This window comes from Wolffia australiana, chromosome 14 (assembly GCF_029677425.1).
Source record: "Wolffia australiana isolate 7733 chromosome 14, ASM2967742v1".
NCBI lineage: Eukaryota > Viridiplantae > Streptophyta > Magnoliopsida > Alismatales > Araceae > Wolffia > Wolffia australiana.
In genome coordinates this window covers 2,236,392-2,523,211 of record NC_135848.1, presented here as the reverse complement: position 1 = coordinate 2,523,211, position 286,820 = coordinate 2,236,392, and the positions used below count along the sequence as shown (strand labels likewise).

The 286,820-nt window shown below is 39.5% G+C and overlaps 23 protein-coding genes, 1 long non-coding RNA gene, 3 other non-coding genes and 1 pseudogene across 43 annotated transcripts; 14 read left to right on the top strand and 14 right to left on the bottom strand.

Moving 5' to 3' along the window:
* Positions 1–1,274: 1,274 nt before the first annotated feature.
* LOC144712072 (zinc finger CCCH domain-containing protein 18-like) lies at positions 1,275–3,293 on the bottom strand (the record flags this gene model as incomplete). Its single annotated transcript, XM_078586252.1, has 3 exons — positions 1,275–1,487; positions 1,571–1,738; positions 2,908–3,293. Coding segments are annotated over 3 exons (723 nt in total), but the record flags the coding sequence as incomplete, so codon positions are not given.
* Positions 3,294–16,136: 12,843 nt separating this feature from the next.
* On the top strand, positions 16,137–16,658 carry LOC144712342 (cysteine proteinase inhibitor 8-like). The gene has a single exon (XM_078586591.1). It carries the CDS (start codon positions 16,152–16,154, stop codon positions 16,497–16,499), a length of 348 nt encoding a protein of 115 aa, XP_078442717.1. The 5' UTR covers positions 16,137–16,151; the 3' UTR covers positions 16,500–16,658.
* A 19,934-nt stretch (positions 16,659–36,592) lies between these two features.
* LOC144711931 (uncharacterized) lies at positions 36,593–42,004 on the top strand. 2 transcript variants are annotated; one of them, XM_078586088.1, is made up of 15 exons: positions 36,593–36,781; positions 36,973–37,400; positions 37,498–37,591; positions 38,154–38,340; positions 38,419–38,668; positions 39,196–39,405; positions 39,494–39,580; positions 39,665–39,799; positions 39,889–40,002; positions 40,193–40,440; positions 40,509–40,583; positions 40,668–40,899; positions 41,263–41,361; positions 41,489–41,674; positions 41,783–42,004. In XM_078586088.1, the coding sequence occupies exons 2-15, from the start codon at positions 37,038–37,040 to the stop codon at positions 41,882–41,884; spliced, it is 2,382 nt and encodes a 793-aa protein (XP_078442214.1). In that variant the 5' UTR covers positions 36,593–36,781; positions 36,973–37,037; the 3' UTR covers positions 41,885–42,004. The 2 variants fall into 2 exon arrangements, with proteins under 2 accessions (XP_078442214.1, XP_078442215.1); XM_078586089.1 differs by lacking the exon at positions 39,889–40,002.
* Positions 42,005–46,792: 4,788 nt separating this feature from the next.
* LOC144712038 (uncharacterized) lies at positions 46,793–47,425 on the bottom strand. Its single transcript, XM_078586213.1, has one exon. The coding sequence runs from the start codon at positions 47,423–47,425 to the stop codon at positions 46,793–46,795; it is 633 nt and encodes a 210-aa protein (XP_078442339.1).
* A 13,450-nt stretch (positions 47,426–60,875) lies between these two features.
* LOC144712010 (cysteine proteinase inhibitor A pseudogene) lies at positions 60,876–61,394 on the top strand (annotated as a pseudogene).
* A 1,454-nt stretch (positions 61,395–62,848) lies between these two features.
* On the bottom strand, positions 62,849–62,935 carry LOC144712566 (small nucleolar RNA SNORD96 family). Its single transcript, XR_013583831.1, has one exon. It is a non-coding gene; the product is annotated as a small nucleolar RNA SNORD96 family (small nucleolar RNA).
* Positions 62,936–63,018: 83 nt separating this feature from the next.
* LOC144712565 (small nucleolar RNA SNORD96 family) lies at positions 63,019–63,099 on the bottom strand. Its single transcript, XR_013583830.1, has one exon. It is a non-coding gene; the product is annotated as a small nucleolar RNA SNORD96 family (small nucleolar RNA).
* A 1,111-nt stretch (positions 63,100–64,210) lies between these two features.
* LOC144712009 (heterogeneous nuclear ribonucleoprotein 1-like) lies at positions 64,211–67,635 on the top strand. 2 transcript variants are annotated; one of them, XM_078586187.1, is made up of 4 exons: positions 64,211–64,470; positions 64,838–65,092; positions 66,025–67,045; positions 67,119–67,635. In XM_078586187.1, exons 2-3 carry the CDS (start codon positions 64,871–64,873, stop codon positions 67,036–67,038), a joined length of 1,236 nt encoding a protein of 411 aa, XP_078442313.1. In that variant the 5' UTR covers positions 64,211–64,470; positions 64,838–64,870; the 3' UTR covers positions 67,039–67,045; positions 67,119–67,635. The 2 variants fall into 2 exon arrangements, with proteins under 2 accessions (XP_078442313.1, XP_078442312.1); XM_078586186.1 differs by having other exon boundaries at positions 64,214–64,470; positions 64,783–65,092.
* A 29,316-nt stretch (positions 67,636–96,951) lies between these two features.
* LOC144712352 (Putative lysine decarboxylase family protein) lies at positions 96,952–99,559 on the bottom strand. Of its 2 annotated transcripts, XM_078586602.1 has the most exons (4): positions 99,245–99,553; positions 98,308–98,436; positions 98,051–98,235; positions 96,952–97,350 (listed from the first exon to the last, which is right to left on the bottom strand). In XM_078586602.1, exons 1-4 carry the CDS (start codon positions 99,476–99,478, stop codon positions 96,987–96,989), a joined length of 912 nt encoding a protein of 303 aa, XP_078442728.1. In that variant the 5' UTR covers positions 99,479–99,553; the 3' UTR covers positions 96,952–96,986. The 2 variants fall into 2 exon arrangements, with proteins under 2 accessions (XP_078442728.1, XP_078442729.1); XM_078586603.1 differs by lacking the exon at positions 98,308–98,436 and having other exon boundaries at positions 99,245–99,559.
* A 3,324-nt stretch (positions 99,560–102,883) lies between these two features.
* On the top strand, positions 102,884–103,765 carry LOC144711801 (cytochrome b561 and DOMON domain-containing protein At5g35735-like). Its single transcript, XM_078585872.1, has one exon. It carries the CDS (start codon positions 102,993–102,995, stop codon positions 103,701–103,703), a length of 711 nt encoding a protein of 236 aa, XP_078441998.1. The 5' UTR covers positions 102,884–102,992; the 3' UTR covers positions 103,704–103,765.
* Positions 103,766–112,932: 9,167 nt separating this feature from the next.
* On the top strand, positions 112,933–118,706 carry LOC144712353 (Cobalamin biosynthesis CobW-like protein). Its single transcript, XM_078586604.1, has 9 exons — positions 112,933–113,105; positions 113,681–113,898; positions 114,161–114,275; positions 116,605–116,694; positions 116,805–116,990; positions 117,087–117,203; positions 117,923–118,033; positions 118,179–118,257; positions 118,375–118,706. The coding sequence occupies exons 1-9, from the start codon at positions 112,947–112,949 to the stop codon at positions 118,434–118,436; spliced, it is 1,137 nt and encodes a 378-aa protein (XP_078442730.1). The 5' UTR covers positions 112,933–112,946; the 3' UTR covers positions 118,437–118,706.
* A 2,767-nt stretch (positions 118,707–121,473) lies between these two features.
* RUS3 (root UVB sensitive protein (Protein of unknown function, DUF647)) lies at positions 121,474–150,404 on the bottom strand. Of its 2 annotated transcripts, XM_078585719.1 has the most exons (14): positions 150,353–150,404; positions 148,727–148,786; positions 148,622–148,660; positions 148,460–148,522; positions 141,610–141,666; positions 131,791–131,854; positions 124,404–124,487; positions 123,965–124,047; positions 123,490–123,619; positions 123,281–123,373; positions 122,935–123,067; positions 122,762–122,802; positions 122,359–122,546; positions 121,474–121,761 (listed from the first exon to the last, which is right to left on the bottom strand). In XM_078585719.1, the coding sequence occupies exons 3-14, from the start codon at positions 148,634–148,636 to the stop codon at positions 121,663–121,665; spliced, it is 1,050 nt and encodes a 349-aa protein (XP_078441845.1). In that variant the 5' UTR covers positions 148,637–148,660; positions 148,727–148,786; positions 150,353–150,404; the 3' UTR covers positions 121,474–121,662. The 2 variants fall into 2 exon arrangements, with proteins under 2 accessions (XP_078441845.1, XP_078441846.1); XM_078585720.1 differs by lacking the exons at positions 148,727–148,786; positions 150,353–150,404 and having other exon boundaries at positions 141,610–141,676; positions 148,622–148,637.
* A 1,349-nt stretch (positions 150,405–151,753) lies between these two features.
* CRR7 (chlororespiratory reduction 7) lies at positions 151,754–153,345 on the bottom strand. The gene is made up of 3 exons (XM_078585995.1): positions 153,196–153,345; positions 152,606–152,721; positions 151,754–152,117 (listed from the first exon to the last, which is right to left on the bottom strand). Exons 1-3 carry the CDS (start codon positions 153,272–153,274, stop codon positions 151,845–151,847), a joined length of 468 nt encoding a protein of 155 aa, XP_078442121.1. The 5' UTR covers positions 153,275–153,345; the 3' UTR covers positions 151,754–151,844.
* A 9,045-nt stretch (positions 153,346–162,390) lies between these two features.
* On the bottom strand, positions 162,391–163,729 carry TOM5 (mitochondrial import receptor subunit TOM5-like protein). Its single transcript, XM_078586328.1, has 3 exons — positions 163,661–163,729; positions 163,497–163,593; positions 162,391–162,546 (listed from the first exon to the last, which is right to left on the bottom strand). Exons 2-3 carry the CDS (start codon positions 163,581–163,583, stop codon positions 162,469–162,471), a joined length of 165 nt encoding a protein of 54 aa, XP_078442454.1. The 5' UTR covers positions 163,584–163,593; positions 163,661–163,729; the 3' UTR covers positions 162,391–162,468.
* Positions 163,730–164,815: 1,086 nt separating this feature from the next.
* LOC144711943 (protein SPIRAL1-like 3) lies at positions 164,816–166,703 on the top strand. Its single transcript, XM_078586105.1, has 3 exons — positions 164,816–164,951; positions 165,968–166,234; positions 166,473–166,703. Exons 2-3 carry the CDS (start codon positions 165,977–165,979, stop codon positions 166,551–166,553), a joined length of 339 nt encoding a protein of 112 aa, XP_078442231.1. The 5' UTR covers positions 164,816–164,951; positions 165,968–165,976; the 3' UTR covers positions 166,554–166,703.
* A 15,408-nt stretch (positions 166,704–182,111) lies between these two features.
* On the top strand, positions 182,112–184,142 carry LOC144711585 (uncharacterized). The gene is made up of 3 exons (XM_078585554.1): positions 182,112–182,266; positions 182,871–182,959; positions 183,736–184,142. Exons 1-3 carry the CDS (start codon positions 182,243–182,245, stop codon positions 183,881–183,883), a joined length of 261 nt encoding a protein of 86 aa, XP_078441680.1. The 5' UTR covers positions 182,112–182,242; the 3' UTR covers positions 183,884–184,142.
* A 4,852-nt stretch (positions 184,143–188,994) lies between these two features.
* LOC144711582 (homeobox prospero protein) lies at positions 188,995–192,042 on the bottom strand. Of its 3 annotated transcripts, none has more exons than XR_013583616.1 (6): positions 191,896–192,042; positions 191,751–191,812; positions 190,062–190,133; positions 189,840–189,984; positions 189,419–189,746; positions 188,995–189,337 (listed from the first exon to the last, which is right to left on the bottom strand). XR_013583616.1 is itself a non-coding variant. In XM_078585549.1 (6 exons), the coding sequence occupies exons 3-5, from the start codon at positions 190,094–190,096 to the stop codon at positions 189,480–189,482; spliced, it is 447 nt and encodes a 148-aa protein (XP_078441675.1). In that variant the 5' UTR covers positions 190,097–190,133; positions 191,751–191,812; positions 191,896–192,041; the 3' UTR covers positions 188,995–189,337; positions 189,472–189,479. The 3 variants fall into 3 exon arrangements, 2 of the variants coding, with proteins under 2 accessions (XP_078441675.1, XP_078441676.1); XM_078585549.1 differs by having other exon boundaries at positions 189,472–189,746; positions 191,896–192,041; XM_078585550.1 differs by having other exon boundaries at positions 189,472–189,746; positions 191,919–191,937.
* Positions 192,043–193,456: 1,414 nt separating this feature from the next.
* On the bottom strand, positions 193,457–197,972 carry LOC144711584 (cytochrome b5-like). Of its 4 annotated transcripts, none has more exons than XR_013583617.1 (4): positions 197,784–197,972; positions 196,893–196,959; positions 196,462–196,804; positions 193,457–195,361 (listed from the first exon to the last, which is right to left on the bottom strand). XR_013583617.1 is itself a non-coding variant. In XM_078585551.1 (3 exons), the coding sequence occupies exons 1-3, from the start codon at positions 197,868–197,870 to the stop codon at positions 196,548–196,550; spliced, it is 411 nt and encodes a 136-aa protein (XP_078441677.1). In that variant the 5' UTR covers positions 197,871–197,972; the 3' UTR covers positions 196,387–196,547. The 4 variants fall into 4 exon arrangements, 2 of the variants coding, with proteins under 2 accessions (XP_078441677.1, XP_078441678.1); XR_013583618.1 differs by having other exon boundaries at positions 193,457–195,343; XM_078585551.1 differs by lacking the exon at positions 193,457–195,361 and having other exon boundaries at positions 196,387–196,804.
* A 9,182-nt stretch (positions 197,973–207,154) lies between these two features.
* On the top strand, positions 207,155–210,192 carry LOC144712073 (hexosyltransferase GAUT11-like). Of its 2 annotated transcripts, none has more exons than XM_078586253.1 (3): positions 207,155–207,647; positions 208,334–209,728; positions 210,118–210,192. In XM_078586253.1, exons 1-2 carry the CDS (start codon positions 207,498–207,500, stop codon positions 209,714–209,716), a joined length of 1,533 nt encoding a protein of 510 aa, XP_078442379.1. In that variant the 5' UTR covers positions 207,155–207,497; the 3' UTR covers positions 209,717–209,728; positions 210,118–210,192. The 2 variants fall into 2 exon arrangements, with proteins under 2 accessions (XP_078442379.1, XP_078442380.1); XM_078586254.1 differs by lacking the exon at positions 210,118–210,192 and adding an exon at positions 209,851–209,931.
* Positions 210,193–221,338: 11,146 nt separating this feature from the next.
* Positions 221,339–224,551, top strand: LOC144711846 (Ribosomal protein S10p/S20e family protein). The gene is made up of 3 exons (XM_078585943.1): positions 221,339–221,598; positions 221,696–221,755; positions 224,031–224,551. The coding sequence occupies exons 1-3, from the start codon at positions 221,410–221,412 to the stop codon at positions 224,340–224,342; spliced, it is 561 nt and encodes a 186-aa protein (XP_078442069.1). The 5' UTR covers positions 221,339–221,409; the 3' UTR covers positions 224,343–224,551.
* A 3,028-nt stretch (positions 224,552–227,579) lies between these two features.
* LOC144712032 (uncharacterized) lies at positions 227,580–231,535 on the bottom strand. Its single transcript, XM_078586207.1, has 5 exons — positions 231,512–231,535; positions 230,843–230,926; positions 229,048–229,545; positions 228,551–228,946; positions 227,580–227,645 (listed from the first exon to the last, which is right to left on the bottom strand). The coding sequence occupies exons 1-5, from the start codon at positions 231,533–231,535 to the stop codon at positions 227,580–227,582; spliced, it is 1,068 nt and encodes a 355-aa protein (XP_078442333.1).
* Positions 231,536–245,757: 14,222 nt separating this feature from the next.
* LOC144712254 (uncharacterized) lies at positions 245,758–248,425 on the bottom strand. Of its 3 annotated transcripts, none has more exons than XR_013583756.1 (2): positions 247,485–248,425; positions 245,758–245,955 (listed from the first exon to the last, which is right to left on the bottom strand). It is a non-coding gene; the product is annotated as an uncharacterized LOC144712254 (long non-coding RNA). The 3 variants fall into 3 exon arrangements; XR_013583755.1 differs by lacking the exon at positions 245,758–245,955 and adding an exon at positions 247,035–247,285; XR_013583754.1 differs by lacking the exon at positions 245,758–245,955 and adding an exon at positions 247,035–247,200.
* A 2,801-nt stretch (positions 248,426–251,226) lies between these two features.
* Positions 251,227–252,266, top strand: LOC144712225 (putative serine acetyltransferase 1). Its single transcript, XM_078586438.1, has one exon. The coding sequence runs from the start codon at positions 251,242–251,244 to the stop codon at positions 252,115–252,117; it is 876 nt and encodes a 291-aa protein (XP_078442564.1). The 5' UTR covers positions 251,227–251,241; the 3' UTR covers positions 252,118–252,266.
* Positions 252,219–254,787, bottom strand: LOC144712226 (uncharacterized). Its single transcript, XM_078586439.1, has 3 exons — positions 254,636–254,787; positions 253,170–253,326; positions 252,219–252,339 (listed from the first exon to the last, which is right to left on the bottom strand). Exons 1-3 carry the CDS (start codon positions 254,636–254,638, stop codon positions 252,293–252,295), a joined length of 207 nt encoding a protein of 68 aa, XP_078442565.1. The 5' UTR covers positions 254,639–254,787; the 3' UTR covers positions 252,219–252,292.
* A 2,820-nt stretch (positions 254,788–257,607) lies between these two features.
* LOC144711939 (Nucleoporin, Nup133/Nup155-like protein) lies at positions 257,608–265,556 on the bottom strand. Of its 2 annotated transcripts, none has more exons than XM_078586098.1 (8): positions 265,286–265,556; positions 263,308–263,426; positions 261,663–263,243; positions 260,212–260,933; positions 259,365–259,520; positions 258,957–259,296; positions 258,611–258,678; positions 257,608–258,495 (listed from the first exon to the last, which is right to left on the bottom strand). In XM_078586098.1, exons 1-8 carry the CDS (start codon positions 265,453–265,455, stop codon positions 257,953–257,955), a joined length of 3,699 nt encoding a protein of 1,232 aa, XP_078442224.1. In that variant the 5' UTR covers positions 265,456–265,556; the 3' UTR covers positions 257,608–257,952. The 2 variants fall into 2 exon arrangements, with proteins under 2 accessions (XP_078442224.1, XP_078442225.1); XM_078586099.1 differs by having other exon boundaries at positions 263,308–263,358.
* Positions 265,557–275,820: 10,264 nt separating this feature from the next.
* Positions 275,821–278,301, top strand: LOC144711897 (small ribosomal subunit protein eS19-like). Its single transcript, XM_078586036.1, has 4 exons — positions 275,821–275,978; positions 277,080–277,170; positions 277,275–277,458; positions 278,088–278,301. Exons 1-4 carry the CDS (start codon positions 275,895–275,897, stop codon positions 278,158–278,160), a joined length of 432 nt encoding a protein of 143 aa, XP_078442162.1. The 5' UTR covers positions 275,821–275,894; the 3' UTR covers positions 278,161–278,301.
* Positions 278,302–278,516: 215 nt separating this feature from the next.
* On the top strand, positions 278,517–282,323 carry LOC144711896 (UDP-glucose 6-dehydrogenase 3). 4 transcript variants are annotated; one of them, XM_078586033.1, is made up of 3 exons: positions 278,517–278,631; positions 280,054–280,833; positions 281,513–282,323. In XM_078586033.1, the coding sequence occupies exons 2-3, from the start codon at positions 280,076–280,078 to the stop codon at positions 282,198–282,200; spliced, it is 1,446 nt and encodes a 481-aa protein (XP_078442159.1). In that variant the 5' UTR covers positions 278,517–278,631; positions 280,054–280,075; the 3' UTR covers positions 282,201–282,323. The 4 variants fall into 4 exon arrangements, with proteins under 4 accessions (XP_078442159.1, XP_078442157.1, XP_078442160.1 ...); XM_078586031.1 differs by having other exon boundaries at positions 278,550–278,708; XM_078586034.1 differs by having other exon boundaries at positions 278,558–278,631; positions 280,061–280,833.
* A 1,719-nt stretch (positions 282,324–284,042) lies between these two features.
* Positions 284,043–284,144, top strand: LOC144712560 (U6 spliceosomal RNA). The gene has a single exon (XR_013583827.1). It is a non-coding gene; the product is annotated as a U6 spliceosomal RNA (small nuclear RNA).
* The last annotated feature ends 2,676 nt before the right edge of the window (positions 284,145–286,820 follow it).

Sequence of the window (286,820 nt, the reverse complement as noted above, 5' to 3'; positions counted from 1 at the left end):
ATAGAAAGAGAGATTAAGAGGGAGAGAAGAGATTGTAGAAAGGTAGCGATGGATAGAGAGAGAGAGAGATTGAGTGGGAGAGAAGAGATTGAATAGATGTAGCGATGGATAGAGAGAGATATTGAGAGGGAGAGAAGAGATTTAGAGAGAGAGGTTAAAAGAGAGGGATAGATATATAGTTAGACAGCGAGATGATATTGAGAGAGAGAGAAGTTGGAAGAGAGGGATAGATATATAGACAAACAGCGAGATGATATAGAAAGAGAGAGAGAGAAATAGAGAGAGAGATGATATTGAGAGAGAGAGAGAGAGAGAGAGAGAGAGAGAGAGAGAGAGAGAGAGAGAGAGAGAGAGAGAGAGAGAGAGAGAGAGAGAGATTGAAAGAGAGGGAAGGTTTGAGCTCCCGCTGCGCCATTTCCTTCATAAAAAAATGAGCACAGACCTAGCCACAAGTATGAGAAACTGAACGAAGAGATCCGCTTCATCTGGAACCGAAACTTATCAAGTTCTTGCAAAGCTTGTTTCTCGGTTAATTCTGGAGATTTCCCAAGAGTTAACGAAGAGATATACAACAGTGAAAGAGTTAACGAATCTGGATATTTCCTCAGAAATTTGTGCTAGAATTTGTCCAACTGCATTCGCGAGGCATCGATGGTTCACATCTCTTGTAGCTCGTGTTCATTCTAAGAAAACTAAATTAGTTGGAACTAGAATGGAAATCATAAGGTTAATCTTGTTGAAAAAACACCATAATTTTTTTTATCAGGATTACTAGAAAAAAATAAATGAAAGAGTAAGAAAATAATGGTTACCCAAAACTTATAATATCATGCAGCCACAAACCCCAGAAACATTGGTCCAGGGGTATAAATAATAAGTGCAAGAGTAAGAACCAAAATTAATTAAATAAACCAAAACAGTATGAAGATATTGGTTTTGTCAACAATAAAATGTTTCAGTCATAAGAAGACCCAGAAAATGGCCCAAGAGTAATAAAATATAAAGCATACATAAAGAACCGACATTAAATAAATACAAATGAAAGCAAGAAAGAATGAAATAGTGAAATAGAAATGGTGCATTGGTAAGTAAAGCCTTGAATTCGATAAAATGAAATAATGAGAAGCATACTTACATTAATATTAGGGAACTATGATAAAATATTTGTCCAATAAGTGAGTTTCTCTAGATCAGTTTAAGAAGTTTGATGAAGCATAAAGAGTTATCAGTAGCAGAAACTTAGAAATCTTGCAATCCAGAATCATTTTGGCCAAATATTTTTTCATCTATGAATAAAAACAACACACCCATCCCCAAGTCAATGCTTATTGACATAGGGTTTAACAATAACACGAGACCCAGAAATTAAATGAGATTTTCTCTTGGAAAGAACCCATTTCGCGGTCTCCTGGCTCTTGAACGTGACAAAACCAAACATCCGCGTCTGCTGGTTTGGAATTCTCACATCCTTAACTGGCCCATATTGACTAAGAATGGAAAAAATAAAACATATGTTAGTACATATCTTGAATGTTTTTTCACTTGTATGAGAAATTAGTATCATAAATACCTGAAATAATTGAACACATCATCCTTGGTGAAGGAGCTTTCGTAATGAAATGTAATATATATTTTGTTTGAATTTGATTTTTTATAACCCATGTCATTGCCTTCATTCATGGTGTCCTCATACTTCCATGCATCTTCAGTCAGCATGACCAAATGTTGTCCATGTGGCCTGTAAAATATCGGATTTTGCATTATTGTATTGGAAGACAAATCATGTGGGACATAAATAAACAATGTTTTCCGCACTATTAAGGAAAACATATGGCACATTTGTTAAGTTAACATGGAATAAATAACTAAGAAGACAAATACATTTGTAATGCAAAAAGTGAACATAAAGAACTGGACATTGTTTTGGAAGGAAAAATCATGTGGGACCCCAAGAAAAAACCATTATCGACATTAAAGAAAATCAGAAAACCAAAACATGGCATAAAGAAATCAGAAATACATTTTTGATAAGAGATAAGGAATAAAAATAAATATGCAAATACAAAAAACAGAAATAAAAATACAAAAAATAAATTCAATTAAAAATTACAAAATAAATAGAAACAAAATAAAAATATAAATAACATTGAATAAAATAAAAATAAAAATAAAATAATAAAATAATTTAATAATAGATAAATATAAATAAAGCATAATGGAAGTAATAATAATAAATAAATTCAAATAAAATACAAATACAAGGAATGACAATAACAATAAAACAAATAAAAAAAAATACAAACACAAATACAAAGAAGAAGAATGATAAAATAAAATTTAAAATAAATACCAATATAAAGAAGAATAATAAAATAGAGTATAAATAAATAAATATAAATGGATGAATAAATAAAATTTTAGGAAAAAAATAAAAATAAAAATATATTTAATTAAAATAAAAATACAAACAAAAATATAGATAAAATACTAACGTAAACAAAGAGTAATAATAATTTAAAAAACGAATAGAAATAAAACACATTATAAAGAAAAAATAATGATATTTTTTTTAAAAATGAATAGAAGTAAAATACAAATGCGACAAAAAAGAAAAGTAACAAATACGGATACAAATAAAATTATAATAATTAAATATAAATATAAATTAAAAATAAAGTTAATAACAAATAAATCAAAACTAAAGCAAAATACAATAATAAATAAAAATAGAATTAAAAAGTGCAATGATTGAAAATAAGAAGAAACTACAACATGAGTGTAAAATATAAAACTAAAATAAAAAACTCAAAAGTGAAAAAAAATTCGGACTCAACAAAACAGGTTAACTCAGAGTAAAAAAGAGAAAGAAACTACAAGAAAAATGCTAACAATATAAAAAAAACATACCTATCAATGATCCAGATGTTCTTGAGACGACCGAGGAGCTTAGTCAAGTTCAATCCCACCTTCCCATGGCGCTGGCTCTCGGTGAGATACCCAGCTGCCTGAATCGGCTTCCTATACTTATCAAAGAAGAGCATCGGAAGCACAGCGATCGACACAGGCCCACCTTTGGACTTCAACAGAGCAACGATCTCAGACTCCAGTTCTTCAAGCGACCCAGAACAAATCACCCTCTTCTCTTCCTTCGTCTCCTTCAAATCGAGAAACAAGCGGTGATTCGGCTGCCCATGAACATACCGGCATTTCTCGCCGTACTTGCAACATCCCCTGCAATGGAAATGGCAGATCTTGGGAGATATATCCGGCAAGCTCGCAGTTCTCTTTCTCGGCTCAGGATGAACACGGCGTTGATTATCAAAATTGTCCTCTAATTGGGTACTTTCCAAAGTCGGCCAGTTTTGGATATGATTTGGAGGGATTATGGGATCCAATAGTGGAGTTTCGGAGGGGAGGATTGACGCGTAGGAGAAAATGGACGAGAGGAATGAGAGACGGCAAACATTCAGCTTTGCCTCTTCTATCAAAGAAATCATCGTTTTATCGGAGGCAAATGTCAGTTCAATCATCTCTCGTTCTCCGACGCCTTTCATCAAAAGATATCCGATAATCTTTAGCGCCAGGTTAGGCTCCATTAAATGTACTCTTCTCAGGACTGCCTTTGTCGCCTCGGAGAAGTCCATCCTATTGTATGTAATCCGGTGCCTGCTTTCGTCTGAAACATAAATTATTAGAGAAAGATCAGCATGGGGACAAAGAAAGACGAGGAAAGACGACTGAGGAAGAGATTGTGATGGGATTTATCCCCGCGGTGATGATTCTTGGGACGGTAATGAAGAGATAGTTCATCATGTCGGGATGAAGTCAAACGAAGAAGAAAATACACAGAGATAGATAGATAGATAGATACATATATAGATAGATAAATAGAGAGAGAGAGAGAGAGCAGAGAGAGAGCAGAGCAGAAAGATAAGATAGGGTCGGAGAGAGACAAGAGAGAAAGACAGAGAGAGACAACAGGTCGATAAGAGAGGGAGAGGAGAAAAGAGAGTGAGAGAGAGGAAGAGAAAAGAGAAAGGGAAGAGAGAAGAGATACAGGGTGCATGAGAGAGAAAAGAGAGAAGAGATACAGGGCGTATGACAGAGAGAGAAGAGATACAAGGTCTATGAGAGAGAGAGAGAAAAAAGAGAAGAGATACAGGGTGTATCAGAGAGAAGAGAGAAGAGATACAGGGTGTATCAGAGAGAGAAGAGAAAAGAGATACAGGGTGTATAAATCAGAGAAAATAGAGAAGAGATTCAGGGTGTATCAGAGAGAGAGGAGAAAAGAGATACAGGGTGTATCAGAGAGAGAAGAGAAAAGAGATACAGGGTTTATCAGAGAGCGAAGAGAAAAGAGATACAGGGTGTATAAAACAGAGCGAATAGAGAAGAGATTCAGGGTGTATGAGAGAGAGAGAGAAAAGAGAAAGAGATACAAGGTGTACGAGAGAGAGAGAAAAGAAAGAAGAGATACAGGGTGTATGAGAGCGAAGAGAGAAAATAAATAGCGAGAGAAGATAGAAGAGAGAAGAGAAACAGGAAATACCAGAAAGAGGATGGTGTTCCCCTGAACACAGTACATCAACGAGAGATGGATAGAACGCCGGCGAGTTGAGAAATTTTCTTTCAACTCCGTCTCTGCAATCGCCTCCAAGAACACCCCCCATTGAGAAATCTCCAAACTCGAACGCTTCAAAGGCGGTCTGGGAAACAGCTAAAACCCATCTCTCAAATCCCGATAATTACCGACGTAATCGTGGATTTAACAGTAACACTACAAAAAAATATGTTAATCGCCTTCAATCAGAGAAATAATCGGAGAGGAAGCTTACAATAATAAATTTTGAACTGCAAAAGACCGGATTACCAGGGTTCCCGCCTTACCCTGATGACTTAATCTCCGGAGTCTACGACAATTACGGAAACAAAACCGAAATATCTTCAACGGATTATTCGAAATGTGCTTAATTAGGCTAAACTCCCTGTTCTATGTCCCGTGTCATGGATCCCCATGAAATATCTGTATTATTATATTTACCATAATCGATAAAAACATTTCTGTATGCCTAAGTTATCCAACTTGTTTCAGTCTAATAGTTTTTACAGTTGCTTTATTTCCTTCTAGTTATCATTTTACCGGCGATTACGCAAACAAGTTTAATGTCGGCCATATTGTCTCATAAATACTACATGAATATAATTAAAAAACTATAGTAATTAGAGAAAAGCCCTCTTTATAGCATGTATCGTGTATTGGAAGTAACTGTCCATCGATTCACTTGTTCCTCTAACTTTGATTTGTGATATGTTCTCATCTTTGAAGGCTGTTCTGGTTTGTGTATAATTCAATCAGATCAGGTCTATAATTTTGGTCCTAGTAAAAAACACTCTAAAGTCAAAAAAATTCTGAGGCTAAATTGTTGAAGTGAAGAAACCTATCAATTTCAAAGATAGGCCTATACTTTTGGTCCTAGTTATAAACACTCTAAAGTCAAAAAAATGCAGAGGCTAGATTGTTGAAGTGAAGAAACCTATCAATTTCAAAGATAAAATTACGATCTATAATGATAATAATCATCAATATAAGTCAATTTACGAGCCATGAACATATATTAATGTCAGAGAGGAATGAGAAAGGCGGATCAGTGAACACATGGAAACCATCAAAAGAATTGTGATGGGAAATATATTAAATTGGTCGCCGTTGGGATTCAAGGTATTGAATTGGGCAGAAATGCATAGAGAAGAGAGGGAGAGATTGGCCCACAATCTGAATATATAAGATTTTACTCATGGCAGAGCAGATTAATTCAAACAAGTTACACTAAAGCCCTTGTAATATTTAATTTAATCAATATATATTAATTATAATATATTTTATTTAAAATTCAATGGCATAAAATTCCTTAAAAATACTAAAAATTGGGAAACATCAGAATGTAATACTAAAAATAAAATAAACAAATGAATTTATAATTTAATATCATAAATTAATTTGAAGAATCCAAATATCAGAAAAAATCAAAATTTCATCATAAACACTAAATTATTTTAACCGTGAATAAGATTCATTTATTGATCATTTGAATGAAAATAAACATGTAAACATGTAACTGTTAATAGGGCTATTTATAGGACCAAAAATCGAACAAAACAACAAGTTGTGACTTGAGCGGTAGAGAGAGAGAACTAGAGAGATAGCAAGCAAGAGAGGGAGGGAGAGAGAAAGAAATAGAGATAAAAAGATATATAGAGAGATATAGATAGAGAGATAAACAGATAGATATATATAGAGAGATAAAGAGATAGATATATATAGAGAGATATAGATAGAGAGATAGAGACATATAGACAGAGAGACAGCGATAGAGTTATAGATAGATAGAGAGAGATAAATAGATTGATATATAAATAGAGAGATATATACATATATAGATAGAGAGATAGAGACATATAGACAGAAAGACAGCGATAAAGTTATAGATAGATAGAGAGAGCTAAATAGATTGATATATAGATAGAGAGATAGAGACAGACATACACACAGATAGAGATAGATAGAGAGAGCTAAATAGATTGATATATAGATAGAGAGATATATACATATATAGATAGAGAGATAGAGATAGAGATAGATAGAGAGAGCTAAATAGATTTATATATAGATAGAGAGATAGAGACAGATAGATAGAGAGATACCGATAGAGTTAGATAGAGAGAGAGCTAAACAGACTGATATATAGATAGAGAGATAGATATGGAGATAGATGGAGAGAGATAAATAGACTGATATATAGGTAGAGAGATAGAGAAAGATAGACAGAGAGAGATTGAGATAGAGATAGATAGAGAGAGCTAAATAGTCTGATATATAGATAGAGAGATATAGAAAGATAGAGAGATAGAGATAGATATTGATAGAGACCTAAATAGACTGATATATAGATAGAGAGATAGAGAAAGATAGAGATAGATAGAGAGAGATAAAGAGATGGAGAGAAAGTGTGTGAGAGAGAGAATGAGAGAAAGATAGAGAGATGGGTAGAATGTGATTGAAAGACTGTGTGTGTTATGAGAGAGAGATAGAGAGATGGAGTGAGAGAGTGTGTGTGTGTGAGAGAGATAGAGAGAGATGGAGAGATGGAGTGAGAGAGTGAGTGTGTGTGTGAGAGAGAGATAGAGAGATGGAGAGAGAGATCGATAGATAGATAGAGAGAGATAAAGAGAGATAGAGAGATGGAGAGAAAGAGTGTGTGTGAGATAGAGCGAGAGATAAAGAGATGGAGAGAGAGTGACAACACCCTAAATTTGTTATTTAATTCAAGCAATTAGCACAATTTTATGTCTTTAAAGTGTTTTAAATAGTGTTGTTTTCATATATTTACTTGTTAATTAATTTTTCCAGGTGAATTCTGATTTTCCCTAATTTTCTGTTAATTTTATGGAATTTATGTAAGCTTGGAATAATTGTGTTTAAATGAAAATGGCATGTTCAAAAATTACTTTTAATATTAATTAATGTGGAGATGACTTACTGAATTTTAAAGAATTTATTATTTTTTGGGAATTTGTTCAAGGACAAAATTTAATTTTTAAATAGAAAAAGTATAATTATAAGGAAAATAAGAGTTTAAAGGAATTTCTAAAGTCAGAGGGGGTTTTCTTGAAATTTTGTTGCAATTATGCCCCTAAAACAGCTCTCGATCACTGATGCCGGACGTCGTCAAGACGCCGTCCGGTCGACACCGAGGGTAGCGGCTCGGTATCGAATCAGGATCTCAATCGTACGACGACGGGCAGTGTCGTCCAAGAATGCCGACGGGCAGGCCTGAATGATGACGATGATGCGTGTAAATCCTACTGTCGTACGTGCGTGCGCCGAAGAGCGGTGTTTGCCGTTCCAGAGATTGACGGGGTCGCGTCTAGTGAGGTCAAACGGACCTCCAGAACCTCGCCCGAGAGGGTCGAGTGCGAGTACGTCGCCGAACGGGGAAATCCCGCTGAAATGCTCACACGCGTCGAGAGGACCCGACTCGTACCGGGCAGGTAAGACTCTCGTGAAAATATCGTCGTTTTCTCAACCTGTCTCGCTCTCACCTATCTAACCCGAGCGCGGAGGAGGCAATACGAAAGTATACTGAAGAAAGTAAACTACGTAAAGGGCAGGGTAAGGGAGTACCTATGTCGCACTGGCGACGGATACTTCGTAATAGCAAGATCCGGAGAGATCCAATAAAACCGGTGGCGCCGACGTCGGGCTGATGCGGGAGCGAAGGGAGACGGGGTGCGAGCGTAGCAAGGGCGTAGACCCCACCTGCGGGCGTGCTGGTTAACCGGGCACGGGGCGGTGGTATTGGCGGTGCCGGGGACGTGGGGCCGGTGGTGTGAGCACTGGTCCCGCTGCACACTCCACACACGACGCACAAGCGGGCGCAGGTGCGCTGGTGCTGGCGCGGACAGGGGAGGGCCGGTAGAGCGCGCTGGCGCGAGCGTCGAGTCGCGGGCAGCGCGCTGCCGGGCGCGCTAACGGGCGTTCGCGCGCGGCGCACGACCGCAGACCTCGCGGCAGCGACGATCGGCGAGGTGCGGTGAGGCGCGGCGCGCTGCGGATGACCGCGCGGGCGCAGGGCTCGGCAGCGGCGGCGACCGCGGGAATGCCGCCGGCTCCCGCGGGAAGACAGCGGGCAGGCGCGTCAGATCACGGTCAACCCGCTGGGACGACCCAAGGCCGCCTTGGCGACAGAGAAGCCCGTCGGAGGCGACTGGACCGGACGGCAGCGACCACGGCAGCATGCCAGTGACCGGCAGCCGCTAGTACGACCGAGAGGCCGTCGGGCGACGGGGAGATCGACCGGCGGGGACGAACTCGGGTGAAACGTCGGCGGGCGGAGTAGCGGCGACGGCGTAGCCGGCGGTTTTGGCGAGACCGGCAGACGGGGACGCGGCCGGCCGGTGGCGGCGGCGAAACAAGCGGCGATGGGAGGTCGGCAGGAGGGGACGCGGACGGTCGGTGGGGCGGACGTCGATGGCAGCGGCGGTGAAGCAGACGGCGGCGAGGAGCGCGAACGGCGGCGCAGGCGGAGGGCGGCGGCCAAGGACGAGCCAGCGGCGGCGGCGTCCTCCTCTCTCCTCTCCTTCTTCTTCTCCTCTTCCTTCCTCTCCTCCTCCTTTTTCTTCCTTCTTCTTTCTTCTTCCTTCTCCTCTCACGATCTGACTCTTCAACTTCCAAACGATAATTCAATGAAAATTCCAAGAGTGTTTGGAGGTGGCGCACTCCCCTCCGTTATATAGGAGAGAGGAACATGGGCCCCCATAACAACAAAAGAAAATAGAAAAAGGAAGGAAAATAAGAAGGGGTTGTAAGGCCCACTAAGGACAAGGGGGGGGGGGGGAATGAATCCTCATATGGGTTCTTCCCCTCCATACAAAGACAAAATAAAAGGAAAATAGAGATAAAGAGAACGATGACGAGATGGTAGGCGCTCCGAAGGTGGCGTATCATCACGCCGTATACCTGAATCCAGGGTTGCGCGTCGATGCTGCGGCTCGTCGTGTCAGCTGGACACGTGTCGGTGGTGGGCCCGCTGACGATGCCGGCTCCTCGAGTGTCAGTGCTGCAGTGTCGGACGGTGCCGCGCCATCAATCACCCATTGCAGGCGTAAAGATATAATTAAAATATATGTAGGGTTTTTATGAAATTAATCAATATTTTTAATGGTTTTTTAGGAAATACAAAGGGGAGAGGAAGCGGAGGGAAATATACATAATTATTATTTTTGGGCATTTTCAATTTGTGTGTGCAAATACTTTCAGGGACTGAAGCACAAAAATGTCAAGAAACAGATCACGAGTGACCACATGGCCGAACGTCGGCCGTCGAATGAGAATCCGATAGTGTAAATGGCACACATTGAGGAATATTCCTTTGGGCTGTAAGTTCACCACCCGCACGACACATACAAAACGCACACACATGCAATGACATGGCCAGTTCAGATTGGGAAACACTAGGAACAACGCTCATGTAAATGCACTTTAAATGTATTGTGAGTGTTTTTAAATCTTTTTTTCTTTATTTTGATTTCAGGACAAGGGGTATTGTTGGGTTCTAAAGACCTAGATCTGGATGACCAAATCAAAACATTCCGCATCGGAAGATTTGAACGAAATAGAACAACATCATAAAAACATTGAATCAAATTACCTGCGCACGGATCTCATCTGTGATTTCTTGGAACCCAGATTGAGACAAATCAAACTACTCAAGTGTGAAGTTTCTAGATGTATCTATGTGGTCCTCAACATATCAGATCTCCTCCTTCTCGTTGATAAGCCCCATTCAATCTCCGTTACGTTGAAAATGGAGAGGGGGGTGTGGGGAGAAGGGAGAAGAAGGAGAAGGCCCCTAAATAATTTTGGCATGGGTGAATTTCGTTTGGGGCCTTTCCCTTTTTTTACTAAGCGAGTATTTTTCACAAAGACCCCCAAAACTTAAGTATATCTTACGACATCTAAAATATTATTTGCATGTGAGTCTCTAGGCCCATGTAGTTAACAACTCGAGTGGCCCAATAACCTTTATTAGCCTTCAAAATTAATTAACTATATCATCATATAGATTAATTAATGTCAGATCGATTTTACCCAAATGATAGGTTGAGTCTTCAACACGTGGGGTGCCAAGCTATACCTCGTGCTCAAGAAGGTACAAAGGAGTGTGTTTTGACTCACTCTTGGAACCTGTTCATCATCGATTACCGTGTATGTATAATCACTCATCCAGTTGGTGCTCCTTGGATGACTTAGGGTATGGTCAACTGTCAAACCCTAATCGGTCATCTGAGTTAGTACTAATGCATTTGTAAAGCGTCAGAGAAATCTTCTCCAATATTTCATTGTCTTGGCCAAGGACTTCATCGCATCATCTTCCTTGAGCCGTCACTTCTTAGACCGAGGGTGGACAATCCCATCTTGACCACTCAATTATCTTCGTGAACTTCTTGATGAAGCCGAACTAAGGCCGTTTAGAATCCCATGATTAGAGACTCATTGACAATAGTCAAAGTACAACCGTATGTCCACAAAATATCTTTGGTGTCTCAAGTCTAAGGGCCACTTACACAACCGTGATGTAAATTGACCTGATTGGCAGTTCGGTATAATACCATTCAAGGATTCCTACGGATCAATTCAGTGAACTCTTTCCACTAAAGAGCACCCACTATCTATCCTTAGTGTCTCCACACTAATGGTTACGGGACTGGCGATACTCATCATTTGAGTGAGGATAGATAGTGCAATTCTATAGGGATATTTTGATGTCCGTCTCACATATTATTCTAATACGAATGTTTAGAACACATGCTTAAAGACCAGTGATCTCCGTATTAGGATCTCATCATAATTCACTAAGTCAGATCATGTATTAATGGACTTCATTATAAGCATCACACGTGCACCATAGTGAACATGTTCTATAAATGAACATGGAACAAGATGTGGAATGTGTGATTAGCTTGTCGGCCACATATATTGTCATCAGGTACGTGGCGCGTTGAGAATGAACGCGCCAAAATATCTTTAAAAAATCTCAACCAAGGATAGTTCAACACGTGATTGCGTGTTTCAAAATCCAAAACTAAATAAATAAAAATTGATCTAATGGCTCAGATTGGTCAATTTATATTTATTAATAACTTTTTATCCGAAGTCCGATTGAAGTGAGTTTTTGTGGATTTTCTCGTCTCAACCTCCTCTTTCTATTTGTATGGTTGGATCATTCAGATCAAGCCTACATTGATAGCTAAAAGTTAATTACTTACTAGTGGTAAAATGATAATTTTTACCATTAAACCTAAGTACAAAAACATAATTTCGAGTTGAGGAGTTCATTCTTGAAGGGGATCTTTAGAGCTGCAAGAAAAAAAGGAGAACCATCATGGATCAAGCCTATTTGTTACTTTTTATGTAATTGGATGATTTGTTAGTGAATTTCTTTATTGTTCTTCTCGATCTTGGTCTGAATTTCTAAATCGCTAAGCTTGAGCAAAATGTACAAGCCCTTAATGGAATTGAGAGGAGCTATTGTGAAATTTATCTAGCTATTCCATTTGCACATTAAATTTTTTTATAAAAGTTTAATTTTTAGGAGATATTAGATTGCCTTTATGATCTAATAATTAGAAAATTTTGATACCAAATTCCCTAAAATCAAACTAAAGCCAAATCAGTTTTTCTTATTATCTCCTCTGATTGACCCCTTTGATCCTTTTTATTGGATCAAAGAGCTCCGTACTTCTTCTATTCTTCCCATCTCTTCAGCCCCCCTTTCTAAACTCTTCATCTAATTATGGTGATTTGATATTCATTGAATATTAAATTAACTCTAATTAGGGTCAAATTATTCAGGCAGATCACTAATTTACTTCCTTATAGCTTCCCTTGGACGAACTTCCATAATAATTATCACTATACATCTTAAGCTAGGGTTTTATAAATTTTATCCTATAAGCTAACATCAACGACAGCAAGGCATTATAAAATTTAAAAAGGTCACCCCTATTCTTGGCTTATCAGAGAGTGTGTGCGAGAGAGAGAGATGGTGAGAGAGATCAAGATATATATGTATATATATATATAAAGAGATTGTGTGTGAGATAGAGCGAGAGATAAAGAGATGGAGAGAGAGAGATAGAGAGATGGAGCGAGATAGATAAAGAGAGAGAGAGAGCGTGTGAGATAGAGCGAGAGATAGAGAGATGGAGAGAGAGTGAGAGAGAGTGTGTGTGTGAGATAGAGCGAGAGGTAGAGAGATGGAGAGAGAGTGTGTGAGAGAGAGATGGAGAGAGAGATAGAGAGAAGGAGAGAGGGATAAAGAGAGATAGAGAGAGAGGGTGTATGTGTGAGATAGATCGGGAGATAGAGATGGATAGAGGGAGAGTGTGTGTGTGAGATAGAGCAAGAGAGAGAGAGAGAGAGTCTGTGTGATAGATCAAGAGATAGAGATGGAGAGTGTGTGTGTGTGTGAGATAGAGCGAGAGGTAGAGAGATGGAGAGAGAGAGAGTGTCTGAGAGATATAGAGAGATAGAGAGAATGAGTGGGAGAGAGAGAGTGTGTGAGAGAGATAGAGCAAGAGATGAGAGATGGAGAGAGTGTGTGTGTGTGAGAGAGATAGGGCAAGAGATGAGAGATGGTGAGAGAGAGAGAGAGAGTGTGTTTGTATGTGAAAGAGATAGAGAGACGGAGAGAGAGTGTGTGTGTGTTTGTATGTGAAAGAGATAGAGAGACGGAGAGAGAGAAAGAGATAAAGACTGATAGAGAGAGCGTAAGTGTGTATGAGATGGAGCGAGAGATAGAGAGATAGAGAGAGCGTGTGTGTGTGAGATAGATCGAGAGATAGGGAGAGTGAAAGAGAGTGTGCGTGAGAGAGATGGAGAGAGCGAGAGATAGAGAGATAGAGAGAGAGAGAGATAAAGAGAGATAGAGAGAGTGTGTGCGAGATAGAGTGAGAGATAGAGAGATGGAGAGAGAGAGTGTGTGAGATAGAGAGAGTGTGTGTGATAGAGCAAGCGATAAAGAGATGGAGAGACAGAGAGTGTTTGTGAGAGATAAAGCGAGAGATAGAGAGATGGAGAGAGAGTGTGTGTGTGAGATAGAGCGAGAGATAGAGAGATAGAGAGATGGAGAGCGAGAGAGAGTGTGGGTGTGAGGTAGAGCGAGAGATAGAGAGATAGAGAGATGGAGAGAGAGAGTGTGTGTGAGATAGAGCAAGAGATAGAGAGATGGAGAGTGTGAGTGTGATAGAGCGAGAGATAGAGAGACGGAGAGACAGTGTGTATGTGAGATAGAGCGAGAGATAGAGAGATAGAGAGATAGAGAGATGGAGAGAGAGAGTGTGTGTGAGATAGAGCGAGAGATAGAGAGATGGAGAGAGAGAGTGTGTGAGATAGAGAGAGAGAGTGTGTGTGTGAGATCGAGCGAGAGATAGAGAGATGGAGAGAGAGTGTGTGTGTGTAAGATAGAGAGAGAGTTTGAGTGTGATAGAGCGAGAGATAGAGAGATGGAGAGAGTGTGTGTGTGTGAAATAGAGAGTGTGTGTGTGTGAGATAGAGTGAGAGATAGAGAGATGGAGAGAGTGTGTGTGTGAGAGAGAGATAGAGCGAGAGATAGAGAGATGGAGAGAGAGAGTGTGTTTTAGAGAGATAGAGTGAGAGATAGAGAGATAGAGAGATGGAGAGTGAGAGTGTGTGTGAGATAGAGCAAGAGATAGAGGGATAAAGAGAGAGAGTGAGAGAGTGTATGTCCGTGAGATGGAGCGAGAGATAGAGAGATGGAGAGAGAGTGTGTGTGAAATAGAGAGATGGGGAGAGAGAGTGAGAGTGAGAGTGAGAGTGTGTGTGTAATAGAGCGAGAGATAGAGAGAGAGTAAGAGTGTGTGTGTGAAATAGAATGAGAGATAGAGAGATGGAGAGAGAGAGAGTGTGTGCGTGTGAGATAGAGCGAGCGATAGAGAGATGGAGAGAGAGTGAGAGAGAGTGTGTGAGTGTGAGATAGAGCGAGCGATAGAGAGATGGAGAGAGTGAGAGAGAGTGCGTGAGTGTGAGATAGAGTGAGAGATAGAGAGATGGAGAGAGAGAAGGAGAGAAAGAGAGAGGGAGAGGGAGAAAAAGAGAGAAAGAGAGGGAGAAAGAGATAGAGAGAGGGAGAGAAAGAGAGGGAGAGAAAGAGAGAGAGAGAGAGAGTGAGAGAGAGTGTGCATGTGAGATAGAGCGAGAGATAGGGAGATCGAGAGAGAGAGAAGGTGAGAAAGAGAGAGAGAGGGACATAAAGAGAGAGAGAGGGAGAGAAAGAGACAAAGAGAGAGAGAGAGGGAGTGATGGAGGACGATCCTAGCAAACCAGCAATCGGTCGCAAGCAACCACACAGCGCAACCCGAGCCGACGCGAAGGACCCGCAATTCAAGTACATGGCGTGAGGTTTGTTTTCCTTGTTCTCCATAAACTCATGTTTGTTTTCATTTTGTTTGTTTTTTGGGGACTACCCATGTGTATTCGGGGGCTCCACTTCGTTTTTGCCTTGCTACTTTCAGGACTAATGACCGGCCCTAGGGCAGCGCCATTACCTTAACGCCACCCTAACAGGATGGATTAGGGCATCTCCTCCCCACCCTATAAGAGGGAAGGGATGCCCCACTTCTCGTTTTAGGGAATTTTGTAGAAAGACTTTTGTTCTTGACGAAGTTCTCCACCCTTCCCTCTCGATCGTTTGTTCCCTCCACATCTCTCTCTTTCCAGGATCATTGGAGCTCCGGATTTAGCAGCCGTCGACCTCCCCGCACTCTCAAGGCCGAAGGGATTCGTGTGATCCGTTTCCCTCGTGCTGACTGCGTGTGATCCATTCCCCCGTTCTCCCTTGTCGCTTCCCATCTCTCTCATTGGCTAGCCGGGTTGGGTAGTTGCTAGTGGCCATTTGGGACGGGGTTACTCACCGCGAGGGATTAGATTTTTTTTATCCAACATTTGAGTGAAGGCTTCAACCCCACCTTGGGAAACCCACTCCATAGGTCTCGAGGCGAATCACCGGACCATTAGGAAACTTGGCCCCCTCTAGTCCCATCCCGACGAGTTAGCGGTGTCTCTCCCCAGTTTAGTGGCGGACCTGTATTTCTTGTTGTTTATTTGCGAGGTGCATTTCCATTAATGTCATTGTTTTCATAGTAATTTTGACGCCCCCTTTGTGCAACATGCGCGGATCGATCCCGGCCGTCGGCGTGTTGCATCAGAGAGAGAGAGAGAGAGAGAGAGAGAGAGAGAGAGAGAGAGAGAGAGAGAGAGAGAGAGAGAGAGAGAGAGAGAGAGAGAGAGAGAGAGAGAGAGAGAGAGAGAGAGAGACCCCTTATTCCATACTCATGTATCTCCACATGACATCGCTCTATAATGTGATTAACATTTAATTCAATAATCCTCCGTAAGGGGCAGTATCGTCTTTCGCGTTTAACCAAACCGCCGGTTTTCTCAATCAGACCCAACAACAATTACTTCTAGAAAACAATTCCGGATTACAGGCTAACCATGGCTTAACCATGGTTAGTCTGCCACTATAAATATAACCCGACCCCTTCCAATTTGGGGATCGTTTCAAATTACGATGCGTTCTTCCTGCTCCGCGCTCGGGCTCTGTCTCGTCTTCTTCGCGGCGGCAGCGGCCATCGGCGGATCGGCGCTGGTCGGAGGATTCTCGAAGATCAACGATGTGAAAGATCCGCATGTCGTGGAGATCGGCAAATTTGCGGTAACGGCGAACAACAAGGCGACGGGAGGAAAACTGGTGTTCATCCGAGTTGTCAGCGGGAGACAGCAGGTAGTGGCCGGCATGAATTACGATCTTGTCATCGAGGCGAAGTCCGGCGGCGTTACGCGGAGGTATGCGGCTTTGGTCTACGAACGCGCGTGGGATAACTACCGGAAACTCTCCTCGTTTAAGCCGGTGAGTTGATTGAGGTTGGAGATTGCATGATCGCGATAATGTATGTGGTAAATACGTGAAATTACTGGGATTTTGAGTTTCGCGGCTGCTTGTATGCGAAATATTTCGATGTATAATGTTGATTTTCATCCTTTTTCTTGTGATAATGAAGATGTAATGATTGCCGCAGTCTAGGATTTCAAGAGCTGGCAATTTCTGAGATTTATGGTGTCGAAGTTTCCGGCTCTGGCGTCGGATTTGATGAGAAATGTTTGATACCTAGGGTTGAATTTCGCTCTTCCTTTTGCAAATGAATGCGTTGGCTTTGGCTTTGGCTTTGGCTTTAGGCTTTATGTACCCCTAAATTTTTTTTTCGGCTTCCTGAATGTGTTCGGTAATATTACGTACCTTTGTGATCATTTAACACTCTTTCTGATTTTGATCATCCAATCCTACACGAATTAGATTGCTTTTCATTTTATTTGTTACTTGTTCATCAGTGATCTAATATTTTTGTCCTGCTGCTGTACTAAGATTTTGATCTCTGAATCTTAGGTCCGCTTCCGATGACTAAGAGGGTTGAACTTGTCATTTCGAAATTACCTTTAATGGTAATGACGCACAAATCTACAGTAGGCATTAACGCGTCCAATTGACGTTGATGTTGGACTTTGACATCATCAACTGTTTTTGTCGCTAACGTCGTTGTTAACATCATTTGTCGATGCCAACGAAGTGACACTGATCGCCATCATCGACCGTCAATTAGGAATATATATAAAATGTACAATTGTTAGGTATTTTTACCATCATTTACAATTTGTTACAGGCTTGTATTTCGTCATTTTATAATATAGTGCTTTAATACAAACACAACACATTTAGTTACACATTTTTAATTATATATTGGTATTTTTAATTACACCCCTTACTGTTGGTTACACCTACGCCACGTTAAAACAATTTTTGTATCATTAAATGCATTAATTACAATATTTAAGTCAATTTCTATAGTTAATATAATGTCAATATAAAATTTGTTATATTCCTTTCATTCGTATTGTACTATCTATTATATAGGTCATTGCAAAATCAAATCAATACTTTCCGTTGTTTTCTAAATTCCATTCACTCATCTAACCGCATATTACACATTTTTAGTTGTATTACTTATTACGACGAGTATTTCAAGGTATATTTGCTCGCGCTCGTGCTCTAGTTTGAGAGGAGATGTAGAGTTCTTCAGTTTCCTCTCTTGTTCTCTTCTTCTATTTATGATCTTCATTCTTTCGCATGGTATTATTGGATTCTACCTAACAAATCCAATGTGTTGTCAATATGTCGAAAAACCATATTCACAAGCTGAAAAATGAAAATTATGTTTGAATTTGCACTGCCCAAGGCGCTTCCATGTAGGCATGATTTTTTTTGAAAGAAACGGAGGCGTCATTTTAATGAAGTAGGATTGACCCATAACATTCTGAAGTTGTCCATTGTGGAGATTATCTGTTTTGACCGTTCATACCATAATTATGAACATTTCTTTACACATTTTGTTTTGGCAGTTCATCAGCTATATGAATCATATGGAAGTTGATGGGTTTCAATTTTGAAGATTGAGGTTTTTTTTAGGAGATTATCTGTCCCCTTAGGGTATCTGATGCATGATGCCATATTTCCAAAATTATGTTTTGGAGAGGACATAAACTGTTGTAATTATCAAATGTCCACACCATAATTATGAACCTCAACCTAGAAGATAGTAACTTGAGTCCGTGGATGGTATTATACCTAACTGTTAGTGCTGTCAATTTTTGTCACCCTAAAACCGGAGATGCCAAGGTTTTTTGTGATGGTCATGTTTTGACTGTGATTTATAAATCCCTAATCATGAGATTCTAAATGTCATTCGCTTAAATGCATCAATAATGAGAATGACTGAGCAGTCAAGATGGGATCTAAGTCTTCTAGATTAGAGGTAAACTTTACTAAGTTGATTCAATGAAACTATTGACCAAATTAAAGGAAGTATGAGATAAAGAATTCTAAGAGTTTTTCATAATACATCAAGTCCTAACTGCTTGCTTGATTAGGGTTTTATAGTTTATCGTACCCTAGTTCTTAGTAAGAGTGTCTCCTGGATGATTGATTATGTGTAGCTTCAGTCCTCTCTTGTTGACAACCTGACCTTTCAACTGTGTTAAGCTGATCCATGGATCCCAAAGTAGTACATTAAATTTATACTACTTCTACCAATAAATAGTCTTTGGGATTTAACTCAACAGGTGATGGGCCTAGAGGATCACATGAATAAGTTTATTGGATATTAGCGGATATATTTAAATTGCGATGTTCTTATGAAGAATTCCAGTTAAAGTATAAAATGACTTACCAAAGGGTGCTCTTCCTTCACCCTGGAATGCCCTCCCCATCCCTGAGAGAATGGAGTGCTGAGAAGGCCCTTTCGTATCTCTAACAGTGATGTTCACATATATGTACCAATGATCATATGCATGTCTAGATGCCCAGAAACCAAGGTGCTTGAAGAAACTCAATAAAGGAATCAATTGGAAGTAGGTTTGATCATGCGAAAAGTGGTTAGGTCATCATGTTAATTTTATTTAAGGATAATCTTAATTCATTCTCACCTCTGCTGTCCTAATATATTTATAATGTTAATCATGGGAGAAAGTACATTTACGTATCTGAGCCAAGGTACAATGTAATTGATGCCTTAATGGCTGTTTTTTTGCCAAAACAACAGCACACAATGTTATTTTGCCATTATTAATGACTAGACCATCACTAGAAACAGTATCTTTGCCAGCCATAATTAGTAGCTAATGCAATGCTTCCTGATTTGATGCCAGCATCAGTTATCATCGACAATTACTGAGACCTCATACATCATGAATGGTGCTTTGCTTTTGATTGGAAGCTAGTCCATAGTGCGTACATCCATAACCTGTCTGCTCATGTGGCAGGACAAAAGTAAATCAAATTTATTTTTCACCCTCCATGTTTAGAACTCAAGACCCCTTAGTCAGGAACTAAGCCCCCCAAGGGAATATTTTAGCTTTTGATAAATATGTGTATAAATAAAATTATTTAAATGATATCAAATGGACATATATTTTAAATATTTAGATAATTCAAAATACTTTATCCATTGCCTCATACATTACAACAATTTTGAAAACTATGTATTCAATTTCGTTGACTAAATATTTGATGTTATAGATATTGGATATGCTTCTCACTTTGTGGGGATAGAGTAAAGCTAAGAAAGGGTGAGGTGAGGCTAAGGCAAGGAAATGGTACAGAAATTGCATCTATCATTGTGGTGATAGTGAACTAAAAACTTCCATCAAGAGTATCATTGTAATAACTTTATTATATTCCAAGAAAAAATCAGAACATAGTTTCTCTCTTTTTTAGAAAAACTTAATTATTCATTGATTATTTTGAAAAGTAGATGTTCCATTTATTTTCAAAATAAACTTATTTTGAATCCTTTGTAATTTTTTTAATATCTACTGGATAATGGCAAAAATATCCACTTAGAAGTTGGTTTTAAGAGGAAAAATGATTTTGTGAATAAAGCCTACCTTTGGTATTATAGAGTTGGGAATGTTGGAAATGGAAATATTACAGAAGTTGCATAATGATGTATACTTAGGTACATTTTATATCAAATCTTATGCAATGTATGAATATTTAGTCATGGATACATTCGTAAACACTCCATTTTAAATAAATTTATCTCATACCAAGGACATAGTGAAGCCGATCCCTTATGATTTATGTCGACTAATGTCCACCCAGGGAAAATAACTATACTCATACCTAATTACTTTTAATGATATTTGTCTAGGTTTGGATGGGTGTTTTTAATTGATGAAGAAAAATCATATTCCCTTGAGAAGTTGAAAGAATTTAAGAATGAGGTACAGAAAAAAAGGTGGAAAGAGTATCAAAGCCCTTGATCATATTAAGGAGAAAAATTAATTTATTAAGGAATTGATAAAATTTATGAAGAATAATGGTATCCTAACTCAGTAGGCACCTTCCTATATATGAATCAAGAACAACGTATCAGAAAGGATGAATCATAATTTGATGGACACCATGGATCTATAAGTAGCATCTCCAAATTACTAGTGTTCCTTTTGTGATATGTGATATGTGATATGTCCGAATTTAAGGAGTTTTAGACTCTGGTTTTTATTTAGACTTGGGTCGATTATATTTCTATGACATTTTCACCTAATTAATCTTTTGCACTATGCGATAGGTCAAGGCCTTGACCCATTGGGAAGAAGAAATTCGATAATTGAGTTTTTGTAGTCCTAGTAATGGAAAAAATATATTTATAAATGAGAATATTTGGAATTATAGGATTTTCTACATATTATTAATATTTATATATTTTACTTTTATGAATAAAGGTATACAACAAATATACAAAATATCTAAATTTATTTAATTTAAATGAATTTAATATGAAAATTGTCCACCTAGCACATGTGGCAACACATGTGATTGGGTTTGGCTAGTGGTTGATGGTACATATGATTGGGTGCCAGTCTTTTAGGGTTGGAAGGTGTTGCAAAACATATATTGGGTTTCAGACTAGGCCAGGACTAGAAGTTCCATGCTATAGAGTGATATACTCGAATTTTACCTGTTTTAATTATCTCATTTTTGTGATTCAAGTGTCATGCAATACATTTATATTCCTCCCTTAGTACACTGTGTAAGCAAGGATTGAGGAAAATCCTCAGCGAACATAGGTAATGAGACTATGTGACTTCTAAATGAGGGGAGATAAATATTTATGATTAAGGAAGGTGATTTTAGGCGAGAGATGAGATATTGTGTAAAGATGAGATGATGGTAGAGAATATGGAAATAAAAATTTTATATAACTAGGTATAAAGGTGGTGTTGTAAGGGTTTTTGACGTGATTTTGGTGATAGAAATGAGAAATCAAAGAGAAACAATGGGAGAAGAGATATGAGATTGATTTTTGGAAGTGTTTGTAATGAGTTGATTAAATGATACAAATATAAGACGAAAAAAACAAGATATTACTATCCTGGAAAAGGTCTGAATCCTCACCCATACCCCGCTGTCACATGCCTGTCCTAGGTCAGGTGATGCTAGACTCGTTACGACAGCATTCCTTGATTGATTCTTGCTTCCACGACAGTCCAAAGCATAAAAGATGGTAGGAATGGTCCTTTCACCTCTCCTTTTCATATTGGTAGCCTCTTGCTAAGAGGGGAGCAAAAAGCCTCAAGGAGAGAGAAAGTTTAAGTTCTTATAGGGGCTACTTAGGGCTAGAGGGGCATCTTTGGTCTTTTTGAAAACCCCTAAACCATTTTTTGCTCAAAATGAAAGATAATACTGTAGGGAAGCTGAAACTAAAATTTTAGCCCAATTATATCTGGGGATCAATAGTCATTAACATATCAAGTAAGAGCATTTTGGGCCATTTGATCAAATATTCCACCAGATGTGACACATGTCACTCTCTAATTGGGTGCAACAGTGTCCTATTTTTTTGAATTAGGGGGCACTCTCTATTATCCATTGGACTATTTCGCGTAGCTTTGATACTTTGTAGAACACTATATTATCCATTGGATAATGCCATGTACCTTCCATACTTTGTCTCACACTCTATTATCCATTGGATTATGCGATGTACCATCAGTTCATTTAGTTTCTAGTAGAAAAAATATGGAAAATTGCACAACCCCCCTGAAAATTCAAATCCTCATAAATCTCTCATTTCAAGACCTTTTGACTCCAAATTTTCCCCATTAGACCAAGAATTCAATTCCTTATATTCCTAAACCCTCAAATATCTAAAATCATGAATAAAAATAGCAGTTTAATCATATTGAACCCAACCTATGCACTGAGTATACTTGGACTCGGCTTTATTCCCTACCAATAGGGAATTGACTGGTTTGGCTTCCTAGATGCACGAATCATCCTAAAAAGAGACTGATGATCCTTTAAAAACTTGCAAACCTGATTTGGCTATGTACCGAAGTCGTTTGTGTGTTTGACTGTCTTGATCATTATCACTGCATCTGCACCGCGATATTTTTCTTATTGCCTTGCATCCAAATAATCATCCAAAGTGTGAGAAATAATTTACATGAATTAAAAACTGTATTTCATGTAAATTTGATATTTCTTCATAAAATAAGCATAATCTCATGATTTCATGATGAATTATAATCTAAAATATCATTTTGATGCACGTATGAAACATCAAATTTAGGCTTATCATAGAGCAGCAGGTATGCCCCTGACTTGTGAGTGGACCAAATGCTAAAGGGTTGAGTCTATTCCCCTGCTAACATAGGTGGGATGGGCTGATAGAGAAACCCAACTTTTGGAGGGATAAACAACATAAATTTTGGGGGCCTTTTGGGAGAGATAAAATTGATAAAATATGTACTTTAGAGAGAGAAAATGATGAAACAGAGAGACATATTTATATTTGGTGGATAGAGAGAGAAGCTGAATTAAACATGTACAAAAGAATGAAGGAAAACTTTCATGAAATTTAGAGATGAAAGAAGCACGTATAATGTAAATGAAAGAATGAGAGAGAGAAATAGAAGGCTCTGGGAATGACATTTATAACTAATAGATTGAGAAGGAAATCTCGAGCATAAAAGATGAGGGATAACTATAGTAAGGGTGTTGGATTAACCTCGCCATGTCCCATCACATGACATGCATGACCATCCACAATGAAAACAAAGGAAGCGGGGGATAGTTTGGATAAAGAGGGAAATAGAGATTGTGTACCTTACATAGGGGCAGAAGTCATGAGTAAATGATCCACGAGTTGGACTGAAATACAAGCAATGCATTGCCTGAGCTGAAAGTGGATTTATGGTTTGGTGAGTGACTTGTAGGACCTGTAGGAGCTACATGCGTCAACAGAAGCTTCATGAACCAATCATACTTCTCCCCAGATATGGTCATCGTGCTGAATGATGAAGAGGAACAAGTATTAGTGGAGGCAGAATAAGCAACCCAAATAGATTAGCCAACATTGGTCAGAGTGGTGATTAGTTAGCTTGCAGAGTGCTTTCTTGGAGTGAATGGCTGGTTGTCACGCCCTCGACCACGCTCCTGACCATCACGACATCTTCCACAAGCACCATCTATACTCTATCCCCTTAAGAACCAAATGATAACAATATTGTAGATTCAGATGATGTAGGAGGGGGAGTTACAACTGATGGCAAAGGAGGGAGTTACAACTGATGGCAAAGGAGGAGTCCAGTCGATATTCAGAGGGTGGTAGAAAAGGTCATCTTGAGAGTTGAAGGTGGGACTCACTTAATATAGATCCCCAAATTTGAGAGGAGATTGAGGCGTTATGCTTGTAATAAAAATAGCAATGATAGGCTCCTCTTGACAACGGTGTTGTGTGGTAAGATCAGTGGTATACGGTTGATACAAACTCCAGGTGGGTAAGAAATCCACAAACACTGACATAATAGTTTTGAAGACAACACCCTAACTGCATCACCTCGAACAACTGTTCACAAAACCTTAACCGCATGAGAGATATTACTCATACATGTGCATAGAAACCCATTCGTCCCAAATTGATATGGCTGGAGTAATGAGCTGAATGGCTTCATTGATAGAAGGAATCACCATGTTTAGTAACCATGCTCTAATGGCCTTATCCTCAATGAACCATGCTGCACGAGTCAGATCCTTGAGCGGAGGAGGGTCATTTGTGAGAAATGATAGATGTCCATGGATTTGTAGAAAATGTTGAAAGTTGGGAGAACAGGTGACATGATTTGTCCCATTGAATGTAGCACATGAACTATGAAGATTATGGATGAACACATTCGTCGTAAAGGATGAGGGAGAAAAGATTGGCCCCTGGTGGTGCACACGACCACGCACCATCACCAGACGTGACACCACTACTGCAGGAGACGTCTCGTGTCATGACACGTTGCCAGTACCAACTACAGACCCAGGATCTGAGCATCATTTAAATTAGATTTAAATTTTACAGTTATTTTCAATTTTCTGTTTCCTTCAAGCCCTATAGATAGGCCAATGTTGTACTAAATTACTTGGTGAATTTTCTTTTGGAATTTAAGTTTTCTTCTTCTAAGAGAAGTTTGCCCTACTCTCCTCTCCGCCACCGGTGTCTCTGCCATTTTCTGCCACTGTCATCGTCGAGAGGAGGCCGCCTTACCTTCATCATCGCCCCACCACATACGATCACTGCACATGGCCGCTGCCCGCGTACCCTCTTGCCCGCCCACCACCTGTGCGGCTAAGGCGCGCAGCTGCCTGTCTACATGGCCGCCTGCCCACGCTGACCCATTCTGCGTGCAATCGCTAGCTGTGCCCCATTCCGCATCAACGTGCCTTAGACCCTTTGTCCTATACATAGGCCAATGCAGGATCCATGACAACCTATCAAATCGCATGTCATTCGCTCCTGCCAACGACGTGTCAACAATTTTTTGAATCGTCTCCTCGCACTTCTCTCGTGTCAAAGGTCCATTCTTCCCTCTTGGTGTTGGTATTACTTATCCAGTGTTTCTCGTGTGTTTTTCCAGTGTCGTCATACTTAGTTGAATAGGTTTGAATCTTATCGTGATCGACCGTTCGAGATATTAGATTTGGAGCTTTGTTTTCTCCACGGTGGTTATCAGACAGTCCTCCTTTCCTCGACTGAGGAAAGGGGATGCACCATCTGTTTTATCCATCCCTACTTGAATTAGCCTATTCTACTCGCGTCAGTCCTAGTCATCCTGCATCAGCCCCCATGCCAATGCAGGAGCATAAGTCAACTGAATTTCACAATGGCACTTGGATGATCCAACATCAACAAGAGAATAGTAGGGTACCCATAATCTATATCATTCTGTTTTTATCCATACCTATAATCTATAAATAGAGGCCTAGATCACTGTGAAAATCATCCTTGATCTTGCTTCCTACTCATATGGGCTAATTGAAAGATAATGAATTTTTAAAATCCATCAAGTGTGCTCTTGGTGCCTTGGGCGTGTGGGAAGAAGCAATAGAGAAGAGGGTTATCTGCCTTGGTTCAGCCATGTAAAATATAATTTCCATAATGCAGAAGCGTGAATCGATTCTCAATCGATCTATAAATCAATACATCATATGTACCTTATGGGAAATTTGTTCCACCCTTGACTTTTCCACTCTGAGATCATTTTGAAGCCGTTCATGTGCCCCACCTCTAGAAGTATCCAAGCGATCACATGGCGCTTGGATCTCCACCTATTGTTCTTCAACTCTCCTTGAAAATCTTGAAGATTTTCTCACCATGAAGACACTCTCCTTGGTTGAGTGGAGAAGAGATCAAAGTGGAGAAAGGGGGGCTCTCAATTCTGGCTGTCCTGGGTACTTGACATGAGTACCTCTTCCCTATTTTTATTTCAGTTAAGTTTTTCTCAAAAACCCATTATATTAAATATATTCACCAATGCCATTATGATCTTATGTGTGTGGCCCTCTAAGCCCATGTATCATTCTAGTCAGTAACTTTAGCATCTCAATAATAATTATTGGCCAAACTTATTAATTAAATGTATAAAGATATAGATTAATTAACTATAGATCAATTTAACCCGATCAACAAGTTAAGTTTCCTGCCCATCGGGTGCCAAGCTACATCTCGTGCTCTAGAAGCTATCAAGTATTCTTTGAACTCTCTCATGGAACCTTTAATGTCATCGGTTACTGTTTATGTATAATCCATCTTCCGTGTAAGACTCTAGAATGACTTAGGGTATGGTTGATCATCAAACCCTAATCCTTCATTCATATAGTACTGATGTGTAGCATGATCATTGGAGAATGTCTTCTCCAATATCCTCGCTACCCTATCTAGGGATTTGCTGCTTCGTCTTCCTTGAGTCAATCACCTCTTATACCGAGGGTAGATGCTCTCGTCTTAACCACTCAATCATGTCCATGAGCTCCTTACTACATTGAGTTATGACTTGTTTCAATCCCACAATTCGAGGATCATAAGTCGTAGTCAAAATGTAGTCGTCCATTCATGATATGTCCTTGGTGTCTAAATCCGTGGATCACTCACACAACCATGAAATGAATCAACGTGATTGATGTTTAGGCGTAATACCATTCAGTGATTCATACAGATCAATTCATTGAACTCTTTCTCCAAAGAGCACACACTATATGTCCTTAGTGTTGCCACGCTAATAGCCACATGATCAACTATACTTATCGTATAAGTAGGATCAATTCATGTTATTCTATCTGGATAATATCATGTCCATCTTGACTATCCCTCGAATATGAATATTTAGAATACATGCTTAAAGACTAGTGATCTCTATATTATGATCTCATCATAATTCACTATGTCATTTCAAGTATTCATCGACTCCATTATAAACATCACACTAGAATAAAAATGAACATAATATTTTATTCGATGAACTTAAATAAACATGGTGGTGTGATTTGGCTTGACATCCACATAATATCCATCAGTAAATTACAGGGATTGTGACGAAACATAAAGATCTACATCATGTGTCTTCTCCTTACGCTGCTCTTTCCAGACATTGTTGATATCATAAGTCAATTTGACTATCATCTTTCATTATCACACTACCTCCATACGTCCCCATAAACTCGTCTCTCTATCATCACATTGTTCATTCAATCGATTTTTATCATATTTGATATGTTCTCTACCTGACTCACATAATGATTCACCATCATTCTACTTTCATTTCATCTTTTCTTTGCTAAATAAAAGTTTGAATTATAACTATCTACAAACTTTGACTCGATACCACCATCTCACATATTAACCTGTTTTTACTATCTCTTCTCATATCAATTATCACAATAGTAAGAATATTGAATCCTTAATCATTGTTCCATGTGGACATGATTCGTACTCATCACTAGCTATTTATTGAATAGTCTCAATTACTAACGATGAGTAAAATCCTAAAATTGAGATTATCAGGTTCATAAACTCATGTTACACAAGTTTTTCCAACATAGGGGAATGATCAAAAGTGTTAAACATTTACCTCTCCCACCTTCTCTCCCCTTTTCTTTCTTTCTCTCTTTCCCTTGAGTTTTCTTTTCTCCTCTCTCTCTCCTCACTCAGCCCCTTGCTTTGGCTTTTCTCCTCTCTCTACACATTCTTTTTCTCTCTCTCCTCGCTCATCTGCTTTCTTTAACTTTTCTTCTCCACCTATTCTCTTTCTTTTTATCTGCTCTTTCATCCTCTTAACCTCCCACTATTATTTATTATTCTACTACTCTCTTCTCTTACTAATTTTCTTTCTTTCTCCCTTCTGTATATTTTACAAATTTGACTTTTCTCATAACCTCTTTCCCTTACCTTTTCCCACGACTTTCTTCCATGTAAACCACCACTCCCACCTCTTTCCCTTACCTCTCTACCACTTTCTCTTAAACCTTTCACGATTTATTTGCTTTGTAACCACATATTTTATTTTCCTTTAAAAGGGATATGAGCCTGTCTGTATGGACACTTTTTCTTGAGAATTATTGTGAAGTTTTTTCATTACAAAAGAGCGATTTTGTGGTGATAACGTCGACATGAAGGGCTATTGCGGCATCTCATCTTCAACATCGATCAACTCCTCTTGGGTTCCTCCCTCCTTTTTTCCATACCTTATTTTCCTCCATCATCTTCCTAAAATCTAACCCTTGACCTCATTGACCACACACCTTTGTCTCACCCCCATAATCTCCATCTCACTTCTCATTTTCTCCCTTCGTTATAGATTCATCCATTCTCACACCTTATTCCATCTACCTTGTGAGTTAAATTTCTACACTTCACCTCCATCCTTCTCACGCTACACAAATACATCTTCTCTCACCAACAAAATCTTTCATTCCTCTTATATCCATCTTCCCACACCTTTTCCTACTCTTAGTCACTCCAGTCCGTAGAGCTGTAGATCAACATCAATCAAGATCAATCAACATCAGAACAACCAAGCTATCGGCTCCCTTCTTTGAGTTACATTGTGGCACCTCAACTTTGAGACGACTGTTGGTTCATGATAGTTGTTGATTTGCTTTGAGTGATTGTTGAACTTATGAATCCATGTGCTAAAAATTGATTCAGTATTTCGAATCGTCTACTTCCACAAAGGTATGGAAATCACAGTTATTCCCTAATTGTCCTTGTTAAATCCCTGCTTCACCGACTTAGTCCCCTTCTACAGGATAAACCTATCCAGATCATCATCAAGGAATACTTTGTTAATATCAATTTGGTATTAATTTAATAATTTCACCAATTATGCTATCTTGGCCCACGTCAAGTGGTATCGGAGCCGAAAGGTATTGCTTTCTTGTTTGATTGCTTTAAAAAAAAATGGATTTACATTGTTGCTTATTTGTATGTTTTATCTATTATGATGACTTGATTCGGTCTAGATTACTGTCAAAAGAACAAAGATTCTAATACTCTCGTAGAAGAGTCTATCCCTCCTTGGGCAAAAAGTGATTATGAATGGTCTCAAAGATGTAACTTAACATTTATCCTCTTTAGAAAATAAAAGCACTAAGACTCCTCCTACACCCATAGCACATCCAAGGAATCCCAACCATAATTTTCCAAGAAACCTTTACGGTTAGAATCTGAACCTAGACAACCATAGATATGCTTCTGGGAGGATTCAAACCCACCACTCCGATAATGATTATAAGCATGTGAAAATAGATATTCCTATCTTTCAAGGTCATACAATGCCAAAATAATATGTCAACTGATAATCTAAATGAATAGTTATTTCTCATGGGTAGATACATCAGAGGATCGTAAAGTTAAGCTTGTGGAATTGAAGTTAGTAGGTCACGCTAAATATTTTGAAGCAATCTGGAGAACCTCTTAGATACTAGATTTCAGGATCCCATCAAAACTTGGGAGGAAGTGAAAACTAACTTAAGAAAAAGCTATGTCACTTCTAATTACCAAGATTGTCTTGTTGATCAATGACAACTAATTAAACAAGGAAATTGTAGTCCCTTAGAGTAGGTGTTGAATTTGATGAACTGATGATGACTTGTGGTTTGAGAGAAGATCCTAACCTCATCTTGTCAAGATTTAGAACCATACTACGAGATGACCTACGACGAGAAATTATCTGATAGAATGTTAGAACATTTAAAGAAGAATACCTTACAACCATTGATTTAGATACTCCCTTCTCTTCATCATCGTCTATGTCTCCTAAGAGAATACCTACCCGAAAGGTTCCTCATATATCTATACACCTAGAAACAATGTCCCCTCTATCACTTATCCACACTCAAGTAGTGATCCCCAAACTTCGCGTCCTCTACCTTTGAGAGCACTTTCATGTGTACCTCCAAAATGGAAAGGGAGTACAGAAAATCGTCCGGTGAACAGTAGAACAACACGCTATAAGTGCATCAAACCAGTTTATATTTCACCCAATTATCCTACACGAGCATTACTTGTTGTGGAAAATGATTTGTCAATGAGAAATGAACCTCTAGATGAATGTGGAAGATGAATATTATGAGGTTGACCCAGATGTTATAGAGTTTGAAGATCATTAACAACCCCTCAATTTAATGTAATGGGTGTTAACCCCAAGCATCACATGAAGATCCTCTTACAACCTCAATATTTGTTACCTTTGTCAAAGTAGGTCCCTCATATTGCAAGGTTATAGTTGATGACGAAAGTAGCGTGATTGCGATATCTCAAGATGTTCTAGAAAAACTAGAGCTCAAATTATAGCAACACCCTCATCCATATGATGTGTCATGGGAAAATTCCAGTTGCATTCATATTACTCATAGGTGCCTATTACAATTAAAAATTCTATCATATGAAGATGAGATATGGCCAAATGTTCTTCCTATGAATGTAGGGTGTATCTAACTTGGTCGACCATGGTTATATGATAGTGATGTCACAATTCAAGAAAAATATAACTCATGTTCCTTCATTTTTAATTTTAAAAAATAAATATCAAACTTTATGTCCATAAACAAATTTCTAAGCAAGTTAGTCCTAACCATTCCCTCCATTTATCTAGCATAAAATCATGCCATTAGAAAATAAATAAGAGAAATTTCTCTCCTTGCTTTTTTTAATTATTCCCATCATAATCTACCATCAAGAAATCATTAATGAAAATAAATATTCCAAGATTGCCATCATCCAAGAATTTATGGAAATTTTCTCAAATGAACTACCCAATGCCCTTCCCCGCTTCGAGTTATCCAACATGCCATCGATCTTATCCCAAGCCCGTCCCTCCCAAATGGACTCCATTATCAAATGAGTCCCACCAAACATAAATAATTACAATGACAAGTTCAAGAACTTACCGATAAAGGTTTTATACGTGAAAGTTTGAGTCCTTTGCCTGTTCTAACATTACTCGTCCCCAAAAGAGATGGATCTTGGAGAATGTGTATCTATAGCAGAGCGATAAATAAGATCACTATCAAATATAGATTTCTCATTCCTCGACTAGATGATATGACTGATATGCTATCTGGTGCTAGATTATTTTCTAAAATTTATTTGAGAAGTGGTTATCATCAAGTAAGGACTCATGAGGGAGATGAATCGAAAATTTCTTTTAAAACTAAGGATGGTCTTTATGAGTGGTTAGTTATGCCATTTGGCTTGTCAAATACACCTAGTATGTTCATGAGGATCATGAACTATACTCTTAAAGAGTATCTAAGAAACTTTGTGGTCCTCTACTTTGATGATATTTTTATTTATACTAGGGATATAGAGGAACATGATTCTCACTTGAGGATGGTAAATGTCACACATTAAAATCACACATGTTCCATGAGAATCTTAAAAAGTGTTCATTACATCAGCATCATGTCACCTTATTAGGATTCATTGTTCCTTCTCAAGGATTCTCTGTTGGTCCTAAAAGATCGAATACATTTTATAATGGTGAACCCCTCTCAACATTCATGATATTAGAAGCATTCATGGGCTATCCACCTTTTATTGACGTTTCATCAGGGACTTATAGTTCAATTATGAATCCAATTATAAGAGATGAATTAGGGACCCCCCACAACAATTACGGAAGTGAAATTATGCATCATTTACAAATATTTAAAAAAATATATGAATTAGGGTAGGTGTGACCCCTTTAATTTTTAAAATTTCACAGTTATTATTTTTTCGTTCCTTTGAAAATTATTATAATATATAATCAATAACCAAAAATTCGTCTTGAATTTGACTTAAAAAAATTCCCCAAAACATAAAATAAGCATATGAAATCATATGATCCATAAATAAATTTATTTTATGAATAATCTATCTAAAATGAAAAGATAATTAGATATCCAAGGTAAATAAGTATGCATATCTAATCACAACTTTTCGGTCAAATGATATCTGATCAAAATAAATAATTTACTAATGATATAGGACATGTTTCTGTATGGATTCCCTCAAAAAAGTGTCACCACTCAAAGACTTGAATACTGATAACCTAGAAAAAGAGTATAAGTCATCGTTAATTCTTGGATTAAACAACACATTTATAATGTTTCCTTACTAAGTATAGATTTGAGTAAGGGTCAAACCACAGAGAGCCAGACATCAATTAGAATATTTCTCCATGTGATTACATATTTATGGTTTTTTAGATAAAAATAAAAACTAGCTCTAATGGAAGCAATAGCTTTCTTTTTTTTAAGCAAATGCAATGAAGCAGAACTTAAATAATGTTGAGAATAACTTCAATGATAAACATTATTTCAATCTTATAATATTATTAAATCAAATAATAAATATTAAAAATAGCTTATAGTATTTGTTTTGGCAGAAAGCGCCAGGGTTTCCCACAAGAGCACCCCGGGCTTGTGCCTATGCCAAAAAACGTGTGGCAGATCTCCCGTTTTTTGGTTCAGTAAAAATGCAATAACTTGAGCTGTAGGATGAATTTTTTAGCACCGTTTGTGCCGTTGGAAAGCCCTTAGTCTTGGAAATTACGTACTATAATATTGAGTGTGGAAGGCAGGAAACTACGAGAATGCATGAATCTCTGGTGTCATTCCCTTTCGGGCCAAGGATGCATTCTTCTTCAGTTTCCTCCAAACCTGATGATCTGATTCTATTCTTCACTCAACCTGACACTCAAACAGAGAGGATCTAAGAAACACTGATGCACTCAAGGCTGCAAAAATATTTTTGGTACAGAAATTCAGGGATAGTTACAATGTGGGAGAAAAGATGTATAAATAATGATCCTACATTCTCAATGTGAGAGACCTAGAATGTGTGGCCAGGATTTGGCAATTTGGCCATTCAATTCATGCCCCTCTTTATAGGAAAGAAACATCAAACACCCACTTGAATTGTCCTTAAAAATAGGCCTCACCTTTGACTAGGATTAAGCTCCTTTTGGGATCCGGATTGGGCCTGCTCCATAGTGAGCTTCATTCCAATTACCTAAGTTCTGTTATAAATGAAGCTCCAAGGAAATCATGAGATAAATCATTAAAGCCCATTAGTTAGGACCAATTACAAAACTGTGTGTTAATTTCATTTTCAACATGAATAATTGATAATTTTTTGTGCATCTTATTGATATAAATATTAAAATAAATATTAAAATAAATCATAAAATACATATTTATCAGTACATATTTGAAGTCATCAAATACCATTGTTTTTGGTACCATTGTAGATGCATTACTAGCCCGATAGTAATAACAAAATTTGAAGGAAGTTTATATTGAATTTTTTTATTTTATACAAGGTTCAATATATTAACTATTATATAATTATTTTTATTATATGTGACGTAGTACACAAAGATTGTTAAATTATCAGTGTCAAATATTCAGTCTTCAGAAGGTACGATGCCAAAAATTTCTTTGGTATGCTAAAAAATGATTAGAAGCATACATTATCACATCAAATTTATGGAAACACCTTCAAAGGCATCAAAGAATATTTATCGGCATGTTAAACATAGTGTTGGTCAAAATTCATTCACCAATAAATTTTAAAATTATTTATATGTATATATCAATAAATCAATAGAATATGATTGCTTTAATAAGCTAAATAATAAATGAAGTTTCCTTATCAGTTATCAAGAATCCATATTTCTTATGTTTTTAAAATTCACACCATATTTTAATGAGCATGTTTCGAGTCCCATGATGATGTGACTCTAATAAATGAAAATATTTGAGGTCAAAAGTAAGTAGCAATGAACATTTACATAATCAAAACAATAATTATAAAAAAATTGGAAATTTTTTGGAAAATTATCACTAGGGTTTGAAGGACAACTATGCATCATGCATGGTCATGCGGTCAACCTAGTAATAAATTTTTTTGACGGAGGGAATTCCTTAAATTTATAGATGCTATATGCTTCCCTATTAAAGTATGGATAGAAGATAATTGATAATATTAAGTACAGAAAAAATATCATGGATAAATAAACAGAAATACTAGATTTCAGATAATGAGGATTCATTGAAATTGGATGTGAATTATGAGAACATGCAATGTTCTAAAAGTATGTCTCTTAAACCCCTTTTAGAAAGCCTCTTCTCAACATGGGGAGACATAATTCCATACTAGAGAGAAATATCATTTCACGAACATAATATATCATGAAGACTTTGAAATGTGGGGCTCATTAGGAGGACATATATTTTGAAGTGGATTAACTCAAAGGAAAATAAATTGAAGAATAAAACATTTGGGGGTTCATTCATGACTATATAATACTTGAAATTTTCATTTGAGACTACTGTTTTCTCTATTTTTTCATCGCAAATTGTAGCTTTAATGTTTTTTCATCAAGATGGATGGTTGATAGAAAATTGTTTTTTGGAAAAAAGTCATCCTGATGCTGGACTTTTCTTATTTAGCCCAATGAATTGATAAGGCGCCAATAGGTACCTGCTACTTTTAAAATGGGTGAATTTTATATCATGAAAATTCCTATTGGGTGACCTTAATAATTACTTCCATATTAAATTAAGAGGAAGACCATAAAGTAGAAGTCTTAACTTCTTTGTATCTTGGGATAGCTATTGGGCATCAAACTTAACCAACTTATTACACCTTGGAAGTGTCTAATTAATGTTTCTAATTAGTAATTAATTGGTACAAGTTGTTGAAAAAGTAAAGATACTTAGTGGACTAAATTTAATAATTTCTCAAAACATGTAATCCATAATATTAATATGTTTTTGTTGACTCAAGTGCCACATACTAGGAATGCTCTTTAATTTAAGGTTTTGTTACTCTGTCTTTAAGTTGATATCATTAGAGAACTATAACATGCACATTAACATGCATTTGCATCATGATTTTGTATGTTTGAGCATTAAACTTAATTATAAATACATGTTATAGTCTAAATATATTTACATGATTATTGAATAAATATATTTATATGATTCTGAAATAAATATATTTATTTGATTCTTCCATACCAATTGAGATGACTAACTAAACAATGTACGCATGTATACATACAATGAAAAATATTTTTTGGAAATGCTCATGATCTTCTTTATGTTTGTGTACTGTATAATGTTTTATACATATTTTTTATGCAGTAATTGGAGAAGAAAATAAAATTAATTAAAAATGTAGAATAATGCATTGTGGTTGAGCACACCTTATTTGGCTGCTGGGCTCTAAGATGAGGATGGAGAATTGAATTTATCTGAGGAATTCCACCCAAATCTAGACAAATCCCATTATCTTGAACTAGAGTGTTTTCCAAATTTTTATCCAAAGGGGTATAGCTTATGATATTCATTACAAAGACGTCTCAGTGTACATAGTTGAAATTCATTTTTAATTACTTTTCCCCTCTGTTCCATCTTTTATCCGTTTCGAACCTAACTCCTAATTTCAAGTTTTCATATGTTTTCAAACTGTAATTAACAGAGACTTATCTTGCTGATGCATACTATTTAATATCGACCTTATTGTGCACACTTTATTGTGGCAACTGAATGCCATCTAATATACACTCCAGGTGCAAAACCTGCCGTGATGGACAGACACAACTAACACAGACGAAAGTAAAAATCACATTTTGTACCTACCAAGCATATTAATGCTATAATTTAATGCCTTTTTCTCCTTACTGAAAATTTTTTGGCGCTCTTTCATATTTATGTTGAAAGCTTGGATCCCATTAAAACTGAGGATGTAATTAGACACTTTTTTCACAGAATATAATATATCTCACCTATTTAAGGTGAAGATACCTTGGAGTTATGGCACTTCAGGTGATTTTTTCATTGAATTGTTAAGAAAAAAACAAGTAGTGTTATTTTTTAAAAGCACCTTTAAGATATTTTATGAAAATGAAAATGAAAATGAACTCTCCTCTTAAAAGTGTTCAAAACTAGAGAAATAAACCTGCAGCTAAGGATATGATGATAAACTTTCATCAACTAAATGCCTCAACCATGTACATAGGTAATTCAACCAAAACGTGCATGGTAAATGAGACTTAACTTCATGTCAGATGATGATGAGATCATTGAAAAGGATAGACACATTATAAAACACAGCAGTTAAGAATCTTTACTTTGATTACTAAATACAATCGACTATTCCACAATTATAAAATAAATAATATATTTTCAATGCCCAATGGGTCCCATTTTTAGCTTTCATTAAACAGAAATCAATTTTCAACCCACCTCTTCATTTAAAGCTTGCATAACTTTGGAAAGAACACTACTTAAAGAAGGAAGCTCAATTCCTACCCAGATTTTCAATATATTACATAAAAGCCCTAACCAGAGAGATTTATGGACGGAAAGATGGCCATTCGTTCCGTATACCCTTCTAAAAGACCGGGATTTGAGGGTCGAATCCCGTCCCGTTCCGTTCCGTTTGTAACCGTCCATGAGCCTTAAGTGTAATTTTGTTTAGATATGGGTATGCAAACAAGTAGAATAAAATTTGGGGGATTCGAGCAAGATGGTCTTGTTTATGAAATTGAACTATACGAACTTCAAACTTGGTTGATGCCGATGGCAGGAGAGAGGTCAATGTTAGGAGCAGATCAGAGGGGCCTGCAAGAACAGGCGATGTCAATCGCATTGTTTGATCTCTTATTAATCCCCGTTGACCCTTTTCAGTGCCATTTCCAAGGCGAATTCATCAATTATCTGAATTTCGGGCTGGCGGAAGAACGCTCCATTTCGGTCTCCTTTATCCGGTGATTTTGCAATTTTTTTTCTTTCATTGTTCGTCCGCTTCTGTTTTCTGCAATTTCCGAACGTTTAAAAGATGTTTTTTTTGGAGAAATGAGGAGATATGTCAATCTCGGGAGATTGTGGGCTTGAAATTTGAACTGTTTAGAGTAAAGGGTCCTGGTGATGAAGTCTTATTTTGTTTATGGAATGACAGGGGTTTCTGGGTACTGGGAAGACTGAATCTTCTCTGCGATTTGGAATTCCTTCTGCGTTTATGCAATGAATTTGTTTATGGGGAAACGGCTCTGCACCCCAATTGCCGCTCTCGTCTCGTTTGCTGTTCTTATTGTTGCGGCCCATCTGTACTTATCTCCGCATTACCCCTCTTCATTTCTCTTCTTCAACGCTTCCAATGCGCGAAATTCGAGTCATGGGCTTGAAATTTCACCCTTAACTCGTTCTTCTGGAGAGAATTCCTCGCAACATACTGTCAGTGGTCCTCAGTGGGAGATTGGCCTTGATGCGCAATTCCCTGCTGACAGTCTCAAATCTGTCTTCTATCGAGATGCTCCATGGAAGGCTGAGATTGGGCAATGGCTTTCAGGCTGTGATTCAATAAACCAGTCTGTTGATATTCTGGAGGTTCAATTTCGTTTCTCTTCTCAGATGAAATGGACCCTCATCTCTAATGCTTTACAGATTCTGTAAGCTAATGCCTATTTTCTCCTCTTGATTTTAGGTTGTACGATCCAAGGCATGTAAGGACGATTGTGGTGGACGGGGCATCTGTAATCAGGATCTGGGAGAATGTCGTTGCTTTCATGGGTTTGCAGGTGACATGCTTCTGTTTGTCGAAGAGTTTAGAAGAATTTATTGACTCAGATCATCAGAGAATTTTATGAAATTTATGCATTTTAAAATATAAGGCTTCCATGACTTGACGATAGTTGATTCCAGGGTGCCAAACACAGCTGAAATTGTGAACTTTATTTACTAATGGGGATGGTTCGAGAATAATCTCTTTAATCTAAAATCATGAAATGATAGTTCTGCTCTACATTTTATGAAGGCGCGTCTAGGCAGTCGGTTATGATCTTGGAAGAGATCTCCATGTGAGGGATAAAAAGGTGTTATATAAATCTTTAATCATTATTTTTTCATAAAATGTTTTCCAAAATCAATTCACTAGCGTCTTTTCTTGATAGCCAGCACCTGTGTCGTTTTCAATGATTTGGTAAATCAATTTGATGGTCGTGGTGTGGCTTTCCATACTCTTCTGCGGAGTACATTTGCAATGTTTGATAAGTGAATTTTATCCTCTTTCAATATTTAAAATGTAGATACCCTCAAGGAACTTTTGTTCGAAAAATTTTATTGTAAGAATCTTACAAACAGGGGATGGATGCTCCCAAAAGGTGGAGTTTGAGTGCAATCTCCCAACATCAAAAGAATGGCCATATGGAGGTTGGACCGTTTCAATGTGTCCTGGCTTTTGTGACAAAACTCGAGCGATGTGCTTCTGCGGAGAAGGAACAGCATATCCTAATCGTCCTTTGAATGAGGCATGTGGATTTGCAATTGAGTAAGTTGCAAAGAGATTCGAGGCTTTACTCTGTTCCTTCCTCTTTTTCAAAAATTTAATAGAATATTAGTGTTTTAGATCTGGGCCTCGTGGAGAACAGATTGCAAATTTGAAGAGAAGGGATCTGAATGTCTTTGGCACAAATAATAGCGAACCTGGATGGTGTAACATTGTCCCCGAGCAAGCCTTTGCATCTAAGGCTAAACGTAAGATGCTATGTAACTGTAAATATGACTGCCTTTGGGGTGAGTACTGTGAAATTCCAACCGTATGCAGCTGCATAAACCAATGCTCAGGACATGGTCACTGTCGGGGAGGCTTCTGTCAGGTGTGGTTGCTATCTTCAATATCCTTTTCTCATTTGCTATTTTTTTTCTTTCTCTAGGTAATGATCTGTATCGTCCACATTTGATAATATGTCAGTCAGATCGGCCAACTTTTTTGTGCGGTCTCTCTTCTTTGGATCAACCCAGAAAGAAGATTCTTGGGCCACATCTCCACTGAATCTGAAAAAACGCACAAAATATTTCCTCGAGCCTGCCTGTTAGGATGAGCAATCGCCCTCCAGGTTTAGTTCATTTTTTTATTTCACGAGGTGTGAATGAGGGTCTCAGCCTTAGAGTAAGACAACTGGTGAACTAGCTGTGTGATGACTGAGAATTCCCCCTCCCTAGGGTAGCTTTTATACTTTTCCTTCCAAATAATTTACAAAGTCTCCCTTCTTTCTCATGTCAGAGGAGTTCCCTTACAAAGGCAGAAAGCTCCTAAGGCACTTTAAAAATTACACGCACTTTTTGAAAAAGCGCTTCTAAAACTTCTTTAATTGCATTACTTCATCTGGGTAATTTCTTTCAGTGCGAACGGGGTTGGTATGGCATAGATTGCAGCATCCCATCCACGCAAACTGCAATAAGTGAATGGCCTAGATGGCTTAAGCCTGCAGCCGTTCCTGGGAGCACTCCTGAAAACCACAAACATGAGAGTATTGAAGTGATCGTCAGCAAGAGAAGACCCCTCATTTATGTGTATGATTTACCGCCTGAGTTCAATAGCCATCTTATTGAGGTCGGACTCGGAAATACGTTGCATTTGTGTGTTCCAGACCATTAATCTTTTTAGTTTTAATGTATTTCTGACCTGAGAAAACTTTCAGGGGCGGCTTTATAAATTCCAATGCGTAAACAGATTCTACTCTGATAAGAACAGAACAATGTGGACCGACCTACTGTATGCTGCAGAAGTGAGAATAAGCCCAGCACTTCCCTTGCTGATTAGGAAGGCCAAAACATAAATTTTCATTTTTTATTATTATTCTTTGTTGAAGATTTCTCTACACGAAAGCATCTTGGCCAGCCCTCACAGGACAATGAATGCCGAAGAGGCTGATTATTTCTATGTTCCAGTTATGGATGCCTGCCTGATTACTCGTGCTAATCATGCGCCTCATTTGGCGGTGGACGTATGAACCTTCCTCATTATCTTTTATTGAATTTATATTTTGGCATAAATTGATTGGTATAATTTTTCTATGCTCTGAGTGTAAGGCAGGACAAGCTGCACTACAGGACCTACTTAGCCTTGCAATGGTATAAGAGAGTGTACGATCATATTATTGAACATTACCCCTACTGGAACCGTTCCTCTGGAAGAGACCACATTTGGGTGAGACATTGACATGTCAGGAAATATATGTCCATAAAACCATCAAACTTGCAAGTCTATCGTAGAAATGAGAACCTCAGATATGAATGTTGTTCAGGGATTAGATTGTTATTAAAATAGCCAGTTAGTGTTAGTTGAATGACCAAATTTATTCCCAAATTTCAAATGTTTTTTCCTTAAATAAATGCAGACGTTCTTTTTTGATGAGGGTGCTTGCTGTGCGCCCAAAGAAATCTGGAATAGCATGATGTTAGTTCACTGGGGAAACACAAACACAAAACACAAGCATTCAACTACTGCTTCGTTGCAAGATGTTTGGGATTCTATCCCTGTTGAAGAGAGGGGAGACCATCCATGTTTTGATCCGACCAAGGATCTCGTCATTCCAGCATGGAAACTACCCGATGCAAGGGTTTTGCGGAAGAAGCTTTGGGCCAGGTGCATTGAAATCATTTCGTTTTTCCATTTTCTCTAAATATATTCTATCCTTGTTTACCCTTTATCAGGCCTCTCAAGGAGCGGAAGACCCTTTTCTATTTCAATGGGAAGCTAGGACCCGCATATGACCGACCCGAGCCTAAGTATGGAAAAATCCTAATAAATATTTCCTTTTTTAAAACCAAAGCCTGGAACACAGTAAAATATTCAAATTTTTTCTCATACAGATACAGCATGGGAATTAGGGAAAAGGTGGCAGAAGAGTTTGGCTCGACTCCCAACAGGGATGGGAAACTGGGAAGGCAGCATGCCCCTGATGTTATTGTGTCCCCAAGACAAAGCCCTGACTACTTTGAGGATTTGTCCAGATCAGTATTCTGTGGGGTTTTACCCGGCGACGGTTGGAGTGGGCGCATGGAAGATAGTATTCTCAATGGTTGTATCCCTGTGGTGATCCAGGTATTTCTTTTCCCAGAATTTCATTGATTAGTTTGTCCAAGTTATGTTAATGGCTTGTTATGGGTGAGGTTTTCCATGGGTTTCACGTGGGCAGAAATGGGTGGTTCTAATTCTCTTAGATTAAAAAATGTATGCTCGAATTAGCAAAGTTCCTGAGGCGGTTACATAGCCAATTCTCACTGCGTATAGAAACATGTCCATTTGAGATATTGGGTCCTGTTGGAGATTGATAATTCGTTTTTGTGGAAATCTGTTCACTTCTTCTATAGCTGCCCAGGTTAAAATAGTATCCAAGAACAATTTCTAAATTTGGGTAAGAATATTTCCCTCCGTATCTCCCTCATTGTTCATCCCCATACATAGGACGGCATCTTTCTTCCATATGAAAACTTCCTCAACTACGAGAGCTTCGTCGTGCGGATCAAAGAAGACGATATCCCCAACTTGATCTCCATACTCCGGGTAAATCCCCCTTCCTGGACGTTGTTTCAATTGTTTTCTAGTTGTAGATTCTTCGCGTTATCATGTAGTCACAAACATAAAGCTTAATATAATTCAATCACTAGTATTTATGAAAAAATTTGCTCAGGGATTCAATGAGAGCACAATTGAGACGATGATGACGAACGTGAGAGCTGTTTGGGGGAGGTTTTTCCACCGAGATTCAATGATGCTTGAGGCAGAGCGCCAGAAGATGCTGTTCGGCAATGTGGAGGATTGGGGGGCCGAGGTCTCAGAGCTCAGAGGAGATGATGTTCTGGCCACCCTATTTCAGGTAAAAAGGGAAAATATTGAGAAGACCACCAAGAAAAATTTAAAGAATAGAAATCTGGTCATCTTTTCCAAAAATCCCTGAAAATTGATCTGATCTGTTGTTCTTCAGGTGCTCCATTATAAGCTGCACAATGATCCATGGCGTCTAACCGCGCAAACGGCCAAACACACATTTGGATTGCCAAAAAAATGCATCCACCAGGCTCCTTGATGCCCAAATTGAGCTCTGTTCATTTGTTTTATTCGCTCATTGTTGGCAATAGATTTTTCGTTGGTTCTGCCATGAAATCTCTACTTGTTTCTAGAGAGAGAAAGAAAAAATTATTGTCCAGATTCTTTGAAGCAGTGTACACAGACAAAGCCAGGATCAACTCATTGCTTTGGCCAGTCTAAAATCATAGTCTTTTAAAGAAGGAATGAGCCAAGTTAAATAGTCAATTGAACAAAAATTAAAACATATAACATCCTCCTAGGGAACTGAATTAGATATTTGTGTTGGAATAATAAAGGTATCAAAAAAATCTACGAGATGGCAATTGAGGACAGGAGCTCAATCACAGCCGAAACCAACGCCCACTAAGAGGAAATGATTGCCACAAGGTAATCTGTCAGTCTGATGTCTTTTTCCATCTTATTGGATTCCTCAAGCTCCAGCACAAAGGACTTCAAAATTTTATACCAAGAGAGAGAAAGGGTGAGATAGTACATCAGAAAAAAGTCCCACAATGGAAAAAAGTAAAAGATAAAATAGTTGTATTCTAATAAGTTAGACTAGAATTAAAATGATAATTACAATTATACACCTGATAAAATTATAAAAAGAACCTCAGAGTCATTTGTTACCATAAAATTAGTAACTCTGTTTATAGAACCGTAGAGTAGTTATTTAACAGAAAGTGAAAGAAAAATCGAACAATCATCTCTTGTGAATATGAAACATCAATAAAAAAAAAAATAACATTATTGTATTGTAACCTAGAATTAAAACGGAAAATTACAATTTTATGCCAGATAAAATTAAAAAAGAATCTCCGAGTAATTTGTTAACATAAAATTGATGACTGTGTTTTATAGAGCTGTAGATTAGTTACATAGCAGAAAATGAAAGAAAAAATCAAACAATCATCTCATTATGGAAAACCGTGAGTACCATTTGATCTATCCACTGTCTCTTGCTTCTTCCCTCCTGCCTACTCGTTTTGAAAAATTATCCCTTCCTACTAAATCTTCTTGCCTACTCGTTTTGATGCTACATGTATTTTAAAAGTAATTATTTCTAAAATATATGATGGACTATATTATTGAATGATTTATAAATTGAACTTAGTTTTAAAATTTTTATAAAATAGAAAAGGCATTTATATACTTATACGGAAATTATCCCTTTAGCATAAAGGGAATGTTAAAAAGCCTCCAGCATGAACGTGGTAACTATAGGACAAGATATCCCAAATGCAAATAATAGAAACTCTTTATGACTCTTAAAATCCGGCTTGTTTGATTCTTTCTCTAATGCACATTCTGTTGCATGATTAAGAAAATCAAAATTCCATAAAACAGTCCGGCAGATTACTGAATTTGTTTCTTGGTGAAGATATTCATCTGTGATGGGTTTTCCCACAATCAAGAAACTTCTCACACTATAGAGGGCACATTTCATACATACATAAACTTTCATCTCTGTAGCTTTTCTGTTTGATTTACAATATATGTATTTCATTTGTTTTGGATGGGAGAAAATCTACTCGTTTATAATTTATTTTTTGTGATTTTAGAACTTTACGTATTTGAATCTTGTTCTGAATTTGATTCTTACTTGTTTTTTGTTTCTGGCTCAAATATTGAGGTAACATGAATATTCTTATCATCTTTTATTAAGTGAATGATCAATAAATTTTAAGGTTTTATCCTCTTTTTATCTGAAAATTTTACAAATGATATTCATTAGCTACTAAATTTGAAGCTAAAAGCTGTTAATGTCTACAAAACTAATAAATCTGAAATTACCACATCGTGGTTCTGTTAACTTTGAAATCGAGTGGTTCAATATTAAACTAATAGTATGAACTAAATTTCATATAAGGTATAAAGTCTAATTTACCCTCCGCCTTAGTGTTGTACAAGATGTTTGACGAGGTTCAAGGACGTATCAGCCCTAGCCTTCCACATAAGTCTCCAAAGACAGCTTAGGACCAACCAGGCCTTCGGATCTAATTAAGAATTTTACAAATGTAGAAGCCCATTTCAAATAGACATCTGACACATTATTTTTTCCACCTAAGAGTTGACTAAAAAAAAGTGATTGGCTTTTTTATCAATTTGTAATAATTTCCATAAACTAATTCTCAATTTGGTATATTTATCCTAATTATTTTTTTGATAAGGCTAATAAGGATTTGACTAGAAAAATAATTTTACAAAAAATACGATAAACCTCATCTGAAAGATTGATTATAAACTGTCATTTTTCTTACACATAATGTCACATCATTCAGTATTTAATCATGGGTATAAGTTGTATGTATATTAATTATTATATGTTTAGGGATACAAATGATTACCGTGTGATATATCTCAAGTATGTGAGAATCATTCCAGTGGTGAGGCTGATAATGGTTATCCAGAAGGCTGATAATGCTCACCAAGGTGATCAGGCAATCATCTAAAGGGATGCAATGACAAAAAAGATTGTGATAGATTCATTAGATATTGCTGTATGCTCACATTTTCTTCATATAATTACCAGTCATCAAATCCACTAAACTAATGACGTAAAATGGTATCATTTATAACATACATTTTTAGTAGCTTAATCTAACCATATTTACATGTTTATTTTCATTAAATTAATTATATATGCATGATATAAAGCTTGAACTGATTAAATTTATTTTAGAATGATACTCTGAATTTTCTTCATTTTTACGTATTTTGGGGGATTTTTCTGAAATCAAGTTCGCAGATATCTTATTTTCTGAAATCAAGTTCGCAGATATCTTATTTTCTGAAATCAAGTTCGCAAACATATTGATTTTTATTTTTTGGGTCTTTATTTAATTTGATATGAATTTTATATTATTTTTAACCTTTGATTTTTTGAGATGCCATGAATCTCCATTCAATTCGTCGAAAAGTGACCAACTACGATTGAGGATAACTAGTGGGGCCTGCTCACAATGCTCGCTTGGGGTGGAGAGAGAAGAGATAGAAATCAGGGCCGCACTCATTCTTGGAGATAAAAAAATCCCATCTTTAGCCTCTCAGACGAACCACACAGATCTGAAGCTCGTAGACAAATGACAGAGAAGAAAAATAAACGAAGGCTCTTTTGTTTGGATTACATGCCGGGGCAGCATAGACGACAAGTGGCTGAGCAGACCTCACCTGGTCCCTATGCGACAATTTGACCATTCCTTCTTTGCATCGAAGCTTCTCGCCTCCGCCGCCGCCAACGAAATTCTGTAATTCAGATCTTTCAACATAATTATCCGGTTGCTATGGTAAGAAAAGTAATTCGAAATAAAGTACAGTATAATATTACGTTCCACATCTTCATTTAGCAAATGTTTCTCAATCGTGGTCGAGGGGTTTCCTTAGCTGCAGGGGAGGAAGGTAGGCCAAGAGAAGATCTTGGTACTTAAATATCAAGATGCATGTCTGTTTTGTTAGTGACACGGTTGCACCGTCGCTCATCTCCGGTGGCTTCGCTGGACGACAAATAGTAGTGGATGAAGCAGAAGCTCTTTTTATGAAGGAAGAATGTAATGGAGATGGTGCCCTGATAGGGAAAGACCGAGATATATATATAGAGAGAGAGAGAGGATGAGGGGGAAAAGGAAATTGGTGGAGAAGCTTAAATAGCAGAGATAATTCTGTAGGCTTCCTCTCAGCCACACAACCAGGAGGATTCCACCATTAGTTGGCTCACCACGATGAACAACTCATTTTCCTGGCCCTCTTTCACAGGATGGATCTTCTGCCATGACGACGATGATGATGACGATGATGATGATGATTAGTTCAGTGCAGCGCAGATGTTAGAATGGCTTCCTAGAAGCTGAAATAAAAGGGATGTTAGTTTTTGGGAATTTTTGCAATGAGAAGAGAGATAGAGAGATTGAGGGTGTATCAGAGATTGGCAGGCGTAAATATCGAGATGCAGACAATGTCTTGACGGCAACGCAGTTTCACTACCTATCGTCTCCTCTGGCCCCGCAGGACGACAGATGGCAGCGAACGAAGTAGAGGCTCTTAGTTTGAAGAAATAAGATAGCTGAGATGCGCTCTGGTAGGGAAATATGAGATTTTATATATAGAGAGAGAGGAGGAGGGGGGAAATGTAAGGGAGAAGTTGCTTGACTTGTTGCCCAAGAAGCCCATGGTGCTGCATTGTGACAACGTTAAAGCTCAGATGGTGAAGATTCATTCTGATGTTGTCTCTCAACCACATGATCAAAAGGATTCCATCCATGTGCCAGCTTGTCACGGTGAAGAACTCCTCGGCCTGGCCCTCTTTCACAAATAGGATCTTCTTCCATGAAGAAGAAGATGATGATGATCAATTTAGTGAAGCGCTGATGAGGGAACACCTTCCTAGAAGCTGAAATTAAGAAGGATCTTAGTTTTGGAAGATTATGGTGATGAGAAGGTGGAGAGTGAGTTTGAGGTTGTACCTGAGAACGTGGAAGCTCGTCTTCTACAGCCTTCTACTCAACATCTCCAAATGGAAAACATGTGTAAACAATGTTAGTCACAGGCAAGGGGTTCACGCCGCTATCGCAGAACACGATTCCTGATGGACCGATCTGCGTCCTTGAGAGAGCGATGTAGAGTTGGCCGTGAGTGAAGAGTGGGTTTGGTAGATATAACCCCACCGTGTCAAGAGTCTGACCTTGGGATTTGTTAATCGTCATCGCGAAGGCCAGTCGAATTGGGAACTTAAGGCGCTTGAATCAAAACGAAAGCCTTGATTGAGACGGGTAGAGCGCAATCCGTGGTAGGAGATGGACTTCACCGTAGAAATTGCCTTGGTCGACGATTGTGGCTTGTAGAATTTTCGAGAAAAAGCCATCCACTTGAAGCCTAGTCCTATTGCATAGACCTTGCAATGTGTTCAAGTTTAGAGAAGGATCACGATGCAGTCGATCTTGAGTCGGAGCTTGTGGAGCGGCATTGTCGCATCATCAATTGTGTTCAGGAACTCGGTTGGGTAGAGGGATTCGTTATTGACTTTGCCAGAAGGGATTGCATCGAAGCTGAAGTACTCCATCAATTCACTTGGAAAGACATCGAGCACCATGATGTTGACCTTTACCACATCATCGTTCAGAGGCGTCAAAATCGTCTTTGCTAACAATTCAGTTGCACCATCTTTAAAGGTACCATAAACATGGGCAATCAGATTAGACAAAGAGGAGACATGCTGAATCTCAGTTGCAAGATGGACATCAAGGCCAACGCATCCTTCTCTGACGGCGAGTAAGAACTCACCCCACGCTTGTTGGACGGGTGAAATGCGCACATTGGTTCTTAGGCAAAAAATAGAGCAATGGCACCATACATCGCTTCGGTTAAGGGATGAACTGATGATCATTGAGCGCAAGCCTTTCTGTATGATTGGAAGCATTTGTCTGAAGTCACCTCCCATCATGACAACCTTACAGCCGAAAGGAACATTTTCCAAAGTTGCATCAATAGTCTTCATCACATCTCGAATAGATCGATCGAACGTCTCGTAAATGTGGTGATGCATCATTGGAGCTTCGTCCACAATTATAATACTTGCTCAATGAATTTGGCGGGCGATCATCGAGTCAGGTGAGAATCCACACGTTGAGATGTGAGTAACGGGAATAGGAATCTTGAATGTGGAGTGTAACGGTCACCCTCCTTCCAAAAGAAACGTCGTGATACCACTTGTCGCAGCCGATATGGCGGTGAGGCGAGAGGCCTTGATCTTTGCGAGAATAGCTGAGTAGAGAAACGTCTTACCAGATCCACCAGGCCCATGAACAAAGAAGACCTTGGCCTCCTTAGCATGTTCCATTGATTCTATGGCTTTGAATACTGCGTCGTTAAGGTGTCTTTGTTCTACGTTTAACATGACTTGTAGGTGTTCAGCTCTGAGGATTGCATTCATGATGTTGTTTCCATGGCTTGGCCTGCATTCTGTATCTGTTAGTTGAAGTTCGACGCCTTGGGGCAACCCTGGGAATGCTGCGAGCAAAGATCCATTGTGGTAGAGGATTGACTCGAGCGCGCTCAACACTTTTGCCATATCTAGTTAGTCACTTAGGAGGCACAGTTCTCGAAATGGATGTCCTCTGACATTGCATAAAGGTATTTTTCGAGAAGCACGTCTGGTTGCGAGATTTCACAATAGAGTAGCATCATTGCAAAGAGCTTGCGAACTTGATGGGGAGAAGCAACACACGATGCCAATGCAAGATCGTTGTTGAACTCTGCGTCACAGTGGAGTAGGCCATGCGCTTCAGGAGCTCTTTGATACATGTCGTAGAAAACATCATCAATGGTGTGCAAATCTTCGTAACACATTGCTCTTTGAACATGATGAAGCATCAATTGAAGGTAGTATCATGTACTGTCGCGAGGGCACACAGAGTGCACCCTTCTAATACACTGCAGTTGCTGTCATCGTGACCCATGCCGAGTGGATTTTTTCCACGTGTAATAAAACGGGAAGTCACAATACAGTGTCTGTTTGGCTAATTCATCTTCCAAATGCTCCCTGTTGTACCGCATCCACTCTGTGAGGGGCGTGCACGTCGACCTGTCCATGACATCACTGACCAGTTCACCTTCTGCATACACCACAAATTGCATATTCTCGTCGTTGGAGGGCATACACAATTGGGTACATTTTCTACATGCTGAATTTGCAGATCCACCAAAAAGACTCTAATGTAGATACGTATCGGGCATCAAGATATTGTTGGGCTTAATCGCGTGATGAAGGGTTTTGAGATGCACCAACGATGACACAGTCTATAGGAGCATCCTCTGGCTTGAATGCGATCGTGGCCCTTGTAGACGTACTTGTACAGTTACATCACCGATCGGATGGAAGAGCAGATTTCCACTTTGATGTGGCAGTTGAACACTTTGCACAAATACTTGGTGTACGGAACAACCCAGCAATTGTCAATGAGATGTGAACCCTTTTCGACGATGCAACCATTATTGCGACGCAGGTAAAGAGGGTACCCATCATTGTTTTCTTGTGTCGAACAGATGAACTCCTTGGGAAACTACTTGGAGCACTTTCCATCCTTCATACACGTGCATCTTGGGTTTGCAGAACCGCAAGGTCATGAATCATATGTGTTGCCACACAGGCAAACAATTCCTTGTCGATGAGATCTGGTAGTTCAGCACACATGATGTTATCGGTATCTTCTAGGGTCTTTGGCTTGTACAGATCATCCAGTACCCAGAGCATATGTGTGTGTGGGAGACCACGCTTCTGAAACTTGACAATGTTCACACGACCTTTTACTTTGTCAAATATTTCCTTTTCGATTATCAAATGAGGAGCTCCTTCAGTTTCAACTAGAAAATGTGATTGCAGAGGTCGAATCAATCTTGTGACTTCTGGCCAGGTAGTAGAGCTTCCATGATGTCGAGCCGTTTTGGGTTGCAAGTCATCGTGATGAATAAATCTGGCTTTCCCATCTTTCGTACGATGGCCATGGCATCCTGGTACAATCCTTGCATGTAGCGTGAGCTGCCGGTGAAGGAAGGCGGAAGAATGTTCATCCTCCCCATAGGCACGACAACATCGTTGGCGGCAACTTGATCAATCAACCCTCAGTAGAGGCTTGCACGCAACGTTACCTGGTTGCAGAAAATCTAGTACAGGCAAGATTCTTCAACCTTGGCGTTAGCATCCAAAACATATTCTTGAAAAAGCTGACCAGAAATATGAAGCACTCTTGATGAGTCTCAAATCATGAAGTGGTAGGCATAAAATTGGTTCCTCGTTACTTTGCTTCTTTCCTTTAGTTGCAGGCTCCACCCTGGACTACCATACGGAAAGAGCAAATGAAGTGGAGCAGATCATAATTTCCGTCGAGCTGATTCACGAACTGCATGCCCCCACCACGCTTCTGAAGAACAATGGTGCGCCTTCCATCTCCTTCGTTGCCAGCGCTAGGCATAAGAACAACAATTTCAGAGCTTGTGGGTTGATCATAACGGCGGTCAGAGATAGAAGGCCCGCCAACTTGTAGCTTGAATTCTTGGGTGGATGCGGTGAGAAAAAAACAGATTGGCCACAGTGAGACAGTAGTGGATCTTTTCAAGGATGTTGCGATGTAGATCAGGGAAGATTGAGCTTTGTCGTTCGATCAGGTAGTCCGTGTCATAGATGTAGATTTGAGCAAAGCAGAGAGCTTGACCAACAGGGGGCAACAGAGCATTTGAGATCTGATGATAGACGACGCCTTGGATTTGATACGTGTACACACCGGCATGGTTGTCGGTAAGGGAACAGTCAAAATTTGCACCGCTGGACGTGAAACCGAAAGCTGAATTATAGGCTCGAATAAAATTGCGGTAGTGCTTTGCCTCCTCTGTCGTACTGTCGGGGGGTTGGAAAATGCTGACAATGCGACTTCGCCATCCTAGTAGCATAAGTGGAACACTGGATTTCGCTGACTGGAGCTAGGTTTGCGTTCTTGTATCCACATCTTTGAGTGGCACGAAGCACATGATGCATTCATGCCTCTGAGAGAATGTGGTTGAACATTTACCACATTGCGGGTAGCTGTGTGGAGTGTCCTCACATTCGCTGATCCTGTCGATCGACGCTACGCAATTCTTTCAGCCCGAAGGTTGCCCTCAATAGCAGGCGCAATCATATTCCAGATGGGTATACCAACCTATTAATAGTAGTAGAGATTATCTGTAGAGATAATGTATTAAATGAAATACCGAAATAATACATGGGACATGATATTTCATTACTCATACAGTAGAGGTGAAGAAGGGCATATAAAAATATTTCATAATTTTTACGCCCATTGACTATATTTATTCAGGAAAATTTAACTATACCTTCCCTTAGTAGTTTCTCTTCTTTAAGACCTCAGGAGAGATATAATAATACGTGCCAACCATTGACTTTGGGTGTGAAGGAACAACGAAGTCTAAATTAGAAAGAGAGAAATGAAAAGAATATTAGAAAACTAAATATACAATGTGAATGACGTCAAACCTTGGAATTTCAGAAATTGCGTAGCTTCAATCTCTGAGCCAAAAATGTCAGAATGTATGGGTGTTAATTGCTCAATCTGAAATTAGGGCTTTAAGGATCACAATCAGAATTAGGAAGCACAATCACAAAGTAGGGATCCCTAAATCAGAATATCTCAATCACAATCAGAATTTCCAAGTAAAATTTAGGGATAGCAATAAGAATTTCTGAAAGGCAATCAAAATTTATAGGCACAATCAGAATTTCTAAAAACAATCAGAATTTCTGGGCAATATCAAGATTTCTCAATCACTATCAGAATTTCTAAGGACAATTTGGGGATCAAAATCTTGTATATAACCTTCTCAATCAAAATTTTCAAGCAAAATAAGATGATGAAAACATGGCATGGGAATCTCAATCCCTGGAATCGATCCGCTCACAATGCGAGCTTCGGGTGGAGAGAGAAGAGAGAGAGAGAAAGCAGGGCCGTACTCATTTTGGGAGATAAGAAAAAAATCCCATCTTCAGCCACTCAGATGAACCACAGAGAAGACCGTTTGGATTAAGGCTCGTAGACGGACAACGAAGAAGGAAAAAAATGAAGGCTCTTTCATTTGGATTACATGTTGGGGGTAGCATAGAGGATGGGTGACAGAGAAGACCTCACCTGGTCCCTATGGGCATGTTGCCCATTAATAATTGATCATCAACCATAGAATTTACACCAATCTACATAACCATCTTGGACCAATCTGCGAGGGAGCCCAAAAGATTGATCTTTTTTATCAATCAAGGGTGTAATGTTAGATCAACATAGACGATCAACGAATAGGCTTTAACGCGTCCCTTTTATGTTCGCGTGTAGGATTTCCCCATGAAAGTCCATGAATAGACGCACACAATGTTTAATTCCGCTTATTGCGACCCTAGATCGATTTGATCAGCTAAATGCCATTTTGATCAAATCGGCCTCTTGGCTGCCATCAGGATCCAGCCAACCGCATTAAATCAAATGAATCGTTGGATCAATAGTAGATTTCATTCACGTATAAATTAGCTCTTTGAATCAACCATGTACAATCACAGATCTTTGTCTCCCAATCGAAAGCCAAAATACAATTTAACAATTAAATTGTACAATATCTTGGAAAATTAGAACTAATTGGAGACTAGTTTCGATTTGATTGAGATTTTGACAAAGCTGGACAGCTCGACGATGTTCCATATTGTGAATGCTCTTTGCACATTCTCAACAGCACGACGGTCATCACCCTCCTCCAGCCTGCGCCAGAGACGTACGCCCTCCTAGATGACATCACTGTCATCTCCGATGGCCAAATCATTTACTAGGGCACTCGTGAGGCCGTTGCCAACTTCTTCACCTCCGTGGGCTTCAAATGCCGCTTACTGCGACCCTAGATTGATTGATCAACTAATGCCATATTGATCAGACTAGCCTGGTGGCCACCATCAGGATCCACCAACCCCATTAAATCAAATGAATCTTCGATGAAGAATTTATTTCATTGACGAATCAATCAACTCTTTGGATCAACCATGATCATCACAATCAAACAAAGAAAATTAGAATCATTTTCTCATAATGAGATGCAAACTTAGTTTAATGATCGTAATTAGCAATTTTTATTTTTACTTTTATTTTGTGAACCGGAAATATCCCATGGGATGAACTTGCAAAGTCGACCCACTTTCAGAAACCTGATCTCTATCATTCCCAAGAAAAGGATGATAGAGAAACCTAGGTTTTCCTGTGTTTTCCTTTTTTATTTTTTGTTTGTGCTAATGGAATAGATCCAATGGGTCGACCCACTTCCATAAACCTAATCTTTATCATCTACGACAAAGAAACTAAGTAAAAATGACAAGTAAAGGTCGACCCGATTCCAAAAACTTGATCTGTAAACCAAGGGAAGACGGGTTTTGCTTTGGCTAAACGGGTAGGCCTATTCCAAAAACATTCATTTTAGAACAATATTTTAGAATTATTGTTAATTTTCATGAATTTAAAAAATAATTTAAATAATTACCTCAATCCTTCAAATCCGAAGGTACTACAGGCGCCATTAGATTATCCAAATCCAATTATGATCAACCTACAAACACTGATCCTTGATAAAACTATCTGCAAAGATAATAATCTCAATTCCCTTATGAGGAAACACAGGAAAACTAACATTATTGCACGTATTATAGAGATTATCACCCGGACGTATTCATAATTATTGGACAGATAGTGTCACTAATCGACCCATGAAATCGATCGAAAGATTTTTTAATCTATTTGAAAATCTAAATAAATTAACGATAATTGGAGAGATAGTGTGACCAATAGACCCACAAATTAGATCGGAGAATGTGAGAGATATCATTTTACTCTTTTCTTGCTGATCGGAGATGACAGTGTGTGATAGTCCGATCTGAGAATCTATCCCGCCGATCGGAGAATCTATCCTGCCGATCTGTCAATGTGTGGTAGTCCGCACAGATTGGAGACAAAATCGCATTCTATAGTAGTATCTGCGTTCGATCAGGATCCCAATCAATTGGATGCACAGACGCACAGCCAAATCCCGAAGGCACAGACGTCATTGAATGATCGTACAATTGATTCCGATCAATTATGGCTACATCACAATTACACAGAATCTGATCGATTGATAATTGCGAGCATCTACATCCGGCTCGAAAAAAATGGGTGTTATTATTTCCGATCGTCAAGTGTTCTGTGTAATTATGGATACCTCATTTGAAAATCTAAATAAATTAATGATTATTGGACAGATAGTGTGTCCAATCGACCCACGAATTAGATCAGACCGATCGGAGAGAGATGTGAGAGAGATAGTTTTACTCTATTCCCACCGATCTGAGATGACAGTGTGTGATAGTCCGATCTGAGAATCTATCCCGCCGATCTGTCAAAAATTACCAGCTTAAAATTTTTTGATAAAAATTACCAGCTTACAATTTTTTGATGACATATGGATAAATTTACATGATTTAAGAGTAATTTTCAATATTATTCTCCAACTTAAAAGAGTACCGATGAACGTGATAAAAAATTAACTTTGTACTTAATTGAGTGAAACCATGAGATTTATAGAGAGAAACCAGGAAAAATCAAAGATTCCAATGGAATGGAATCGTAGATTTTTCCAATGATATGATAAAACAAATGAAGCGATCAATTTAAGCGCAAGATTGATAGGCAGCAACCGCAAGATCGTATCATAGGAAAACAAAATCCCAGTCTATGTTTTCCTTCTCATGACTGCAACTGAATCAGTCATAGAAAGAGAAAAAAATTACAGAGAAATACTGTTTGTTGTCCATCAGCCTTGCGCATCAGATTATTCAGTAGAAAAAAAAAACAGGAAAAATCAAAGACTCTGACGGAATGGAATCGTAAATTTTTCCTATGATACGATAAAAATGATTGAAGCACTCAAATTATGCGCAAGACTGGTCAACAATAAACTGTAACAACAAAATACTAGACCGTTTAATTCCGTCGCATGACTGTGATTGAATCAGTCAGGAAGAATGATTGGCGCACCAGAATCATTCATAGAATAGAACGTGCCGCTGCATAGAATAGAATGGAGGACTCAATAATGAGCCAAATTCATCGGCTAATCTGCACCTAGACATCAGGATTTCCATTTCCAAAAATCAAATCATACAATTAAAACCAAAACCGAATGCTTGCAGTTTATAGAAGAAAGATGATCTCCACCTCAAAGACAAAGAAGAACAGTCATTCTCGATGTAGGAAAGATTTACCTCGTTCTCTACAAATGCTCGAGGAGATTGGCGACAGCATTCACCCTTCCCCATTTTTTTTAATTGCGAGTGTCTGCATCCCGCTCGAAAAAAATGGGTGTTGTATATCCTTACTATTCTATAAAGCGACGATAAAACTGAACAAAATCACAGATTAGAAGCAAGGAGAGTGAAATATATCCTTAATTTTCTGTGCTTATCAATCAATTGGTCATTGGAATTGGATAGCGAATATCATTTCTGTTGATCCACCGCATTCTAAATTTTCATCGGCTGCATCGCCATCCCATCCAAATTCTAAATTTTCTCCTCTGTTGTAACTGTTTTTTTTAACCGCTTGTCCGCTTCTCTCTCTCTCTTCTCTCTCTCACTCTCTTTTCAATCAATCAGAGGCCAGAAGGGTACACCACTTTGTTTTATAGTAGTATAGATGATTGGCGACAACCAATCATTTGACTCACACACATTCTCTCTCTCACACTCTCTTTCTCTCCTTCTCTTTCACACTCACACTCTCTCACACTCTCTTTTTCTCTCTCTCTCTCTCCCTTGGTGCGAAGAATGCTCAGTAGCTTGTGCCGTTGACCAGTTTCGGCAAGCGAGACAAATCGTTATTGCATCGCGATTAACGATGCCATAATTGCATTTAATGATAACTGATATCCTTTCTACATTTTTCTAGCGTAGGATGATGTGGCCCAATAAAAAAGGAGATATTTTTTGTATGAATGCACACGGAGATCAAGGCTAAACTTTTAAAGTTTTTAATTCTTTATTCAGGCTAATCGATCAACATTTGCAGTGTCGCCAACATGTCACACGACACAAGGCATGCATGTGTCAACTTGTTACATGATTTAAAAGGGGATGCGCTGACAAGGTACACACTGATGCTCCACCATGTCAGCTGAGACTACCTATTTAATAGTGTATTTAAATAATATAAAGCATTATTACTATTTTGTCTTTTTCCCCAGGATGCCACGTGGCAGGACGAGAGTCGTCCATGACGAGGAAGAATCTCAACAAATCCTCGCACTAAATTCTAGGTCAAGATAAAAACCCTAACCGAACGACATGACAGCGCTGATGAGGATGAGTAGAGAGAAATCTCTGGATTAAATCAACGGCTAGGAATCGTCCAACTTCAGGGCTTGATATCCAATGATCCGGAACTCAGATTGAGATAAGATTTTACAGGTATCTTCATCTTTATGTCCGCTTTCCACCCATATTGTTCAATCTTGAGCTCCTTATCGTTTTAAAAAAATATTTAAGCTCACTTCCTCCTACAAAGGCAAATTGAAAGAAAGTGAAGTTTTGAAGGTTCCTCAAGGGTCTCTTGGTGTCTCCAGTGCTTGAAGGGGTTCAATAGAGAAGTGGGGAGGTTGATTTGCATCAGGAAGATGCCTTGATTCCGGTGGTATATGGGGATCTGAGGTTAACCTCTTTCCTTACATTGAGTCTTCTCCGACACACTTAGGTAGTGCATTTATCATCATCATCCATCACCTTTATCTATCACCATCCACCATCTACCTCTATCATCATCCATTATCTTCCCCATATAACATCATCTACATTCATTAAATGTGTCCCTTATACTGTTATGATTTCATCACCTACCTCTCTCCTTCCGTTTAAGCAAACACAAATAACTACCTCTCCCGTTTTAATTACCATTCTACCTTATTTTCACTGCCTCCATCACTGCATTCACTACTGTCCATGTCACAACCATCGCCACCGTCACTATCCCATCTCATCTTCCCATACTCCTACATGATAAACCTTAATTCACAAACCCTACATTGAATACCCCTTTTCTTTGCTCCCATCTCGTCTCACATCATCGTTTCGCGCTATTACTCATGTCTATCTTCTTGTCGTACTCAACGATGCAATACTAATACTAGTGGTATCACTTGTCAATCTTCTATAATTCTTCCTACCTCTATCGTAATCACTATCTTTACCCATTCGCTAGTGCGTACGCTATATGTAACCCTTCTCATCTTCTCGATTTCACCCGAGCGAGAGAGGATTTCCCTAATATCCATTTCTTGTGGAGATGACCCTTACTCATCACTAGCTAACTAAATTATTTTACGAGTATAGTGATTGTGGAAGGACCACAAAAAGCTTACAAAGGCCAAACAAGGTTACTCATCTTTGTCGTCAACAAGCTACCAAACCATTATCGTTATTAGCATCCTCCATAAGTGTTGTTGTGGTGTCTTTCAATTCATTTTTGGAATAAAATTTTAGTTTTCAGTCTTGTGATCACATGCATTTGTATGATGATTTACATGTTATGTATCTGCTTTTAGTCAGTTGAATAAATGTCTAAATGTGGATGTTAGCACAAAGTTTAAAATGTTTCATGCATCATAGTTTTTCGTCAGTTGTAATTATCATGAAATTATTAAATTTGTTGACTTCTATAAAAAATATTGAAGCCAAGTAGTCAATACCTACTTATGTTTTAAGTTTTAATGCAGAACTTTGGTATGTCATTAATGATCCATGGGTAATGAAGGAGGCACATATTTGGAACCAAATATGAATTTTTTTTCCGTGGTACATCCTGACACTTTATCATAGATAAAAAGGTAATTCAATAGTCAAATAACCAAATATAGATGACATTCCGGAAAAACCAAAAAGAAAATGCCAGAATAAAAAAAGGGATCTGGATTTGAATTAAGCAACACAAAAAAGGGCTATAAGATACTTAAAATAAGTAATGGGGCCATGGCCCAACGGATTCAATTTAAGCATCTGAATTCCTAGATATAACATAACCTCTCTGTCTGTCTCTCCTTACTTTTAGCTGAAAGAAATTTACTACCACTGTCATATAGTGTTCAAGACCTTGCAGTGAAGGTATTATTGGAATTTGTTCTTACATTTGTGGTGCAAAGCTCATGTCTTGTACGAAATATTCAGACTCTAAATTGAATCACTTGATGTTTAAAATATATTGTCTTATCGTATTTCCCTTTTTCAATTATTTGTCTTCATAAATCCTACACTTTGAATTCTCTAACTCTCCATGCTAGTTAGACAATGGATTCCCTGGTCTTGGTTTTGCACCAAAGAAAACGAGGGTGATAACTTGACTTAATCCTTATCGTCCTCTATTTTAATGTTGATAATTCCTACCCTTTTCGTCTACATGCTAATCTTAATGAAGATCAAATGATCGTGTTGTCCATTGAAGAATACTACTTAATAAATGAAGAAAATGTTTTTTGGACCCAACCAGGCTTCATGATTCAGGGTTATCTGGTTTGACTATTCAAACTGCCCTTTGTTCAGCCCTCTCTAAATTAACCCCCCCATAGTGGGCGCCTAGTAGGATTTGTTGGGTTCTACGGGCTTGATTGACTATTTAAAATGATTATTATTTTGTGAAATGGACGGATAAAATAAGATTTGAATTATAAATTAGAGGATGATCAAAGCACTTTTGTGGAATAGATTTCACTCTCCCCATGTTCCGTTAAAGATCACTTGAACATTGGATCTCCTCTTCAATCACATCCAATCACATCATAAGAAAATACATTTTTCAGAGGGAGAGAAGAATCAAGGAGACACTCAAGCCTGAATTTCATGGGCACTAAAAAGGGTGATCCACATTAGATTTCTTTTGGACAGTTTCATAAAATTCCTAATAACTTCAGATATATCCTCCAACGTCTCTAGATCTAACATACGTAACCCTCTTGGCCCATGTATCAGTATAGTTAATAAAATTAAAAAAAGCCAATCAGATTTATTGATCAACCTTATTAACCGACTATATATAAATGTTAACTAATTAATTAAAAGTTAATTTGATCGAATCAATAAGTTTAGTGCTTGCTTGTGTGGTGCTAAGCTATACCTACTCTGGAGGATTGTATCAATATATCATGAAATATTTACCATCATCAGTTGCCTTACATATATTATCATCTATTTGTGTGACTCCCAGATGAGTTAGAGTATCGTTAATGATCAAACTATAATCTGTAATTCTAGTCGATACTAATGTAAACCAAACATCATTGGAGAACTTATTATCTAACATCCCTACTACCTTGGCTAGGGAATTCAGTTGGTCTTCTTCATTGTTTCAATCTCTTCTCATATTGAGGGTAGGCAATTCCATCTCAAGAATCCAATCACTTATCAGACTTGCTGCTATATTTTAGCTAAGAAGTTTTAATATCTAATATCGATATGTCCTGATATCATTGTATGCCCTTGTGGGAGCTTTTGGGTCCAGATAGTGCATATCATCCACATATATCAAATCTTTTATATCAAACATATTATTTTAAATAGTTTTAATACATTTTCATATCTGCGTAATAAATAAATGTAATTAGAAGTATAATTACGCCATTTCCCATTTGTCTTAGTGGTGAGTAATTAGCCTTGCGACAGCTTGAGCAAGCAATTGACGACTGGGGGAGAAGACAGCAAGCAAAGGGTAATGCATGAAACAAACATATGATTTCAATATGACTCTAACATTGACTGATCTGATTCGAACTGTTCATCACACCACAGAATTGAAACAACTTGCTCTCATTGTTCAAATTAATGATCTAGGCACTGAGACCAACCCTAAACATGGGTGATTAATTACGCACTTTAAAATTTTGAACCACACTTCGTGCAACCCACATAGCAGTTGTTTCACAAAACACATAAACCCTGGGCCAAAGCGCTTGTACAACCCCTAGCTACATCTCTTTCTTATCTCTCTCATCTTTCTTACTCACTTGCTTTTATCTCTCTCATCTCTCTCTCTCACTAGTTTTTATCTCTCTCATTCCTCTCTCACTAGCTTTTATCTCTCTCATCTCTCTCACTAGCTTTTATCTCTCTCATCCCTCTCTCACTAGCTTTTATCTCTCTCATCTCTCTCTCTCACTAGCTTTTATCTCTCTCGTCTCTCTCTCACTAATTTAATCTCTCTCATCACTCTCTCTCTCTCACAAGCTTTTATCTCTCTCATCTCTCTCATCTCTTTCTCACTAGCTTTATCTCTCGCATCTCTCTCTCTCACTAGCTTTTATCTCTCTCATCACTCTCTCTCTCTCACATAAGCTTTTATCTCTCTCATCTTTCCCTCTTATCTCTCTCTCACTAGCTTTTATCTCTCTCATCACTCTCTCTCTCTCACTAGCTTTTATCTCTCTCATCACTCTCTCTCTCACATAAGCTTTTATCTCTCTCATCTTTCCCTCTTATCTCTCTCTCTCACTAGCTTTTATCTCTCTCATCACTCTCTCCTTCACACAAGCTTTTATCTCTCTCATCTCTTTCTCACTAGCTTTATCTCTCTTATCTCTCTCTCTCACTAGCTTTTATCTCTCTCATCACTCTCTCTCTCTCACAAGCTTTTATCTCTCTCATCACTCTCTCTCATCTCTTTCTCTCTAGCTTTATCTCTCTCATCTCTCTCTCTCTCACTAGCTTTTATCTCTCGCATCTCTCTCTCTCACCAGCTTTTATCTCTCGCATCTCTCTCAGTCACTAGCTTTTATCTCTCTCATCTCTCTCTCACTGGCTTTTATCTCTTGCATCTCTCTCACTCACTAGCTTTTATCTCTCTCATCTCTCTCCCTCACTCGCTTTTATCTCTTTCATCTTTCTCTCTCACTAGCTTTTATCTCTCTCATCTCTCTCTCTTACTCACTGGCTTTTATCTCTCTCATCTCTCTCACTCACTAGCCTTTATCTCTCTCATCTCTCTCTCACTTGCTTTTATCTCTCTCACTCACTAGCCTTTATCTCTCTCATCTCTCTCTCACTTGCTTTTATCTCTCTCATCTCTCTCATCTCTCTCCCTCGCTTTATCTCTCGCATCTCTCTTTCTCACTAGCTTTTATCTCTCTCATCTCTCTCTCTAGCTTTTATCTCTCTCACCTCTCTGTCACCCACTAGCTTTCATCTCTCTCATATCTCCCTCTCACTAGCTTTTATATATCTTATCTCTCTCATGCTGGCTTTTATCTCTATCATCTCTCTCTCACTAGCTTTCATCTCTCTCATCTCTCTCTCTCTCTAGCTTTCATCTCTCTCATCTCTCTCTCTAGCGGTTCTGCGCGGTTCAAATTTCCGCCCCAGAACCGCCCCACGCACCATCCACGTTAACGCCTATAAATACGTGCGCGTCAAGCTTTCCACGCCTTCTCCATTCTCCTCCTCCAACGATGGGAAATCCTTCCCTTTCCTTCTTCTTCTCCTTCTTCCTGTTCTTCTTCTTCTTCTCCATGCCGAGCTTCCCGTTCCTCGTCGCCGGCCAAGATCGGAAGACCGGCGGATACACGAAGATCGCCAACGTGAGCGATCAACACATCGTGGAGATCGCCGAGTTCGCTGTGGCGGAGTATAACAAGGCGACGACCGGCGATCTGATCTTCCTTCGAGTCGTCAGCGGGAGACAGCAGGTTGTGGCCGGGATGAACTACGATCTTGTCATCGAGGCCGCGGATTCTGGCCGCGCGCAACTGTACGAGGCCGTCGTCTGCGAGCGCGCCTGGGAAAATTACAGGCGCCTCGCCTCGTTCGAACCTGTAAGTTGATCGCGGATTGTGATGAATTTGATGTAAGATAAGGAGTGAATTCGCCTGTTTCTCTGTCTAGGAATAAGCGATGAGATGTCGTAATTGAAGTTTGTGTGAGGATTGATGGATCATCAATGGTATCTGAGATGAGTTAAGAATTCATGCAAGTATCGAGCGCGCCTTGGAAAATTACAGGCGCCTCGCCTCGTTCGAACCTGTGAGTTGATCGGAAATTGTGATGAATCTGATTTGAGATGAGCATAAAATTCACTTATTTCTGTGTCTAGGAATAAGTGATGAGATGTCTTAACTGAAGTTTGTGTGAGGATTGATGGATGATCAGCGGTATCTGAGATGAGCTTAGATTTCATATAAGTATCGGGCGCGCCTTGGAAAATTACAGGCGCCTCGCCTCCTTCAAACCTGTAAGTTGATCGCAGATTGTGATGAATTGTTGTAAGATGAGGTATAAATTCATTTATTTGTCTAGAAATTAGTGAGATCTCGCGATTGAAGATTGTGGAGTAGATTGCGGGTATAAGAACTCATATAAGAATCGCACAGCAGGTTGTGTTCAGAGAATTGGATTGATGGCCAATAATGTCTACTGCAAGAATTGAAGATAATACTTTTCATGCACTATTCAATGACATGATTAATTATGCGCATCAATCGTAGGAAAACTGGTGTTCTTTATTTGCAAGGGCCAGTGTCAGTTGTTAATTTTCAAAAACATTGACCAAACTTTTGATTCAATCTCCTTTCAATTAGGAGGAATAATTGACCGAAAATTTTGGCAACATAGCTGTGGGAGGTGGCATTTTTATTTCTCGACGTTATGATAAATACTAGATACCTGACAATTTTCCACGAGAATCAAATTTTCCATGCAATAAATTTAACATTTCACATCCTATTTATTGCATGGAATATCCCGTTTACAATATTGAAGAAAAGAAGTGGCTATTACATTTAATTGCTCGGTCTTGTAAGTTGGTCATCTTCTTTTATTTTATGAAATCTTTCCAACTTTCCCATTTAAGAGCTGTTCCTACCAAATTTCCTTCAAAAAATGGAAGCAATCAGGGTATCAATTATTGGACATACTTGTCGAGATGTCGATTAATCTCACATTCTAGTTTTTAATTCACGATTAAAGTGTGAAAGGAAATACTAAATTCTCCTCAAACTGCATCTTTAAAGACTATCTTAGGTGACTTATCATTTTCAATAATTGTTGCTGAGATATACTCACGCTCTAAACCGATAGCTTTGATTTGGAATCTTTCCATACAAAGAAGATGTTTTATTGAAGAAAAATGACCACCAAGAATTAAAACTATACGATCAAGCTTTATCAATTAAAACCAAATATCAAATCTTAAACCGTAAGTGGAAGATGGGATCGGACTTAATGCGAGATATCGATAACTGCAGAAAAGCTAATTGGGGATAAAAAAGACACGGCTCAAAAAACGTTAATATTGTCCTTCTAAAAGTCTACTGGAAATCGTTGCGAATATAAAACCAAACAGAGAGAGCAAATACTATATACGGTGTGGAAAAATAATAAGAATTATCGATAGGGCGTCTGTGATACACGTTAACAGCATGGCCGTGGCCAATCAGTCCCGAAAGATGGTTAACTTAATGGTAGATTTCTTCATTGCCCGAGAATCTCTGAAAGAATGAATCTAATCAAAAATAGAAATAATGATGAAATCAATGAGATCTAGAGTCTAATGCAAATAAGCTAAGCCTCAGAATTGCAGAATGACATCATGACCATAGGTCTCTGTCCCGAAAGATGGTTTAAAACAGTTTCGTCATTGGCTTTATCAAATAAAATTGATTAGGATGAAGTCTGACCATTCAATTTCCTCCACTCTAACTCCTGGATACTTCAAAAATAACGGCAATGACAGTAAAAAATCACGGTACAGAGAACAAGATTCAAGTGAAACATGTTTTAAGCAAGAATCGCATAGAATCGACCGAAACCAGCGTTATCAAGACATCATTAGATTGTATGATCGTCGGAAGAGGCATCAGGCCAAAAACTCAAGGATCGGAATGGAGATTGCGCTCCATGATTTGATGTTCCGGAGTGATAAGATCGAACGAAGAACACAATACAAACGAGCATTGAAACTAGGATCTGAACTCGTAGTCAAACTAGAACTGAAAATAAGCAGATGAACAAGAAGTCAATAACGATCTCAATACAACTCGGCGCAGTGGAGAGGAACTTCCCGCTGTCAAGACGATCTCAAACGGCGAAATTGATCATAACCTAACAATAAGGGAACCGTGGAGGTATTTATAGCCTTTTGAATAGTAACGTTGTCGTCTCCTTGACCGCTCGATCTTGAACACTGCTTAAATATCCACCACGTGGTTCTCCAACTAATAACAACCGTCGGATGGCGCACCGACGATTCAAAGTTCTATCTAGACCCAGCTGGCGGATGACGTGGATAAGATTAATAAACTAATAAACTTCTGTTCGTCGTTGATTGGATCCGTGATAAAGTAAATCTGTTGTCGAAAGGTCGATGCCGATCGGACGGCCCAGATCATCTCTACGCCAGGCTGGCCCCGCCTCAAACGGTTACGACTAAGAGATAGGCCAGAAACGCCCCGCCCCTTGTCGAGATAAGCCAACGGACGGCCGAGATCGAGCCGATCCCTCTGTATTTAAACGGTCACCGGGCATTTAAAAAAAAAAAGGAAAAATCGGAGAATTATCCTTTTCTGTTAAAATACCGAATTATTGAGAAATTAAAAAAGGATAATGCGGTCATTTTATTGGGTAAAAAAGGGGGGGGGAAAGGCCCACGCCTCGTCACCTTCCCTTTCCCGACGTATTTTCCTGCGGATCGACCTCTCCATCTCTCTCTCTCTAGAAATCTCTCCCTGTCTATCTCTCTCTTGGAGTCCGTTTTCTATTAATACCACGGCATCTCTCTCTCTAAATTTTCCTTTTTGTGCAAGTTATTTGGGAATCATATCTGGTCCGCCATGTTCCTCCCTCTTCCTCCTCACGTTGCTCTCTCGGCTGGCATGGCGAATTGAATGTGGGATTGACATCAACACGGAGGACGGGAAATCTGGAGGATGATGAAAAGTTCCTCCTCCGTCGTCCGTCCCTCGCCGATGCCGCAGCTCAGATCTTAGCAAGACAGGATTCTCCGCCTCTCCAGATCGGTGAGCACGTCTTTTGAATCCGCAGATCTTGAGATTGTCGTGGAATTTCAAATTTTCCGATTCTTTTCTCTCCAATTTTGATCCGCGGATCAGATCCTCGATCTAATTTCGATGCATTTTGGATCGCCTGCCGTCCGATCTGATGTCTGTTGAAAATTTCCTCGTCGTCGTGGCGTTTTTGGAGCTTTGTTGTTGCTCTCTGCCGATCTAGAGTCCGCGCAATTTCTGTGAAATTGTAATTCGGATCTGCGGCGTCGTCGTGGTGCCGAATCGCGTCTGGAAATGTTATTCTGATTTCGATTCCTAATGCAGATTTCTCGTTAGCCTGGCGCTTCGCTCTAGCGATTGGATTGCATGTTGGATGCAGGATCGTTGCGCCGGAGTATATTTAGAACGCCAAATGGAGTCCGATCTGGGGAAGCTGTTCATCGGAGGAATTTCTTGGGACACGAACGAGGATCGCCTCAAGGAGTACTTCAGCAATTATGGCGAGGTGGTGGAGGCCGTGATCATGAAGGATCGAACCACCGGCCGCGCCCGGGGCTTTGGATTCGTTGTTTTCTCGGACCCCGCCGTGGCAGAGCGCGTCGTCATGGAGAAGCACATCATCGACGGAAGAATGGTACTCAGAAGTCGTCTCTGATCGCCGATTACCAATTCAAACGCATAATTCAAAAGAATTTATCGTCAAACTTCTTTCAATCGTATCATCTTCTCCAATCAATTATCGAAATCATGATAATTCTCAATTCAAACGCCGAATTCTGACAAACAACTCATTGAACTTTGTTCAATCGTGTCATCTTCTTCAATCCGTCATGAAAATCTTGAGGATTCCAAATTCAGATGCAGAATTCTGACGAATTTATTGTTGAATTTCGTTCAATCGTATCATCTTCTTGAATCGATTTATCAAAATCGTGATGATTCCAGATTCAAATTCGGAATTCTGCCACATTGCTTGTTGAATTTCGGTCGATCGTATCATCTCCTTCACTTACCAAATCGTGATGAGTGATTTTCGTTCCGTCGCATCTTATGTTCCTACTTTCTGCTTCTGATTCTCGAGCTGATTTCCGTTCAATAACATCATATTTCCCTACTTTCCGCTTCGTTCTCTTCGACCAAACACCAAAATCCAGCTGATCTGCGTTCAACCACATCATCTTTTACAACACCCCGCGTCTCGTTCTTCAACCAAATCGTGATGATTTTTCGTTCAAGCGCATCATCATTCCTTACTTCCCACGCCTTGTTCTTCAACCAATTACCTGAATTCGCTCAGAATTGGTTGAATAGCATCATCTTTTTCCACATCATCTTCATCAATCAACCACCAAAAACCACGCCAACCTCGTCATATTCTCCTAATTTTCATTTCTTCTCCAACCCATTACCCAAATCACGCCGATTCTCCCACTTCCTACTAAAATCGCATCATATTTTCCCAGTTTCTGCCTCCAATTCTCGTATAAATCGTCACAACTCCCCAAAATCTCCAATCAAAAACCAAAAAAAAAAACCGTTCTAACTCTTCCCCCAATGGATCATCAGGTGGAAGCGAAGAAGGCGGTCCCGAGGCAAGACCAGCAGACCCCAACAAGAACCAACAGCCCGGCCATCCACGGGTCCCCAAACCCGGGACGAACCCGAAAGATCTTCGTCGGCGGGCTCGCGTCAACCGTCACCGAATCCGACTTCCGAGCCTACTTCGAGCAGTTTGGGACGATCACAGACGTCGTCGTGATGTACGACCACAACACCCAACGGCCGAGAGGCTTCGGCTTCATCACCTACGACTCCGAAGACGCCGTCGACAACGTTCTAGTCAAAACCTTCCACGAGCTGAACGGGAAGATGGTCGAAGTCAAGCGAGCCGTCCCCAAAGAGCAGTCCCCCGGCTCGCCTCTCCGTTCCGTTACCGGCTACAACTACAACATGAACAGGCTCAGCACCTTCCTCAACGGCTACAACTACGGCCCAGGCCCAATAACGGGGTACGGCCTCAGATTGGGCCAGCCCAATAACCCCCGCGCCAGGTTCAACCCCGGCTACGGCATCGGGTTAAACTTCGACCAGGGGCTGACCCACGGCAGAGGAATCAACCAGATATACACCGGGAATTCTGAAAAGTTCGGCGGCGGGGAACTATACGGCGGGGTGAATAATTCCGCCGGATCCGTTTTAAGCTCGGTGGCCCGCGGGTCCTGGGGAAACGGCGGGCTTCAGCAGGCTTCGGTTAACAGCGAGAACAGCTTCATGGGGGCCGCGGGGAGTTTGATGCTGGGCGAGCTCGGCAATGGCGGGGTCAACTGGGGAGACTCTTCTTCTCTTGGAGGAAGCCTGGGGCTTGGCTTTGGAAGGCGCAACAGAGGCGGGGATGTCGGGTATAATAACGGGTCCGGATCCTACTCGGATCTCTACGGCGGGAGTTCCATTTATGGGGATCCGACATGGCGGTCCTCTTCCTTGGAGCTGGAAGGATCCAACAACCCATTTGACTACGGCTTTGGCAGCGGCAACCCCTCTTCCGACGGATACGTGGGGTCTTTCAATATTAGGCAATAAATTAGAGGTCAGTCTGAAGGTATAAGTTTTTTTTGATTGTTTTACGGGAGTTTTCTGATTGGTTGTTGTCTCTGTCGCAGGAATTGATTCCTAGGAAACAGAGCTTTTACGTTAGATGATTAAAAAGAAAAAAGAAAAAGGATTCGGTCTCCTCTCCAGCCCGCACGGTTAGTTCTTTCCTTAAATCTAACCGGAGAGTTCCTTCTTAAATTCGATTTCGGTGAGTTAAAATATGAGATGAGTCTTGGTCTTTAAGGCGTCAGGTTTGAGATATTCTTTTTCTTCCTCTATTTTTTCTCCTTTTTTTTTTAAAGACGCGCCTGGCTTTTGTTCCTCCGTGATTTGTTGAGATGTGGAATCCAATTGCGGGACGAGAATTCGGGGGAGGGTTTGTGATTTGTGTAGGCTTCATTTTTTTTTGTCCTTTTTTTTTCTCCTGTCTGATAAAAAATCCGTTAATGTAATGCCCGGCGGAATCCCGGGTTCTTGTTCACTCCACATTTTCTCATCTTGTGTTTTATCACTCTTTTTTTCCTCAAAAATGTTCAAGAAACTTTATTGTTCGTTGTAATGAATTGATGATTTTTCGGGCGTGGATATCATCAGCACTTGTGATGATCAACCTTAATCTTGACTCCTCATTCATTTTTTTATTTAATTATATTCATGGAGATGTTTTAGAAAGGACGATATGACACTGCTTTTCCGAAGGTGGAAATAGATTGAGAAAACAGAAGAAAGAAACATAGTGCTAGAGAGAGAGAAAGAAGGATATTGGTAGAAAGAAAGAAGGATAGAGAGAGAGAGAGAGATGACATCTCATTTCTCTCTCTCTCCATCTTTCTTCCTCTGTGGGTTTATCTTCCAAGATTCTATCTCTTCCTTTCCATGAGAAACAGAGAGAAAGAGTTGACATGGTATATCTGTCTCCCTCTATCTCTCCTCCTCTCTCAGTAAATATATATGTCCCTCTCTATTTCTTTCTCTCTCCCTCCCTTTCCCTCTCAGTCAGTGGTTTCTATAGATGTCAACCCCTAAACCCTAAACATCTGTAATTATGTATAAATTCCTAAACCCTAAACTCCATTCTTGTGATTCCCCACATTTGACATCATGTCTTTGACTTTTGACCTATTTCATGAGGTAAAGATCAAGGTCAAAGTCAACAGAATGGGAGGTTAAAATTTGAAGCCATCAATGGGTCGACATCGAACCCTCAGCGTAGATTATATAAAGATTAGGGAGACAAGATAGGAGCTGATTCTAAGATTGGGGGGCAGAGGCAGGAATGAATCTGAGAATTTGCACTTGAGTAATGTGATGGAGAGTCTATTAGGTTTCATCTTATGGAAGATTTTAGGATTTGGCGTTGAATCTTGAGGACTTTCTCAAAGCTTTATTGCTTTTGTTGCCATTAACAAAACTAGCGGATGTTGTCATATTTGGATTGACAGAACCCTTGATAGAGTAAGGCTGAGAAATTTCTAGAAGGGAGAAGGATTAGATCCATAGGAAGCTTGTGTTAATTGTCAAGGATGAGTGTATTACACATGAATGTGAAATATACCTTGGTCAATTGCATCTTCAAGAAATAAAACTAAATGCTCTTGGGATGAGGCCTTTTGGAATGACATGAGATGACAATCTGAAGTCCCTAGGTAACAATGTGGTCACGAGAAGCATCAACAACCGTTGACCCAAGAATCTACCCAAAGGGATAAGTGAAGAGACGAATGTGTATCTGAATAATTATGGCCTGTGTGAATTTGTTCAGGGATTTCTGATACTTATTCTTTATGATATTTTTTTATAAAAGCCCTAAACTTTAAGTATGTCTTCTGACATTCAAAAGGCCATTTGTGTGTGGTCCATGAATCAGTCTGGTAAATAACTCTAATGTCTTGATAACTTTTATTGGCCAGCTTTATGAATTATATATATAAAGATATAGATTAATGGATTGAGGATTGATTGAACCCAAGAGATAGGTAGAGGTCAAAGTCAACAGAAAATGAGGTTAAAATTTGAAGCCAATTGTAGATGGACATCAAACCTTGCAAACATCATGTAAAAAAAAGGGGGACAAAATAGGAGCTGATTTACATGGGAGTGAGGTTGGAGAAGGCAAGAATGCATCTGAGGATTTGTGCTAGAGTGATGTGATTCATCTCATGGAGAGTCTAGATGTCTCATTTGGTATAAGAGAATAGGATTTTTGACCTTAAATCCGAGTATTTTCTTGAAGCTTTGTTGCTTTGTTGTCATTCACAAAAATGGGAGATATGGTGATCTTTCGATTGACGAAACATTGATAGAGTTAGATTACAAAATTTCTAGAAGGAAGAAAATTATATCCAAAGGAAGTTTGTGTCAGTTCTCAAGGATGAGTGTATTACATGAGAAAGTAAAATATACATTGGTTAATTGCACCTTTGCGAGAGAAAACCAAACTTTCTTGAGAGGTCTTTTAGAACAACATAGGATGACAATCTTAAGTCTCTCTGTGTAACAGGATGCCCACAAGAAACATCAACAACCGCTGACCCAACGACTTTGCTTATATGTATAGGAAGAGGTGAAACTTATTGTTGTTTAATCTATATTTATCAATCCCATCAGTATAAATAAGATAGATTTATATGAACACAACTAATTTCAATCACCATACATATTTATCACCATGTCTACCACCTTTAGTTTAAGAGAATCATATAAATTGGTTTATGTACATTATAGCTTAAAATATGCAGTTATATACAAATTCTTGGGTTATGAGCCCATGATCGACACAATCCTTTAACAATTCATGCCAAGAAAGAATAAATAAAATTTTAAGGGCATTTTAAAATAATTAAAACATTGATGATTAAATAACCTTCGCGCATACTTGAGATATATATTTTTAGTTATTCCATCAAGATGTGTTGAGTTTTTTGTATCCAGTTTCTACATGTAATTAATCCACAGCATGTTGAATCTCCTCTTTCATCCCAATGAGTTGTGTTATTGGTCCATTGTTTTCTTTTATATCATTTTGATTGCCTCGGGAAATGGGGGCCCAAGGAGATAAGTGAGAAGAATATTGTGTGCCTAAATTAGGGCCTAGGTGAATTATGTTCATGGATTTCTGATATTTATTATTAATGATATTTTTTATTAAAACCCTAAACTTTAATTATATGTTTTAACATTCAAAAAACTATTTTTCCGTGCCCCATGGATTAGTCTACTAAATAACTTCAATATCATAATAACAATTATCTGCTAAACTTACAAATTATGTATACAAACATATAGATTAATTAATCAATGATTGTTTTAACCTAATTCATTGGTTGAGTTTCCAGGCCATGGAGTGCCAATTATACCACATGGCCCAAAACATATAAAGGAGCACACCAAATCTCTCATGGAGCCTTATTGTCATCAGCTATCATGTACATATAGTCAGTCATCCTCTTGATATTCTTATGGTTAATTTTCAAGCCCTAATTGGTCATTACAATTAAAATTGATGCATCGAGAAATCATCAAAGAACTCTTCTCATATATCCCACTACCTACACAATGATTTCACCATATAGTCTTCTTTGAGCTGTCTCCTCCTACACTAAGGGCAGAAAATCTCATATTAGTCACTTAGTTTCATTCATAAACTTGTTTACTTCATCCAATCTCTAAAATTTTAGAATTCCATGAAAGAACTCGTAGACCATAGCCAAACTACAATTGTCTGTCTATGGCACATGTTTGGCATCTTAAGTCTAAGGACCACTTACACAATTGTGTCGTGAAACAACATGATTGATAGTTTAGTATAAATCATTGACTTATTCTAAAAGAACACCTCCATGGACCTTATCACAAGCATCAAACATGCATTATAATAAATATATTATATCAATTAACATTGAATAATATGCTGAATGTGTGGATAGCTGATGTAGCCTAGAAACCCATTTTCTGAACCCCATTTGCAACTTGTGTCCCAAGAAGAAGATTCTTCTAGAGCTGACAAGATCTACAGAAAATTACCTAGAGCTCCTCAAAATCCTCTAACAGATTTTCTCTGACAAGATGCTCTAACAGATTTCCTCTAGCTAGATCCTTTGACATATTTTTATGACAAGATCCTCTGACAGATTCTCTGACAAGATCCTCTAACTAGATCCTTTGACAGATTTTTATGACAAGATCCTTTGATAGATTTTCTCTAACATGATTCACATATATATTCATATATGATAGAATCCTATAACATATTCTTCGTCTAACATGATCTCTGTTCTAACTTTTCAGAGCTGCATATCTTCTGCTTTGTCCCATCGTGGTCTTCTTGAGCCAGACAATATCTCCTGACAGCTTCTACATGCCCTAGAATCTGCATGATATTTCTGCTCAGGCGTGTCAAGCTGCTTATCCTCTGTTTTAGCTTATTCAAATTATGTTTCTCAATATTTTGAGTGGTCCTTTCACGAGTACAGACATTATGGACGTCCCTGAACTTGTTGTGACCTATATAAGGCCCCCATGTACCTTTGAAGGATTATTATTGAAGTTTATTATTTTTTTTAAACTGTTGTTTCGTCAAGTAGACTATAGAGTGCTGTAGTGTTTGTGTACTCAAGCACAGCCCCTTGTGGACTCAAGGGTTGGAGAAGCTAGTTCTGTGAATCTAGGACTTGGCTCCTTCAAGTAGACCAAGGCTTGTGGATTCAAATCCTGTTCCTGCACTGTTCTTGTACTAAGGCTGTGTTAATGGCTTGCCAGCCACTAATATTTTTATCATATATAATTGTCCATATTTAATAAGTGTTTTTAAAAATATTGATGATCACAAATTTGAGGGTTTAATTTTTCATGAACAATCAAGTTATTCCATAAAACTTTCAGATATTCTAAAAATATGACAAGATTGTTATGATCAATTTTCATATCCACAATAACATGCATTAACAAATTAATAGAATTTTAAAGTCAAATTAAAGTATAATAAGTTATAATATCATAAGTATGGTGGATGAGAAGGTGATAAATAAGAATAGATTGATAAGAAACTTATAATTATAAATTTTCATAGAAATTTAACAAGGGGGCATGATAGATGAACATGATGGGTGATATCAACTAGATATGGTTAAGTGGATTTAGATGGATGGATGTGAATGATGATTTTTGACGTATGGATACAAGATTCTTGAAAATAAGATGATAACGCAAGTTCATAGAAATTAGTATAAATCCTTATAATCTACCAGAATCATGATCATTTGTAGTAGAGGGAGAGCACTCCATTTCTCTTTTGCTTTCCTACATTGATTAATGATTTTCACCAAGAAAACCTGATGGATTTCAAAATCACATTCTGGCCATGTACCTATAAAAATATATGGCTGAAAATTCAATCACATATTTCATATATCCCACAATATTCATTAACATAATGCATTGATTATAGTGAATGTGTAATGCTTATGATGAAGTCCAATAATACATGATCCGACACGATGAATTTGTGATGCGATCATAATATAGAGATCATTTATTCTTTAAACATGTGCTATAAATACTTTTATTCAAAGGATACTTGAGAAGGATATCAAAAAATCTAAATAGAATAACATTATATATTGTCACTCGTATGATGAGTACAACTGATCTTGTAGCTAGATAGTGGCTGATTTTTAGCACGAGTATATTGAATTAATAAGTATGAACCCTTGAATTGTATTAGCCAGAATATTAATCATGTAGATCCACATCATGAATGTGTAAGTGGTCCCTCAACCTAAGACACCAAAAACAACTTATGGACTAACGGTTATACTTTGACTATGACATACAAGTTCCTCGCAATTGGATTTCAAACAGTCTAATCTCAGGAGCAAAAACTAGTTCATGATGATGATTGAGAGGTTAAGATGGGATTTCCCTCCCTTAGTATAAGAGGATACATGAAGAAAGACAATGCAATGAAGTCCTTGGTCAAAGTAGCAGAATATCAAAGAAGAGTCATGTGATGATTTCTTAATGCAACTATATTAACACAGATCACAAGATGGGATTTCATAGTTGACCATATCCAAAGCCAATCTAGAAGAATTGAATCTAATAAGGGAACATTATGAATCAAAAAATAAGGCATGAAATTGTACATATTTAAGGCCATTTTGGGGATCATTTATTTACATTATCTTCATTTTTATATGGATTCACATTTCATGCATAAAAATGATAGTTTGGTTAAAACAACAGTTTCATGAAAAATGAGCTTTCATGTTCTAATGTTAATGGTTAAATTCTATCTCTAGTATCTATTCCACCTTTTGCAAGACCAAAGAGAAATAAATGAATAAAAAATATAATAATAAGAAGAAGCATATATACATAAGAGAAAAAATGGTTCAACAATGCACAAGCCAGCTACAAGAAGATGAGTGCAAAGCACTCAAGCCTACCCTCAATCTGGCGACCACCAACGCCACAACAATAGTGTTTGGAAACCCCACACACACATACACAAAGGCATGCCCTTGAAAGCCCATTAAAGGGAGCCCATAGAGGCCCAACGCAGAGGTAGCCCGTACACACGCGTTGGGGATGTGGCATTTTATTTCATAAATATTGTCATAATCAGATTCATTTAGCTATCAATTTTCAAAAATGTTTCAAAATGGGATTGTATCTTAATGTTTCTTTCAGCTCTGCACTTGGCCAGGCCACCAAGAAACAAAGCCGATCGTGGCCCAATGGCCTGCAATATTAAGACAAATACATTATATCTAAAGCTTGATCAGGCTTCGAGCCAACTTAGCATGAAGCCCACATCATACATGTTAAAGCATAAGTTGCATTTTGATTGCAGCAGTCCGATCTTCAAATGGAGGATCAGAAAGTCTATGCTACATCTGACTCCTATTTTGACTTATTTATTTTTCTAGGTCTTTGATTGGCCAAGACTATTGAGGAGGATGGTGGGGCCCTTCGATAAACAAATTACAAAGGAGAAAAAGGCTAATGGGCCTGATGACGGGCACTCATGTGACTTTTAGGTTGATAATATCAAACTAAGGGGTTTAATTTGTCATGGAAAATGAGATTGTTCGATAAAAAGTATATTTAACCGTACTTGAGAATATTTAGTTAGTAATGAGTACAGATCATCTCCACAGGGAACAATGATTAAGGAATTAATTACTTATTATAGTGATGATCAATGTGAAAAGAGATGAAAACGAGAGTAGAGTGTGTGAGATAGTGATCTCAAGTAAAAGGATGTAAGTTATATGTTAATTTACTTAGTAAAGAATGGAGTAGTGAATGTGAATTATGAGAAGAAATATGGGGTTTAGTTAGATAACATGAAGGACATGATGGTGGTCAAGTGTGTGAATGATGGTAGTGGTTGAATGAATAACAGTGGGAGGGAGAGGATAGAGAGACGAGATAAGATGATATGAAGTAAAGTGCGAGTGAAAAGATAAGGATAAACCCTAATTAAGCTAACTATGATGCCAAGAAAGAAACAACTTAAGGCGAAGACACTTACCTTATATCCTTACGCTCTACCAAGATCACCGTGATTTATGAGTGCAGGTAAGCTCCCCTCTTCTCAATGCTTCTCCCCACACACCCAAGACACCAAGAACACACTTGATGGATCTCAAAACTCACTATCTTTCAATCAGCCTACACAAGTTGGAAGCAAGTTCAAGATGAATTTCATAGTGATCTAGGGCTCTATTTATATATCAGAGGGTGCGGATGGAAAGAGGGGAAGATGAAGCAGTGCTGAAAATTTCAACTCAATCAGAGTTGTAGGTCAAAAGATATGGCCGTTTGAAGTTGGAGAAATCCTAGCCCTTGATTTTTTCTCTTTCCTCATCATCCATTTCCTCATTTTCCGTTTTCGATTAAACAGTCACGTCAGTCCAAGTTTTCGCGTCTCCTGATCTTTTGTGCTTGGATTTCTTGCCTTTTTATGCTCAGACTTCTCGTCTTCCTCACCACATGTACCTGTCTTTGAAAAAGACAAGAGAATCTCTTCTCGCAATTGACGTTGTGGCGTGTAAGTGCGCGCCACATCTGCTCTCTCTTTTTTTTTATTTTCATCCACTCAGCTGCAAACACGTGTGGCCCACGTAACTCGCGTGGCCCACGAGCACACGTGACGCCGTGTCCTGCAGCCATGTCACCGCCACTATTTCAAAGAAGAAAAAAATAAACATTTACAGTTTGTCATTTTCTGCCTCTATCCATGCACATTGATTGCAAAAAAATAATTTATTTTTTATTCGTCCACGTCGCCTGCATAAGAAATAAGCAATAAAAATATTCGTTCGCCTTAAATGCCATTATGGCATCGCTTTTTACGATGCCATAATGCTAGCCAAATGATTGCTGTGGCCAATCATTATAATCATTTCTAAGTCGTCGTCGTTTGGCGAATCAAAATGCGACACGTGTCAGCGCAAGGGATAAAAATATTTTATAAATTCATATTAATTAAAATAAATGCCCAAAAATACATACAAATATATATTTTGACTTAGAAAAATCATATCTTTCCAAATTTAATCTAAAAATTTCCAGAATAATCATATTTGGTCTAAAAAATTGTATTCTTTTAGAATCTATTGATAACAAAATTTCCAAAAAATGCATAAAATGCAGAAAATTCATAAAATCATTCTAAAAATAGATTTCATCATTTTAAGCTTGATAGCATGCAAATACGAGTGATTTAATGCAAATAAACATGTAAATATGATAAGATTAAATTATTAAAAATCCATGTTATTAGACCCCCCCAACTTAAATCATTGCTAGTCCCTTAGCAATGGCTTTGAAGATACCTTGGGTTGTTACTCACATTCTGCTCCTAGAAACGTGGGTATAAATTGTTTATGATATCAAGAACACTTCTAAGAAAGGATATTCCATGCATTTCTGGACCATAATTGATGAATTCCCTCATCGCTTTAGAAAGGGCTGGTGTTCATGAGGGAAGCTTGATAACATGAAAATATGAGTGGTTTAATGCAAATAAACATGTAAATATGATCAGATTAAAGTATTAAAAATACATGTTATTATGGGTGCACGATAACACCTTAATTTCTGTCTTTATTTCATGTTATTAGCACAATTTTATGCATTTAAAGAGCTTAAAATGGGGTTGTTATCATATATTTACATGAAAATAGTGTTTTCAAGTGATTTCTGATTTTTCACTAATTTTCTGTTAATTCTATGAATTTTAAAGGATTTATTGAAGCTCGAAATAATTATTTTTGAATGAAAATGGCATATTTAATATTTTATTTTGACATTTATCAGCATGGGAATGAATCAATGAATTTTTCTAGAATTTTTTAAAATTTTTTACAAATTTTTAGGATTTTTCTGAGATTTATTTGAAGAAGAAATGTATTTATTTCAAGGAAAAAAAGTATATTTATAATAGAAAAAAAAGTATTTTTATTATTTTTGAACTTTCAAGGGCTTTTTTGCGAACTTTCGTTGCAATTGACCCTGAAAACAGCTCTCGGTCGCCACTACAGGCATAAAGATCCAATTTAAAATTTTACAGGGTTTTATTGCAATTTTTAATATATATTTTTACTGTTTTTAGGAGAAATCGGAGGAGAGAGAGTGCGTCAGGGGCATATACGCAATTACTTTTGGGCGGCGTCCAAAAGCAATTCCAGGCTTTTAAAGGACTTTTCTGCAAAAAGAAGGATTCAAAATGCGCCAGCCAATGAGAGAGCGATACGTCATTGCGTGTTTAAAAACAAAATTAATAAATAAATCAATTCTAAATCCAATGGATTAAATTGGTTTAAAATTGATTTATTAATAACTTTTGATCCCGAAGTCCGATTGAGATGATTTTTTTATGGATTTTTTTGTCTTGATCCCCTCTTTCTATATGTATGTGGTTGGATCATTCATATCCAGCCTACATTGATAGATAAATATTAAGTACTAAACGGGGGTAAAATGGTGATTTTTACCATATAACCTAAGTATAAAAGCTAAATTTCGAGAGGGGGAGCTTATTCTTGATGGTTCTCTATCACAGCTGCAAGACAGAGAGGAGTCCCACCCTGGATCAAGTTATCTGGTACTTTTTCCTTGATTGTATTTGGATTTGTGCATTTTGAATGAGATTAGTTCAATTTCTTGTTTCTTCTTCTTGGTTTTGATCTGAAATTCTAAATTGCTTGGCTTGAGCGGCATGTACAAGCCCTGATTAGGATTGAGAGGAGAATTTGAGGGATTCAACTAAGCATTCAACTGCATTCCAAAGAAAAACTCTAAAAAAATTAGTTTTAATTCTTAGGAGATTAAATTACCCCCATTTCAGTTCTGAATTATCAAAGTTGCAAAAACAAACCAAACTCAAATTAAAAATTCCCTTTTAACCTCTCTAATTGACCTCTTGGATCCTTTTATTAGGATCAAAGAAGCCAATTTAGAGCTCCATATTTCTTCTATTCATCTCAACTCTTCTACCCACCTTTCTAAATTCTCATCTAATTAAGGTGACTTGATCCTCATTGAAGATCACATTCAGTTTAATCAGAGTGAAATGACCAATACAATCACCAAATCGAATTCCTTACTAGCTTCCCTTGGACGATACTCGTACTTATCACTATACGTCTTAAGTGGAGTTCTTATAAATTTTATTGCATAAGCCAAAATCCACAACGACAAGGGCTAAAAATTGCATAGTTTTTACCCCTATTTTCGGCTTATCAGTGCACCATAATTAAATCGGTTCCATGGCCGTGATTTAATCACAACCGTTGGATTCCATATGAGGGACCAGGGCATATTTGATAATCTCTGCCCCTATTCATCGCCTTTGACAACCGCGTGGTAGTTTCCAACCATGGGAGACCACTTCAGGTGACCCTCTTGTCTCTAGTGGTCCCTCGTGGCCAAAAACATTTATCTACGGCCATTAGTGGCCCTCCAAAGGGTTTAAAATAGCCTTGATGCCCCCCGGTTCTCAAATCGTTCGATTCATATCTGGAACAACGTCAGGAGACACTTCTATTGGTGGTGTAAGCAAGAGGAGGGGCGTGACACCCTTCCAACTATTTCTGGCTCTCAAGTTGGTGCCAGAGGAGGCTGAATAAGATAAAAAACTATGTCAGCATGTAAGAGAAGAAAGGAGGAAATCAAAGCTTGCACTCCTTGATCTTCAATGCAGGGCATATTTGGTGCTCTTCTTGACTTCATTTGGATGAAATTGAGTGCATGGGCATAAAAGATGTAGTAAAGTTTAGTTTGATTCTTAGAGAAACTTGAATCCATTGTGTTTTTGTGTCACACCCTCTTTGAGGCATTCATTGAACATATGAAGGGCACTAAAAAATCTATCAGATTTTACCTTGATTTTCTCTTATAAAAATATATAGAAATAATGATCAAATATATAACAATATAGACCACATTTTAACGTCCTAAATTAACTATCATACCTATCTTAGTCCATCCTATTATATTCTGTTTCTCTCTCTATTTATCTAGTTGTAGTTAATTAAACTATCTTTAATAGTAATATATCCTCTCTACCTTCTTAATTAATTATAAAATTAAACAAAATATATTCTCTGCATCTCTCTGAATATGAAATTCTTAGTATATATATATATATCTTTCATTGATCCAGATATAATCAATAATCATTTCTTAATGTTGTCACAGTCCTTATACATTCCTCTTTATCCTTCTCTCATGTTCCATTGAACTAAATAACTATATTCACTACTTACCAAAACCAAATATCCCCTTACATACTATATGTATCTCTTCTAAATTACATATAACCTGGTCTTAATTAAAATAAATAATTCCGCTAAGTGTACCTCTTATTTCTCATAGTATCCTTACTAATATATGTTTACCTCATCTCTCTTAAGTATTAATTAAAACTCTAAAAATATATCACCCACCACCTATATTGCTATATTGCTTCACTATTGTTCTAATTTCACCACTTCCTTACCTACCTATTTTTAATTACATATCTTCACCTTTCACTATTATTATTACTATTATTATTACTTCTCTTACTCAACTTATAACTAACCTCTTTAATTACCCTTATTCTCACCTTAGATTCTCTATAAACCTAACATAAGTATTAAATTCACCTCTAAAGGCTAGTCCCTACGGAGGCAATCTCACTCCCGTAGTACAAACTTGAGACATTTTTTCATACTTGTAAATTTTATTTGATTTGGTCAAATTAAATCATAATGACACCAAGATTAACGTTGTAATTTGTTTTCATCTTAATCCAATGGCATTAACACAGAGAACCAGATGGGGTTTCATAGTTGGCCATATTCAAAGCCAACCTATGAGAATCAAGTCAATAAGGGACTACAAGTACACAATAATTGGTAATGGAAATGTTCCATGAGTATCTTCTAGAGCATGAGGTATAGCTTCGGAACCACACAGGCTAGAGACTCAACATATGAATTGAATTAAACCAATCCGTGATTAATTAATATTATTATCATTGTAGATTATTAATTTTTAAGCCTTATAAATTTTATTAGGCTACTATGGTTGTCAACTATACTGATGCATGGGCTTTGAGAGTCATACAAAAATTTTGGACATTAAAAACTATACTTAATGATTAGGGGGTTTTAAAAATAATTAGTTGTATAAATAAGGAAATTCTCTAAGAAAAAGTCACCCATGACAGAATTTTGGGTCCCCCACCCTTCTTCTCCCTTCTCCCCTTAGCTTCTCTACACTCCCAAAGTGATATGAATTTCATAACGATGGAGGAATGACAATGGGACTCCTCAATATGAACCGATATATTTTATGTGTTGGGAATCAGTATATTTTTGCCTATGGCATCCTCAAAAATGGCTTGCATCATGCCATGTGTCCCAAGAGGAAAAATAAAAAAGGTATATAACTTATATTATTATTTATAACAATATTGATTCAATACAGAGAGTACATCCCATCATGCTCCATGTCAACGTGTTTTAAAAAGAAACCTATTAGAAATGACACATCAATGACATGCCATGTGTACACATGGTGTCACATGTCATCACACACAGCCCTCTTTGACCAGTCAAAGGAGAGAATAATAATAAAATAATGAATATTTTAACTTCAACCTCCTCAATTTTCGCAACACATTGATTCCAAAAAAAGCTCATTTATTATTAGGCCATGCCATTGTTGTAGTTAAAATAATAAGAATAAGCTTGTCAATCATTAATGGTATCATGATGTCGCTGATCATGATGTCATAACAGTATCATTTTCATGATTGGCTTAATAATTGACATTAATTAGGATAATCTACCAGTCACTAATGACACATGTTATGACAGAAATAAGACCCAAAACTACATTAATACTTCATATAAAATTAAACATAAATCCAAAAAATAAATATTATATATCTCCTGACTTATAAAATTCATATCTTCATGAATATAATGTCAATAATTCAGAAAGCACATATTGTAACTCAAAATTTTCTTTCAGAATATAAAATCAGAAAATCCCTAAATTTTTTGAAATTAACAAAATTAAAGACGTTTCCTAAAATGGATTAAATTATTTTAGGCTTGATACACACATATATAACCAATTTAATCACAAAAATTGTGATATAACAATTTTCTAGGTTAATCTTTGATCGTGCCACTTGGTGCGATCTGAAAAATCGAGAAGCAATGAATCAGATTTTTCTGCAATGATAAGATCACTAATCATTCTCAAAAGTGCCATTTTGAAATCACAAATCATGATTTCATAGAGATCAGGGATTGCTTATTGTGTAATTTTTTTAATTACACATGAATATTCTTGTATTTTATATTTTCCTTGCACTAAAAAGACAACAAAGAGATGAATAAAAGTACAATAATAATAGAAAACTTATATGATATGGTGGCATGAGCTGAAGACAAAACTCTTAAATGTGATGTGGCGACGGTGACAAGGATGAGGAAAGAGAAAACTTTAAATCAGCAACTAGGAATTATCAAACTTCAGATCTTGATATCTCACGATCCATAAGACGGATTGAGCTGAAATTTCGAGGGTAGTCGGGGTTTTCTCTCCATATGTATTGCAAAAATCTTTAAATTGATAGTAAGGTATTTTGAAAAGACATCTTTGAAACCAATTCATTCTAGACGCAAGTTGAAAGAGCGTGAAGTTTTATAAAGGTCCATCATGGGTCTCTTGGTGCCTTGAATGGTTGGATAAGGTCAATGGAGAATAGTACTAGGACATGGATAAGAGGATAGGCTTCTATGTACCAGGAAATAACCTTGATCCTGGAACAAAGTAGTGATATAAGGTTAGTATATTGTCTTAGATTGTCATTCTTTATCACATAGATTAGTTAGATCCATATCCCCTATCTCATCACCTCTGATCCAATTCATCATCATTATCACTCGTCCTCCACATCATCACGATCACACCCAATGCACGACCTCCACTTACATCATAAACCCTAAAACATTGCCTTACTCTCCTTCCCATCTTACTCATATCCTACATCTAGCATCTTCTCCTTACATCTATACCTATTTTTCTCCCTGACTTTCCATGAATCTTATTCATTTCATCCTGCCCACTTTTCTTCCTGTGCACCATAACACCCGTGTTAAATAATTCTTATCTCTGCAGTCATCTCAGTGTTCCCATAGCGTCATTAAAGCTTACCCTATTTGTATGCCTTCTTAACCTAATCACTTTTCTTCTAAAGGCGAATGATCCAAATAAGTTTGGAACATTCTCCTTTAGAAGAATGTCCTTTTGGAACTTGCCCATTTGGAACTTTTGCCTTTAGAAGAATGCCATTTGAACTATGTGATGCACTGCCTACATTTCAAATATGTGTGATTGCCTTGTCTTCACATCCAGTCAAATATTGTGTAGATATTTTCATGCATGATTTTTTCTCTTTTTTCCTAATTTTGACACATATTTGGCCAATTTAGAAAAGGTTTTGCTGATACGCGTGAAGAGAAGGCTAGTGCTCAGGTCGAAAAAATTCCACTTCATGGTTCAAGAAAGAATAGTACTAGGACATGGTCCGCAGCCCTGTGTTAGAAGTGGATAAGGCCAAAGTGCAGGTGATCCAGAACCTCCCATTCCCCACCAACACCAAGTAACTTAGAGGGTTCCTCAGCCACGTAAGATTATACAAACGGTTTATCAAAGATTTTGCTAAATTATCAAAACCGTTAACTAAATTATTGGCCAAATAAGTGGATTTCACAATTAGTGATTCACAAACGCACACCTTTATGCAGATAAAGGAGGCTATGATGAAAGCACAATTTCTACAAACTCCAGACTAGATCACCTGATTATGTGATGCTTCCAATTTTGTAGTAGGGGCGGTGCTTGGTCAGCATATTGAAAAGAATCCAGTGGCAATCCGCTATGCTAGCAAGACCTTAGAGGATGCTCAAGTACATTACACTACAACTGAGAAGGAATTTCTAGCTATTGTCTTTGGATTAGTTAAATTAAGATCATATTTGTTATGCAGTAAGACAGTTATATTTTCTGATAATGTAGTTAGTAGGTATTTAATGGATAAAAAAGTCAAAACCTAGGCTAATCAGATGGATACTATAAAGGCAAGAGTTTGAACTAGAAATTAATACTAGACGTGGGTCTGAGTTTTTTGTAGCTGATCATTTATTTCGATTAAATGTTAGTAACCCAATTTTAATTGTTATAACCATTCCCGATGAGTCTACCCTTAAGATTACCACTAGAAAAACCCCATGTGTCACACACACAATGAAGGGAAAAAAATTTTCAAACTAGCCGTAGGCCCTAAGGCAGCCATAACCGTGACAACCAAGGCAAGTGCCAACACATAGTTGCGAACCAAGGCAACTGCAACCAAGAGGCAGCCACAATTCAGCAGTGTGTGCCCTATGTAGAGCAGAGATAGATGACATGGTGATGCATGGATCTTGCATCCACGCATTGGAAATGTTTCTTAAAATTCAAAATAATTTCTATTATGGGCTTTCCAGTGTGTACGGCCATGGCCCTAGGAATACAGCCCGCGGCCCCCTCATAAACAAAAAAACACAAGTATATAATAAGCTCGCGGTCAACCTGGCCCAAAGCTCGTCGCAAATCAGGCTTTCTTTTAAGATGTGTTTTAATCAGCACAGTTCGTCTTCTTAAAGAAAATTGAACGCTTGAGATCAATTCCCCCTTTGCTATCTTTTGTCTTATTTCAGCTCTGAATTGCTACGAGGCACTAAAATACATGAACACAAAGGTGACATGTAGCCATGGATGTTAACAGGGAATCATGAAAAGGATGAAGGACCACCAAATATAAAGGTGTCCTTGACTGTGATTTAATAATATCCATTCAAACCTCAATGGTGAAAATTGAAAATTTAGTGGAAAAATTGTCAATTTCTACCCCTGACCATTGTTCTCATTACTAGAAGAGCGATTTTTGGCAACACGAAATTGTAAATAGATTCATGCACCACCAGAGAAGCTCCAAGAAAGTCTCATATTGGTTAAAAGGGAACCTAAACTCTCTTGTGACCACATATGCTTTTTTGTCATTTGAAGAATCATCTTTTTCATCAAATTTGAAATTGATTCTTGAAACTTAAACGGAGTAATATTCTTCTCTTTCATTTCATTTCTCCTTGGTAATCAAGAATAGGGTGCGCCATTCAGATAATGGATATGAAACTAGGTGTTGGTATCTTCATTATCCATTAAGGAACATAAAAAACTTCTGTTCGTTTTCTGCATTATCATAATGGATATCGGATATCCATTATCAGATATCAATGTTGGATTACGAAAAAAGTTCCAAACGTTATCCGATATGGGTCCGATATCCATCTTCTTTCAGTGAAATTATTGTTTTTATTATTTTGTTATCTGATATCATGTACAGATGTCGGATAACAGTAAAAATATTCGTAATAGGCCAATAATATTTTTTATGTTTTGTTGGCCCAATACGTGCACCTAAGCCTCTAAGGTGGAGGAGCTGGAGCTGGAGGCCATATTAGGGCTATGATTTGGGGCTATAGGAGCTGCAATTTAGGTCTGCATTTTAGGGTTGGAGAAGCTGTGATTTAGAGCTGCGATTTTGGTCTTGAAGAGTTGCAGCTGAAGATCTCCTGTTCAAGACAACTGTTGGCACTATTGAAGATGTCAGAGCCGACCCATACCACGAGCAGGGTTCTCCATTTCAGCTATGTTCTCCACTCGACAAGGGTTTAGCATGCATTGATCTGTATTGGTTTATATATCTCTTTGATTATTCATAATGCTGCATTTAGATGCTTCCACGTGAGCTGGTAAAGACTCTCGCGATCTATCGATCTTGAGCTATCATATTCTTGGTGTGAGTTATATGTAGAGCATGTGATTTATGGTGCACCATCAAAAGTTATTTAACTAATTTATTAATGAATGTATATATTACAAAACTGTTAAAGTTATATTCATCAGGTACATTGTATCTATTGAACAATCTGGTTTAGCAAACACTTTTAGCACTGACTCGTCATAACAAGGTGTTTAGACCTTTTAACCTTCTCGGTCTCTCAATTTCTCCCTTACCCATTCTCTCTTTCCTTCTCAGTTCTCGCTCTTACCCTCTCTATATTTCACTCTCTCATTCCTTCTCACCTTTTTCCTCTCTCATTCTCACTCTCTCTCATTGCCTCTCACTCTATCCTCTATTCATCTTAGATTTTCTCATTCTTTCCATTTCATTCATTCACACACTCTCCCTCTTCCCTATGTACCTATATACCACATCATCTATTTTTCCATCAATTGACACATGTTTCTATACAATCCATACATGTTTATGTATAGTTGACGCATCATCTATTTTTTGGTGTGATTTCTATGTCATCAAATTCCAAATTCCAGGTCATATTAAAAACAACCCTGAAGTTATCATCAGGAATAGTATACCATCTATGTTATTTTTTAAATCTTATTTATGGAGATATTTGTTTTTCAAATACTATTTAGGGTCCTCTTTTAAACATCCGTACATTACACATACACATTACACTTCACCCAAGCAGCTTCCATGTCAACAACGGAGAGGGCTTTACTCCAAATAGATGAGGAATTGATGTTTGAGGAATTACCAATTGAGAATATTGTTGATGCGTCGGAGCCTCGTGGATGAGCAAAATGGTCACCCATACTAAAGTACTTCACAATTTTTGGGGATTCAACGTATGAGTGTGAAATTTGTCGCACAAAGAATGCGACAAAGGCGATCCATCTGAAGCACCCAATAGATAGTAGCACAAGAGCACAAGCGTCTTTTGGAGCCATGCAAATTCGTTCATTCGAAAGAACATGATGGGCTGAAGGCAAGCACTTGTACGCAATGATGTATAGATGACTTAACAAACAACGAAACATTAGGTCTCTTCGACGAAAGGCGACCATTGAAGGGTCGAACACCAGAAGAAACCAAAGACGTCATTAGTCAGCTCGTCTGTAGCAAAGACTTGCCATGGTTTTGGGTTGATACAGATGTTTGTAAGGAGACATGGCAATTTGAGACACAGAGTGAGGTACCCTCGTCGAGTGCCAGAGTAGTCAAGGCATGGACGATGAAGTTGTTTGAGAGGATGAAGGCCGATATCATTCGCACATTAGCAGATGTCGAACGTGTGGCGGTAACAACCATTGGATCGACATTCGTTGGATGTATCATGAGCTTGTCCTCACATTTGTGAGCTCTGTGGGAAGACGGGGAGCCTATGGCAAAAATCCTTGCCAAGGTGCTTCAAGAGTATGGATTTGACGCAAAGGTGAGTAATGTTAAGACTATTGTATTTAATACTTTTCAATGTACACTTCACTAGAGGCTTCTAGGAATCATGGTCCCTAATATGCCAAAAAATGTCCTATATGTTGACAGCGTAAAAAGTATGTGGGATGAGATCACAAAAAATTGTGCAAATAAACAAAATGATTGGAGATGCTATGATTTGATCGTGCAAGCTGCACAAGCCAAACAAGGGTATTCATCTATAATGGTCTTCTCTTGCAGTTTGAAAGCAATTTGGAGGGAGATTGACTATTATTGGCCTGTAGATAATCCAAATTCAAGTGAATGTAGATATACTCTCAAGCAGAGACTGTTCAAATCCCTTATGGGCCTTAACCCTAAGTATGAAAATGTGCGGACCCAGATTCTTCACAGAGGGACAATGCCTGACCTGGGTCAAGCTATTGGGAGGGTAATGGATGAGGAGGAAAGGTAGAAGATTAATCCAAAAGCATCCAAAAAAACTCAGCAACCTTCTCTACCAAGTAGGACCCAAATTCTCAAAGCTACCACATTGGAGGGCACACTGGTGCTGGACAGCAATGCATTAACACATATCAAACCTAGGAAGCAAGAGCTGACCCAAGGGATGGCATGTACAATTCTTCCAAACGATAAATAACTCATTTGGGGCCCAAATAAAGCACCTTAGATATGCCAATGCCAAGGAATATTTCGATGCCATTTCTAGCCTTTATTTCACTCAAAGAGGCATCATACATGAATCCTCACTCATGCATCAATACACCACAGCAGAATGGTCTAGCTGAAAGAAGAATCGTATACTCCTTGGAAACTGCTAGGGTATTTCTATTTCAGGCAAACATGCCCAAATACTTTTTTGGGGGAAGCAATCATGACAATAGCACATCTTATCAATAGAATACCTTCAAAGTCAACTTGACATCTGAGCCTAGCTGATCAGATGATGTTGGCATATTTGGGGGTAAAATTGAGAACTAAGCTGACAACTAGAGTTTTCAGATGTGTAACCTATGTGCATGTACAGTCATGGAAGCTGGAGGCACATGCACTTTGGAGCGTCTTTATTGGTTACTCTAGTACCCAAAGAGGATACATGCGTTATCACCATGAATCCAGAAAATTCTTCGCCTTTGTAGATGTCACTTTTTGTGAGAAGGAGATGTACTTCTAGTTACGATTGGAGGGAGTTGCAACTCAATTACACTTGCATCCACCAAGTCCTATTTTTTGGTCCAGCCACATGAAGATCAAATCGAAGAGAATCATGAGTCTCAAGAGGTAAGTCTATCACCAGAAGGGCCAATGAATGCTGAGCTAGAAATCAATGAATTCACTCAGAAAATGCCATTAGAGATTGTCCAGCCAATATTAAGCCCAACCAAAGACACGCCTAAGATGGGAGTCAAAGTTGCAGGTGAGGAGCTGGTGAAATAAGGATTATTAGGTATGGAAGTAGTGGAGGAAGCTAGCGGCAGCCAAGCAAAAGATGAACTGAGATGGCCAATAGCTCTACGGAAGAGTTTGAGAAGCTGTAGGCGGAATCCGAGACATCCACTAAGCAATTATGTGTCATATAACCAACTGAGTCTCTAGTATAAAAGTTTTGTGAATGTTTTGAGTAATACATAGATTCCAAAAACTTTGACTAATGCACTCAGAAGTAGGGTGTGGAAGAAGGCTATGGATGAGATGGAAGCACTTGAAAGAAACAATACATGGGAATTGGTCCCTCTCCCTACAGGGAATAGAGTGGTTGGATGCAAGTAGGTATACACTCGCAAGTTCAAGGCTGATGGGATATTGGAAAGGTAAAGGCCAGATTAGTAGCAAAGGATTAAGCTCAGTCATATGGTATTGATTATTTTGAGACTTTTGCCCCAATAGCAAAGTTCAACATAGTGAGAATTGTAATCGCTTTGGCATCAAAGCAGTTACATCTCACGGCTTGTAGAACCAAACTTGGTTGGATCATTCTCCAATTTGATGTGAAAAATACATTCTTATAAGGTGACTTGGAAGAGGACGTGTATACGTCTCTATTCGGTTCTATGAGCCTTGAGATAGATGAAGAAACTAAATTGTTCTGCAACAGAAGACTTTTGCGAAATCACGCGGCATCGATAAAACCATAAAACGAAGTGTGCAGCCTCGAGCGAGATGAGTCTCCATGATTTCTTGGAACCTAGAGTGAGAGGAATCGAGCTGCTCAAGTGTGCAACCTCTAGATCTATCCACACGGTCCTCGGCTTGTCGGATCTCCTCCTTCTCATTGACGAGCCCCCTTCAATTTCTGCCATCATCGTTATGTTGTCCTAATCGCCTCAAAAGTGGAGAGGGGTTGTGGGGAGAAAAGAGAATGAAGGGAAGGCCCCTAAAAAATTCTGGGCTGGATGAATTTCATTTAGGGTCTTCCCTTGTTTATACTGAGCGGATTGTCATAAAACCCCTAAAACTTACGTATATCTTCCTATGTGGAAAAGTCCATTTGTGTGTGACCCTAGATTTCCATATATCAGTCTAGTTAATAACTTCAGCGGCCCAAAAACCTTTGTTCGTCTTCCAAATTAATTAACTATATCATAATATAGGTTAATTAATTTTGGATCAATTTAACCCAATCAAAAGGTCGAGTCTCCAACAGGTGGGGTGCCAAGCCACACCTCGTGCTCTAGAAGATACAAAGAAGTGTGTATCGACTCACTCTTGGAACAATGTTCATCATTGGCTTCGTGTACACATAGTCCTTCATCCACTTGAAGCTCCTTGGATGACTTAGGGTATAGTCAACTATCAAACCCTAATTGGTCATCTGAAATAGTACTAATGCATTCGAAAATCATAAGAGAACTCTTCTCCGATATTTTACTACCTTGCCCAAGGACTTCATCGCATCGTCTTCCTTGAGCTGTCATCTCTTATATCTAGGGTGGGTGATCCCATCTTGACTACTCAATCATTTTCGTGAACTTCTTGATGTACCCGAATTAAGACTATTTAGAATCCCATGATTAGGCACACGTAGATCATAGTCAAAGTACAACTGTTAGTCCACAAGATGCGATTGGTGTCTCTAGTCTAAGGACCACTTACACAATTGTGACATGACTCAATCTCATGGACAGTTTGGTATAATACCATACAGGAATTTGTACATATCAATTTAATGAAATCTTTTTGCTAAAGAGCACCCTCTATCTATCCTTAGTGTCTCCACAATAATGCCTACGGGAACGACCATACTTATCATACGAGTGAGGCTAGATAGTGGCATTCTATCTGGATACTTTGATGTCCTTCATGTGTATCCTTAGAATAAGAATATTTAGAACATGTGCTTAAATATTAGTGATCTCCATATTACAATCTCATCATAATTCACTTCGTCCGATCATGTATTCATGGGCTTCATTATAAGCATCACATGTGCACTCTAATGAATATATTGTATTAATGAATATGGAACAAGACATGTAATGTGTAATCACACATTCTTTCCATCAGTCTCTACCTCCTTGATATAAGGTGTCAAATCATCCAGTTGTTGTTAGCAAACTAAGGAAGGTATTGTATGTCCTCAACAACCCGGGGGGCTTGGTTTGGGCTATCTACTCTAGCTATGATGAGTTTTGGTTATTGGTAGAGTAATAGAGACCATTTGCTATTTATCAAGCACAACTCTTCAAGAAAGTTGACGATACTTATAGTTTATGTTGATGATATTATAATTACAGGGGATAATCAGGATGGTTTTCAAGAGTTGAGCAAAAAGCTCTCAGAGCATTTTGACATCAAATCACTTGGCACACTCAAGTATTTCCTTGGGATTGAAGTGGCATACTCCAGAAAGGGTGTGTTTATCTCACAACACAAGTATATTATAGATTTACTCCAAGAGATGGGAATGCGTGATTGCAAGCCAGAAAGTTCTCCTGTTGATGAAAATGTGAAATTGGGAAAAGGGGAAAATGGCTCTCTATTAGACAAAGGCTCCTTCCAGAAATTTGTAGGGAGATTGATTTCCTAAAATCATACTCGCACTGATTTATTGTATGATGTAAGTACCCTAAGAAAGTTCATGAGTGACCCTTATGATAGACATCTTTAGGCAGCATATTGTATCTTGGCGTACTTGAAGAAAATTGTCGCACAAGTCATCTTATTCATCCGTGGAGGTGACTTGTCAATTGAAATTTACTCGGACGTTGATCATGTCAGTTTAGTAGTGGATAGACAATCCACGTCGGGATATTGTACGTTCACCGTTGGGAGTCTGGTCACATGGAGAAGTAAGAAACAAAAGGTGGTGGCCCATGGGATCTGTGAAGGTTTATTGATAAAAGGGTTACTAGAGGATCTCAAATTGTTCCATGCCCAATAAAGCATGAAGCTCTATTGTGACAATTAGTCTGCTATTGCAATCGCTCACAATCCAGTTCAACATGATCGCACCAAGCATATAGAAATTGATCGACACTTCATCAAAGAAAAATTAATGCAGGCCTCATTCCTTTCACATTCGTTTTGGGTCTTTACAACTTACGGTTGATGTGTTTACAAAAGGACTACCAGGATCTCAAGTCCAATGGCTGGTATCCAAGCTAGGAATGATCGACATTCATACCTAGGTTGAGATAGGGTGTTAGCTAGTGTTGCTTTTCCATCTCTTATTTTTAATATTTCTGTTTTAATGTGTAAATGGGCCACATTTCTATAAGTGGACCCATGTGACTTAATATGAATGGACCCATTCCATTTAAGAGTAAGTGACTTAATATGGTGGGCCCATCCCATTTACTCTTATTGGCTGGTATTTAAACCAATTGTAATAGGTGAATGAATAAGAAATATTCTCATTTTTGAAAACTCTAGCCACCACAAAGGGGTCTAGGAGAGGGTGACGAGGACCATCCAGCTTTGAAGACCCCGTCGAATCACATCGCCAAGAGAGGGCTACGTTGTGAGACCCAGCCATCGGAGTACCCATCCTCGTCAGCGAGCCACAAAGTTTTTTAGTAGGCCATGAATGTCGGCCGTGTATGTGTTTATTTTTGTTTATTTTTGTTTGTTTGCACGTGTTTGGACCTCTGTATGGACCTACATGTTTGCGCGTGTGTGAGCCCATGTGTGAGTGTGGCAGTGGGTTTCCCTCTCCTATTAGGGGGCCCTAATTACTCTTAATGTGGCCTTCTCCCCTTTATTTCCAAGGGGGAGGCCCATATTTGCCCCTATAAAAGGTGGGGCCAGCCCATTGGAAGAGAAGAGAAAAAAAGATAAAATAAAATGTGATTTTTAAGGACTTTTCCTGATTTTTTACTGTTTTCTTAGTTTTTGCCATATTTATGAAAATTCCACTCCAAAGTTAGGAGAGAGGAAAAAACCCTAGAGTTTGCCAAAAACTGCCGTTTGTCTTCGCTAGATACTGTTGCCGATGCCATCGCCGGAACTCCGACCGCCGCCTCTCGAGACTGCCCAGCTGCGCCCGCGGCCACCCAGCGTCGCCCGCGGCCACCGCAGCATCTCGCAATCACTGCAGCCCGCTACCACCACTGCCGGAGTTTTGCCGCCGCCGTTGCCAGTCCTTCTGTCCGTGACTGCAACTTCCTTGTGCCGCCCGTGACACTGCCGCGGTCACATTCACAGCCACGTCTGCCAGCCGCCGCCATGGACGCACACGAGGTTGCAACCATCATCGTCAGTTGTAGCTATGTTCTTTGCCGCCTTGTTGCCTTTGTGTCTTATCACTGCTGCACCGCCGTACCTTGCTGCCACTGCACTCGTAGCTTCACCTTCGCCACTGTGCCCGTCGCTACAGCCACGCCGCGCCTCGGCGTTGTGCCCATCGCCATAGTGCCTTGCCATCATGCCTGTCGTCATGCCTAGCCGCCTACTTGCGCTGCCGCGCCTACTTGCACTATGGCATTTACCTGTGTCGTCATAGCGCCTACATGTTGCTCGCCTTCTACTACTGTCAAATCAGACACTGCCCAAGCCTACCGCTCCTGGTACACTCATCAATTCCCTCTCGGCATTATATTATTTATTTCATTGCCTCTGAACGTTTTCTCCATCGTCGGGGTAAGATTAGTGATAGATAGGATTCATGTTCTGAGGATCAGGATTTCAATCGGTACACCCTTGGTTGAGACCGTCGAGGCGTGCTCAAAAGCAGCGGTAGCCGAGCTCGCACCGTCAGCCTTCAACCCGACGTCCAGATCATTGGGCGACTAATGTTATTTCCAAGTCATGTTTACCATGGCTGAATGGTCGTTGGTGTAAGTCGATGCCAAATTTATACTTCTCAGTGATTTCATCGTTGCATCATCACTTGCATGACATCAACATTAGTCAGCTTCCCTACATGACATGAATGCCCTCGCCCTCCTTGTGGTGTAACACAAGCCGTTCGATCCTGGCGCCCCTCATGTTACATCAGAGGGTATTGGAGGAAGAACCAGAGCTGCACAAAGGGGACTAAGTTTAACAGTTATTAACTAAAACTATACGTGGGCTTAGATGGCCACATGCATAATATCATTAGGGTATTAGTGAATATATTTACTTAAATGGATTTTTGATAAAAACTTAAGTGAAATAAAAATAGGGAAGGAGCTCTCATTTCAATCACCCAGGACAGCAAGAATTCAGAGCCCCCTTTCTCCTCTCTACGTTCTTATCTACTCAACCAAGGAGAGTGTCTTCATGGTGAGAAGATCTTCAAGATTTTCATGGAGAGTTTAAGAAGAAGAGGTGGAGATCCAAGAGCAAGGTAATCGTGTAGATGCTTTTAGAGGTTGGATAGTGAAAGGCTTCAGAAAAATATCAGAGTGGGAAAGTCAAGGGTAGAACAAGTTCCCCATAAGGTACATATGATGTATGATTTTAAAGATCGATTCAGAATTGATTAATGCTTTTGTGTCCATGGAGAAACCCGATTTTTCATGATTGAACCAAGGCAAAGAATCCAACACAATCAACATGTCACATCTCGAGCATCGTGTTGAATTCTTGCATTTTTTCTCAATGTCATGGTCTTCTGAATCACATTTATTGTAATTTAAATAGTTTAATTTTTTGGGACACATATCCTACTTTCTCAATGTTCAATATCGCGCTTTAAATTTCATGATTTTAAAATTTGTGCACGTGAGACCATCTCATACATTTCATCTTTAGTAAATGAAGTCTTCACTTTTTATTGTGGTGCATCATGTTCATGCTGATTAAAAAGGAAACCATCAGTTCATAATGGGCTATTATGGCATCACAATTTTTGATGTCATAATGAAACCTTTTCATAATGATTAACATAACTAATCATTGGTGAAAGCAATGATTGGTGGTTATCTGATGAAACAGTTGGGGACACATAGTGGAATAAAGATAGTGATATAATTAGTGATGTAATTTGTAATATAATTAGACCAAAAGATAGTGGTCAACACAATGATATAATTAGGGACAGATGCAAGGAAGAAGATGCTTTCAAATCTGAGGCCAAGATTATCAAAATAATTTATAAAGTTTTTTTGGTTCTTTGATCTTCCTACAATTTTGTTCCACATTAGTAATCCACCTTATAGGATCACGAAAGAGAGAGAAAATTCATATGAAGGAGAATGATTCAACTTCAAGTCGCGATATCTATTAATCTATGATGAGTTTCAGGCAAATTTTTTAGCAAAGATTATTCTTTATCCCCTCTATGAATCTACCGCTCCAGATATAAAACTAAAGCTTCTATCTTGGATTTATAAAATCTACCTTAGATTTATTCCTACTAACAAATACTAGAGGGATTTGCTCATTCACCAGCTCATTTGAAGCCATTCTTGCATTATAAGATTTCAGGATTGAAGGTGAGACATCTTGATCAAGAATCATGAGGAGCAAGCACCACAAAGCTCGTGGAGCACATGATGATGAGGTTAGTGTGATGTTCATTTTTTTCAAAATCATGTATTCATCTTTTTAAGTAGGCTATTTTTGTCAATATTTTAAGCTTTTGCCATCACGCATGCCACCACCAACTTTGTTGATTGCCCGTGCATTTTCACCTCCATCTCTGTCATTGCCAATGATAGTAAATCCATGCCAGTTTCCACTCTCTCGCACGTTGACACATATCCTTCATCATCATCTCTCTCACAATCAGTGGTAGTATAAGTTCAATCACTTCAATCCACTTATGCCCCCAATCAACTATTGCCCGGTGCTGCCAAAATGCAACATAAGTTATTTATTTAGAATTCATTACTATTTAATCCTATAAAAACAAGTAAATTTGGAAATTTATTTTAAAAATATTGAATAAATTAGGTTGATCAGGAATTTATTTTCTCGTCATTTTAGGACTCATTTGAATTATTTTTCACTAATTTATTATATTAATATATATTTAATTATTTAAAACAAATAAAATCCTAAAAAACTAAGAACTTTCTTACTTAATTCTTTCTCCTTTTGAATTCATTTTCTATGTGCTTGAAAGAAAAATTAGAAACATTTTCATAGAAGTGTTCTCTAATTATTTTTTTCATGTAGAATTTCTAACTTGAATGATAAACTAGGGTTTGATGGTTAACCATACCCTGAGTCATTCAATAGCTTCATGTGAATGAAGGGTTATAGATAAATAGTAAATTTTGAAGGTAAAATTTCTATGCGAGATTTGCGATAGTCATTTTTATATTCTAAAGCAGGAGGTGTAGACTGGCAACCCTATAGTTGGAAAATCAGCTTATAGATATACATTAAAACAATAATTGATTAAATGATCTATATGGTGATATAGCTAATCAATAAGCCTGGATAATAAACTTTATCGTGCCACTAAGTTTGTTAACTAAATTGATACATGGGGCTAAATGTTCATACATAAAAATTCTGGATGTTTGTGACTATAGTTTCCTTTCAGTGAATTTTATGAAAAGGAGTCAGAAAGTATAATTAGGGAGGTCACCCATTTTTAGATGCCTAAGAAAATATCTTAGGCATCTAAGACTGAGTTCCTTAGGCATCTAAAACAGACCTGGGCGGCCCGTTTCTTCTCTACCTCGCACAAATCCTGCCTCTAAGACTTTAAGCACTAATTTTCAACAGAACGATGAATAAATAAAATATTCTGAAGATCATATGGATTTTTCTAGAGGCTAGGCGTGTGGACATCTCAATAAGGCTAGCCTAAGGAACTCAGTGTAGGCATAATCTATTTCATGAAAGGTGATAAGATCATAGCATGATTTTTTAATGTGTTTTGATTCATATCATTTTTGCTACGCGTATCAATTTTAGATTGTCAATATAGCCCACAAAATCCAACTCCCATAGTGTGTATGGAGCTGTTGATCTTGTATTGGGCCACCTCACACCCATAAGCATCCCAAATAGGCTGCATATAGGGCATAATGAGGCTTTTAGACCTCCCTGTGCTTGAAAACTCACAGCTCAAGTGAGACATTCAAGGCCTAAGAACGGTCATCCAAGGCCCATGCTGGGCCACCTCACACCCATAAGCATCCCAAATAGGCTGCATATAGGGCATAATGAGGCTTTTAGACCTCCCTGTGCTTGAAAACTCACAGCTCAAGTGAGACATTCAAGGCCTAAGAACGGTCATCCAAGGCCCATGCTGGGCCACCTCACACCCATAAGCATCCCAAATAGGCTGCATATAGGGCATAATGAGGCTTTTAGACCTCCCTGTGCTTGAAAACGCACAGCTCTAGTGGGACATTCAAGGCCTAAGAACTGTCATCCAAGGCCCATGCTGGGCCGCCTCACACCCATAAGCATCCCAAATAGGCTGCATATAGGGCATAATGAGGCTTTTAGATCTCCCTGTACTTGAAAACGCACAGCTCAAGTGGGACATTCAAGGCCTAAGAACGGTCATCCAAGGCCCATGCTGGGCCGCCTCACACCCATAAGCATCCCAAATAGGCTGCATATAGGGCATAATGAGTCTTTTAGACCTCCCTGTGCTTGAAAACGCACAGCTCTAGTGGGACATTCAAGGCCTAAGAACTGTCATCCAAGGCCCATGCTGGGCCGCCTCACACCCATAAGCATCCCAAATAGGCTGCATATAGGGCATAATGAGGCTTTTAGATCTCCCTGTGCTTGAAAACGCACAGCTCAAGTGGGACATTCAAGGCCTAAGAACGGTCATCCAAGGCCCATGCTGGGCTGCCTCACACCCATAAGCATCCCGAATAGGCTGCATAGAGGGCATAATGAGGCTTTTAGATCTCCCTGTGCTTGAAAACGCACAGCTCAAGTGGGACATTCAAGGCCTAAGAACTGTCATCCAAGGCCCATGCTGGGCCCATTACCACCCTAACTGAGCTACTTAGGGCCTTGGAGTGGCCCAAAATGGGCTGTTTGGATCCTTTAGGCAGTTAATGATCAAAGATAGTGCTTTTTTTCCCACACACATATTATGTATGTAATCATATGTTATTAAGCTATCACTGGCAAAACCCAACTAATGTGATTCACTTATGGTGATTTAATTTATTTTGTAGTGGCTAATTTAATCCTAATTATAATGATGATGTTAATTAAGGTAGACTAAAGATGATTAATTTTCTATTATTTCTATAAATTGGGGAAGATCTTTGGGTCATAAGATTATAGGTATTTCTCTTGGGCATCCCATTACCTAAAGAGACTTCCGACTGTCATTCAGTGCCAGTCCAACAACTCCCCTAAAGAGTGTTTGATCTTCTCCCCCAAAGACACAATGGACCAAGGTATGTTTTAGTATGTTCACCCTTGATAATTGGTCCAAGCTTCCCTAGTATCTAACAAGATGTTGATAATTAGGCTGCAGTCGAGAAGACGAGGCTGCAGCTTGGATTCGCGTCCTCAACTTCTTCCTATGCCAGCATGGGAAGAAGCAAAAATATTTAACCTTATCAAAAAGTTTTTTTAATTTGAAAATCTAACTCAAGTTCTTTTATGATGATTTTCCCTCTGCTTTGAGGATTCATCGAGCCTCTTTGGTAATGGCAAAGACATAAAGAAATAAAAAAACAAAATTCCAGAATCACTCACCCATAGAAAATTTCATTTATTAGGTGCTCAAAAAATCACTCTTCACAGTTGGAATCTGGTAGAAATCCTCCAAATAGCGTAGAGCTTCAGGATTTCCGTTGCATACTTTCCACAAGGATGAGACTTCACCTTTGGAAACCACTCCCCAGTGCTCACATTCATCCATGAAAGCCAGAAGCTTTGTATAGAAGTTGTCATAGTTCATCAGCAGGAAGGGAACAGGAAGGTCAGAGCCCAACCTTTGTAGTTGGATCAACGTCATTACCTCAAAGATCTCATCTAACGTCCCAATCCCTCCCGGTAGAGCAATCACAGCCGTTCGATCAAGGGTGCTCTTCCTGACCACCGCGTCTACCAGCCCGTGCTTCCTTGCTGAAAAGAATCTGCATGATCTCAGCTTCAGTCAATATCAATCTTTTTAATACACATAACGCATCGGTTTGATAGAATTTTCAATCAGATTGACTTGAATCTATCTGTTGATCGCGTCTAAACTGACCCACGTAAGATCAATTGAACTTTTCGATCAGATCATGATCTAGGGGTTACATGATCAATGAATCATGCCCACCGCTTCATGCAGTAGAACTGCTCCACATGGCAGGACCCAATTCAACCAATTGGCCCATTCCACTGATTGAGCCAGTTGGATGATCTTTCATGGATCAAAATTAAGAGATCAAATATGAGATATCATATCAGACTGGTGATGACAATGATGATGTTCATTGAGATGAGATGACTAAACTCTCACTCTAGGGATTTGAGAGAGCAAAAGTTGTTAGATTTCAGGATTTCACAATAGATGTTGCGGCCATTGGAGTGACTCTTTGTTATCCCCCAAGAGTTGTTATATCATCATCATAAACTAATCAAGGTTTTGAATTTAACACCCATTCAATGAAATAAAGCTATTCAATCAGCTACCTGCTCTATTGTTTGATTCAGGATTTCACAAAAAAATTTGTGGCTATTGGAATAACTCTTTGCTCTCCCACATTATTTTTTATTTCATCATTATAAACTAATCAGCGTATTGAATTTAACATACACATAATGAATTGAAGCTATTCAATCAATTACCTGCAGGTGAGGTATGTGTCATGGGGAAGGTAGGGGTGGGAGGAGGAGCTTCTCCACTGTTCTGCTTCTCTAGAGATCTTGAAACCGCCGACTGGCTTATTTACGGAGAGTGCCCCTCTGGTTGCAGCGTCCATCAGACCTGGCCCAGCCCCGGTCCACGTTGTACTCCCTAAGAGATTGGCGATCTAGAGAGAGAAACATAGATCTCTTTAGAGAGAGAAATATCTTACACAAAATCTCAGATCTCGTGATCTCACCTCTCTACCCAGATGCAAGGTTTCTCTGTAATGAGGATGGCTATGATCAAATCTGGATGAGCCCAGATATATTACTCCTCTTCCGAGCCTTTCGATTAGTTTATAACACTTCGTAATCTCCTCTTTCACCTTGATCGAGCAATAAGTTATCAGGAAATATGTAAGCTTTATTTACTATGAATCTCTTGCGCCTGAAATGGCCTACTATTGACCATGTTGAATTCTTGAATCCACCTCAACTGTTAACCAAGGAGCATTTTCTGGTACTCACAGTTCAAACCCAGATGATAATGGTGATGATGATCTGTTAATGATGATGTTGTTGTTGTAGTTGATGATGATGACAATGATGATGTTGTTGTTAGTGATGATGGTTATGATGGTGATGATAAAGATTTTTTTGACGCTGATAATATTGTTGTTAATGATGAGAATTTTCTTTTGAGGAAAGGTTAATGATGAGGGTGTTGTTGTCGTCGTTGTTGTTGATGATGATGCTGATGTTTTTGTTATTGAAAATGAGGATGTTGTTGTTGCTTCTGCTGATGATGATGATGATTCTGATGATTTTGTTATTGACGATGAGGATGTTGTTGTTGCTGTTTCTGCTGATGATGATGATGTTGATGATTTTGTTATTGACGATGAGAATGTTGTCGTTGTTGCTGCTGCTGCTGATGAGGATGTTGATGTTGATGATGATGACAATGTCGATGATCATAGTGATGACGGAGATGTTGTTGATGATGACAATGAGGATGATCATGGTGATGACGATGATCATAGTTATGATGGAGACTGACGATGATGACAATGACGATGATCATGGTGATGACTGTGATATTGATGATGACGATGACAATGATGATGGTCATGGTGCTGATGGTGATGATGACAACGACGAAGATGATGTAATGGATGGTGATGAAACCCATACCTCGCCGGGGCTGGTTCTCTCACAGAATTCCGAAGGGGAATTCAAATATTCCCGATTAGAGCTTCGAATCTGCGAATGGGTATTGCGGGTCCTCGGATTCATCATCAAAGATCGCATTTTCTCTCTTCTTCTAGAGAGAGAAAGGGCTGACCCATTCTCCTGGAGATGCCGGCGCCGGAGATAGAAAGTGGGTACGTGGCCGCACGAGGGAGCAGCAGCAGCCGTCGTCCCCATCGTCTCAGCTCTGAGACGAAGGAACAACCCAATCAGTATCCAACGCTTACTGATTTACCCTTCTCTTTCTCTTCCATTCTAATTCTTTTTTACTGTCATCCACCTACAAAACCATGAATTTCTCTAAAACTCTGCATTGAATTTCATGGTTTGGTTGGCGGGTCACAGTAAAAATTCAGCGTATTAGAGACAAGCTAGAAAAATATAGATGGGTGGCAGGCGTGAGTGTGAATTCTGATGGATGTTGACTCTTTTTCATATTGGGAAAAAAATATTTTCCGTTTATAGTTTTATGCAGAGGCTCTTTTCCCCAATGAACTATGAAATCTAAAAGCATAAGATTATAAATCATTAAAAAGTTATAAATTATTTTCCCTAATTGAGTTTTGTGAAATAGCTATGTTTACACATTGATCCATGAACTTGTAAATCATTCAAAAGCTATAAATTAGTTTTCCCAATTGAGTTTTGTGCAGAAGTTATCTTTACCCATTGACCCATGAAACCTAAAAATACGAAAGATTATATTTTAAACCTTGAATTTATAATCGAAAATTTAGTTTTGTGCAGAAGGCATTGTTACTCGTTGCCCATGACACCTAAAGCCATGACTTGGTGTATCATTAAAACCTTAAAATTATTTTTCCAAATTGAGTTTTGTGTGGAACTTATTTTATCTCATTGACCCCTTAATTATTTTGTGTCACAGTTTTAGATTTCATGGGCCATTTAATCTAATACTTTAAATTATTTCCCAAATTGAGTTTTGTGCAGAAGCTATTTTAACTCATGGACCCATTAGTGATATACTGTGTCACAGTCTTAGGTTTCATGGATCATTGGACCAAAACCTTTAAATTATTCCCAAATTGAGTTTTGTGTGGAAGCTATTTTTTACCCATTTATCCATGAAACCTAAAACCACGACTTAATGTATCAGTAAAAAACTTTAGAAAAAATTCCCGAATTGATTTTTGTTTAGATTATAGTTTTACCCATTGACCCATGAACCCAAAAACCATGGCACAATATTTCATTAAAAACTTTTAATTATTTTCCCAAAATTGAGTTTTCTGCAGAAGCTAATTTTACTCATTGATCCACGAAACTAAATTCATGACACTGCATGTCATTAAAAACGTTTACATCTGTTTTCCAAATTGGGTTTAAAGCAGAAGCCACTTTTCTCCACTGACCCATGAAACCAAAGACCATGACATATATCATTAAAGCTTTAAATTTATTTTCCAATAGAGTTTTGTCCAAAAGCTATAATTTAGTCATTCACCTACCGGATCAAAAAAGATGCTTTTTAAAGTTTCAGAATTCAGGTAGACTGTACAATTGCAAACTGTACTAAAGGTTGACTCGTTCAAAGTTCAAACCGTGCTCTTCCACAGAGCCGACAGGGAAGACCAGACATTCAATATTTAGAGAGAGATAGAGAGAGAAAAAGAGATAAAAAGTGAGAGAGAGAGAGATAGAGAAAGAGAGAGAGCATGTGGGACATTAAAGACAGTGGCCTTTTATCCACCAGGACAAAGTCTGTCAGTTCACACAAGGCCTCTCATCGTTTCAACACGCCTCTAGCACCATCTCTCTACACTTCTCTCGACCCTCTTAGTCTAGAGAGAGAGATGTTGGAAGGAAGACCAGACATCAAAGTTCTCAGTTTTTAGAGAGAGAAATAGTAAGAGAGAGAGAGAGAGAAATATCGAAAGGAAGAATAGACATCAAAGTTCTCAGTTTTGAGAGGGAGACATGTGGGAAGTAGACATCGAATTTCTCTGTTTTGAGAGAGAGACATGTAGGAAGGAAAAAAGTAGACATCTCTGTTTTGAGAGAGAGAGAGAGAGACATGAAAGTAGGAAGACCAGACATTTAATTTCTCAGTTTTGACAGAGGGAAAAAGATGCGGGAAGGATGATCAGATATCAAAGTTCTTAGTTTTGAGAAAGAGAGACATAGGGGTTGGAAGACCAGACATCAAAGTTCTCAGTTTTTAGAGAGAGGCATGTGGGAAGGAAGAGCAGGATTCAAAGTTTTCAGTATTGAGAGAGAGAGAGAGAGAGAAACAATGAAGGAGATAGAGAGACATGCGGGAAGGAAGAGTATGCATCAAAATTCTCAGTTTTGAAAGAGAGACATGTGGGAAGGAAGAGCAGAATTCAAAAGTTTCAGTTTTGGGAGAGAGAAATAGTAAAGGAGAGAGACATTGGGAAGGAAGACCAGTCATCAAAGCTCCAAGTTTCTTGAGAGAGAAAAGTGCGAGAGTGAGAGGGAGACACGTGGAAAGGAAGACCAGACATCAAAGTTCCCAGTATTTAGAGAGAGAAATAGTGAGTAGGAGAGAGAGAGAGGCTTATGTGGACATTTAAGATTATTACCGTTTATCCAACGGGTCAAAGTCCGTAGGTTCACACAAGCCCCACCGTCATCGTTTTCCACACAGCCCGAGCACCATCTCCCCATATTTCTCTCAACCCTCCTCACATGGGCAAAGAATTAGAAATACAAACCGATAGAGACTAGAGAGTGAAAGAGAGATAGAGAGAGAGATATATATATATAGAGAGAGAGAGAGAGTGTGAGTGAGAGAGAGAGAGAGATAGCGATAGCGAGAGAGATAAAGATAGAGATAGAGATAGTGAGAGTGAGCGAGATAGTTTGTGAGAGATATAGTGAGAGTGAGTGAGAGAGAGAGAGAGAAATAGAGATAGAGGTTGTGTGTGAGAGAGAGAGATAGAGATAGAGTGTGTGTGTGTGTGACAGAGAGATAGAGATAGAGTGTGTGGGGGGGGAGAGAGAGATAGAGATAGAGAGAGTGTGTGTGTGCGAGAGAGAGAGTGTGAGAGAGAGAGTGTGTATTAGAGAGAGAGGTAGAGATAGAGATAGAGTGTGTGAGACAGAGATAGAGGGAGTGAGTGAGTGTGTGTGTGAGAGAGAGAGAGATAGAGATAGAGGGAGTGAGAGTGTGTGTGTGAGAGAGAGAGAGAGAGAGAGAGAGAGAGAGAGTGTGTGTGTGAGAGAGAGAGAGAGAGAGAGGGAGTGAGAGTGTGTGTGTGAGAGAGAGAGATAGAGATAGAGGGAGTGAGAGTGTGTGTGTGAGAGAGAGATAGAGATAGAGAGTGTGTGTGAGACAGTGAGAGAGAGATAGAGATCGAGAGAGAGAGTGTGTGTGTGAGAGAGAGATAGATAGATAGAGATAGAGAGAGAGTGTGAGAGAGAGACATAGAGAGAAAGAGAGAGTGTGTGTGTGAGAGATAGAGATAGAGATAGAGATAGAGAGAGAGAGAGAGTCATCTGGGAAGACCAGAGACCCATGTTCTCACTCCAAAGATTTTTTCCACACGCCGCCCTGCCCCACGGCTCACCATCATCTCCCTATATTTCTCTCGACCCTCCCACATCCTCGACCAAACTCAGAGACAGAAACACAAAGCCACAGAGAGACAAAGAGGCAGAGAGAGAGAAAGAGGCAGAGAGAAAGAGAGAGAGAGAGAGAGAGACCACGATGGAGGGCAAGCTAGCGCTCATCCTGGGCCTAATTCTAGCCTTTTCGGCGGCAGCCTGCACCGACGAGACCTTCTCCAACGGGCGGACCTTCGCTCGCTGCCTGGACCTCGACGCGCTGGACGCGTCTCTCCACTGGACTCTCTCCTCGGACAGAGAGTCCGCCTCCTTCGCTTACCGCGTGGAGACCGACGGCTGGGCTTCCTGGGGCCTCAACCCGACCCAGTCTCGCATGGTGGGCACCCAAGCCTTGGTGGCGCTCCGCGACGGCCCCGCCGGCGTGCGCTTCTACACCGCCAACCTCGCCAACAAGAGCCTCAGCCTCGTCGAGAGCCCCATCTCTGTCAGTTTCTCCAATCTCACGGCCGAGTACTCCGCCGGGAAGATCACCATCTACGTTAATCTAGTCCTGCCCCGCATGGCCACGCAGTTCAACCACACTTGGCAGAAGGGCGATCGCGTCGTCGCCGGCGTCCCCCTCGCGCATCCTAACGAGGGCGACCATCTTCGATCTTACGGAATTGTGAACTTGGCTTCTGCCCCCGGCGGCGGTAATGGCACTAGCGGTGGCGGTAATGGCACTAGCGGTGGTGGTAGCGGTGGCGCTACCGGCGGCGGTGGACAGAGGAATGGAGCGGCGGGATGGGGAGGGAAAGGGGGGTTCTTGGGGTCTGTTGTGGGGGCGCTGCTGTTGCTGCTGATTATCGCTTGAGAGGAGATTATCTGGGTTTTTTTTTGTGAACTTGCGAGAATAAATTGACCATCTTTTGTTTAGTTGGGTTGGCTTGCGTTTATCTTGATATTTTATCCTTTTTTTATGTGCTTTGGTGGATGATTTGATGGTGTCGCAGCGAGTTTCGGTTTCTGGGTTTTTTTTCCTTTTTGGTGAACTTGCGAGAATAAATTGACTATCTTTTTTTGGTGGGTTTGCTTGCATTTATCTTGATATTTTATCCTCTTTTTATGTGCTTTGTTGGATGATTTGATGGTGTCGCAGCGAATTTGGGTTTCTGGGTTTTTTACTTTTTGCTGGACTTCCGAGAATAAATTGTCTTTTGTTCGGTGGGCTTCCTTGCATGTATCTTGATCTTTGTTCTTTTTTTTCATCTGATTGAGTGGAAGATTTAATGCTGTCGCAACGAGGTTCGATTTCTGGGTTTTCGGTGAACTTGCGAGACTAAATTGACTATATTTTGTTTGGTGGGTTTGCTTGCATTTATCCTTTTTTATGTGCTTTGGTGGATGATTTAATGTTGTCGCAGCGAGTTTCGGTTTCCGGTTTTTTTTTGTGAACTTGCGAGAATAAATTTTCTATCTTTTGTTTGGGTGGGTTGGTCTGCATTTATCTTGATATTTTATCCTTTTTTATGTGCTTCGGTGGATGATTTGATGGTGTCGCAAAGTCGCAGCGAGATTCGGTTTCTGGGTTTTTTTTTGTGAACTTGCGAGAATAAATTGACCATCTTTTGTTTCGGTGGGTTGGTCTGCATTTATCTTGATATTTTATCCTTTTTTTATGTGCTTTGTTGGATGATTTGATGGTGTCGCAAAGTCGCAGCGAGGTTCGGTTTCTGGGTTTTTGGTGAACTTGCGAGAATAAATTTTTTATCTTATGTTTGGTGGGTTGGCTTGCATTTATCTTGATCTTTTATCCTTTTTTTATGTACTTTGGTGGATGATTTAATGTTGTTGCAGCGAGGTTCGGTTTCTGGGTTTTTTACTTTTTGGTGAACTTGCGAGAGTAAATTTTCTATCTTGTGTTTGGCGAGCTTGCTTGCATTTATCTTTTATTATCTACTCTGGTGGATGATTTAATGTTGTCGCAGCGAGTTTCGATTTCTGGGTTTTTGGTGAACTTGCGAGAACAATTTGTCTATCTTGTGTTCGGCGAGTTTGCTTGCATTTATTTTGATCTTTCTTTCTTCTTAACTACTTTGGTGGATGATTATCTCTTGTCGCAGCGAGTTTCGATTGTCCGGGGTTCTTACGAAGAAGCGCGAAAATCAGACTATCTTGTTTTTTTCTTCCTGGCGAGTTTGGATAATCTGCGTGTGGTAGGTTGCTCCAGGGAATATCTTCAGTATCTTTGTTTTTCTATTCTTTTTTTCATCCGATAGGTGATTTTCTGTCGTCACCGCGAGTTTTAATCGTCTGGGTTTTTGTGAATTTGCGTGAATAAATTGAATATTTTAATTTCTTCTGTTCTTTATGGGTGTGCTGTTTTTCTGTTCTGGCGAGTAAATATCTCTCTGGGTTTTGCGGGCATCAGCTATTAAGTAATATTTTTTCTTCTGAGTCATAATTAAGTTTGTTTGATGCCCTTGAGTGATTGACTTATGTTGGTTTTTATTTTCTTAACTTCTTCAATGAACATTTTATATTGTTCTTTTCAATGATTTGTTCTGAGACCTCGTCCATTTTATTGGCGTGCGTGATTCATTGGGGGGACTGAATAGAAGAGAGATAGAAATAGATAGAGATAGATAGATAGAGAGATAGAGAGAGAGAGAGAGTTGATCTCTGTCGACAAGTGGCCAATGGCGAGGTAGAGAGAAAAACAAAGAGGTGCCGCAGATATGAGCAGGCTTACACGCGTAGTGCATTCTTTGATTCTTTCTGCCCTGTTGAGACCAGAGAGAGAGAGATAGAGATAGACAGAAAGAGAGAGATGGAGAGAGCGAGAAGAATACAAAGAGATAAAGACAGAGAGAGATGGAGAGAAATGGATAGGAGAGAGAGATGGAGAACAAAGGATAGAGAAAGAGAGAGATGGACATAAAGATATGAAGACAGAGAGAGATGGATAGAAGGGAATAGACAGAGAGATGGGTATAAAGAGATAGAGACAAAGAGAGAGAGATAGATATAAAGAGATAGAGACAGAGAGAGATATATGGATAGAGAGATATAGATGGAAAGAAGTAGAGACAGAGAGAGATGTGGATAGAAAGAGGTAGAGACAGAGAGATATACATGGATAGAACGAGATTGAGACAGACAGAGAGATGGATAGAAAGAGGTAGAGACATAGAAAGAGAGAGAGGTGGATAGAAAGAGGTAGAGACAGAGGGAAAGAGATGGATAGAAAGAGATAGAGACAGAGATAGAAGGAGAGAGATAAAGAGAGGATATTTTCCGAGCCGGAGCGTCGGCTGGCGTCCTTGTTGAAAAGGATGCATGAAATGTATGAATATGCTGAAAACAGGCTGTTCATGCAGTCAACAGGCGCGTTGAAACAGGCTGGAATCTTTTGTCCTGATTCAATGCCCAAGGTACACGATTCAAAACAAACCATTTCTTTTAATCTTTTGATTACACGGGTAATTTTTCGAACTTCAGTTCTACCTTATTGCAAATCATCCTTTAGATTATTTGAAAATTTTCCAATAAATCATGTCCCAGCAGACTAGTTGGAATACTATTCTTCTATAAATGTGTTTTTTGACAAAATATAAAAGTTTTTCATTTAATATCACAGTCAGAGATTATTATTGTAGTTAATAAAATAGATTTCTATACAACAATAGCACGGCATGCTTACGCATTTATCACATCAGAAGTCTCTAGGTATATCTTTAAATTATGTACATTTTGTAGATGTTTTATAATGATTTGAGTGTTTGTTTTATTTCTTTAACTTGTTTCTTTGCGAGGAAAAGGGAAACCCAACTTCTATCATCAATTCATTTCTCAACTAATAAAAATCCTCAACGATTTGTGAGGGCAAAGGAAAAACTCTGCAGAGGTTTTAATACTTTGAGGGTCTCATGCTAGGCGTGCCTTTAATGTTGATGATGCAAGATAAATCATGGTGTCGATTCTGTAAATGACGAATAATTGGGGTTATCAACGAAAAATGACGTTGTATATCATATGAATGAAGAATTCTATTATTAAGAACATACCGCATAAACTGTTTGTTTACGAATGCATTTAAACTACAGTATGCTGAGACATTTTATGCTGAGTGGTGAGCATTTTATAAAAAAGCCTTTAGTTTTTAGGAGTTTATTAGGGACCAGTGCATGACTGAAAAGATGTAAAAGTTATTGATGCAAAAGTAAATTATGTGTAAATTTGCATATTTTATTTAATTTTGCCATTATATGTACACTTGAATTTTCTAGTCTATATAAGTTTGAGTCTTCAAAATAAAAAAAAACTTGAACATAACGATAAAAATACGACCTGTGATTAAGTATTTAAAATTATGGTTGAAACATTATATTATGTTGATTTATAATATTTGAAGATTTGTCACTACATATTAAATTGTGCATAAATTCAAAACTCCACTACCCTCGACAATGATCTAATGGAGTTTTAATGACTAACAAATAATTTTGGATAGCTGTCAAAGGGTCACGCATGGTAGAAGTTTAGTCACTTAGAAGGGAAAATGATAACTATGAAAATATAATGAAGGGTATGACTCCTTAATATTATATTCAAATTTCATATTTATTTTTAAGGACAAACATATCAAACAAGAATTCTGGCGAATCTATCTCAATTTGAATTATCTCATCATAGCTGACTTCGTGAGATAGTTTGAACATATTCCGAGGTTTGACCCTTAGTTGAACAAGTCAAAATGCATTGGCCATAAGGTACCATACCCTAAGTTGAAAATTCATCAAAAAAAATTAATTAAGAATTTATTCAAACATATTAATTTAAAGTTTTGTTGCTTAAATAATTGATAAATCATAATGAAGGGTTAAAATGATGTGAGTTCAGGTCTAAACAACTGCTAAAGTTTAATTAGCACAAGGTGAGCAAGGGTTCAATCCAAAATAATTAATAGTATTAAAAATAGTTAATTTCTACAGGAAAAATATGTTACTGTAAATTTATATCCTTTTATGATTCATTGACAAAGAATTAAGAATGAGAGGTGAAAACTAATTTAGTTTAATTTCTATGGATTTTAAGAAAAAATAGAGGATAGCGAGGCCATTCAAAAGCAAACAATTGGGGGTTGTGGGAGAGGCGGAGGAGAAAGAACTGAGTGAAAATAATGATAGTCTTGCACATTAGTATTAAGCTCTCATTGTGAAGCGATGGTTGTGGTGATGGCAGTAAAAGATGGAAGATATTGATGCACATTATGTGGCCTACAAATTAATTATGCTACCATGTCTTGTTAATGTTAATTTAATTAAAATTTATTTATTAATATTATCGTGTGGTATTTATAATGAATCCCTTGAATATATTCAATGACTGCATGAATAGTGATGAGATTCATGATATGGATATCACTGGCCTATAGACATGGGTTATTAATATTCCTATTTGAAGGATACTTGAGATGGATATCAAAATATCCAGGTAGAATAATATTGCTGATTAAGTAACCATTAATGAAGATACACTAAGGATGGATAGTGGGTGATCTTTAGGGAAAGTATTCATTTAATTAATTCATATGAATCCCTTGATGGTATTTTATACACAAATTCCAGCTACTTTTACTCATGTCAAAAATATGTAAATGGCCATTAGACCACTAAATACATATTGTGGATGGATGGTTGTATTTTGACTACAAACTACGAGTTCCTATTCATGGAATTCTAAACTGTATGTCTTAGCTCAGCTGTAACAAGAAGTTCATGAAGTAATTGAGTGGTCAATATAGGATTGTATTCCTTCTATATATGAGGAGACATTTCAAGGAAGATGATGAGATAAAGTATGTGGCCAAGGTAGTAGCATATCAGAGAAAGTAGTTCTTTGACAAATTCTCAAACACATTAGTACCAACTGAGATGCCTGATTGGGGTTTAACAATTAACTGTCCCTAAGTCATATCAGAGCATCAAGCGGATGATGGGTTTAATACTCCTTTGTAGTAACTAATGACAACAAGGCTCCATGTGATAGTTATCATACTCCTTTGAATCTTCTAGGCCATGAGGTGTAGCTTGGCACTACATGGTTTGACAACTTAACAAATCAAGTGGGTTAAATCAATACTTGATTAATTAATCTATATGTGATGTAGTTAATGTTGGGTTCAGTGCCTTGATTGTCCATGCAAAACACGTTTCCATGGATGCGAAAGGGTGTCGATCCATTCACAATCAATCTTTAAAACGAAACATTGAATGTACCTTTTGGGGAACTCGTTCCACCCTCGCCTTTGCAGCTTCGAGATCATTCTGAAGCCGTTCACATGTACGGCCTCTAGAAGTATCTACGCGATCACTGGGCGCTTGGATCTCCATGTCTTCTTCTTCGATTCTTCTTTAAAATCTAGAGGATCTCCTCATCATGAAGACACTCTCACTTGAATGAGTGGAGAAGAGAATGGAGAAAGAAAGGGGCTCTCAAATCAGGCTTGCATGGGTGCTTAAAATGAGACCCCTTTCCCTCTTTATATTTCACTTAAGGTTTTTCTCAAAAAACCCTACAAAGCAAAATATATCCACCAATGCCCTTATGACCTTGTGCGTGTGACTCTATACGCCCATATATCATTCTAGTTAATAACTTTAGCGGCCCAATAACATTTATTGACCAACCTTATTAATTAACTATATCAACATATAGATTAACTAAATAAGGATCAATTTAACCCAATCGATAGATTAAGTTTCCAGCCCGCGGGGTGCCAAGCTACACCTCGTGCTCTAGAAGATAACGAGTAGTCTCGAACTCTCTCATGGAACCTTTACCCTCATCGGTTACCGTATATGTATAATCCATCATCCGTGTGAGACTCTCGAACGACTTAGGGTATGGTTTATCGTCAACCCCTAAGCTGTCATTCAATTAATACTAATCCATAACAGGAATCATTGGAGAACGCCTTCTCCAATATCCTCACTACCATGGCCTGGGATTTTTCAAAATCGTCTTCCTTGAGTCAATCTCCTCTTATACCGAGGGCAGATGATCCCATCTTGACCACTCAATCATCTCTGTAAGCTTCTTACTACATACGATCTATAACTTATTTGAATCCCATGATTAGAGGCTCGTAAGTCATAGTCAAAACGTAGTTGTCTAGTCACGAGATGTCCTTGGTGTCTCAGGTCAGTGGATCAATTATACGACCGTGATTTGAATCAACCTGATTGACATTTAGGTATAATACCATTCAGGGATTCGTACCGATCAATTCATTGAACTCTTTCTCCAAAGATCACCCACTATTTGTCCTTAATGTCGCCACACTAATAGCCACAGGATCAGCTATACTTATCGTATAAGTAGGATCAACTAGTGCTATTCTATCCAGATAATTCGATGTCCGTCTCGAACTATCCATCCAATAGGAGTATTTAGAATACATGTTAGAAGACTAGTGATCATTGTATTATGATCTCATCATAATTCACCAAGACATTGCACGTATTCATGGACTTCATTATAAACATCACACAAAATAATAGTGAATGCAAATATTGTATTCAATGAACTTAAATAAACATGGTAGTATGATTGGCTTGACGGCCACATAATATCCATCAATTAATTAATTAGTTGTCATAATAACTGTTATTTTTCCATTGAAGTGATTAACTACACGGATATATGGGCAAAGAGGGTCACACACACAAGCTTTTTAGATATTGATGGATATACTCGAAGTTTGGGACTTCTAAATTGAGGATAGATACTAGTACACAAATTTCTCCTAACATTATAAATAGAGGGGGCACCCTCATTGGATACCCATGCAAGTAATTGTTGAGTGCTCCCAATTTCTTCTCTCTCTTCCTTCATGAGTGTTGTTTCTAGTGAGCATGGATTGTAAGGAAATTCTTGATTTTTGGTAGCTCAATTCAAGGGATAGAAGAGGAGATCCAACACTCTGAAGGTCACATGGACGCACCTAGAAGATGGGCATCTGAATGGCTTGAAGAAACTCATTAGAAGAACCAAGGGATTGTGGGCGTTGTTCCACAACATGTGATGTGTTCATTTATGTTTCTCAGTTTTAAGATCCATTTTCATTTCAGTATTATGTCACATTATCAATTTCAGGTTGTAGATCGAAGCCAAACGTCCCAGCATATAATTGAGTTGCAATAGTAACAATCACGTATGAGAATAGTAGGTGGCTTGTATGGAGCAGTAGTTATGGGGGTAGTTGTTGTAATGATAGGCGTGTGTCCTTGCGGAGTGGTGGTTGCGATGGTGGTAATGGCATAAGAGAGATAATTGAGTGATGTCACATGTAGGAATATGAGCAGCTGTAGTAGAGCATTAGTTATGATGGTGGGAGCGATAGAGGGGAGAGCTTTGGCAGCAAAAACCAGTGTTTGAGAGTATGGGTTATAAATCTGATATATACAATTTTCGACTAATATTAAAAAAATCAGATAATAGATAATTAGGGTTTGACAGTCCTGGTCCAACCCAAGTTTTTAACAAAGAACTTAACCTTACCTAAAATTCTGTCCTTGTTCTGGTTCTTGTTCGGTCCCGGTCCGGTTCTAGTCTAGTCAGGTTGACTAGTCAATGTCAAAGTCAAAGAAGAAAATTTATGTTCATGGTTATGTTAAATATCCTCTACGTCAAGTGGGTGTCCACTGATGTTCAAATATATGGCAACTGAGCTCAATAGAAACCTCTCTGACATGTTGGATTTGATATTTTTAGAATTTTACTAAAAATATTTTTTAAATATTTAATAATTTACTTCCGGTTCCGGTCTGGTTCGTCCCTTGAACCTAAACCTGTTTGACCAACTTGTCCACCCTCAAATGGAGGACCTTCAGTCCCAGTTCAGTGTGGCCAAACCGGTCCTCGGTCCTAGGGATCGCCCATCTTGATACCGGTATCGGATTACAGTGTTCGGATGGATGTTTTACTGGATACCGAAAATCAAAATTTCAGTATCCGTTTTTTTGATATCTAGATATCGGTTGCTACAGTACCGATATCCAATATCGGTATTTGTCTCGATGTCTCATCCGCCTCCGTCTCGCGGGGAGGATGACGATATCGGATATCAGAGTTGGATATCGGATTTCGATATCTAACTTAGAATGTTGTATAAAAATATAATACATTTGTCATAGTGCAACGATTGGAGAAGATTTACGTGGGCCAGCGGGTAAGCAAAGAGCTTTCTAATTTAGTATGTAGCTCGTTTCTAATATACATCCCAAATATTTTTTTCTTCCACATGGGATTACAGGATTAGGAGTTTAACATTAAACTCTGAATCCTTGTGTCCCACATGGAAGAAATTAGAAATTTTGAACTGTATTTATTGAACGAGTAAACTAAATGTTAAATATATATATATATATATATATTAAAATATGTTACACATATTACGGGCTAATAACATAGTAATTATTTATTAAAATATAATTAGATCATTTAATATATATCCTACCTCGTTTAATATATACATCTCAGAATTTCTGTTTTCTTCCATATGGGACAAGAGGATTCGGAGTTAATGTTAAACTTCGAATCTTGTTATACCATATGGAAGAAAGTTCAAAAGTTTAGGCTCTATATATTAAATGAAGTAATACATGTTAAAAACACATGGCGTTGTTAGCATAAGTATCTAAAATGATTATAAATATTGATTTTTTCTTTTGATACCGGATATCGATATCCGGATATCGAAGTCCGATATCCGGTATAGGATATCCTTCTCGTCCTTGCCCATTTGATATCCGTCTTCACCTATTGGACGGATATCATCCGATATCCGATATCTGATATCAGACACCTATTCGTACATTCCCCTGGACGGGTCGATTTTCTCGTCCTTGGACGAAAAAACTGATCCGTCCGCGTCCCTGCACTATACCTGTGGATTTCTGTAGAAAGGGTTGATATTTTCTAAAGTAAGGTTACATTTGTTTCCAATTTTCCCCAAAATCTGAACATTTTTTAAAAATAATATTTACAAAATCAGCTCCTATATAACAACCTCTCTGTTTTACACTATAAGGTTGTTACTTCCTTCTAAACCATGGAAGACGACGAGGAGATTCCGCCTCTTGCGATTCCGATCGAACAAGAGAAGAATCGTTCAGAGAAATCTTCAGAACTTCTACAATCGGCGACTGAAGCTAGCATTCCAGTTGGAGTCACCATCATCACCGGGTACCTCGGCGCCGGAAAATCCACTGTGAGGCCATTTCGTATGATTTTATCGCGCTCTTATGTGTATTATCTGGATTATCCTCGCACGGTTTGTGATTTTCTTCCACTGAGTTATTCAAATGATTGGTGGTGATTACTGTAGCGGCGTGGTTTATAGTCGGATCATGTTCATTTTTGTAAGGATGTAGTTGGTAATGTATACGGCGGCAGCCGGATTGATGCTTATATTCTAGAGAAACATGTGAATGTAGACCGAATGAAGGATCATGAGCGATTTTCTGGTCTTCCGCGCCATTTTTGTATGAAATTGTTTGGTTTTATGTTTCTTTTTGTATTTCATGTTCTCGAGCGAAAATGAATTTTCTGAATTCATTCATGTTTCTGGATCCAATTCAATTGGTTATGTTGAGAGATATTGTTCTGGAATTACTCTTTTCTGTGTTGATTGAAAGATCAGGAACTATGTTCCTGACCTCATCGCCATTCTCTTCTCAAATTTTTACCTTATTGGTTGCATTTCAGTGATATCTCATGTTTCTTGAACATACATAAAAATTGCTGATTCTGAAAGTGCTTCCTGCTTCTTGTTTTTTACATCAGTTAGTCAATTACGTATTGAATGGACAACATGGGAAACGGATTGCCGTAATTCTCAACGAATTTGGCGAGGAAATCGGGGTAGAGAGAGCAATGATCAACGAAGGGGAAGGTGGGGCTATCGTTGAGGAGTGGGTCGAGCTAGCCAATGGTTGTGTCTGTTGTACCGTGAAGCACAGTCTAGTTCAAGCGTTGGAACAGCTCGTAGGGAGGAAGGAGAGGTAAGGATCCCTCTTCTTCCTGTAACTACATCTCTGCTTTTGAATTTCTTTTTTCTTAGAGCAAACCATGTGATGCACTTTCTTTTAAGCTTTTCAAATTCACTTTGGCCTTTAGTTATGTTTCTTGACTGCTCGATGCTTCAGCATAACCTCATGGTTTTCGTCGATTGTTTGACGATCTATGGATTATCTTTCTAATGTTTTTTAGTAATATTTACTAATTTTTATATTTAAGTAACATATTGATCTTTTAAACGCCCAGGCTCGATCATATACTGGTGGAGACCACAGGATTAGCCAATCCCGCTCCATTGGCATCTATACTCTGGCTCGATGATCAATTGGAGTCAGCAGTGAAGCTAGATTCAATAATCACGGTGAGTTTATACTTAACGAATCTAACTACTCAATTCATTTCAATCTCGTTTTGTTATAGTTCTAAATTGTTTTTTTATTTCTATGCGTCCCAAACTTTATAATATGTTACATTTTGAACGACAGCCAAGTCAAAATATTCATTTTTTTTATTATATCTTTCACAGATTCAGGTTTCTGAAGGCTGAACTATTATCCTAAAATAAGATATTAAACATCACACTTTAAGCAAAAAAAATACTCTGCAGAAAATCTTAAGACAACGCAAAAACATTACAGTGCAGAAAGCTGGCAGACGACCCTCAACCTTTGCCCTTAAACCTTCATGGTTCAACGCTTAATTCTAAATTTCAAACTTAAGACGAGGGTTGGAGGTGAATGGCTATTTTGTCGATGTCAAAATGCTCCCATATCATCATCAATGAATGATGCATGGATGACAACCACTGAGAACTGGATGACAATGATGAGGGGGTGATACGAACCTTGATCTAGGTTCGTATCGGACGGAGGTTGGAGGACGAGGTAAGGTAGAAGTTCCCGGGGTAGAGAGGAGAACGGGAATGTTCGGGGGAAGGCCGAGCTGGGGGGGTAGGCATTGGCCGGGGACGAGCCGCCTGAAGACGCGGTGAAGTGGAGACGACCGCGAGGACGGGGATCGTAGAAGGAGAGAGAGAAACCAGACCTAGACGAGGAGAGGGACGGGACAAGAACACTTCTTCTATCTTCTTCTTGGCTGCCCTCCTAAAGGGAGGGCATCCCTATTTAAAGGGAAATACATCATAGTAACTGACTAAAACGCCCTTGTGGGCTAACATGACGAAATTACCCCTAAGATCCTATCAGGGGGCGAAAATTTATGAAAAATTTGGATGTCGTATTATTTTGTAATATAACCGCAAGTGACAGCTACTCTCTTCTCTCTTCCTCTCTTTTTCTTTCTCTCACCCTCGTCTATCTTTTTTTTCCTCTTTATTTCTTCTTTCTATCTTTCTCTCTCTCTCTCCCCCATTCATCCTTTTAGCATCATCATCATAGTCTTCATCATCATCAGCCGCCAAGATGATAATGGTGATGCTGACTCTTCATAATCGTCCCAAGCCAAGGGCAAAAGGTAATGATGATAACGATTTTGTCATTGTTGCCCTCATTTCTCATCCTTGCTTTTGGGCAAAAGGTAATGATGATTACTGACAAACCCTAGAATGGGTTGGAGGAGGTTGATTGAGAGAGGAAGTAATGACATAAACTCTAAGAGAGTACATAGGAGGGTATATATACCCTAAGAGAGAGAGAGAATGATAATAGGGCTAATGGGCTTATAGGACAGGGCCCATTAGCCCATGAGGAGTAGTATCTCACTAACAATTACTCATCTTCATCCTCTCATTATCTCGTCAGGGATGACAGACCCTATTTAAGACTTTAAAATCTTACCTGTCAGTTGTAAATCCTGAGTTCTAAAATACTTTACTTTAGGTCACTTACCTAATCATAGATGCCAGGGTTCGCCTATCGGTCCCCATATCTCATATCGGCCCTAACAATATATGATATCCCAAAAAGGTGGAACAGATGCCGATATTGGATATTTGATGAATACTGTTATTGTAGCAGATATTGGATGTCATCTTATTAGCAGATATAGGAATTCATGGATTCTTATTCTCAGGTTACAGGTTTACCTGGCTACTGCTCTCCCGTGCCTATGAGCCAGCCACTTTTAGCTGCGTTGAAGTTGAGGGATGGCTTACGAGTTGTTGTTTTTTGGACTGCTCTTTGGGTGCTTCTTAGATTCGGCCACTGATCAGCCTGGCAAGCAGACATAGTCCCAGCTGATCTGGCCATCGCCTTTTGACATGGCTGCTGACTAGGTTGTCGCGCCATCCATATTATTTTTGAGAACGTATTTTCTCAAAAAATACAATTTAAGAATTTATAATTGTATACATATAATTTATAAATAAGAAATATAGTTTCTTCGATCGAATTTACAATTTTGCATCCAAATAGAAAAAAAACTATGGGATGCCAATATTAGTTGCCACAGTTCTGCTATCCAATATCCGATGCTGATATTGTATAAACCAGATATCATTACTGTACTATGATACCGATATCCATTTATCACCATCCAATGTCGGTGTTGGGACAGGCAAAACCTACTTGTATCCGTTAGTAAATGTGAAGTCATACTTGTTCAAGTATTTACTTAAAATGCTTCTCTATGACTCATGTGTCTAAAATCTTGTCTTAAACCCTGAAAACTCTGTATTTGCTAGTCCAATGGGAGCTCCTCTCACTCTGGAATTCATCCTGGACCCTCTGCAGGTAGTTGACGCTAGAAATCTCAGACAGCAGATAGATGAATATCGTTTCTCATCTTCCTTCCCAGAAGCATATACCCAAATTGCCTATGCGGTATGTACTCATTGACTGCCTCTCTGGGTATACATTTTACTTCTTCTAATTGCAGAAATTGATTTTTATGGGCATCATCTTTTGACTATTTTTTCTCCCTTAATCGGCAGGATATCATACTTCTTAACAAGGTTGATTTGATTTCTTCAGATGAATTTGGACTTTCTATGTCAGAATATCTTAAAGATTTAGAGAAAGATCTTTGTAGCATAAACTCACTCGCTACAATCATCCATTCAGTACGATGCCAAGTCGATCTATCAAAGCTATTCGAACGCCAGGCTTATGATGCAGCAGTCAGTCAAATATCTCATTTGAAATTTACAGAAGCAGTGTAAAGTGTCATTTTCATAGGTTCACTTTTCTCGTGTTAAAAAACGATCGTTTTGCAGCATATAACGCATTTGGAAGCGCTCATGGAAAGTAGTAAGTTGTTGGCCTCGCCAATTCACGATTACAGCATCCGTACATTATGTCTTTGTGAAGAACGTCCACTCGACTTGAAAAAGGTTCGGTCTCATGAACATACTTATCTTCATGACTGATTCTGAAATTATCTCTAAAAAATTCGTTTAAATTTGTTTTCGATGTGGTCTGAATTCTGTTGTTTTCGAAAATTATTTTGTATCAAGAATAATGTTCTAATTACTGTTCTAGATTTCCATGCTTAATAGATAACGAGGTAGTAGGCTTCAGCTTGTCAATGATGATGGCAATAAGTGGACAATGATGAGGGCAATGAAGACATCATCATCATCATTGTTGTCATGTGGTTTTCAAGATCCACCATCATCATCGTCATTCATCAATTATACCATTATACCTGGGTTGATCGCCACTCTTGGGTGATCTTCCCAATTAGTTTTCAAAATAAAATCGTCATTTATCAGGTCCTGATGAATAATCATCGTCGTCGTCATCACATCATCCATCAGTTTCCAAGCCATATATCATGTAATCATCATGGGGTTTCCAAGAGCCATCATCCTCTTAGTCATCATCAGCCGTCTGTTGATGTTGAATTGTCTTTTCCTCAAGCCCAAGCTTGAATGATGATGACGATGACGACGATGAGATTTGGGGATAACAATAACAGTGAAAAATTCGGCATTGTCTGCCAACCCTACGAATGCAGACATCTGAAACTAGACTGGAAAAAGAATCTGAGAAATGGAGAGTTTCGTTGTATTTCTTTGACCTGGACTTCTCTGTGGATCTTTATCGACAGGTTTATTCATGGCTGGAGATAATTCTTTGGGAGAAAGCATCAGACATGGACATCTACCGCTGTAAAGGGATTTTGAATGTCCACGATTCTGATAAGCTTCATACGCTGCAGGTATTCCTCACAGATGCTCTCTACTGAAATGCAATTTAACTTTAATTACAACATAAATCAATGGAAATTTGCTGAATTTTTTTCTGAGCAAATGCTTGTCTTGTTTTTATCAGAAGTTGCTTCTCACCAATTTCTTCTTTTCCAGGCTGTGAGGGAGCTCTTTGAGATCATCCCTCTCAGAGCATGGAAAGATGGAGAGAAGATGAGCAGGCTAGTCTTCATAGGCAAGGGTTCTTATCTTGGGGAATGAAACTCTTTGCCGTTGGGTTTTACGTTTTTATTTTTAATTTTTTTTTGCGAAATCGTCTAATTCACATTGTATCTTGACCTTCTTTTTGCAGGCCATAACTTAAATGAAAATTCTTTGAAGCAATCTCTTGCCGACTGCGCAGTTCTATCTTGAGTCTGGACACTTCAGAGAATGAAACGCTTGATTGCAAGATTGGTTCAAAAAAGGAAACGTATCCCACATCAATCCTGCAGCAGAGAGAAAAACTCAGAGTGAGATTAGCTTGAAGTGCTTGTTAGATCCACTACATTCAGGTCAGTTGTATTTATTCTGATTGATTCTCCGATGGCCCAATACTTAGTTAATTAGTCATTTCTCTCCGTCTCAACCACTTTATCTCCTAATTTATTATGATTCAAGTCAGTCATGGTTTAAAACTTGTGAGTTGGACTTCTTGTCATTCATTACTTTCGTAGATCCATTTTTTTTTTGTGTTTCTCGATGGAGAAATAACTTAATCCGCCTAAAAAAAGCTTGGACAGCAACGTTCACAAAGTAGAGGGTTTTGTTTCCTGTTTTTTCCTGTTGATTCAGTTTGGTCCATGTAATTCTTGTTTCAAATTTTTATAGCTTTTTTTTTTAAAGAAAAAAAAACAGCTTAGAGAGAACAAGATCAGACTCTCTGATCAACTCTGGCAGAGAGTGAGGAGCAACAATAAACAACAGAAGGGAAGGTTGCAACAGTAACATCCACTGAGAAATCATGTGAGATGTACCCTCCCATTAATGGGTGGGCCTTATAATTAATGTGTTTAAGCATCCACCCTGAACCTAGTACTATTCCTTGGGGTTAATAAAAACCTCGGTGTTCCTTTGTGCTAACGAGGAAGGGAGCGAAACGAAGGGAAATGATTGATCAGGAAAAGGGCGAAATCCACGAGGAGAGGTCGAGACGATCGAAGGGAGAGTATCACTAAGAGAGATGACCAATAGAGGGAGAGACTTAAGGAAATAAGAGACTGGGAGGATGACTAACACTACTCTGGGGCTTCACTTCTTGATTCTTCTTTTTGTGCCCTCTAATGGCAGGGCTGCATAAGAGAAGGGGAAAAATGAAAACTACATTAACCCTGGTTTGTTGCTTCGCATCTTTCTTGGCTATACCCGTATTTCCTCCTTTTCACTTTTCCATATTACTTTGAGGGCTCCCATTACCTTGTTCTTCTGAGCCATGTGCTTCTACGAAAAACAGCCCTCATACTTTATGTAATGTTCACTTTCTTCGTCTAATACGCCACCCTGGGAGTGGTGACGAGAGACGGGCCTGAGGTTCTGTTTTTCGCCATTTAAAAAATGCCCATAGTGGAAATACTCCTTAGGAGGCTGGGGTTTGCATGAGAGGTCCAAGACCAATGATTAGTGTCTACTCGCGACCGCTTGTCCCAAAGGCTGAGTAAATTGAAAATTTATTGATTGAATGCCCTTTTACTGGTTCTGAATTGGCTTCAGAATTCTGGAAACAATTGATGAACACCTAAGTTACCTATGGAAAGTACTCAGATTTATGGATGTACCTTAGATTTCTGTCCAAATTTATCGCAGGAGGCTCAGGGGTAAATTATAAACAGATTGCACTGGTTCTGACAAGATATTAAAGAAGTCAGTGCACCAGAGTGAGTAGGAGGGGGTATTCAAGATCAAGGGAGATACGGATTTCTCGGTTGAGAACCGAGTGGTAGAAGCAGGCGAATCCTAGAGAATGAACTCGAGAAAAAGGAAGAAAATGTCATAAACATTTTCACTACTAGTCAAAGATGCACATCGTAAAGTGATTACGGAGGATATTTGTTGAAAATGAGCCCATCTGGAATTCTTCAGTCAGACTCCATAATTAACATTCTCTACTAAGTTCTTTGGAACCATTAAGATCAAGGCATAGTCTCATGTTATAGTAAAAAACAATCACTATTTCTCTTGTTTAGTCATCTTTACAATTTTGCAATTTATTGTTGTTTACTTATCAGTGGTGAGGATGTAATCAACAATCTAAACTAACTCTTCTAAGCATGAAAAAATATATATTATTTAGATTAAAAAAGTGAATCATAAATAGCTCATCTAAAACCACATGTATGAATACTTCCCTATCAGTTAAAACTTCATATATCTCTTATAACATTTTCAGTTAGGCTTATCAGTTTGAATATGAGCTTAGTAGTTAGGATTTCAATAGGAAATTCTTATTTATCATTCAAAAGATGTTAACTGCTTTTGGTATTTTTAATCAAATTAGTCTCGTTAAGCATCGTCAACTAGCAGCTCGACTTAAGAGCAACTTAACATTAATTAGACTTTATTATGAGTACTGGAGTTAATAATTATTGATCTTCAATTGTGGAAGATAAAATATTGATTATTTTCATTTTATGGAAATATTTTCTCACTTATAGAGTGAATAGAACATGTATGAATGTTAAGATGACAACGTATATCTCCCACTTAAATGTTTTTCAAAAAATATTTCTGAGTAAAAAGAAAAGAATATTATAGATTTGAAGCACATAACAAACTAAATCCTGTCTACACAGTTCAGCACCTATTAACCAAAGCACAGTTTAATGATACTATCAACACTTCTATTTTCTCCACCAGTCACTAAACATGCAACATCCTGGTGGGAAAGTGAACAGGTGCATGCTTGAGGCAGCCTAATTCTACGATGTGAGGTTGTTGTCAGTGGAGATATTTTGTCATGTACATTTCAGATTATCTAATAGGTGGATAAAAAATATAAACCATGATAAATATCCTGGAACCAAACACAATGCCTCAAAATGATATTAATGCTGTCATTCTTGTTGTCAATGCATGCAACAGAATGAAAGAAATTTCATATATATATATGTATATATATATATGTATATATGTATATATAGGAAAAAAAATTATCCTGGAAGATCAACCTGATGCTATTAAAATAGACGAGTGATTACACATGACCAAAATGGTCATCCCCTGCTAAACCATTATGCCACAAGAGACTTGGCATCTTGAATAATGTTGTCTGTTGAGGCAGTCCTCCCCTTGAACACCACATCATAAATATATGAGAAAAATATATGTATTCACAAATTTTTTTCTATTTTTAGAAGCACCTAGGTTCAATCTTAGGAACCCTCTAAACAGCTCTTCAAGCTTGCACTTGATCTCAAAACAGGAAATCACTAGTTGAACTCTTTAACTTAAAAATATGTTTCTTTGGTCACTACATAGATTTACTTAGTAACCTTCTTCTGAGTCTGCTGATGAATTGAGACGGTAACATTCAGATGAAGATTCATAAGATATACCAAAATGATATCAGCTGCCTAGTAAAAACTCCAGACGTACCGTCTTCTGTTTACTCATTCTTATCCAGTGAGACATCGATGACCCAATCAGCCCTCCAGATGATCGAGTGACAGAGTAGTCTCTCTGTTGTCCATCCAGACAGCTGAAGCTGAAGATCATGAAAACACAAAAGATGAATTGACACACTATATTGACAGAAAACATTGATAAGTGTAGAGAGATATAGGGTGTGTCCAGACATTCTTCTTCATGTAAACTTGATATATGCAGTTCTCTTATAGAATAATATTCAATTAGAAAATAGGGATGAACCCACGTAGTCATGCCAAGAGTTAGTTCTACAAAGCCATGTTGGGCTTCGTCACAATAATCATATTTATGTCTACATAGGATGTCAATAAGTTGTAGTTTATGGTATAAGAATATGTAGCTAATGGGAAAAATCTAAGCTAGAGTGGAGTCTACCTAAGCCAAAAAACCACACACTCGAGCATTGAAAGAGAGATTGGCCCAGAGAGCAAGTGAGTGGAGAGAGAGAGAGAGAGAGAGAGAGAATAGTGGGCAGAGATACAGACAAATGGAGAAAAGCAGCCCAAGGTACTAGTAGGTATAAGCTACGTGGCAATGGAGAAGCTTAGCTTCAGCAAAGCAGACTGCAGCCTCAAAGTCAGGGACAGATATCTAAGTTTGTTTTAGGAATTCAACTCAGCACAAATGACTACGATGTTTTAGTAAAATGATGTACCTTCTCAACAAATACTGGGAAGTGCTTTTTCATCCAACGAACACTCTCCACGTGAGCAGATTTTGTCCCTTTTGAGAGATCTGAAAGCACAAGGGCGTGAATGAAGGATTTCAGAGTATCTGAAGGCCTTGAATGTCTATGCATGACAACCCGGATCTTTCCATCTCTCTCCAGAAGAAGATATCTCTCTGAAATAGGAAAAAAAATGAGGAAAATCTAATTAAAAATGAATATTTAATTAAAAATGAGAAAATTAAAAATGAATATTTACGCCTTCAGAGAGATATCATTCGAAATTAATAAATATAGTTTCTTTAAAATAAGGAAAATTTGACATTACAAACTCATTTTCATTGTCAATTATTTGATAAAAGGTCAAAAGGCTATTTATCATAAAAATTACCAGTTTTGTAGTGAGAAGAAGCCAAAGTCAGGAGTTCCATGCTGTCCATCATAAATTTGAAGAACACACCACCCAATTAATGCAACTATAACCTTTTTGGGTTAGTGCATGAAATAGATAGTGGCTGATGGTTCAGTATTTAAGAACTTGAGGAAGAATAAGAGACATATTACGCATCAGAATGACTCAAAGAGGAGACTTTGATGCCCAAGTTTATACGTTTGTGGAGAAAGTCTGAATCCAAACTCCATAGACTCCAAAGAGGGATAACGTGCTCCAGTTCTGAGACTTGCTTTGGTGACAGGGCTGCCAGGGGGGAAAGAAGTTAAGATACAAGAGATGTGCACATAATTTCGTCCTCCAAAAGAAAACTCCTAAGGGTCAAAACAGAAGTAGCTTGTCAGTGACATAATCGGTAAATCTAATCGATTTAATTTAACGATTAAACAGCTGTTGATAGTCCTTAATGAGATCAAACCCCGCCATCTTTGGGAATCAATCCAAGTATTTGAAAATTACCTTCTCCTGTCTTCATGAAATGCTTCAGGAGCAGCCAGCTTCGCTCATCATTCAGTGTCACCAAGGAGAGGCATCGGACGGCCATGTAGTTTGCTATACTCGGAAATTTTCACAAATTTTAGAAAATCCAAATTATCCCAATCATCATTAGTAATACAGGAAAACTTGGAAGAAAAATCAGACTCAAGAACTGGATGGGGTCTACTTACCAAACATATGAAACATGGTCAAGGAGAGAAATGAGAACCAGATGACAAATGGCTGGCCCCGAGTAAACTGAGCAAGAAGCATCCCCAGCGCCATCCCCACCATTGTTGCAACAGTCTCCTGGCTCCCTTCCTGTATATTTTTCAAAACTTTTTGTTGGAACTGAAACAATGCAATAAATATAATAAAAAATCTCTATTGATCCAAATAAATATAAGAATACAAATGTTCTAGTAATTACAATGGTTTAATGACTGGTCTGATTATAACAAAAGGATCATATTTCTTTCTTTTTTTCATTGTTTATCTGGTGACTACTGTTTTCTTCTGCATCAACTGTCTGAATATTCTTTCACGTAGTCACTTTCATCTGAATCTTCATTTACTCTGTAACATTCATGTTTTTTTCAAAAAAAATTCGTAACATTCAATGATCACTTGAATTGGCAAGTCACAAAATGGAAACTGCCAAGAGACCTTGGCAGAAATATCAGCTGCGTTGTTCTGGAGTGAGAAGTGTTGAGTCAGAGCGGCTCTAGTAGCTCCACTGGCAACACCAGCTAAAAGACATGAATAGATCAGAACAAAACAAGCCATATTCAGTCTTTTTCCTGATAAACCTCGCAAATTTTCATAAAAAAACTGATTGAGAAGGAATGCAGGATCAACTCTCATATTTCAAATGCTTATCTTGTCGGCATTGTTGTATCCAGTAGAGATAAACTAAGGAATACCATATTTAATAACCTCTCGCACTAGAAAATATCATATGTTGTCTTTCTCTTATTTCCTTAGCATGATCTTCTGAATAATTCAGAATGCAATGGCATATGCTGATTATTTACTATCTTTTCCACCAATATGATGAAGAACAGATCTCTACAGCAACTTAAATTGCAGATTTTTAACAGCATACTGAATGATCGTGACAAGCTCCCAATGCAAACAATAGGAATCAATGCAGATGGCCACAATGGAGATATGAGGTCCATCAACATACCTACACAAAAACGGAGAAATTAGTAAAATGCTTTTAGGAATGAAATCAATAACATCTTGAGGGGTACAAGAAAGACTACATTAGCAAGAAACCACACTTCAAGTTGTACGAAATGGCACATACTATATTGCAGATTTTTTCTGTAGATTTGGACAGACAATTTGGCAAGAAGGTTCTTATTTGGGATAAGATCTCGAGAAGTACTGATAAAGTGCGAGGGAAAACTGCAGTAGAAAGATCAACTCAATAAAAAAGGCAGGTGGATCTCCACCAGTTACAAGAGATTTTATGCAATAGCGCCTCTTGCATGGAAGGCATGCCACCAAGCAATTGTGACATCGCAGAACATCACTTACTGCTTCCATTTTTTGTACTGTCGTGACCATAGCTACTAATGTTGTTTCACAGACCTTCACATCAACATGGCAATAAAGGCCAGAACGACTTGGTAGGTCCTTTTCAATCTGCCTTTATTCCTGGGAGACAACTGATTGATGGTGCAGTCGTTGCATCAGAAATCTTGACCGCATGGAAAAGATTGAAAGTCAGAGGGTTCATGTGGAAAGTCGATTTTGCAAAGGCATACGACTGCCTTGACTGGGAATTCTTATGAGCCTCTCTAAGGCATCGTGGTTTTCCAGCCGAATGGGTAGGATGGATGAAAAGATGTATTACATCCCACTCTTTCGCGGTGCTGGTGAATGGACGCCCCGAAGGAGGTTGGATTCAACCGCAACAGGGGTTAGACAAGGATGCCCTCTAGCCCCGCTACTTTTTGTCTTGGCCGTGGATGCCCTTTCCATAAGCACAATGGAGGCTTGCTCCAATGGTCTGCTAAACGGTTTTCGGACCTCAAGTTTCCCGGCAGGTATTCCGCTTCTACAATATGCAGACGATACCACCTTTTTCATAGAGGGCGCAGAGGAGGAGGCCAAAAATCTATCCATCCTACTTGACCTTTTCTCACACTGTTCAGGACTACACATTAACCGTGCCAAATCAGCCTTTGTCGGGTTCGGATTATCGCAAGAGGAGGAAGCTCTCTGCTCTAGACCAGTTCGCTTGGGGGGACTAGGAGTTCTTAAATTACAAGATCTCAACCTAGCATTACTGGCCAAGTGGGTGCACAGACTTATGGGACAGGATACATCGATGGCTACACTAGTTTTGAAAGACATGTATGGCTCAAGTTTGAATTGGGAAGTTCGCGGATATCCAGTCCAAGCAGTCTCTGCATTTTGGCAAAGGTTGAGGTATGTGTTTCCTCAAGTCCGTGATTTCTTCGAAGCCAAGCTAGGAGATGGCACTTCATTCCGGTTTTGGCTAGACGCATGGATCCCCCTGGGCACATTGAAGACAAAATTCCTACGCTTGTATGCCCTTGCAAGGAACCCCCAGGCCACAGTGGGCGAGTGTTGGGATGGCACATGGACCCCATGCCTAGGTGACACCTTATCCGACCAAAGACTGGAAGACTATACAAGGTTGCTGCAAACAATAATCCACCTACACCCGCGAGGAGGGACACAGGATGGGTGGAAGTGGATAGGCGCATCCTTTTCTGTTCGAGATGCTTATGCAAAGCTTAACCGCAGACAGGAAGGGGAGGAACCGAGGATACTTGACGCATGTCGCACCATATGGAGACAAAATTTTCCCCTTAAGGTGAAAATATTCTGTTGGCTGCTCCTCCGACGAAGAATAGTGACGAAGGTTTTTCGGAAGAGATGGCTCCCAGAAGCTTCGGCATTATGTGCTGTGTACAAACGGTGATGAGGATTGCGCTCACCTCTTTTTTGATTGTTCCTTTGCCCGAACGGTATGGACCAGTGAGCCACACAAGGGGGTGGATATCTCATCAGAGGTGGCGTTTTGGGAGTCACTACAAAATGGAGCAACTAGGGGGCGAGCTGGACAGGTTCGACCCTTCGCAGTGCTATGGGCACTATGGCTGCACAGGAATGAAGTCATCTTTAACGAACGGGAAGCATCAACGGAAGCGGTGATACAGGCAGCTGTGGGCTTTACTGTTGCATGGTGTAAAATCCCAAGGCCAAGGCCCTGGACGGCTTTTTAGGCCCTTCATGTACTTATCGTTTATATTTTTATCTCACTGGGAAGGTCACCGACTTTGTGTGATCTCCCCTATCCTTATTTCAAAAAAAAAAAAATGAAATGGGCAATAGGCATGACTTGTCACAATCACAACCCACATGTAACCCTGGTGAATCTGTTTGAGTGATACAACAATGAGAAAATCAGTTAGGTGTGAATATTTAATGACATAGACTTAAGTTTTTAATTATTCATTGCGTACCGTCTTAACACTGGAATGGGTATTCTTACAGTATTCAGAAGATGGCTCTCGGAACAGATGAATATCCCGCTACAACTCTGCATTAGTACCCAATTTTGATAGCCCTGAATAATTAGGTAATGGAGGAATCTATGGGTTGCTGAAGCCAAGATAGGCAATACATTTTCCTTGTAGAACTGCCCTTTGGCTGAAAAACGATGGTCAAAAGACTTTGGGAGGAATTGTTAACAGTGGCATTTGTTTGGAAAATTACATCTTGAACACTTTGTGTAACACCACAAATAGGTGTTCAGTTCGTTTGCCAGAACAAGGATTTTTTTTGTTGTTGAGTTTTGGGCCAAAATAAGGAATATATATCATATTTAAAATGTTTAGAATCAGCATGTCACGAGCTCCTTTGTATAACCAAATAATTACCAAGTGACTTTATTTCTTTCTGCATCTGTGTTGCTTCTAGGCCACCCTTAGTGCACCTGCTTCAGGTTTCTTTATTCCCAACTGATGTAAGTGGCCCGCCAATCATTAGTGGCCCACACATTTGCCCTTTTATGCTCATTTTTTTTAACCATTAAAAGGGAGGATAACCTGATGAGTCGGTGACCCTACCAGTGGAGCCTTACAGGCCAATCTCGGTCTTTCCAAATACGTTAAACCCTCCTCTCTCCATCCACAACTCGAGGAAACCAGGCCACCAAAAGTTCCTCCAACTCATGGATCGCCCGATCAGTAGAAGTCGTCTTCTCCTGAACCGCATTTCATATGCAACCTTATGGCCCAAAGTGTCACCAGTACCTGCTCGCCTTTTTCCTTTCTTCTACACCTGCAACTCTGGATTGAGCCTCAAAAAGCGTCTTCCGAATTCACATCCACCATTGATATTTCTTGGTTGGCATAAATCATGGGAGCAAATAATCCACAAGATATGTTGTCCAGTGTCTGCTGTTTCATTTACTTAAATGATGCATGTGGCCCATGTAATGTTGATACGACCCAAACGTATCTAGGTATCTTTAGTCATTTAGCTCAATAGGGGCATTTAAGTCATTTGAACCTTATGTAATTCCTTTAAATAGGATAGTTCTCCCTTGAGGGCAGCCAAGAAGTATCACAACATGTGTCTGGCTCCCCGGCGATGTCCATCCTGCCACTATCTTCCCTCCGGTGACGCCCATTCTGTCAGACCTTCTCCTAGGCGACCTCCACGCTGCCTTGCCTCTCATCATGTCGAAGTCCATCCCGTCACTCCCTGTCCCTGCCCCGACGACCATCCTAGTGTCATCTCCCTCCCTCTCCATCTTCTCCCCGATACGAACTTGCAGGTTCGTATTAAATGTAAGTAGCTCACAGTCTATCTTTCTTTAAGTGGTTTATTCCCATGTGGGAATAAATGACTTATGCAAAGTGAAGCCCAAGCCCACTTCAACTTTGCACTGGCATATGAAACAGTCTGAGCGGGATTTATTCCTTGTTTTTTTTCTGACACGATAGTCTCTCTCTGGTGGCACTCTGCTAGGGAAAAAAGCTCCTCTATTCTTCAGTTAATATTTCTACTCATGAATGACTATTTAACCATTATTAGTTTACAGATACGAATTCAACCAGTAATGGTGGATCCAATACATATCTGGTGTAAGTTTGGGCTTCTTTCCCAATCAGTAATATACTCCCCCCTGCTACTTCTCTTCTTCTTTGTACAATCTCTCTTCTTCTAGCAGTCACTCTTCACTTTATCTGGTATATGCAATTTGTGGAACGATTCTGGAGATGACCTGCCTAGGCACTCTGAGACTGAACCTTTGACTGTCAACAGATTTCCACCAGAACGGCTGGAAGTTGTCGTTGGTACATCAATCTCATTCATGTGTATTTCATTACAACCTGATTTCTGGTCAGGTTTCATGACAATCGTAATGTTCAAAAGGGTTCATCCACTTCTTACACAGCTATTAGATATAGTCTTTACTCTATTGGTCCTATTCCACCCTAATATTCCTCAAACATTGCATTCTGATACAATCTCAGGACTAGAGCAGAAAGGTTGCATATATGAAGGAAAATCAAACTCAGAATTCCAAATAACATAACCAATCCTCTGATACAGATAACTTGAAGACTTCAAGTTTTTTTTTTTTTGAAACAAATAAAAGGCAGTCACCTGACGAGTCGGTAACCACCCGAGAAGTACATGGGCCCTAGAGCCCTTGTGATACATGCTTCACCACTCCTCTCTCTATTCCCCCTTCGCGGGAACCATGCCGCAATTAGGTTGTCGACCTCATGGGTGAGTCCGTCCAATGAGGCCTGCCTCCCCCTGAAAACTACATCGTTTCGATGTAGCCATATTCCCCACAGCACTGTCAGTGCACGGCCCTTTTCCTCTTTTCGTCTATTTCCATCTATTTGCATGGATTGCCAAAAGGTCTCAGCTGATGTCGTATTGAGTCCCAGATGTTTTTGAGTAGCCCAAGTTGATCGTGCAAAAAGGGCATGCAAAGAACAGATGGTCACAGTTGTCTTCTCCTTGCGTGCAAAAGATACAAATCGTTGGTATCTCTGGGTACAACCGTTTCAGGAAGGCGCGAGTCACCAGTCTCTTGCGGTACAGTAGCCAACCGAAGATCTTTACCTTTAGGGGGGCTTTTAGGTGCCATATAGCTTGGCACGTCGATATCGTTGTTTGGTCCTCATTAACTTGGCGTATCCTTGTATAGACTTCTTTGACTGAAAAGGGGGCATTATTCCAAACCCAACCGTCCTTTGCTCCTAAACATGGTCAGATATGATGAAAGGCCTGCTGCATGTCCATGAATTCAGCTACTCTTTGGTCTGACAAAGTGGCATCAATTACCGGGTTCCAAATGTTGTCCCAACATTCGCCCACTGTAGCCTCAGGATTTCGGGCAAGCACATATAACCGCGGATATGTATCACAAAGGGGGCCACATGGTGCCGATTTGTCTACCCAAAAGCGAAATAGAGCGCCATCTCCTAGCCTTGCTGAGTAAAACTCATGAACTTGGGAGAAAAGTAGGCGAAGGCCTTGCTAGAAGGATGACGCCCCTATGATTGGGGTTGTTTTAGCCTCCCAATTCAAACCCTGACCGTAGCTATCTCGCAACATCTGGATGACGAGGTCCTCACTGGGTTGCATGAGCCTTGTCACCCATTTAGTTAGTAATGCCATATTCATACTTGGTAAGTGCAAGACTCCTAGCCCTCCTTGACTGGTGGGTCTGCAGACCGTGTCCTATGCCACCAATGCCAAATGTTGCTTGTGGTCTGATTCTGCGCTTTTGTAGAAGAATCGTCTCATCAGGCTTCCTAATATTTGACTAATGCCAACTGGCATTTTGAGAGTGGAGAGATAGAAGATGGGGATCGCTGACAGTACTGACTTCAGTAGAACCAACCGGCCCCCCTAGATAGAACCTTAGCTTTCCAACCTTCTAGACGTCTTTCAACTTTCTCTATCACCGGTTGCCATTCTGCTTTTAACAACCTCCAATTGGTCAATGGCAAGCCCAAATATCGCATAGGAAGACTGCCGATTGGTGTACCTAGCGCCCCATTGCACTGCGTCTCCTCCTGAGATAGCCCACTGCTCACGAATGCTGACTTGGCTCGTTTGATTTGCAGACCCGAGAAATCTGCGAACAAGACGAGTACTGTCGAAAATTTTTTTGCTTCTTCCTCTCTGCCTTCTATAAAAAAGGTGGTGTCATCTGCGTACTGCAATAGGGAAGCCCCTTTGGAAAGCTAGGTGTCTGGTATCCCCTTAGGAGGCCATGTGCGCAAGCTAGATTCATACATGTGGCAAGTGTGTCCGCAGCTAACACGAAGTAGGGGTGCAAGAGGGCATCCTTGTCTCAACCCTCCTTGTGGTTGTACCCACCCGCCTTCTGGCCTTCCGTTCACCAACACTGAAAAGGAATGTGATGTAATGCATCTTTTCACCACTTGATCCATTCACTAGGGAAGCCCCTCCATTTCATTGATGTCCAAAGAAAGCCCCAATCTAGTGTGTCGTACACCTTAGCAAAATCAACCTTCCACATAAACCCTTTGGTCCCATACCTTTTCCATGCTGCTAATATCTCTCCTGCTGCAACTGCGCTATCGACCAGTAAGCGACCAGGTATGAATGCTGATTAGGAGGGTCCAACGAGATCCCCGATCACCTCTCTCAGCCTGTTCGCCAAAACCTTTGCGACGATTAAGTATATGGAGTTGGACAGGGTGATTGGCCTAAAGTCCTCAATTCTTTCCGCACCAATCTGCTTTGGCAGTAGGAACAAATATGCCTTGTTTAATTTTTCCATATTACCTAACCCTAGTCGAAACTCGTCTAGCATGGCCATCACATCAGATTTTGCCAGCTCCCAGAACTCTTTGTAGAAGAAAACTGGCAGGCCGTCTGGGCCTGGCATCCTGCACTGTTGAGGCCTAAAATAGCCTCCTTTACTTCTTCCGTAAAAGGCCGAATCAACTCAGCTTGCTGTACTTGAAGACTTCAAGTATCACCCAGGCCACTTAGAGAAGACCTTGCTCTACGACAACTCTAAAAATTTTGACTTCCTTTACTGTCAAAATCTCTCCCTACTAAAGTAAATAGAAGCACAAAGTTACAGAAATAACGGTGATATACCCTGGAAGGATTCTGGCTGTGATATTATTTTCCGATAAATTTGAGCTCCTACTGGCAGTTGTACTGGCAATTTCATCTGCCATGTAGGATGTCATCTGTCACCTAGCACTTCTCAGATCTCAATTAAGAGATTGATACTTCTCAGTTCCAGTAGCATAAAATCTTTAATGATAAGAAGCACATAGCAGATCTCAGTCCCTAGAACAGTGTTCTTCAATGTTCCACATTCTTAAATATTCAACTCATTCATCTTACAGAGTCCGCAATATGAAAGTTTCCCAAAATGAATCTATAAAATGAATCTATAATAGAAAGAAGAAAGAGTGAAAAATATCGCAAACCAATATCATTCATAAAATCAGCGATTAGTCGCCACATCTTGGCATGGCTGTCCAGATTAGAACCCTGTAAAAACAGAATGTGGAATTATCAGAAAAACAAGATGAATGCCACAATAAAAAATTGGGCTGCATGTGAATTATTGAGCAACATTTAATTCACCGATACGACAAATTTCCTTATACATGGTACCAAGCAAATCACACATGACGGATATCCATTATAGCCATAATAAAGAGGAAAATCTTGATATCAAGGATAATGATAGAATTCCAAATTGGTTCAATATTTCAGAATATAAACTGTTAAACTTTACTGAAGATTTTTCAGCTCCTGACTTTGTCCAGCAGTACTGTCTTGAGTCTCTCCTTTCCCTTGGGTTTTGACCAAAGAGATACTTCTTTACTTATAAGTTACTGGTTTAAATACCACTTATTAGTATAAAAACAATAAACAAGCTTATTAATCACCTGGGAAATAAATATGTAAAGAAAAATACAAATGGGTTGCTTATAACATAAGACCCATGATAGGTGGCCAAATGGTAGGAAAAAGAAAAGCAACACAAGGAGATTGTTATGAGCCTGCACTTCACCAGTAACAACTATACCCAGACACTAATTTTCAAGAATTGCAGAAACCTTGAGTATATCCCAATACAAGTAGTTATAGACTTCAAGAATTGATCATAAGAATAAAATATGAGTTTGTTTCCAAACATGGAAATCCTCTGAAGAACGATACCAGGACAGTGAGGTGTATGAGATTGTGATCTCCACGATAATGTGACAAAGGAAGATTACAGAAAAGGATCGGCCTCCTCACGACGTTGTTGAAGGCAAACAAAGCCAGTGCTCCATCATGATAATGGAGAATCTCCAACTTCTGCCAACTGCAGCTATCTAGAATAAGCAACCCCTCTGGCAGCTCCTCAATTTATAGCGAGAGGCTCGCTTCCAGCCTTATTTGAAGACGACACATGTGGATTCAGGTTGCAGGTGTGGGATGATGTCTCCTCCTCTTACTCTTATGTGAGCTCCTTAGAGGGACTTTATCAGATGTAAGGGGAGGATTACTGACCACCACCAACCCCCAAAAGTTGGGTGTGGATGTCAATTATACCCAAATTTAACATGAGCTTCTGAAATTGTGGAGCAGGCAGACCGTAGTAAAGATGTCAGAAACTTGGTCATAAGACTCCACAACCCTTGTTGCAATAGCTCCTCCAACAATTTTTTATTGTGAAATGATGGTATATCTGAACGTGTTTGCTCCTGTCATGTTGGATCATATTGTGGGCAATAGCAGTTGCTGGCAAACCTTAGTAAAGATGTCAGACACTTGGTCATATGACTCCACAACCCTTGTTGTGATAGCCCCTTCAACAATTTTTTATTGTGAAATAACGGTATATCTGAATGCATCTGCTCCTGTCATGTTGGACCGGATAGTGGGCAATAGCAGGTGTACACTGGCACCACTGTAAAAAATAAAGAACTGATAATCCTCAAAGGAAGGTCAAAAAAATAAAATAAAATAAATCGGAGAAAAAAGAAAAGAGAGAATGTGGAAGCGAGAGAGATGGTAGAGCAGAAAGGTAGCCCCTCTCGCCATCCTGGGAGTCAGAAAAATGTAAGAGATAATGGGTCAAACTAAATTTTGACAACAAAGGGTTTCCACTCCTTAATTAGGAGTGGGGAGACAAGATACAGGTTACAGAAGCACCCTTATCACCAACAAAATCACAACATAAATTTAGGGGGCTGATGGTCATCTGACCTATGAAACTAGCCGTTGCGACGTGGTGATTTGAACTTGAAAGATGAATGATATTCCAAATAGTCTCGAGTGTATTATGAAGAAGAAGATAGAAGAAGAGAGAGAGAGAGAGAGAGTAGATAGATGAGTGGCAGGATTGACGACGCCGCCGAGCAGACGGGATGGACGACGCCTGGACTCAGTTCAGGTAGGCTGCCCTCGTGCAGGGATGAACGTCTGCAGACGCGGAGAGTCAGGATTATTCACTTGACAATTATTTCTCCTTTGATTGATTGAGCCCAAAACACCAGGGCTCTGTGAATACTCAAAGAATTACATTGATTCCAGGTAATCTTGCATAAGCCCTCGGCAGAAGAGAGGACAAAACAATGGATGCAGACATGGAACCATCAAAAGAGAAAACACACCAGGAAACTGACGTCATTACCCCAGGAAAGAAGGGAGTTGGCTTCAGGTGGTTGTATACACCAAAATTTAATATTAGAAATAGTTATCTTTGATTATTTATAAAAATAATCCCTCTTTCTATTTGTAATATTTCTCAAAACCCCTTTCCTTCTAATTCGTAAATGTACCATTACCATGGAGCTATTCCACCTGGCAGCCGTCCGGGCTCTTCCTCGGCCTCTTTCTGACCACACGCCGATTGCGTGGCACTCGGGGGAAAAGGACTACAAGGCCACCTACCTCAAGATGGACAGATCGTGGTTGCGGGAGCCAAAGTTTCGGGACGATCTAGCCCAATGGTGGGCAATCGCATCCAATGAGGGCCCGAGACCTGTGGACATCGCAAGCACATTGTGGGGCCTCCACCAATTCCTTATCGGTGCAAGAAGGAAAATCAGAGCTGACCGCACTAGTCGGAGCGGCACTGCTCTCGATCAACTCAAGAACCTGGACACTACCGAGGGATCTTGACCGCTCTCAAGTGAAGAGGCAGTACAACGACGGGCACTAAGAAGCATCATCAGCGAGGAAGATCTGAAGCTGGAGATGGACTGGCGTCAACGGTCGAGACAACTGTGGCTGAGATCGGGAGACGCAAATACAAAATACTTCCATATGGTGGCAAATGGAAGAAGGCGGGCAAATAAAATATATCAAATCCAAGAGGGTAATGAGGTCTTCTCAGAACCCTCTGCAGTTGGGGGCATCCTAAGACGCCATTTCTTTGCCATGACAAGACGAGGGCCACGGAATAAGTGGCGATGGACTGGGGAGGGCGCGACCTGTATACCACGAGATCGACATCAAGCTTTGGTGGCCCCATTCACAGAGGAGGAGGTTCGTCGAGCCATCTCGGGTCTGAATGCAGAAGGAGCCCCCGGCCCGGATGGTCTCCCGGTCTTCTACTTTTCTGAATTTTGGGGCACCGTGGGCTCTGAGGTTATGGAAATGCTTGCAAAATTTCACAGTGGGTCCTGCATCATGGATCGGTTTAATCGCTCCTACCTCAAGCTCATTCCGAAGCGGCCCGGGGCGATTGAGGTGGGGGACTTCAGACCCATCTCCCTCTCGAACTCCATCTATCTGATTATAGCCAAGGTCTTGGCCAATCAGCTCCGGGATCTGCTCGATGCCCTCATCAGCCCTTTCCAGTCGGCGTTTATTCCGGGAAGACAAATGACGGACAGTGCAGTAATTGCTGGGGAAGTGATAGCATCTTGGCAGAGGGAGAAGTTCTCCGGATTTCTTTGGAAAATTGATTTCGCCGAGGCATATGACTCCCTTGATTGGAGATTCCTTTGGGCCGTACTTCGACGAAGAGGATTTCCAGCAGAGTGGATCAAGTGGGTCAAACTCTGTGTCACGACCCACTCATTCTCGGTATTGATAGATGGTGAGCCAGTGGGCAGGTGGATCCATCCCCAACGAGGCATTCAGCAAGGCTAGCACCTCTTCTATTCATTCTAGCTGCCGACACACTCGCGATTTGCACAGAGCAAGTCTGCGCCAGATGCTTACTTCGGGGTTTCCAATCTCCAAGATGCCAGCAAGGGATCCCGCTGCTGCAATACGCGGATGACACCATATTTTTGCTCGAAGGGACGATGGAAGCAGCTGAGAATGTATCAGTGCTCATGGATATCTTTTCAGACCTCTCTGGCCAGGAGGGGATGTAGGTGTGGGAAGACTGGTGGACATACCTGCGTGGGCCAAGGAGCATGAGCCCACGACTGGAGGATCAAGCAAGCGGCGTAGACGCTCCATCTCTTCCGGAGTGAAGCTAGCGGGCGAGGCACTAGTCGGGAGAAGACCGTACAGCATAGGCACTTGACCCGGGGGGGGCACGGACGAGGCGGCTGCAGCAAGGTTGCTCGGTTGTGCGCGTTTCCGTTGAAGCTTGTAGCACGTCTCCTTAGAGTGACCTCGCTTCTTGCAGTAATTGCAAAACAGCGAAGGATCACCCTTTGGAGAATCCTCCGTCCGAGCCGCCGGACCACGTGGCAAAGAGCCGGGTGGTGGAGTCGACGATGGGCGTGCAGACGAAGAGGAATGAGCTACAAGTGCCGAAGCCGAGTTCTGGGCCTGCTGAAAGCAGGATTCTTCAACCCGCACACTGTGGAGCGCATCCTTGAAGGTAGGACTAGTCTCCCGATGAATAAGCTGAGCCCGTACAACTTCATATTCCGGGTTCAGTCCCATAAGAAACTAGAAAACCCGAAGTTGAAGAGTATATTGGCGGTCCACCGAATGGGGGTCGGGCGGCATGTAGTAGTCAATTTCATTCCACAACGAAATGAGCTCCGTACTGTACTCCATGATAGACCGGTCCCCTTGACGCAGGTTAGCGGCCCGATGTACCAATTCGTACAGAGTCGCAATGTTGTGCTTCTTGGAGTGGCTCTCAAGTGCTGCTTCCCAGACCGCCCGAGCCGACTCTAGAGACATGAATTCACCTTTAACACTAGGTGAAATACTGTCCAAGAGCCAACGATGAACTACCCCCTCAACGTCCAGCCAGTCATAATACTTGGGATCGGTCCGGGAAGGTCCGTCTTCTAGAAGATGGCCCATGAGACGCCCTTTTAAAGTTATCTGGACGTACTGGCGCCATTGCAGGAGATTGAATCCAGTAAACATACCATCCGGAGGCATCCGAGGCAAAGAGGATGGTCCAGAGGAGGACGACCAATTCCCGGGCTCGAGAGGCACCGCAGATGCATGTGGCGTAGATACCGGCGTCGAGTCTGGCGTAACAGTAGAGGTCTGGGCTTCAGCCGGGTTCGTCATGATGAAAGCAGAGTAGACCACAGTCAGAAGGCGCCGGAACGACGAGAAGCCGGGACTGCAGGCGCCGAGACGTCGGGCGCCAGGATGGCGGGAGCTGGGACGGTGGGAGCTGGGACGGCGGGTGCCGAGACGTCGGGCGCCGGGACGGCGGGCGCTGGGACGGCGGGAGCTGGGACGGCGGGCGCCGGGACGACGGTCGCTGGACGGCAGCGCCGGACGCTGGTCGCCGGGCGGCGCGAGCCAGGGCGGCGCGAGCCAGGCGGCGCGAGCCGAGGGCGCGAGCCGGGCGGCGCGAGCCGGGCGGCGCGAGCCGGGGCGGCGCGAGCCGGGAGGGCGCGAGCCGAGGCGGCGCGGGCCGGGACGGTGGGCGCCGGAGCGGAAGACGCTGGGACGGCGGATGTCAGAACGGCGAGCGCCTGGGAGGCCCGGAGCGAGACGACGAGAGACCGGAGCGCGAGATCAGGCGGTCGTGAGAACCGCCGAAGATCGGAGCGCAAGGTCGAGCCCAAGAAACCCAGATTAGGGTTAGGGTTAGGGCTCTGATACCATGTAAACAAGAAAAGAACAATTCTTGATAGCAAATGAAAGAGATTACAGGGTTTTATAGGAAGGGAGGGCCCTTACTGGGCTAACAAGAGAGAGAAAATAAAGACTTGTAATACTCAGATCAACAGATTGAACGACGATTGGAGGGTTGGAAGGCTCGCACGTTGTCACGGGGGGGACGCCTGATCCTTATCAAGTCGGTGCTTGCGGCCATTCCCACCTACTACATGTCTATCTTCCGGATGCCGACGGGGATTCGGGCCAGACTTGATACCCTCCGGAGGCGGTTTTTCTGGCGTGGGGCGAACCATGGAGATGCCTGCGGCGTGGCTTTGGTATCGTGGGATACGATATGCAGACATCTCCGGGAGGGTGACCTCGGGATTCGTGCCTTCCAGGAGGCCAACCTTGCGATGATGTTTAAGTGGGTGCAGAGGATGATGCAGCCACCCACAGACCTAGCAACTAACGGCTTATGTGACGGATATGGAGCGTCCGGCTGATTCCTCCGGCTCCTCGTTGCTGCCGCCGATGACTCCGTCTCCGGGTACACATCCGGAAACCTACATCTCTTCCTACAGCTTCATCACCGGCCTTCAAGGGCCGACGACCCTCCTTGATGGCACTAACTATGTTACGTGGTCTGCGGGGTTCCGTCGATTTCTTGAGATTCATGGCCGCCTCTCCTACCTCACCGATGACCCGCCTTCTCTTGAAGATCCTCGATTTGCCACCTGGGTCACTCAAGATCAGGCGGTCACCTCTTGGCTCCTGAAGATGGCTATTCCGGTCATCGCCGAGCCAATGCAGCTCATCTCTCCGTCGAAGGCCATTTGGGACGAATGGGCTCGCATGTACGGGTATCGCTCCAACATTGGTCGGACGGTGGAGATAGTGGAAGGGATGTTTCGCGCTCGGCAGGGTACTCGTCCTCTTCAGGATTTCTATGCCACACTGCGCTCCCTCCTCAACCAGCTTGAGATTTATCAGCCCTACACAGCCGATCTCAATGTGCAGCGTCGCTACCGCGAGGAGATCGCCGTTGGCCTTTTTTTGGCGGGCATCGACCCCACCCTTGGCTCGCAGACTCGCGGCAACATTCTGAGTTCTGCCACTCTGCCGACCTTGGGTGAGGCCTTCTCCACTGCTTTACGGGTTAGCTCCCCGGGGTCCGCTATTCCCGTTACCACTCCCTTGTCGACTAACTCAACCGCCCTCTCCTCGGAGACCCGACCTCGCGGTCGTGGATCGACTAGCGGTGGTCATGGTCGGGATAAGGGACGCGGTCGGGATGGTAAACCTTACCCCCCCTGCATTCACTGCCAGCAGTTTGGACATCGCTCCGACAAATGCTGGCAGAAGTTTGGCAAGCCCGGCCCGGTTGCCAACTCCAGCATGACGGACTCCTCGTCGGCCTCGGATGTCCTCACCATCTCCAGGGAGGAATATGATCGCCTCCTTGCTACTCGGGCTACGACGGATCCCTCGAGTACCACGGGCTCTCATTCCTCCCATATTGCATCGGCCTCGACCTCAGGTACTACTCTTCTTGCCTCTCCTTCGGGTTCCTGGATCATCGACTCGGGAACCTCTGCACACATGTCAGGTACCCCTTCTCTCCTCTCCCGCCTTTCTAGCCTCCCTCATCCTGAAACTGTCACCATTGCGGACGGCCGTGTTTGCCCTGTTAGGGGCAAAGGACGTTCCCTACCGACCCCATCACTCCCCTTATCTGATGTTCTCTACATACCCCAATTTCCCGTTAACCTCCTCTCCATCAGCGCTATCACCAAATCCCTCTTCTGCTCGGTGTCCTTTTTTTCCTTATCATTGCACTTTTCAGGACTTGGGGACGGGAAAGAGGATTGGTTTGGGACGTGAGACCGGCTGGGGTATCTACGAGCTCGTTCCCGATCTTCCTCCTACTGGGTTTCGTTGTCTTCTCTCCCAGTCGGAGACTTCCCTCCAATGGCATCGTCGTTTGGGTCATCCTGGCATTACCAAACTTCGACAGGCCCTTCCCTGGCTAAACTTGTCTCCTTTTGATTGTGAGTCTTGCCAGTTGGGCAAGCATTTTTGTTCTACTTACTCTCGCCTTGACTCTATTCCGAGCAAACAACCTTTTGATCTTGTACATTGTGATGTGTGGGGACCGTCTCGTGTCTCATCTATTTCTAACTTTCGCTATTACATCGTCTTTGTTGATGACTTCTCTCGTCTCTCGTGGGTTTACCTCCTCCATGACCGCACCGACGTCCTCTCCTCAGTTCGTCAGTTCCTCCAAGAGATATCCACCCAATACTCCTCCACCCCTAAAATTCTTCGCACTGACAATGCCTTGGAGTTTATCCAGTCAGCCCTCCAGGACCTTTGCTCCTCTCTTGGCATTATCCATCAGACCACGTGTCCTTACACCTCCCAGCAAAACGGTGTCGCCGAGAGGAAACACCGCCACCTTCTGGACATGACCCGCACTCTCCTCATCGAGATGGGCGTCCCGCACTATCTTTGGTCGGGACGCCCTACTCACTTCCGCTTATCTTCTTAACCGCTTACCCTCCTCTCCTCTTGGTGGTGAAGTTCCCCTCTGTCGTCTTCACCCCGATCGTGAGCTATTTGTCCTGCCTCCTCGGACATTTGGGTGTGTGGCTTTTGTCCATGACCACACCCCCAACTTGTCCAAACTGGCACCTCGCTCCCTTAAAGGAGTCTTCGTTGGCTACTCCCGCACTCAGAAAGGCTATCGTGTATACCTTCCTGATCAGCGCAAATATCTTGTATCGGCCGACGTCACCTTCTTTGAGACCACTCGGTACTTCTCCACTACTTCATCTACGCCCACCTCTCCACCTCCCCACCTCCTCCGTCTGCTCTGATACCATGTGGAACAAGATAGTTTTTTTTGTATTTTGTTAAAATGAACGATACGGTTTTTTCCTTTATGTAGAGAATAGAGAAGAAACCCTAGAGGGGAAGGAGGAGAAGTACAATAATACCCCAAGGAGGGGGATATTCACTCACAGGGCCAAAGAGGGATATCTAGCCGTGGAGCGTCCGCCTTCTGGAAAGGACTTTGTCCCGTCTTCCGGCTGGCCGATGATTTTTTCAGACCCCAGTTGGGAGATGGGTCCGCCTTCCAATTCTGGCTGGACGATTGGTCTGGCCTGGGCCGCTACAGTCTTCCTTCCCCCGGCTATCAGGGCGGTCCAAGGATCTTAATGCAACGGTGAAGGCGTGCTGGGATGGGGCTTGGCTCCCGGTGTTTGAAGGCGGACTATCGGAACAGCGGATCTCTGAATTGGTAAACCTTCTGAGCCTCCTTGACTCAGTGCACCCGTCGGAAAGCTCACTGGATGCTTGGGTTTGGCGGGACACACGGTTCTCGGTCAAGGCGGCCTATCAGTTGCTGAGGCGAGGCTCAGGCACAGAACCCCCTGATCTGCTGGCAAGCTGCAGGCTCCTTTGGAGACGGAGAATCCCCCTCACGGTGAAAATATTTGGGTGGTTCCTTCTCCGGCGCCGCCTGATGACCCGAACAGCTCGACAGCGTATTTATCCGGAGGAAGCCGCAAACTGTGTCCTATGTGCGGGGGGCCTTGAGGACTGTTCTCACCTCTTCTTCGAATGTCCCATGGCCCGAGAGGTATGGGCAGAGGTGGAGGGCGCGCGACTGGATCCACGGTCGGAGGTGACCTTCTGGGAGTCGCTTCGAAGCGGCGTTTATCGGTGTGAAGCTGAATGGCAAAAACTTTTTGCTATCCCGTGGGCTATTTGGCTTCACCGAAATGATGTAATATTTCGAGGCCGCACTCCCTCAGTCATGGCAATCCAACATGACTTGAGGGGGTTGGCAGCCTTCTAGCACCGAGGGCTATAAGCCCGGTGTCTTTTGTATGTTTTCTCGGGTCATTTACTAATGGCAGCAGGGGCACCGATTGGGTGACTCTTTTCTTTTCAAAAAAAAAAAAAACCATTAAGATGATCCACGGGAAGGGATACTCTTAATGGAACAAAGTGGGCCCAAACAGACTATACTATGAATTTATTTATACTGGCTATTAGCCAGCTAAAAGTGATTTTCATGTTTCACAAACCTTAATCCTAGTTGGTGGCTGGCAACTTGAGAGAGAGCTCAAGACTTGACTTGCATTGGCACACAAACAGGTAGAAGTAAAAAAAATCATTTATGAGTGGAACTACAGCAACAAGATTAAATTTTTGGCCACCATGATAATAAAAAATATTGAATAATAACTACTTACCTGGTAAAAGGTGAATAAGATACCGCCAAGCATCCCAGTGAAATCTCGCAGAAACCACTGTTCGGGTCTATAAATTAGATTATTGAGGAAAAATCTAAACGATGAAGGTATAAAGAAATATACAAAGATCTGATTTTTTCAAATAATATATATAGGAAGCTCTGAATGTAAAATATATCTTGGGTCTAATTTTTCTAGCAGCAAGTTAAAACATTCATCAATGATCAGTAAATATCAACACGATAAGGGCTGCACACGTAATCTAACTTTGGCTTCAATTTTACATATCTGATGATTTCTCGATGAACCAAGGAATTTGTACCAGCCTGCAACATCCATTTCATATTTTACCTTTTTTACAAACAGATCAACATAATGGGTTAAATAGACGAATTCCAACCAGACCTAGTCCGTGTAAACTGATTAGATCCTTTGCAGGCCTAATCAGAAAGAACGCAAAGGGGCTTGCTGAGGTCCACTAGATGGGCCAGTGTAACTGTTTGGCTGTGCCGTGCCTAAAAGCCCATGGACCTTATCTTTATTCCTCTCTTACTGTTTTGGCCTATCAGTACCCTGTAAGGACAACTAGTTTGTACTCATGAAGTTTTTGGTGGTTTTCTGGATATCACAATCTGTCTCCAGATAGGAGACACCTTGCTGCATCTGGAAAGGTGAAAGACCACCTCAATCTTCTTCTCCTCTCTTTCCTCTCTTTGGTAGGGTTCCCCAGCAGGACCTTACCATAAACCCATACATCTGATTGGGATCATGTAATATAATCTCGAGTAGAAATGACAATTAAGGTCCAAAAGAAGAGAATCTGTAGACAATGTCTAAGATATTTAAGATCTTTAATTTCCTGAAGTCTTACAGTGGTTGTCTAAAAGACCAAAAAATAATGTAAGCAACTACCTTAGTTCTGAAATCCGGAAGTGGGTTTAACCGGTTCATTACTCTTATATCACTCTTGATGATATCCTTGTTTAACTGGTCCCGAGAGGAATGTACCATTAGTACGACCTCTAACCCCTCTTAAGGGCAGTTTTGTCCTTTCCCTTCCCCATATTCCTTTTAAAGGATGGTGTCCTATTTAAGTATCTTGTTATTGGAAGCGCTTTTCCCTTCTCCTCTCTTCATCTGAACCTTACCCTGTCTCTTCTTCCGTGAACCTTGTCCTTCATGATTGTCTTCAGGCATCTCTTCTTCTGTGAACCCTGTCTCTTCGTCATGTCTTCAGGCAGCTCGTCCTCGGATGATCCCAACCTCCTCGGTTTGGCCTCTCCCTTGACCATTCCTGTTCTCATCTTCATCCTGGGAACTCTCTTCCATCATCAAAATTACATTGAAGACCAAAGGCCCAGAGAGGAACTTATCATTATGTTCTTTGAGAACTGTAGGAAGTACAATATTCTGTTAAAAGATGAAAAGTTGTGCCCTGCTAATAGCTATAATTTTTAGCACAGTTGGTAAGCGGTTGAATCAAACGTGGTATCAGAGCCAGCTGGCAGGTTCAAATCCCAGAAACAACAGACACCATGCTTTGGCCATTAATCGGTGAGCTGCAGGTGTTGTGGGGGAGTGTAGTACAACCTCCTGCTTAAAGATGAAAAGTAGTGCCATTGCTAATAGTCATAGTTTTTAGCACAGTTCACAGGCGCTTGAATATAACATTATGTTCATTATGTTCTTTGAGAACCATTTCTTAGAGCATCTGAAGACAATGTCCAAGAGATTTAAGACCTTTACTTTCCTAAAGTCTTACCTGGGCTGTCTAAAAGACCAATAAATAATGGGGAAGCGAAATATGGTTAAGGGTTTAATTGGTACATTACTCTTACATCATTCTAAGTAATATCCTCGTTTGGTTTGCTATGTTCATACAGAATTTTCATAACCCAGTTTTTTGTTATCTCTGCTGAATTATCATAACAAGTCGACCAAAAATGAAAATAAGGTCCCAGATTTTTTGTGGTATCATCATGGAAAATCACCAAATATATGTTCGCCTACCAGCTTTTAAAAACCCCTCTTGATAGTAAGGAGCCTTTACCAATTGAGCGGCAAAAATCAACCATAAATTGCACAATTTGTAATTAGATTTTTTCTACATCATATCACCCAACAGTAATTCACTAATTCTCATTTTCCATACAAGTTTCACAGCTTATTTCCTAAAAGCCATCAATTGCAGGTGTTTCGTGGGAAAGGTTAAAATCCACTGGGTGATACATTTTATATAAGATATACATGGGAACTCAAACAAAAAAGAAATTATGTCATGCCACTTGGCTTCATTACTTCTGTAAATTGATGAAGTGTTAGACAGCCTTTTATTTTCTTCTTTTCTTTTCCTTTGTTTTTCTTCATATTTTCTTCTTAATGTACTAATGGGCCACATGATATAAGTGGCCCATTTCCTTTAAGTGACGTGGGGCCCACCCTCTCACTCTGTATGGCCTTTTAAAGGCCAATCCCATTCAATAGAATGAGGTGTGTTTTTGGCCAAAACCCTAGCCGACAGAGCTTCAGGGCAGAGAGCAGCTGGAGAGGAGAGAGGGCTGATGCAAGTTTGACATGAAGGATCATCTGCGCGTGCCACACCATCAGCAGACAAAAGATCCCCCCTAATGTGAGGTTCTTCTGTTGGATGCTCCTTTGATGAAGACTAGAGACGAAGGGAGTCAGGAAAAGGTGGCTTCAGAAGCCTCGTAGGAGTGTGCTATGTGCACAAGCGGCAAAGAAGATTGTGCCATCTCTTCTTTGAATGTTCGTTTGCCCAAGCCGTGTGGACTTTCCAGCCAACCACACGGGTAGATGTCTCCTCACAGGGTAGCACACTCAGAGGGTGAGTGTGACATGGTCAAACCTTCAAAGTGGATCCCACATCATCCTTAAATGCCTTCAGAACCTTTAAATAGTCATTTGCCCTTTTCTATCGCTTTTATCACTCCCTCCAGCTTGTTCCTCTTTACCAGATCCTTCTGTCTTAAAAGCATCATCCACCCAGGAAAATCCCGTGGGGATGCTACGGGAGAATGTTGGTCGCCAGGGTTGCGTGAAAGCATTGGGATACTGGAGTATTCAATGCAACCAGAGCTTGAGGTAGAGTCAATTAAGCATCCAGCATTCATATTGCTCAATCCCTTGATTCGAAACACAATTTTCAAGCTACAACTCTATGGCGAGTGGAAGATGTTATAAGAATCATGTTGAATATTATTGGGCCTTCCTAAGTTATTATTGGGTTCCAATGGGCCTAGTAATTCTCGTAAACAGCTAGTCAAACGAGTCGAACTAGCCGTTAGAAAATAGCCGTTACAATGGCTATTATAAATAGGATGTATACGATTTGGAATGTATCACTCTTTATGATTGAATAAAAGTTTTTCTCTTGTTTCTTGTTCTTCTCCTCTCTTCTATTCAATCACCAGCTACGTTTGACATGGTATCAGAGCAGGAGTGGCCTGCAACAATCACTTCGTCAAGCATTGTGTTGTGAAGTCCGAGGTCATCCTACGGGAGGATCTCTTGTCAAGGAGTTCAATCTCCAGGAGCAACATTCAAGGAGTTCTATACAGGCTCAGGTCATTCTATTGGAGGATTTGTTCCTGCTCGTTCTGAGATATAGTTGGATTTTCTTACAAAAATATAAGCATGAAGTTACAAAAAACTCAAAGGGATTGTGCAGTCTCATTAAGAGACAGTTTGGGGATCAAGTCCAAGGACTACGAACTGACAATGCAAAAGACTTTCTCAACCATGAACTCATGGATTTTCTTACCTCTGAAGGAATAAAACATGAGACCTCATGTCTATACACTCAGCAAAATGGAGTAGCTGAAAGGAAAATAGGAGACATTGTAGACAAGGGGAGAACACTCTTGATCCAAGGGAATGTCCCAACGAACCTATGGAATTTTGCAATAATGACTGCTACTCATCTTATAAATCAACTCCCTCCTAGTCGTCTTGCGTTTAAAAGTCCTCTGGAAGTCCTTGAATCATATTATCCAACTGTGAGATTGAAAACAGGATTACCCCCAAAAATATTTGGTTGTGTTGGTTATGTGTATAATCATACACATAAGCAAAATAAGTGGTCCACAAAAGGTTTAAAATGCGTTTTTGTGGGATATTCCATTACACAAAAGGGGTATAAATTTTATCATCCTATCACCCGTAAGTACATAGTCACCAAAGATGTTGTTTTTGATGAAAAGGCATTTTATTATAAACCGAAAGGTACTGAATCACATCGAGACATATCCTCTACTCAGTAGTGAAAATGCAAGTATTGCACAGCAGGAATTTGATCATGAACTTGATCCAAACTGTGTAAGGTACAAAGTAATTGAAAATGATATGGAGACAATCCTTCAGGGCCATTCACAGAGACCAGAACAAGACTTTGGAACTGACACAGGATGTGACTGAGAAAATTGGTGAGTCATCTCAGATTGTACCCTATCCTATTACTATCAGCGAAAGAAAAAGGATCGACCATCCGGAATCACGGATTTGGGTGAAGGGGGAGAATTATCCAATGAAGGGGGGGTGATACTAAGTGAAGGAACAACTGATCAAGGAAGTGAAGGAAATCATTGGCCAATTGCTTTAAGGGAAGGTACTAGAACAAGTGTAAAACCTCCTCTATATTCTATTGCAAACTATTTGAATTATCAGCAGGTATCACCCAAATACCAAACATTTCTGACGAATATTCAAGATATAGCTATTCCCAAATATCCACAGGAAGCTATGAAGAACACCAGCTGGAAGGAAGCAATGAATGAGGAGATGAGGGCCTTAGTGCAAAATAATACCTGGGAAATTGTGGATCGACCTACAGATAAGAAACCTGTGGGATGTCGATGGGTCTACACTATAAAATGCAAATCAGATGGAAGTTTAGATAGATATAAAGCACGGCTAGTGGCTAGAGGGTATACTCAGACATATGGAATAGACTATCAAGAAACATTTGTTATGGTTGCTAAACTTAACACCATTAGGATTCTAATATCCTTGGCAGTTAACTTAGATTAGCCACTAAACCAGTATGATATTAAAAATGCCTTCCTACATGGAGACTTGAAGGAGGAAATCTATATGGATATTCCTCTAGGGTATGAGAATTACCAAAACAAAGGGAAAATATATAACCTCCGAAAGGCCCTATACGGGCTAAAACAATCACCAAGGGCATGGTTTGGGAACACATTATGGTCTGGGGTACAACCAATGTAATGGAGAACACACTATGTTTTCCAAAAAACTTATTGTTAGTCCGGCCCATCTCCAAAGGGCCCATTAAGAAATGACCGTTGGACTCCAACGGTCATCTTCTCTTGTTTACAAGACTATAAAGTCTCGATCGCCCTTGTTGTAATTTTAACTCTTTTCGTGTGAATATATTTTGTCTATTTTTCCTATGATTATTCTCTCTCTCGATAAATCTCCTGGTGCATGCTTCCGGATTCTCACTTATTAACTGTACTAATAGTTTATGTAGATGTTATTATTGTCACCGGTAATAATCCAGATGAAATAAATATCCTTGAGGAACGCTTGAGTAAAAATTTTCAGGTTAAACATCTAGGACCCCTAAAGTATTTTCTAGGCATAGAATTTGCAAGATCGAGTGAGGGTATCTTGATGACACAACAAAAATATATATTGGATCTTCTGGATGAGACGAAACACATAAACTGTCATGTAAATGAGACACCGATTGAGGTTAATCATAGGTTGACTCTACATGAAAACGAACCTAAGATAGAAATTAGCTCATATCAAAGCCTGATAGGAAAACTTTTATATTTGTCACACACACGACCTGATATATGTTATGTTGTGAATGTTCTCAGTCAATTTATGCACTCACCAAGAAACTCTCATTTTCAAGCCGCTAGCAGAATTCTCAGGTATCTAAAGGGAACTCTAGGATTGGGCATCGCACACAAAAAAACAGGTAAGATGGACCTCATTTTATACACTGATTCTGACTTTGCTGGTTCTCGTCTTGACTATAGGTCAACAACAGGGTATTGCACAATGCTAGGAGAGAACCTAGTAACCTGGAGAAGTAAGAAGCAAAGTGTAGTATCAAAATCCAGTACTGAAGCTGAGTTCCGGGCCATGTCAAAAGGAATTGACGAAGTAATATGGATCAAGAATTTATTGGAAGACTTGAAGATCACCTTCATTAAGCCAATTATCATCCGCTGCGACAATAAATCAGCTATTAGTATAGCCCATGACCCAGTCGATCATGATTGAATGAAGCATGTGAATATTGACAGATTCTACATACAAGACCATTTGGAGAAAAGGAACCTAAAAACAGAATATGTGAGTTCTGAAGAACAATGTGCAGATATCTTCACCAAAGGGCTACCAATCAAGAGGACTCAATATATAAGACCCAAGCTTGGAATGATGAATGTACATTCCTACACTTGAGGGGGAGTTTTGAATACTATTGGGCCTTCCTAAGTTATTATCGGGTTCCAGTGGGCCTAGTAATTCTCGTTAACGGCTAGCCAAACGAGTCAAACTAGCCGTTAGAAAATAGCCGTAAGACTGGCTATTATAAATAGGATGTATACGATTTGAAATGTATCACTCTTTATGATTGAATAAAAGTTTTTCTCTTGTTTCTTGTTCTTCTCCTCTCTTCTGTTCGATCACCAGCTACGTTTGACAAAACAGCACAAGTTTATCTCTAAAGTACCTAATATATGAAGGGAGGATGATAATTGAAAAATATATCATGAGAAAAAAAGGATAATTCAACTGATAGATCTTAACCTATCTTCTAAATAGGTGTTGAAAAAACAATAAGACTAACCTGGAAAGTAGCACCCAGAACCGTGGCAGATTTCTCCCCAACCCCTATGGCACTCAATAGAGCCTATGAAGGAATACATTAAATGATAGAATGAGGAAACCCATGAGGATTATACCAGATTGTAAATCTCAGTCAACCACAAAACATACGATGCAGACTTACTTGAGTAGACAACATTGCACGAACGTAAGTAGAAAGGCCCTACAATCATAGTATATGAATTTAGGCCACAGAAATCTTAAAACATTATGTAATTTGAACAATTACCTGCAAGGAATCCCATATCTGAAAGGGAAGGTAATCATGCGTCACACTGTCTGGATATCCCTGCATCCCACAGCAGCAGGCTTTCATTAGAAGTTATAAAAAATGATCGAAGGAGAATAATTAAGAACCAACAAAGACACTGATAATGTAATTGGGTACCAGTGGAAACATGAACCATGTTCACAAAGAGGAAACAAATTATTATGAAATTTTGGTATAAATAAGAATAAAAATACTACTTTCTAAGCTTGGTGGAGCTAATGCCCAATAGGCTAAAGAGACCACAATAACACCAATGTAGTCGGTGTTTGTATCAGTCTCCCATGAAACATGGCAGGAGACATGGCTGCAACATGGGCCACAGTTACTGCAGCCATTATATATGGATTAGGGGGAGGGATAATGATGGTGCTGCAGCTCCATTAGCTGATGAGACTGCAGCAAGTCTTGCAGAAAAAGTAGACGGCTCAACAATGATAAGTGTGAAGGTTGTGATTTCTTTCACAGTTGTGGTCAAAGGATGCAGCTGCAACGGCAAATGTATTACCAAGTAAGTGTTCATGGCAGTTTTGGCAGCAAATTCCAAGGCATTCTCAAAGCAATGCCTGTCACAGCAGTAGAGGCTGAGACTGCCATGGTAGAGATGAGTGAGGTCATGTCAGCATTAGGTGTCAATGCAGTAGAGTTTAGAATGACGGTGGTAGAAGTAGGTGTTCCAGAAACAGTTATTGTAACTACGTGCCATTTCCATTAATTTCTGTAAAGATGCTCTCATCAAGCATGTTGACGTCTACACAAGATCATAGAAGCAGTCAGTATTGCTTGGTGAATCCGGCAAGAAATGTCCCAGAAAGATAACAATGAATTCCAGCCCCATCAAGTGTAGTAGCAACACTTGCTTCAAGAAATTATGACAATGACCATGATGCCGGCATGGCGCATCAATGCATCTCCCCTGCATCCATTTGGGTATCACCTCGTCTCCTCTTACAGCTCTAACAGGAGTCTATGATATAGTATTGATACATCGATGAGTGATTTTGATATTATATTTGTACACCTTTATGTAAAAGAAGGCCACGAGTGATGGATAACAGTGAGAACTGAGGAAATAAACTTCTCTGAATGGAAAGAGGAAGATAAAAGTGTTTCTCTAAAGAGCTCTCCAGTTCACAGTAATCCTCAGATCCGCATGCCCTTGGGCAGAGACCCTCAACCCAGACTCGAGATTCCATTTTAGACCTTCTTATTCAAGCTAAAAACCATTTAAAATACCTTCAAAAAGACCTCTCTCCGTTCCTCCCACGTTAAGAGTGACAAAATATAAATCAAAAATAAATATCAATCATGCTGAGAGGTAAGAATGAATGTAGAGGTATCGCCTGAAGCAGCATGTCACATTAGCCTTCCATAAAAAAGAAAAATCCTTAAGAGAAAGCTCCCGCAGAAGTACATAAATACTTTCCAAGTCGCCATCTCAAAGAACACAATTAAAGATGAAGAATGAGCAAATCTTCGAACAACAACAGCACTTTCAGCACTGAACTTCGAAAACCAAATCTATAGACATAGCAGCTCAATCAAACCACTAGAGGAAGTCAACAATTCAAAAATTCCAGTAGAGACCTCGGGAATGAAAGCCTCGACGATCTTCCTCCGCAATTCTCCCCATTTCCCCGCCGACCTGAAAATCGTGACACAGCTCATCTAATCGCGATGACAATTCAACCGGAGAAATCAAAGGAGGGAGAAGAAACCGAGACGAGACCTTCGAAGAGAAAGCGATGAAGAGTTGGCAGAGAGGACTGCCGTTCTGGTGAGCTTGGTCGACGAGGAGCCTCTCCATTCCTCAATCGTGAACGATGGCGCGCCATGGCGATCGCTCGATCTCCTCTTCTCCTCTCCTCCAACGGCCTCCATTTCTACTGATCTTGCAGCGCAGTGGCCGCTGCTGTTTAAATAGTTCGGACCGGAACCGGCTCGACCGGCCTGGTTCGACCGGAACCGGCTCATCATCTTCAACATCATCGTCATAGTCATCATTACCGTCATCGTCATCGTTACTCTTATTGGCGTAGTCCTCGTCATTGTCATCGTCATCGTCACCGTTATTGGCATAGTCCTCGTCATTGTCATCGCCATTGTCATCGTTACCGTTATTGGCGTAGTCCTCGTCATTGTCATCGTCATCGTTACCGTTATTGGCGTAGTCCTCGTCGTTGTCATCATCATCGTTACTGTTATTGGCGTAGTCCTCGTCATCGTCATCGTCATCGTTACCGTTATGGCATAGTCCTCGTTATCGTCACCGTCATCATTACCGTTATGGCATAGTCCTCATCATCGTCATCCTCATCGTTACTGTTATTGGCGTAGTCATCATCGTCATCGTCATCATCATCGTTACCATTATTGGCATAGTCCTCGTCATCGTCATCGTCATCATCATCCTTACCGTTATTGGCGTAGTCCTCGTCATAGTCATCGTCATCGTTACCGTTATTGGCGTAGTCCTCGTCATCGTTACCGTTATTCACGTAGTCCTCGTAATCGTCATCGCCATCTATCGTTACCATTATTGGCGTAGTCCTCGTCATCGTCATCGGCATCGTTACCGTTATCATCTTAGTCCTCGTCATCGTTACCGTTATTGGCGTAGTCCTCGTCATCATCATCGCCATTGTCATCGTTACCGTTATTGGCGTAGTCCTCGTCATCGTCATCGGCATCGTTACCGTTATCATCTTAGTCCTTGTCATCGTCATCGTTACCGTTATCATCTTAGTCCTCGTCATCGGCATAGTCATCGTCATCACAGAACACTAACTGCGATCTTATGTCTGTCTCCTTCAATAATCTCATTTTTTTCCAGTTTATCTAATTTATCAGTGTTTAGTGATAAACTTTCCCTCTGGACTTCAGGCTCAATTTCAAATGTCAATACTTAACAGTTCGGACCCAGATGAAATTCAAATGTTTCCACTAATCAAAGAATTGATGGAAATAATTGCCTGGAAGAATAAAAGATATTGAAAATTTTTTATACTGATTTTGTGAAATAAGTTTCTTACACAATCACAAGATTTTTCCTTCGTTCATTGAATTCAACAATGAAGCATCATTCAAGCCGAACCTGGTACCACTGAACAGTGCCAACCTCGCCGTCGATCTCGAGCTCGCAGACAGATCTTACAAGATGATCAACAGCATGATCAATGGTGATGAACCTGGCCAGATCCGGGGGGAGTTTGTTTCCAGGCCAATTCTCCAACAAATCTTTCAATCTCACTTTCAGTTCGTCCTCAGAAACAAACTCTTCTCCTTTACCCGGTTCCAGTAGAACGTAAGTGTCTGATTGGAAGTACATTCTCCTCCTGCCGATTGCTAATGCCTGAAAATAAATTTCAACAACAAAAAAAAGATGAATTTCAACTTCTCAATGGCTTTCTTTTGATTTATTTATTCCCCACGCTGAGGTTTCGGGTACTGATTTCAAAAATTTTATGTTATTTTTAGATTGGAAAGCTTGAGAGAGATTAAAACATTAATTAGGGGGGTGCTCATTGTAGATTCTTTCCACAGCTTGTTCCATGGCATCAGCTTACACCATATCAATCATTTTCAATTTCTCTATGATTTTCTGCTGATCAATGCGTTTCTTATGCTGAGGTTTCGGCAACTGATTTCATTTAGTATTTTCGGATTATAAAAGGTAGAAAGAAAAAAAAATGATGAACTTAGAGTGTTCATTGCAGACCTCTTCCACATTTTTTTCTATCAGATCAGGACTACAGCAGGTCAATCATTATACTATGAGCAATCTCCTGATCAATGAAGAAAAACCTAAAAAGGAGAGGGTAATGGAGATCAAAAACTCACCAGCGTTGAACGTTTTGAATGGTTCCAAGATTTTAGTGGTTGAAAAGAAAGCATCGAACATGAGATGATCGCCATAGAACAATGATTTGGTTTGGGGAATGCCGGTCGTGTTCTTGCTGCAAGCGAACACGAACAGGTTAACTTCAACAACATCCCAATGTAAGAGGTTGACTAGAGAAGAAGCCTGCGTATAAATTTCTACCTCATGAATGAGAATCCAAAAAGTTTTGTTTTTTGGAACAAAGACAGTCCAAAAATCCAAAAACTATGAGATGAATTCTCTCCAAAAAATATCGTACCTCGCGGATGATAATTAAGAACATATTTGGGACTTTCCCATTTTAGTTTGCGAGCATTTTGACATAAAAAAACGGCGGAAACTCATCCCAGAGTACTATTTCTCATTTGACATCAACCGACTGGCCGCGAATTCATCGAACTAAAATTTTCAAAATATGAGCTCTCCCGAAAGGATACAAACATTGTAACATTAGCCAAGCTTTCGGAATTCCACTCATTCGCAAAAATGGTGAAGTATCTGTAAATTTATGATTAGAACATAGAAAAAGAAACAGAAACGGAGATATTACCGCCAAATCTCAAATGCTCGATTCCAACGACGCCCGTGCTCGCCGCTGATTGCGCCATTCTTGGAAGATCTCTTCGCATAAGAAAGCCGGGCGTAGAATTGTCGGGAGAAATAATAGAGATAGAAGATACCCGGAAAACTAACGATAAGGAGTCGCTGTTTTTTGTAATTCCTCACATCAAAATATAATATTATTAATTGACCCCGAAATGAATAATACAAACATAAATAGGAATTAAGCCATTGGGAAGTAGGGTGCTACTACCGGTATTAGTCTCCAATATCCAATATCCGGTATCCGATATCCGATGTCGTGCTATCCGTTATCCTGAAAGGCAAGATCACTTCTGGCATCGGATAACATTTTTTAAGTGGATAACGGATATCGCGATGTCAGATAATGAATATCAGATGCAAATACCGGTAGTAGCACCGTAGTTACCGATGGCTTACTTCCTAGTGTTTATATTATTCATTTTCAGGTCAATTAATATTATTATCTTATGATTTGAGATATCTTCATTATAAATAGATCAATTACAAAAAGCAGTGACTCATTATCGTTCTTTACAAAGAACGTTTCATTATACTTGTCTCTTATAGCTCAAACAAAAACTTCATGTGTCTTTTGATTCATCGCATGTTGTCTCGTCTGGTTCAATATATGTATCCCAGTTTGACTTAGGTGAATGATTTAAGCCAGAAGCTTCTCAATCTTAAGCATTGACTTTGACTTCGCTACACGTCTTAGTCTTGGGGTTGACGTGGGATCCGCTCAAGGATACACCCACCGTGTAGGTAAAAATCTCATCCGTCTTGCAGAATCTTTCTCCGCTCCCGCTCGTAAACTTCGCACCTTTTCAACCAGCCTGCCCGATCGATCTTGGAAGTTCGATGAATGATTAGGAGTTTAGGAGTGAAGTTGTCGAAACGAATTGTTTTCTTTATCGAACAAAGCTTTGTTGGGAGGTCGTCGGTTGGTCCCCTATTTTCAACTATTACAACTAGTATCGACTAGCTTTGTGATACAGACAGCCACAAAGAAGAATGCAGGCAGCAGAAATACAAAAGAGAAGAGCAAAGATTCCCAACCCAAGTTACTGACTCAACCTCAAATCTGTTGAATTATGCACTAGTGTGAAGGCGCGACTTTAGGAGCAGAGAAAACTTATGCTCAGTCAAGTGAGGCCGGAGGAGATTCCATTCGAAGTAATATAACAGGATTCTTGAATGTATCATCTTCAAATCTTGATATCCAGAGTTTTTCTAGGAAAGGCCCGTCCTTCATTATCATGATTAGGTTGATCAGGGCAGATCATGAGTAAAATATCATGACTTGATCAACATGCCCAATCGTGAGTTAAATATCATGAATGGGTCAACCAGGCCCGATCACGAGTGAATAGAAAAAAAATTGTTGTTCCAGTGGAAATACTTGGAATAATTCTACCATTTCTTCTAGGAGTAGCCTTTTTAGTGCTGGCTGAATGTAAAGTCATGGCCGCGTCAGAATGGTATTGAAGAATGATATTTTTAAGCAGATAATGATTATGATTGCAACGATGGAATGGCTAATGGATAATGTGAAGAACTTGTTCGAATATTGTATTTGATATAATTGATTTCAAAATTGTCTACATATCGTGAGACATAACTTAAGTGACATCTCAATTTGTTTCAGAAATATAAAACTTTCAAGCAATGTTGTGTATATAAAAAATAGACTGGGGGAATCAAATACTTCTACTAGAGTTTCAATACCGAACATAATTCAGAGTCTGACTTAAGGATCTCGTTTTCAGTCACTTCATCATTGTAGCACCTCATTTTCTATATAATATCTGAATCAGTTTAAAGCAACATCTATTACTCTAATATGATTAATTATCTTGATAATGGCGAGGCTGCATGAAGATGGTCCCCGGTTGGCAACAAACCGATTGCACTCACTCCAGACCGGGACAACAGGATACAACAATAAGTTCAAAGGAAGAGAAGCAAAGATAGGGAAGAAATGCTATAGAACAAGAAGGTTCTTATTTGAAATACAAGTGTGCTTCGTGATGGTGTTTCTGATGTCAGACGTCGTCGATGTCGTCGTCCGACAGATAAAAATCACTAGGTGAATGTAACTACGTGATGTGAATACCCTAGGCGGAATGTACATGTAGGACTGACGAGTGGGTTTTCTCCAAGTTCCGAGCTCTGGGGCGGGCGACCGATGATGATGACAGTGACCTTCCGAGCCTCGTCGGAGGGACGATGGCGGCTACGGCGCCGAATGGAACAAATCTGTAGGGGCTCGCACGTAACGGATGGGCTCGCCCCGTACCTGTGAAGACACTCAATCCGTAGTTTTCTCGATACTTTTCTCTCACCTAAACTAACCCGAGCGCGGTGGAGTGCAGCCGATAATATACTGTAGAAAGTAATTTAACAAACGAGCAGGGGATCGATGTACCTTGTCGGCGTTGTCACTCGCCACCTGGTGTCTTTGACGGCAAGGAGGGACGCGGCGACGGCGTCCGCAGGTAGCCGGGGCGGAACGGCGGCGACCGTGGTGATGTAGCAGCAAGCGTGACAACTTGTCAGCGGCAGCAGTGGGACGGTGTCGGCGGCTAATCGCGACCCGTGGTTGTGGTCCACCGCGGCAGTGAAATCATCGAGTCACAACCCCGGCTCTCGGCTGGTCGCGGTCGCTGGATTGGGACTGGTCGAAGCCGTGGGTCGCGGCTGTTCGCTACCGCGGACCGCGGTTGGTTACGACCGCAGGTCATGGCTGACCGTGGCCGCGGACTGCGTCAGCCGTGGCTGCAGATCTCGGCTGGTCGTAGCCGCAGGCTATGGCCGATCGAGGTCGCGGCTAGCGGCTGGTCGCGACCGCATGTAGTGACTGGTCGCGGTCACGATTGGCGACCAGTCGTGGCCGCGATTTGCGTCTGGTCGCGGTCGCGTTTTGCGACCAGTCACGGCCGCAGTTCTTGGCTAAACACAACCGAGGGCGGCGAACAGCGATGTGTAGCGCCAACCGGCGACTGTCAGCGGGAATGGTGTCCAGCGGCGGGTGTTGCTCCGAGATCTGGCAGACCACCGGCGAAGGGGGGGGCGAGACAGCATTACAGACGTCCAACGGTGGGTGGCGACTTTTTTCCCTCCTTGCTTCTTCCTTTCTTTCTTTTTTTCTTCTTCTTCCTCTTCCTCTTCTCCTTCCTTCTCTTCTTCTTCCTCCTCTTCTCCTCATGGTGAGACCTGGCGGTGTAACTTCTACACAGAATAACAGCAACCAGATCCAAACTAAACGTGGGGCTCATCATGGCCTTATATAGGGCCATGATGGGCCCCTTACACAAATGTCAAACAAAGGGCCCAATAAGGGCCCCCCATTTTACAACTTAATTAAAAAAACTAAGAAAGAGAAAGAACGATACAAAATTAAAAACAACACGGACGTGTCAGGACGAGTAAGGGTACTTGTCATGACTAACACAAAACAGAGAATAAAAACAACGGAAAAACAGATAATGACGGGTGCGAACACGTGCTTTACCCGTGGTACTTAAACCCGGGCGTCTTCACGGACGCTTTGGCGTGCCAGTCGGGATGGACACAGACCGGCGACAATGCTGGTGATGGTGATGACGTCGGCGACGGCTCTGCTGACGATTCATCGAAGTCGTCAGGATGCGCTCCATCAGTTTCTATGAAACTTAACCATATATCGAGTATTTGAAATATGAGAACAAAAGTAAAGACAGTAAACAAAAACAAGTAGCATAATTAGGTGTAACCAAGGCCATGACATGGTTCATTCCAGGAGTTATACATTACAGTCTCATTATGGCTGGGACTGAGGGAGCAGGCTTCCTAATAGAATGCAAGTGACTTGACGCTGGACCCCACGATCATCATCTGAAAAAAGTTGAAGGGACTCCAAAAGATATGATCATTCCATGTGTCTAAATCTCTATCATGGCTAATCGGATGTGTGTCTTGATCATGGAGTTAGATGGGCCCAAGTGAACGCATGCAAGGATTCACTTTTGAACGTACTTGAATCGATGTGGATTTACTCTGATGAGAACACAAAAAACTTTGTATATGGGGGCATTAATATTCAGCCTCTGGTTTGTGTGGGCATTGTACAATACATGTGCCCTGCCATCCTTGTACTCATCAGATTCATAATCTAAGCAAATGATGACAATATAAGAGTCTTAGGGATGTTGACTATGGCTTGAGGATAAAAAAATTATAACCAAAAATTTTGTATCACATAAAAACGTAACATCTCAAGTTGAAAGCATTAAAATGTTTTGAAATAATGCAATGGATAAGAGATAATGTTTTATAGCACTATAGGGATGATAACAAATAGGAATTGGAGATGATGGTGTGCGTGGCTCAAGGATTCCCTAGTTGATCATAATATATCCTTCTTTTCCTAGATGCCTATTACCCACTAAGTTGTCGTGATATCTGAGACTAGAGTGAAGTGAAAATTTATGTTACATGGGAAGTATTATTCAAGCTATATGCTTAACATTGATTTTCTCTCTCCTATCATTTGTGTGGTGGATTACCAAAGTGACACACTTTTCTGGGGGTAGAAAATTAAAAAGAATCGTTTAAATATTTAGACGAATCCAAATTTATATTGTTTGACTTAAGAAAATTACTTTTAATGAGTTTAACATCAGAAAATTCCATCGAAGTACGAGAAAATCCACAAAAATAAAAAATACCACTCTAAAAACATAATAAATCCTTGGAAATTTTAAATAAATCTAAATGTATATTTGTATGAATTATAAAAATATGCTATATATAAATCTTATGTCAGACAATTATGTTAAAATACCATAAATTATAGGAAAATTTTAAATTCATACTAAACATGTCATTAACCATTTTAATCCTCAATAATATGGTTTTATGATAATTTAAATGACAATTGACACATAAATATACAAAATTACAATGAAAATTAGCATGTTAATTGTGATTATCATGACCTGTAGAAATTTCCCATTATTTGTTATCGATGTATGATAAATAAATAACAAATTCCCAGATATCAAAAAATTTTGGATGAAACCTAATCAATATTTACATGATATTTGATTTAGAGTCTGCTATCGTGACACGAGCACCCTAATGGGAACATATATAATTCATATTTTAGATTTAATGCATAGTTTTTATTAATATCATCTCTCTCTCTCTCTCTTATGAAGATCATTGGATCCACATTGACATACTGATGGGTCTCCATGGCATGAAGACATTTTGTTAAACTCCCAAGATAATAGATTGCAGTTTGACAGTGCATCTACCATGACAATTATACAAAGTTAAGCAAACATTTGCGCATGTAATAGTAGCTGTCCACCGCGTATGGCTCCACCCAGATTGCTTTGAGTAGGCTCACTACAGGGGGACTATAAAGTTTCTATCCCATTTTGACTGGTAGCGAGTCGTCCTGACCAAGACAAGCACGAGCCACACCATGGCACAGTATACTTGGGCCACATACTATCTTGGGAATGAAAACCTCCATTAAGTCTTACTCTCTCTGTCTCTTCCTCTCTCCCTCTCTAGCACACTCTTCTCCTCTGCCTGGTCCTCTTATCCATATTATAATTAAAATCCCTCAATTCTGTTTCCTTTCCTTCATTTTCATTTCCATTAAGTCTTACTCTCTCCGTGTCTTCCTCTCTCTCTCACTATCACACACTATGCTCTGCCTGGTCCGCTTATCCATATTCTAATTCAAATCCGTCTATTCTGTTTTCTTTCCCTTCATTTTCATTTCTCTTTCAGTCTTATTTGTTTTTGTTACCTTCATCACCGCATGTAGGCTACTCCAAATGTTCATTGTTCTCACATCTTCCCAGAACCAACTTCTATCTGATGCAATACCTTGGATTACCATATATCAGTTTTCTGTGCATATTCCCTCATTTTCCTTGAATTATCCTCAATAATCCTCATTCCCCAATCATTATCTCTCTCCCCCCATCCCTCATGAACATATTTCACTCAGATTCTATCATTAACTTTGTCTTTCATTATGTAAAAGAACGAAAAGAGCAAAATTACAGGTCAGGCTGGAATGAAAAAAGATCAGGCAAGGACCAAGTGAAATTTATGTCAGACAAAAGCTAATTGGACTGCAATATATAGGACATTTATTCCCTAGGGAGACTCCTGACTCGCTCAATTTCTCTGAAAATCATTTTCGGCAAATATTTTATGGCATAATCCTCAGGGAATATGCTCTGGATAAAGTATTCCAAAGACTTTGAAACATCTTGGGGCCATATAACGTAAAGTACCGATGAAATGAAATGACATGAATTCAACTTTACCTATTTGTTTTATTTTTTTGCGGCCTTTCAGAAGTTTCGGGTTCAGTTGCTCGTTATTGTTAGAATGAAGCGTTTACCATCGCAAGGGCACAACTTTTCATCTTTAAGCAGGATGTTGTACTTCAACATCAATATTCTTGTGGATCGTTTATCATTGGAAATACACTGAAATTCTACTATCAATTCAACAAGATACGGATAAAAATCAACCATTCACCCAAAGATTCTATAGACGATGAAGCATTCATTGAGCACTTTCTTTTACCACGAAAGTCCGAAACCTTAGCAACCAAATTTATCGATCAATCTGATTACATCAGAAAATGGTCTATATCAACTATCTATATAAACACATAAATTCTTCTATTTATAAAGTAGAACAGAAGTAAAGAATTTGACGATCTTTTTAATTTTTCATTAACCCAGAATAAGCAACAGACATAAGATCATATGTTTACCTGGCTAATGATGATGGCCCAGTAGGACAGGGGTAACCCGAAGGGGTGACCTGAGAACACGGTGACCTCCTGACCCCTTCCATTGAAGCAAAGGTAGAATGAAAAAGACATAGAACGTAGTGACAGCTAATCGAAGTGCAAGAGAGGGTTAGAAAGAGAAAAATGGGAAACCGCAAGCAGAATTACAAGGCAATGAGGAATAGAATGATAATTGAATCTTATACGCTGGAATTAGATTTATAAATAGATGGAGGAATGAGAAATGAGGAAAGTGCACAGAGGGAAATTGAGGGGATGAAGAAACTTAATCAAAGAGAGTATAAATCCATTACAGTGAGACCCGTAATCACGAAGAGATGGAGGTAATGATAGAGAGGGACAGTCGAGGATGGTAGAAATCATTGGGGATAAGTGAAATAAATATATGAAGAAGGAAGTTAGTGTGCGACGAGATAGAATAGAAAAAAGTTGATGAGAGTATGATTGAATGCAAAACAGTGACAATGATAGATAAAAAGGGAGAACTCGAGGGATGAAGAAGATGAGGGCAAGAAGGCATAAAACGGCAGATAATGCGAGAAGGCATAAAACGGCAGATAAAGTGAGAGAAAGAGAAGGGAGAGAGGAGTGAAAGAGAGAAAGAAAGTGAGAGAAAGAAAATGAGAGAAAGAACGTGAGAGAAAGAAAAGGGAGAGAAAGAGAGAGAAAGAAAGTGAGAGAAAGAGAAGGGACAGAGGGGAGAGAGAGAGAGAGAAAGTGAGAGAAAGAGAAGGGAGAGAAAGAGAAGGGACAGAGGGGAGAGAGAGAGAGAGAGAGAAAGAAAGTGAGAGAGAGAAGGGGGAGAGGAGTGAAAGTGAGAGAAAGAGAAGGGAGAGAGGAGAAAGAGAAAGAAGGAAAGCGAGAGAAAGAGAAGAGAGAGGAGAGAGAGAGAGAAAGAAAAGGGAGAGAGAGAGAGAGAAAGAGAAGGGAGAGAGGGGAGAGAGAGAAATAGAAAGTGAGAGAAAGAGAAGGGAGAGAAAGAGAGTACAGAGGGGAGAGAGAGAGAGAGAGAGAAAGAAAGTGAGAGAAAGAGAAGGGGGAGAGGAGTGAAAGTAAGAGAAAGAGAAGGGGGAGAGGAGTGAAAGTGAGAGAAAGAGAAGGGAGAGAGGAGAAAGAGAAAGAAGGAAAGCGAGAGAAAGAGAAGAGAGAGGAGAGAGAGAGAGAAAGAAAAGGGAGAGAGAGAGAGAGAGAAGGTAAGCGAGAGAAAGAGAAGAGAGAGGAGAGAGAGAGAGAAAGAAAAGGGAGAGAGAGAGAAGGAAAGCGAGAGAAAGAGAAGAGAGAGGAGAGAGAGAGAGAAAGAAAAGGGAGAGAGAGAGAGAAGGTAAGCGAGAGAAAGAGAAGAGAGAGGAGAGAGAGAGAGGGAGAGCGAGAGAAAGAGAAGAGAGAGGAGAGAGAGAGAAGGAAAGGGAGAGAAAGAGAAGAGAGAGGAGAGAGAGAGAGAGAAGGTAAGCGAGAGAAAGAGAAGAGAGAGGAGAGAGAGAGAAAGAAAAGGGAGAGAGAGAGAGAGAGAGAGAGAGAAGGGAAGCGAGAGAAAGAGAAGAGAGAGGAGAGAGAGAGAGAAAGAAAAGGGAGAGAGAGAGAGAAGGTAAGCGAGAGAAAGAGAAGAGAGAGGAGAGAGAGAGAGAGAAAGAAAAGGGAGAGAGAGAGAGAGGAGGTAAGCGAGAGAAAGAGAAGAGAGAGGAGAGAGAGAGAAGGTAAGCGAGAGAAAGAGAAGAGAGAGGAGAGAGAGAGAGAGAGAAAGAAAAGGGAGAGAGAGAGAGAAGGTAAGCGAGAGAAAGAGAAGAGAGAGGAGAGAGAGAGAGAGGGTAAGCGAGAGAAAGAGAAGAGAGAGGAGAAAGAGAGAAGGTAAGCGAGAGAAAGAGAAGAGAGAGGAGAGAGAGAGAAGGTAAGCGAGAGAAAGAGAAGAGAGAGGAGAGAGAGAGAGAGAAAGAAAAGGGAGAGAGAGAGAGAAGGTAAGCGAGAGAAAGAGAAGAGAGAGGAGAGAGAGAGAAAGAAAAGGGAGAGAGAGAGAGAACAGGAGGAAAGAAAAGGGAGAGAGAGAGAGAACAAGAGGAAGTGAGAGAGAGAGAGAGAAGGGGGGAGAAGAGAGAGAGCAACTGTGTTCTCAGGTCCACTCCTCCGGGTTGCACTCCCTGCGAGCTTCCTCTTCCTCCGGCAGACGACTCTGTCCTTTGATGATGCAAAAGAAGAACCCATGTTTTTTAAAGGACTTCTTCTACTACATCTCAACACTATGTCGACATCATGTTTTATTCAACACGTCGCAAGCCCTTTTCCCTGTTCCTGTTCACTTCACGACAGATCACCAACTAAATTTGGAGAAATAAGGGATGAACCATAAGAACTAGAACTAAAATTTAGTCATAAAGATTCATCGAAAATGTTAATTATACTGCCGCAAGAATCTTCTCATATGGCCATTAGATCTCCAAAGTTGCGCATCAGCAGCACAGAGACAGCGAACAGTCCCACCGCTCTCAGTGCTTTCTACAGAAACAAAAAAAGAACAACACTTGAATTATTATGAACAGAAACAGATTTAATAGACTGTTTATTTCTTGGATCGATCACGAAGGATTTAATAATCAGTTACTACAAGAATTTTATGAAACATTAAGATAATGGCATTCAATTGACAATGATCTCGCTGTTTTAAGGTGTTTGCCATGATCAGCGAACACAATTGAAAAAGCTAATGAGCGTCTCGGGGTGCCGTCTTTAAATGCTCTTCACAAAGAATCGAAATTCCCCAAAAATTTCTCAGATATTAAAAATCTCGCTAAAATTAGTTCTCAATTCTTCCAAGGCCACGCCAATAGAGAGAACAAAATGCAATTAAAATCCATAATGCAAGGAGAAACGAAGAGTACGATCCAATTAAAAACTAGTTGAGAAAACACTCGACTGATGCGACATCAAACACTAAGAAATATCCGTTAAAAAATGTCAACAATGAATGAAGATCCATAATCTATAGAGTGGATATCAGTGTGTCTAGGCTCAGTTGATGATTGAAAGGACGAGTCCAAAGCATAAAAGATTAAACTATGCTGACAAAACTAAGATTCCAAAATATCCAAAAATTCAAAACAGAACGACTTAAAAACCTTCACAAAATCTGATATTCGAACCTCTTAGCCTAAAAACAAAGAAATTACTATCCTGGATCAACGAGAGGATACGTACAAAGAAATCTTACAAAGTACGAACGCACGTTTCATGAAATATAGAGAAATCTTCACGATTAAACTGTGCTGACTAAACTAAGATTCCAAAATATTCAAAACAGAACGACTTAAAAACCTTCACAAAATCTGATATCCGAACCTCTTAGCCTAAAAAAAAAGAAACTACTATCCTGGATCAACGAGACGAAACGTACAAATAAACTTTAGAAAGTACGAACTTACGTTTCATGAGAGATAAAGAAGTTTTACCGAGTTTTGCGCCCATTTCTCCTCGTCCATGACCTCAGAATTCCAAATCTCCTTCACTACCTCCACTGGACTCTTGGCGTTCGCCATCTCTTCAACGCTACAAATTTCAAAAAATCAGATTGCTCAGAAGGAAAACTTACGAATGAATCCAGCTCGCCACTCACCTTGTCCAATTCTAATCGCGACGACGTCAAGATGAATAAGCAAACGGTTATTTCTAGGGTTAAAGTTGGGCCGGGCCGCTAATTTGGGCCTTCAATTAATTTATATTATTGTCTTAATTAATGAATTTGAATTTTATAAGATTTTAAATTTAGATAATTCTTAGGCAAAAAATACTGAGCTGAGCTATTATTCCCACTTCATGAACATTATTGATGCACGTCGTTATTCCCAATATTAAAATTGGGCTGTCCATTTTGGCTTTATATAGATTATAAGAGCACTTTTAGTTATTAAAATTAAATTCCAAAGTATAATTTTGTCTACAAGACGTTTTAAAAGTTTGCATAGTTCCTAAGAAATGGTAATGAATTGATAGATTCTCCCCACTTTTTTATGAACATTTTTAGGCATATGGTTATTTCCAATGTTAGATTGGGCTGGGCCGGGCTTTGCAATGTTAGCCGTATATAAATTAAAAGAATAATCTTAATTAGGAAGAATAGATTCTGAGGTAAATTTTTTTCATGAAACATTTTAAAAATTTTCATAATTCCAAAAGAATGATAATGAATTGACTAATTTTCCAAATTATGATATCGTATCTGAAATATTTTAAAAGTTTGCATAGTTTCTAAAGAACATTGTGGATGCATGTGGTTATTCCCAAGTTAAAATTGGGCTCGCGCGGGGCTGTCCATTTTGCCGTTTACAAGTTAAAGCAATTGTCTTACTCAGGAAAAGTAGATTCCAAAGTACATTTACTTTATGGAACAATTGAAATTTGTGCATATTTCTGTAGAAATGATACTGACTTGAATTATATTTCTAGGTTTAAGATTGGGCTGGGTCTACCCATTTCGGCCACATATAATTAAAATAATAATCTAGTTAGTAAAAGCAGATTCCAAAGTATTATTTTGTCTACCAATGTAGAAGCATATGGTTATTTCCAAGGTTAAAGTTAGGCCGGGCCAGGCTGTCCATTTTGTCCTTGAATTTATGAAAAAATAATCGTATAAAGGAAAAGTAGATTCAGAACTAGATTTTTATTTACAATTTTTAATTTTTTCCATAATTCCTGATTCCTATGAAGAATAGAAAATTGCATTTCTAATATAAAGCGAATATCTCTGATTGGACAGAAGGGATGAGATATTTTCATCATTTATTTCTTTCATGAACATTTAAAGAAACTGTCGGTGCCCTCGGACTATATATAGGGTTGGCTGGTTTTTTTCTCTTCTTCCCTTTGTCACCGTTGTCCTTCACGATCGATCTTCCCAAACCAATGTGAGAACACGAAACTCTTTTCTGATTTGTGATTGTTTATGTTCATTGTAAGCATATCATTTTACATTTTGTATCTGTTTTGATCATGGATCTGGTGGATGATATCGTACTGACTCGATTACTTTCCAATGCGTGTGTATTCCTACTGCTATTACGGCGAATGATCAATTATTAGCCGTGGATATACCGTTTCCAGAGTCTGTTTGTTCATTTTTCGAGCATTTGCTCCAGTTTATGGTAATCGGCTAGCATTTTTGGTGATCGGATTTCGTTATTTATTATTTCCATGAACAATGCGTTGGATTGTTCATGTTTTTCACATGCGACCTTTTGTGTTTAATGTGGAAATGAAGCGCCGAAATCCATTGTTCTCCGACCGTCTTTGTCAACCTTTATCTTCCGTTGTCGTTCACCGATGCTAGCGTCTGAGACGTTTCTATTCTGTGGTATCTTACGCTCATAGTTATTATTCCTCGACTTTTAGTTTCTGCTTGGATCATTGTTTTTGAAGGTGAAACCGGTCTGAGCTGATTGTAATATCTTTTGGGCGGATGTTCCTAATGTTGTTACGGCCTAGATTCTGTAGAAGTTTCATTGTTAGTTTTTGATACATTGATTATAATGTCATTTCGTCAAGGTTCATCTTCTTTCCCAGCATATGGCTGGTGGATTAAGTGCTTATTCAGAGATCAAAAACTTTCAATACGTCTAATATCTGTACCCTGCACATTTAGATTTATTATCTTGCAATCTCATTACTCCGCGAGGGGTCTTTCAGATTCTTGAAATTCACATTATAATCACCGCCGAAAATATTGAATATTCTCAATCATGCATGTATGAATATTCAAACGTCATCTGAATTACATCAATAGAAATTAATTTCTAGTAGCCTGCACTCTCGACCAGCCTCATCACTTCCATCTGTTACAACATTTTGCAATGTCATGCATTATTTCATAAGCATTCTTTTCTTAATTTCTGAAAACACATTTCCTTTTCTGCATGGGCAAAAGTGGGAGAAAATGAGTCGTGGGGGCAGCAGTGGTGGTGGACAAAGCTCCTTGGGTTACTTGTTCGGCGGTGACGAGCCGCCCAAACCTGCCAAAACTCCTGCTAAATCTTCTCCTTCAAACGTTGCCGCCGCCACCGTCACACATGAGAACCCCGCCACCCCTGCGCCGGCTGCGGCCGAGCCCAGGCAAGTCCCTGCCGGCGTCCAAGCCAGTAATATAAACAATTATCACAGATCAGACGGCCAAAATTGTGGGAACTTCATCACGGTTTGTCCTCAATCCTTGTTTAGATAATATTATATGAACTTGGTAAGAAGAACTAGGCCCAAAGTAGTTATCTTGATTTTATCAGTTATATTAGTGTTAGATATGATGAGTTCTCATTGCCCTTCTTTTCTCATGATTTCTCAATTTAATTGGGAAATTGGGAGCTCAGAGAATGACTTAATTAATCAGAATTCAGGAAAATTGATTTTGAATTTCCCAATGTATTATATGCTTGTAGGAGAGGCGGTCAACGAAGGTCCACGCTGCCCCTGGCGGCGGGTCCTCCCTGGATTACCTGTTTGGGGGAGGAGAAAATTAATATGTTTGTCTACTTTCCTTAGTTTTTATTTCTGAAATACTTTACATTTCCTTCAAAATACCATCATTGTTTGTCGGATGGTCTGCGCTGTAAAACTATTTTCTATATTTCTACGTCCTCCAAAGCACCTAACCATCTAGTTTGTTTGCATGCCACAATCTTGATTAATGTTTGGGGACCGACGAAGATCGGTCATTGGTTCTGACTCGTACCGTCATCGGTCATCTGTCCTGGCCTCGACCACATTCTTGATACACTTCTTGGCTCGCCTCCTCAATGGAGGCTGCTCTATTTAAAGGAATTACAAAATGTCCAAATGACCTAAATGCCCCTATTGGGCTAAATGATGAAAGAGACTTCGATACGACGGGGTCGTATCAAAGTGAACATAGAGCAAATCACAAATTCTGTTCCTTATCATCATTAATTGATGAGAGAGACCGAGAGAGAGAGAGAGAAAAGGGAGACATAGAGAAGATGGAGAGAGAGAGAGAGAGAAAGAGAGACTGAGAGAGACCAAGAAAGAGAAAAGGGAGACATAGAGAAGATGGAGAGAGAGAGAGAGAGAAAGAGAGACTGAGAGAGACCAAGAAAGAGAAAAGGGAGACATACAGAAGATGTAAAGAGAGAGAGAGAGAAAGAGAGACTGAGAGAGAGACCAAGAAAGAGAAAAGGGATACATAGAGAAGATGGAGAGAGAGAGAGAGAGAAAGAGAGACTGAGAGAGATAGAAAGAGAGAGAGACCAAGAAAGAGAAGAGGGAGACATAGAGAAGATGTCGAGAGAGAGATAGGAAGAGAAAAGAGAGATAGATAGAGAGTGGGAGAAAGAGAGACCGAGAATCGAGAAGAGGAGAGGGGAGAGAAAAAACCGAGAGAGATAGGAGGGGTAGAGAGAAACTGAGAGGGAGAGCAGTTGGTGAGAGAGAAACCAAGAGAAAGAGAAGAGGGTGAGAGAGAGATCAAGAGAGACCGAGAGAGATAAGAGGGTGACATAGAAACAAAAGAGAGAGAGACCAAGAGAGAGAAGAGTGAGGGTGAGGGGTTGAGAGAGATAAGAGGGACAGAGATAGACCGAGAGAGAGAGGAGAGACAGAGATACTGAGGGAGATAAGTGGGAGACAGAGAGACTGAGAAAGAGGAGAGAAAGAGAGATCTACATTCACTAGAGGGAGAGAAAAATCAAGAGAATTAAGAGGGACACAGAGATACTAAGAGAGGAGAGAAAAAGAGGAAGAGAGATAGAGAGAGAAAGATAGGGAGAGAAAGAGAGACCAACAGATACATCTATTGCGAGATAGGCCGAGGTAGATACACCCAAGAGAGAGAGAGAGAGAGACAGAGGTAGAGACAGAGAGAGACCGAGGTAGGGAGACAGAGAGAGAGAGAGACTGAGTTAGAGATAGAGAGAGAGTGGTGGGGAACGACAGGGGAAACGCCCCCCATCCCAACTTAACGAGATAGATCTCCTTTTTATTTCCTTTTAATAGTTTTGGTTTTTTTAATTGTAGTTCCAAACGTTTCAAGGAGGAGACTATAAATGCCCCCTCCCTCAATGTTAACGGTGGTGAAATTTCAATTGAAAAAAACACTTCATTTTCACCCTGTGGGATTCGCTGCCTTGCCCCACCGGCGTCACGCCGCCTCGCCAGCGCCAAGCTCTCCTCTTCTCTTTGCAACAAGCCTTTGCCGTCGTTGGCCTCTTCCGGTCGTTTGTGATCGGTTGCCCTCGACGTCATGGTTGCCACCTTCGCTGTCCGCCGCCGTCCTGCATCAGAGAGAGACTGAGGTGGAGACAGAGAGAGAGAAAGACCGAGGTAGAGATAGTGAGAGAGAGCGAGAACGAGGTGAAGACAGAGAGAGAGAAAGACCGAGGTAGAGATAGTGAGAGAGAACGAGACTGAGGTAGAGACACCAAGAGAGAGAGAGAGAGAGAGAGAGAGAGACTGAGGTAGAGACAATGAGAGAGAGAGAGAGAGAGAAAGTCCGAGTTAGAGATACTGAGAGAGAGCAAGGCCGCCGTAGAGACACCACGAGAGAGAGAGAGAGAGAGAGAGAGAGAGAGAGAGAGAGAGAGAGAGAGAGAGAGAGAGAGAGAGAGAGAGAGAGAGAGAGAGGGAGAGATGAAGGTAGAGACATGAAGAGAGAGAGGCAGACTGAGGTAGAGAGAGAGACCAAGATACCTAGAAAGGTATTGTTGAAAATAGGACCATGGTATGGGATTGTGGGGGTTGGCTTGGTACATGCAAATTTTTTCATTTTTTTATTGGTAGAAACATGGCTACTGCTGGGTACAACCAACCCAAGGGTTGTGCTTGTAGATTGATCCAGCCGTGCCTAGACGCCACCCAGGGGTATATATATAAGGTCGAATGTTTAGAAGAGTTTATAGGTGAGGAGGGCTTCGCCGATTGAGAACACCTCGAGCTCGTTTACTTGGGTTAAGCAAAACTTTATTTTTACAAGTGTGAGCTTATAATCAAGATTTCTTAGGGGTTTTACAAGTGTGGTATTTTTAGTAAGGCCAAAGAAAAAGTTATGAGAAGAGAAAATTTGGCTATTTCGAGATGTACCTAAAGTATAGTAGGAGTGTAGATACAGATTTATAAGAACAAATCAGGCCATAGAACAAGGTTTTTATTTAGGCACAAAACTTTTTGAAAAAAAAGATTTTTTTCAAAAATATGAAAAAATGACAAAAAATGAAAAAGCCCAAAAAAGTGTCCTAAAGTACTAGAGTATCAAAAAAATTATGAGAAGAGAAAATAAGGGGTTACCAGCCATGAAAAATCTCGATCGTACGTGGGTAAGTACAGCCGGCTAAGAACAAAACAGGCGGTAGAACCAGGATTTTAGACCGAGTTCGAACGAATGTCTAAAAATCAGCCATTTATGTTGTATACAACTTTGACTTAAGTATTCTTCTGATGAAACTCAATCTTCCAATGGTTTGCAAGCCGGTAGATTGGGAACATCCATCTGAATCTGATAATTATTTTCTATTTGAATTTGATAAAGAAATAAGTAAGCCTTTTGTGTTATTGAACCTAAAAGGTGGTTAGTTAAGCAGTCCTTTAAATATATATTACCCAAAACTTAAACAATTTCAATAAAGAATTAGATGATTCTTAGTATAAGGAAATGTGCTCCATATTGAATGGGCTTCAGCATCAAGGATTTCAGATAAATAAAAAGGTATTGGAGATCATTAAGAAGAATCGTCCCGCTTTCAAAAAATGGGTCTTCTTATGCCTGGAATACTAGCCCACGTAAATCTGAAAGAAGCCTTCGATCTTCTGAGGAAATCTTTATACCAGAATAAGGCTATAGAGGGAACTTGTCGCCTTGATGCTCTCTTAAAATAATTATCTATTAGGGTGCAAAAAGCTAGGTATGAGGATTTTATAATCATGCTAGCGTTCACATACGAGGATTACGTTTTTTATTTGCCTGCATTTATGGACTTGCGTGGTAGAATTTACCGCTCTGATATCTTGCATTTTCATGAGCGTGATCTATCTAGAGCTTTATTAGTCTTTTCCAACAATCTTCAAGAGGTAGAAGAAGGGGGCAAAGAGTTGGTAAAGGACATAGTAGCCTCTTCAGCAGCCTTTAAGTATAAGAAATTCTATCTTTATGATGATGCTCTTCTATGGTATAAGGAAAAGCAGAGTTTGATCTATGCTTCTGATGAGAGTTTAATAAACTTCGCTAAGGGTGCTAGTGATCCATTTCAGTTCATAGCCAAGGTCCTTTGTGACGATGTAGTTCAAGAATATAATAAAATACCAATAACGTTAGATGTCTCTGCAAGTGCCTATCAGATCATGAGTTACTTATTACTTAACGAAGAAATGGCTATGAGAACAAATCTTATTCCTCACCCTGATGGTAAAATACAAGATGTATATACCTACTTGCACCAGGATTTAATGGAATTTATTCATCATCGAACAAATGATAAGGAAAAGATTGAAATCAGTGAATCTAAGTTAGATAGAAAGCTCATTAAGCTAATTTTTATGCCATTGATCTATGGGAAGACATTGATCAGCATAGAAAAAGATATTAAGATAACATATGGGCAATTCCTAAGTAGAAAGGATACATATAACCTCGCTAAACTTAGCTATGAAATTGGATCCATAAATATCTAGACATAGTCAATTTAATGAAATTGATTAAAATCGTTAGTTGGTTTTGTTCTGCAAAGGATAGAGCTCTTTTCTATAGTATACCTTGTTTCACTACAAAACATGATTATATGGCTTTCAAAAAAGAAAGTATAAGTGTTTATGAACGGAGTACAAAAAAGAGACGAAAAGCTACTTTAAGTATACCAGCCACAATACTGGATAAGCGAAAAACACTACCAGCAACATTTGCAAACTTCATTCATCAAAAGGATGCATGCGTAGCCATGAAAGTGGTACAATCGTTATTGAATCAACACGTTGATATCTATACCATACACGATAATTTTATCACAACTCCACCTTACGTAAAAGTAGTACCTGATATACCAAGGTCTTTATTAGTATGGATCATCCACTTAAAATCATTAATCATTTTATTAATCAAAATCTCATTATTCCAAAAGAAGGAAACAACATAATTAATGATTCTACCCCATTGAAATCTGATTATCTTAAAGATTTATTTAATACCATTTCACCAGCTAAAGATAAAAAGAAATGTAGTAGTATCAAACTTTATTAAGTGTTACAAGAACTATGTTGATTCTGTGTGTGGTAACCAAGTGATTGATTCTGATGAGCCTTATAATGCTCTGAAGTGGAATCAATTTAAGAAACTTCTAGAGGACATAAGTCACAATTACAACGTGCATTACTAAACGAAAGTGATACTAGGGAATTATGGATACGGTGCCTCTTAAGTAACATAGTGCTATCTATATTGGAAAATGAAATCGATAATGAACTACCTATGAAAGAATTAACCTTTTCTTTTAAACTGCAAGTAAATAATGATACATTAGATAGAATACAAGTATTTGTTAAAACGAATGGAACTAGGGGAATATGTCTACGCTATTTTTTATTAATAGATTTGTATTTAGAAGAAATAGACATCTTTTTTATATGACATAATAGCTAAGTCTGGATTAAACAGCTTTTTGGTTTAGGTGCCTTAATACGGCTATTCTAGGGTTCACAGAAAACTGTCCCCAAGTTAAATCAAATATTGAGATTCGACTGCGTTCTTCCCTCATGTGGATTGACTGCTAAAGTGCGCACTGGAAGATGAGGAGGTCGAATTCGTAGGTCGTGGCGTGGTAAGTTATTTATTAATATGGAGGGGCACCTACAGTGGGAAAGGCCCGAAAGTATCATTAATTTATAATGAAAATGGGTCTATGATTTGGGTGTGTCTGCTTATCGTGTGTATGTGTGTATTTGAAGAGATTATGGCAGATTCTGTTCACCAATAAATTGGATCTTGGTCTATTTAAATCATAGATGTATTCTTGGCTCTCGTTTTCTTTTCTTTGATTGATTCATAAAAGAAAAAAAAGGGTAGAAGGTGTGGTCATGCCACCTCGGATGTAGTCTACCCTCATTAGTCTTTAGTTAAGGATTTAGGCAAAGCGGGTGAACAAAAGTCGCGATTGGTAGGTTGAAAGCCAGATGCTGGGGCACGCCGGTTCGAGTCCAGCTCGTGACAAAAGCATGGCTATAGAGAGGGATGAACTCATCAGAAAGCTGTCAGCTAGCCTTGCACTTCCTTATTCACTCTTGAATTACAGGAATGCACTTCAAAAGAGGGTTTAGGTTGATGGTGTGCTACTAGCCTAGTCTCTCCCATAGGAGGCTACCCTGTGGGGCTCAACCTAGGCTTCAGAAGAGGGTTTAGGTTGATGGTGTGACAGGACCTCAAGGGAGAGTCTCTCCCACAAGAGGAAGATGCAACCCTCTTAAAGGCAGAACCCCTCCATCCAAGCAACTCCTTAGCTCTGTTTGTGCTACCCTTGGGGGGGCATCGCTCACTCCACCAAAGAGAAGGAAGTTAGAATGATGAAAGGGGTTAGTCCACCTTGTCGATCTTTTGGTTTCAGTCTGAGTGGGGTTGTTCATTACAGTCTATTTTGAGCATTCGTCGGATTCTATTTATATCACTTCAAAACATTCGTCGGATTAAGCTAAAGGGTAGATTTATCAAGGCTTATTCTTAATGAATAGCATCTTGAGTTCCTAGGTCAACGACATTTCTAGAGCGTGTGGCTACCCAGTCCTCATTTGTATCATAAACATTATCTCTTTTCAAACTCTGTGGTAGTCCTAGTCTTATGTTCATATTCTTCTTTCCAATCCGTAGTTTTTTCCAATCTATTCGGAAATTGGCTTAAGTGGATATCTGCTTTGTTATAGATGGATCTGCATATTGCTTTTTGAACCAATCCGTTGTGATTAAATCTTTAGCAGGTCCCTTGTGTTTAAGAATAGTTCCCTCATCTTCTATTTCCAACATGTAGCTTTTAGGTGCTAAGAAGATACCTTTCTTGATATGGTTTTCTAGTTTAAACTTACCCAATTCGTCAAAAAGAGGACTTCCTAGAACTATAGAGTCAGTATCAGTATGATAACAATCTGATCTAGCTATGTGTACACATGAATACGAGCACAAGCCATGATAGCAGCTGCCAAGTGAACGGCCAACATCGTGGGAGCTTTCCAGTCATCGTCATCTACAGAGTAAAAATTGGTAATGGAATTAACAATGTAGTAATGATCGGTAAGCTTCTCTACAGGTTGAAATGTGTCTTTCATCATTAATTCCTCGTATTGTTTTTGAGTGCAGATCTCCGTTACATTACTTTCAGGATTCATACCAAATCTACCATAGAGAGAGTTCATTAGTATTTTATGAATATATGTCATTGGTGCATCACCTCTTTCCTTAACATCGAGTCTGCTTTTATATAGGTCTGAGATGATACCTTCAAAAGGACTAGGTTTTTTCTCAAACAAATGGCCCCTAAGAGGAATTATATCGTAACCTAAATTACGTGCGAACTTCAACTCTTCGCTATAAAAGAATCCAATGAATCTATGTGTAGGAAAGATTAAAGTACCAAACTTGTCCTTATATGGCAAGAATGGATGTTCTATAGTACTTGGACATACAACATAGGCTTCAACAAATCCAAATAAGTTCTGCAAATCAGCCTCTTACAAATTATTATGCAGGGACCCCTGAAGGCATCGGATAGGATTTCATAATATAAGGATAGAGAGAGTTCATATCGTAGTAGTACATATTTTGAAGTGCTCACATATGGACACCACTCGATCACACCGACGACACAAGAAACATTCATTTGCACATCCTAGAAAATAGGAAAGTGCTTACTTTCTTGGATCGTGCATAGTTTTGAAGGGGCCACTTAGGCCATGGGTTGCGCCTATATAAATGCCCCAATTCATCTTGTTTTCTCATCTGATTTTGCATTATCTTTGATTCCATTGAGTTGGGTTCCCTTTGAAAGTTCTTTTGTACCAAAATTCTCTCTCTCAGAGTTATTGCTCTCCAGATGGTGATGACGCTCGGCTGTGATGAGGCTGACAACCACACCTTGGTGTTTTCCCTCGTATCATCTTGGAGACCATCCTCACTATCTTCTGCATTTGTTAATGTCCAGATATACTTCCTCGAGTCTTTACCCACAATAGAGACCTGTAAAATATGTCCATGTCCTTTAGATAGGGATGCCGTTTGGTGATGGGACTAGGATGGGATGTGTGGGGCCATGATGTGCTACACAATTGTGAGATGTATTGAACTAGACATTCAAACTCTCATCTGGGCTGTTTCCTAGGACATATGATGGACCGTCATCTATCCTCGTTTGTCATCCATGACTAGGGTGCTACACTTTAGATAAGGAATACAAAATGGATGTCGAATAACAACATTGGATGTTTTTTCGTTTCACTTTCATTCAATATCGATAATTTCATATTCATTATCCATTTTTTAGTACATCATCTGTTATTGTATATGTAATTTGGCTGTGTTTCTCAACTTTGGATGCTTTTTTGTTTCCGACCGTATGAAGATTGTTGAGAAAGGAGATCTTGTTGAGAGAGAGACATGGATAAGATAAAACTAACTAGAAGGAGACAACACAGGTATAAAAGAAAGAAGACAACTATATTATTCTCAAAATGTAGCTTAACAAGGAGTTACAAAGAGTGTGGTATTTATAGGCAGTCAAAGACTGCCTTAATTTAACCTGGGTTGGCTTGACTAGGGTTAACTAATCCTGTCTTGGAACCCATCAAGGTTTGAGAAGTCTAACCGTTGGGTTTAGTCCCATTGGGTTCATCATCATATATGTTGACATGTCCATCATTACATATCTTGACATCCCTCAGTAAGCTCATTAGGGGAGTGAGGTTGAGTTTGGACTGTAGTCTTAAGAATGGCTGTTTGGGAAGACTTTTAGTCAAGATGTTAGCGAATTGAGTGTGACTGGATGTAAACTGAACTTGGACCAACAAGGAGATTCTTCGAGAACTGACATGATCTACAGAAAAGTACCTAAGGCCATTCAAAATACTTTCACAGATTTTTCTAACAGGATCCTCTGACAAACTTTCTCAAACAAGATCCCCTTATAGATTTTCTCAGACAAGATCCTCTTATAGATTTTCTCTGATAAGATCCTCTAGCAGATTTTATATGACATGATTCATTGACAGATTCATATCTGACATAATCCTCTAACTTATTCTTCTTCTGCCATGATATCTGCTCTAACTTGTCAGAGCTGCATATCTTTTGTTTGTCCCATCAAGATCTTCTTGTGCCACACAAATATCTCCTAACACCTTCTATATGCCCCATAACCTGCAGAATATCTCTGCTTAGGCCTGTCACGCTGTTTATCCTCTATTTTAGCTTGTCAGAGTTATTTTTCTCAATGTTTTGAGTTGCCATTTCATGGGTACATTCATTATGGACGACCCTGCACTTGTTGTCGCCTAGATAAGGCCCCCATGTAACCTTGAAGGTTTATTATTGAAGTCTATTGTTTTGTTAAAACTCTTTTTCTACCCTCTGAGTGTTCTCTTGGCTATAGAGTGCTTTAATGCTTGTGGATTCAATCACAACACCTCGTGGACTCAAGGGTTAGAGAAGCTAATTATGTGAATCCAGTACTTGGCTCCTTCAACTAGAGCAAGGCTTGTGGATTCAAATCATGTTCGTACTAAGGCTGCATCAGCCATAACTTTGTATTCTACTTTGGTGCTGGAGCAAGAGAAAGTGGCATGCTTTCTAGAATTCCGCTAGATTAATTTTTCTCCTAGATAGATTAGATAGGCACTAGTTGAGCAACGATCATTCATATCCCCCACCCAGTCTACATCACTAAAGGCAGTTAAGGTAGAATGAGAGTTAGAATAAAAGGTTAGTCCATAGTCCATAGTGTGTTTGAGATAACGAAGAAGATGTTTTACTGCTTTCCAATGTATAGGAAGAGGATTATGCATGTGTTGAGACGCCTTGTTGACCTCGTAGCTTATGTCTAATCGGGATAGAGTCAAGTATTGGAGAGACCCAACTGTTTGACGATACAAGGTAACATCACAAGAGTTAGATACATGTGTAGAATTCGCGGTTGACGCGGGTGTGATTGTTGGCTTGCATTGAAGCATGTTGGCTTGCACTAAAGCATGGTAGAGAGAGATATTGTGACTGAGAAAGAATAAGGCCATGGTGATGAGGAATTAGTTGGATATTGAGGAAGTTTGTACCGAGCCGAGATCGCTGATGGCGAATGCTTTGAGGAGAGATCTGAGCAGAGCTTGTACCCATGTGCGGTCTGAACCGATGACAAGAAAATCATCTACATAATAAGGAGATAGCGTGATGTGGAGGTGATTAAAAGAAAATGGATGAACCAGTAAAACCAATTATGAGAAGATAATTGGATAGTTTTAAAAACCAAGCACAAGGAGCTTGTCTGAGACCGTAAAGTGATTTCCAAAGTAAGGACATGTAAGAGTGAAATGGGAATGTCAAAAACCATGAGGCTGCTGCATGTTAACTGGCTCATGAATGTCACAACGAAGAAAGGCATTGGATATGTCGAGTTGGTGGATAATTGATAACATACAAATAAGCATGATAACTCATGTTTATCTCATGCATTTTTAGCATTATTAACCTAATTTTATGCATGTTATCATGAATTTTATGTAATTTTGACAAAAAATATACGTCCTCTTAATAATTAAAGTCAATATAATTTTATGCGCATAATGATTTAGATGGATAGTATATTTAAAAATAAATAATTTGGTGAAATTTAATCTAAAAAAGAGTTGTAGATAACAATATATTTAATTTCAAATTTTAGAGAATTTTTTGGATTATATTTGATATTTTCCAAGTATTTTTAGGTTAAACAATGTCAAAATCAAGGCCCACTAAGGAGGGATGATGTGGAACAACTAGTGGCACTCTTTTCTTGTGGAATAATTCAATTCTGTGCCTTACAATGATGGAAGATGTGGCATGCTCTGGTGGCTCCCTATTCTGGTGGAACTAGTCAAATAAATGAATGGCTAGAAATGCTCAAAATTCAGATGGCCATAAATGCTGATCCCATGGGTAGTTTTGGCTGAAATTTTGTGATGAGACCTCCTCTTATTTCTCTTTCCATGACCTATGGCTGAGCCTATAAATAGGTCAAAAAATTAGGTCCTTCTTGTACTTCATATTGCCTTTCTCCATGTGGGAGACCTTGTGAATCAAAGGTGTATGAGTGCCAATTTAGGATTTTTCCTCTTTCTAAACGTGAGTTTCTGCCCTCTTTTGATCTATCTTCATGTCTATTGCAATACGCGAAGGCACCGAGCACAATATACGGGTCCATGAAGCAAGATTAATGCTTGGAAGCATCACCAATGGAAGAGGTAACTCCTAAACACTTAATTATGATTTTTATTCAATTACTCTATCTTTCTATCCATTCCACATTCTCATATCACTTCACTCTCTGTTATAAGTTATTAAACCCTATGAGTATAGATTAATATATTATACCACCCATTCCTAATTAGGGTTTTCAAAGGAAACCCCTAATTAGAGTTCTTCATCACATCCATTCATTCCTCTCATCCTATCCTCATTCCACGATTTTTATACCATCCTACTATCCGATATAAGTTCATAATTCTTATGAGTATGAATTGAGAATTTATACATATAAAATATTTAAATTAAATGATCATATAAGGTTAAGCATCTCTTCTTTCACACTCTTTAAACCTAATCCACTTTCTCAAATGTTAATTTGCTTTAAAATCAATCTTAATCACTAAGCCTTCTATGTGGTTTGACCCACTACTCACCAATTTACATCGGTAATAAGTGAATTAGGGTTAATTATAAATTTTATTTCGTAAGTCTCAAAATTACACATCGACTAGGTTAACCACCTAAGTTTCATCTTATCAATAATCCATTGACCGGTAGAGGTTACCTTAACATCATGGCTGAATGTTTCTTGAAAGTCAACTCTTGGAGTCTGGGGATAGCCTTGAGCGAAAAGGTGGGCTATGTTGCGATCGATGGAACCGTCAAGATGGACCTTTAAGTGATAGACCCAATTGTAGTCGAGAACACAGGTGGAAGGGCACGAAGGCACAAGGATCCATGTGCCATTTTGAATTAATGCATGATACTCATCAAGCATTGCCTTACGCCAGGAAGGATGTTGAGCAGCAAGAGTGTAGGATGGGGGTTTTGTAGGAAGGTGTGTAGTGTGAAGGCACTCAGGAGGAGAGGAGGAAGAGGCTAAATGAAGTGTTCGAGAGATGTCACTGAGAGAATGAGTGGGTCTGTAAGTGGAGAGGGAAGAGACACTTTCAACGACGGATGAGGAGATAGTAGGAGAAGGATGGGTTGAGACAGGGTGTTGTGTTGTTGGGCTTGATAAAGTAGAAGAAGAGGATGGTGCGGAAGGGATGGATGGAACTAGAAGGGGCACACGACGTGAGGACTGGATCCGAGAAGACTAGGAGTAGAGGATCGAGATTTTGTTAGATCAGAGAACGTGAGGAGTCAGAAAGGATATGTCTGCTCGTCAATAATAACATTAAGGGAGATATAGATTCTCACATGTTTGAGGTGAGAGGCAGCAATATCCGTGGTGATGGGAATTGTTGCTGAGAAAGATGCATTGCTCACATTGGAGGCTTAATTTGTTGACTGCGTAGGCTCAGAGGTAAGGAAAGCAGAGAATCAAATGTTTTGAGGAATTGGTAACAGGGTGGTTGTTGTTGAAATAGAAGTTCAAAAGGAGATTTGTTAGTTAATCGGGGAGCATGCATAAAATTTATGAAATAGGTGGAAGTGGAGGCGTCTTTGTCCCAATAGCTTTGTAGTAATGAGGCTTGATGATGCAATGTGAGAACAGTCTCGATCACATGGCAATGTTTTCGTTCGGCAATGCCATTTTGCTGTGGTGTATTTTGACATGAGAGGCGATGAAGAATACCGCTTGCATGAAGGTGTCTATGAAGGGCTTGGAATTCTCCTCCCCAGTGTGATTGGAATGCAAGAATCTTGGTAGATAATTCCCATTTAAAGAGATTTTAGAATCAGAAAAAGGTGGAGAGAACATCACTCTTTGCTTTGAGAGGATAGAACCATGTAAACCTGCTGTAATCATCGATAAAAATAACAAAGTAAAAGAAAATCAAGGTGCGACCATAAAGGAGAAGGACCCCAGAGATCTGAGTGGATAAGCTGTAATGTCTTGGTGGATTGAGATCCGGAAGATGAAAAAGGATGTTGGTGAGATTTTGATAGAAAACATGAAGAAAAAACAAAATGTTTAGTCAAGTACATTATCAGAAGACCAAAGTGGTTGACATTTTGTTGCAAAAGATGAAAGGAGGGATACTCGAGGTAACGATGCCAGGTGTCCAGAGATCCATGTTCACCAAGGTAGGCAAGCAGTTTGATCCATGTTCATCAATGCTACCCTGGAGTAGCACCTGTCTGGTAGATCGATCCTTTACCCGGCATTGGTTAGGGTGAAATTCTAGAAATACCTTACTGTTAGTGGTAAGTTGTTTGACAGATAAAAGATTGCGAGTAATTTTTGGAACATGAAGGATGTTTTTAAGATGTAAGGAACAAGATGATGTATTAAGAGTGAAGTGACCTGAGGATTCCATTGACAGACTTGTGCCATCTCCAACGTAGAGCTTCTTGGTTACATAGTAGATTTGAGGATCGTTGATCAAGTTGGGATCAGAAGTAACATGATGAGAGTGTTGTTATCTGGGTACCAGTAGGACGGCTGAATGGCAAAGGAAGTTATCTGTAAACATGTGGAGAAGATTGCATGGGGGCATCAAATAGAGATGACAGATGAGAGTAAGTGTTTTGGTTATCAGAGTAGGATGATTGTTGAGTGCAGGGGTGTTGTGAAGCGTATGAAGGATTAAGTCATTCATAGCACTACAAGGCGCGCATGCCTGTGCATGAGCAGATTTAACATCGAGGCGATGGTAGATTGTTCTGATTTATTGGAGTGACCAAAACCTTTTGTCTTACCAAAACCGTCGTGGCTGCAGTTTGTGTTGTCAGGCTTACCTTTAGTTGGGTTGTTTTTGTTGTTCTCAAGAGTCACTTGGGGTTGATTAGCTGTTGCTGGAAAATTGGATGATGATTACTTGATCATTTGATGTTGATTTAGCATTGCGTCATGATCGTGTAGATGGGAGAGTACTATTTGAAAGGACATTGGAGGCATAGTTGTGTGGACAGCTGTGATGACTGGAGCATATTGAGGGCTGAGATCTCGAAGAAGAGCTTGTATGAGAGTACGTTGATCAACACATTTATCGAAGGGCACTAGTGCACTACTGATATTTCGGAAACAGGAAACATACTCCTTAAGGGACTGATTCCCTTTGATCTGGATTTGAAGTTTTCCCAACATCTCCTATATTCTTGCTTCTGCTAATGACAATAAATCTTCTGCTAAGATGTCCCAAGCCGCTTTGGCTGTCACTGGCGCCGTGACGCATCCTATGATCCATTCGGTCATAGACGATAATATGAAAGAGAGTACATGTTGATCGAAATACCACCAGTCGTCATCAGGGTTGGTGGCTTCAAATGGTGGATAATCTGTAATGCGTGTCATCAATCCGTGAGATTTCAAAGTAGGAAGCACTTGGGTTTTCCTGACAATGTAGTTCTCCTTCGTTAGTTTGATAGGAGGAACCATTGCTGAAGGTATCTGGTAGGTGCCCTAGGTGGGATAGATCATCTTGGAGCTGTGCGACAAGTGTCCTGTGAAGATGAGCCCAAGAGTTCATCTTACTCTTGGAGCAGCTCTTCAACTAGATCCTCGGGCTTAGGCTCTGATACCATGTTGAGAAAGGAGATATTGTTGAGAGAGAGAGATGGCAAAGAGAGAAAGAATGAGAAGGAGACAGCGGAGATATGAAAGAAAGAAGACAAATATATTTTTCTCGAAAGGGAGCTTAACAAGGAGTTACAAAGAGTGTGATATTTATCGGCAGTGGAAGACTGCCTTAATTTTATTGAGGAGTGCCAACTCGGCCGTCAGCACGAACGTGCAACAGCCACACCAATTGGGACTTTTAAAAGATTAGTAAGTAAAAATTTCATGTATCTTATACTCATTAAGAGAAATAGACGGCTAGGATCAAATCTAGGAATTCTCATAGTTAGGATCAAATGTAGACCGCTAGGATTAAAACGTAGAATAGGAAACAGTCTTGTTCCATCAAACGGTTCAGTTTTGTTTTAATATAGCCGTTATACCAGTTATAATGGCTATGATAAAACAGACAATTTCTATATTTAGTATCATTTCATATTATGAATACCAACCAATCTAATTGTGACAGTACAGATGAATACAACTATCTAATTCAAGCTTGCCTTGGTGTCTCCTCTGTTCTTCTTCTTCCTTCTTTCTTCTTCTTTCTTCTTCTTCTTTCTTTTCTTCCTCTTGTTAACTAACCCTGTCTTGGAACACGTCGTATCTTGATAAAGATTGAACGGATATCAGATACTGGTCTATGTCTCTCTGTAGCGAGGGAGTGAGTGGTCAGAGAGAGAGAGAGAGAGAGAGAGAGAGAGAGAGAGAGAGAGAGAGAGAGAGAGAGAGAGAGAGAGAGAGAGAGAGAGAGAGAGAGAGAGAGAGAGAGAGAGAGAGAGAGAGAGAGAGAGCCTTAACGATATCGGTTATCGAATTCTTTATTGTTTTGTCACGTTATCGGTATCCGATATCGTTACTTGCTCAAAGATATCCAATCCCGTTTCTAGATATCGAAATGACCGTGACGAACATTAATACGAATAAAACATTAAGATGCGAGAAGTCACGGGAATCTTGCGATTATGCCAGGTGGCATAATCTTGTTGTCGTCTGCGATAGTTATCATCTGACGTGGACATAAGTCATCGCAGACCCACAAGCGAAGACAGTCAGAGAAACAGCTGAGATGAACTTGCGGGCGGCTCCCGGTTTTCACAAAGTCAATTACGCCCACTGGAAAATACTTAGTCTTTTAACTTCTGCTCTCTCCGACGATATAAATCAAGCGAAGAGTTGTACAATTCAATCAGTCACCACTCACCACATAGCCTGAGTTTTGCCTTCTCCTTGCAATGTCTCGCTGGATCAGACCAGAGGTATCATCATCATCATTATCATCATCATCGTCATCATCATTATCATTATCATCTTCGCCGTCGTGATTTTCATTGTCATTTGCATCGTTATCATGGTCATCATCAGGATGCCACCGTAATTTATATCATTATTTTCATCATGTTTGTCCTAATCGTCGTCCTTTGTATCACTATCATGGTTATCATCAGGATGCCACCGTCATTATTATCATTATTTCCATCATGTTTGTCCTAATCGTCGTCATTTGCATCATTATCAATGTCATCATCCGGATGCCACCGTCATTATTATCATTATATCCTTCATGTTTGTCCGAATCGTCATCTTTTGCATCATCATCATTGTCATCATCAGGATGCCACCGTCATTATTATTTCATTATTTCCATCATGTTTGTCCTAATCATCGTCATTTGCATCATTATTATTTCATTATTTCCATCACGTGTGTCCTAATCATCGCTATTTTCATGATCATATGCATCATCATCATCATCTGCATCGTAATTGTCAAAATCATCATCTCCCATCGTGTCTTAATCGTGTTTATCATCGTCATTAGCTTCTTGGCTTAAAATTTCTAACGGTTCGGCATCCTGGACAGGTGTATCCTCTCATCGCTGCCATGACCTTTGTCTCCGGGATGTGTGTTTTTCAGCTCACAAGGAATGTCGTCATGAACCCAGATGTCAGGTTGGATCGCAGCCCTTGAATATCATCTCTCTCTCCATCCCTCATCCATCCATATTTCTTTCTATCCATCTATCTATCTATCTACCCATCTCTCTATCTTTGTCTAGCTAGCTATCTGGCTATGCATCTATCTTTCTTCCTCTCTATCTCTCTATACATATCTATTTATCTCTCTATATATCTATTTATATTTATCTCTCCTCATAGTAATCAATATATCTGTCTACCGTTCTACTTCGCTCCCTATCTCTTTATGTATCTTTCTACCTCTCTCTCTATCTGTCTCCCTGTTTAGTTATCTATCTATCTTGCTTTCTTTCTACCCCTCTCTATAAATCTATCTTTCTACCTCTCCATCTTTGTCTATCTTTCTATGTCAATCTATATTTCGACCTCTTTATCTCTATCTATCTCTCTATATTGACATCCATTTAACTTTCTACCAATCTCTCTATTCATCTCTCCATCTTTCTATCTCTCTATAATGACATCCGTCTATCTTTCCACCTCTATCTCTCTCTCTCTTGACAGCTACCCATCTATAGATCTATAAAACTTTTTTTTTTTATATATATTTACTCATCTATATCTCTATCTGTCCATCTATCTCTCTATCATTCCACCACATACACTCTCTTTACAGCTATCTAATCAATCGTTCCGCAAAACTTTCTATAATAAACGATCTATATCTATCTCGAACTCTCTCTGTGCGTCCATCTATCTCGCTATCTCTCTCTCTACATGTATATAATTCTATGTACCCATGTATGCAGGATAAAGAAGGAAGAGAGGATGACGGCGATCCGGGAGAACGCAGAGCAGGGAGAGAAATACTCGCAGCACGGCTTCCGGCGCATGCTCTATCGCAACCGTCCCTGGATCTTCCCCGCTTCCAGATTCCCCGCCGCGGAAGACCAGTAGTCGCCCTTCTCTCTCTCTCTCTCTCTCTCTCTCTCTCTCTCTCTATCTATCTATCTATCTCTCTCTCTCTATCTATCTCTCTCTCTCTCTCTCCTGTCCGTTTTCCATAGTTTCCTCTCCCTCTCTCTCTCTCTCTCTCTCTCTCTCATGGGTCCTAATCTCTATGTTCGGTGCGAGCTGATTGGAGCTCTCTATCTCTCTCTCTCGCTTTCAAGATAGAATTGTGTAAAGTTTAAGGAATATAGCATCTTTGTCAGTATCTTATTGTGATCTGTGGAGCTCTTTCTCTCTCTCTCTCTCTCTCTCTCTCTCTCTCTCTCTCTCTCTCTCTTTCTCTTTCTATCTCTCTGTCTTTCTCTTTCTTTCTCTCTCTCTCTCTTTCTTTCTCTCTCGATAGAGTTCAATGAATTTAGTAACCTTGTCGGTAGATATTCTGTCTCTCGTCTCGTGGGAGCAATTCTTTCTCTCAGGAATCGTCCTTATCCATGAAGTGTACCCAACTGATTAGAACTCTCTCTCTCTCTCCATTTCTCTCTCCTCTTTCTCTCCCTTCCCTCGTTCTCCCTCTTATATCTCTCTCCTCTCTCTTCTATCTTTCTCTCCCTTCCCTCGTTCTCCCTCTTATATCTCTCTCCTCTCTCTTCTCTCTTTCTCTCCCTTCCCTCTTTCTCTCTCTTATATCTCTCTCCTCTCTCTACTCTCTTTCTCTCCCTTCTCACGCTCTCTCTCTCTCCTCTCGTCTCTCTTTCGCTCTCTCCTCTCTCTTCTCTTTCTCTCACTTTGTGCATTAGTATCTAATACCCAATCTGAGAAGAATACTTCTAACAAACGATAAGAATAAACGGGAAACTATACTAATAAGAGTAATAAGTAATAACATTACTATTTCAAGAATCTTTCTATATTTAGCTATAACATTATTACTGTGCTTTTAGAACCAAAAGGACTATTACTAAAATACTAATTTATTTTTGTTATTTCATTCAATGATTAGTAGTTGACATAGATAAGGAAACACAAATTCAAGGAAATCAGTAAAGCTATAAAATATTGTGGTAGATTCTGGACACAATTTTTAGTTCAAAATTCATTAAACTATTTATTGCTCTATTTGATTTCCAGAAATTTTTTGTTTAAGAGAGAGAATAAAACACTATAAATTCTGAAGCTTTCTTCTTCTCTCTATCTCTCTCTCAAAACAGATCTGTGTAAATTTCTAGGAATATAGCATCTTTGTCAGTATCTGACTGAATATATCTCTCTTGCTAATGCAATCCAAGGGTTATATGTAAAAATACAAGGAATTTAGTATGTTTGTCCGTATCAGATTGGAGCTCTCTCTCTCTCTATAAATTTCAATTCTAGAATTTTGCAAGTTTCTTCGTCAAGGAGTCAAGGGTCGTCCTTATCCTTGAGAGAGACTTATCCCTGATTCATTGCACGTAGTATCCTTGTCACTATTTGTTCTCCCTCTCTCTCCATAAATAATAATTCAACAAACGTAGCATCTTGTCATTATTTGGCCTCTCTCTCTTCTCAAGGTGGTAATTTTCTCTCCCTAGGATCGCCCTTATCTCTCTTACAGTCTAATACATATATAATATTGTAGATATATTATTGAATCAGCATGGTATATTTCTTTTTATTTTTCACTCGCCCATCTGCTGGACGTAACTCTCTCTCTCTCTCTCTCTCTCTCTCTCTCTCTCTCTCTCTCTCTCTCCCTCCCTTTGCTCTTTCTCTCTCAAGGAGTGTCCTTATCCCTAGAGAGTACGCATTCATCTGATCTCTCCATATTTGTATTTATAATTCAACGAACATACTTGCTGATATCATATTAATCATTTTTTATTTTTAATAGTTTCACTGTTCTCCTTGAGTTTTACAGTGTTATAATCTCTTTATCCCAAATTGAAGGTTTCTGGAAATCATTTAAAATTTCTGGAAATCATTTTGCTTAATGAATTTTGGACTAATTTTTTTTTTCGATATCTACTTTTTAGTCCACGTTTATACCATATTATTTTCTAGTTTTGCTACTTTCCTTGAGTCTGTGTTTTCTTAGGCACGTCAAATACTACGACGAAATAACAAAATAAGATTATAAACTTTGCTATAGTATTTTTTTGTTTCCAAATAAAATGCAGTAATCTGACATTAAATAGAAAATTTCAGGAAATAAAATAATTTTGTCTTAATACAACAACAGACTCTGAACTAATTATTAAGTAATTTAGCTCATGGTATTAGTGTACTTTTTATAATTTCACTTTTCTCCTAGTCATGTTAGGAATATTCTTTTCAGGTTTATATTCTGTATTCTTGATTCCACTAAAACATTGGATTCATTAAAAACCACAAGTTTCGTACATAATATATATCCTAGTTCTATTAAAGAACATTACATTAAATTAAAGTGAGTCCTCTTCGAACTGCAGTGGGGTGGTTGCCCATCATATAAATCATAAAAAGAGTTATCTAAGAGGGATCAATCTTGAAGCACACTTGAAGGGGTTAGGATTTTTATCTTGAAGATAACATTTATTTGTGCCTTTTCCTCGGGCCTTTGTTGCTCTTGCTCTTATGCATTTTCAATAAGCAGAGGAGAGTTTAAGAGCAATGACATTAGGAGTACAACAAAAGAAGTCAGTTCATCTTCATCTGAATATTACAAATTCAATTCATCTGAGTCTGAATGTTACAAGTCAATGAAGTTTGGTGATAATATCCACCATTACAAGCCTTCTTATTCACCGTGTGGATAACATTTAGAGCCTTTGTTTATTTATTTTTTGACTAGTAAAAGTTGCATCTTTTTTCAACTCTTTCCATCTCTTTCCCCTATTTTTTAGAAAATCTAAGTGATTTTGTTTGTGACCTTACTTTCACGTGGGAAGAGAAGAGAAGACAAGCAAATTGAACTCATGGGCATGAACTACTTTCTTACTTGGTTGGGATGAAACCAAGCTGATAGATAACTGCTTCTAATTTTTTTAGGACAACTAAATTATAATCACATTTAAGTATGGGACATTTATCCATTATGAATAGGTCTAAACGTGTCAGTATAGCTCCACAACGGGTTGGGATTGTAATTTTTATTATATTTATCTATTTTAGAAATTTGTGCTTTTTAAGAGTAAATCTCACCCAAATTTATTCGTTAATATAAGTATAAACCTTAATATAACTTTTTGTCCAAGAAACAGTCTCAAAACTGTTGTCCATTTATTATGTTTTTACTGTGGTTAGTTGGCTGCCCAAAACTGGGGTATAATTACTGTAATTTTAAATATAAGTAATTATAATATCCTTTTTTAGTATAAACGAGAGAGGATTATATTTCCCTGTGGTAGGTTTGTGTTCGCAAGACTTTGATTGGCATTTGACCAGTGGAATGATCAAGTTAATGCCAATTCATGAGTTGTTTATTCTTCCTCAGTATTCCAACTTCAAGAAGAGATGTTTTTATGATCTAATAAAAAACAGATGTGAGAATTAAACAAGGTTGTTTTCTGGAGTGGGATTAATTATCTTTTTCATAACCATACCGTGGAGTTTATTGTAGGTGTAACAAATATTTGAGATCGATCAGTTGTCATTATAATTAAAACCTTTCTTTTTGCTTCTGTAATGACTACAAGTATAATAAGAATATCCTCGTACTTTCAAAATTAAATGCATTTCATGGACATTATATTGTCACAAGAGTCATATTTCATTCATTTCTAGGCTCATTTGCTGCTGTATGTCTCACAACATTTCATCATAGATGCACATTTTGTTACCCATCTTAGGTTGTGTCTGGAATGAACAAGTATTTTTGACATAAAAATGGGTGATATGTTGCCCTTCTTTATTTCCTTAGCATACTTCATCTAGTTGGAAAACATTCATTTCATCTCAAGACGAAAACTCATTTCCAAATTATATTCAAATTTATTTTAAAATTAATTTTGTTGTGGAATTATTGGACAAGTAAAATGAGTAAGTGAGATTATAATAAATCGTCACAGAGTAAATCAATGAGATACCATTAGTTAGTGAGATTATAATAAATCGCCACAGAGTAAATCAATGAGATACCATGAGTTAGTAACAAGGATGCATACTAACAGAAATCAATTTTGCCTACACTACACTTACAAGACAATATATCCTCAGATATGAATTAAGTAATGCTCGCAATAAGCATGCTATGTATAAAGGGAAAGTAAACTTATGCCTTTACAGAGAAGAATCAAACTAGTCCTCTTGGAGAGATTATTAACTTGTTTTAATAACATTAACAAAGGATATTAACTTGCTCCTCTTGGAAAGATCCCAGTAAGTATATTCAATGAGAACATCAAATTGTTGTCAGAATGTGCAGGGCACCCTCGAAAAATATTTAATGCTATTATTTTAGACAAAAAAGTTCCAATTCTTCAAAAATTGATAATAAACTTTGTTGGACCATTGATTGCAGAAGAATTGAACTCAAATCTTTATGCACCACTTAAGAATAGGGAAGCATGATCATACTTTTTTAATATCAAGAGTAATGTCTTAGACTATTAGAGACTAACGCACAGTAGTTACTCTAGAAAAAAGAAAACAAAAATAACAAAAAAGGATAACTATTTGAATGTTCCAGGCCTCCTGCTATTAACCAGACCATCCATAAAGGATTTCACTGCAACTATTTATGTAAGATAGTATGCACAATGGACCTCAATAACTTATGCCAAAACAATCATTTTGGATCACGGTGCGTCAAATGGAAGTGATTCAAATATTTACTAATTGAATAAGATAATAAATCACATTCATTAATAGCATCGGTTTGTACTGCTTCAAATATAAACACACAGTAGGAAAGTGCAACAAAGATTCACAACATCGGTTTTTATTGTTTCAAATATAAACATACAACAGGAAAGTGCAACAAAGATTCAAAAACTTCCGAATGATTAAAAAATAGAGCAAAACGCAATTCTACTTTTGTCATTATTATGAATCTCGGTATAAAAATTTAAATTCAAAGTTGTACATTGAGTAGGCGACTACAAACTCGCTCAACAAGGATTCCCTTACCATGGCATTCAGAAAGAACCTTATTCTTCATCATCAGCAATTCAAAGAGTTGATTTTTCACGTCGACTAGAAACATACAATTGGTTTTTTAAAGAAATATACAATAGTAAACTGGAAAAAGGCTTAGAAGATTCCTTCCCAGAGACTCTAGATACCAGTTAAAAAAACATGTTAAATTTATGATTTATTATTAAACGTGACTGGCAGATTCAAATACTCGAGAAAACTGTAGGTTGATTAAATTAACCAAATAGGTACCTACTAACTCACTCTACATCGAAGCCCTTGTCGTGGAGTTCTGCACTGACCTCATTCCTCATCCACGGCGATTCATAGCATCGAGATCCATCGGCCCAAACATAAACATAAATAAATGAACTGCAAAACATGAAGAGAACATTCTAGATACGTCATGAAAAACATTTTGGATAGTAGGATTACCAAATTATCGTGACTTACATCTTCAAATACAATAGAACACTATCAGCAGAGTAAATCAACTCAATAGGTACCTAATAAGTCACTCAACATCGAAGCCCTTATCCTGGAGCTCAGCAATAACCTCATTCCTCATCCTCAGCCACAGTTTCTGCGCCTCTTGATCAAACTTCTTTGATTGGAGCTGCTTTTGGAAATTGTCAGAGTCTTTGTCAAAGTCTGAGAGTCCCTTGGGACCAATGGTTGTGCCCAATGCACCTCCACTGCGTATGAACTCCTCCATTGCTTCCGCATCCCCAGGATAAGGAAATTGCCGCCTCTCATAGAGATGAGCCATTTCTTTCTCTTCCTAAAGAGGAAAGAACCTATATTTAATGACAATCTTCATATTTAAAACAAACTCAGGAAGTAAAAAATTGAAACAAATTCAAAGATTTGTCACTTTTGGTCTCGGCTTGAGTGTGAACCACCCCAAGGGAGAAGTCTCATTCCAGAGCCAGGCCAGTCCGAAGACGGTGTAAGTGCAGATGAGAGCCTTCCCAATTTGCTTCCAGAAGTAGTAATCCTCCTTCCCCAGACCAATTTTACTGATATCAAAGGAAACATCTAATCTCAAAAACTAGGTGAAATCAAGAAAAAAAATGAAGAAATTTAGGATTCTCACGCCAACAGTTTCTGACTTTTCTGAAGCTTGTTCATTATTCCCCCCGTGGCCGGTTTGTGGTCCTTTTGAAACCTGAGAAAATCAGTTTTAATGGTGAAATTCAGATAGGTGGCATGGAAGTAACAATTGCAGAAGTGAATGAAATGAGGGACCAGCCACCCTCTCTATAACAGATAATATTCAATAGAAGTTCCATGATATGAGAAAGAGATAGGGAAGAACAGAAGATGCATCATAATGCAATCTCTTGATAAACAGAAACAGACATCGCTACTACGCATGAGGTCTAGATCAGTGAAGGTTAATGAATCTTGAGAAATTGAAGGGAATGAAATTGATTTGTATCCAGGAGGCAGATCAATGTAAAAAACTCAATTTCCTGTTTCTGGAACTTTGAATCAGAAAGAGTATTTTGAGGAATCACTTCTGACAAGCGGATGAGAGAAATTACAATAACATCTAAGAATCTAGAGAAATATGACTGATGATAAGATGGTACGCAAATAAAGCACAAATGGATGTGAATGAGATAAGAAGAATGCTATCTAACAAAGAGGCTAAGCAAACGCCGAGGGAAGCTTCCAAAGAGAGAAATCAAATAGAAAATACAGCAAATTGACATTCCCAAGAGTGACAGCCCACGAAACCATTCAACTCCGCTAATCTATGAACTTGGCGACGAGGGTCGGATAAGAGAGGGATAATGGCTGTTCACCCTCGCCACAGTTGGATTCCTCTCTCTTTCAAAATCTCCTTCAAATCCCTCTAGTGAGCTTAAGAAATACCTCAAGAAGTCCAGCAATTTAATTTAATCATGAAAATTCAAGTTCCCAATGATTAGACTAAGCTAATGATGTCCCCTTGTCGGAACGTGATCGAATCTTGCTTGTAGTCGTGATTTCAACAAATGAATTCAATCAGTAAAGTTTCCGGACCCACTGACGGATCATATCAGCTACTAATAAACTCGAATTTCTAGCTAATCCATTCCGGATGAATACAGAAGGGCAAGAACCGTTGATTTCCATTGAGTTTGATCATCGCACTTAAAAACATCCCAGATAAGAAGACGGAATTCTATAAATGTGAGTATGGATTAGTTCAAACCGAAAAATCAGAGTACCCCTGCAGATCCAAAAAAAGATAAAAAATCTAGTTCTTAATCGACAATTACGCCTTCAATAGTTTCCAAATCATTTGAAATTGAAGCCAATCCGAGAATATAAATCACAAGTCACAAATTTAAGCCTCTAATTGAACTCATTTTGGTGAGTTCAATCGTCGGACTAAAAAAATCCCAGATCAGAAGACGGAAATCTCTAGAAGAATGGGCTAGTTCAAGACTCTTTAGATCCAAAAATAAGAATAAAGATTTTGATGAGTTCAATCGTAGGACCTAAAAAAAATTCCTGGAGTTGACGACGGAAATCCGTGAATACTGGTGATGCAAAAAATTCACGGTGCCTCGTTGCATAAAAAATACGATATAAATCTCTTTCTTAATCGACGATAACGCCTTCCATAGTTTCCAAATCATAAAAATAGAAGCCAATCCGCGAGCGAGGGAAGAGGCCCAGAACGGCATATCAATTGCACCCTACCCTCCGTTTGAAAAACTTCAAAAAACGATGTTAAAGTTAAACCCAGAAATCAAAACCCTGAAACCAGCGAAAAAACTAAGCTTTTCACCTCGGCTTTCGCGATGATCCAGCAGTACAGTTCTTCGACCTGCGATCACTTCTTTGTCCCGCCTAAGAAGTAAGAACCCATCAATCACACCGGTTCAATGAGGGATAATTGAGAAATAATTTCTCTAAATCGGCATAAATTCTACCAAAATAGAGATTTGTTGCAGACCCAAGATCAAATTTCGTTTCTCGTTGCGCGGTTTCCTCAAAGTCAAAATTTTTATCTGGTTCGGTTACCTTCCAGTCATCTATGTGAGCCCACATTAAAAATTTATCGATTATAGATTTTATCAGGATGGAAGAAATAAATCAAAGGGTGTCTCATAAGGTTGATAATGCATATTAAATCATAGACTTTTTTCCAACTTTAGGGAAATATATGATAAGTAAATAAATCAAAGGGTGCCTCATGAGGTTGATAATGCATATTAAATCATGGATTTTTTTCCAACTTTCGGAAAGCATATGATAAGTATACTTATCATATACTTCCCCATCTAGCTACTCGTCATGTGGGGAAGTTATAGATACCTTTACTTAGTAACCTTCATAACCTTCATCAAAACCCGCTTGCCTTTCCAGAGATTCCAAAGGCGCGACTTTAGGAGCGCTTTGGTGCAGAAGGGGCAAGTTTACGAGCGTATTCCGAAGGTGATGCAGGACGGCCTTGCGGACGCGGGTTAACAGTCTAGTGTCGACGGGTTGCAAGAGTCCGTAAATGGAGATTTTGGATGACGGTTGATTGTTGACTTGTCGTTGAGTTGACTGTTGACTTATCACTGAACAGGGTGGATAGACCAAGGAGAGACTAGCGAGAGACGAAGAGAGCCTGATAGCAAGAGATTTAGAATACGAAAGAGAAGAGAGAGGGAGAACATGAAAGGGAGAGAGCGAACAATAAAGGGAGAAGATTGAGAGACAGAATGGTGTAGGAAGAGAAAGAGAAAGGGAAAAAAAAGGAACTTTCGAACGATGCATGGCTGGTTGATTGAAGGGAGACAGTAGTGGGAGGACGTCCCCTCCGCGGCGGCGGCGGCGGCGGCTGAGGAGAAACCAAGGGGCGAGATTTCTCCAAGTAAACTTTTCTTCAAATTCAAATCGCCATCGAAAACAATGAAAGTTTTGGGATCTTATAGATCCATAGAGGGAAAGAAGAAAGTGGGAAGCGTGTGGGGGGGGAGGTGAGAAGAGGGCGGCGGCGGTTGCTTCTCCAACGGCCACAAACGTGGTGTCGTTCATCGTGCAATCTCCACCAGAAGGTTATCTGAAGGTTATGAAGGTGGGTTATATTCCATCATGGAATACAAAGTAAAGATTAATGATGAGCAATGCGTTCTGCGAAGTGACTGATCCGGACGTGCTTATCTTATTATTCAACTCTTTTCTCAATATCAGGTTCGGAAGGGCGAGTTTACGAGCAGGAGAAGAAACGAAGTCAATTCACAATGTGCAAATGAAGAAATAACTGAATGGCTTATATACCATCACGGGGTGACTGAGGAGGATAACAACATGTTGCTTTCCACTCTATCTGATCGGTTCACTTTGTGACCTTGTCAGCGGATTGCGTCCCGGGATCAGATGGATTTACTAGCATCTTATTCTCTCTCTGATGGGATTCTGTCCCTATATCTATTATAGATGTGGGACTCTCTTTCTTTCTCCATTGTTTTCTGGATATGTTCTTCTGATTAAAATTAAGAACTGTTCTTCTGATAAATCTGTCATTAGCATCACCTTGTTGAATAAAAAATCTTCTAATTGAACTCCCAACAAATTTAAAGATCCAGAAGATGCAGGCTCAGAGATTTAGGCTGATCTGAACTTCACAATTCTGATGTGATTAGACAAAGGAAGAGGGAGAATTGCAACTAATATGTAGTTCTCTATAAAAGATCACCAGTGAATGGTGATCAATCTGATGCTAGTCATCTAGACGGACAATGAATGTAGATGATGGCCAAAGATTTTTGCTCTTCTGAAAAGTAGAGAGAGAGTTACAACTGATTATATAATCATTCGTTTTTAGATAAAAAAGATCACCTAAGAATGGCAACCAACCTGATGCTAGTAATTTAGATAAATGATGCATATACATGATGAACATTTTTTTCTGCTAGTTCAAAAGGCAGAGAGAAAGGCAACTAATTATGTTGTGATTTGTTTTTTGAAAAATAATGATGCCAGACGGTGTCAGGGACGTCGTCCGGTCACCACCGAGTATGCTGGCTCGGTGTCGATAAAAGATAAGGTATCGGATAACGGTGAGGTCGTCATCCGACGGTGAGCCAAATGGCTATGTAACTACGATGAGGGTCCTACGTGTCGTACGTGCAGGCTCCGACTCGAGGGAGGCGCAGAGCTCCTAGCTTGGACGCGTCGCCGAGTAATGGCGACGATGGCCTCTCGAACCTCGTCTGAGCGACGAAGATGTCTACGGCCGAACGGACTCAATCCGTTGGGCTCGCACATAACAGACGCACTCGTCCGTACCGGTAAAACACTCACTAACGTAGTTATCTCTCGTTTGTTCTCTCTCACCTACCTAGCCCGAGCGCGGAGGAGACGGGACGAAAGAAATACTGCAAGGAATAACTAAACGGTGGCTCGTCGACGGTGGCTCGTAATGCAGGGCTTCGTCTTCGTCGATGGCGTGTCGGAGCGGGTGGAGTGGGGAGACGCCGGAGGAGACACGGCAGCTCGACGTGCAGCGATAGGTGCCAGAGCTTCTCGTAAAGGTCGGTTGTAGAGGACTCGGTCGTAGGAGATGTCTCAAGCGGCCCGACGGTGTTGCACTCAGGTGCGCGGCGAAAGCGTCTTGGAGCGGCGACCGCTGGCGACGGCGAAGGGGCGGGCGGCGCGGGCGCGGCAGGGCGACTGCCGCGGTCGGCAGCGGCGGTTGCGCGTGCGTGCGCGGCACAGGCGGTGCGGCGCGGCGGGCCGGACGCGGCGGCGTTTCGGCAGCGGCAAGCGGCGGCGGCGGCGGCGGCCGGCGGGCGGCCCAACGGCGACGGCGGCGGTTCCTCTTCTTCCCCTTTTCCCTCTTCCTCTCCTTCTTCCTCTTCCCTTCTTCTTCTTCTCCTCTTCTTCCTTCTCTTTCTGTTCTTCTCAAACGAGGAAGGAGACCTGCCTTCTGTTCGATGAAATGTCCCAATGAAAAAAAACAGGTCTAAGCCTTAGGGCGCCTACCCTTTCCCTTATAATGGGGGGCGGGGAAGGATGGGCCCCTAATGGGCCAGACGGGGATGGGCTCCCCCATTACCAAACAAAGGAGAAAAACACATAAGAAAGGGAAATTAATGGGGAAATAAAGAAGAAGAAAGAGGAGAAGCATCCCCTAGATGGCCGGGGGGATTTGAGAGAGACCCATCCCCTCGATGGCAAAAACGACGAACGGACGAACGATGTCCTGAACGCGACGAGACACGATGAAAACGAGATGGACGAAACGGAAAAGACAAAACACGGGTGGTAGAGAGACGAGAAAACAGAAAGATAACAGAGCAACTTCACCCGGTCGTCGGCGTCGATGGCGGGCGGCGCGGATGACGCCGATGATGACCTTTGATGGCATGCTCCATCAAATAAGATCCCCTGATAATGATAATCAACCTGATGCCAGTAATTTAAACAAAAGATGAATACAGATGATGACCAAAATGCCCCCTTTAACCCCTTTTAAACCAGTATGCCACAAGAAACCCCACATTATGACAAAAGTTGAGGCGGGCCTCCTCTTATATTTTCTTAAAGATGCTGTCATATGCCTCTTTTGAGTTCATGTTTTCTTATTAAAAAAACTCCCCAGTCATTAGGCGACGATGGGTGAAGGTCTTGCACATATTTGTCCTCTTTCTCTAAAGAGAACAAATATTTTAATACGTGAGTTCCATGACTTAGGTGGTCCACTCTTACAAGGTCTTGCACATAAATCTTGTCAATTCACTCAACATATCCAATATTCCTTGTTTTATCGATAGGCTTAAACAGTTATCTCTATAGATTGTAGGATTTTATCAATTCTATCATTTTTCCTCGGAAGGTTGACTTTCACAGCTCTGTCAGTGAGAGCTTTCACATCAAGTAAGAGAATATACAGTGAAATGACCTAGAATTATGTTTCTGTATCTCCATGTTATCCACAGTATTTGACCTCCTTCACTGGCCGTTGATAATTACCAAAAAACAAAAAAAAAAAATCACCCCACCAATTAGTCATGAAATCTGAACCCATTTATCCAGTCTCTCTGTACTCCAGTTGAACCAAAGAGCGTTGATCAGTCTCATTTCCAAGAACTCCCCCTCCCCACCACAGTAAGGTTGAGAGATAATGATAATATCATCATCCTCATGATCATTCCTACATTTTTGCATTGTCGTTGTCAAGGATACTGTGGAGATGACAACAAGAGGATTATGATGATGATGATGATGACAAAGTTGTCATCATCTTCAGAGACACAGTACATAATTCTCCTGATAGATGTCGAGATCACCAACCCGAACATTATCTATAAATTTTGTCATTGCAATCATCATTCATGTTTGTCTCGAACAAATGACGATGATGGTGACAATGATATATTCATCATCAACAGATTTACGATGAAGACGATGACAATTTTTCATCAGCGGCATGGTCTTCAAACTTCATGGTCATTGTAAAAAATTCTCTTTGATGGGTGTTGAAGAAGTTCTCAGTGAAACAATACCACTGCCAATTGAGCTTCAATGCACGTCGACCGATCTCGCTGCACGTTGACCAGGCTTCCCATCATCACCAAGGCAGTCAAAAAATCTACTTCCTCCGACAATATACCACGCCGGCCGCCACGGATACTCCAGCCACAGCAATTGCGGCGGCAGCCCAGAGCTTCAATGGCGATATCGCCCTCGTAAAGAGCAGCTGGGACAATGCCGAAGACGAAGAATTGGCCTCGGCCGCCACAGTTGCCGTCGAATTAAGGTCTACCTCCCCAACACAGAAGCCCTTCAAGAGCTCTCTTGCTGTTTTGCTGTGACCGGCATCCTCGAACTCGTCTGTCGCGTCCTTCCCTGAGAACTTGAATCAGAATTCTCCAAAAGGGAAACTGGCTGAACTGGAAGCACAGATCAAAGTAAAAAATTAATGAGTTTATCTCACCAGCGACGTTGACAATGATGTCGTCTCCTCCGGGGTGATCACTAAGGTATTCAGTGACATCATAGACCTGTTAACCGATGATCCATGATCAGATTTAGTAGAGGGTGCAAATGTGCTTAAAATTATTATTGGCGATTCATGGGCAATATTGTGTTAGTTAGATAGTTTCAAGAGAATTTTCAGATTCTAAAATGGGTAATTATAAAGATGCACGCGCATAACAGAATCAGCAGCGGTTTGCATTGATCCAGAATCTTAGGATTCTTAATGCTGAATCAATTAATTCTATGTAAGTAAGGTTGAAAGATTTGATCAAAGGAAAAGGGGTTGCAGTCAAGAAATCACGCATGAATAAAAACTCGCAAACGAAGGCATCGCAGCTTGGGCAAAAGAAATCCCAAAATAAAATGTTTTGGAGCATCAGAGATCATTTCAAAACGGAACCTGACGCCCTTATTCTATAATTGAATATTAACTGAATTTTAGGAATTTAGCGAAACTTATCGATGTCCTCGAATTTCCCGCAAAACCCTTCAGAGTAAAAAATCAGAAAGAGTGGTTGAGAACTTAGTTCAACAGAAAAAAAATCATCTTCGTCACTCTTGGAAATCCTAGAGAGGTAGAAAACATAGAAATTCATTTTACTTTCACCAGAAAGGGCAGAAAAATTAAAGCATGGGGTCACATCACAATTAAAACCAGCCCCAATTCATCATTAACGCATGAATCCATGAAAAATTCTCCAGTAAAAAAAAAAAAACAGGGATGCAGAGGAAATCTCACAGAAACATACAAAAAATAATGAAAAATCATAAGCAAACATCACTAGCATAAAAAAAAAAGAAAAAGGGTAAGAAAAGGGAGGAGCAGAGCGAAAACTGAATCACTCACCTTGCCGTCTACGATGATCCAGCAATCTTCCCGCGTGCTGTGCTCTGCAGCTTCTTCCGGCGAGACCAGCTTAACAAGAGTCGGCATCAGACAAGCCTAAAACTTGATCTTCGCCTTCCCGCCGAGCTTCGTCTTGCCTTGGCGCCCAAGCCACGCTTCTCTCTACGATAAGCCTTCAACTATGGTTCTTCCCTTCTACTGCCTAAATACTCGTATAAAATACAGATATTTTCTGGGTTTTTCCAAGTATTTATGTATATATTTATAATTTATATAATTAAATGGTTTAGACGCATAAACCAGTCTCTCTCTCTCTCCAACATTTTTTACATTGGGTTTTTAGTGATATTTTTATTTTTATTAGAAGAAATTGGTTTCTAGAAAGAATTGATCTCTTTATCTTGATATGTTTTACAACTTATCTCTTTTCCAACTCATATTCATCAATTTGTTTATGGGTTATCTTCTTCCCATGATATTTTACTCGCATAAAATTTTATCTGATCCTGATATTTTACAATCAACTTCATTTTTATTGATGGTAACTAGGGTTTTCTGGCATTGAGTTTTCGCTTCCATTTTCTCTAGCCTTGAGTTTGGCTGAACATTATGATCCTATTTGGGATATAACTTTGGTTCTTTGATAAATCCTTTGTGGAGCAATATTTCATATTCTTACTTTTTGGATTATGGTTGTGCTTTTTGGATCGAAGTCTGGTCATACAAGACAAAATCCAGACTGATGGTCATCTTTTTAAGATGGACCAGCCAATATGGTCAGATTCGGTCCAAGATGAAATTGGATTGAGGACATAATGGATGTTACGTCGCCGGTAGGCCAATCGCACGCCCATGTCATGTTTCAATTCATTTAAATAATTTTTTGTTTGTAATAATTATCCTATGATATTTATGATATAGTCCTTGAATATATGAAATGCATTACTGAATTATGATGATGTCTTAATACAAGGATCACTAGTCTCTAAACAAGTGATATAAATATTCAGATTAGAAGGATGCTCAAGACGCACATTCCACTATCTGATAATATTGATTATGTGGCCATTAGTTTAGAGACACTAAGGATAGATTGTGGGTTGTCTTTTGGGGAAGATTTTACTAGCTTGATCCATATATAAATCCCTAAATGGTATTATACTTGAACGTTAGTCAAGTTGATTCGAGTCACAATCATTTAAGTTATCCTTAGACATGAGACACCAAATACGTTTTGTGAATGACATCTATGTTTTGACTATAACATACAAGTCTGTGATCATGAGATTCAAAGTAGACTCAGCTCAGATATAGGAAGAAGTACATGAAGGTGATGTTGGGCTCTAGGGCCTTGGTTTAGATGAATCCTGACCAGTTCTTGCATGACCAAATCACTTATGCACATATCGAATCCTTGTTTTCTCAATTCCTATAGTGAGACAAGGTGAGTTGTTCATATGTCCACCCTATAAATATAACCACGTGATCTCCAAAATATTGAATCTCCTCCCCATCTTGACAATCTATCATTGGTATGTTATTTTGATTGCATCGAGAATGAAGAGTATCAAGGGGGATAAGTAAAAAGTAGGAGAGACACCTGAGAAATTCTGGTGTAGGTGAATTTAGGTTGAGGTAGTCCTCTATTTATACTTACCATGAAATTTTTGTAACATCTTCTAAACTTTAAGTTTTCTTCTAACATCCAAATGCCCACTTGTATGGATCAATCTAGTTAATAACTTTACTTGATAAATGACCTTTATTGGCCTTATAAATTAATTAACTACAGATCTATTGAACCTAATCGATAATTTGAGTTTCCAACTTGTGCGGTGCCAAGCTGCCCCTCATAGTCCTGGAGAAACAAAATGAGTGTATGGATTCACTCGTGAAGCATTTCTACCATCGGTTGTTGTGTATATAGAGTCCCTCATTTTCTTGATTCTCGTAGGATGACTTAAGGTATGGTCAAAGGCCATATCCTAATCGAACATCTAAGTTAATACTGATGCGTTTGGGAATCATCAGAGAACTCTTCTCCATTATTAAGCTGCATTTCTGACACAGCCTTAGCACAGGAACGGTGTAGGAACACGACTTGAGTCCACAAGCCTTGCTCTACTTGAAGTAGCTAAGTCCTGAATCCACAGAACTAGCTTCTCCAACCCTTGAGTCCACAAGGGGTTGTACTTGAATCCACAAGCACACAAGCACTCTCTAACAAAGAGAACACTCACAGGGGAGAAACAACAGTTTCAACAAGACAATAGATTTCAATAATGCCTCAGCCAGGGTACATGGGGGGCCTTATATAGGCCACAAGAAGTGCAGGGTCATCCATAATGACTGTACCCATGACAAGACAAGTCAAAACATTGAGAAAAACAAATCTGACAAGCTAAAACAGAGGATAAGCAGCTTGTCAGGCCTAAGCAGAGATATCCTGCAGATTCCTGGGCCTGTAGAAGCTGTCAGGAGATATTTGTGTGGCTCAAGAAGATCCTGATGGGACAAAACAGAAGATATGCAGATCTGACAAGTTAGAGCAGAGATTCTAGCAGAAGAAGAATCTGGCAGAGGATTCAGTCAGAAGATCATGTCAGAGATACTCCTGTCAGAAGATCTTGTCAGAGATAATCCTGTCAGAAGATCTTGTCAGAGGAAATCCTGTCAGAAGATCTTGTCAGAGAAAATCCTGTCAGAGGATTTGGAGGGGCTCTAGGTATATTTCTGCAGATTCTGTCAGTTCTAGAAGAATTTCCTTCTTGGGCCGCAGCTTGCTAATGGGCCTCAGAAAATGGGCTTCTGGGCTACATCAATTTCCTAAGGACTTCACCATATTTTCTTCCTTGAGCTTTCTCCTATTATACCAAGGGTGCATGATCCCATATTGACCACTAAATCATCTTCGTGAGCTTCTTGTTGCACTCGAGATGAGATGGTTTATGAAGATGAACTCATATGTCATAGTCAAATTATAATCATCCATCCACAGGACATCTTTGGTGTCTCAAGTCTAAGGATTACTTACACAACTGTTATCTGAATTAACTTGATTGATAATTTGGTATAATACTCATATGAGTGAGGCTAAATAGTGCCATTCAATCCAGATATTTTAAAGTTATTTTTTACTATCCTTCATATATGAATATGAAGACACACAGTTAAGGACTAATGACCTCCTTTTCATGATTTCATCATAATTCAGTAAGTTGGATAATGTGTTCCTGGAATTCTTTATAAACATCACATATTTTACAATCATTATATTGCATTAATGAGTCTTGAACGAGATATGGAATGTATGATGGATTTCCGTCTACATTTATTTGCAAAAGGTGATTAAGCGGACAAGATGGGACAAGATGGGAGAAGATGCATTAATCCTTTGCAATGTTGGGGTATATATTGGAGGATACGCTATCCAATGGTCTATGATTCACATTATACTGACCAGAATGACAAATAAGTGATAGATTGTTAACCATACCATGTCATTTTGGAATGTCCTGTGGATGTAGGATTATATATATAAGACAATTAATGATGATAAATGTTCCATCACTATTAGGTATGTTCTAGAGCACATGGTGTAGCTGGCACCCCATGGGCTGGAAAGTTAGCCTATGATTGGGTTAAATTTATCCTTTATTAACTAATTTATTAAGTGTTACAATTAATTAGTAATATTGGCCAATGAATATTATTAACCATTGAAATTATTGACTAGATTGATGCACCGGCCTAAATCATTACATATACTAAGTCAATGGATTGTTGTTGATATACTTAAATTTTAAGACATCTTATGTAAGATTCCATAATAAGTGTAAGTAGAGGGCACATCCATATTTTGGCGCCTCCATTCTTCTCCCCTCTCAAAACCTCACTCCCTCTGGTGTGATCAGAAAAGGGGGAACATGTCCCACATTAGGATTTGTATATTTTATAATTAATTTCAGTGGTCTATTCTTCTCTCCTTCTCAAAACTTTATCCCCTCACTCCATTCCCGATTTTATATGTATCTCATCTCATCACACTAATCACTGTTTTAAGAATATTACATCCTTAATCACTTTTCCCTATGAAGAGGAGCCTTACTCATCACTAACTAAAATTACCAAGTACATGCATATATTTTACCGATTAATCTCAAAAATACCGACGATGATTCTAAACCCTAGATTTTGAGTTTGTCAGAAATTCTACTAGATATTTAAGGAGTATTGGAGAAGTCTGAGAGGAGATACATCATCACAATAATCACATTGATACATCTAGAGATTGGACACATGAATGGCTTGATACTCTTCCATGGATACAATAATGAGGGAATAAGGTGATGTGATCTTCATAGGGTTGATTTCTAAATATGGTTTGATTTAAATGATTGTGTTACCTATATTGTTTTGGATGATCAATGAAGCACAAAGAATCAAACAAGACAAAAAGTTTTCAATAAATTAATTATTTCGTATGTTATGGCAAGACACATTAAACACTAAAACCCTCCTAGCCGCATTTACACCTACTTGCTCCCACTTCTCACACCCTTATCCTCATTCTCATTCCCCCTCATTGGCTCATTGTTTGACAGCACATTTACCTCTCCCCACTCATTTATCTCCCCCTGCTCCTGTCCCCCCTACCTGCTACAGCTCAATGGATCTCTGCTTGGCAGCCCTGCATGATTACCGAGGGCCATGGCCACCCCATAATGTGAAAATTAAATAACTAATTCAGCACGAAGAAGCAGCTCGTTGTTCCTATCGTGTGTGCCACTACCAAAGAATCAATCTAATTAGTATCAATAGTTGGTTGAAAAGTTGGAAAATGTGCCTTTATCATCATTTTGACCTAAATAGAACAAAAGATGTAGCAAAGTAACTTTATATAGAGATACAAACATGGCTGGATAGAAAACTGGGTAGATGGATACTGACGCAGAACGACTAAGGATTGGGCGACTAGTGATGCAGGGTGACTAAGGAATGGACGACAGGGATAACGGGAAAAGGTTACGGATGGATGAACGACAATGGAAGGTTAGGGTATGGGTGGGATAAAAAGTCCATAGAAATCCACACGGTCGAATTCGGTCTTTAAAATCGATGAAAAGCTGGTGGTGCAGCTCCAACCCTTATCGAGGGCGGGAGTACTGTCTTCGCCCACCGCGACGATGCCTAAGCACCGAACTCAATACCCAAATTCGCGTCACGAAGAAACACTTGAAAGAGAGGGAGGAAGTGGAAAATCCAAACCAAATCTATTTCTGACGACGGTGGAAACTTCTCGAGAAAATACTGAACGGAGAACACTTCGACACCAAAGAGTTCAGGCGTACCTCGACACCGTAGTGCGTGAAGAGGATGCAGGAAATTCCGACCGAGGCAAGACTTGGCGAATCCGGGCGTTGAATGACCCTCTGGACGAACAAGGATCTTGGCGTTCCGGGTGTTGTATGGCCCTCGGAACAGCCCATAGTAGGTGGTTTGGGGCGGGTGGCCAAGGGGCAGTCTTGGGCGGCCTGGAATGGGTGCTTGGGGTGATCCTTGGGCGGCCTTGAGTGGGCGGGCAAGGGGGCGGCCTGTGGAGGGCGGCCAAGGGGGCGACCCTGGTAGCCTTGGGGTGGCCTTGGGCGCCCTTGGGCGGCCTGGGAGGGCAGCCCTGGGACGGCTTGGAAGGGCGGCCCTTGGGCGGCCTGTGGAGGGCGGCCAAGGGGGCAGCCCTGGTAGCCTTGGGGCGGCTTGGAAGGGCGGCCCTTGGGTGGCCTGTGGAGGGCGGCCTAGGGGGCGGCCTTGGTAGCCTTGGGGCGGCCTGGGAGGGTGGCCCTTGGACGGCCTGGAAGGGCGGCCCTAGGGCGGCCTGGAAGGGCGACCTATGGAGGGCGGCCCTAGGGCGAGAAGAGAGAGAGAGAAGTGGAAGAGAGGGAAGAGGGAGGGAAGGCCGACGACGAGAAGCGAGGCAGTGGCGGCGGCAGCAGCGGAGGTGGCAGAGGCTGCGAGGTAGGGTTGTAGACGGGATAGGGAGGCTTGGGCAGTCCTCCAAGAGGAGTTAAACAAAAACTCGATTCTTGAATTATGACTGCCTAACTGTTTCTTGAAACAATGGCCTATACATATAGGCCTTGGAGGAAAGAGAAAATACAACTTAAAGACGAGAAATTAAAGACGAGACGTGCTTCATGTCACGCCAAGGGGCAGTTGTTGATCTGCCGTTGGCGACGTGTCATGATGCGCGAAGGGGTGTGCGTGCGTGGAGACGTGCGTAGCAGAGACGGTTGCGGCGTGTCCGTAGCGGGAGTGTTGGCGTCGGTTGACTGTGGCGGTGTATCCGTGGCAGAGACGTTGACTTCGGTTGACCGTGGCGACGCGTCCGATGGTGATGTGTTGGAGTCCTCGCCATCAGATACCAAATGCACAAATAAACAGATAAATATTTAAACATTTATGCACATTAATTGATGTTTAATGACAGAGATAGATAGATATAGATCGACAGATAAAATGCAATTAGCTGTCTAGATGTATGAATATTTGTTTTCTGTTCAAGGAGAGGGAGAAAGATAGACATGTAGATAGGCATAAGGAACATCACAAAGAAAGATGATCACATAGAGAGAGCCATAAAGAGAAAGAAACAGAGAGAGTGATACACACAAACACACACACGGAAAAGACATACATATATAGAGGGAGGGGAAGAGGGATGGATAGGAGTGAGAGAGAGAAAAAAAGATATAGCTAGGAGAAGAGGGAGAGAGATAGAGGAAGACAGAGATAAAAATAAAATAGGGCGAGAGATTAGGGTTTGTAAAAAAATATGTTCGTTTGAGAGTGTGTGAGCGCTCACAAACAAACAAGAACACAAACATGAAAATCCCAGCCAAGTAATGTTTGAAAACATTCATGAACATGTCTTCTGATGTGGCCACGACGACATGGCTATCTGTTCACGTGAGGCACATCATCGCCGAGGACTTCATCCACAACATAGCCACCATGCGCCTTGCCAGCATGCTCCTCGACAAGCCCTACCATCACCGTGTGCATTAGTGTTCGGCCGTCCTAACCCGATATCGTCATCCGATATCGGGGCATATAATGAACCGGATCTCAGAAATGGGCTTTCCTATATATGACCATACCAATATCCTGATGTCAGATAACGATATAGATCTTGGTTGCTACAATACCAATACCGATACTGTTATCTGTCTTGATATCGACATATGTCCTTGTCTCAAAGGTTGGATGATGATATCGGATATTGACGTCGGCTATCGGTTTTTTCAATATCTGTTATACAAATTTTAAATATATTTTAAATAATTTTTAATACCTAACTAAACTATTGGGAGTCATATATACTGTTTCTTTGAGTATTTTATAACTTTCTTGATGGTTTAAATCCATATTTTGCCCTTAGTCTGGCCTAGTACAAAATGGGCCAGAATGCTTTCACCGCGGAGCACATTATTAGCCCATCTAACTAATGGATTTGGCATTATTTGCCAATCTAAATTTTATAGTTTTCCCATGTGGGACACTATCCTCTATTTTTTAACCCTTCTCCGGATATCAAATTTTGATATCAGATATCAGATTCGATTCCCAGTACCAGCATCCGCCATGTCCGAAGCCTTGCGGTATCCGTCTCAATATCCAATTTCTATCGGATATCATTTATCATTTGTCTGATATCAGATATTGGATGGGCAATCACTAGCCTGCATTCCCCTTAGTTGGCTGACAGAGTGGAGTTCCAAGCGAGTTCCATGTGTATATTTATGGTCTCAGATGCAGCACACCTGATTCGCATTCATTCACGAATGAACATGAACAAACTGAACACAAACACGAACATCAAATGACAAACTTCCGATCCCTAAGATTGAGAGGGGGAGATTGACAAAAAAGAGAAATATATAGAGAGAAAGAGAAAGACAGCAAGAGATGGAGAGGAAGAGGAAGGGAGATAGAGAGGGAAAGAGAGGGGGAGAGAGAAAGAAAGAGGGAGGAGGGAGATAGAGAGAGGGAGAGAGAGAGGGGGGAGAGAGAGAGAAAGAAAGAGGGAGGAGGGAGATAGAGAGAGGGAGAGAGAGAGGGGGGAGAGAGAGAGAAAGAAAGAGGGAGGAGGGAGAGAGAGAAAGGGAAAGAGAGAGAGAGGGAGGAGGGAGAGAGAGAGAGGGAGAGAGAGAGAGGGAGAGGGAGGAGGGAGATAGTGAGAGGGAAAGAGAGAGAGAGAGATAGAGACAGAGAGACAGAGAAAGAAAGAAAGAAAGAGGGAGGAGGGAGATAGAGAGAGGGGGGGAGGGAGAGAGAGGGAGAGAGAGATAGAAAGAGGGAGGAGGGAGATAGTGAGAGGGAAAGAGAGAGAGAGAGAGATAGAGGCAGAGAGACAGAGAGAAAGAAAGAAAGAAAGAGGGAGGAGGGAGATAGAGAGAGGGGGGGAGAGAGAGAGAAGGAGAGAGAGATAGAAAGAGGGAGGAGGGAGATAGAGAGAGGGAAAAAGAGAGAGAGAGAGAGAGAGAGAGAGAGAGAGAGAGAGAGAGAGAGAGAGAGGGAGGGGGGGAGAGAGAGAGGGAGAGGGAGGAGGGAGACATAGAGAGAGAGAGACAGAGAGCGAGGGAGAGGGAGGAGGGAGATATATAGAGAGAGAGGGATAGAAAGAGGGAGAGAGAGAGAGGGAGAGAGAGAGGGAGAGAGAGATAGAATGAGAGAGAGATGGTGAGAGAGATAGAAAGAGAGAGAGGGAGAGAGAGAGTTAGAAAGAGGGGGAGAGAGAGATAGAAAAAGGGAGAAAGAGAGGGAGAGAGAGGGTGAGAGAGAGAGAAAGAGAGAGAGAGAGAGAGGGAGAGAGAGAGAGAGAGAGGGTGAAAGAGATAGAAAGGGGGAGAGAGAGAGGGAGAGAGAGAGAGAGAGAGGGAGAGAGAGAGAGAGAGAGAGAGAGAGAGAGAGAGGGAGAGAGGGTGAAAGAGATAGAAAGAGAGAGAGAGAGGGAGAGAGAGAGAGAGAGAGGGAGAGAGAGAGAGAAAGAGAGAGAGAGGGAGAGAGAGAGGGTGAGAGAGATAGAACGAGAGAGAGGGAAAGAGAGAGATAGAAAGAGGGAGAGAGAGAGGGTGAGAGAGATAGAAAGAGAGAGAGGGAGAGAGAGAGAGATAGAATGAGGGAGAGAGAGAGAGGGCGAGAGAGATAGAGAGAGAGAGGGAGAGAGGGAGAGAGGGAGAGAGAGAGAGATAGAAAGAGGGAGAGAGAGAGAGGGTGAGAGAAATAGAAAGAGAGAGGGAGAGAGGGAGAGAGAGAGAGATAGAAAGAGGGAGAGAGAGAGGGTGAGAGAGATAGAAAGAGAGAGAGAGAGAGAGAGAGAGAGAGAGAGAGAGAGAGGGAGAGAGAGAGGGAGAGAGATTAATTCAGTACGCGGTAGTCCTCTCTATACTTCATATCGGCTCTGCGAATCTCCCCCTGAAGAACAAACTACTTTTGATCTCCTGCTCTACTTTGCTGCTTTGGGTTTTTGGGTTTTCCTAATTCGGTGATTCTTGCCTCGCTGCCTGCTTTTCAATCGATTATCGGGGCGATCTGGGTGGAAGTTCTCGAGCTGTGTTAAATCTCTTGGTGAAAGATGTGGAATTGTAGAAATCCTGCGGTTCTCGTACAAATCCAATTATCTTTTCTCAGTAGGTAGTCTAGACGGATCTGTATGTCATGCGGAAGAGGGCGATTGAGCGTCAGCGATTGTCGAGGAGAAGGATCAGTGGATGGATCTGGTTCCTCTTCATCTTATTTGCCGTCACTGGTTTGCTGCTCGTCGCCCTGCGCCGATATCAGCTTGAAAAATGGGAACATTCGCCGCCGGTAAGTTTTTTTCTCACTCGATGACCCCTCGTTTGCTGATTTCCGTGCTCGATAACCGTTTTGTGAGATCAATCAGCTTGAAAAATGCTTCAGTTACTCTTTTGTGAGATCAATTTCACGAAATAATTTTTTCGAGCGTTTAGTTACTCTAGGTGCTAAATTGAGATCGTATCGGATTAATATGAGCTAGTTGATTTAAAGTTGGAGGAGTCGAGGTTTTCTTGTCTGATTCAGTCCAAAGATATATAACTTCTATTGATTCTTGATTCACTTCTACAATCTGTTGAAGATGCTATTGTTCCTCGGGACTATTTCTTAACCCTGTTTTTTATCTTTATCTTTGCGGATTTTCTCTTTACGATGAGAAGATTAGTTAGCTACGATCCGTTGCATTTTTGGTGCTAGATTGGAACCCGTATTCACCATTAATCCCTCATAAATGTCTTTGGCCTCCATACATCTATTTCTCATCTGTATCCTTCGTTTTTCATTTTTTTTTCTTATCATATTTTTACACAAACTTGCTTCGATCTTTATCGACTCGTGCAAATAAGAAGAAAGATTGAAAGGAAGAAAATGAAACAGAACACAAGAAAAATTCAGGGGAATTAGAGTTCATATTTTTGTAGTTCACCAAAATCGGAATAGTTTGATGCAGACCCACTGTTGTTTTTCTACATTTTCAGGATGTCAACGCCTCAAAAACAACCACTCTTCATCAGGATTTCAATCTGACTGAGGAGCTGCTGAGCTCCACCTCCTTTACTCGTCAGCTCGTCGATCAGATCACCCTAGCAAAGGCCTTCCTTGTCATCTCAAAGGAACAACATAACTTTAAGTTTGCCTGGGATCTCAGCACCCAGATTAGAAACTCGCAGCGCCTGTTGTCTCGGGCTGCCGTCGAGGGAAGGCCCATCAGTCAAAATGAAGCCCAGCCCATGATCCACCTCCTGTCTCAGTTGATCTATAAAGCCCAAGACATGCACTATGATCTTGCCACTACCATTACCACTCTCAAGGCCCATTCACAGGCCCTGGAACACCGGGTTGATGCCGCTATCGTACAAACGGCGGCATTTGGACGCCTGGCAGCATATGCTTTACCTAAATACGTTCATTGCGTGGCTGTCAAGCTCACTGAGCTCTGGTTCATTAACCCAACTTTACAAAAGCTTGAGAAGGAACAGAGCAACTCGCCTCGACTCACGGACAACAGCCTGTACCATTTCTGTCTGTTCTCTGATAATGTGCTTGCAGCAGCCGCAGTCGTAAATTCCACCATCTTCAATGCTGATCATCCTCAGCAAATCGTTTTCCACATCATCACCGACCCAGTCAACTGGCGGGCCATGAAAGCATGGTTCATGGGGAGCAGCCTCAGAGGAGCCATGGTGGAGGTCCTCAGCACTGGGGAGCTCGTCCTAGATCATCAGAAATCTTTGAAACCAGTTCAGCACTGTGATACGGAGCCCGTCCTCGATCATTTGAGATTCTACATACCTGAAATCTTTCCATCACTGGAAAAAATAGTCTTCCTTGAAGATGATGTTGTGGTTCAGAAAGACTTGACTGCCCTCTTCTCCTTGGAACTGCATGGACACGTTAATGGAGCGGTGGAGACGTGTTTTGAGACTTTTCACAGATATCACCAGTACTTGAACTTCTCCAGCCCCTTAATCAGCTCAAAATTTGACCCTGAGACTTGTGGGTGGGCCTTTGGGGTTAATGTCTTTGACTTAGTGTTATGGAGAAAGGCTAACCTGACAGCCAAATACAAATATTGGTTGGGACAGAATGAAGATCACACTCTGTGGACTGGTGGAATTCTTCCTCTTGGGCTTCTGACCTTTTACGGGTCGACTGAGACTCTCGACCGTAGATGGCATGTCCTGGGTCTCGGGTTTGACCCAGATATAGATGATAGACTGATCGAGTCAGCGGCCGTCATTCACTTCAATGGGAACATGAAGCCATGGTTAGGTTCGGCAATTACCAGGTATAGAGCACTTTGGGTGCAGTATGTCAACCGGACTCGCCTTGGTAGCCATGGTTGCTCTCCCAATTGGTAACCCCTGTTATCTGTAAGTTATTCTTTATCTGGTTGGCTTCCCCCATTTTACCTTGGTTTATTTTTGGGGGTTACTCTTCGAATTATTTTTTACAGGAAATAATAACCTGACCCTTAAATGTAATTGATATGCAGTTATTTTGGTCATAGACTGTGCCTCGTCGATTATGGTTCTGTTCAGATTATTATTATCATAAATCTTATGTTCTTTCTTCATTGGTTTATTTCTTGAGGGCCTGAAACATGCCCACAACAAGCACAAGATATTTTCATTTGGATAGTAGAGTCCCATTGAAATATACCCACATCAATAAACCATTTTTTTGTCTCAGACATCAAAATTGATTTGACCTTCATGTAAATTAGAACACGCCTTAAACTCTCTTTGCTTGACCTGTGCAGGCAGAGACGAAGTGTCAAGCATTCTCTTCTTCCATCACAGTAAATTGCATATTAACCATTAGCAGTTGTTTTCTAGTCTTCCAGGCCATCACGTTTTTATCTCTCTATCTCTAGTACTTCAATCTGAGCCATCGATTCCCTTATCATAAGTACTACATGAAGGGATGATTTTTTCTTCCCCTCACCAAGTTTGAGATTAAAAGTGGTATCAAGAATCATGTTGGAAATTTAGATGAGTATGCCTATGAATTTGAAAATGGATAGAATATTCATTTAAATTTATTTGTTATTAATTGAATTAAGAAAATGAAAAAAATACACATATAGGATTTTTATAAGGCCAAAGAAAAGATATGAGAAGAGAAAAGTGGGTTATTTTGAGATTCACCCCAAGTATCATAGGGTAGAAGATACAGTTTTATAAGAACAAAATAGGGCATAGAAGAAGGTTTTAACACAGTAGCAAAACCTTTTTTAAAATAGGTAATTTTTCAAAAATATGAAAAAATGATGAAAAAATAAAAAAGCCCAAAACAAGTTTATTAATCTAAGTGCAACAGCATAAAAATATAAGCGTTAACATTATAATTAAAATAAAATGATGTAGGAAGTCTTGGGGTGAGGCTTCACCGATTGAGAAATCCTCAGTTCAGTACTTGGAGGCTTCGCCGGTCGAGAACTCCTCAGCTCAATACTTGGAGACTTCTCCGATTGAGAACTCCTCAGCTCAGTACTTGGAGGCTTCGCCGGTCGAGAACTCCTCAGCTCGATACTTGGAGACTTCTCCGATTGAGAACTCCTCAGCTCAGTACTTGGAGGCTTCGCCGATTGAGAAGTCCTCAGCTTAGTCCATGGAGCCTTCGCCGATTAAAAAACCTTGGAGGCATTGCTGATTGAGAACAGCTTTGTCTTTAGATGTTTTGACGATTTAGAACCCCTTAGAGAGGCTTCACCGATTGAGAACACCTTGAAGGTTTCGCCGATTGAGAACACCTCGAGCTCATTTACTCGGGTTAAGCAAAACTTTTATTTTTACAAGTTATGATCATATATTCAAATTATTATAATAGATTTACGAAATTTTTCCCTTGTAAAAAATGTTTGAAAGTATAATCTAAAATGTAGCATTCTATTTATTTTTAAAAGATATAAACGTTGAATCAATACCTTGAAACTGATACTGATCAAGTTTTATGAATACTCTTTGTGAGATCTTGGACATTTTGTAGTCACTCTTTGACGCACGATTTGCACTTTGTTTGTGAACAAAGAGCTGAGGCATCCTAAAAGTGTGAGGGCTTACAGTGGAATAATCTGAAGCCTGCAAATGCACTTATCTCAAGGTCTACCTTGGAAGAGGGATTAGTGGAGTTTAAAAGATGCGTTGCTTTACAAGAATTCATACATAGGAAATTGAATTTTGTGTCAGCATAGTTAAAAGTTAGAATATATGGGGTACCCTTTTTTTTTGTCTGAATGAACATCCTTGCGGGCCATGTGACTGTAGTATATTGAAATTATTGAAAGGTATGAGTGGCAAGCTAGCCTTGGGCAACTGAGGAATAACTTGAACATGAGGTAGAGGCAGTAAGACATTCTCTGTACTAGATAGCTACCCATAGCATATTCCTTGTCCTAATTCAGATGTAACTGACTTTGATGAAGGTTATTATTGACCTTGTGCATCAAGATGTTTTGTTAATGAAAAGCTTAGTATGAAGTACTTTGTTGCCATGTTTGATTGGAAGTTTGATAGAAACATTTGGTTCTTAATTTAGCTTTTGGCTTGATCTTTTGGCAAAGATTCTGAATTTTCCCTATATTTTTCTGCCAAGTTTAACGTGTATTAAGCTCCGCAGTTTCTTCTTAAAGTTTCCATCCATGAATTTTGCAGTATGACTGATGGTGGTATGAGTAGCCAAGGTATGACCTAAGAAGGAAGGGGGTGTGAATAATTTCTTTAAAGTTTATTCACTCTAATATAGTTAAATACATGAAATATGGCCCACTTATGTATGGAATAATATAGATGATTGGGTAGATTTAGTAGTTATTCTTTTTCTACAGCTTTGGATATTCATTAATGCTGTGAAGGACTATCCAACTCAAGGGTATGATAAGCCCTAAGAAAATTTGTGTGAATGTGATGGGGAACGGGCCTAACTAGATGATTTGGCCCATCTACTTTGTTTTTATTTTTTTGAATGTTTTTATTTGATTCCTTTTATTAAAAAATGGGGACGTCACTAGGAGGTTATAGAAAGCTCTTCTGTGACACCAATAAAAAAACTTTTTATGCTGACAAGAGAACTTTTTTAGAATAAAAAAATCAGTTACAATTAGGAACTCTCATCGCCACTGCTGCCGGTAGCTGTTGTGCCAAGTTATCTCGTGGCAACATTATCTCTGCCTGCGCACGCTAGCCTGTACCTAGTGCATTGTCCTTGTCACCTCATCATCATCTTTGACATTGCCATCATCGTTGTCTCTGTTTCCCTCGTCACCATCACACCTTGTTCATGTTGTCTTCCCATCTCTGTTACCGCACAGTCCTGTACGTCCTGCATCAGAATTCCCTCAAATAAAATTATTGGAAATAAGGCATGGCAAAGATGCGGGGAAAGAAAAGGTTTGTGAAACCCTTTCATCTTCAACTCCCAACCTCTTCCATTAAATTATGATACTTGACGTCTTCCGACTCAGGCTATAAAATATCCTCTTATTCAGCAGAAAAAACTTCACCTAGTTGACCCCCAAGGCCTAGAAAGATCCACTTATAGTACGTATTTTTAGTTAATCTAAAACATAAAGATATATTCACATAATTTCATCGAGACATATATTCAAAAACATTCTATCATGAAATGGAGCGAATACTTTAAATATCCAATTAAGTGTTAATGTTGATTCAATATACGTTTCTTTAAATTATCTCTTGATTCTCTTTTTTCTTGTGTTATCTCTATATTCTCATCTATGTTGATAGCAAGTGGAGATATAGAGAGATAATAGGTCAATGATGCAAGGAGGGAGAGATGGATGCAGAGATGGGTTTGAGATCTATCAATAAGATATCAGTCGTGTTGCCCTCTAGATGGGGATACTTCTCATATTCTATCCCAATCACCTGAAAACTGAATACGAGATTCAAATTGTTTATTTTGATAGTTTCCACCTCATTACTAGAGGCCACATACATTCTATATTGACTGCATCATAACATTAAATTATGTCAATAAAAATATGCTTTTACACTTCATTTTGCCAATTATTTTTAGGTTTATGCTTGCATTATTCATGATTTTCGTTTAAAGTGAGAAAATTATAATTCATTTTCCTAACTTATATTTTTATGTATTTTATTAAAATTTAAGACTAACACTACTTGATGCCTTGTAGTCAAGTGGATTTTTCTCACATATTCTGAGATATTTATTTGAATACAAAACTGAGGTAAATAAAATGATGAATTTTATATGAAAATGGGAGGAAAAGAGAAGCTCATGCCACATCCTGGACCAGAAAAAGAAGCCCAGGGTATGGATTAAATTATAAAAGAGGCCTGATACACAGTAAGTTCATTATTTAAGCCCATTTTTGTCCTTCTTAAAAACTAAGTCAAATAAAGTTAAGAATTGTGGAACTAAGACACAATTTGAACCACAAAGATCCATTTTAAAATCTGGGAAGGCATAATATGAATCCAGGATGGAAGTCAAATTACCCTAGCCCTCCAAACCCTTGGAATTAAGTCCAAATGGTTGGTGAGTTGGACTTCTATTTAATCTCTACTCTTCTTTGTGTGCCTTTTTGAATTTTTCTACAAACTTGTTGTCTGTGACCTAGTGCATCAGAATTACTTGATCATTATTTTTCTACAAGATTTTGGGAGAGATGGTTCAAGTTTGGTCTACATTCTTTGAAGAAAGGGACCACTCAGCCCTTGGGGAAGATACAATTAGGTTTATGTGATCTTTGATATGGTTGATTTGAATTTTGTCATATTTTAGTATAGTTAAATATTTTAATAGATAGCCTAGGCGACAATATTTTACTATAGTACATATCAAACCACTGTAAAAAAATTCTCCTGCAACAAAAGTTACACTGTCTTTCATCCAACACTTGTAACCAAAACTCTTCATGTATTAAAGTTTCCTGCCACCATTTCCCATAAATCCACCTTGTATAGAAAACTTGGTTGCACTCATTTTAGTAGGTAAGCTTCTTGACCCCATGTATATGTTTATTCGCACTAATTTGATTATATCTGTTGGTTATCAAGCCTAAAATGATTAAATACATTTTAATGATATTTTCAATTTTATGTTATTTATGTATTTAAAAGGATTTTCTGATGTCACTTTCTGAAAGAACATATTTGAAATATATTTTTAATGATTTGTTGGCTTTATATTCGAAGAGATATCATTTTTAAATTCAAAAAATATATTTATGATATTTTTTATAAATTAATTTCTATATTTTTAGGAATTATTTAATGGCTCTTTTCTGGACTTCCAAAATCAAAGGAGATAGAAAATTGGAGGGCTGAGAATAATCCTAATTCAATTTGCGATATTTGACGATTAGGCTGAAATTTTGAGCAGAGTTTTCTTTTTCCTCCTCTTTCCATCCAGAAGGTTTGATCTACAAATAGAGCCTTGAATTTTTTAAAAAACTATATTTAAGCTTGTTTCCTCCTAGAGAGGCCTATTGAAAGACAGTGAAGTTTTGAAGGTCCATCAATAGTGTTCTTGTTGTCTTGAGTGCTTGGGAAGATCAACAGATAAGTGGTGAAGTGATCTGGATCAGGCAAATGCTTGATCCTTGTGGAACATAGGGGTATAAAGTTAATCTCTTGCCTTAAATTAGTTTATCATCTCCACATCCCTTTAGTTAGATTCACATCTTTATTTTCATCATATATTTCTCATTAACATTTCCATCATCTCTCCCTACCAAAGTTACATCTGATCTCAACCTCGGTCTCATCACCTTTTTCTCATATAATACCCTAAATCATCTAGTCCACCATCCTCTCCCTCGTACAACCACCTATCCATTCTTCCATCAGATCCATTAGTTAGATTATTAATTATCCTTTTTTCCTCCACCATTCAATTTCACCATCATCCATCTGCATCCACTCTCATCCATTCACCCAGTTCATCATCCCACCTTCTTACCCATCTTCTACATCCATCATCATTTCATATATTCATTTATCTCAGTGTCTCATTTCCAATTGATCTATACACATCCTACAACCTATTCCTCATATTTTTATTGGCATCATCCTTATAAAATAGTTAATATCTCCCTCTCACCACCTCATATTCATCACATCACGACCTCATATTTCATATGTATCTCCTCTCATGCCTCTTGAATCATCACTTAAAGATTATTTCAACCCTAATATACGTTCTGTGGGGAGACATCTCTCGTTCTTCACTTAATAGTCAAATTAGTTTATGCTTAAAGGTCTGTATATTTTTATTTAATAACATCTATATCAACGATAAATTAACGCCCCAAATTTTGAGATCATCGATAACCACCAGAAAATTCCACATTTGGAGTGCTTGCGAAGGGTATTGAATATAATTGAATTTATTTTATTCTATAAATGATTCCAAATTTTCTTAAAAATCATCTAACCCAATAATATCTATTTAAATACAATTTATTCCATTCATTCAAATTTTTAAGTATGTTTCCTTAAATCTTTTAAAAAGTTATTCTTAGTAAAAATCTGAAATAATAAAACCTTATAAAACACATCTAAAAACATTCAAGACATATTTTATCTAAAACTTACACTCTCATTACCTACTCTATGTTGATAAGACCTGTATTTAAAACTCTTTAAGTAAAGAATCGTATATATATTTTTGAATCAATACAAGCCTGAAAAAAAAAATTCAGTAGAATTCTAGTATATCAGCAAAAAAAATTTCCCATCTGCTATCTCAGAGAAGATAATAGGGGGGAATTGAGAGTAATGATGGGGGCAATAGTTATAGCATTATATAATTAATAGTCAGATTAGACTGATAGACGGTGGCTTTATAGGTATACTATTTAATATGTATTTTTTTAGCTTTATTGATATAAAGTCGTCATAGTATAGTGGTGAGTATTCCCGCCTGTCACGCGGGTGACCGGGGTTTGATCCACGGCAACGGCGTCAATTTGATGGTGGCACATTGCACTTGTATTTTTATGTCGTTGTGATTTAATTTTTCCACATGAAATAAAAAATTTTAAGTATTTTTATGGCAGACTTTTCATAAAACTTTAAAAAAATTTTGGTGAAAATGCTTAATTGAGATATGGTTTTGGGGAAAATCTTTAAGTGCGCTGGGAATTGAACTCTGAGATAATTTTAAGTATGCTGGGCACATTGCATTTGTATTTTTATGTACGCTGGGAATTGAACTCAGAGATAATTTTAAGTACGCTGGGCACACTTCACTTGTATTTTTACGTCGTTGTGATTTAATTTTCCCAAATAAAATAAAAAATTTTAAGTATTTTTATGGGAGAATTTCCATAAAACTTAAGATAAATTTGGCAAAAATGCTTTATTGTGATATGGTTTTGGGGAAAATCTTTAAGTAGGCTGGGAATTGAACTCTGAGATAATTTGCTTAATCTTGAAATGGAATCAAATTATTTTAAAGGATGGAAGTTTCTATGCTACATATTTTTTATGTCAAGTGAGAAAGTTACCTTATCGGCCTTGTTTTTGAGAGTTGAGGGGGGAACATTGATCGCTTCATGCTAACCTTAGTTCACAACGTACCCCGCTATTTTTATCCATGCTGGTGAAGATATTGCCTTCTTGATTCTTATTTAGCACCTTTCTGCAACTCTTGTGCCTGGAAGGCTGTCATGACCTTAGATACACAAACACATAGCTGAAAGGATCTCTCCCAATTTTTTGTCTCTACAAAGAGAGATGATTAATTAAGGTCTCTTGAGCCCTTTTATAAGGCTTGGGTGGGACTTCCCATGGCCATAGATAGCATGGACTGGCCATGGGTCCTCCGAGGCCATTCGATGACCTGTGGCGGTCTCCCATGACAAGAAACCACCGATTGATCAAAGGATGATGATGACCAAGGGCACAGAGGACATATCTGCCCCTTGGTCGTTGGATCTCATGCAATCAAGGGTAACCGGCTGTGAATAAATCACAGACTTGGACCCCTTTATGTTTTGTGTACCCATCGTCACATTAGCAGCCAAGTTGGCAGCTCCGTTAACCCATTTCCTGCTTTTAATTCATTGGTCATGTGGGATCGCCATCTGCATCAGCATCCATGTCCAATCGAAAACCTGAAAATAAAAGATAGAGACATAAAATGAATAATATTGTTTTTTCAGATATTACCATTGGATCTTCCTTAAGAACATCGGCTGGCCAAGATTATATTGGCAACTTAAAAAAAAGTGCATTGTGACCCAAGTTCGGGCCAGGTTGGCTCGAAGCCCGGTTATCCTTGTTTCTTAATTTCTTAGGATTGTGATCTGTCAGGCTGTGTTCCATTTTCTCGTTTGTCAGCCCAGCATGGATGAGCTGAAACAATGGATGGGATAGTTAATCCCATAGTAGAGACTTTTAAATAAATTTTCTCTATATAAATTCTGCATCCATTTGATTGATGAATAAAAGCTCCCTTCTCTTGCGTACGCAGGCTTGCCCTCTACCACTGATGCCCACTAGGTGACTTAGTTGGGACCTTGTGTTTCCATGTGGTGTCACTTCTTGTGCATCGATGTTCGCCAGTTGTGGGCAGCTCGAGTGCTCTATGTCTTGAGTGTTGATGCACCTTAGTGGCTCCGCTGCTTCTATTGACCCTTTTTTAAAATTTTCATCTTCTTCTTTCTCACTCTTTTATTATTTATTTTATTTAGTCTTGTAAAATATAAACAGATATACTCAAGAGAATAGTTACACCCATTAAAATTAAGATGTTTTAAACATAATTTCAACGAGAATTAATGGGCCAGAAAATTATGAAAAAAATTATAGTGGAAAGTATTATTTTAACCAAATTGCATGTTTAATGCATGAAATTAGAATTCATATCAAAAGCAAGATAGAATGAGTAAAATGAAACAAAAATAACACTAACACATGTAAAATTCCATTCCATGTTTTGGACATCAGATACATGTATATTTTATGAGGGCAAGAATCTAGGATGCAACATCAAATGAGATATTTTAATTTAAAGATGGACTTAATATACTATGTTGATTTTTTTACTTTTGTACTTTGACTTTGACTTGCTAGAGGGACCAGACCCGAAACATACCAAACTTTGGGTAAAGTTTAGGTCCTTGCCAGAAACCAGTACCAGATTGAGACCGTCCAGCCCTAGGGAGATATTAAGATAAAGAGATAGAGAGAGAGAGAGAATAAGAGAATGAGAAAGTTGAGAGAAAGAAAGTGAAGAAGAGAGCTAAAGAGGGAGAGAATCCCAAAGATATAAAAAAGAATGAGATTGGAAGAGACAGAGAGAGAGAGAGAGAGAGAGTGAGTGAGTGAGGGCACATAGAGGGGGAGGAGACGATTTGGATAGAGATAAGGAGAGAGAGAGAGAGATAAAGAAGAGAAGGGAGAGTCCTTTCATGCCATTCATGTGCCTTGTCTCTAGACGTATCCATTAGATCAAGGGACTATTGGATCTCCTCTTCTTCTCTAACTCTTATTGAATATCTTATTGATCTTCTCTCCATAAAGACTCTCTAATGGAATGAGTGGATAGAGAAAACTAAGAAGAAATTGGGGAAGCCAATATCTGGGTTGCATGGTCACCCAAAATGGGTGACCCATTTATTTTTAATTATTCGGAACTTTTCATGAAATTCCTTATCATAAAATTATATCTTAGAATGTCCTTTAATCTCGTGCATGTGATCTTCTTGGCCCATATATCAATATAGTTAATAACTTCAAAGGTCAAATAACATTTATTGACCAACCTTATTAATTAACTACATCAACATACATATTAATTAATCAAGGATTAGTTTAACCCAATTGCTATGTTAAGTTTCAAGGTCATGGGGTGCCAACATACAACTTGTTCTCTAGAAGATACAAAGTAGTATTTGAACCCTTTCACGGAACCTTTGCCATCACCGCTGACCATATACGTATTATCATTCTTTCACATGAGACTCTCAAATGTCTTAGAGTATGATTAGCCATCAAATCCAAATATGTCATTCAATTAGTATTGATGTGTATAGGGGACAATTAGAGAACACCTTCTCCAATATCCTTGCTACCTTGGCTAGGCATTTGATGCATATCATTCACCAAGTCAATCTCCTGCAATAGCACGGGTGAACCATCCCATTTTGACCACTCAACCACCTTCGTATGTTTCTTGCTATGTCCAAGTTAAGACGTGTTTGAATCCCATGGTTAGGCACTTGTATGTCTTAGTCAAAACATGGTCGCCCATACACAATATGTCATCGGTATTTCAGGTCAATAGACTACTTACACAAATGTGACATGAATCAACGTCATTGAAATTTATGTACGATACCATTAAAGGATTCATAGGGATCACTACAATTAAATCTTTCTCTAAAGAGCACCAATCGTTTGTCGATAGTGTCTCCACACTGATTGGCACAATATCAAGCATATGCATCTTATAAGTGGGACTAGATAGTTCTTTTCTATTTGGATAACTCGATGTATGTATTTGTTTAGAATACACGGTTGAAGACTAGTGACCATTGTATTATGATCTCTTCATAATTCAATAAGTCAATGTATGTAATCGGGGACTTCATTGTAAACATGTCGTGGGAATAATGATGAAGATATATTTGTTTCAATTGAAATTAAATAAATCATTAAAGTGTGATTGGCTTGACAGCTATATAATATCAATCAAGGAGAAGAGAGAGAATAAAATAGGAAAGAGGGTGGGGAGATAGAAAAAGAAAAGGATAGAAGGAGAGGGAGAGGGAATGAAAGAGGAGAGGGAGGAGAGAGAGAGTGAGAATGAAAGAGAATGAGAGAGGGAATGAGAAATAAACGAAGACAGAGAGATAAGGAGAGAGGGAGAGGGAGAATGAAAGAGAAGTGGGGAGGGAATAAGAAATTAACAGAGATAGAGAGAGAAAGAGAAAGAGGGCGAGGGAGAGAGAATGGAAGAGAAGGAGAGAGGGAATGAGAAATAAATAGGGATAGAGAGAGAAGTAAAGGGATGAGGAGAGAGATGGGGCGAGGGAGATAGAGAGAGAGGGTAAAACATAGATATTAAAAGGGGGAGAGAGATGTAAGATATAGAGATGAAGAGTGAGAGGGTAAGAGGTAGATTAAGAGAGGGAGAGGAGGTAAGATATAAAGATTACGAGGGATAGAAAAAAAGTTAGCTATATAGATCAAGAGAGAGAGAGAAGATTAGATATAGAGATGAAGAGAGAGAAGGTATGATAGATATATTAAGAAGGGGAGAGAGATGAAGAGAGAGAGAAGATAAGATATATATATGAAAAGAGAGAAGGTAGGATAGATATGTTAAGAGGGGAGAGAGATGAAGAGAGAGAGAGAGAGAGAGAGAGAGATGAGATGAGATGTAGATATGAAGAGAGAGAGATAAGGTAAGATAAAGATATTAAGACAGATAGAGAGAAGGTAAGATATAGAGATGAAGAGAGAGAAGAGAATGTCAGATATAGACACGAAGAGAGAGAAGAGAAGTGAGATATAGAGATGAAGAGAGAGAAGAGAAGGTAATATATAGAGATGAAGAGAGAGAAGAGAAGGTAAGATATAGAGATGAAGTGAGAGAAGAGAAGGTAAGATATAGAGGGATTAAGAGAATGAGAGAAGGTAAGATGGAGAGATTAAGAGAAGATAAGATAAAGAGAGAATGTAAGTTATATAGATTATGAAAGAGAGAGAGATAGAGAGATAGAGGGAGAGAGAGAGGGAGAGAGAGAGGGAGAGAGAGGGAGAGAGAGAGAGAGAGGGAGAGAGAGAGAGAGAGGGAGAGAGAGAGGGAGAGAGAGAGAGAGGGAGAGAGAGAGAGAGAGAGAGAGAGAGAGAGAGAGAGAGAGAGAGAGAGAGAGAGAGAGATTGTGCATTATGAATGGGCCTAAGGGAGATGGGCTGGTTTCCCCCATCTTGTTGTAAAGACGGACTATCCAACCGTGCTAAATTAAAAGCTACGGACGACCCATCTGCTCATCTTTCTGGATAAAGCAAGCGAACAAGGGGAGAAGCGAGAAGCAGCTTCCCATCCAGCCATGGCTGCCTCCTCCCTCTCGCCCGCCCTCTCTCTCCTCCCCCTCCGCAACTCCGCTTCTGGCCCAAAGCTCAGGCCTTCTCTTTCATTCCACCCTTTCCAGACCTCAAATCCTCTATCTTTCACCGCCTCCGAGCCAGCTCCGTCAAGGATATTTGCTGCCCCGAAAGCCGTCGGGGAGGCCGCAGAGGTTGCTAATTTTGAAAACCCAGAATTAAATTTCTGAATTTTCGATGCTTTTCGTCTTATTTTATTGATTTTTTTTCTTTTGTGGGTTGGATGTGTAGGTTGCGGAGATTGAAGATGCTGGGCCTTCTCCCCTTGCACTTGGTGCTGATGCTGACAGTGTACGTATTTTTAAAATTGTAGAGATAAAGTTTTGTTCTTATGCTATGATTTTTTCGGCTCCTGCGGCCCATTGCTGGATCGGGGGAAACCCATTTGATTTTTCTTGCTCTTCCTAAAATTTTGCTTCTGGGACTGTTTATTCTCGTTAGTTTTCCTGATTTATGATTTTTTTTTAAGCGCCGAATCTTCCTTATAGTCGAGAATGGTAAGAGGTTTCTTTTGAAGAAGAAGAAACTGGTAAGAGTTGAATGATTCAACTCCAAAAATGTTGTGTATTCCTGCGACCACAGTGTTCTTGTTTCCAGTTGTTTCATTTCGCTGATAATATCTTCACCAGAAGGAATCATGTGGTAGAGAGGCTTATTCTTCTGGGTTTCATTTAGCTCATTAGATCTTCGCAAGTGAATTGATTCATTTATTCTTCTGCATTTCCTTCTTGTATGTCTCTCATGAAGGCTGAATGACGAGTAGGAGACTAAAGAGTTGGTTCTACTGAGAGTAAATCATTGAGCGGGAGGGAGTGGATGAGAGAGAAGGTGAGCAGAAAGTAAGGAGGTATGGAATGAAGGGTAGAAGCTTTGTCAGCTCGTTGTAATGAATGAAAATAGGGATAAGAAGCTTTCTTTTTCTTCACACATCTCTCTCTCTCTCTGTGATCAGAGAGAGAGATCTGTTGATGTGCTCCACTCTGGTATTACATGGTCAAGATGGCCTATCTTAAGGTCCCGAATTAAAGCTACGGGCAGCTCGTATTTTCAGATAAAGCAGATTAGCATATTCCTTCCTCTTCCCCTCTCCTTTTTTCTTTTGAAAGACTCTTCCCCTATCCTTATCCCTGATTTTCTTTCACTCGAACCAACTCACTTAGCTCCTTAATCTCATTCAATGTCTCTCCTCTTACTCTTTGCTCTCCCCTGATTCAATGTCTTTCCCCTCTCTGCTCTCCTTCTAACTCCGGTCCCTGATTTTCTCTTACTAGAACCAACTGAGATAGCTTCTACCCTTCATTCAATGACTATCCACTTACTCTCTGCTCTCTCTCTCTCTCTCTCTCTCCCCCCTGCTCACCGATCACTCTCAGTAGATCCCATATCACTTAACACCTACTCTTCTTTCAATATCTTTCCATTTTCTGCTTCCTCATCTTTCTCCTTCACCGTGCTTTCCTTTCGCTAGACCTGATTCACTTAGCTCCAACCTTTCACTCAGATCAGCTCTCTCTCTCTCTCTCTCTCTCTCTCTCTCTCTCCCTCTCCCTCTCCCTCTCTCTCTCTCTCTCTCTCTCCCTCTCCCTCTCCCTCTCCCTCTCCCTCTCCCTCTCTCTCTCCCTCTCCCTCTCCCTCTCCCTCTCCCTCTCCCTCTCTCTCTCTCTCTCTCTCCCTCTCTTTCCCCCCTCTCCCTCTCTCCCGCTATCTGTGGGACAATAGAAATCTCCGTAGAACCATAACACTTAGCTCGATTCCTTCATTCAAAGTCATCCCCCTCTCTGCTCCCGCAATCTCTCTCCTTATCCATAGTCTTCTTTCACTACAACTAACTCACTTAGCTCTTACCCGTCTCTCAGACTCTCTCTCTTGCTCCCATATCTTTCTTGCCTTCTCTCTCCTTTTTGCTCCCGTCTATTTCTCCCCATCTCTCTCTCTCTTGGACTCCCTATCTCTCATAGCTCCAACCGTTCATGAGATGTCTTCGCTCTCTCCGTACCCCAGATTTTATTTCATTAAAACCAACTCGCTTTAGCTCATACTCTTCGTTCAACATCTCTCTCCCTCTCCCTCTCTCCCTCTCTCTCTCTCTCTCTCTCCCCCTCTCTCTTTTCCAGTTAATGGTTCACTCCCAGCAAAACCAATTAACTTAGCTCCTAACTGTCATTTTTGATTTTCTCAAACTAATCAAAAAAGTTGGCTTGTAATCTTTTCCTTCACTCTAATTAGACTTTGGCGTCCATGAAGACACTGGCGATGATCATGACATATCACCCTGTCTTTGTCATCCATCAGCCAATAATTATAAGTCTTCCTCATAGTCATTAGTTACAATCCAAACGCGGATGCCAATGATGATTGCAAAACTTTTGGGATGGCCACGATGTCATCGGTGTCAACAATGATAAGTGGATGTCGCTGAGATCTTTGTCTTCATGATTAATCCAAGTCAACTCGTGGAGGACGATGACGATAATGAATTCATTGTTGTCTGCCAACCAGTGGTTTTAAGCTTTTTTTATCTGAAGCTGATAATCATCATCCATTTTAACCCGATGTGGCAAAACAGGCGGCGCCAAAGCAAAAGATCAGGATCAAGCTGAGATCATACTGGGTGCCGCTGATCGAGGATTCCTGCAAGCAGATCATGGATGCTGCCAGGAACACCAATGCCAAGACGATGGGCCCGGTCCCCCTCCCCACGAAAAAGCGCATTTACTGTGTTCTCAAGTCTCCTCACGTTCACAAGGATGCGCGTTTCCACTTTGAGATCAGAACCCACCAGCGCCTCATCGACATCCTCTATCCAACGGCCCAGACCATCGACTCTCTCATGCAACTCGACCTTCCTGCTGGGGTGGATGTGGAGGTCAAGCTCTAAGGAGAGATTGAATCAAGTGGAGAAAGAAGAGAGATGTTGAATCAAGAGCCGACCCAATTCCTCTATCTAAATTATATTACTTTTTTTGTTTTCTGTTGTTTTTGTCTTGTTTAAATTGATAGTTCTTTCTTGAGTCCAGCATAGAATGGATGCGTGGAGAATCTCCTACCATTTTTATGAGTCAATCTCTATCTTTATATTTATCTTTATATCTCTCTTGCAAGGCATTTTAATCAGAGATAAACGATTGTTGATGCTTGTGACATTTCGTGTGATCCATTACTTTATTTGACCTGAGGTTACTTTCGTGTGATCCAAAGTTTTACTCCAAAGTTTTGGCTACTGACTCAAGAGAGAATAAAATATTCAATAGTGATAATCATTCAATCACATATTTTCTGTATTATCCATGGGAATATGGGGGTGGCCAAGGCAGAAGTTCTTAGTTCTTATCATGTTGTCCTAGAAGCAAAATAGATCCATATGGGAAATAAGATTCGTTCAGATTCAAATTTGGGTCCGACTCCTTTATATTTCTGGCATTAGTTTATATCTTATGAGGTTGGCCAAAATAATAAGGGATAATAGCACGGTACATCCCAAACTGTTACGAAAATCTGAGATCTACCCTTAACTTTTTTTTTAGCACCGTATATCCCCAACTCATGATATTGAAAAGTGGCTATCCCGGTGACGTCATGGATCTCCACGTCGCCTGCCAGGTGGAATCATGGCCAGGTGGAATCCACCTGGCTGCCACGCGGATATCCATGTCATCACCGGGATAGCCACTTTGAGATTAATTAAATGGAAGGGGGAGAGAGAGAGACGCGTTTGAGTGGGAGAAGAGAAGGAGATCAAGAGAAGGAGAGAAGAGGGCGCTGCCTCGACCTCCTCTCTGACGCAGAAGCAGGCGGAGAAGGAAGGCGCTTCTTCAGGGGCGGCGAGGGCCATGGACAGCACAGAGTCTTCTGCCGGTCGCAGAGAGATCGAGGGCCGGCGCCAGGGCTTTGGCAAGGGGAAGGATTCGGCGGACAAGGGGAAGGAGAAGGAGGAGCAGGATGTTTCTAGGGCAAGGGAAAGGGAAAGAGTTGCAGAGGGAATTCTAGGGTTGAACATCGAATCCGGCGGGCGCGGAGACGATGACGATGACAACAACAGCGCCGGGATACTTCCCTCGGCGCTGGCCTCGACGATCTCTACGGCTCTTCTCTCCTTCTCTCGATCTCCTTCAACGTGGACCAAGACCTTCCTCTCTAGCCATGTCTTGTTCCTTCTGGCAACAGTTGCCTGTTCAGAATTGGAATAGACGCAGATAGAGTGGTAACCAGCTTGCTTCATCACAAACGTTGTCTCACAGCCATAATCGCGCTCATTGATTTCTTCCATCTTCACTTTGGCTGGGAATCTACGAGATCGTCGGTACAGTGGTTTGATGGGAGATTTGGCTTGGTCCCCCATAGCTGTTCGTCCTCTTTGATTCTCTCTAGGCGCAAAAAAAGAATTTTATTGAGGAGAGGAATGAGCACCAGATGTTGTGAAAAGAGTTTCTTTGAAAATTCTAGCCACAAATTATATAATCTGTAATGTTCGTTGACTTTATTTATAGTGTTCAGATGTGCGGCTATTTGTGATGTTAAATCCCATCTGGTTTACTAAAATCCCGTTCTAGATTCATTATATTATTTTACGTGAATAAAACGATGTTTTAATCTGGGCTATATTTAGATTGTTAGCATTCCATTCATCAAAATTTGCCACGTTCTTTTTTCTTCAAAAATAAAAGGGCAGCTAGCAAAAATTCTGCACAAATCTTCTGCATACTCGGTTGTTGTGAGGTGTTTAATTGTTGTTCATGAGGTGGAACGATAGTCTCTTTCGCTATAACTATCTTTCATTACTTATTTATTTCATCATAGTCTCTATTTCTCTATCCTTCAATCACTCCAGAAATGGCACTGATCAAGAAATATATGGTACATATTTCCTTGTGGTAGCACCAACCATTCTAGAGGAACAAGATTTGTCATTAGATTTCATTTCAGAACCATGTGCTCAAAGTACTCCCTCTTAGGCACTGAAAAAGACCAAATGATATGGGGAGCTGGAGTCAAATCCAACCACACGTCACAATGAAAGCAGAGTCATAATACTTGTGCATGATAACTTGACTGAGGGGAATGAAGAAATTTCAAACTGCAAGAAAGTAGTATGAATCGTCACATTATCCAATTACAAATTGCGTCTCATTCAATTGAAGCTGCAAATTTAATTTTCCAGCGTTGGTTTCCATTTCAATTCAGACCGTCCAGACCAGATCTATTTGTTATAAATATGAGACAAACAGATTTTTGAATTATGTTTCTTAAAAACAACATTGTTGTCATTGTTTGTGAGGCGTGATGGACAGATAGTTAAAAGTAAAATCCTGAAAGAGAAAACTTCATTTATTTCATAATCATGATGTGGAAGGATGACTATGTTGCCATCGAAGTGTAGCTGAAAGGGCCTTGCTACATAGAACAGTAGCCAAGAGTTTGATTGGTGATTTTGAGAAAGTGCAGTAAAAAACTTTGTTTCATCCCATATGTGGCTCCATTTAATAGCATTTTAGATAGGTTCCTGGAGGGTGAGTTTACGAGCAGATTCTGATGTCAATGAATTAAAGTTTGTTAATGAGACCACAACACTCTTTGATATTTTTGGTGAAAGCAAGCTCACAATTTTTCAAATTCTATCACGGAAACAATAAAGTTTGTAGGAGCATTCCTACAAACAATAATGCCAAAGGTTTGCCAGCCTCCTCACGTCATGTTGAATAGCCATGACTGAGGGAGAGAGGCCCCTAAAAATGTCAGGTTTTGCTTTCTGCAATTTTAATCGATTGATTAATTAACACACTTGCACCATGTTGACGAGAGAGACTGACCTGGGACAGATTTTTAGGGCCCCCAGTTTGCAAGATCCCTACCTGAACCTTCCCTTTGAGCTAATGTGTGGACATGCAGGATTTAGTAGAGATTCATAAAATTTGAATAAAATGACTTGTGTGCAAAAAATACTAACAGATAGTAAGATTTAAAGGAAACTTGGATCGGCGAAAAAATTAGACTTCCTAAAGATTTTCAACTATACTTGTCTTGGTTATTTTAAGAAGAAAATTGGTATAAAAAAATGAATTTGTGACATAAATAAATTCTTAAGTAATTTGACAACCCCCTTAAGTGCATGCTTGAATCATGCTTTATCGAGGGGTTTGGCTAGAGCATCCTCTATTTGCTCCTGGCTTGGAACAAATTTAACCTGCATATTGCCTTGTATAACGTGGTCACATGCAAAATGATATACTATTTGAATGTTTTTAGTACATCACAAAAAACATGATGTGTGGTTAAATAGGTACAAGATGTGTTTTTAGTACATCACAAAAAACACGATTTGTGTAGGCCATGCCTGCCGAATCAGCATTGCTGAAAGTTTGATGTTGAGGTGGAAAGATGTGATGGAAGGCTAAGTTGGAATGACGCGTCCCTTCATCTTCACGCACTAAAAAAGGAAACAGAGGAAGATGAAATTCTAGAGATCAACAAGGAGATGAAAAATTTGAAAATATTAGAGAAAAAGTAGCAAATACCAGCGTATACCTTCCACAATGCATCCACTCAACTTGGTGCATGTTTTTCGATTTGGGCCATGCATGTCTTCCGATTATGGCCAACCTGGTGGCAAATAGAGCACGTCATCTGCACACCTTTCTTGGATAATCGTTGACCATTAACTACTTTCTCATTGGAGTCGATTCTTCTCTTTTGCTTGGGCCATCCAGGTTGTTTCTTGACTATAGGAGGGAATAGATAGTTCCCTTCAACTTCGGTCCATAAGCTCCTTCCATTTAATGGTCGGATATCACTTCGATATGCTCGCTTGTAGACATCTTTCTTCAACCAGTCAGTGACAAAACTGACAAGGTCCTGCTTCATCCAGTGAATGCAAGTAATAGCATGGGAGCATGGAATACCCCTTATATTCCAATATCTACAACTACAGGACCTTGAACGTACATCAACCACAAATCTGTTTCCGAAGTCCGTGACTTCGAATTGAGACTCTCCTGCGTGTCTAAGGCTACATGTCCTAGACTTCAATTTGTTACCTTCCACCAACTTTCTTATCCGAGGGCATAATTGATCAGTTGTATCAGAAGCTACCTCCCTTTTCTTAACTATCCTTTGCATGATAGTACTTCTAATATCTTCAAGCATGTCTATGGTAGGTTCTGAGCTATACTGTAAGATATAACTATTGAAGCACTCACAAACATTATTATCAATCACCTCGCATTTTGGCGTCTCACTGATGTAAGCCCTGCAAAACTTCTTGACGCCTATATTACGAAAGTCTTGAGCCGCTTGTGGTTTCAATGTGGTCATCTGTTGCATGATCCGTTGGAAATCTTGATGAGTTGTGCACTTCACCGCGTTCCAAAATAACATCCTCAATGTCCCAGTTGAATGTCCCTTCTTCTTCCAATTTGCATAAACATGTCTGGCGCAATTCCTATGCTCCGCATGTGGTAACAGATACGCCACTGCATTCTCGAGCCCCTACACAATGTGAGAAACCATAAGAATATTAGTTTTACATTATGCAATGAGACTTCAAAGAATTATAATGTAACAATACTGTGCACGAGTTATGTAAATACCTTCTGTTGATCGCTCATAATTGTCCAACCATTACCGACCTGAATTCCTAAATCTCCCATTAGCAGTTGAATAAACCAAGTCCAAGAAGCTTGATTCTCCCCTTCAACCACTGCCCAGGCAATAGGGTACATTTGATTATTCCCATCCTTGCCCATAGCACAAAGCAATTGACCTCTCGTTTCGGTCTTCAAAAAACATCCATCCAAACAAATGACTCTTCTACAACCTTCAAGGAAACCTCTGGCTAGTGAATCGAAGCATATATAGAGTCTCTTAAACCTAACCAAAGAATCCGGAGTCTCTCTCTCAAGCACCAAGTCGAACGTACTACCGCTGTAAACCTTCTTTAACTCAGCAATATAAGAAGGAAGCAAGTGATAATGGTCAATCAAGGAACCTCGAAGCGTCTTGTGCGCCGTATATCTAGCTCTATAACAAGTATGCTTCGAAACTGTGATTCCAAACTGTTTGTTTATTTCTCGCATTATATCTACCACCTGCCAGTTCATATTCATTCGAAACCGCTCTAAGAAGTGGTTTGCAATCCAATGGTAATCGGCTTGTCTATTCCTTGGATCCCTACTGCACGTATGATTATCATTTAGTGTCTTGACAACAAAGTGCTCCTTCCTACTATCCCAACTAGCATATATCCTCCACGGGCAATCTTTGTTACAAATCACTTCCATTTTTTGCTCACCAGACTTCAAAAATTTAATGTTGAACCCATTCCATATAGCATGGTTCTTCACAGCTGTCCTAAATTGAGAGGGCAATACAAATTGTTCGCCGACTCGAAATTTAATATCCTCAAAGGGGCATCTTTGATCATACGTTGCGCCATTGTCTACGTTCCTTCTATTCTCCCCCTCATCATCAGTTAAGATGTCCTCATCCGAATCAGCATACTCACTATTTCTCTGACCGTCAGTAAATCCATCATTCCATTCCTCACTTGAGTATCCACTGAGCTCACTTGAATACGTGTCACATTCTTCATTTTCTCCACATGGATTATATTCAGAATCACCATCACTATCAGAAACAGCCCTTTTAAATAACAATGGACAATAGTAAGGTGTAATGATTTTCCAGAAGCATCCAGAACTTATATGCACAAATACAAACAGGATCAAACGGAGTATGACATGGTGCATGGAGTTGGAGATGAATGGACCATATTAATAGGATCTTGAATATCCAAGCAGAAAATTTTCGGTGCTTAAACACAGAATAGAAACATAGATCCTAAACTCAACTTACAAAAGTCATTTGAAATTTAAAGTAGGATTGAATCAACTTTTAAGAACAAGAGGAATGGCGAAGCAAATGAAAGAATTCAAAAAAATGAGGAATTTTGATCAGAGCGCATGAAAGGAAATTCTTAGGAAAAACATTGTGAGGGAAATTTGAACGATACTCAGAGGTAACAGTGTCTATCTTAAAGAAATTAAATAAAAAATTCGCAATAATTCCATGGGCAGTGAAGAATCCTTCCAGACTGGAATATTCAAAAGTGACAAAAATGGGATGGATTTTCTGGTGAAAAAAAATATTCCACTATGGAATATGAATTGAGTGTGCAAAATATAAAATTAAGATATTTCAGCAAAATTGACAAAAAAAGAATGGATTTTCGGCTTTTAATGTCAAACAAAGGCATAAATGGGAAAAAAAATCCACGAAGCAAGAAATTTGATTCAACTCAATAACAACATAGATTAAAGTCTTGAAAAATCGGGTGAAAAATAGTATTCGACTATGGAATATAAATTGAGTGAGGAAAGGCCTTACCTTTCCATGTCCTGAATCAAATGGGGAGCTCCCCAACTCAACCCACCCATCTCCATTACTCGCCGGATGATACTGGCAGCACTCCTGATCAAACGTCAATAAGAAAACCGGGAAAAAATAAACGTTAAAAGTCCGGCAATAAGACGAATTCCCAAGCATCTCTGCGCGAATGCGACAAAAATCGAATATATCAAACAAAATTTCTTCAATCTCAAAGCGAAATTGGTAAATTTCGGGGGAAAAAAGCCCAAATCGGAGGGATTTCGAGAAGAGGGATCCAACGCTTTGCCCTGAATCGACAGATGAACTCACCTAAGATCGAGGGGAGATCGAGAGGGGTTAGAGATGGGCGGCGCTGTCGGAGGGTTGAAAGGGGCACCGCCTCGCGATGGCTGCGATCATCAACAGAGGGCTCCTCAGGAGTAGGAAGAAGTAGGAAGACGACGAGCTCCCTCAAGCGACGTTAGGCGGTCAGAATCTTCCGGCGCCTTCTTCCTGCGCCTGCGTCTGCGTCGGAGAGGAGGTCGAGGCAGCGCCTTCTTCCGTTCAAATTCTTCACTCTCCTTCGTGCTATTTCCTTCTCTTCTCCCACTCAAACGCGTCTCTCTCTCTCCCCTTCCCTTTAATTAATCTCAAAGTGGCTATCCCGGTGATGACATGGATATCCACCTGGCAGGCGACGTGGAGATCCATGACGTCACCGGGATAGCCACTTTTTAATATCATGAGTTGGGGATATACGGTGCGAAAAAAAAAGGTTAAGGGTAGATCTCAGATTTTCGTAACAGTTTGGGATGTACTGTGCTATTATCCTCTTGTCTAGAAAAAAAACAAGAACTTTGTCGAAATTCTGAGCTTGAGGACCAAACTCCAGAACATTCCTAGAATCCACTAATATTTTGCAGTATTTGGCTAAACCATCTAAATTGTACTAGATAGAGAATAATTAATAAAACATTTATTATATTTTTTATAGGAAATAAGATGATGATCTTTGTTATATGACAAAGTAGCCCCAGGTGACTCTAAATTCGATACATCTGTTGAATTTTCTTTGGTGGATGATGATGACCTTAAGTCACATATTGATGATGTGTTGAAACGATATGCATGTACCAGAAAAGGCAAGATTAGAAATAAATGAAATAATAAATATTATTAATTATTTTCCATTTAAACAGAAAGTCTATAAAAAGAAAATGCTAGGCTACAGTAAGAATCCGTGTACCTCTATCCTCTAGATATGTAAGTGGAAAAAATACTGGAATGCATGAACTAGAGCTGGAAAATAAAATACTACCAAAGGATTAAAAAATATAATAATAATATGTTCCCTTGGTGAGGATATCAATAGGTTGAATGAACAACTAGAAGAACGTAGGATTTCCCATAGCATGGAGAAAAAATGAGAAATATGACATAGGGAAGAAGCTAGAGAACTATGTTCGAAGATCTTTAAATGATGTTTGGATCTCAAAAATCCAACTTCATGAAGGAGGGTTTAGGATACGAATTATTTAAAAAGAGGAATCAAAGTGAACCAAAAGTGATTAGGAGAATCAAAAGCTCCTGATGACATAAAGAAGCCTCGTAATTTGTCATTTTTGGGAACAAAATTTATGTCGAATGAATGAATTCACATTTCGTTAGGACACTTGGAGCAAACTTAGAGAATATTCAAATCCTAGTCATGAATAAATCATACCACACATATCAGTATGCTGGGGCGAGTTACACTATGTAGGAAAGACCATACTGAGGTGAAAGAGCTCACAGGATGAGAACCACACCATTTTTCACACATTCAGATAATATCACTATCGAATCGTTCAGTTTTTGTCAACATTATCCAACAAAAAATCAACCCGCATATATTTCGATTTGAATCTAAAATTTTTAATATTTTTATTTAATTTTTTTAATATATTTTAGTATTAAATAAGAGAAAACATCACTATTATAGCTTGAAGAACAAACACACAATTGAAATTTTTTAATACCTTTTGAATTTATTAGAAAAAATCATATATTGATTTTCAATGTGTTAATTTAATATGAAAACATATATATATTAAAATTTCTCATCAATGAATATGTGATATGAAAAAAAAATCGTCAATTAGTGTAAGTATGGAGTTTATCTTACATTAGATTATATAGCTAATCATTTGGACGTGATTGTTTTCTTAACTGAATCTGTAAACATTATTTGTGCTTAAGAAAATATTTATGATTTTGTTTTTGTCTTTGATGTTTTTTTCATGAATACTTGTTTATGTAAAGACCATAACTCATGATTTCTGGGACAAAGTTAAAAGTAATTAAATAATATTCAATTATTTGCAGCATCTTACTTGCCTTTTAAAACAAATTGGTTGGCATTGTTTAAGAACTTTTTATGTTGTTTTAAGTTTCAGTGATGGGGAATTTTGATTGCAGCACTTGGCATCAGTGAGCAAAAGGGCATCAAATGATGGGTATCCCAGGCCAGTGACTTATGTCTTTTTACTATTTTATTCAGTGACACTAATTTTATGGAAACTGAAATTTTATAATATGTCAGTTAGCTGCTCATTTTCAAATGCGATATGTTTCCTTCATGAATGATATTTACTTTTAAGTAAATATGAGTGAAATCTCTTGTTATTTTGAAGAGGACTCAAAACTAGATGGGCGTAATATCCAATTCAATTAAGACCTCTGGGATTTTGGAAATGCCTTATCCCAGCCATTTCAAAGTTAAAGTTACAAAGCCATTTCAAGGTTAAAGTTATGTAGCTATCCAAAAAAGTTTTAAAAATATTTATTATTCACTTGCATGAAATAAAAATAAAAATGAATCCTCCCTCATCATGGTTGTTGATATTTTTTTCACGGACACTTCTATCGTTCTTGTGTGAATACAGCACGAATATATTAAATGTCATATGACTTCATTATGATGAAACAGGAATTAGGATTCTAAATGATGTTTAATGATTCTGGTTCATGAAACAATTTTTATAATTTTCCATATGAGCATTGTGTGAGAAAGGATCGAATCCACAAGGAGCAAGTATTGAGTTAGCGAACTTTAGCTTTAATCTCTGTTTCCTGGATTTTATTTCAGGAATTTATTATATATTAATAAAAAAATTAAATAAAATTAACCGAAATAACTCGAAATTATTAGAAGATATTTTTCCTAATTAACTTGATGTATTCATAATTTATAAATTAATTCTATGCTAATTAATTTTGAATAAATTCCTTCATTGGCGCTTTGGCAATTGAAGGTGATGGATGACAACATGTGAGAATGATCATTTAAAGTAGTCATTTTTATGATATTCTGGGGTTTATATCATTAATATTGGATATGTTTCTTACATGTTAGCATAATTTTATGAAAAATTGAAGCTTCTATTTGACAAATAGGTTAATTGAGTTTTTTGACAACTATTAGGCCAGTGAAGTGAGCTTAAAGGAATTAATGAGAGAATGATCAAAGAAAGAAATGCATCATAAAAATCCATAAATTTAGTAAAAAATGTACATAAAGATTCTTTTGTTAATTTGAACCAGTTTTAATAGCTAAGTACATTTCTTTTATTAATTTTTTTTTGTATTTTATCTAGCCCATAGTGGGCTGAAAGGTACAAATGCATGTGTGAGTGTGTGCAGACAATGCACACGATCAGCGCTGGATAAATCACAGGTTCACGCTGATCGACCAATGTGACGCATTATCTGCGTGCTTACACATAAATTCACTTACCTGTTGTGTACAAAGCAGAGACACATGAAACACAGACTGGGTAATCAGAGTCATGCTGCACTCTGCTGTCTAATCAGATCATCACATACTTACATGTGTGTGGATCACTACTAACCAAGACCTGTAACAAACTTGCCTGAAAATGCCTTGCATTTTCTGGTGTATTAAGTAAGAAAATGGGAGGCAAAAGATTTTGTTCTGATTTTTTTCCAGATGATTCACCGGCCTGGAGGGCACAGCATGATCATGAGCCCTTGGAGTGGGTTCTCAGCAAGACTTGAAGCAAGCTTAACTTCTAGATCTTCCTATTTCTCCCTCAAATCTGACAGATTTTGAGCTGAGTTGTCGCACAAAGAAGAAGATGGGGCTGTGAGGAGTTGATCCAACAATTTATGTGCAAAGTCAATTGGATTTCTAATTTTTCCACATTTCAATTCTGAATTTTTTATTTCATTGAATTTTGGTTTCAAGTATTAGTCTAATTCTGTTGATAAGCTGCATTTTTTTTCATAATCATTCTTTAACACGTCAATATACTAGAAGTAAGAATCTACAGGGTAATTGTGAAAATTCTTTGCGTAATTTCACCAATTGAGGGTCAATCCAATCAAAATTGGTTTGATTGATATTAGTTTGAATTAATCATCAATGCACTGTGCAGTTTAGCATTCAAATTGAGTATAAACTTAATCATTATTCTAGTTTATGAACATTAAACAATTCGAATTCACAGATACTTATGAACATTAACTCAAACTTTATGATTTCGTACAAGCAAATAAATAAACCTTAACAACAAAAATAATTTGAATTGAAACATAGAAGAATCGCATTGTAGGAAGATTGAAATCATAATAAGACTGATTCTTACCTCTCCATCTCATGGCCTATGAAGTAATATCTAAATGATTTAAGTAAGATATTGGCACTGCTTCCCATGGATTCAACCCCTTAATCCACCCTATACCTAGTATAGAATAGATATTAAGGGAGATTTATAAATTATATTGTATTAAGTCTGAAAAACTTAAACAACGATGTAAATCACCAAAAAAAAGTTATTAATGGACATGAGTGCGGTGGAGCAGATGAAAGATAAATCACTTCTGATTGCAGCAGAGATGATTATGGATACGGGTCAACCAGCAGTGGAGCAAGGACGAGTGGTGACTACTTTATCATCACAAATGCAATGGAGATGGAGATGGGTGTGGGAGCTGGAGGTGGTGTGCGCAATTTGAACACCCAATAACTTCTTAGAAGCTTAATCTGACCATATTTGCATGTTTATTTCATTAAATTGATTATATATGCATGTTATCTAGCTTAAAATGATTAGAGTTATTTTTAGAATGGCATTCTGAATTTTATGCATTTTTACATTTTTTAGGGATTTCTCTGACATCAAATTCTGAAGGAATGTAACTTTTTGAGTCAGTATATAATTTTTATGGAATTTTTCAACATTAAATTCATAAAGATATGATTTTTATAAGTCAAAATACATATTTATTTATATTTTTTGGGTCTTTATTTAATTTAATATGAATTTCAGAATATTTTAACCCTTTATGTTTGGCGTTTGATTTGCCGAATGGCACCAACCACGGTTAGGATGGTGATTGGTGTCAGCTAATCATTAAGCACAGTTAATGATTGGTGTTTGCCACTTATTTACCCAAACCATTACAGCATCATGATTAGCAATGACATAATGGCATTTTGATGATAACTGTTTTCTTTTTACATTTTCTAACGAAGGGTAATGTGGCCCAATAAAAAAAGGGGCATTTCTTTTTGTAATGAATGCAGGATGGGGACAAAGGACAGAATATTTAAAATAATGATTTCTCTTTCTTTTTTACCAATCAAAAATGACAGATGCATCGATGTGTCACTCGACACATGGCGCCACATGTACATGCGTGGCACACACATGTACAATGGTGCACATGTGTCATTTTCTAAGTGGCCACTAAAGATAACGCGATGATGTGGTATGCGTTGATGCGGCTATTAAGGGTAGCTTCATATTTATGTCCTCTATCCATCTATATGGTTGGATCTATAAACTGAGCTCCCCGTTTTTGTAAAGAAATCATCTTTAAGATCACTTCCCCCTGGAGAGCCAGATTGAAATAAAGTGAAGTTTTGAAGGCCCATCAAGGTGTCTTGGTGTCTCTAGTGCTCGAAGAGGTCAACATAGAAGTGGGGAGGTTTATCTACATCAGGAAGACACCTTGATCCCGACTGAACATAAGGATGTAAGGTTAGCCTAATGCCTTACATTGATTCATCTTCAACACATGAGGTAGTTCATCTATCATCAACATCTAATACTTCCATTCCTCATCCACCTCCATCATCATCCAATATCTTCTCTATCTATCTTCATCTATCATCTATTTCACATGTCCCCTACACCATTATTATATCATCACCTACCCATCTCCTTTTGTTTAAGTAAACATGCATCACTATCTCTGTCATTTTAATCATCATTCTACCTTGTTTTCAACTACACCTACTACTGTCCACGTCATATACCGCCGTGGCCATCAAGATCCCCCCTCATCTTCCCATTATATTATATTACATTAAACCCTAAAATAGTAAACCCTTAATTATTCAACACTAAAATAACGACTTCTTATCTTTAACACTAAACTCATCTCACGCCACCATTCAAGTCTACCTTTATCCTCTCGTCCACTCATCGATCCACTACTAGTACTATCATGAGACTAATCCAGTACTATCATCTATCGTGATTACTATTGTCACCCATTCACTACCTCGTACCCTATATGTAACTCTTATCATCTTCTCGAATTCACCTGATCGAGAGAGTTCCTTCCTTAACATCTGTTCACTGTGGAAACAACACTTACTCATCTCTAACTAATTAAATTATTTTACGCGTAAAGGTTATAAATATTATTGATTAAACTCAATTTCACTAATTTTTACCCTAATTTCAGCCCTAATGATCCATATTTCAGCCACGAAATCTTTCTGGATTGTTAGATATCATAGTTTGAATTTGGAATAAATCAGAGCCATCTAATTTGTGATTTATCCCTCCAATTTTCTCTTCTCTCCCATTTGCCAATGTGGCCCAATTTTTTAGAAAGATGTATAAAAGTCAAAAAAATGCTTAAAAATCTTTCAAAAAAAATCGATTTTATATTTTTGAATTTCAAAATTATTTTATTCCGGAATTTAATTTCATAAAATTCCATAAAATAGTAGAAAAATCAAAATATCATTATGAAAATTATAATAAACCCCTAAAATGTTTTGATAAATCTAAAAAGATATTTTATTACCTTTCAAATTATTTTATTCATAATTAATGTTAAAAAATATGTTGAAATATTATAAATCAAGAAAATTCATAAATTCATTCTAAAAGAGCAATAATTCATTTTGAGCTTTAATAAAATGCATTTATAATCATTTAAACTAAATTGACACATAAAATACATGAAATTACTAATAAAAACAGTTTGATATTTATTCTTATCATTTACTCAAATGGCATGGGTTCTGAACCTATCATAAATGATCTTGTCAAACATAAAATAGGTCTCAGAGAGCCTAGAAAATCTGTCATTATAGACTCAACTTACCGAGCCAGACCAGTTAATGTATGTTTTATTGGATGTTAAATGTAGGCTAACACATGTATTAATGTACATCAATGGTTATTAAATATTGAAGATATACCAATTAAAGCAATTTTATGAAGACTAGGATTAAGGAACTATTCATAGAGCTATGGGTGCAAATATGGAAACCGGGTCAGTTATAGATACTACGCTGGACAGTTTTGTAAATATAATAGAAAACATGTGGGATATATTTATTGAGGTTGTGGTCCCTGGATCATGTAAGACATGAGACCCTCATGTTCCCATCTACGCACAAGGTACAAGTCTCCATTGAAGAAATCCAAAAGATCTACTCCTGCCCATCTAAAATATGCTTCTGCTTTCGTATTATTCTATCATGTTTCAAAATAAAATGTTTCATGGCTGACTTGGATAATCACAACTACACGGTCATATGTATAAATAACATACACTAGGGAGTTATTTCCCTAACATAACTTATCCAACTACTTAGCTTTCCCCCTTTTATTGCATTTGGGATTTCCCACGAAAGTCTTCTGCTATTCAATCGATAACAGTCTAGTCGAGTTCACAGATAACATGGCTCTCAGCTTGAAGGACATCATCTTCTTTATCATTCTCTACCAAATTTTGTTTTTTCTGCTCATTGGCTGGTATCTTCTCATTTATTTTCCACCGCAAGTTCTTTTAGCATTATTTTCAGTAAAAATGGGAGTCTTTCTAACATTACATCAAATATTATAATCATATTTAAATCAAAAGGTATTGTTATTTAGTTTGATAGTATAGGATCCCTACATAGCTAAATAGGAAAATTTACATGTATGTAGAGATACTTTATTTGCAATCATATAAAATGTCTCTAGGTGCAACATACAATATTCTACTGCCATCACAACTGTAAACATTGAGCACTTGCCTTTAAACATGTGCTCTAAATGTTTTTATTCTATGGATTGTTGAGATGGACATCCAATTATCCTCATAGACTAGCACTATAGGATGTGGCCGCTAGTGTGGTTACACACATAGGACTGATATATGGTAACCAATGACAATAAAAGTTGCATGAGAAAGTGTAATTGATACTATGTATCTTCTAGAGCACAAGGTGTAGCCTGGCAGCCTACCTGCTTGAAACTTAATCTATCAATTGGATTAAATTGATCCTTAGTTAGTCAACCAATATGTTAATGTAGTTAATTAATAAGCTTAGTTTATAATTTTTATTGGGCCATTAGAGTTGTTAACTAGAATGATACATAAAAAGAGAGTATTGATGATTGTTAGGCCCCTAACTAGATGACATTCCTTTCCCAGAGGCATGTGTGCTTATTGGGAGGGCGTGTTTGCGCTAGACTCACGATCTGTAATGATTGTGTCCTATTTAGTGCTACGATGCGCTAAGGGTAGCGGTGCCCAACCTGATCTTTCAGGCCATCGCCCCCGTAGTGGTGATACACTGTGGATGGTGTGCGTGCCCATTCGCGCTTAGGCGGGATGGATCAGGCGAGGTCCGCAAGTGCTGGGCGCGCAAGCTACCAAGGACGTGAGCACGTCGGCGCCAGCGCCAAGCGTGGACGCGGGACGCGCAGGCTGGGCGGCAGTGTCATGGGGCAGCGCGTGGAGTTGTGCGGGGAACCGTTGCAGGTGCCGCGCGAGCCTCGCACGCATCGCGTGTGCGGGGCGCAGGGTGGGCGACATCCCGTCAGGAGACTAAGGCAAGTGGCGCACAAGGTGCGTCGAGGCGGCATGGGGGCATGGCGCCCCGACGGGTAGTGTCGGGCGCGCTGCGCCCAGCTTGAGGTGTCGAATGTGGCGACGTTGCACAATCTGTGCGTGATAGGTCTCAGCGCGGGTGCTAGTGGCGTGTGTGATCGTCAAGGCAGGGGTGGCATGTGTGATCACCACGCCCGAGGGCACATGCGTAGCGGCAGGGCTGGCAGGCGCACGCGCAAAGCGGCAGGCCTCGAGGCACAAGAGCGACACGACCCTAGCGCATGGCGCCTCATCTCGTCACTTCGGTATCATACCTGGTCTTCCCCCATGTAATGATCATGACTATGATGTAACCCTTTTATGATATTAATGCAATGACAAGATTCCTCGATGGGGCTGCATCCCTACCCTCTCCTCTAACCCCCTCTATGTGATCTTAAGCTATTTTAAGAGACTTTCGCTACAAGAGATCAAGGCTGCTAAGTGTTCTGCTCCAAGCACTAGGCCGGCACACGCTAGATTCAAGCAATTGTCCTAGCTTGGGATTTGACCACGTGACAATGATGCTGAGATCAATGTCGTCTTCAAGATGAGTTGGATAATAAGAAGTGGCGATCAAGGAGTCCCTTGATATTGTAGATAATTCTACAGGCCTGACACATGAACAACTTCAAAACACTCTTTTGGAGAGCAAATCAAGGGTGGAGCAATTTCCCCACAAAGCAACAAAAGTTTGATTAGTTTTTTAGATATATTATGATTGATCGAGCACTTTTTTCTCTATCTTTCTACTAGTTTCTTGTATTATTCTTTCATATCTACTTCATTCAGTAATTATACATCACCAAGAGATTTGGATCTGACTCTTCCTATGAGTGACACATTTAGCATACTAGATATGGATGACAATTTAGCCTTATCCTATTATGATGCGTTAGGTTTATCCGTAATCATGATATGGGATTAATAATCACTAATAACATGCTAATTTTCACAGTAATTTCATTCCCTTAATGTGTATATTCTCTTTGAAATTATCTTAAATCCATGTTATTGGAGTTTAAAATGTTTTTTCTCATTTCTAATGGATTTCCAATTTTTCTCTTTATGATATTTAAACATAATTTTCTGACATTATTTCATGAATAAAATAATTTCAAAATTCATAAAATATTTATTTACGTTTATTTAAACATTTTAAGGGGATAATTATAATTTAAATATGATATTCTGATTTTTCTGGATCTTGTAGTATTTTTATAGAATTTTCTAGAGTTAAATTCATAAAGATAATAATTCTATAATTTGGAAAATAAAATTTTTAATGTATTTAAATATTTCTAATGCACTAATTGAGTTTCTTTGTCCTAGAAGTTTGTGCCAGGATGGTAATCTTCCATACAACTCAGATGAGAGAGAAAATACAATGACTGAGATCGCTCCAAATCGAAATGATAATACCTAATGATCCAAAAGGATTTTCGGGCTGAAATTTTGAGGGTAGTTCCACATTTCCCTTCTCTATCCATCCACCATCCTGGATCTATAAATAGAACCCCAATCATTCTAAAATAGACACCCTTGGATTTTGTTCCTAATTATGATTAGCAAAGTGTTTTGCTCATTCAAAATCTCGTTTGGGTCCGTTCTTGGTTTCCAAGAGCAAAGGATTGAAGGAGCGATGTTCAGATCAAGACACGTGAAGAAAAAACACCACGCGGCCCATTGGGCACGTAACAACAAGGTTAGTGTGATCTTTGTCTTTTTTCAGCTCACATCTTTTTCCTTTTTCCTACGATATTATCACTAGTGGCCTAGGTTTCCAATCTCATGCACACCACCTTTAACTCTGATTTTTGTTGGCACGTATATCCTCTCATCGCCATCCACCTGTGACGGTAACATCATCATCACTCGCCCTTGTTCTGTTGTTCGTTGCTATGTGTCTTCATCATCTCCGTTGCAAACAGCATAGTATCTCTTTCATCCATTGCAATCCACTCACGTCCATCTCTGTCTGCCGTCACCCAGTAATCCCAAAGTGTCGGCTAAGGTATTTTAAAATTATAATAAATTAGTACTTTTCTACTATAAAGTCATATTACAATTCTCAAAATGATTCTATAAAATCTGAATAAATTAGGTGTAATAGGAATTATATTTTCTGACCTTCCTATAATTATTTAAATTAACTTTCACTAGTTTTCTTTTTCTAGATTAGATTTTTTCCTTAAATAAATATTAATATCCTAAGAAAATCAAAGATAAAATGTATTTATTCAATACTTTCTCTCTATGGATTCGACCCTTTCTTGCTCTATGATCCTGATGAATGATAGATGTTGTTGTATAAACCAGAAGACTTAAACGACATATTTAACCCTTATTTCTGGTTCATCAGGGATATAGTACATAAATAGTTCCCATCAGTTTGACCCAAGAATATATCAAACAAATTAACACCCTATTGCATCTTTGCATCCTTGAGGACAAACGATGGCATTTATTCATTTTTGCCTAACAATGGCACATATACATATTCTAAATGTATTCCATCTATTAAGCCTCACCTTATATTAATCATTAAAAAGCAAATTATGAAAAAAAATTAAGGGAGTGCCATAATACATATGAATAGGGTTTAGAACAGTGGTTAAATTCAATAAAGGCTTTATAAAAAATATTACTTGGGAAAATACTAATGAAATAATTTGTTACAAAATATAGTATAGCTTTTCTTAGAATGCTTTAAAATTTATCAAAATATGAAAATTAAAAATGAGAGGACAGTCATAGTTCTAAAATTTTTCATTGATTAATTATCGTCACTAAAAAATTAATTATAAAAGCATGCATAAATTACATGTTAAGTAATATACTTTGACCATGATATGAGATGTTTGGAAATATGAATTCACATAACTGAAGAAAAAAATACAAGCTGAATTCAAATCTATCATTGATGATTTAGATACATTCACAAACACAAAGGATTGCAGCCACAAAAAGCAGGAATAAAAAATGGAATTTTAATTATTTAATATTTTTGAAGATTATTTTATAGTTTTAGGAAATAAATATAATTTAATGCAAAGCAATTAGTGAAAAAATTTCAAAATAATTCTAAGAACGTGAGAAAATTCATAGAATAGCTATCCAAAATTCATAGAGTAGTTACCCTATTTGACCTAAATTATCCAAAATTCATAGAATAGTTTTAGAATTATTATGAATCTTATAACAGGAAATATTAAGGTATTATAGTTAAAATACCTTATTGTGTCGGTAGCATGATGGTTTGGAGTACGAGTGAGTGGAGCAGAGAGATATATAAAGATAAAGAAGGAAAGAGAGAGGGAGACGGAGACCACCATATTTGCGAGCTCCCACTTAACTTTGTTTTCAAGCAGAATGGGATCAAGGCACGAGTTATGATGGATTAAGGCACGAGAGTGTGGGCCACAGCAAGATATATAGAGAGGGAGGGAGGTAGGGAGAGAGAGAGAGAGAGAGAGAGAGAGAGATGGGAGACTACAATATCAAGGGGTTTCCACTTAAGTGCACAGTCAATAGAACATGGAACGCATGTTGAATGGTAATCCAAATTTACCTCTTTATTCAATTTAAACACATTTATTCAGTTATCTGATATATTGTTTCCTCCCAAATATCCTTCCATAATGTCTGCAACCGATCTCTGAGGGGACACACTGGACGAGACGACATCCAGAGACCCTATCAACCTTTTGTGCAAACTGTGAAGGCAGATTAGTATACATTTTATCCTGGTCCACATCTGTTTATTTAGATGGTCAAGTTCAACACTTGGAGAGATTTTGTGACTATATGAGCATCCAATGATAATATATATACAAGTCATTGGTAATTGTCTCTTGAGTCTCAATGCTAAAAAAAAGAAAACCAGGTATGATAAGTACAACAAGAAAGGTGATACGGGATTGACTGCTTGCCTGGCCCTTTAATCCTTTTAAATATCCTCATTGATTTCTCAGTGATTGACTGGCTCATGATGTTGCATGATGGGGGACAATCCGCAAGCTGAAGCGCCAGGTCAACCCATGCCGACACGTCAGCAACCACGTTGCGAAGTTCGAACTGACGAGAAGGACCCGGCGTTCAAGTACACAACATGAGGAGAAGGTGTCTCCAATTTTATTCCTCGCGTTTTTCTGAACTTTGTCGTTGTGTTTTTGTTTGGGGAGGGCCTCCGTGTTTTGGCCCTTCTGTCGTACTTCGAACTGCCTTTTACGCTCCGATTAGGGGTTTTCCCTAATTACGGGCCTCCCCTAGGGTTCCCTCTCTCCCACTATAAAAGGAGAAGAGATGCCCTAGAGGAGGAAGAAGAATTTTTTGAAGTTGATTAAGTTTTGCAGTTCGTTAGAATGGAGTCCCCTTGAAGGAGAAGAGAAAGCCGTCGCCCCCACGCCGCCGCCGCCACCGCCGCCAGTCGCCAATGTCTGCAGATCACTTCTATCGCGCCGGACTGTGCCGTTGCCGCGTCACCTCCGCTGCCCACGCCCGCTCGTCACCGTCACTCGCCTCTGGCCGTCCGTTGCCGCTCATCGTCACCGGACGCCCGCTGCCGACCGCCTGTCATCACGGCTTGCCCCAGGCTATTGCCGCCCGCCGAGCGCCGACACTCGGCGCGTCCGCCCGCCCCCCCGCCGTCAAGTGCACCTGCTCGGCGCCCTCTTCCGCGTCGCCGGAACGGCCGGCCGAGACGCCGTGGGACCCTAGGCGCTCAGCCGAGACTGAGTTGCCACCAGCGCCACAAGCCGAGTTGACTCAGTAGAAGGGAGGGAGGGGGGGTCGACCGATTCCCGCACTGAGTCAACTCATCCCGACTCGGTTTTAAGTGACCGGCGAGTGACGACCGAGTCGACTCACTGTCAACTCGGATTTAAGAAAGGGAAATCCCGGTAAATACTGGTATTTGGAGGGGTACGGTCATCATTTTTCCAACCGAGAAGGGGCTAGGGCATTCATCGATCAGGCGCCGCCGCCGCCATTCGCCGCCGTCGCAGCCGCCGCTCGCCGTTGCCGATCGCCTCCGGCCACAGCCGCCCATCGCTCGCCGCTGCTAGCCGCCTCCCGTCGTCGCTCACGCCACTCACGCTCTCCGGACGCCACCGTTGAATCCTCCGTGCTAGCCCTCCCGACGATCATTCCAGCTCGACCTCAGTCTCGCCGAGCCGGTCCGCCACGCCAACCAGGACTCGGCTTCGACCACCGCGACTACGGACTCTCGTCCGCAGGTCACGCCGCTAACCCATCTCGGGCGTCATTATTTCTTGCAATACTTTACTCACGTGCTCTACCTTCAGACCTTGCCTACGTCTTTTCCCGTATATTGGGTTCTGGGGTAGAATCTCCTCTTGTTTTCCCTGCTCACCTCCTTGCTTCCGGGATAGGTAGTTGGATCGAGGATACCCTCCACCACGGCGTCCGTCGATTGATCTAACGGGTCATTAGGAGTCGGATCATACGTGACACATACAGGAATCCTTCCAGGGCGCCGCTCTATTTCGGCTATCGCTGTACTTGTTATCTTTATAATGCGCATTCACGCATTACATATCGACATTCCCGCACGTTCGTCTCTGCCCTGCGTTGCAATTCGCGTCGTCGATCCCGGCTCTACGTGTTGCATCATTACACTTTCAAATGATTGTGCCATGTTCCCTCCCTTCACCAATTGGCATTGGGAACATCAATAACATCATCTGTAACTTTAGTGTGCAAGCTTTTCCCTACTTGTCTTCCTCTCTTCAACCTCACCGATCAAACATAAACACAGCTTGATATAAGTTGACATCTCTTCAAGTTCTTCACTTTAGGACAGTTTCTAAGAGAATGAGAAAAATAGAGAACTACGACGGGACAGTGCTTCTTTTGAAATGTAGGGTGAAGCGGGGTGGCGAAGCAATTTTTCAAGGTATCATGAAACTGTGACTTCATTTATTCTGAATTCTCTTCTCCACCTGTAATGTTTTGATATCCCTCCATTAGTATTGTGAATGATCTATGAGGGAATGCTATGAATGAAATAACATAAAGAGACTATTTAAAACATTTCCATTTTAACCACAAACATTGATTAATCAACATTTTACCATCATCCACTTATAGAATTTTATGTTTTTAAGACAACTAATTATCATTAATAAATAAATTTGAGGGACTTGTAAGTTTTTGGGCTCTCAATCTCATTGTATGATAAGTACGACAAGAAGGCGGATGCCTTGAATGCCAGCACGGCTATTTCTTTCCTAAAAATGTCATAGATGTCACTTAAACATATTCATGTATTTAGTTTTGTTTTAAATTTATTTTATAAATCCATTTTTTATTTCCATGATGCAGATTTTTTTAGCATATTATGCTCATGAAACCCAAAAAACTAATTTTAAGCCTAAAAATTTCATGCCATAAAGATCAGTATGCTCCATAGAAATGATTAATAATTAATTGGCCCGAATTCATGTGGTATTGAAGAATAAGCAGATTTGCAGAGCTTTGTGAGAGAAACAGACAGTAGTTCCTTTGGGCATCCACTAGGGGACTGCATTATCATCCCATTGACCCTTAAACTAACACCCTAAAGAGAGAGAGAGAGAGAGAGAGAGAGAGAGAGAAATTAATATCTCAGAGGAAACCAATCAATGAAAGAAAATGGAGAAATAGCATATTAAAAAATAAGTAAAACAGATTGATATTTTTAGGAAATAATTTAACGGATATTGAGTACTGATTTGACATCCATTATAATTGGGATATTTATATAATTATATTGATATAGTTGATGAGATTTTAAATACTTATAACTACATTATATAAAGATTTCCATGTACATAGCATTAAAGGCAATGATATAAGCTACATATGTCCATGGTGATCCATTAAGAGTAGGATAAAGCATGTAAAGTACATAAGGTTTGGCTCTTAACTATTTGATACCCCTTAACCCAATCTGAAATAATTATCTGAGATAATTAGCCGCTTTCAGCATTAATTATCTCAGATTGACTCAGTATGATACCTTGAAAAAGGGCATAAGGTATGACTCTTAACTATCTGAGATAATTTACCTCGAAAAATATAATAACTGCTATTCGTTTGAGGCACATATGTGCTGAAATATATTACACATATTTCTCATGTTTCTGATCTTGGGTTTCATTTTTCTTGCTCCTTTCTATGGGTCCACAGAGTTGAGTTCTTGAGGCCTGTAAGAATCTCAAACAGACGGAAAATTAAGTTTTTTACCAATCAGATGGAATTGAATCTGATTTTTGTTGTGTAGGACGCGAGCTGAAATGGTAGATAATTTTCAGAAATTAAAATTATTTCACATAATTTTTCTAGTACATGTATCCTGATACAATTTCAGGTTCTGATCGCGAGATAAATAATTCAAGAAATTGGAAAGTGATCCAATTGAATGCAAAGCACAAAAACATAAGTGCAAGCAAAAAATTCAAGGAAAAGAATTCTTGACAACAATTCCTACCAGTCACCCGTTCATTTCCCGGAAGAGTTTACTGCTGAAAGAGGCTATCGCATTTTCTTCTCACTTCTCAAGATCAATGTCCATCAAATTTCAGCATTTATATATAAAAACTCCGCATCCGACCTATTCCATCTGATTACGACATGAGATCTGGAATATATGGTGAATTGCATCAAAACAGGGAGACCTCTCTCTATCGATTCACTATCTACGCTCAAACAGACGTTAATCGAGTCAAAAGTCTGTCGCAGAAGGAAATTATTTGCGTTTGATTCATGCAGAGGGTATGTAAAGCGTCGGGGAATCAGATAAATTCCATGAGGAACCTGGAAAGGGCTCGCCAAGGCCGAGCTCCACAACTGCAGCGATCACACGCAGATGCGAAAGAATGCGATATTCGCTTCCAGACGGCGGATCTGCTCCGAAAAACCTGTAAAATCGGATAGAGACGAAGAACAGACGGCTAGATTGAACGATCGACGGTCGACGAGATTGGGGATGGCGGGTTCTCCCTCACTGCTGTACCAGCAAAGCGGCCAAACTACCGACCATATCGAATTCAGATCTACAAGCGCTGTTTTAATTATCTGGAGCAATTATTGGCCCAGTATCATGCAATTATTGGCCCAATATCATGCAACTGGGCCATAACAAGCCCGCATACATACATACATACATACATACATACATACATACATACATACATACATACATACATACATACATACATACATACATACATACATTACATACATTACATACATACATACATACATACATTACATACATACACATACATACATGCATGCATACATACATACATATATATATATATATATACATACATACATACACGTGTATAGATCCATACATACATGATATACATACATGCATACATACATACATATATACATACATACACGTGTATAGATCCATACATACATGATATACATACATGCATACATACATACATATATACATACATACACGTGTATAGATCCATACATACATGATATACATACATGCATACATACATACATATATACATACATACACGTGTATAGATCCATACATACATGATATACATGCGTGCATACATACATACATATATACATACATACACGTGTATAGATCCATAGATACATGATATACATACATGCATACATACATACATACATACACATATACATGCATATGTACATACATTCACACATGCATACATATATAGATACGCACTTGTATAGATCCATACATACATGACTCACATCGATGCATACATACGCACATAGATACACACACATGCACGGATGCATGTATGCATGCATACACGCATGATTACATACATGAATAAATACATGCATGCATATGTATGTAAATGCATACATACACTCATGCATGCATTTATACATACATGACATACATCCATGCATGCATGACGTACATCGCTGCATACATGCTTACTTCCATAAATACATGACATACGTTCATGCATACATGCATGACAGACATCCATGCATCCACGCGTAATCTCCCCTGGGGTCATAAGTTTTGTTTTATGTAAATGGTAGGTCAACGTCCATTTATTATTAATCCAGAAAAGGATAATGACTCTTTAGTCCGGTTTAAACAAAGGCGTGAAGCAGCATTACCAAAGCAGCCGCCTTATTTTTCTGACGTGGACCCATCGAAGTTTCTGTCAAGTAAATCCAAACCGCCACTTATGATGGTGGGGAATCTGACACGTGGCACGGATCTGACCGTCCATATCTCTCTACGTGTCTACGTCTCGTCTCGTTCCGCAAGCGACGTCGACCCCATCCCGACGGTCAGAAACGGATAATTCTGTGGGAGAAGAGACTCTTCACGAGTATCTTTATTCATTTATTTTCAATAAAACGTCAAACGTCAGCCAAATTATTGGTGTTTTCGTCACACTTGATCAAGTTGCGAGCTTTTTTTAATTATCATGCGTATGAAGGGCGAAATCGGAAGACTGTTGATCCCGTCACCCGCCCACGGATAATTCACAGATAAATATCAATATTTTATTACATTTTAAATTAATTTTGGCGCAGTTAAATGATCGAATTGCCCTCACTGGACCAAAAAATGAGTAAATGTAACTCATCTTCAATAAAATATCCTGAGATGGTCAATGACGAGAGAAACCTTACCTGCATCGCCCGTGGAATAATAACGTTCTACGAGAATGACGTATATTTATGCTCGCTCCACGCCTGCAAACCCATCTGAGCATCGCTAGACTCGTCGTGGGTATCAGGGGAGATGTTTCTTGAGCAAAGCATTAACAAAGTAGACGACAAAGGAAATGATCAAAAGAAGCCCAACCATATAAAATCCAACGTTAAATGAGGACTGTTGGGAGAAAATAGATAGCAGCCCCCCTCCGTCATAGTAAATACTAAAATACCCTCAGTCCCGACCGTTATCTGCTGTGGCGCCACGCCGCGCGGAGGAAACGCCCAAGACCCCGTATCAACGTCCGTGGAGCATCCGCTTTGTTTTCTTTGACCGAAGAGAGAGAAAGATAGAGATAGAGAGAGAGTAGAGAGAGGGATAGAAGAGAGAAGAGAGGAGAAAGAAAGGGCGAGAACGACACATATAATAGAAAAAAGTAGAGAGAGAAGAAAGAAGAGAGAGAGAGAGCGTGGAATAATATAGGGGAAAGAGGAGGGAGAGATAATAGAGAAAAAGAGGAGAGAGACGGATAATAGAAAAGAAAGAGGAGAGGGACAGGGAGCGAGGAAGCGTCGAGATGCGGATTATAGAATAAAAAGAGGATAGATTGATAGATAGATAGATAGATATATAGAGATAGAGGAATAAGCGAGAAAAAATAGGAGAGAAAGAGAGAGAGAGATATATAGATAGAGAGAGAGGGTTAAAAAATAAAAAAAGGAAAGAGAGAGAGAGATAATAGAGAGAAAAAAGGAGATGGAGATTGAGCGAGGGACAAGCTAGGAAAAAAGGAGAGAGACGTAGAGAGAAGGATAAGCGAGAAAAAAGGAGAATAAAATAGGAGAGAGAGATAGAGAGATTGGGATAAACGAGAAAAAAATAGGAGAGAGAGATAGAGAGATCGGGATAAACGAGAAAAAAATAGGAGAGAGAGATAGAGAGATCGGGATAAACGAGAAAAAAATAGGAGAGAGAGATAGAGAGAGAGGGATAAAGGAGAGAGAGATGGAGAGAGTGGGATAAACGACAAAAAATAGGGGAGAGAGATAAAGAGTGGGATAAACGACAAAAAAATAGGAGAGAGAGATAGAGAGAGGGATAAAAGAGAAAAAGGAGAGAGAGAGATAGATAGATAGAGAGAGGGATGAGCGAGGAAAAAAAGGAGAGAGAGACATAGAAAGAGAGAGGAATAATCGAGAAAAAATAAGAGAGCTCTATAGATAGAGAGAGAAATAAGCGAGAAAGAATAAGAGAGCTCTATAGATAGAGAGAGAAATAAGCGAGAAAAAAACAGAGAGATAGATAGATAGATAGAGGGAGAGAAGATGGTCGAGAAAAAAATAGGATAGAGAGAGAGAGAGAGAGAGAGAGCAAGATCGCGAGGCTGTCCTCGTTCCTCCTCTTTCCCTCCCCGCCTCATGGTGGAGTGATCATCGATTTCTTCCTCTCCACTCCACTCGGCGCGTATATATACATGTCCGCCATCCCCGCCTCGCTCCGCCATTCCCCCCATCTCCCCCCCCCCTTCCGCCTTACCCTTCGCCGCTCCGCACCGCCCATGGCCCCCAGCGTCGCCGCCCCCTGCAAGATCGCCCCCCCCCTCCTCCTCGTCCACCACCCCCCCGCCGGCGACTCGGACCACGACGCGGACCCCGTGTGGGCCAGCCTCCGCGCCGAGGCCGAGGCCGACGCCGACGCCGAGCCCGCCCTCCACACCTTCTACCACGCCGCCGTGCTCTCCCACCGCTGCCTCGAGACCGCCCTCGCCGCGCTCCTCGCCCGCAAGCTCGCCAAGGACAGCGAGATCTCCGCCCCCGCCCTCTTCGCCGTCTTCTCCGACGCCTTCGCCGCCGACCCCGCCGTCCGCCGCGCCATCCGCGCCGACCTCGTCGCCATCCGCGAGCGCGACCCCGCCTGCGAGGCCGCCGTCCGCGGCTTCCTCTTCTTCAAGGGCTTCCACGCGCTGCAGGCCCAGCGCGCCGCCCACCACCTCTGGAAGAGGAAGCGCCGGGTCATGGCGCTGTTCCTGCAGAGCAGGATATCCGAGGTCTTCGCCGTGGATATCCACCCCGGCGCCAGGGTCGGGGAGGGGGTGCTGCTGGACCACGCTACCGGGGTCGTCGTCGGCGAGACGGCCGTCGTCGGGGACGATGTGTCGATCCTGCACAACGTCACGCTCGGGGGGACGGGGAAGGAGACGGGGGACCGTCATCCGAAGATCGGGGACGGGGTGCTGGTCGGGGCCGGGACGCAGATTCTCGGCAACGTCGTCGTCGGGGCCGGCGCCAAGGTCGGGGCCGGCTCCGTCGTGCTGAAGAGCGTGCCGCCCCGGTCCACCGCGGTCGGGAACCCCGCGCGGTTGATCGGCGGGAGGCTCGATGACGTGCCCGGCCGCACCATGGATCACACCTCCTGGTCCGACTACGTCATCTGATCTTCTTCTTCCTTCCCTTCCCTTCCTCTGACTGCGAGCGCACGGTGAGTCCACTTTTTTTATGCTTGGGTTGTTTTTTCCACCCCCCCACTATATCCCCGTAACAAATATTATACCGACTTTCTTAAACCAGCAATAATTAAACTCTCTCTCTCTCTCTCTCTCTAGATTTATCTCAGGCGGCACCGCCACTGGTGGCCGTTCGAATTATCTGGAACAAGGCTGCAGGAAAAACGGGAAATAATTAGAAATTATTAGAAAAACTTTTCTTAGAACTAGTTTAATCTTGAGGGAGAGGACATGTTTCGTCAAGATACATCCCTGCCTTAGTCCTTACTCCTTAGAAATGATTAAAAAAAAATTTCTTAAAGCTAGTTTAATATTTAGAATACATCGAGAAATTCGTTGTTTTTAGGAAATATTAGGAAAATCCGTTGTCAATCTTATAGAACGGATACCCTTTTTAGGTTATAGGATCTAAATGATTAAAAATGACAGAGTGGGTGACTGTAAAGGATTAAAAAAAACTCTGAAAGCTAGTTCAATTTTTTGGGAGAGGACATATTTCGTCCAGATATATCGAGAAATTCATTATTCTCCTTTTTCTCTTTTTCTAACTTATCACTCGCCATAGGAAAGTATAAAAAAGAAGCAAAAAGAACAAAAAATAGGAAAATTAGTTCTCCATCGTACAGGACTGGTACGCATTTTTGATCTACCAGTAAAATAGATGAACATCACAGTAGATAAATCCATAAACTATTTATTCTATTAGTCCACATTTCTCTCCAAACGAATGGAATTTCTCCAAATCTAGATAAATATTTCTGATTTCCTCCCTTTCTGGTCAAGTCAACTATAATTAATTGCACGCGGAAAGGGATTTTCACTTGGATTCATGATGCAAAAAAAGGGGATTATAAAGATAAATTATGCTATGTATATATTTAAGCCTCATCTAATTTGGTGTTGAAATTGAATGAGATGTCTCGTTCAGAAAACAAAAATATGATTAGAATTCTACGGAATCGAATGTAGATTGGAATACTTACATGATCCGATTACCACGAAGACGAAGAAGCCGAGGACGATTGGCCCAACAGGGTAATCTTTTCCTTTCTTGGTCGTTGTTTCAGGAACAGATCCTCTTTTCGTGATGTTCTTCTGAAATTTGGCCACCTTCCTGTCCGCCAGGCGCTTCGATGTCGTCTGCCCAAATGCAAAGCCGATTTCAATATTAGAACAATGAATTGGCGATCCAATCTGGACTAGAACATCCATGATGCATGAAAATATTTTTAAAAAGGTAAGAAAAAATCAATGTAGAAACTACACTCTGATCAAGTCCTGGTTTTGAACTCCAACTTAACCAAGAACATTTAATCAAATTTATCTAATATTAATGAAATTGTCCTCGAGAAATTCCAAAAAAGCCGATTCATTTCGGCAAAGAAATGGCGATTCATTTCCTCTGATAAATCCTTGGGTTAGAACACCACATTTCAGCAAGAAAAGGCAAAAAAATTCAAGTTTTATTTAAATTTCTCACTGGTAATTAATTAAATTTTTCCTGTGGTCCTTCAAGGCAAAAGTCGCCCCAAAAGAACTTTAACAGCACTCCAACGAGAATAGCTAAAAATACCGAAATCGTAGAAGTTCATAACTGTAACAGAAAAAATAAAATATTTTCAAAAGAAATTTTCAGGTGTAGCTGTGATGAATTACCGCTAGTTCCACGCTATAAAAGATTAGTCATATTAGAAAAAATTCGATTATTACTAATTAATAAGGTGGCAGACTTGTTGCTTAAGGACATCACATTCGCCACAATCATGTAGATTAAAATATTCCGAATCGCATTCTCAAGTGGTATTTTTACGTATTCTCCCATCCACGAGATCAAAATAAGAATCTCGACCTACGTTTTTTTCTCTCGAAACGATTTATGAAGATTATAGATATTTCTTTCAAATATAAACAAAGAATAAGCAAAAGTCACGAAGAAAAACGATTGAAATAAATAACCATACAAAAGGTCAAAGCGGTTGCACTTTGAGAAACGTTGTTTTAAGAATATGGAAGAAACGTCGTCAGTTTTCATAAAGACTAGGTCTGCGGCAGTACATTCTCGAAGAAACCCGGCTCATCTAGATCGCAACTTTCCAGGCTTACCGAGCGAACATCCTCCGAAATGCGGCAAACCAACACGAACCCAAATCACATTTCACATATATGAAAGGAAAAACAAAACAAAAATCATCAGATGTAAGCCAAGATCTTGAGCTGAAACAATCAAGCACGCGGGAAGCTACAACTCTAAAGCCATCAGGATCCCAAATTTCGACGAAAATTTCGTCGCGCGCCTAAATTTCGTAGATCCGAAAGACCAGACGCCTCAGATCTACATCCTCCCTCGGTATCCCCAAAACAACCCCAAATCAAACGATAAATTCATCCAAATTTCAGTCACATTACACAACAAAAGAAGGATTTCCTGAATAAAATTACAAGATCTTACCATATCGTCGAGGAAGAGAGATTGGGAAGGCGCTTTTCGTCTAGATCAAGCAGACAACGCGGCAGATATACGCCGATCTTCGAGCCGAGTGTTTATATAGCAACGAACATCTCTTTTTTCATATAAACCCTTCATAAAAGTATTACTTCAGAGTATGGCGAAACGCTTCCCATATTGTAAAAAAGGGGTAAACGAAGAGAGAGTATCAAAACTACGATGTAGACACAATAAATATTATTTTGGGCTTTATTTGAAAGCTGAGGAAAGTCCACATATTTTGACTGAGTCAACGGCTAGTAGATCAACCAATCACAGACGGCCAGCTGGCACGCGTCAATAGAACGCGTACCCCAGTCAAAAACAGGTCACATTCACACGTATTGTTAGGTTTCTTTCAAAAACAGGCAAAAAGCTCAGTTTTTTTAAGATAAATAGAGAAATTTTAGTGGACTAGAGATATCAAGTTTGGAATATTTTGATAAGCGAGAATGAACACTTTATGAAATGTTTTGGATAAGGGTTAAAACCCATCATTTGGATTTGAGACTTATAAAGGTGTCATTCCAAATGATAATATAAAAGTTAAAGACCAAGATAAAAAAAGTTGTATGTCTAGTTTATTTCAAGAAATTTCTGTGTTTTTGTTGCCAGTTCTCCTTGCTCCTGTTATTGAGTTTAACTTTATCATATTTTTGTTTTAGTTAAATGAGATATCATTGCATGCTCCCATTAAAGCTTTTGATGAATTCTTTCTGATTTCATGCCTGGACTTTGTCTTGCACCTTGTGGATGTACTCTTAAAAAGGTAAAATAAGGAGTCAAGGTGGAATGTAAGGGCCCAGTGTGATTCAAGAATTAAGCCAAAACGTTTTGTTGAATTAGGTGATTAAAGAGTGATATGATGATGTATCCTCTGGTTGGTGTCTCCGAGTATTAGGTCGATTATACAATAAAAACTACATAAATATATGTATAAATCTAGTATTAATACAATTAGTTTGCTTAATTATCTTGACTGAATTTTTAAGAGAACGCTTGATATCATGAGAAATGGGTAGAGTTTAAGAATTTTCGGAGAAACAGAGGACCAGCGTTGAAGAAGATTTATGAATAATGAAGTCCAATTTCAGGGTTTTCTGAAGTGTGGAAAAGGACCTTATAGATAATTTGTGTCTGAGATCTGTTCTCAACTATTTAAAGAGAGATTAGCAAAGAAACAATAAGAAAGTGAGAGGAGAATAGACTTGAAGGTGAAAAGCATTTAAAGAGAAAGTGTCAAAGTGGATAAATACTAAAGAGGGCATCCCCAACTCATCTGGTGTGATATTAAATGTATACAACAGTGGGGCTTGAAGTCTTTATGATGAACTTATAGATTCACTATTCTTTGATCCTGCTTTCTAGTTATTCATTGAGGAAATGCCAGTCCAAGTCATCATGCTTTAACCAATCATTATAAATTAGTGTATGATATGGTCCATCTGGGGGTCTATGAATGGAAAAAGGCCAAACAGCAGCCCAACCCGGACAAGGGGGCCAAATCCACATCAAAATCTACTTAAGCCGCACCTCTATGGAGGTTAGCGCAGGAAACCACATTGGGATTTCTCGCCCTCCCTCTCAAGTATATTGCAGGGATGCGGACGGGATGGTTTTCTCATCCCAGGACGAGAAAAACTGTCCCGTCCAATGGTATGGACGAAAGACGGGATGAAAATTCATCCCGGTGACTAACGAACGGGATGGTTTTCGTCTGGGGGGACAAAAAAACTGTCCGTCTGGACGTCTCGGACGAATACTGGACGAAAAACTGCCGAGTTCACATCCGACGGTCGAGATGTAGCCATGTGGCCTCAAGATGACAATTTGCATCAAAGTATCTGTATTTTTACGTGACTGCAAACCGACGCCGCTCAGAAATAATTGTACACATGTCCCGCCACATTCTCTCCCCTCTGTATTTCCCTTAAAAGTTTTGAAAAATCCTTATTAATTCAATGATACCTTGGAATTATTTTTCTTGGATATTTACACCTGCTACATGCGACCGAGAGCTGTTTTGCGGACATATATGCAATGAACTTTGGAAAACGGTACGTAAAAAATGCTAACATACCTTTGATTAAATTTAAAAAATAAAATGGGGTTTTTTCCGTACGGGATGAGGGACGTGGCGGTTTTTCCCCAGGACGGTAAGAAAATTCGTCCCGGGAGGACTGGACGGGACTGTTTTCGTACCGTTGGACGAAAAATTTGTCTTTCGTCCCTGCTCTGAATCTGGACATCAGACGGGATGAAATTAGTCCCGTCCTGTCCATCGTCCATGTCTGGGACGATCCGGAACTATACTCTCAAGTAATTCCCTCCTCTTCCTGACATGGTCGTGATTCCGATTCCTGAGCACTCGCAGGCTGACGTTATTCCCCCTGTCAAGCAGGACTATTTGTCGGCAATCCTTCGCCATCCTCTCACCATTCCAACTCTCTACCCAGGAATTTCGCATCTATCCTCTCATTGAACACATCCTTTCGTAGAAATCATGAATACAACTGAGATTCGATCACACCTCAGACCAGGGAGAGTATCAGCTTATGGGACAGATCAACAAACAATCTAGTGTTTTAAGCTCATATCTCAATAACACAAGGTATATTGTGATATCCAGTTGGAACACTAGTCAGTCTAGATCTCTATTTGCCAATAATACTGAATGTGGACCTGAAAGCTTCTGTTGGTGCTAATACCTACTTCCCGTCTCACCAATTGAGACATAATACCTAATTATGCATCTGCATTTTTTCCTGAACAGATGTCCAATGCATTATAACAACCATCATCATCGTCAACTTCAACATCATAATAGTAGTAATAATCATCTTCCTCTTTTGATGATGATGTTGATGATGATAATAATGATGATGAGAAATCCACACATTGTCTACTTAAAGTAAGCAGATACCTTGACTTTTAAGTGAAGAAGAAGAAACTTGAGATAGTGTGATCTATGAACATGAATTTTTTTGCCTTCTACATCAACCACAATGAAAAATCCATCATGGGCACCGGCATCGCCTTCATCATGACAATCAAGTTTGGTTCTCGGTTGAAATTTTTTTCATGTAGTAAAACCATCTCTTTCCTGAGCAGATGTCAGAAGTGCATCCTCATCATTATCATCATCATTTTAATGACGTCAGGTTACCCATCTAAGCATAGTTGCATCGCCAAGGTCGATGTCGAATGCCCATCATCATCATCATCCGCAGCAGCAGCAGCACAATTCTATGTTAGATGCTGACCGTCCATCATTATCACCATCATATCTCAGACATTAGCTCATCATCCTTGGTGCCACCAGATGCATGCTGACCCATCACAAGAGCAGTCAACATAAGCTTGCCAGCATCAGGAAAAGCCCTATGCTGCATCAGAATGCTCTCCACGGATGATACCGTCCCCTTGATGATCATATCCTTTCCCAGAAGAGGCAACACATCATCAAATCCACCATCATAGACCTCCGCATTTGGCCCATAACAGATCCGGGATGCCTGAAAAAGATATGTTCCACTTAAGAAGTCTGTGATCATCTCATCAGACCATCCCTCGGCCGTCAGATCCTGGTGGATGTCCTGCCAGTTGTCCTGATCGGCGACGTTCATCCAGCACTCGCACAGGAGGCTTTTGTTTGATGCCCGAAAAGCCGAAGTCGTCCAAGCGAAGATTTCAAATGTTCTTAAAATTAAGCTTTTCTGGGTCTTTGACTTATCCAGGCAGAGCTCAATCAGTTTCTTAGGATCAAGGAGTTTGCTGAATATTAACTTGGCTTCAACATTATCGAACTGGGTCGCAATTTTACCCTGCAGTGATGTGCGATTTGAAATAAAAATAAAAATGAGCTGGCGACAAAACTAGAAATGGAATCAATATTTGTTTTGATAAGGATTTGATGTTTCAAATATCTTTCATACTAACCTGAAGCCCCAGTAAATGCAACTCCGCCTCTACCCGCTGCATGTTTTGATAAGAGCTCGCGTCTCCACCTGAAAAATGGATAAAATATGAAAAAAGTTTTTTAAAAAGTACTTATGCGCGTATCTGGATTATTCTTGCCCGAGAATAATGCAAGCATTACTATGGAATTGTGGTGATCAAGAAGGAAGTAAGGTTGAATTTTAAGGTTTAATAAAAAAAACTACGGAATCCTTTGTTCCATTTTAGGAAATTGCAGTTCAAACCAGCTCCAAAGGATTGTCAAAGGAAGAAAAGAGAATAAGCTACAACCGTTCAATTTGTTTTATTATTTATAAGAAGTTCCTACCTGCTGCAGCTGCGGCGATCTTTGAGAGGTTGAGATGTCGCCTCCGGTCAGAGAGAGAGAGTTCTGGCCTTGTTTTCACTGTGTCAGAGGATTCTTCGGCCATTAAAGAGAAATCATTATCTTGAGAAAGAGCCAATGCGTAAAGATTTTCCGAAGCAGAGGAAAATCGGTTCATGAATATCTCGTGAATCCATATTAAGTCTTTATGCCGCTGTAGAAAAATAAGCAACTCTTCCTGGAACTCTTCACCAAGCCTCAGAAGGATCGAAAACCGTCCCTGGCTGTAAAACTTGTCAAACACGAAGTAGCTGAAGCCTCCTTGTGGACCCATGCTTTCTCGCTGCGTTTAAAATTTGTCTTAGAAGGGCATGGACATTAATACAAATAAATTTTAGACGAGTATTATACCATGAGCTTCCGGAGAAGATCAGTGTTGTCGAGGTCGAAACAAATGTCCCAAAGCGTTTGGTAACCAGCATGGCGTTTGGCAATTGAAAGGAGATGTAGAGAAGCTTCCTCGAGTAATGATCTTCTGAGATCTGGATCCTGTATTCCAGAAGCTTCCTGAGAGTTTGGAGATCATCAGACAGCGATATGATAGTGAGAACAATTTACATGACTAATGATCAAGAAACTCAAGAGATTTTTGTTATTAACCAAGTGAATGAGTAAGCGTCTTGTCGTTGCCACATATCTTGATCATGATGATGACGATGACAAAGTCCTCATCGTCATCGTCCATACCAATTGGGCACTCCGGGATGATGAGGATGTCAAATTGCTCATTGTCATCATACTTGTCATTAGTCTACGCCAGGATGATGATGATAATGACAAAATCATCATCGTCATTGTCCTTTGTCCAAGACTATGATGACAGTGGCAAAATAATCATCATCATCCTAGAGGTGCACAACAACGTGAATGATGATGATGGAGAGATAAATCCATTCCTCTGCCCGCTGCACAAAGACAAATCATCATTGTCCAAGCCTACTCATCGGAGACTGGATGCCAATACGTTGATGAAATTGTCATCAACATCGTAGTCTGCAACTAGGATGATAATGATGAAATCATTACCATCATCGTCACACACCATAATCATAATGAAGACGACGATTACTGGATGACAATGACAAGTTCGTCCTAGGATGGCAAACACTGTGAGGTGCAGCTCTAGAGAATTGGGCCATTAGTCTTCTTGCTGGCAATCTTATGTCTAATTGGTGAAAAGTGGTCAATGTAATGTTACCTGACATTTGTTATCGACAAAATCTTTCAGCTGTTGATAAAGGGTACAGAGAATCTCATCCCTTCTTCTGCAGTACTCTTCTAATAGAGCTTTGTAATCCTCTCCACGTCCCATTTTCGCAGCAAGGAAGGAACTGTATCCGTCCAGTAACACTTCAGACAATCTTTCCAGACAAGACGACAGATCAAGCTTCGAAGATTTATCAATGATATTTGATTCATCTAAATACTGAATTATAAGGGAAACAATGCTCCACAATCCGGATCTAACAACAGATTCGCAGGTCCATTGATTTAACCCATCGAGAGAAGGATACCAAGCTTGATGGTCATTTCTGTATCGGATGGCAGAAAGAGTAATACTGGTGCACGCATTAGATATTTCACATGTCCTCTGGATCTGGCTCCTAAGAGAGCGCTTCTGGTCAATTATAAACTGAAGACTATGAGACAAATAGTAGAACAGCTCTTCAAGCTCAGAGACGCGGCTGTAGAAAACTTCAGCATTATCTCGATCCATAAGAAGAACAGCATTGCGGCGGGCCTTTTCACCGACAAGCTGGATGAGATCCCAAAGAGAGCTCGTCGAATCACTCAAAGATGGAGATGATGGTGAATCACTTCCACCTGACCTGTTCTGGCTAATCTGGTTCTGCAGTTCTCTCAGTTTAATCATGCTGCAAAGCTTTTCCCCGTGCTCCAAAATAATTTGCAAAGATGCCCCTGTAAATTTTTTTTTGAAGAAGATTTCCCTGTCAGTTGATAAGATTGGCGATTCATATATTTAACCAGAAGAACTTTTTCACGACTGAAAATTATGAGAAACGATTCTTTTTTTTGAGCAAAAACGTTTGAACGAAGCCTGTGTCATTTCTAAGGTGAGACTATATACTATGAAAGCAAAAAACTGACAAACATAGATTGAAAGAAAATTACGAGACTGTTAGCTAAGGGAAAATTCCTTTTCCATACATTTATTGTTGCACTTCATTTACATTGTTATACCTTTCTATATTTTTCGACCTGTTCTAGAAGACACACTAAGTGTAGCCCTTTTTTTTCTTTAAAGAACTAAGTGTAGCCCATCTTAGTACTCCGTACACACAGGGTTTGTGGGTTGAGATAAGAGTAATGAAGCATCATTCTTCATTCTCCACTTGTTGGCTAGGGCTACGCTTTAAGCCTCTAAGTTTGCCAGAGAGAATAACCAAAATTAAAATAGAACTCGTAAACAGAAAAGAGGAAAGCAACATACCCTGCAATATTAATTGACTGGAGATCCATACAGTTAACCAAAATAACTATTTAAGAATGAAAATCTTAAAGTTATGAGAAAATACTCTTTTGTCGGAGCAAAACTTTTGAACTAAGCCTATGCCATCGCTCAGGAGTTATTACCAATTAAACTAAGAACCCATCTTAAAAATCGTACGAGAGAATGCAAGTATTTACCTTGTCGGGAACAAAGCTCCTCGTGGCACTTAGACAATGCAAGAAACTGCAGGAACCGTTTATGTTTTTGCTGTTTTTCTAAAAGCTGGGAAGTAAAAACTGCGGAAGCCAATAAGTCTGAGCCTCTGTTAGTCGTCCAATGCTTGGCAAGAGTATCAACAATAGACTGGCTCATGCGAACAAACACATTCACTGAACCATTTTTGTCAAACGCCCCGTTCTTTTTAAGTTTCTCGAGAACACCCTCAACTTTGCCTGTCGCAACAAAATCTTGAAAAAGAATATTCAACAAAGCTTCTGCTTCCTCATCTTGAGCAGTAAGTACCGCACTATTTGCCACCTTTAAGACACGATCATCACTATCTTCTCTATTAAAAACCACATTTTGAGGAACTGCCCAAATCCCAGCCTTCTCTGTCAAAACAACCCAATCGACTTCTTCAATAGTAGAAGCATCTACGACTTTCCCAGCATCCCAGGGTAACTCAAATTGATATAGTTTGGCAGAATCTTTGCCATGAGTTTTTGCCAAGGTTGCTGTTCCAGATTTAGAAAGTATGAAAACCGACCCCGGCGGTCTTTCACCAACACGAAGCCTCATTGAGAGTAAAATCTCCTCATCTTCTACTCGTCCCTTGGGAATTAACACATCGAGGGTTCCTTGCTTCTCTAGAATACCCTCGTTAGTTAGGCTATAGTCTTCTGATGAACTTTCAAACCCAGGTTTATATTGCAGTGTCAAAAGAGAATACTGCGTGTAACTTGAGCTGCCCTTGTATAGCGTAGCAACAAGGACCTTAAATATTTTTCCGCTGCTATCAACCTGCATATCCAACGGAAGTACAAGATTCTTCTCATCCAAATCTTTCTTTATATCATTCATCAGCTCATGGGAAAAGAGTTCAGTGATGTGGCCACCGCTGGCTAGTACAACGTTCCAGCATTGGATTTCATGATCAGTCAACAGAAAGAACTGTCTTTGAAGTTGTCCTGGCATTTTATGCTGGAGCCGCCACAATAACGACTTAGCATAAGCAGTCTTTACTGGAAAACACGGAATCACACTTGAAATTTTTTCTCTGATTATCATTGATGGACTGCAACAAAAGCGCCAGAGCTCCCCATCACACCTCAAAGAGAGTCCAACGCATTCGTACTCAGTGTTTGGAATTGGGCAAGCAAGCAACGAGTTGAAGAGTTTACTCTCGAATCTAAGATTGTTTCCTCGCTGACTTGTTTCTCGATCTTCTGTACGAGGTATGCTAAAGACTGGCTTGTTTAAAATGTCAGAAAATATATCGACCCAATAAATCACAGCACCCGTTTCTTGGCAACAGGCCACCAAGCCGACAGACAATCCTTCACCTAAAATGTTTTTTGGTTCTTCAATTGACTTGCCCCAATCAACGAATGATATCAGCAACCGACATTTATTAAAGTTTGTTTCGTTTTCCTTGTTAGAGATATCAAGGACAACACATTGCTTTAAACCAGGAGATGGTATCAAGTTCCAGATGAAAATCTGACTCCCGCAGACTATCCACGTTAGAGACAAGTCCTTTTCAATGCCACCATACAAAGCTGCATGGTATTATAATCAGAATTAGCTTGAATAATACTATAAAATAGAAGCAAAAGTACCAACCAGCCCTATTTTTTTGTCCGACTAGAGCATCACGAACTGCCTGAGGAAATTCTGCAACAAATACAGGTTGAGAGCGATCTGCATTAGCTTCCTTGTAGGTCGATGTTGACGAGGGAATCCTAGAAAAATTAGGAAATTTTACTCTTCAGAACGATAGCCAGAATCTGAATTTTCAAGGAGCTCAGATAATAAACAGAAGAAGACAAATAAAACACTTCCCGAGCTAAGAAAAGACTTCGTGACCAAAACAGCTGATGTCACCCCCGGCTTTTTTTTTTCTATTACTGAACTGGCCCCTTTTATCTTTTATTAGGGTTTGAAAAAACAAACTCTCTACTCTCACAAACTGAACAATTCGGAATAAATACTGGATACAGATGCATTGGCCTAGGCCCATTACACGCACCAAGAAAGAAATATGTTTTGTATGATCGAATTCACTAAACCGTACGAGTACAAAAAAAATCAATTCGCCCAGAAAATACTGTTAAAAATCAACTAATGGATGGCGAAAATGGATGGCGCTGGAATAGCCTCATCCTAAAAATCGACTAGCCCTGAAAATGGATGGCGCTGAAGCGCGGGACCCACACCCTGCCGTCGGGGCGATGGGCAGGCCCCGATGAGTAGGAGGGCGCGGCGGCTGCCACGAAGCCTGGGGCGCGAGCCCGGGCACGGCGGCCGCCGCAAAGCCTGGGGCGCGAGCCCGGGCGGAGCGGCCGTTGGTACAGATCTCGGTGGTAGTAGCAAATATTAAAAAAAAAAGCCTCATCCTAAAATACTGTTAAAACATTTCCCCAGCTAGGATAAGATTGTGCGACCAAAGAAGCAAATAAATGGTTCAGAGCTCAAAAATGCCAGAAAGAATGACTAGAGAAAGAAAATAAAAGGAACATCCTTAATGGATACGTCACCGGTAGTCATGTATCAGAGGCACAAACAAATATCATGATACTGGGATTAAATGAATCAGTAGCAAAGCACAATAAGAGAAATCGTTGAGAAAGACCAGTGATGGAGCAAATAAGAGAGATAATGTCCAGATGGAGGAGTCGACTGCTGGATAGGTATGGGGTTCTTGAATCATTCATGCTACTGTATTTCCCAACACCTGATCCCATGGCTACTGCAGGAGCTACATCATCGCATGCAGTCAAGATCAGAATGAAGAACAACATTTAATCGTGATCCCCCAGCCAGATTGCTATCCAATGTGAGAAATAATTCTCTACATCAATCTCATCACGACTACTATTGTTGGGCGTAAAAAAAATAATCACGACTTAGATTAATTAGCACATTATAATCATGATACTGAAACGACGCTCTGATTTTGCAGCCGAGACATGTAATGCAATATCACACAAAAATCGTACACAATAAGTTATGATAACTCGTTAAGAGCACAAAACAGAAGCATAACAGATAGTAAATAGCACAATTTTACGATGATACAGTAAGGATGAGCTGATGATGCGGCCAAGACATGCACTGCAATATCGTACAAAAAATCATTCCCAGTTATTAGTGATGACTCGTTAGGGATCTCAAAACAAAAGCATACCCAATTACTAGTGATGACTCGTAAGGAAACAAGAAACAAAAGCATAACAAATATTAAATTTTACCATTTTAAAGCGATACCATAAGGATGATCTGATGCAGCAGCCGATATATGTGATATAATGTAACACAAAAATCATACCCAATTATTTATGATAAGCCGTTAAGAACCGCAGAACATAATCACAAATGCGATTAATCAGAGCGAGATTACCACGATACAGTAAAGATGATCGGATGTTACAGCCGAGACAGTAGACGCAATCTCCCACAAAATTACCCTCAAAATCTTGTTGAGAAGCAAATTTGTCAAAACTAGATCATCAGAATATCGCCAACCAGCTAACATTTTGAACTTTCTGTAACTAAACGGCCCAGAATCTGTTTCAGAAACGAAAGCGAAATCCACGCATACCTAGCCAGAACAGACAGGCGAGATCCCCACGGTGCCGGAGTGCCCGTAGCCGGGCGAGGGGGCCCCAAACCTTCGGCAAACGGCGTTGAAGGAGATCCCGGCGCCTCCCCCCCTTGAACATTGCTCCTCCGATGCCGAAATTGGGATTTTTTCGCCGCCGGAGTGAACATTGCGCATCAAATTCAGCTGAAAAACTCTTCTATGCGATCGAATAGCGCAGATCAACCGCGAATTTCCCTCTGAACGTAGGGTTTTTGAGAGCGAGGGAGACTCCAGTTTGAACTAGAAGACCAGTCCAGTCAAATGTTTAGCCTATTAATAGTTGGCCCGGTATGGTTACACTTTGTAATTGGGCCGGCCCATTTACCTTGGAAAATATTTTCTTTATTACTGTTTCATTTTTTTTACAAAATCTTCAACTGACATTAAAAATTAAATATTTTTGCCTACAACAAGGATGACATTGTAAATTAAGGGTTTAAATATGGACTAGCACGGTGATGCTAACTTAAAGGGTGAAAATCATAACACTGTGAAGGTTCCTATTCACTTGAGTCTTGCCTCTCGTGAATGAAACCACTTATGACAGTCTGATTGCACGGCCTAGAAATCATATGCGAGAATCGTTTCCTTTTTTCTATTTGCAATTATATTTAATAGTAAGTCAGCTATTTTATCTCATGTTCATTACTGTGACAAAACTTCAAAGGCAAACACGTGGAGGTGAGGACATTGTGTTTTTTATTTGTGTTTGGCCACAGCAATTAAATTTTGCTTCAATTACTTTGTGCATGCATTATGCAGTATATTTTTTTTATTTTTCTTGACACACATATTCCATGGGCATTGTGCCACTTTGACTGTATTTATCTCTACCTTGTTGCATATCCTTTACGAACCCATGGTTAGTGAGGTGGATGATTTCCATACTCTTCATTGAAATCATTGCATGATATACGGCATAGAGATTAGTTATTATTTTTTAAAACATTTCATTGGACAATGCATCAGTAATGAATAATTTGATCCAATTATGTGTTGTCACCAAATATATGATATTGCTTATAAGCAAACTCGGATTGAGGGATAAAATTTACAGTTCATATGTCTATGCCATGCATTATCTATTTGTATGTTTTAAATTTTATTCAACAACAGTTCTGAATTTAGCTTGTGATATTTGAAATTGGTTCAAAGATAATTTACATTTTTCACTGGGAAACTGTTAAAAAAATATTATACCATTTTACTGCAATTTTCCTAACTGTTCTATTAATGTTGAATGTTTTCACCTCATATTCTCATTTACAAACAGTTGGGCTGAAATTTCACATAAAATATTTAGAATATTTGATTGAGTCAAGTCAAGTCAGATGTGTGTTGTGAACCAATCACTATAAAGTATAGATGTGAAGTCTTTGTAGGTTATCTTCATTTTTTAGTATGTAAGTTTTGCACTCACCATTACATATTTGATTTTTGTTTACTATGAAAGATTACATGTCGATGTATTCAGTAGTTTCCATAAGGTACAGTTTGGTTGCATACCAAATTGCGTCAATGATGACTCATCATTTAGAAAGGATTAAATTTTCTAAAAATATTTGTTTATATATTTCAATGCATTACATTCCAGAACCCACTCTAACACACACAAGTAGATTACACATGTCATCCAATGCTAAAAATAATGCTCCCAAAAGAGTAGGAAAAAAAACATAAAGGGATGCCTTGTATAGAGATGGCCCTGGATATGTGTGCATTCATTGAATCATCATCATTTTTTTGTGCAAATGTTCTGTGAATAACGGAAATTTTCAACTTCCATACCTCATCGCAATCATGGAATAAAAGGCTTGTTATTGGGATCAATTTTTTGCTAAAAACCTATATGACGCAATTTCAGTTTGATCATCGACTGGCTTCTATTTGGTAAAAGATATAAGGTCAATGATGGATATCCGAGAAAATTATATTGGAAATTTAAAAATTTCAGACAAAATTTAGATGAAACACTAACGGAAATAGTAAAACAGCTTCAATAGCTAAATATTATAGTTTTCTCATGAATACACATTAGAATCTAAGACAATTTGCATCTCTTGATATATTTCTAATTGTATTTATATTTCAAATTTTATTTTTTTATTTAAAACTATACTTTTATATGATTACGCATTTACTTTTGTATTTAGATTTTTATGTAAAAATGTATTGAGATATATAGGTATAACATATTTTGGCATTTCCACTATTTAAGTATTTGTGGATTAACATATCTAAGTATTTGCATTATATTTTCATGCATTTTAAATATACTTATGGTCGTCAACAATAGGAGGTGGTGTAGATGACGAAAGGTCCTAGGTCTTTTATTGGACGTCCCAACTCCATGATACAACCTTTGCAAATAAATAGTCACATAATTTACTTTTGATCCAGTTTTTGTTTTTGGTTTACTCTTGGTCAAAACCCGCAATGAAATTTTGGTAAACCCACAATTCTCAAACAGATTACCGATTTGTTCTAGTTTTACCCAATTTTTTTAGTAAAAAAATGCCAAACCATGATTACAACCTTGCACTCACAACTGCACGTTTGAGGAAATCAATGCCTCTCCTCACTTGAATTAAGTGGTAATTTCATGGTGTCATATTTCCACAAAAGGTAGGCATTATTACAGAAAAGCACGACCCTTGTATTTATTTAAGTAAATGAGTGCAACCATCGTCAGGTGTACATGTTTTAAAAAGTTCAACAAAAAAAAGTGTCAGATCTATGGTGTTTCTTGACAATGTCCAAATCGCATATGCTTTTGAGCTATGAATTTTTTTTCATGTCTTACATTTTGAATTTTGAAAATGTATACACTTGTATCCCCTAGCTAGCTCGAGTATCACACACACTCACTCGAGTCTCACAACTTTATCATATGAATTATCCTACTCAGTGAATAGTTCATTTTCTATCTCTAACAGGGACTTAATCAATTGAGTTCAAGACTCATTGACATTTTGACTAGGGCAACTGATTAACTCAATTAGGAAGAAAGCACTAAATTAGTTATACAATAAGAAAAAAAACAAATTCAAACTGCAATTTTGGTTGAACGTGTCTTGATTCCACACCTTGTAATTATAAAATGTAATTAAACATTGGATGGCTGAAACCAAAATCTGTATTCCCCTGTTCATTTGAAACTCGTTCATCAACACATATAATGCGTTATAGACTGATTTCCTTGATGGAAGTTTCGTGGCCATCAAGCCAACCACACCAATATGCTTTATTTAAGTTAATTAAAAGAAATATTGGAGTTTATTATACATGTGTGACATTTATGATGAAATATACGAATATAGGCAACGACCTCGTGAATTTTAATGACATCAAAATACATTGGTCACTAGTCGTGAAACATGCACTCCAAATATTACAATTTGATTGGATAGTCGAGATGGACATCAAAATATCCTAATAGAATAACTGAACTTGCCAATATGATATGTATGGTTGATCATGTGGCCATTAGTGTGGAAATTCTAATGATAAATTGTGGGTGCTTTTTAGATTAAGAGCTCACTAAATTGTTATGTATGAATCCCTCAATGGCTCTATAAGTAAATGACAATCAATTCAATTCGTGTCATGTTTGTATTAGTGATCTGTTGACTCAATACTCCAAGGACATCATGTGGATGGAAAACTATGTTTTGATTACATATTAAGAAAGTCTAAAAATTCTCAGCTTGGACATGGTAAAAAATACATGAAGGTGATTAAGTGTTCAAGATGGGATCATTTGCCCACGATATAGGAGTATATTTACTCAATGAAGACCTTTCAACTAAATACCTCTTAAAGGAAGTGATGATATTGATGGAAGTATATGTGGGCAACGAGCCAATCACACATTCTGCATCTCGTTCCATATTCATTAATACAACATATTCATTATAACGCATGTGTGATGCTTATAATGAAGTCCGTGAATACGTGACCATACTCAGTGAATTGTGATGAGATCGTAGTATGGAGATCACTTGTCTTTAAGCACGTGTTCTAAGTATTCTTATTCGAAGGATACGCGAGAAGGACATCGAAGTATCCGGACATAATAACACTATCTAGCTTCACTCATATGATGAGTATGGCCATTCTCGTATCCATTAGTGTGGAGACACTAAGGATAGATAGTGGGTGCCCTTTAGTGGAAAGAGTTCATTGAATTGATCCATACAAATCCCTAAATGGACTTATACCAAACTATCAATCAGGTTTATTCATGTCACGATTGTGTAAGTGGTCGTCACACCTAAGACACCAAAGATATCTTGTGGATGAAAAGTTGTACTTTGATTATGACCAACATGTCCCTAATCACGAGATTCTAAATAGTCTTCGTTCGGGTGCATCAAGAAGTTCAAGCGATTAAGTGGTCAGGATGGGATCGTCCGTCCTCGGTATAAGATGTGACAGCTCAAGGAAGACAATGTGATGAAGTCCTTGTCCAATGCAGTGAAATATCGAAGAAGAGTTCTTCGATGATTTCCAAGCGCATAAGTACTAACTTGGATGATCGTTTAGGGTTTGATAGTTGACCATATCCTAAGCTGTCCTAGGAACACCGAGTGGATGAGGGACTATACATACACAAGAACCAATGATGTATATGTTCTATGAGTGAGTCGATACACACTCATTTATATCTTCAAGAGAACGAGGTGTAGCTTGGCATCCCACGTGTTGGAGACTCGACCTATATATTGAGTTAAATCGATCCGACGTTATTTAATCTATATGATGACATAATTAATTAATTTTTAAGGTCAATAAATGTTATTGGACCTATAGATTGGGTTAAATAGTCAATTAATTTGGAGTCACTAACTAGCCTGACACATGGGACTAGAGGGTCACAAACAAATGGTCTTTTAGACATCAAAAGATATACATACATTTTGGGGGTTTTCATGAAAAATACCTAGTTAGTATAATTAGGGGAAGGCCATGAAGGAAATTCACCTATGCTATAATTGTTTAGTGGCTTTCCCCTTATTTTTCCTTTTTCCCATGACTCTTCTCTATGCCCGATGTGATCGGGACGGCGCAACGACAATGATGTAGGTTGAACGAGGCTCATCAATAAGAAGGAGCACATCTAACGTGCGAAGGACTGCGTGGGTATTTCTAGAGGCTGCACACTTGAGCAGCTTGACTTGTCTAGCTTGGGGACCCAAGAAATCATGGATGCAATCCTTGCACAGGTTCTTCATTTCATGTTTTGTCCATGTCATTAGGTTTCCGTTATGACTTATTCGCCACGCGGAATCCTCGCGTTCATCCATCTCAAGGCCTAGAGAATGTTGGGTTCTATAGGCATTGACATGGATAAAGAAATTATGACGACACAAAACGGAAGACTTTTGTGAATCGAACAACATCAACAAAACTATTGAAACAATGTACCTTTACACGGATTGCATTCGTGACTTCTTGGATCCCGTAGTGAGCCAAGTTGAGCTACTCAAATGTGCAGCCTCTAGATGTATCCACGCGATCCTCAGCACGTTAGATCTCCTCCTCCTCATTGACGAGCTCCGTTCTACCTTCGTCGTCGTTGTTACGTCGTCCCGATCGCTCCTTGCATGGAGAGGATGTGTGGGGAGAAAGAAGAAGAAGGGGAAGGCCCCCTGAACAATTCTGGCATGGGTGAATTTCATCGAGGGCCTTCTCCTATTTATACTAACTGGGTATTTTTTATAAAAACCCCACAACTTAAGTACATCTTCTGACGTCCAAAAGACCATTTGCATGTGACCCTATAGGCCCATGTATCAGCCTAGTTAATGACTCCATTTGCCCAATAACCTTTATTGGCCTTCTAAATTAATTAATTATATCATCATATAGATTAATAACGTCAGATCGATATAACCCGATCGATAGGTCGAGTCTCTAACACGTGGGGTGCAAGCTACACCTCGTGCTCTTGAAGATACAAATGAATGTGTATCGACTCACTCACGGAACATATACATCATTGGTTCTTGTGTATGTATAGTCCCTCATCCACTCGGTGTTCCTAGGACAACTTAGGGTATGGTCAACTATCAAACCATAACCGGTCATCCGAGTTAGTACTGATGCATTCGAAAATTATCAGATAACTCTTCTTCGATATTTCACTACCTTGGCCAAGGACTTCATCGCATCATCTTCCTTGAGTTGTCACCTCTTATACCGAGGGTTGACAATCCCATCTTGACCACTCAATCGTCGTCGTGAACTTCTTGATGTACCTGAATTAAGATAGTTTAGAATCCCATGATTAGAGACTTGTTGGCCATAGTCAAAGTACAACCATCCGCCCACCAGACGTATTTGGTGTCTCCGATCTAAGGACCACTCACACAACCACGACGTGAATCGACCTAGTTGACAGTTTGGTATAATACCATTCAGGGATTCATACGGATCAATTTAGTGAACTCTTTCCACTAAAGAGCACCCACTATCTATCCTTAGTGTCTCCACACTAATGGCTACCTGACAAGCTATACTCATCATATGAGTGAGGCTAGATAGTGTTATTATGTCCGGATACTTCGATGTCCTTCTCGAGTATCCTTCTAATAGGAATGTTTAGATTACATGCTTAAAGAGTAGTGATCTCCGTATTACGATCTCATCATAATTCACTAAGTTCGATCATGTATTCATGGACTTTATCACAATGAATATGTTGTGTTAATGAACATGGAACGAGATGTGGAATGTGTGATTGTCTTGCCAGCCACATATATTTCCATCAGAGAACCCAACAAATATTGGATAATGTTTTATGCAATGATATCTATTATACATCGATGTCAATTGAATGATGGATAACCATACCCTAAGTCATTCATAAGTCTCGCGCCGACGAAGGATTATACACATATAGTAAAAAATAATGGATAAAGTTCCATAAGGGAGTTCAAATATTACTCTATATCTACTAGGGCACGAGTTGTAGATTAGCAGCCTACGTGATGGAAACTTAACATCTCGATTGGGTTAAATAAATCCTTGATTAATTAATCAAAATGCTAATACATTAAATTAATAAGGTTGGTCGATAATTATTATTGGGACAATATATTGATATATGGGCTTAGATTAGAAGGCCACACAAATTAAGTTTAAAGGACATTAGAATATGCACTATACTATTAAGGATTTTTGTAAAAAATATTATAAGTTAAATAGTGGCCGGGCACCCAGTTTAGGTGCACGTGCAAGCTAGATCTGGGAGTCCATCTTTTGTTTGTCTATATTTTCTCCACTCGTTCTAAAATTGCTTCTTAATGTCGAGTGGATCAACAAGGTATTTAAGAAGAGTTGGAGAAGAAGGAGAGGAGATCCAACAGTCTTTTGATTGCATAGATCCTTCTCGAGGCCATGCAATTAAACAACTTGAAGAAGCTGTCTCACGAAGCAAGTCAAAGGTGGAAAATGTTCCCCACGATATAGACAACATTTGATTTGTTTTAGAGACTGTTTTAGAATTGATTCCAACTTCTGCTACGTATAAAAATGTTTCACAACCTTTAATCAAAACACCAAAACCTAAAATTCAAGTACAACCCTATAGGAAAGTTCCCTTTGTCCTTGTAATTTGATTTAAATGTGATTCACTTCAAAACTCATGATCCTTTAAGCAGATATAGAACATTTATTTTAATTGCTCAACATAGGGATTGTCTGTCTGATATACGTACGATATCCGGTATCGAACATTCAATATCCAATATCCGAAAAAAACAGTACGGTGTCTGATATCGGAAATCGGACGATTTCTGTCTGATAGGTGAAGACAGATATCAGAGATGGATACGAAAGGGGTAAGGACGAGACGGATATCGGATAAAGGATTATCAGATTTCGATATCCGGATATCGGAACCGGTATCCGGATATTGATATCCGGTATCAACAGAAAAAATATTATTGATCATCATTTTAGATGATTTATGTTAACATCACAATGTGTTCTTAATATTTATTCTACCCCGTTTTAATATATACAGCTCAGTTTTTTTTTCCATATGGGATAACAAGATTAGGAGTTTAACATTAAACTCCTAATCCTATTGTCCCATATGGAAGAAAGCAGGAATCTTGAGCTGTATATATTAAACGAGGTAGATTATTGATTAAAAGATTTAAGAATATATTTATTTAATATATATATATTCAATATAATACTACCTCGTTTAATATATATAGCTCAATATTTTTGTTTTATTCCATATGGGATAACATGATTCGGAGTTTAACATTAGGAGTTTAACGTTAAACTCCGAATCCTATTGTCCCATATGGAAGAAAACAGAATCTTGAGCTGTATATATTAAACGAGGTAGATTATTAATTAAAAGATTTAAGAATATATTTATTTAATATATGTATTCAATATAATACTACCTCGTTTAATATATATAGCTCAATATTTTTGTTTTATTCCATATGGGATAACATGATTCGGAGTTTAACATTAAACTCCGAATCATGTTATCCCATATGGAATAAAACAAAAATATTGAGTTGTATATATGAAGCAAGATGTTTAATAACATAAAAGCTTATGCTAACCCGTGGCCCACGTAATTCCTCGCCACTGGCCCACGTAGTCAATGATTAAAATATATTTTTAACAACCTTCTATGTTGGACATCGAAATCCAATATCCAACTCTGATATCCAATATCGTCATCCTCCCCAAGAGACGGAGGTAGATGACGACATCGAGACAGATACTGATATTGGATATCGGTACTGTAGCAACCAATATCCAATATCGATATCCAATATCTAATATCCGGATATCCGGATATCAAAAAAACAGATACCGAAAATCAAATCCAGTACAACATCCATCCCGATACCGTAATCCGATGTCGGTATTGGGACGGGCAATCCCTAGCTCAACGTGTCTAGTGAATATTTTTCTAGAACTCACTCACGTGCGAGACAAGAACTAGATACAAAATGAATGTTTGAAGAAATGTAGTAAATCATATTTTAGCCTTTTGTGCACACAATATCGAGGAATGAATCTTTGTGAATTGTGAAGCCTTCTTTGGATTTGAATATTATAAAGTTCTTAAACTTGATTCAATATGGACAACGATTCATTCTCAATTTATTGATTTGGATATGAACTGATCTATTTTTTTTACAACGACGATCTAAGGTTGTTGGCAAAGAGTTATCATATTATTATATCATTAAGTTGGACATGGTAATTGGAGGATTTTGAAATCAGCAAAAGATTTACACCTGGGGTTTGACGGTCTCACTCTGGTTCGAGTTTTTAGCAAAGACCTAAACCTTACCTGACTTTCAGTTTGGTGCCAATCCATTATTGTTCTGTCCCAATACGATTTGATCTAGCCTCGATCTGGTGAGGTTGACTAATCAATGACAAAGTCAAAGTATAAAATTTACGTTGATGGATATGTTGAATGTCAACATAACAATATTTAAAACCCTTGGTAACTATTGCCCCTTCGCCTCCCTCCACAGCTCCGTTTCTTCGTGGAGAACTATTGAGGTGGATAGAGAAGAAAGAAAAGTTCTATCGATGAAGAGATGTTGATAGATTCTTGCAACCCGATTTCAAATAACTCAACTTCATTAAGTGGGTGCCCGTGAATGTTCAAACAGGCCACATTCATGCTGAGCTAATATATTTAGAATTTTAAAAAATAATAATAAATAAGTATTTAATAATTTACTTCCGGTTCTGGTCCAGTTTGAATCTTGGACCCAAACCTGGCTGACCAACTGGTCCCCCCTTAAATGGAGGACCTACGGTTTTGGCTTGGTCTGGTCTGACAGATCCTTGGTCCTAAATGTCAAACCCTATTAACAACCCTATTGATCCCTCTGAATCCCACTCACACGGAGCATGAGTCCGATGAGGATATTGTATTGCACGAGATGCAAATCACTATTGAGGTTATTGGCCATTGAGGCTTTGTGAATGTTTTAACAACTTTCTAAAGAAACTGCAAAACCTAAAAACTAAAAAAATCAAAATACAAGTATATGTACGGGTGTTCATATGCATGGGTAATGACGTACTTATGTCCATTAATATATGTATATTTTTTATGCTCACAAGCATGCAAGTCGACACAATAATAAACACCATGAAACTATTGCCTCTTGTTTTTAATTTGACGTCCCTATCCTATTTGCCAATACCATTTTAACTATATTCCAAGAAAATACTCATAACCAAAATTCCGAGAATTCACATTGAACAGCTTCAGCAGTAACAAAAAAAAACACTACTACGGTAAAGAAAACCCCACATAATCGCTATTTTTTCCGAATTTTACATTACAAAAAAAGAAAAAAAAAACAAAGATAATAAAAAAGCTTAGATCGGTACCCGCGAGACCCGATAGCATCCCCAAGACTAAAATCCGAAACAAGGGGAAGGGTATTTTGGGAATAAGCGGTTACCCTAGTAGGTATAAAACCCGTGCAATCGTAACCCTAATCCAACTTCTCTCGCTCGAGTTTCCGTCGCTTGGGCAGCCCGAAATCGTGCCGCCATGGAGGCCGCCAGAACTGTGAAGGATGTTTCTCCGCACGATTTCGTCAAGGCCTACGCCTCCCACCTCAAGAGGTCTGGAAAGGTGAATTCTTCCATCCTCTATCCCTAATCCATCTCCGATCTCGACAAACTCCCGCTTTTTTTGGTCCTTTTTGATGTTTTCTTAGTCGAGTTTAGCCTTGGCGCTGCAGTTTACTTGTTGAATGTTTAATCGTTTCACTTTTGTTGTCTGTGAAGACTATGCGTGTTATGTGCCGTGAGAGATCTTGTCATGTCTGTTAGGTTTTCACTTCTCTGCTTCGTTGTAATATTCAATTGATGGTTTAGCTGACGTGTATTGTAGGTAGAGATTTCAACTGAGAAATGTTTGTTAGGTTGAGTTTTTCACTGGCGTTGTAGTTTAGTTGTTGAATGTTTAGTCGTTTCGTATGTGTCAATATTGAAGTTGCTCGATCATTTAGTTTCTGCGACGCGTAGAATTTGATGCGCGTGATCTCCTAATGCACATAGGAAATCCCCATTCCTTAACTTGGTTAGTTTTTTGGGAAGCCTTGCTGTCGAGTTTTTTCTTTGGTTATTGAATGTTTAATGGTTTTACTTGATCACTCGTGTTATTTGATACTCGCGATCTTCGTGACATTGTCGTTTCTCTAAATGCTGTGGAATAGGGTGTTGTATTCATATCTTCGCTTCGCTGTTGTGTTTTGTAGGTAGAAAATTCGACATAATAAGACGTGCAGTAAAATTTAACCGTGTTAGTCTTATATGGATGTTATATATTTTACACACGTTTGATATGCGGCTTATTTTCATCGAAATCAGATAAGACCGACTCTTACAGCAATTTCGTCACACATGTTAACAAGTAGCTGAACAAATTCTCTTAAGGAGTCCAAATGCTTATTCTATAGAGAAGCCGAATATGTTAATCTCGTCCAGAAAACGATTATTTCATGCGTATTTCTCAATATCTTGCGAACTTCCATTTGATTCATTGCAACACTGTTGCGCAGTACTCTGCCTCTGGGCATTGATAGTATTTTTAGAGATATTTCTTTCGAGAGAGACGTTTCTTGATTTTTCTAGATCACCCATGAATTTAAAAATTACAAGAGGTTGTTTATGGGTTATCATCAGATATATTAGATGTTGCATTCTAATGATATAAGTCTAATTTGATCAGATTGAACTTCCTCACTGGGCCGACATCGTGAAGACTGGCGTGCACAAAGAACTTGCTCCCTACGATCCTGATTGGTACTACACCAGAGCTGGTGAGCATTACCTCTCTAGTTCTCCATCTATTAATCTCTCTTTCAAGACATATAATCATACTTTTCATAGATTAAACTTATATTTGTTGAATTTTTAACTACAGCATCCATTGCCCGGCACATCTATCTGAGGCAGGGATTGGGCGTTGGTGCATTCCAGAGGATCTACGGTGGGCGCAAGAGAAACGGCACTCGGCCACCGCATTTCTCCAAGAGCAGTGGCTCAGTTGCCCGCCACATTCTTCAGCAATTGCAGAAAGTTGGAATCGTCGACGTCGATCCTAAAGGGTGAATTTTCTCACACAAACCGTGATTTCATAATTAATTAATTAGAGGCCTCTGATTAATCGTGGACGTTGAAAACTAATTTTTTGAAAAATTCTCTGATCGACATGAAAGTTCTTAAGAGTATCCCCCCATGTTTTTATTCGGAATGAATCGTTGAATTTCACTTTGAATTTGTATTAAATTCTGTTTTATAGCTAGTATGATACGATTAAATTTCATATTTCTTTTCCCAGATCTTTTTGTTGGGAAAAAATTGTTTTACTGGACTTCCAACTTCTAACTAATTCATGACTTGGATATGAATACCGTTCCACGAGCTTTAGTAAAATGATTAATATGTTTTTTGTCGGCTTGAATCTTTGAATTTGATTCGACAATCGTTCGCATTAACATCTTTGAATGAGAATTAATGCTTGTTTCACTATTAATGAACACGATTAAGGTTCATTGTACCGTTCCCCAATGTGATTAAGGATTTGACTTCAACTATTATTGATTTCCATACATTTGACAATGACTTAAAAGTTCTATTTCACGATCGAATTAATCTTGTCATTCCTTAATATGATTTGACTAGGAATCAACTATTATTTTGCTAAAAATAATATTTATTTTGTTTGAAATTTCAGAGGGAGGAGTATCACTTCCCAGGGCAGGAGGGACCTCGACCAAGTCGCAGGAAGGGTCAGCGTCGCTCTTTGAGGACCAATGAAGATCTTTTTCAAAATTGTGGAAATTTTGTTCTAGAAACAGCGCTTTGTTTCTTTCAAACCCTTGTTAGCTTGTCATTCCTTTTAACACTCTCTTTATTAAGCAAATTATCCCAGTTAATCATTCCTTTTATTCCAAATCGCACTACTTAATTTAAATATCCACGTCCCAAAATTTTAATTCAAGACTTATTTCCTATCAATTAGTGAAGGAGAATTTAGACATATTCCTAATGAATTTAACTGATATTCCGAGACGCGTCGGTGGAAAGATATTAATTTTTTTTTCACTGGGTGGGTCCCGCTGCAATGTGCGAACCGTCCAAGGCACGTGCGCGGTGCTCGAGAGCGGGGGGTATAAATACTGACTGTCTGCGACGTTGCTGAGGCTGAGATCTGACGCGGGATCTTCCTTCTGTTGCTTCGTTCTGCTGGAGCTGAGCGACTTCGGGCGATCTGATTGGTAATGCGCTGGTCCGATTCTTTCTGAATTACGCGATTGCTGCAGAGGATTCCGATCTGCGCGAAGATTTTGAGTCAGTACGTTTTTACGCGCTTTCTGATCTTGCTAGTGAATTTCGGTGAAGATCTGGATGATTTGAGGGATGATATTTGGTTGTTTTTAGTTTGCGCTTCGGATCTTGTTTTGCTTGTGCTCTTCCGATCCTTGAGATTCGTTCTGCGCGAAAATGTTGGATTGGTATGTTTTTGCGCGCTTTCGCATCATTTTATTGCATTTCGTGAAGATCTGGATGATTTGAGGGAGTTTGATTTTTTTTTTTTTGGATTTGCGCTTCGGATCTTGAGTTGCTCGTGTTCTTCCGATTCTTGAGATTCTTGCTGTTTTTCGGTTTAGAGTGTAGATCTGGATTGCTGTTTTCCGGTTTTAACGTTTTATTGGCTGCGGTTACTAGGCTGTAGAACGGAGAAGATGTCGCTAATTTTAGGATAGGACCGAGCGCGTTTGGTTGTTTTGTTGGAACTTCTGTTAGCGTGGCTGATCAAGAATTGCAAGTCGTTTCCTGTTTTTGTCTCCGTGCCGGCTGTCAAGGACCTCGTCTTTGTTATTTATTTGGGATCAAATCAGATCTACTCTTGACCTTATTCAATTTCAGGTCTGAGATGTTCTCTTAAATTTTGCTTCTACCTAGCTGCATATACTGTTTTAATTGCTTTTTAATGGTTCTTCTGGAACGATCTCGATCCACTGCGGTTAATCGAACGTTCGATAGATAGACTTCATCGATTAATTATCTCATTTCAGACGAGTTTTTTCTTGTTTCTGATTGACGTAGATCTCCTTCGACACCTTTTTCTTTGAATTTCGTGTAATAACTGTTTTGAGATATGCATGGTCAATCGGTCGATTTTCCCCATGAAATAGCAAGCGCCATCACGTTTATAGTTGTTGAATGACCGTAAAAGAATCTCGTTGTTCAATAATGTTTTGTAGCATTTCTACTATGAGAAGACATCTCTTTCTGTTCATGTTTCCTGATGCTAGATAAGCAGCTCTTACTGTATGCGGATTGAATTATCTCCCTAGCAGGGTGGTACTTGTAGAAACAAGTCAAAATTACCAGGAAAATGACATCAATAACTGCAATTTGCATAAGCATGTTCCAAACTCTCTTCGCAACTGTAAACACAAAATGAGTTGGAAGATATATGAGATGAGCGGATCGTTTTTCACTGTACATAAGAAGTCTTTATTCTTGGGATGAACTTCATGTGATCGACAAGTAACAGATGTGGCATCTGGGTTCAGACTAAGTTTTAAGTGCTTTAAATAAAGATAGAGTCACTTTAATTATTATTTCATCCTACTAAATTTATTTGTTCTGTACATCTGTCTCTCCAATATAATATCTTGCTTTTTACTTAGAGTGCAGCGGGAGAAAGAAAAGATGGTGAAGATCTGCTGCCTTGGAGCCGGGTACGTTGGGGGGCCAACCATGGCTATCATCGCCCTCAAGTGTCCCTCCATTGAAGTGGTGGTAGTGGACATCTCAGTGGCCCGGATCGCTGCCTGGAACAGCGACCAGCTCCCCATCTACGAGCCCGGTCTTGATGAGGTGGTCAAGCAGTGCAGGGGAAGGAATCTGTTCTTCAGCTCTGATGTGGAGAAACACGTGGCAGAGGCTGATATCATCTTCGTCTCCGTCAACACCCCAACCAAGACTCGTGGCCTTGGCGCTGGCAAGGCTGCCGATCTCACTTACTGGGAGAGTGCTGCCCGCATGATCGCGGATGTCTCCAGATCTGACAAGATTGTTGTCGAGAAGTCAACGGTCCCTGTGAAGACAGCAGAGGCAATTGAGAAGATTCTGACCCACAACAGCAAGGGCATTGACTTCCAGATCCTCTCCAACCCCGAGTTCCTTGCCGAGGGAACCGCCATTCAAGACCTGCTCAACCCGGACCGAGTGCTTATTGGTGGTCGGGAAACACCTGAAGGTCAAAGAGCGGTGGAGGCGCTTAAGTCTGTGTATGCCCACTGGGTGCCCGATGGCTGCATCATCACCACCAACCTCTGGTCTGCAGAGCTCTCCAAGCTCGCGGCCAATGCCTTCCTCGCCCAGCGCATCTCCTCCGTCAATGCCATCTCTGCGCTCTGCGAGGCTACTGGCGCTGACGTCACTGAAGTTGCCTATGCTGTCGGCCGGTAAGGCATACATCGACTGAAGAAATAGTATAGGGTGAGTCTAAGGCACAAGTCGATCTGATGTTGATCGATTCTTTAGATTGATCAGAATTTTGATCGATCTAGATTTCAATTGGTTGATAATGATTGGGCCTGATTGATCAATGACGATTAATCAGATCGATCGGTCTTGTTTGATCGGTTAGATTGATCTATGATGATCTATCCGATTGACCATGATGATCTCCCAATCTTTCCAGATCAGGTCGATTGAGCAAGATTGGTCAAACTGATTGGACTAGATCAAATGGAAAAAAATAAAAAATCCTTCAATTTAACGATCAGTCGAAAACAAAGGTTCTGCTGTCTCCATCTCTTTAGGTGGATCATGATCGACAGATACATTTTTTGTGATAAATGTATCTGTCCCCTCTGCATTTCAGAAAAAGTCAATCTGTAGAAAAGTCAATCTTATTGTGCCCATTAGCGAATCCACGAAGTGGGTTGATCTTATCAACCCATCCAATTTGTAGGATCGGCTGTTCGATCTGCAAATGACCCTCTTGTTTGTATTAGCCGACTTGGTTAGATCTTGATAGACTGATCTCTGCGATCCAATCTGCCCATCCAACCAACCATGATCCATGTCATTTCGTCGATTGTTTCTTTCGATTCCGACAGCCATGTCTTGGATGTGCAGGGACTCGAGGATTGGGCCCAAGTTCTTGAACGCAAGCGTGGGGTTTGGAGGGTCATGCTTTCAGAAGGATATACTCAATCTGGTCTACATCTGCGAGTGCAACGGGCTGACGGAGGTGGCCAATTATTGGAAGCAAGTGATCAAGATCAACGACTACCAGAAGAGCAGGTTCGTGAACAGGGTGGTGTCCTCCATGTTCAACACGGTCTCGGGAAAGAAGGTGGCAGTGCTGGGATTCGCCTTCAAGAAGGACACGGGCGACACTCGCGAGACGCCGGCCATCGACGTGTGCAAGGGGTTGCTGGGGGACAAGGCTGCAGTGAGCATATACGACCCGCAGGTGACAGAGGAGCAGATACAGAGGGACTTGGCCTTGAACAAGTTTGACTGGGACCATCCGTTGCACCTCCAGCCGATGAGCCCGACGGCGGTGAAGCAGCAGGTAACGGTGGTGTGGGACGCGTACGAGGCGACCAAGGATGCGCATGGCGTGTGCGTGTTGACCGAGTGGGACGAGTTCAAGTCTTTGGACTTTCAGAGGATATATGACCAGATGCAGAAGCCGGCTTTTGTTTTCGACGGACGGAATGTGCTCGATGCCGACCACCTGCGCCGCATCGGATTCATCGTCTACGCCATTGGCAAGCCCCTTGACCCCTGGCTCAAGGACATGCCTGCTGTTGCTTGACTGCCCAACCCTTCTGGTTAGTCCCATCTCTCTCTCTCTATCCCTATCTCTCTCTCTCTTGATTGACAACTTTTATGGGTTCTTGGTTTATCTGATTCTTCTCTCTCTCTCTCTCTTTCTCCATATCTCTTGTGTTTCTATTTCTATATCCCTTATCTCTCTCTCTCTCTTGATAGAATCCATTGATACATCTCTGTTCCCCCACCTTTCCTGATTTGGAATTTCTGTGATGGTGCTTATATTGGATGAACTGCATATATCTCTGTGTGTGTCTATAATGATGTATCATGCATGAATAATCTTAGATCCAAACGGGTTTATAAAGCTGTATCAAGTTATCATGCATGAGATTATTGTGATGGTAGGCTTCTGACCTCCTTCCCTTTTTTTTTAGTTGTTTGGTGCTTATTTTCTCTTAAAATGTATCATCCCATGTTCTCTCTCTCTTTCTCTCTCTCTCTCTCTCTCTCCCTCTATCTCTATCTCTCTTGATTGACACCTTTGATGGGTTCTTGGTTTATCTGATTCTTCTCTCTCTCTCTCTTTCTCCATATCTCTATGTTTCTATTTCTATATCCCTTATCTCTCTCTCTTGATGAATCCATTGATACAACTCTGCTTCCCCACCTTCCTCATTTGGAATTTCTGCGATGGTGCTTATATTGCATGAACTGCATGTATATGTCCCTGTGTCTTGTAATGATGTATCATGCATGAGTAATCTTAGATCCAAACACTTTTAGCTGTGATTTTGGTATGTTCATCCATGGAAAAAGGGGTTTATGGAGATGTATCATGTTATCATGCATGAGATTATTGTCATGGTAGGCTTATTACCTCCTTCCCTCTTTTTTTTTTATAGTTATTTGGTGTTTATGTTCCCTTAAAACGTATCATTCCATGTTATCAATTAAGATGCACACTTGAAGGAAAATAAATTGACATAGGTCTAACCTTGTGGTTTGTCAACAATCATCAACACAATACACACACAGTTTATCCATGATAACCTTTGTGGAAGTATTATTCACATCATGAGAGGAGTGATTCATATTCTTCGACAAAAAATTTAATAGGATTCATGTTTGCTTTTTACAAGAATTTAACATTTAACTCTCTACATAAATTAAAATTAATATGTAAAATTATACTATCAGTGGCTTCCTCTTATTCCTCATAAGAGCCAATACTTCTAGTTTCCATATTCCATTCTATTTATTCATCTCTGAAAATTTTTCCTAATGAAATTCTCATTGATATATCAGGTGATCTCTCTCGTAGAATTTTTATTGACCCTGATTAATTTTTATCCATTTTAGTTCAGCCTTTTTAAGTTGTGAATATAATTTCTTATTGAGAATTATGTCGGAGAGTAGTTGTTTCTATATCTATCATTTGTTGTAAATACTGTCTAATCAAATAATTCGGAGTGTTGACCTCGGATTATGTATTCAGGACCTCAACAAAGTCCAGGAGTTCAGCGCGACTATTTTTACACCTGTTAGAATCAGATAAATAACCTCAATAGTTCTTCCGATTTGAATATTTAAATTCCCCAAAAATTATGTTCATTAACATGAATGACTCATTAGTAATTTCAAACAAAAAACTACAATTTTTTATTCTCCATATATCATTTACGTTCTATTATGAATTCAGGCTAATCCATTCATGTGAGCATTTACCATGCGAGCATTCAGATTAAGCAAATTAATTATGATTAAAATTAAAACACGAATCAGGAAAGATGATATCATATTTTACTGCTATTGAATACTTAAATTTCATACTAATCCTCGACTTCTAGTATTTTCCCAAAGAGCAATTTTATTCATAAATTTGGTTCCTTTGGGGCTTCCGATTAAATAAGAATGATACATAGAAGATTAACATAGCCCTTGTGCAAAGATGAGATACACAAATATAGAAATGACCCAACCATTATTATGAGTATGCTAGGTAGTAACTCATTCTATTTTAAATGATTTATTAATGGATCACGAGATATCTTGGTATTTCCATGGCAGACAATGAGATATCCAGAAGAAGCTTGTGAAATCAATCAGTAATCTTAATACTTCTCAACTACTTCATGGGTATTATATTGGAGATGATTCTTGACCTAATTAGTGCTGTAATTAGTAAGATTCAGTATAAAGAATAAATAATGAACAAATACAAATATTTAGATGAAATATGTATAAGATTTATGCAATACAAATATAATAGGGTAAAGTAAGTCCAAGTGAGTGATTTTTGAATTTCCATAAGTCTTGTAAAAAGCAAACATGAATCCTATTAAATTTGAGATTAAATAGAGTCATTAAAAATTTGAAGGATATGAGATTAAATGTTAAATTCTTGTAAAATCACAAAAAATACATTATACCTTATTTTTTTACCAGGACAGGTAATTTATTCCTTTAAGAAAGTCTAATAGTTTTGCAGAAGGTGCAAACAGAGAAATATATAAAAAACACATCAATAAATTCATGTGGGATATTAAGGCTGTTTGTCGATGCCCAAATCAATACTCATTTTTCTGGTGCCAAGTTGATATTTTTGTTAAAATAAGGGGACAAAAGCAGAGAAGGACAAATACAGGATATATTTACAAAGTTTTGTGCAGATACACATCTAGATTGCCAGATCCGAATGGTGGATCATTAAGCAAGTGAAAATCATTTTTTCTCCCATAAATCTTATTAATATCTCTGTAATGATTTAATACTAAATGCTTATTTTTAATTAATTTTAAATATTAATATACTATTTAAATTATTGGGGCCAAAGTGTAGATCCTTATAGTTCACAATAAAATATAAGAACCAGCTTGATGTTTATATTATGTTGGTGTTCTGTGTAACAATATGGTTATAACAAACCATGGTTAAGTCAATCATAATTAGTTATATACTTCCATTGCTTAAATCTTCATAAAAAGTAAAAATACCAAAAAATAGAAAATATACCAGAATCAAACATATGTATATTTATAGGTTCATTTACTAATTGTTCATAAGATTAGTATCACCATGAAAAGATAAAAGTTCATAGTTCACTTTAAATTATACACAATATATTTGAGATTAAATAGAGTCATTAAAAATTTGAAGGATATGGAATAGAATGCAACACATCCTTATAAATCAAATACTCGTTAGAATGATGAAGGCTTTAATATTTACATAAAAAAGTATCAAAAAATTATGAAATAAATACACAAATGTGAAAAATTAAATGCCTAGACTCGTGCTCGAGAGCTTGAGATTTCATGGATGCCTTGGATTTCTGAAGGTGGGCTTGGATCAGGTATAAGTTTGGGTGTCTTTCTTAGAGCATCTTAACCATATCACCTATTTGTGTACACAATATGATGTAGTAGTGTGTAATAGTAAGAGGGTCAGGTCCAATGTAGCTGAGTTTGTCCCATCATAACTATTGACTCTTCTGCCAAAGTTGGTGCCCTAAAAGTCATAATAGATAGGTTTCCAAGAAAAGATTTTCCCCCTTGATTTTGTCATCTGTCTCAAATGACACACCAAACTAACATTCAAGGTAGTACAATGCTGGGCGCGAGTCTCCTCCCATAATATGCCAATTAACACTATATTCCAATGCTAAAGGATGGAGAAAGGAAAGCTATGAAGCTGGACCATTTCCCACATGACCTTCTTGAACCATTTATTTAAGACAATTGATATTTCAAATGAAGAAATTTTTTATACTTTTGAGCCTGTAGACCATCACATTGATTGCCTCCAGCCATCCAGACTTGGACAATCCTTCCATAAAACCCAAGAAGATGTCTTCCCAAACAAGATTGGGATTTGTTATGGTGGTATAAAACTATGTCGGCTTCCCACCAAGCGAGGTACAATTAGAAATATAATATCAAGGGCTTAAGAGTTATTATTCTCTTATGAATTCCATATCATGTCATGACATATACTATTAAGATAAATATTCTTGGAGATAGTTATGGCACGTATCTCAACTCCTAAGGGGTATGCAAGTCGAAGAACACATTACTAGCTTGGTTTACTTCACATTTTTTAGTGAATTGCTAAAATCCTATCAATTTGGAGATCAACATATAGTATTTGATGTAGACTTCCATCTGTTTCAAAAAAAACAATTCACGCTGCATTTTATCGTGCAAATGATGAAAAATTATAACATGAGGTTTATGTGAATCTCATTCAGAAAGGAAGATGCCAAAAAATTTATGTTCATAGATAGACCAGTGTCAATCGGGCGATGATATTAAATGGCAGAAATAAGTGGTTGGAGAATTCCATCACATAAGCACAATATCAAAGCCCACCCTTGATGGGTTTGTTTACCAATTAGTGTGTGAAATATTGGAGGGCTAAAATCAGGTCAATGACTGATCTTGCTTCAAATTGTCAAACAATTAGAGTACCTTAATATTTCGTATTATTGCAGCACTGTTAAAAATTTGAGTCGATGACCACGCCAGCTTTGCATAGATAATGTCAAAATACAGATGATAATATATTAAACATGAGTTATTGTATCTAGTAAAGCATGTAATGATATGGACATGCCTGTAATGGTTCTGCAGTCCTAGAATCTATTTCAATGGGTCTAGATGAT

Coding starts and splice junctions, on each gene's coding strand:
- LOC144712032 (XM_078586207.1), bottom strand. CDS start 231,535: ATGGATCTCCACGTCGCCTGCCAG. Junction 228,947..229,047: donor TTATGAGCGATCAACAGAAG/GTATTTACATAA, acceptor CACATTGTGTAG/GGGCTCGAGAATGCAGTGGC. Junction 227,646..228,550: donor GGATAGTTAAGAAAAGGGAG/GTAGCTTCTGAT, acceptor GGCAATATGCAG/GTTAAATTTGTTCCAAGCCA.
- LOC144712009 (XM_078586186.1), top strand. CDS start 64,832: ATGCAGGATCGTTGCGCCGGAGTATATTTAGAACGCCAAATGGAGTCC. Junction 65,093..66,024: donor ACATCATCGACGGAAGAATG/GTACTCAGAAGT, acceptor ATGGATCATCAG/GTGGAAGCGAAGAAGGCGGT.
- CRR7 (XM_078585995.1), bottom strand. CDS start 153,274: ATGCGAAGAGATCTTCCAAGAATGGCGCAATCAGCGGCGAGCACGGGC. Junction 152,722..153,195: donor CGAGCATTTGAGATTTGGCG/GTAATATCTCCG, acceptor GTTCGCTTGCAG/CAAGAACACGACCGGCATTC. Junction 152,118..152,605: donor ATTCAAAACGTTCAACGCTG/GTGAGTTTTTGA, acceptor ATTTATTTTCAG/GCATTAGCAATCGGCAGGAG.
- LOC144712226 (XM_078586439.1), bottom strand. Junction 252,340..253,169: donor CTTCGTGGTAATCGGATCAT/GTAAGTATTCCA, acceptor TTTTTCCTGCAG/CCTTGTTCCAGATAATTCGA.
- LOC144712225 (XM_078586438.1), top strand. CDS start 251,242: ATGGCCCCCAGCGTCGCCGCCCCCTGCAAGATCGCCCCCCCCCTCCTC.
- LOC144711582 (XM_078585549.1), bottom strand. CDS start 190,096: ATGAACAAGCTTCAGAAAAGTCAGAAACTGTTGGC. Junction 189,985..190,061: donor AAAAGTCAGAAACTGTTGGC/GTGAGAATCCTA, acceptor CTTTGATATCAG/TAAAATTGGTCTGGGGAAGG. Junction 189,747..189,839: donor CACTCAAGCCGAGACCAAAA/GTGACAAATCTT, acceptor TTTCCTCTTTAG/GAAGAGAAAGAAATGGCTCA.
- LOC144711801 (XM_078585872.1), top strand. CDS start 102,993: ATGGAGGGCAAGCTAGCGCTCATCCTGGGCCTAATTCTAGCCTTTTCG.
- LOC144712353 (XM_078586604.1), top strand. CDS start 112,947: ATGGAAGACGACGAGGAGATTCCGCCTCTTGCGATTCCGATCGAACAA. Junction 116,991..117,086: donor GCCAGGCTTATGATGCAGCA/GTCAGTCAAATA, acceptor ATCGTTTTGCAG/CATATAACGCATTTGGAAGC. Junction 118,034..118,178: donor ATAAGCTTCATACGCTGCAG/GTATTCCTCACA, acceptor CTTCTTTTCCAG/GCTGTGAGGGAGCTCTTTGA.
- LOC144711584 (XM_078585551.1), bottom strand. CDS start 197,870: ATGCCGACTCTTGTTAAGCTGGTCTCGCCGGAAGAAGCTGCAGAGCAC. Junction 196,960..197,783: donor GGATCATCGTAGACGGCAAG/GTGAGTGATTCA, acceptor ATCGGTTAACAG/GTCTATGATGTCACTGAATA. Junction 196,805..196,892: donor CATCATTGTCAACGTCGCTG/GTGAGATAAACT, acceptor TCAAGTTCTCAG/GGAAGGACGCGACAGACGAG.
- RUS3 (XM_078585719.1), bottom strand. Junction 123,620..123,964: donor CAGCTGATATTTCTGCCAAG/GTCTCTTGGCAG, acceptor AAAAATATACAG/GAAGGGAGCCAGGAGACTGT. Junction 121,762..122,358: donor TCCCAGTATTTGTTGAGAAG/GTACATCATTTT, acceptor CATGATCTTCAG/CTTCAGCTGTCTGGATGGAC.
- LOC144711896 (XM_078586033.1), top strand. CDS start 280,076: ATGGTGAAGATCTGCTGCCTTGGAGCCGGGTACGTTGGGGGGCCAACC. Junction 280,834..281,512: donor GTTGCCTATGCTGTCGGCCG/GTAAGGCATACA, acceptor TTGGATGTGCAG/GGACTCGAGGATTGGGCCCA.
- LOC144712342 (XM_078586591.1), top strand. CDS start 16,152: ATGCGTTCTTCCTGCTCCGCGCTCGGGCTCTGTCTCGTCTTCTTCGCG.
- LOC144711931 (XM_078586088.1), top strand. CDS start 37,038: ATGAATTTGTTTATGGGGAAACGGCTCTGCACCCCAATTGCCGCTCTC. Junction 37,592..38,153: donor TTGCTTTCATGGGTTTGCAG/GTGACATGCTTC, acceptor TCTTACAAACAG/GGGATGGATGCTCCCAAAAG. Junction 41,675..41,782: donor TTCTGGCCACCCTATTTCAG/GTAAAAAGGGAA, acceptor GTTGTTCTTCAG/GTGCTCCATTATAAGCTGCA.
- LOC144712352 (XM_078586602.1), bottom strand. CDS start 99,478: ATGGGGACGACGGCTGCTGCTGCTCCCTCGTGCGGCCACGTACCCACT. Junction 98,437..99,244: donor AGAGAACCAGCCCCGGCGAG/GTATGGGTTTCA, acceptor TGCTCGATCAAG/GTGAAAGAGGAGATTACGAA. Junction 97,351..98,050: donor GACACATACCTCACCTGCAG/GTAATTGATTGA, acceptor GAGATCATGCAG/ATTCTTTTCAGCAAGGAAGC.
- TOM5 (XM_078586328.1), bottom strand. CDS start 163,583: ATGGCGAACGCCAAGAGTCCAGTGGAGGTAGTGAAGGAGATTTGGAAT. Junction 162,547..163,496: donor AGAAATGGGCGCAAAACTCG/GTAAAACTTCTT, acceptor TTGTTTCTGTAG/AAAGCACTGAGAGCGGTGGG.
- LOC144712073 (XM_078586253.1), top strand. CDS start 207,498: ATGCGGAAGAGGGCGATTGAGCGTCAGCGATTGTCGAGGAGAAGGATC. Junction 207,648..208,333: donor AATGGGAACATTCGCCGCCG/GTAAGTTTTTTT, acceptor CTACATTTTCAG/GATGTCAACGCCTCAAAAAC.
- LOC144711939 (XM_078586098.1), bottom strand. CDS start 265,455: ATGTTCACTCCGGCGGCGAAAAAATCCCAATTTCGGCATCGGAGGAGC. Junction 260,934..261,662: donor GGAGCTTTGTTCCCGACAAG/GTAAATACTTGC, acceptor AAAAATTTACAG/GGGCATCTTTGCAAATTATT. Junction 259,521..260,211: donor TTGTCGATAACAAATGTCAG/GTAACATTACAT, acceptor CCAAACTCTCAG/GAAGCTTCTGGAATACAGGA.
- LOC144711585 (XM_078585554.1), top strand. CDS start 182,243: ATGTCTCGCTGGATCAGACCAGAG. Junction 182,267..182,870: donor CTCGCTGGATCAGACCAGAG/GTATCATCATCA, acceptor CATCCTGGACAG/GTGTATCCTCTCATCGCTGC. Junction 182,960..183,735: donor GTCATGAACCCAGATGTCAG/GTTGGATCGCAG, acceptor CCATGTATGCAG/GATAAAGAAGGAAGAGAGGA.
- LOC144711943 (XM_078586105.1), top strand. CDS start 165,977: ATGAGTCGTGGGGGCAGCAGTGGTGGTGGACAAAGCTCCTTGGGTTAC. Junction 166,235..166,472: donor ATTGTGGGAACTTCATCACG/GTTTGTCCTCAA, acceptor ATATGCTTGTAG/GAGAGGCGGTCAACGAAGGT.
- LOC144712038 (XM_078586213.1), bottom strand. CDS start 47,425: ATGCATCACCACATTTACGAGACGTTCGATCGATCTATTCGAGATGTG.
- LOC144711846 (XM_078585943.1), top strand. CDS start 221,410: ATGGCTGCCTCCTCCCTCTCGCCCGCCCTCTCTCTCCTCCCCCTCCGC. Junction 221,599..221,695: donor CCGTCGGGGAGGCCGCAGAG/GTTGCTAATTTT, acceptor TTGGATGTGTAG/GTTGCGGAGATTGAAGATGC. Junction 221,756..224,030: donor TTGGTGCTGATGCTGACAGT/GTACGTATTTTT, acceptor GTGGCAAAACAG/GCGGCGCCAAAGCAAAAGAT.
- LOC144711897 (XM_078586036.1), top strand. CDS start 275,895: ATGGAGGCCGCCAGAACTGTGAAGGATGTTTCTCCGCACGATTTCGTC. Junction 275,979..277,079: donor ACCTCAAGAGGTCTGGAAAG/GTGAATTCTTCC, acceptor TAATTTGATCAG/ATTGAACTTCCTCACTGGGC. Junction 277,459..278,087: donor GTCGACGTCGATCCTAAAGG/GTGAATTTTCTC, acceptor TTGAAATTTCAG/AGGGAGGAGTATCACTTCCC.